Source organism: Microcebus murinus, chromosome 9 (assembly GCF_040939455.1).
Source record: "Microcebus murinus isolate Inina chromosome 9, M.murinus_Inina_mat1.0, whole genome shotgun sequence".
Taxonomy (NCBI): domain Eukaryota; kingdom Metazoa; phylum Chordata; class Mammalia; order Primates; family Cheirogaleidae; genus Microcebus; species Microcebus murinus.
The window spans coordinates 33,006,601-33,294,958 of record NC_134112.1 but is presented as its reverse complement, the minus strand read 5'-3'; the positions used below and the strand labels follow the sequence as shown (position 1 = coordinate 33,294,958).

Genomic DNA, 288,358 nt, shown 5'->3' with positions numbered 1-288,358 from the left:
TACCTGAAATGTGCCAAGACAGAAGATTTTCAAGTATTCTTACTGCAAAAAAAAAAAGAAAGGTAACTATGTGAGGAGATGTGTACATCTGTTAGCTTGGTTGTAGTAATCATTCCACAGGGTATATGTGTATTAAAACATCGCATTGTACACCTTGAATATATACAATTTTTATTTATCAACTGTATCTTAGTAAAGCTGAAAGAAAAAAAAGTAAAATTCAAAAAACCGATGTGGTTGGGTTTTATCTGTGTAGTTGATGTGAATTAAGAAGAACTTGGGCTCTGCTCTCATCAAAGCTAAGCAGCCCTGAGGACGTGGCGGTGAGGTTGAGGTGGGGAGGGACAGGAGGGGTCCTACCTGTCATGAGCCTCTTCATTTTCCTACCCCCTTTCCTCTTGGCCACTTAGATACCCACATGCAGCCTGAACTGAGACACGGGCTGGGGCCGGTGGGGGATGCCTGAAGTGGCCTCTAGGCCATTCTCCGCAGGCACATGGCATTGACACAACCCTGCACAGACAGGAAATGAGGAAGAAAGAATAGTGGGAGCAGCAAAGTGAAGGGCAAAGGCAGCAGAGGAATGGAAAAGAGAAATAGACACAGAGAAAGGCAGGAAACATCAGACCACGCCAGCACTGACTTGTCTGTCAATAATAGTGGCAATAATAATAATAATATTTACTGGAAACTTACTGCATGCTAGTACTTTGCTAAATGGATTACATGTGTTAACATTCCTTCATTCATTTGCAAATATTTGACAAAATCCCTGCCCTACTAGACCTGACACCTAGTCAGACAGTAAGATAAATTGGCAAAATATGTAGTATTGAAATGATAAGTGCTAAGGATAAAAATGAAGCAGTGAAAAGGGATAGTGCACATCGAGGTGGGAGAAAAGAAAGTTGCCACATTAGCCAGGGTGTCCGGAGAAGGCACTTATTGAAAAGGTGGCATTGGAGAAAGACAGCACCATTCGCTCTGTCATTTTCAAGCATTTTGGCAACACTTTGAGGTCCCAAAAATATTTATTTTATATTTGAGCCAATTATGTCTCTCCTTTTGAGGGGGGCCCTCTGTTCTTTATTATATTTTATTAATCATTTCCATGTGTTCAAAGCAGAAGGGATTACCAAAGCACACACTCTCTACATCACCTTGACTATTGTGATCATTTCTTTGTACCAACTGTGAAAGGACTAAAGTCTTATCTAGGATGAGAAAACCTTTCTTAAATTTGGAAATCTCATCTTGAGGAAGAAGGACCAGCGGGGAGTAGTAGTCTTCTATATTTATTTCATCCTACTGATGTTACACAAGTCAATATACGGAGCTTCAGAGCATGGTAGGAAAAGCAGAAGACATTTTATGAGAAAGTTAACCCCATTTCATCAGATCACTAAAAATCACGTGGATTATCTTACTGGCACTTGGAATCCTGTTCAAATGTTAGGAAGGCCTTTTATAAAGTTGTGGCTGGCATCCACATTTGTGTCGTCTGTGCCCTCTTGCAAAAACTCAGACACATTGCAGCAAAGTTTTCACCACAATCACACGAGCAGTTTGTACTTGGGAAATCTGTGAAAACAGACTGGGAAGAAGGGCTAAAGCCCATGAGCTGATCTGTGGGTTGATTTCATTACTGAGTAGGAGGCTAAGCAAGCTGAACAGGAAAGGCTTGAGACCCTTGCAGACATTAGGAAAACACAGCACGCCAACACCAAAACTGAACAAATAGCAATTCGTGTGCATGTGTTTGCCTATTGACAAAATAATCCCTATAATGGAATCTTTCACTGACAAGTACATTTAAAACAGTAAGTAAAAAAGTTGATACAGCAATAACTTGAAACAGCAAAGAAGTACTGTCAGAGGAGACTGCTACCTGACTCCCATCCTTGTCAAAAGCATCAGAAATGAGCTGAGCCTCTGGGAGCTATTTGATGAAAGGACAGAAGGGGTGAAGAAGGGCTCTTTAGGAGCTAGCTCTTGAGAGCTAATTGTGCACATCTCTTCCCAACCCAGCATCCAGTAGTGTCAGTTTGGCAGCTAAAAATAGGTTATAGGGGAGTATTTACATTGTGGAAATCAGCAAATGCTACCAATCAGGGCCAGGGTGGGTTTTTTTTTTTTTTTCCAGGGTGGGGGGAAGCTGGAGGGCAGGTTTGGTCTTTGTGTTTTGTTTTGTTTTTCCTTTGAGAGCTGATTGTTAAGCATTTACCAGCTATGACAAGGTGAAGGAGAGGTTGTTCTGGATAAACTAAGTGATCTGTGTGACGACTCAGAGGCAAGAATGAGAGAAATATTTTTTTAATGCATGAAAATATGCAAAAAGTATGAGATAAATATGCTGATATAAGGGTGCTCTAGGGAATTGGCTGTCAAATTAGTTTAAGGCAAGAGCATTCCATTTAAGTACAAGAGATTCTAAAAATCTATTAAACCCAGGATTATGTTGACTTCATTAAAGAGAATAAGGAACAATAGCACCTGCCAATCCATGTATGATTAAGGATTCTGAGCAGCTATTTTCAAGGGCTCTTGGGAAGCCAAAACAAATAATTGCCTTACTTGAAGATTTATTTCATAAAGTCGAGGTCAATTTTCTATTTTAAACTTATTTTTAAAATACCCTTTAATTTCTAAAGATAAGTAGAAAAAAAACCCACATACATATGAACTCAAGTTCATCCCACAGCTTAGCCGTATACATATCACTGTCTAAATCATCAATAAAACCCGCAAACATTCCCTAATTATCCTAATTAGTCTCTCTAATCAAACATCAAAGCTGTGATCAAAACCAAAGGACTTAAAATGAACAGGGTGGAGCAATAGTACAAAGAACCACAAGAAAACAAATGTCTGCCATAAAATCTCCACGTTCCTAGCTTAGAAATCTGCAAGCAGACTGAACTCATGCTAACCCCCGAGGATATATTAAGTCTGACATCATTCACTACTGAAATTGTAAACTTTCTAATAAATAACATAGAGGGTAAATAAATTTAGTTTATTTACCCTCATTTACATAAAACCCAAAAGTCATTGCCTGTATTTTTCCAAGCTCCTTCCATAGAACTTTTCCTGGGAATTCCTGTAACAGGAATATCAACAAACTAATACCAAGTAAGGAAAATTATAGTTATTTTTCAAAATTAGGATTTTATTTGTGATATCTTCATTCTTTTTATAGGTGTAGATTTCTTTGAGTTTTTAGTTAGTCAAAATTCATCATGATGGTTAAAAATAAAGCCTTTGAAGACAGCCAAATCTGGGCTTTTTCTTAATCTGCTACTTGCTAGTACTGTGGCTTTGGACAAGCTACTTAGTAGAGATTTTTTTTTTCATTTGTATAAACGGGGTTAATAATGCCTAACCCTCACGGTTAGCAGTAAAGATTAGATAAGAGACTATGTTAAATGGCTAACAAAAGGCCTGGCCCAGAATGAACCCTCCAAAAATGTCACTTATTGTATAGCTCTCTTAGTCAATCTCCTCTTAATCAAGTCACCAGATTAACTGATGTGTGCTGATGTCCATGAAATACTGAGCACTTATAGCTATGACATTCATGTCTGGTATCCTGGCTCACTTCTGCTCCTAACTGTTGCATTTTCACTTATGTTCTCAAAACTACAAATTTCATCAGACTTATTATTTTAATTATGTACAATTAATTAAATTTTATGTAAACCCATAAAGTATACGCAGAAAAAGACGTTTCTACAGAAATTAAAAGTGATGAATGTAAATGAATCTTTGGAAAGGGTCACAAACACAGGCCACTAGGAAAAAAATACTACAAATATATGAGATATGGGTGAGTTGATTAAAAATATTGGGAAATGTCTTAACCCTTTAAGGACATATCTCCAAGATGGCCACAGAAGTATCATTAAATTATCCCTCCATTGTCTACTTAAAAATGAATGACTAGAAATAGGATAGGATGCACCGTGAGTGTGAGTGAGAGTGTGTGTATGTGTGTGTGTGTGTGTGTGTGTGTGTGTGTGTGTGTGTGTAATCAATGAATGTGGTAAGAAGGGGTCAATACTTGGGGAGAGTAGGGAGAGATGAGCAATGGAGAGAATTGGTGTGACTCTCTTCCATGTTCTAGTTCTATGTCACTAGGCAAGTTTTAAAGCCTAAGTCCTAAAATGGAGGGACAGAAAAAAACCCCAAAGACATGGATTTGAATCAGAATCCTTTAGAGTGCTTTTTAACTCAAGGATTCCTGGTTACCATCGGTTTTTATAGAAACAATGATACATGCAAACAAAGAGGAGCTTAACATCCTATGTAGAGGAAACACTGATCAGGGCACAGATGTTCAGACATAAGCTACTCAATTTGCTGATGCAATTGCAACAAACGCACCCATGGGATGCCACCTCCCTGAGCAGGAATGAATGGACAAAGCAAGAGCACCGACCTCAGCCAGCAAATGCACCACACGAACAGCCTGGCTTCCTTGTCTTGCTACTTCCATTTCATTGTGGCAAAGTTATATAGTTCATAGAGATCTAGAATTTTGACTCTGGTGTGATATACTTAAATGTATGTAGATACAGCTGGTGTTTGGCAAAGGCATTTATAATCCCAGTGTGAGCCAACAAGTCCCAGATTCAGTAGCAACACTTAGCAGATTTCTGCTTTTCTGTGCAATTAATAAATTAAAATTAAAATTTTGTGAAAATCACTATAAGGATTTTCTGAAAGGGCCCACCTCTTTCTGTCTTGCCTCACTACGTGATCAACTGAAAGGAGAGGTAGATTTTAAAACGTTAGATTATTGCCATTTGGTGGAGATTATCATCTGAGCCCATTAACCAGAGCCTCAAGGCACTGGGCAAGCTGCCAACAAAATGAGATGAGATGCATTAAGATCAATTTGTTAATTTTTAATGAGGCTTCAAAATGCCATAGTAAATTACTGAATCATTTTAAGAATGCATTGCTGCTTCTTCACTATTCCTCCTTTCTGTACATGAAAAAGCTAATTTATTTTTAATCATTTCCATTCCTCCTTTTATCCTCCTGAAGGCTACAATAATTCTCTGCTATTACCACAACTAACCAAAGCAGCTCATAAAACTGAAGAGCAAATATAATGAAGGAGCATTAAATAGCATGACAGGATGTTCAAAGCAACCAGATTCTTGACTCCATTTATAAATAATAATAATTATTCACAGTTTTATCATAGAGAGTTAATGCATTGTGGGTCTTTCTCTTCAGAAGTGATGGGAGTTGTCCAGTTAGATTTTATAGATATAGTTAATGAGTTAGATTATATGTGTGTATATATATATATGTATGTATATAAGCACACACAAGACTTCATTTTAACTGAATATTTTTCAACTAACTAAATTTCAATGGGAAGCTTAACTAAATGAGAGGGAGAGGGTTTACAAGTGGGCTATTAACCAAGTGATCTGACTCCATCAGGCCATTGGTCTTTGGGTACTGTGTTCACTCAGTACTTTGCATAGTGCCAGGCACATAGGAGGTGCTCAATAAATATATTTCTTTATGATGCTGTAAAGAAGAACACTAAGAATATTTTTCCCAACAGTTGGGAAACAGCTGAGAAAGTATAATGGAGATATAAACAGCACAGGTTGTAGGCAGTGTCAAACCTATAATCACTGGAAATGAATGAAGCCAGGAGTTTTGTGGAATAGAAGGCAGGGGTGGATGGCACAGCTCATTAGAGTAGACAGACAAGAGGCCATCCTGTTTTATTTAATAGTTCACAGAAGCACCATCTTTCCAAGCAGAGAAATATGCATTCCTACTAGAGAGGTCTGTAACTTAAATGTGGGATGGAGCATTTTCACTGAGTATTAAATATTAAATATTTGGAGAGTAGAATATCTCTTTCCTATAAGTCAAAAAATTAAAATCAGATCTTCTACTAATTCCATGGTAGTAAATTAAAGATTCACAAAAGCCTTTCCACCAAATAAGCCACTTTAAGGAATCATTATAAGGAACCACTTGGAGCACACGATGATAATCATCACAACTCCTTCCTGCTAGGATGTAAGCTCACAGGGCGGGCTCTGCACCTCTCTGTTCACCCGCTTCCCTAGCACCTGTGAGTGATAGAACAAGCACTGAAATTCAAGTCAGCGGAACTGGATTCAAATCCTAACTCTACCTTTCACTGAAGTGGATAATGAAAGTCTCTCAGAGCCTGTTTCCACTTCTGTAAAAAGAAGATAACCCCTCCTTCGCAGGGTGCTGTGCTGATTCAGGCCCTAGAATCTGCATTTCATACAAATAGGTGAAATGATCTGTGCACACATTGTCTATGTTGATAAATTCAGAGAAACGCTACCTGCCCAAACTCCCTGTTGCCCAAATGAGGGAAGTGAGCCCCAGGTAGGATTAAATCATTTATTGAAGGACCTTCAGTTACTTTGAGGAAGGAGGGAGGGCTGTAGAACAAGAGGTGGGAATGATAGTTGTGGAGCAAGTAAAAAGGTTCTCTTTGCCTCCTGTAGATACTGTAGCTATCTCTTCATAGAATTGACATACCATTTAGTCATCCTCGCATGTGATTATTTTTAACAAATTTCTAGCAGCAGAATTGCTAAATCACAGAATATTCCTTTTTGAAGGATTTTGATACATGTTTATCAAATTTTCCCTCTATAAGGCCTATACAAATTTATAATCCCACCAGCAGAGTGAGAGACAAGAGGGGAATCCACTAAACACCCCACCGAATAATGGCCCAGGATATAATAGAGTGCTACCTGGGGCTCCAGCCAGACCTGCTGGGGCTCTGCAGAGTCTCCCAAAGGAATGTCACTTTCCAGGCACAGGACTTTATTTTTGACACAGATCTGTGGTTACATCTTGGGTTTACAATGTATTTTCGGTCAGTTGGTTGCATCCTGAATCCTTGCTGCTGATTTGGGATGAAATTAGATTACTTCACAAGAACTGCCATTCCATATAAGATAAAACCACAAAATCTCGCTCTCAGGAGAAGCAAATTAAAAATGCTGGTTTGGATGATGTACTTCAGTCAGCTTCACCACATAAGCCAGAATAGAACCCAAACTCAATGTGAAAGGCAATAGAAATAGAAAAATAAGCAGTTCCAAAGGCTAAAAGTGAATAAGCCAAACATCTAGCATTTAACCATTTCACATATTTATACCCATCACTAGTAATAGATGGGATTGTTGTGTCTGTTCAGGTCACATGTGGTTTTGTGTTGGTTGGTTGGTTTTTATCAATGTCCATCATCCAAAATACAGCAACTAAGAATTTTCTTCAATTGCTTTGTATATGAGCTTATGTAGAACCACCTAAATTAGTGCTACCCAAACTTTGATATGTATATAATTTACCTAGGGATCTTGTCAAAATGCAAACACTTTTTCAGTAGGTCTGGGGCGGGGCCTGACATTCTACATTTCAAACAAGTTCCAAATGATGCTGATGTTGCTGTTTCCTGGATCATACTTTGAAATGCAAGAATCTATGCAAAATTTACCAATGAAATAAAACAGGACATCAACTGTCTATCCCTTAACCAATGGTTGTCAGCAATAGTACTACAGTATACTCAGTATGACTACCTTCATGAAAAAGAAAGTGATAGCATTAGAAAAAGCACCTGGATTGGAAATCACCCATGTGCACCAGACTATATTACCAATGACCCAACAATTAGTTACTGACAGGGCTGTGTTGCCCATAAGAACTTGTGAATAGGTGTGTGTGGCAATTTTTAAAAAGGTGAAAACCATTACATTCAGCATGTGCCTGTTGTAACTTGAGGAATATACTCATCTTTTAGCCTTAGAGTTCATTCCAGAAGGGAAGCCCATCAGGTTGGCATAAACACACATCAGCAAAGTCATTTAAGTGGTCTAGCAGAGAAGATGACATGGTGGAAATTTTAATCATACCTTTCTATATATTGACATTTATATGCAATATATAGGGCCCCTTGCTTGTAGCACCATAGAACAATTTTCTAGTCAATACAGTTGATAACTTAAACATCCAAAGTGACTTCAAATAAACAGTTCTAAAACTATTTCCAAAGACCTAAAAAGTAACATATTTCCAAAAGAAATTTTTTAAGTAGATATATTTTATTCATACATTAGAAGAGAGGAGGATGTTGCAAAAACTGCCATAAGAAACAATTTTTAAAAATCATTTTTTTAGGTATAGTTATTTAATCCATCTCAGAAGCATTGAAAATTAACGGGACAATGGTAACAAGAAAAGCCAAGTGACAATGACTAACCTGTATACTATTTCTGCATAGTTCATGAAAGGATTAGATTTGCAAAAGTGACACAAAATTGTACCTACATGAAGGACAAAGTTTTGTTTGCAATAATCAAAAAATATCTTGAAGCAGTAAATTCTACCAGGTAACTTAGAATAATCAAATTTAGTACGGTATTTTCTAAATAATATTTTAAGAAGCATACTTTGCCTTATACACTGAAATATGAGTTATGGTCATCAAAATAGTAACCACAGACAACATGTATTGCTATCATATAGTTGCATTTGAGACCATAGTTTCTTACCCTAAGCTTTAACCTCAGATATAATCCCTTCTAAAATGCCCTTTTAGGGTTTCTCTTTCAACCTAATGCACATTCTTTGGATTTCTTTAATGACAAAATCCTTTGAGAATAGTTTAATTTTAAAAATAGCCAATGTCATTTGAAAACAAGGATAATGAACAAGGAAAGAAAATAAACACTGTTTGGGGGATATGAAAGTAAATAACTGGGACTGATTTGTTTTTGTGGCCAGTAAATGGATTTTGAGACCATTCTGAAGTTAGAACTCCAGAAATGCTATGAGCCACAGAAATGTCATTTAAATAGCAGTGCATTGTGACAATTTAGGAGATTGACACCTACTTAAACATATGTAAACAGTATTTTGTTGTAAAATTGGCTCATTGCTCTTAATTTGGTGTCAACAAATCCTCAGGGGTCCACAGATGGGTTTCAGGGGAACCTTCTGAATCTACCCATAAAATGTAGTATATATGGGCCTTTCATCTTTTTTATCAGAGGAGAAAACTTTCTGCTCACATCGGTTTTTCAAAATGTTTCATAACCCACAAAAAGCAAGTTGGGATGCTGTACAGATATGTCTGCTCAGGCTGCCTGCTTACTTTACCTTGAGCAAAACTCTCTAAACTCTCTAAACCTTAGTCTCTTCTTCCATAAAATGACAATAATAATACTAACCTTGAAAATTGGCATGAGAATTAAAGTGAATGCAATGCCTGGCACATAGTACTAACTTAATAAATGGTAACCTTATAGATATATAATTATGTAGCATTAATGTGATTTAATTTCTCAAATATCTTTTTCATTGAAAAATGGCCTTGACTCTCCCATGTCATTTCATTTTTTCCTCAAGACCCAGAGGAAGATGACATCATTTTCCACACTAACCTCCAATCTCTCCATCTCATTCCTTTACGTTCCTTCTTGGACCTTCCTCCCTTGTTGCTTCTCCCAACATCTTCCATCTCTCTTCCCCCATATTACCTTCTCTCCACACTAGCTCCCCACTTTTCATAAAATCTTTTTTTGAAATATTTCTATCTATAATTTTATACTTCCCTTTCTTTTTACCACATATTTTACTGATTATGTAGTGGGCGCCAATATTCCCAGTTCTTAACTCTCAAATAGCTAAATGTGGGTTTTGCACACGAATGAAAATGAGCTCATCCCAGGAGCTGACTTCTGTTGCAAACTGCTGGTCACAAAACAAGGCTGGTGAAGAGCTCTGGTAGGCGTCAGTGGGCACTGCCCTGCATATGGAGGCAAAGTTCTCTTGTAGATCTTCCTGCGAATGTATTCTCAACTCCCCAATTTTATTTATGGAATTAAAACAAGCTCTATCTTAACTATATTATGTGATGCTCTTTGCCAACTAAACAGCATAACATGCACACTTGACATGAACAAATATCCAGAAAAAATGACTTCAAACACCTTCCAATGACTTCAGATAGCTTTTCTCAACCCTCAGCCCATGTGATCTCTCATAGCATTGAGTGTGGTCAGCCATCCCTTTAACTTCATCATGTTATTATCTCATCCTTCCTGTAAACACATCCACTTGAATACAATATCACTAAAATTGAAAATTATCAATAGCTAACTTTTCATCACCCAAAAAAACTTTTTCTCCCACCCCACCGTCTTGAGTTTCAAGTTTGTGTCAAGTTATTGCCCAAGTTCCCTACTGTGAAAAATCTGACTTTGGGGTTGCATTGGACAATGGAACAGAGATTCCAACAAAAAGTAACCTGCAGCACCTCTCTCCCCCCGCCCCAAGGGATCAGCTATCCCCAAACACTCAGTCCTCTTGCTTCAGTTAATCCAAAATTGGTCCAGAGAATTTACATTCCTAGGGATGGGTATGAAGTCTCCTTTCTTAGCGACTGGGTCTTGCCCTGAAGGTCTAAATTTCTTGAGGCCAATAGTAATTAAACTTGGAAAAGTTCCCATTATGATGAGGGAAAATCTCTAATATTACTAATTCAGGCTTTAAATAGTGCTATTTATAATTATTCTAATAATTCTATTCATATTTATAAGCAAATTAGAGCTTCAAAGAGTCATTTTATCTCATTCTATATTATATGTATATTACATATGTGTACACACACATATATGCAGTTAGTTATTCATTAGTCAAAGATTTATTAAACAACTTCCATACTCGTTATGTTGCTAGGCAAATGGGATTACAAATATGAGTAAAACACCATCTCTGTCCTGGAAAAGTCTATCATTAGAGGAGACAAACATACAAACAAATAATACTGTAACACTATTAGTTGTACTAACCAATTCTTTGCTGTGTACTTCCTGTGTGCTAGACACTATGCTAAGTGCTTTACATGGATATTTTGTCTAAATGCCCACAATACTACTGTAGGTAGGTACTATTACAGAAGAACAAGCTCTAGAAATGCTGGACGCCTCGTCCAAGCCCACAAACTGGCAAAAGCTTCTAACACAAGTCTGTCAAAGCTGGAATGCAAGCTCTGAACTGGCACATTTTCTTGTGTCCAAAATGCTAAGGAGCAAAGAAACAGAGAGAATGCCACAGGGTAGGGAGGAAAGGAGGTGGTTCTTACTTCACAGCCAGTCTTGGATTTACAGTAAAAGGGATGGCTGTCCCAGTCCCTAGAGCCTGGGGGATAAAAGGAAGCAAGAAATGGGTTCTGCCAAAGTCAGAGCCGCATCCCTGGGAAATGCTTTATCAATCAGCTCAGGCAGCCCAAGCCTGGGTGCCGGGAGCACATGAGGCCTCTCCCTGCCTCCCCCTTTGTGGCTCTGAATTGGGCCCACCCGTGGCTTAGCCACTGTTGATCTGGGTTGACATTCCATTAATTGCTAGAATGTGAGTCACTGTTTTCCCATTCTGCTCCTTTGAGGAGGCAATAAATGTGATACACACCCACTTTACACTGGTCAGCAGCACTGAAATTAAGGAACCAAGGACAGTTATACAACAAAAAATCTTCCATCAAATGGGCCTAATATCTGCCTCAGAAAACATTTCTTAGAAAAAAAAGTTATCAGGTGTCCTGAGCTCTTGCAAAAACCTTTTTTAATTAACACATAATAATTATATATATATATCTATGGGGTACAAATGATATTATGATTCATGTATACAATATGTAATGATCAAATCAGGGTATTGGCATATCCATTACTCAAACACTTATAAATTTTTTGTGTTGGGAACATTAAAAGTCTTCTCCTCTAGCTACTATGAAATATACAATAAATTATTACTAACTATAGTCACCCTATCCTGTTACAGAACACTAGAACTTATTTTTCCTATATAGGTGTAATTTTGTACCCATTAATCAACCTCTCCCTATCCCGCCCTTCCCTCTACCCTTCTCAGTCTCTGGTAACCAATATTCTACTCTCTACTTATGTGAAATCAACAGTTTTAGTTTCCACATATGAGTGAGAACATGCAATATTTATCTTTCTGTTCCTAGCTAATTTCATTTACCATAGTCTCTAGACTAATCCAGGTTGCCACAAATGACAGGATTTTATTCTTTTTCATGGCTGAATAATATTCCATTGTGTATGTCTACCACATTTTCATTACCCATTCATCCACTGATAAGCACTTAGCTATTGCTAATAATACTGCAATAAACAGGGGAGGGCAGACATCTCTTCAACATACTCATTTCCATTCCTTTGAATAAATACCCAGTAGTAGATTGCTGGATCATAAGAAAGCTCCATTTTTAGGTTTTTGAGGAGTCTTCATACTCTTTTCCATATAATTTATATTCCCACCAATCATGTATAAGAGTTCCTCTTTATCAACATCCTAGCCAGCATTTGCTATTTTTTATATTTTTGATTATAGCCATTTTAACTAGGATGAGATGATATCTCATTGTGCTTTTGTTTTTATTTCCCTAATGATTAGTATTATTTAGTTTTTTTATATATATACCTGTTGGCCATTTTATGTCTTCTTTTGAGAAATGTCTGTTTAGACCATTTGCCCATTTTTCAATCAGAATTTTTCCTTCTTTTTTTTTTTTTTTGCTACTAGGTTGTTTAAATTTCTTATATATTCTGGGTATTAATTCAGAGGGTCTTAATCCCTTCTCAGAGGAATAGTTGACAAATATTTTCTCCCATTTTGTAAGTTTTCTCTTCACCTTGTTGTTTCCTTTACTGTGCAAAAGCTTTTCAGTTTGATATAATCCCACTTGTCTATTTTTGCTTTTGCTGCCTGTGCTTTTAAGTTCTCATCCAAAAAAATCTTTGCCCAGGCCAATGTGCTGAAGCATTGCCCCTATGTTTTCTTCTAGTAGTTTCATAGTTTGAATTTTACATTTAAGTCTTTAATCAATTCTGAGTTGTTTTTTTATATGGTGAGAGATAAAGGTCGAGTTTTAATCTTCTGCACATAGATATCTAGTGTCCTGGCATCATTTGTTGAAAGAGATTGTCATTTCCCCAATGTATGTTCTTGGTACCTTTATCAAAAATCAGTTGGCTGTAAATATGTGGATTTTTTGGTAGTAAATCCATATATATTTACACTCATAAGACTCTTTATTAGAGGTGCTCAAGGTTATCCATTTCATCTTCCAAAAAATGTTTTCTGAAGTCTTACTATGTACCTAGCACTGTTCTAAGCAATATGAATAGAGCTATGAACACAAAAGACAAATAATGGACCTCAGAAACCTTCAACTTGCAAATGTAGCTGGATGAAAACATAAAAGCTTAGCCTGATAAGGAACTATATCCTGGCAACAAATTACATGGAGTGATAAAGAGAAAAAGAAAATAGAGTTTCAAAATGAATTGGTAAGTGAAAGAAATTCTTTTTAAGTTACAACTTTACTTTTTTTAAAGAATGAGTCTTTTTATTTAAAAATATAATAAGGTAGAATGTTCTATGATGAGGATCACACTGGATATGTGATTTGAATAAAAATATTAAATAAAAATATACTTGAATTAAATGAAGAAACAGAAATTGAAGTAAAACTGAATGGGATTATTGAACAAACAGTAACACTAAAAGATTCATCAAAGGGAGGGCTGGACATCTACATGCAAAAGAATGAAATTGGACTCTAATCTCACACCATATATAAAAATAAACTCAAAATAGATTAAAGACATAAATATAAGATCTGAAACCATAAACCTGCTAGAAGAAAATATAGGGGGAAAGCTTCTTAACATTGGTCTGGGCAATGATTTTTTTTGGATATGACAACAAAAGCACAGGCAACAAAATCAAAAATAGATAAATGGGATTACATCAGGCAGAAAATTTCTACACAGCAAAGAATACAGTCAACAGAGTGTAAAGGCAACTTCTGGAATGGGAAAAAATATTTGCAAACCATGTATCTGATAAAGGGTTAATATCCAAAATATATAAGGAACTCACACAACTCAATAGCAAATAAACAAATAACCCGATTAAAAAATCAAATATAAATTGGTACAGCCATTATGAAAAATATAATGTAAATTCTATAAAAAGTTAAAAATAGAACTACCAGGTGATCCAGTAATCCTACTTCTGGGTATATATTCAGAGGAAATGAAATCACTATCTCCAAGAGATATTTACACTTCCATACCCATTGCAGCATGATTCACAATAGCCAAGATATGGTATATAAATACAATGAAATATTATTTAGCCATAATAAAGAAGGAAATCCTGTCATTTGCAACAACCTGGTTGAATCTGGAGGCATTATGTTAAGTAAAATAAGGCAAACACAGAAAGACAAATACTGTATAATCTTACATATGAAATCTAAAAAAGTCAAACTCATAAAAGCAGGAAAGATTGTGGTTACTAGGGGCTGAGGGGGAAATGGGAAAATGTTGGTCAAAGGGTACAAAGATTCAGTTAGAGAGGATGAATAAGTTCTGGAGATCTGATATACAGCATGGTGACTATTGTTAACAGTACTGTATTGCACACTTGAAATTTGCTAAAAGGTACATCTCAAGTGTTCTCATCACAATGAAAATTTAAAAAGAAATAAAATTTAAAAAGAAATAGAAAATGGCAACTATGTAAGGTGATGGATATGTTTACTAGTTTCATTGTGGTGATTATTTCGCAATGTATACGTATATCAGAACATCAAGTTGTACACCCTAAATATATATAATTTTATGCATCAATTATACCTCAACAAAGCTGAAAAAAAGGGAGAAGGCCGAAAAATGCAAATACAAAGTGAGAACAGCATGGGCATGGGCCTGGCTAAGGAAAGGACAGTGAGAACACAGTCCCTTCTTGCGGTGGCAGCTGATTCTCAGGTCCAGACAGGCTTGCCTTTTGGGAATTGCAGTCCAGTATTTTCAGATCTTAAGATTACTCAAGAGAATCTAGAAACACAGTTTTCATATGAAACTCGATTTTTTTTTTTTAAAAATCCAGCATTTTTAAGTTATATTTTTAAAAAACCTCAGTCCCTAGCCTGACATTTCTGGGTCTCTAATCTCACTCCCCAAAGTAACACTTTTAAAGCCTTACATTTTTCCAAGTATTTGCCTCCATATTTCTAAAAATTGTACTTATGCTGATATTTCTTGGATTATAAATTTTAAGTATAATCTACTCAATTCTTGATATGAGAGAAGATAAATAGTTTCCTTACCTGCCCCTCTCCCATTATTTCTGTCTAAATTACCATGGCTGTATAAACTGTCACTTCTAAGTGGTAAACTATTTCCTATATATACAATTTTTATTTTATTTTTCCAGAAAGTAATGCTTTTTCTTTTTCTGTTTTTTTTTTCTGCTTAGTTTTCTATGTAACTATAGCTCACTCTTAAACGGCCTCTCAAAACAACCTTCCACATATATCACATCAACCTTCAAATATATTACATCTTCTATTTCCCACCTGAAGATTTCCCTCCTGAAGTACTCTTTTTGCTACAGTGTGTACTGTTTTTTCTAAACATGGTTATTAAAGTCTTGTGATGTAGGGAAAGGGAAATTGAAATTATACTTTCTCAAGGATTGCTATTTAAATAAATATTTTAAATATTAGCTGCCTTTGCTGCCTTGGAATTAGGGCTTTTTTTCTTTTCTTCTTTTTTTTTTTTTTTTTTTTTTTTTTCTGAGACAGTTCTTACTGACCTTCTTCACTCTTGGCCACATTATTTAAGGGCAGCCTTAACCTCTTCCTATCCAGTTACAGTAAACAATAAACCTTTGGGTTTAACATTTTTCTTAAAGGTGGCCCATTTAGGGATTCTCATTTTCTAATAGAGAGTGACAACTGCTCAATATTTCACTCTTATTTTCCAATATTAGTTTTGCTCCCTGTGTGTATGTTTGAGTGTTTTCGATATCTAAATCTTTTACAGCAGAGGTTTGCTTCCTGAAATTGAATTCAATCATTCTGGAAAGGTTGCTGTGCATGTGTGTGTATGCATTTTCCAAGGAGTACATCCATGGTTTTCCACAGATCCTCAAAGCAGTACGTGATCCCAAGAGGTTAAAAACCTCTGCTTTGTAGAGTAGATGTGCTTGTGATTTGGAGAATCAAAATAATAAAGTTAGAAGGGACTAGAAGAAACCATTTGGCAGTTAAGCAATTAAGCCACCCAGAAGACAGAGTGAGTTATCCTTTTCTGGAAGCGGCTCATCCATGACTAAAGTGCACAGCTTTTCACCTGTCAAAACCAGTAGACTTCAAATCTCCTCGCCAGACTACAGAACCCAGTTAGGCTCTTTGACGGGCAATAGCCTATTGCTCCTTATTACATTTCTTAAAGGGCCTCTCACCACCCCCCACGATGCAGATCGCACAAGTTTCCACCTGCACAGACAGACATCTCTCACGTCACACCAAGCTGGGTTTCTGGTAAGAGTGTGGGATTAGAGAAAATGCCTCAGACAATGAGGAAGAATACTTGTATTTGGTCCTACTCTGCTATAAATGCACTATGTCCCTCAAGTGTGACATAGGGAATTTAAAGGGAAAGGAACCAGTATTTTTTGGAATATGCATAATGAGCTGGGAGCCATACATATATATGTATATTTCAGTTACTCCTCTCAATACTGATATGAGATCCATTATTATCTTCACTTTACAAAATAAAAATCTAAGGCTCAGAGAGATAAATGACTTATTCAAGATCACACAAATAGTGAGTCACAGAGCTAAAATTCCAACCAACTCTCATTTTGCAAATTAATAAACTTTATTTTTTTTTAAAGCAGTTTTAGGTTTATTAAAAAAATTGAGTAGAACGTACAGAGAGTTCCCATTTACCCCCACCCCACACATGCACGACCTCCCCCACCAACCCTTTTTTTTTAAACACACAAAAAAGGCATTTTCTTTTTTCCATTAAAATTCTGCAATTCTAAATCTAGTCACATGACAGCAAATGGGTTAGGGCACTATCAATTTTAAAGATCCCTATTGCTAATCATTTTTAAGTAAAAGATGTTTTGCAAAATAATTAATAATCACTTTATTATTTATTTTTTTAGTAAATGTGGAGTTTCCCATACAGAATTTTCTTAAAGTAGGGTAAAGTCTATCGAAACTTAGTCCACACGATAAAATGACTCTACTAATGCTTAAATTCATATACTGGATCATATTAAATTATATACTTTGAAGAACTACAGTAGGCAAGAGAAACAGAACTTAAGAATGGTAAAATGCAAGTTAAAAACTTCAAAAAGATTTTTAAAAATTGGTGATTTTAGAAGATTTTGAACAAGTTAATCTCTCAACACTTCTTTTTTTTCCTCATCTGTGCAATATGGATAATAATTAGACCTGCCTCATGGGGACCCTGTGAGAATTAAACAAGCTGCTGTGTGTGGGGTACTGAGCTCAGTGTCTGTATGTGTTAGGGGTTATTATGGCCATTAGTGGGCCTGCTGCTGCTGACGCCAAACTTTTTTCCTTTTCTAACTGAATGTGGCTGTTGTATTTGTGGAAAATGGTAGCAAAGGGCCTACCACCCTAAAGGTAAACAAACAAACAAAAATGTGGATTCATTTTGACCTTCATTAGATTTTGCCCTGAGAATCTACTTCCTTTCTTAAAATTATAATAAGTTAAAAAAAAAAAAAAATCTGTGCTACTGCCTCGTGCATGTAGCCTGTGCTGTCTTTTCAACCACATTAAAATCATGTGACAAAAGTTCTATTCAATCCAAATAGGGAATCTCAAAAAGACACTAAGAAATAACAGAACCAAAATTTAGACCACTTAGGGCTCTATTATCATCATAGGTCACAATGACGGTTTAGAAATTCAGCAGGAATTTACCCATTTTTTTCATCAATAAAGTGGATTATGAGCATACATCTTAGAATCAGAGTATTTAATATAGAAACTGAATTTTTAGATGTAATTTCATTTGAATTTTTTGCCAAAAACAATCTTCAAAAGCCCTGGACAGAATTGTGGAGAAAGAAAATGCAACTGAGGTTTTTAATTTTTCTGCATTGAATTTTAAAATGTCCTTGAAGAAAGAAGCCTCAAATTGAAGTGTTATAGGCAAGGTCAGCCAATAGGGGCAGAACTAGGACAAGAACCAAAAGCTTCTAACACCCACCCCAGCCCCCTTACCAATACCTCAAGCTACCTAACTATCAAAAAAGTTTTTAAAAGCTTGCACTCTTTTTCCCCACTCCAGGCTTTCTAAATCATTATGCTTTGAGGATAAAACAAAGCCCAGAAACACCAACAATTCAGCTTCAGCAATTCACCCAGAAGCAGAAAATGAAGGGCTCTCTGCCAAGTTTATGTAAGATGTTACCCCTAAAACATGCCACTGACATAGGAAGGGAATAGTCAGAATCATGGCAAGTGGCTATAAAGCTCAAAGATCAATCCCGGCTGGAATGGTGGCTCACACTAGAATCCCAGCACTTCGGGAGGCCAAGGCAGGAGGATTGCTTGAGGCCAGAGTTCAAGACCAGCCTGGGTAACATAGTGAGACCCTCTTTCTACAAAAAATTAAAAAATTAGTCAGGTATGGTGGTATACATCTAGGTCCCAGATACTTGGAAGTCTGAGGCAGGAGGATTTGCTTAAGCCCAGGAGTTTGAGGCTGCAGTGAGCTATGATGATGCCACTGTACTCCAGCCTCAGTGACAAAAGAAGACCCTGTCTCAAAAAAAAAAAAAAAAAAATCCCATTTTTAGATACACCTAGAGCTGCTTAGGGAATTCTCCTCAGATGCTTAAGTTCAGCAATGGACAAGTCTTTAAGTTACAAAGTTACATGTGAGTAATTTTAATTTTTTATTTTTATCCTTTTTTTGAAATATGAATTACATATACCTGCTATAATTAAATTTCTCTGAGAATGAATGGCAGTTGGAAGCTGGTTTTCCACTTGTTCTATTTACTGCAAGATATGCTTACTCTGATAAATATTTCTTGAAACTATCATTCTCAAGCTAATCATGGCATTTTCCTTTATAAGACCAAATGCTTGGGGGAAGTTTTAATTTAAAATAACTAGGAAAGGTTTGTATAGATCTAGGCCTTAAATGATCAGTGCTTATTATTTATCATTCTATTTAATTTAACTAACAATGCAAATAACATGTCTACCCACTAAAGCCCCCAAAAATGCAAAGTAAAATAAACTAGATTCCAAAAGTTGCTATTTCACCTTCTAAGTGAGCTGTCTGCTTTCCTTCCCTTCATCTTCCCCCTTCCTTCTCCTTTTCTTCATTCCCCTTAACAACTCTGCCTATCACCACCTGAAAACTTCCAAAAGAGGGTCATCCCTTTGAAAATAGTACCTCCTATCACCACCCCAATCTTAGAATTGTTTTAAAAATGAACAACTCTGGAGTTAAACCTAAAGAATGCAGACCAATAAAAAGAGTCCTTAGTCCTTTGTCATCACTACAATTCCTGCTGTCATCATTATTTTGCTAATATGTGAAAAGTATGCATAGTAAGGTCGGAATTATGCATAACGTGCCTATTTTTTAATATTTGCAATGATTTAGGAAGCTATATTAAATTAAGACATGGCCCAAAAATGTAGCCTCACTTCCGGTCCAGGACACTACACTCTCTTGCACTTCAAATTAGAATTTTATTGACCATAGACCAAACCTGACTGGGGCTTGCCACAGGGTTCATCCTCCTTCGTTTTGATCAGTTTTCCCAGCCTCCCCTCAAAAGTCAGCCTGGTGAGAACTTCAACATGCCAACGAGGGCTGGGTATGAAAGAATGATTATTTACAAAATTAATAAAGTTGCTTTATAATCATATTCCATATAAAAAATAAGCTTGGCATCATTATCTAGCATAAAATCATTCTAAACCAAAGTTTACTAATGTAAAGCATTGGCTTAACCTGTTTATAAAATCAATTGTTAAAAAAGAGCAAAACATATATCTAGAAAATTACTGAGCTCATCTAAAGAGTACATAAACTCTATAGTGATGACATTCTCAAGTCATAGCCTACAACTCAACTTATTTTCAAAATGGAGAGTAGAAACGTTCATCTGGTGAGAACAAGGTCAACAGTTGGTCAGTTAGTTAGAAAAGTTGAATAAAGTGAAGAATTTCTTTAAAAATCAAATATTGTAATTTAAAAGCTGAGAAGAAACACCCATTCACCAATCTTTTAATGTAGAGGGTCTCCTTTTTAGGGTGCACATTACCTGATTAAAAATCCACATTATCTCTCTTACATAACCCATACTCACAAATCCTCCTCTCCAAATTCTAGCTTCACTTTAAGTGGAGCAAGAACTCACAGCCATTTTTGTAAACACTTTAGCAAAAAATCCTTCGAGATTTTCATTTCCCCTCCCAATCTCTCATACTTGTTCCATCAACATTCTAATTTAATAGCAATTCTTGTAACTTCTCTTGAGTCTTTTTTAGACATTATCATTAGTTTCTATAGAAATAAAAATTCCCTTTTATTTTGCAGTTATATGTCACTGGCTACCATAATACTGCAATTACCCACTTTAATTCAGTGGCAAGTGTAGGTGGCATAAACAGGCCTAGGACAAAGGTACCTGACCCTTGGCAAACACACAACTCTGGAGGAGCAGAAGCGTAAGGATCCTTTAGCTTTAGGATGACACAGACATCAGATTTCATTTCTCAAAAACAGAAAATTAGTTAATCTGGTGAGTCAGTTAAGTGGAGATACTTAATTGAATCATCCAACTCTATATCCAAGTGCATATCTTTTACTTATTTCCTCAGATTTTCATCCCACAACCTTTGATACAGCATGTTTCTTTTGCCCGATACCTGAAGTTTTATAAAATAGTTGATTGCCAGATATAGTTTATTAAAATTTTCCAAGCAATTAGTCTTTTAGTTACTACTACACCATACAAGGTAGAGTTCTGGCTATTTAGAAGGGGTTTCCTCAATGGATTTTAGTGACTCCTGAGCTTTTGCAATAAAAACGAGTAACAGAATGAGATCTTCATATATGACCAAAAACGTGTCACCACATTTCTACATGGAAATTAAGGAGAATTTAGATTGACTTTCATTTACATTTATACTAAATAAGCCAATGTGTCCTGACTTTCCTGGGAAAAGCCTTTTTCCACTTGAATCTGATAGCGATGAAATCAGTTAGACTGTTCCATTATAACTAGATTTTCTTTTTCAGATGAGGACCACCCATGTGCTCGACTGGAGCATGTGTTTTTACGCCTGCTTGTATTTTTCCTTCAGAATTAAGGGTACAGGATCTAAAATCAGTGAGGCAGTCTTCATTTGAAATCCCTACTCCTTAGCTCACTATCTTATGTGCTAAGCAAGTGTCTCCTCCCCATGGCTCTGCTATCCCGCACTGAGTACAGCCATACCTGTGCTAAGCTCGTAGCCCCAGGAGGAGCCCAGGAAATGCTTGGGTGCAAGGCTGCTGTTCTTTGGTCCCTAACTTATATTAAAGGAAAGCAATTTCCCCACATTATAGAAGGACAGGCAAGAGTCCCAGGAATCTCTTCTGTTTAACAAACCCTACCCTCGTGAACCCAGAAGAAATTAAATCTAGTACTCAAAACACACATCACTACTACAGGCAACAATTCTATTCACTTTTTCTAGAAAAGCCACATTAAACAAATCTGCCTTACAATGACATCTGCTGGGAGTTTTTGGCACTGAAAGTAAAAAAATAAAATAAAAAAATAAAAAAAAAAGGTCAATATCGGATGTTAACTGCACTGGAAACTTAATAGTGTCAAGAATCGATCTCTTAAATGATATTTCAAAGTAGGAACTATATAGTTAAAAAATAAAATAAAATAAACCTCAGGGGAACCCATAATAAATACCAGATGCTGAGCTATGAAAATGAACCCAAAATGAGAACTAACATTCTAACGCAGTGTTATCTAGCTTTTAAACATTCCCTCTAGGAAGAAGAGGGTGAAATATATGACATGATTCTTGGATATATTTATACTTCAGAGAGTTTCTCAATGCTGAAAAATTGTCATTTTCTTTCAAAAATATCAAAGTATGTATTGAGCTTGATTAAGATTCATATTGAAGAGAATACTGCTATAAGTTTAGGTCAGACATCTTCAAAGGCTGATGAAGGGAATTTTCCTTCTAACCTCAGGTTTGAATTCCAGGTGAGGGTGTGGCCGAGATATGAGACAGAATGACCAGCGTGGGAATGAGTCTTCCAGCAAGCTATTGGCATGTCCGGGTGGTTCTGTCTTCAGAGACTCAAGGACACTAAAATGAAGACAAATCCTAATGTTTACCTGTCAAAGTAACCTAAGCAATAAAAGAGTCTTCTAACATTCTCTCCCCTCAGAGGAGCAGACACCTGAGTGAAGGAGGAAGGGAGGAGTTCACAGACGAATGAGAAAAGTGAGATAATAAAAGGTATTATATTAATAATATGGACAAGTTATAATTCTACTTACTGGTCCCCACTAAGGCATATTAACATGAGATGCAGTTAACCTAAGTATTGGCACAAAGTCCAATCTCCAGCTGCCACTTTGTCAAAAAAATTTGTAGCTGAATAGACACTTTCCTTGTTCGTTAAGGAAAATTTATATCAGCGTTATTGTATTTCATGATGTGATAGCCAAATTATCTTTCTCCTGTTATAGTTCACAGTAATCATTGAGGCCATTCTTCAACATGGGATCAGAATGAGATTTAAACTAAAATTCCTGAGTTTGTGTTTGTCAGAACATGAAACTGGAGATAATCTAAATATCAACATGAGAATGGGCAAAAAATAAATATGCTATATTCATTTAATGGAATACTAAACTGAAAGGTTAAAATAGATGAACTACAACTTCAGAAGACAAAAAAGAAATTCATGAGATTAAGAATATTGGAGTCTCCAGCAATTTCCAAAGAGAATACAAAAAAATTACAAGAGAAATTGGACTGGTTCTCTGAGAAAAAGCCTCTAGGCTATAAAAAAAATTAAAAAGCTATCACAAAGCCCTGTGCATCAACCTTAAGAGCTGGCACCTCACATCTGTGATGTTCAGCTCTGCCCACCTTTCAATTTCATTTTTGTGTTTAAGGACATGGGGAAACACAATACTGAATCTAATAAAGACTGAAGGCTTTGCTTAGGCTCAACTTATTCCCATAAAACTAACAGAGGGTCAAAGAATGTAATGGGTTGGTGTATATCCTATGATCCCCCATTTTTTTCATAAAATTGAGCTCATTTTGAGGCAAGGCTCCACACACACCAAGACTGTGTCAGCCCTGTTTAGTGCCACACTCAGTGTCAGTGAATGTTTGTGGAACTGATTTCCTATGAGTTAGGGATGTTCATACTTTAAACATACTTTGCAAACTTAGGACCTGATATGTCTCCATCGAACGCAGATCTTTCCAGTCCTTTCTGCCTCCCATTGCTCTCCATTCTGCTCCAAGATCCACAGAGTCCACGCCAGCTAGGCTGGGGCTCCCTTATGTTGCTCTGGCAGCAGAGGGGGTCGTCTGGTTTTTACATTGGCCACCCGCTGCCTTGGACCAGAGGCCTCTGCTGATTGGAGTCCTTGGGTCTCAAGACTCTGGGAATGAGGGAGGAAAGGTGACAAACAACTGGAGCCATCAGATTGGAAGTAAGGAATGTAAAGGAGCATCTAAGGAAATATGTACCCGCAAGGCAATTTTTGAAATAGATCTTTAAAGATACTAGCGGCATGCGGGGAGGAAGCCAAGAAAATTGCAGAATCTGTGTCTGTTAACTTGTCACTCTGCGTGTCTAGAATCATTAAAAAATGCACACTTTATGTATTCTGGGGCAAAAAGGCTATTCAAACAGCTTTACACTTAAATTATGTATTCGTATTTGTTTTATCTGCTTATTCATAATATCCCAATACCTGAATGCCTGTCTGCTCCCTACATGAACAACAAACTAGAATGATTGTACACTCAAGTTGAAATAGTTTTGCCCAGGGACATACCAAAAAAATCTTGCTAGTGCTGTGTCTGAATGTTTTTGCTGATCATTTAAACAAGCAGCCAATTTGACCAAAGAAGTTATTTTGTAATTGCAGAGATAGTTATTTTATGCCTTATTCTGCATGATATGATTTCTTCTCAAACTGAAAATTTCTAAATAATCTTAAAAGGAAATAGTTTCGGTTTAGGCTACTTCCATACACATGTGCTGAATCTATCCTGCTCCAAACCCCAGACACTATCATAGATCAAGTCACATCTCTTCACTCTGCATTACTGTCATAGCCATGCCTCTGAACTTCTGCATACCCTACCAAGGTAAAATGGTATCCCTTTACTCTGGTGCACACCCCAAAATGTTGCAATGGTTATTTCTTGCAACTTAAAGCCTATTCCAAAACCCCAATCCATTCAGTGCTATTTTATATTCCATTATTTCTCACTCCATATGCTTTGCTCTATTAACACTGTCCTACCAGCATGGAATTGTAACTCACATCATAATCGCTTCATTCATTTTGTCCTTTTCACCCAGAATGCTCTGCTCTCCACTCCCCGTGCAAATCCTATCCATGTTTCAAGATTCACCGTAAGCTATATCTGGAAGCTTTTATATACTTCAAGTGTTAGAATTCTCCTGCCCTAACAATAAAACTATGACTGCTATCAAATATTTGTTGATGAAATGCAGAGTCTAATGATAGAATAGTGAAATGAATAGTTTTAATCATCTCAATCAAATTAATGTGATTTATGTATAGGCAATTCAGCTGCAGTTAGTATCCAAGGCCAGTCAATCAATATTCCTCCTCATTATTATGACTCTGAGAGTCTCAGAATTAGCTACTTTTCAAAATTAACTATGAGGTTTACATAAGAATGGAGGTCTGGATCTGTCTCTACAACTATGATTCAGTACATCTGGAGAAAAATGAATCTTCAAGTGGCTCCACAGGTGTTTCTGATATCCACCCAGGTCTAGGACATTGTTTTTCCAAGAAAAATTCCAGCCAAGTGCTTATAATTTACCCACAAGTGTACCAGTCATTAGGAGTCAAAGAAGCCCTACAAACAACAAGAGATTTCAGGTGATCTATAGATTAAACAAAAAGCAGAAAATTTTGTCTTTACATGCCACATGCAGACCCTACAGAGTTGGTTCACTAATTCAGAATAATTTCTTTGTTGCCACTGTTACACACTGGCAACTGGAGCCAGAGTTTCCTCGTCATGACTATGCCCAGAATAATCTGGAAAAAAAAAGTAAATACATTCACCTACTGAACTGGCAACCCTGGAGAATGGGACCTGGGGATCTTGTTTTTCAAATCTCCAGGTGATTGTTTTAAGCAGAAGAGTTGGGAATTTCTTTTAGGCGATTCCGAATTAATATCTATATTCCCTTTAAGCTAGTCAGATGTTGCCTTAAAAGAATTGCCTGGTCAGTAAGTCTCAACCCAATCCCACTAGAGCTTCCTCATATAAAAGTTCTCCCCAACAGCATTCCAGAAATCCATATTTGGAGCTCTAGAACATAAGGAAGTGATAAAGATTGCTGTGGAAGAAGACAAAAACTTGGTTTTGGTTAGCTGGTTCTTTCATCTTTCCAAAGGTCATCAGAATGATTGCTTAACAAGTCATTACTATGGCATGCATACTTGTGCGTTCTAAAATTTTTCCATTGGTTGTGACTCCGGGGTATATACCATTCCTCTTGCCTAGAGATAACCTAATATCCTTGCTGTACAGAAGATGAAAAGCAGCTGAAAGGTTAACTTTAAGTGCTTCATTGAGTAAATATCTTAACTGGAGACTTATATTATGAACTCGCCTCTCTTTAAATACTTTTGGAGAAACAGTTGGTTTTTTTTTTTTTCAATTGCAAAAAGCACTATTATGAAATATCCCTTTCTATTATAACTCAGTAGATAGTTTGATGTACACCAACCACAAAGAAAAAGAGTATGTTTGCCAGTTGGTATTTTGCCCTTATTATATAAAATTGAAAATGGAAACTGCGGCCTTGATGAAAACATTTGAAATTCCAGTAAGTAGGATTAGTCATACTTTTAGTGTTCCAGGGTTAGATTTCAAACAGCAAGTAAAAGTTCCCCGAGCTACCAGTGGAAGCAAACATTCTCAAATTAAAATAAAAAAAAAATAAAAAAAGGACTACACATACTTACAAGAGCCAAAGTGGGAATGAGTAACATTTGACATTTGAAAGGCTGGAACCGCAGCAAACGGCTCTGTCCCAGAGGAGAAACTTCTCACCAAATAGTTGGCTCATTGTGGGATCTAGCTTTCTTTGAAACAGCAAGCCTAAAATCTTCAGGGAGAAGGCAAATTAATGAAAACCACTTTGGCTTAACTCCTCACAGCCTGGGAACTGTTGTAATCAAGTCAAGAAGCAGCGACCAACTGCGTTTTAAATTCTACACTGGAAAGAAAAACCGGAAAGGCAGCCATGATTCTAGATTGCTGACAGGCCTGGGGCTGCTCTTGCTGCCTCACTCAATGAGTGTCTTGGGGCCTTTTACTTCCACCACTAATAAGTTCTCATTGTTTGGGAGGTAACATTTGGACATCTTTCTTTGTTTTGTACGTTTTAAGACAGTTGCCATTTTAACTGCAGCAGCATTCTTTTTATCATCAACAGAAGAGCAAGTAGGTAAAAAGATGAGTCAGGGATCAAAAATCTGCATTGTCACCCACATAATTCATAGGGAGATAAAGAGACAGAGAGACAGAAGTCCTAAGCATTAAGATGTATGCGTGCTCCGTGTATCTCAAAATCCTTCAAAGCAGTGAAGTATAAAGTAACCCTGTTAAAGTATGAAATTAACTTTCTTAAATGCCAATGGCAAAATGTAGTGTTTATTGCTTTTCTTCCAAACCATCTATGCACCCCAAATGATCTCTTTTAAAGGCTTAAAAAGCTCCTTACAGCTCACATGAAAAATTCAAGTCTCATTCTACTTACTTCTAAATTCCTCCCAATCAGATGAGCACAAAGTAATAAGCTCCGAGTAAACCTCTGGCTAGGTCTGCTGCCTTGCCCCATCCTGCTCAGTCTGGATGACATCTGCATCCACCCACAAAATGTGTGAACTGATCGCCCACTTTATCTAGCAGTTTCACGGTTTCAAGGAGTTTCCTGGTGGCCCACTGATCCTTATGTGCTTCTTCCTCCTAGCAACAGTTATTCTAGAACAGGTAGTTCTGCAAAAGACCCTTTTATTAGTTTGCTAGGGCTGCTGTGACAAACTACCACAAACTGAGTGGCTTACACAGCAGAAATTCTTTCTCTCACAATATTCCCAAGGCTAGAAGTCTGAGATAAGGCATTGACAGGGTGGGCTTGGCTTCTTCTGAGGGCTATGAAGGAAGAATCTGTTGCAGACTTTTCTCCTTGGCTTGTAGATGGCCCTCTTCTCCCAATGACTCTTCCCATTGTCTTCCCTCTGCATATCTCTTTATTCAAATTTTCCCTGTCAATACACCAATCAGTGAGTTAGAGCCCACCCTGGTGACCTCACTTTAAGCCAATACCCTTTAAAAAGACCCTGTCTCTAAACAAGATCACATTCCAAAAGATTAGGGGTTAGGACTCCAACATTTAAATTTGGGGGAACACAAATTCGCCTCATAACAACCATCTGTCCAATCTTACACAGTGAACATTACTGACAATATTTAAGAGTGATTTGTACTCTGAGATGCAAAGATGCCAAAACCCACTGGACCATGTGTTATCTCATTAATATCCTTTGCAGGAAGCTGGCAGAATAATTCTCACAAACTAGTATCCCGTGATGCCTGATGAAATTCACTGCAACCTGATTACCTACACAAACTTTGATATGTGAAGTGCTCTTCATTGTACACTATTGTGAAATAGTGAAACTAAAACAGTAATTATCTGTGAATACAATGACTTTGGCTTTTTCTTCAATCATCCTCTGCTGATGGATTTTGTATATTTTGTATATCTCATGAGGAGGCAATAATACAATCTTATCACCCCTTATCATAGGTCTCCAATCCTCAGTCACTCCTGGCCCTCACAACCACAAACTCAACAACCGATAACATGCCTATGTCCTTAGTGAGGTTGTTTTCCTCACAAAGAGTTCAACCACAATCCAGCTAAAAGATCCCCAGTCCAGGTCACAGAGGTTTGATTACCCTGATCAGGATAAGATTGAAGTCTCCAATTGCTTCTTGGCCTTTTGGCTAAGATCATGTGTGAAGATTAAAATGTCTCCTATAAACCTCTTGTCTTGGTATACAACTTGATTAAGACAATGAGGAGCAAGGATATATTCCTTGAATAAATTGTAAACCCAATCTAAGAAACAGTCCTCCTCTTCAAAGAAAAATAGTTTAACCTAAAGACTCAAAGCCCACATAGATGGACCTAGAATGTTTTGTTTGAAAAATGAAGTCAACAGAAGTGTCCTTAGATTTCCAGATGCACAGTTCTGGACATCATATAAAGCACAAAGGATCTATCCTTGGCAGAGATTTCACACTAAATGTATAATTGCCTCTCCTTGAGTCTGATTTTCTTGGCTAATCCAAATTAGAAATGTATAAAACTAAATCATATAGATTAAAAATCATCAAAAGTTGTCAATTTCATGTGGTTCAACTTAATTCCAGGCTTCATTTATTAATTCAATTCTTTCAAAAAATCCTTTATTGAATACCTTCCATTACTACCCTAGAAGCACATAAAGTCTACGAAAGGAGAGTTTTCAACACAGTTAGGGAAAGCCCACTTCTGGCTACAAGGTCTGGAGTTATCATTCCTCTATAAACAGCTAAGAAGCAGAACAAAATATAAGAAATAACTATTTTCAAACATTGGACAACAGGCAACAGAGAACTGGGATCCCAGAGAGAAAGGAAGTAAATAAAGTGAGTCCTTTGATCCCTCAGGCTTTTTGCCTAAAGGCAATTTCTGAACTGCTGAGCCAGGAGGGGAAACCCAAACTGCAATCTCACTGAGTGGAGGAGACAGAGATGAATTTCAAGAGTCCAAGGTGGCTTTAACCACTTCAGTACAGCGCTCACCAGCCGCGAAACCTTGCCCACAGCCGGCACTCATAGTCCACACGATAGTTTTGTGCTGTGCGTTGACAACGAATCTGTTTTGCTCTTGTGTGGTGAGGAAAGCTTTAAAGCACTGAAAGCTTGTTTTACTTTACAGGCAGCTTTACTTGTAATGTAAATCAGAATAGGTAACACATACATATGTGTTTTCATTACGTTATTTTTAAATGTTCACAATTTTATTTTGATAAATGAAAACTTAGAAGTCATATCACAGCCATTGGCTAAAGTGGACGCTAGGCTGTGCACCTTCCTATCACAGCTGTTGGCTAAAGTCGCTGTGCGCATTCATCTGTGGCTATCGACTATAGTCGGCACTGGTACTGAAGTGGTTAATCTGCATGCCAGAATACCTGGGAAAAGGGAGATATGCAAGAAAAGAGTTCCAGAACTCTGTATAGGGGAACCCCAGAGTACATGACTAAATATCAGTATGTATGTGCAGAGTGTGAAATAGCCCAGGGCAGAACAAAGAAGAATTTCTGAGAAAAGAAAATGTACTGAGGACTTTTAAGCCAAAAACAATTCCTAGAGTTCACACAGGGCCAAGAATGTTTTAAGTTCCCACCAGTAAGAATACAAAGATCCCATGGGATACATGGGGCAGCCATTTAAACTCACTTCTTAGGTTGACGAGTCAACCTAAGAAGTGAGTTTAAATTAGCCCTAATGTAGAGACCCCTCTAGATCTGCCCTTAAAACATTCTGTTTAAGAAGCAAACAGATAAACTTAGTCTACAAGCTGATCCGAACAAAACTACTAGATATGAGAAGAAGCAGGAAAATATGGGCCATAACCAAGGGGGTAAAAATCAGTCAATAGAAACAGAGATGGAAAACATTATATCTGGAATAAAAATATCACTAGATGAAATCAATAGCAGATTAGAAACTGCAGAAGACAAGATCAGTGAATTTGAAGATAGCAGTAGAAATTACCCAAAATAAATTATATAGAGAAAAATTACTAAAAATATTTTAACAGAACTCAGTGATCCATAGGACAATATTAAGAACTTTAACATAAGTATAATTGGAGTTCCAAAAGGAGAAGGAAGGGGATACAAAAAGTATTGGAAGAAATAATGGTTGAAAATATTCCAAAATTACTGGAAACTATAAACCCAGAAATTTAAGAGGCTCAGCAAGTCCCAAGCAGGCAAGACACAAAGAAAACCAAACTATAGGACAGCAAAAGCAAATTGCTTAAAGGAAATAATAAAGAGAAAATCTTTTAAAAAAACTTTCTTTCTGGAGAAAAAAAGACATGTTAAATACAGAGAAACAAAGATAAGAATATCACAGACTTATCTTCAGAAATGACAAAAGACAAAAGAACAGCCTATTTGAGTGCTGAAAAAATAAACAAACGTCCACAGGCAACAAAAGCAAAGTAGACAAATAAGACTACATTAAACTTAAAAACTTATGCTAATCAAAGGATAAAATCAACAGATCAAAAGGGCAACATAGAATGGAAAAATATTTACAAATAATGTATCTGATAAGGGGTTAATATCCAGAATATATAAAGAATGCCTACAACTCAACAATAAACAAATTAAATGATCCAATAAAAATGGGCAAAGAATATGAATAAACATTTCTATGTAGATAATTCACAAAAGGCCAACAAGCATGTTGAGAAAAGATTCTCAACATTACTGATCATCAGAGAAATACAAATTGAAACCACAATAATGTAGCATCTCAAACCCATTAGGATGGCTACTATGAAAACAAAACAAAAATAGAAAATAACAAGTTTGGCAGGGATGTGGAGAATCTGGAACCCTTGTGCCCTACTGGTAGGATTGTAAAATGGTGAAACTGTGAGATAATAAATGTTTGTTTTGTCCAGATTGGGGGTAATTGTTCCACAGCAATAGATAACTAAGGCACCTAGACTACTATAATACTCTTCTCATACCATGTTTCCCTGAAAATAAGACAGGGTCTTATATTTATTTTTCCTCAAGAAGACACCCTAGGGCTTATTTTCAGGGGGTGTGTTATTTTCCCCTCAAAGCCTCAGCTTGCAGCACACACAGGATGGCTGGGGCCTGACAGGGGAAGCCGACCTTGTTGGTGGGGCTGCCCACACCTTTCTGGTCACCTCTGGGATAGTAGCTGTCACGATGGGGCAGATGAGAAGGGCTGCTCGTCTTCTTTACTGCACCCTGACGAAATGCATGGGTTGTGCAGATACGCTCCGTAGCCACGTCCATCACTAGGTCTTATTTTCAGGGTAGGGCTTACATTGTGCAAATGCTTAGAAATCCTGCTAGGGCTTATTTTATGGGTAGGTCTTATTTTCGGGGAAACACAGAAGATATCCCTACCAACTATTACCCATCCAAAGTACAGCCAGACTTATGCTTTTAAACAAGTCTGATCAAGTTATCTGTCTACTCAAAACCTTGCAATGGCTCCATCTTCATTCAGAGTAAATGTCAAAGTCCTTATAGTACCTAAAAGATCCCACATTTCCCCTTTGCTCTGACCTCAAATCTTACTACTCACTCACTTGCACCCCAGCCCCATATAGGCTTCTTGGCTGTTCCTCAGACATGCTGGATGTGCTCACACACTGGCTTTTGCATTGGCTATTGCCTTTCCCTGAAATGTTCTTCTCCCAGATAGCCACACATCATCTAACTCCCTTACCTCTTTTAATTGTTTGATCAAATGTCATCTTCCCAATGAGGCCTAACCTGACCATCACATTATAAATTACCATATATCTTCTCTTTCCCCATTCTACATTTTTTTTTATCTGCAGCATGCATCACCCTCTAACTTGTTGCATACTTTGCTTATTTATTGTATCTATTTTCAATGGTCTTTCTTCCAGAAATAATGTAGATTCCAAGAGAGAAGAGGTCTTTGTCTTTTTTTCTTCTTTATTTGCAAAACCCAAACGAACTTCCCTGCTCTCAACAATAATCTAGGGTTTATTCCTATACAAAGATCATTGTAACCTTCTTTTAGCATGTAAAAATAGTTAATATGGACTCAAGTCAGATGCAATATTTGTTATCATTACTCTACTTGACATCATATTTTTTTAGGATTTTCAAAGTGCTGATGAGATTTCTGTAATGCCAGGGTAGGGTATATAGTGATCACGCAAGCAAAGGCAAATCATGCCTGCCATGACAGCCTTTCTATGGAGCTACTATCAAGGCACCAGAAAGTCAGAAGTAAAAAGATGAAGATAGCTTAAAAAACAAAAACACTGATATATACTAAAAGCATGGATGATATTTATTTATTATATGTATTAAACAAAATAAAAGCTTACAAACTCACATATGAGACTATGTAAGAAGATATAAGGATATTTGGCTGCCAAATGGGTTTTATACTATCACATACCTCCCTTGTTGTATGGAAATACGAAACAGTCCTGAGGCATCCTTTTTATTTATCAGAACTTGACTGTTAAACAGCAAGTCTATTTCTTTGTTCAGTTTTTATGGATTTATAGTGTACCTTGATCCTAAAACCAATTCCCTAGTAACAGAAGCAGGACTCAGCTTGTCAGGTGCCTACAAATAAAGGCCTCTTTTATTCTGGTTCATTTCCTTCTTAGTGGAGAGGCCTACCCTCAACTGTGGTTAGCAACCTCATTCCCAAGGCAGCCTTTGTGTCCAAATAGGAGTGGTATATGTTACCTCCAAGTATGCAAAGTGCAACGATCCCCCGATCCCCCGCTGTGTGCGTTAATGGGCTGCAAAGCTTAACAGTCCCAATTGAAGCAACACCTTTGTGTTTAGATACTTGAAACTTGGCCTTAGAGCTACACCTCCACCTCCTGCCCTTCCCCTCATACCCAGGTGTGCAAGCCTGCACACACACATAAACACACACCCTGAAGAATTGTTTTCCAAAGTTCTTGGTCTCTCTCACACTTAACAAGTGTATGACAACAAGAAATAGCAAAGTAAATTGAATGTTTTATATATAACGTTTTAAGGCTAATCCAAATGTTTTCTGGATTCAGCAACAGTCATTGAACACATGTACATACACACACACACACACACACACACATCTCAGGTGTATTTTCAATTTGACAAGAGAAGGAGAAGTTAAAATTTGCCCCCAAAGAGAGCTACTTGAGAAGGACATCAAATGAATACAACATGAGTCAATGGAGTCCACACATTTCTTGGTCTAAACGACTTGTGGGGGCCTGTGATGAGATCCAGGACACTGAGGGCTGAGCAGGGACGGGCTGGCTCTAACAACACCACTGACTCAGCTGCACATCAAAGGGATGAATGACTTGGATGTATGGGCAGATCTGCCCTAGAGGCCTCTCCCAGAGCTATCCTCTTTGAACCCAGAGCAGCCCCTGCCCTCAGCAATGCACAGGTAGGCGAGCAAAGGGTGGAGAGAGAATAAAGAAGGGGGAAGCATGAGGGATGGGAGAGCAGATCCTTGAGAACTGATCCCACCTGACTGCTTAGAGGAAGCCAGTCCCATTAACTGGCCTCATCCTTGTCTCTGTCCTTGATGGGCACACTACCCCTACTGCCAGGAACATCACCCTCAGGCTGAACATGCACCTATTGCAAAAATATTTATTGAGAGCCCAGAAACAAGACAGTCATGTTCCTGCCCCCATGGAGCAACCTCACAATTTAGTGGTTAGGTGCAAATGCTGGAACCACTTGGCCTGGGTTTGAATCATGGCTCTCCCACATTCCAGTCATGTGGCTTTTGGAAAATTTGCTCAAATTTTTGGAAAATTGTATGGAGTATGAAATAGTCCTGAGGCATCCTTCAGCTTCAGAGCTTCAGTTTTGCCATTTTTAAAATGGGGATAAAAATATGACATCTCCAAGAGCTATTGTGAGGATCAAGTAATATAAATGTCAAGTGCTTTAAAACATTGTTAAGCATATAGTAAATATTTAGTAAATGTTAGCTATCGCCAACTATTATTGTCACTATCTGTGAGGCACTGCGCAAGGTGCTGGGCGTGGAGAGAATAAAACACATTATAAAACTTACATATTACTAGGGGTGACAGATAATAGACAAATAATCAAGTAAATACAAAGTGAGGCAGATGTTAACAAGTAATATGGAGAAAAACAAAGAAACAGTGAAAAAAGTGAATAAGGAAATGACGTGAACCTACCCTGAGAATAAAAGAAGAGAAAGAAGATTAATACAAAGCACACACTTCTCTAGCACACCTGAACCCCAACCTGAAAAAGCAAAAAAGAATCACTCCACTCTGCCCCCTTTTTTCATGTAGAAGAAAATAACTGTCTTGGAAAACATCTCTACTATATTCTAGAGACTCCTCAGAGTCGGGATAATTGTCCTTATTTATTTTCTTTGAGATTACCATTATTGGAGCCAATCACCATCTCCAACTATAAACCTACTTGCTATCTTAGCAATTTCAAGACACCCCAGTTTTAAATGTACTACATGGAATAGTAAGACTCAATCTGTGTTCTGTTGACTCTATTCATGATTTTTAAAAAGGTCTTTAAATAACTAGGTTCCATAAATGTCGTCTACACCACATAGCCACATATCCTTGAAATACATGAGAACATAATGTTGCCCTGACTTTGCAAGAAAGAACACGCACAATATATTCAAGTTGATGAGGCAAACCAGTGGCAAGATAATACCCAGTACATCTCATTGCTTTTATCAATGTAATCCTCAAAAGTATCTTTAAGTGGCTTCTAAAATTGAATTAATTATTCATCAGAAGCCTCAGGGGCAAGAAGAACCAACCAATCATGGTTTTATTTACTCTCATCACCTGCTGTTTGCTCTGGATTTATTTAAAGTCATAATCATATCTCCTGTGATGGAGGATTTGGGTTGCTTTGTGGTCACATATGGAAAATATTATATATCCACATCAAATGTAAATGTGGTCTCTCCTAGTAGAAACCCATGTCATTTCCCTAGAATTAGACCATGCTGACCCTGCAGGCATATGAAATTGAAGTCTACAGGGAGTCTTCAAGAAAAAAAAAAAAAAACTTTTAAAGATCCACATGAGGGAATAGTTACTTAGTTCTTTAATAGCACGCTGTAATTACTGCTCATTGACACAAACACACAAAACTTAAGAAATGGGCAATATTATTTGCAATGTTATTAATATTTGCAATATTATTGATATCTTGGTCCAAAGGGGTTGTTTTGCTTTATCCGTGCAAGAACAGTGAGAGAAATCCTCAACACCTCTTAAAAGCTGAGAACCCTCCCCTCCAAGTTCCCTTTGTGTCTTTGGGAGAAGAACAAAAGGGATTCACCCCTAGACTCAGGGCAGGCTGCAGGGCCTCCCCAACCCCCACGGCCACCCCACCCCTGGCACTGGGTTGTTTAATGCTCCTAGATCACTGCCTTGAATCTCTTAAGTGGCGCTTTGGATTTGCACAGGGAAACGATTTGGAGGCTCAGCTCACGGGCAGTCCTGCCTCCTGCACCTGCGATCCGGTTTCCCCTCCTCCCTCCTGCCCAGCCCCCGCGGCCGCCCTCGGATGGGGGCCACTGGATCAAGTCCACGGGTGAGGCGCGTGTTCCACCATCGTGCTCCGCCCGGGGGGTGCCGGGGCAAGCGGAGAATCCCGGGCGGGCGCGCCCACCGCTCCGAGCCCCCTCCCAACATGTGTCTCAAGGAGGGACACGGCGTTCGCAGCGCCACCGCGCGTTGAGCAAGTGACTCTGCCAGGGACAGTCTTGCCCACCCTGATGCAGCTACTGTGTGATCCTCTTGGGGGTGACCATGGCCGGGAGTTGAGGCTGTGGATTGACTTCCCCGCCCAGGAAGCTGGGGCTGGCCTCGGCAGCCCGTGGGCTGCACATGTGCCCTGGCACCTGGGAAGAGCAAAGGAACACAACATTAAATACCAAATTAAAAATACCACCAATAGCCGAGAGAGCATCGTGGAAGCAAGACAACAGTTTTATATTTTATTGCCTTTATGGGCATTTTTTTCTCATTTTGTGAACAAGAGATCCCACATTTTCATTTATACTAGGCCCTGCAAAATACATAACCTGGCCTGCCCAGGCCAAGTACCAAGGAGAGAGAGATCTCTGAATCTGCATTTTTACAAGCTCACTAGTTGTTCCTCACACTAACGTATGGGGATCATTCTTACATGAGCTTTCTGTCACTTGGAACAGCAGTTTTCAAAAATTCCATAACTATAGTAGTTAACTAGAGTCTCCAGTAAAAATCCAATTCTCTGAGCAACAAGCCCCCCAGAGATTCCAATTCAGTAAGTCTGGAACATGCAGCCTGCCATCTTCCCACCCCTACTTCTGATGCGGGTGGCCCTCAGATCATACCTTGTGAAATACCAACATTTTTTAAAAAGCCTAAAACTCTTAACTTTTAGTACATCCATAATTAAACTTCAAATCTTTTAAAGTCCAACAAATGTTTACTGAACATCTACTGTGTGGTAGGGCCAGGGATGGAAAGATGAATGGGTCCTTTTCTAAAGGCAATCAGAGTTCAGGAAGAAAAATCAGCCAGGTAAGCAACAGCTAACAGCTACCACACACTTTAATTGGATCGTATAAGTGTATAACCTCTTAAAACTCTGAATAACGTTGTTGATCATATAATTATGATTCTACAACAGATATAGAACAACCCATAGTTCTTATAATAATCGTAGCCACCATCTATTGAGTTCCTACTATATGCAAGATGCATTCCTGCTATATGCTAGACGCTGAGATAGAGATGTTTTTCAATAACTACTCAACAAACATAGTTAACTTTCAGAACCACTTTTTACATATTCATAACCTGGATCAAAGGATTTTTAAATAAGTCTTGCATCTCAGTGCAAGATTTCGAAGTGAATAAAGAGCAGAGGTTGATTGTGAACCTAGGTCTCCCCCACCCTAAAAACTGTTCTCCAATGAAGAAAATCTGCCTCCTTACATTTATGCCTTCTTGGAGTTTACACTGTATTTTCAATTACAAAATTCTAAATTGATTCTCACTGTAGCAGTAAAAAATAAGTTTTTTTTCCTATCTTGCTGATGAGAAAACTGAGGTTCTGAGAGGTTAAGGAACATGCCCAAGACTCTATGAAAACCAATGGTATTTTCATGACACTATATATCTTAATATATATCAATCAGCTACGTTGTGCTATGCAGGATTGAAAACAACAAACAAAAAAATAGCCCACAATTTCAGAGGTTGATGATAAAGGTTTACTTCCTGCTCACGTCAATGTCTGTTGCAGGTGGGCTTCAGGTGAACTCCACATCTGCATTCCAGGGCAGTTCTTATTCTGGAAAGTGAGTCTGCCCTTGTCGCAAAGAGAAAAGCAATGGTGGAACTGTGTGACAGCTCTAAGTGCTTCCACTTGAAGGTGACATATGTCACAACTTATTATTATTTAAATAGACAAAGCAAGTCACACAGCCAGGCTACTGTCCAGGTACTTATGGAGAAATGATACTTCTTTCCTGAGTAAACAGATTTGGCATAACTAAGCTCTTCTGCTGCTGAGAGCCATTCCGAGCTGTGACGTGGTGTCATTCCCTGCCATCAGCAGGACACTAACTATAAATTGTCATGGCATTCAGACACAGAATGTCAAAGACATAGAGAAAGAGATGTGGAAAAGCATTTCTTCGTAGCCTCAATGGTGATAATCACAAGAGGATACGTTCATATTTTGAGGTTGCCCCTGAAGGAGACAGAGTGACTCGTAGGCTCTTTTATAACTATATTCATATGTATTTGTGGGGGCCAACTGAACCTCAGTAATAATTATTGTATAACTCAGCACCTTTCGACTTCTAAATTGTGTGGGTAATCAGTTGTGAAGTGTGTTGTAATTCATTGCTAATGATAAGTACTACAGTTTTTAAATAATTGGCATTTTTAAATGAATGAGGATAAATTCAAGGATGTCCTTTAAATTTTAGCATGCTTAATTCACTTCTTCACATCCTGATGTTTTCTTGAATAAGAGAGAAAAGGGTGAGGTTATAGCTACTTTCTAAAGAGTTATTGTTTTACCATGATTACACTCGTGGGTGTGTGTCACATATGTGAACTTTAATTTACATGTGTGTTGTGGCTAAAAAACAGGTTGAAAACTACTTACCTAAACCACAATCCCATCTGTCATTTCTATATCATTGCAAATAATTCCATGTGTGTTCTCACTAGCCAGACATAAGTATCCCAAGAACAAGAACCATATTTCACCCTTTCCTTGTATGAATCCCAGCTGAGTCTCAAACTATTAGAAGAAATCAGCACATGGCACAAGTAGGCCACTTTTTTGCCTACTAAGGGCCATTGATCCATGGAGGAGGACAATCTAGTGATGACCACACAGTAATAAAAAATGTGTATTAAGATATGTTGTCTTAGTCCATTTAGCATTACTATAAAGGAACACCTGAGACTAGATAATTTATTAATTATCCAGTTTACTAAAAGAGGTTTATTTGGTTCACTGCAGATTCTGGTACTGCAGGCTGTACAGGAAGTATGGCACCAGCACCTGCTTCTGGGGAGGGGTTCAGGCTGTTCCACTCATAGAGGAAGGCAAAGCAGAGCTGAGATGTGCAGAGATCACATGGCAAAAGAGGAAGTGAGGATGAGGGTGTGCAGAGGTACCAGGCTCTTTTTAAGAGCCAGCTCTGGTGGGAACTCACACAGCAAGAACTCACTCATTTCTGAGAAGCCAGCCCAAAAGCTATTCATGAAGGATCTGAATCCATGAACCAAATAACTTCTATTAGATGCCACCTCCAACACTGGGGATCAAATTTCAACATGAGATTTAGGGGATAAACATTCAAACTATAGCACATGTAGAAATAAAAAGCATTTTATCTATAAATTTTCTAAGTTGTAAACAGAGCTAAATGATAAGAATTTCCCCTCATCTCATGAAGATTGGCAAACAGAAAATATTTTTGAATAATTACAGTAAAGCTTACAGACTGCCAAGAAAAAATTAGCATTAATGAATTTGTGCAAGCCAGAAGATACCAAGTTGTGGGCAGTATCTAATGATTAGCTTTTTCCCCCACACCTTGACCTGGAACTGGGGGGTGGGCAGTGAGTACCCCATAATAATATTTGCAGTCAGGAATTCTGATGAATCAAGTAGCAAAAGAATACCATATGGCCCAGAGCTGATATTTCAAAAATGGAAAAGAAGAATTACTTGTTCAATGACCAGAATACATCTTACTTTGCTTAATTTCAACTTGTGTTTTTGAGCTATCTATTTACAAAAAGTTAAAGTATATAGAAAAAGCACAAGTATATTTTAGATATTCTGTTCCTAACTTAAACATAAAACTATGAGAAATCTGGGTTTTCACTTATGATGATAGCTGCTCCTGAACAAGTGAGGAAACAGAAGGGCTTTTATTTTCTTTAGAAAGGCAGACAGCTTCAGAAGCCCTCCTCCAAACAAAAACTTGATAGATCGGCTATCTTTTTCCCTTTGAAGTCAATAGGAATTAAATCTTGAAGATATACAAAGCAGAGAAAACCAGTACTCCTACCTCTCATAGAAACAACCAAGCTTCAGAGGACTTTACCTAGGAACATACAGCAGTTAAGTGATTCAAATACAGCCTCATTTCCCCATGACACGGTCATCTATTTCATTTTTAATTTATTTCTAGGTTAGCAGATTGATTGCATGAAAGATTTGAGTCATATACATCGCTGACTTTCTTTTAAAAAAAATGATAGCTCAAATGTTAAACCTTCCCAAAGGCTCTGCCAATGGTAGCACATCTAGTAAGTGAAAATATATGTACAATAGAAAAATAATTACAATTGCTGGGGGTGGGGGAAAGCTATTTAAGTATTAAAAGGAAATTATTTTCACATACATCCTTTCAAGAGGAGTCAATGCCTGAAATTTATTTGGATAGGCAGAGTGCTTAGCGTTCCTGGCAGGAAACTGGTTTGTCCACTAAGGGCCGACTTCCACTTGAAAGAAGGAAAGAACATTGAGTGCATTGTTAGGTGCTTATGCTTAGTGAAGTGACACTGTACTATTTATTGGAATAAGGAAGTGCCCCCTCTCTTCTCATTAGTTTACATCTTCTGGTTTCCCCTCTCTGTGTTTGGCTGTAGCCCTTTGGCTAAGCCCTGATTTATGCCACCTCCGAGCAAGGTGGCACCAGGTTAGGCTCTGCCTCTTGCTTCAGTCCCTCTACAGAGGGGACCAGAGGGTAGAGAGAGCAGGGGCTGATTAGGGCAGTGCTAGGAGCTCCAGCTCTGGGCTGGTTGAATGGGGTTTGAATCCCAGCTCTGGCACCTGTTAGTGGGGTAGCTTCAGGCACATCATTTAACACCCTGAACCTCGTTTTCCCTTTTGAAAAAATAAAGAAAAATGGAATCTAGTAGGATGAGTCGGTTTTAGGATTTAAGATTATCGCCTATGTAAGGTGTGTGTATATATATATATGTACATATTTCCCCTAGGGGCATATTTCCTTCTCTATTCACTAATTCTGTGTTCACAGCAACTTTATACAGCATAGCTACCAGAAATGAAAATCAACTGCATATGTATTTTTACTACTGCATGTGTGAGAGTATGTGTGTGTATATTATCTATTTGATTTTTATGATTATAGAGAAGAGAGTTTGACAGGAACATAACAAAGGGTATATACTCTTAAGAGTTAGGAGGAAAGCAAGATCACAGTCTAGGTTGTCAGAGTGATTTCAGACAATGGGCTCATACGGGATAAGGAAGACAGGGAAAGGCTCTACTTGACCACGTGGGCAAAGCAGTGGCGAAGATCTCAACACAGAAGTCATAACCTTTTTCAGGTATTCTAGGAATTAGAACTTAGGGAGGATTCAGAGATAATTCCGGGACTGGGAGGTGAACAGCAAGGCAAGACGTAAGGACACCTAGCCAAGGCATCTTTCTTTAAAGCGAGAGGATGCTTGCAGCTGCTGAACCATGAGTCTATCCAAGAAGTCATGTGAGCAACTGGCAGAGGGGTCCAGATGTCAGGCTGGAGAGCTGCGGCGGGGCTGCAACAGCAGAATTGGGAGCCCAGCTGGGTGAGAAAACCAGGGGTCTAGGAAGCTGAGATGAGGCCCAGGAGGCATGCTAGAGTCCTCAGCTGAAACCAAGTGCTGAGTGGGTGCCATAACCCATAAAAAGGTTAACAACTTCCCTTATGAAATATATAAAATGTGTTATTTTCCTTTTTTTTCACTTTCTTTGCCAGTCTGAGTAGTTTTCCTTTTAAGATTTTTTTTTTTTAAAGAAACTGAGAAAACGCTTGCAAACCTCCAACTGCAAGGAGAGTGATGGACGGTGACCCCAGCAGCTGCGCACCGAGCTCCATCGCCACATCTGGGCAGAGATTGTGTTTCCACTGCTGCTTCCACTGCGGCAGGCTCGTTACTGGGGCACGGGGGACTCCTCTGATGGCAGCTTTGGCTTGAGGACCTCCCCATGGCCTTTCCAAACCTTCTTCAGACAGCACAAGGGCTAGCACACCTCCACCCAACCCTCGCTCCAGATCTCCTTGTCCCCATGTCACAACTGCATCCCAGTCCGATGGCCTCGCCCTGCTCCCTCTCCATTTCCTCTCACAGGGCGGTTCCCCTAATAAAATCCTTACGTGTTTAATCATGTCATCTGCTTCTCAGATGACCTGGACTAACAAAAGAACCACATTGCTTATGCTTCATGAAAGTTACTGAGTTATGAACAACAACAACAAGAAGAAAAGAAAAACCACCAAAGAACTTGGAAGCTGCACTCTGTGCTCGGTCATCACTTGCTCCCTGACACATGATTCACTCCACTTCCAAGACTCAAGGCCACTGAGGTCTAGATTCAAGATGACAGGCTACTATATAATTCAGACTATACGCTTAATTTAAGACCTTTAAAGATCACATGTAAATGGATGTTAAATCTACTAATATCATGAATCTATTCTACTGAACATCTAAAATACTTTAGGCATCTAAAACCATATAGTAGTCGTGCCTCTGTGCCACATGTCTTTCTATCTGCCTTTCCCTGCCTTTCCTACCCAGTGAAATTCCACTTGTTCTTCAAAACACAACTCAAAGTGTACCTCATTTAGAAGACCTTCTCCAATTCCCCAGCCAAATTATCTCCCTGTACTCTGTGCTTCTTTAAGAATTTGTACCTAACTTTATAGAAATTCGTATCAATTAGAATTTTTTCAGGTGTCAGTAATTCAATAGGTGACTAAATGTGCCTGAAACAATAGATTATTATTACTATTTCCTCACAGAACAAGAATTCTGGAAAGTTGGTGGTGTGGTTGGTTCAGTTGTTCTAGAGTGTTATCAAGGACGTAGCTCCTTTCTATCTGTCCATCAATCATCCCCAGTGATGTTGATTAATATTGATTAATCATCCCCAGGCAATACTGCTCCTCAAGCTCCAACCACCATCCCCTCAAAAACCACACTCAAAGTCAGGAAAAGAAGGAGAGGCATTCTACCCACTTGTCTCTCATTTTTTTATGAGGCAGGAAATGCTTTGCAGGTATTCTCCCAGAATATTCTACCTTTTGTCTCATTGGTTGGGAACAGAGTCACATGGCCATTCCAACCAATAATCGCAAAGGGGAATAGGATTACATGATTGGCTTAAATCAATGAGGATTCCTCCCTAAATGGGGGGCTACTTCCTTTGAGCATATTGTTTTTTGTCTGTTTTCTTTCCCTAAATCAAGGACCTGTTAGCCAGGAAGACAGGAAGAGAGGCTGTTGAACAAAGAACCAACAGTGTCTGCCTCACTCCTGACTCGAGTTGCCAGTTTTATCTGCTTCTTTCTGCCACCACACTCTTCAGACCTTGGAAGGCAAGAACTCTGTCTCATTCATCTTTACATAGTCCGTAACTGGCCCACAGTAGCAATCAATAAAAGTTTGCTGAACATTTGAAACACTCATTTATTTTTGGAATACATAAATGCAGCACATATAGAAAATTACATGAATGTTAAAAAATAGGCTCACAAAATAAAACAGATTTTCCAACACTTTCTCTGAAAGAGTACTAAGAATGCAATATCAACTAGAGAATAGGAGACTCTGAGTAAAGAGGGTAAATATTTAAACTGAAATTAGAACATAAACATTCTGACTCAATAGCCCATAGTCAAAGTCCTAGACCCACTGGCTTTCTCACTTATACTTCAAGAGATGCTTACGCTAGTTAAAATGAACGCTAATAAAATTTTACTGAAGGCCATATGCAACCATAACCAAAAAAGAGTTTTGGTTTTACGTTAGATCCACTACTTACCAAAAAGCCTTTTGTAATTCTTGGACTTAAGAGATTCTCAAGTAACAGACTAAATTTTTCTGAATTGAGTTCTTCAACAATTCTGATTATGCTCCCCTGGTACTTTCATTTTCAATTGCATGTTTATATCCCTCTCAATCTAAGACTGGAAGTCAGATATTAGTTGCTCTCCAAGGATGGCTTTGCCTAATTTGGGACCAGGCTAGATTTTATTAAAAGTTTTCCTTAATCAACAACTTTTTTGAAGACTAATTTAGAGAAAGCATGGACATATGCAGAGATAAACAACTTTCTAAAGGATGTGCATAGGGCATAAAAATCACTCCATAAATTCAACTATGTGTGTAAGAACATTTGCAACTATTTATTTTCCATAAAAATAATTATTTTGTGGAAAACAACTCTCTATGGAAAAGAATACATCATGAGCTTCCATTAAGCCATACAAGTAGAAAATTTAACTCCATCTTTGGGGTTCCCTGTCTACCCATACATACCATCATGAGTTTGTGGAAGCATTTCCAGGATCCTATGCAGTTCCGAGATACCTTGAGGGGAGAAAGGGCCTTCTGATTACTGGTCATCCACCCACCATTTTCCCATATTACCAGATTACTGTTAGGCTATTTTTCCACTGATATGGGATCCACAGAAATTTTCTCCTCTTCTCTGCTCCTCCCTCTCAGCCCAAGGAAATCTTTCTTTTCCTAAGGGAGTAATTATTGCTGATAGTAAAACATAAAGGGTGATTCTAAATAAATAAAGCTGCTTTCTGTATTACTCACATGTATTTCTGCAATGTTTTTAAGAATTGTTTTTTTAAACAGAACACAAAACTGCTTCTACTGCTACAGACAGGCAGTGAGGCATAGCAGTTATGAGCATGAACTCTGGAGCCAGTCTCCCCAGGTTTGATGTGTGACCCTGAGCAATTTACTTCACCTCAGTTTCTGTATCTGTATAATGGGGATACTATTACTACAATATTGAAAGCTAAAATTTTAAAATTTATACAGGTTGAGCATCCTTAGTCCAGAAATCTGAAATCCAAAGATCTCCAAAATCCAAAACTCTTTGAGTTCAGACATGATGCCACATGTGGAAAGTTCTACACCTGATCTCATGTGATAGACCAAGTCAAACCTCAGTCAAAACTGTTTCAAGCATAAAATTATTAAAAAATTATATAAAATTACCTTTGGGTTATGTGTATCAAGTGCATATGAAACAAATAAATTTTGTGTTTAGACTTGTGCTCTATCCTCAAGATATCTCATTATATATATGCAAATATTCCAAAATCTGAAAAAAATCTGAAATTAAAACATTTCTGGTCCCAAGCATTTCAGATAGGGAACACTCAACCTGTATTATATTTATTTTTTCATAGATTCAAATAAAAGACCTATTATCAATCATATGGTGAAACTTCCATAACAAATAGGTTGGGAATAGAAGCGCCAGACAAGTCAAGATGGATGAGTTAGATAGGTCAGCCCTTCAAGAGATGGGAAGTGCAGGATGCAGTGACAAGACAAGGATCACGTGACTATCCGGGAGAGATGCCGCCAAGTTTATCAGGCAAAATAGAGGGAGTCTCTCCCAAGAAGAGAAGCAGCACGAAAACCTTGGAAATAAAAAGAAACATGGCTTATTTGGAGAATTGCTAAGCATGACAAAGGGATCAAGGCAATAGTATTGCTTTTAGAGAGATAGAATGCTCGAGAAGCAATAAGGGACAAATCATCACAGCCCTTTGTGCCCAGTGAAGGTGTTTGCACTTCATCCTGAAGGCTCAGGGAGCTTGTGAGGAGCAATGGTGATGATGGATAGATGCAAAGGGAGTGTCACTATGGAAGATAAGACTGAGGCAGGGACACTTCTCTGGAGTCTAGGCAATTATCCAAGTGGGAAAAAAAAATGAAGGAGTAAATTAAAATACAATGGTGACAATGGGGATAAAGAAAAGAGGGAAGCCTCAAGAGATATTCAGGTAACAAACATGATAGGTCTTATGAATGTGGGGGATGGGGGTGAGGAAGGGATACACAAACACCCAAATTCCTAGCTGGAGGAACTAAGTGGATGGGAGACAGAAAAACAAATCTCAAGGAAGTCCTCTTTCTAGAACCTCCTCCTGCAGAGGGCCTGTGTCCCTGTTACTTACCTTGCTACAGTCTGGGCTCTAAGCCACCTCTCCAAGTGGGCTTCCCTCACTCTCTCCCCTAAAATGCAAATGCCATCATCCTCCACCTCCTATTTACCCTGCTTTATTTTACTTCGATGCATTCTTCTGTTCATGACAGCCCATTATATTGTTTTCTGCTCATCTCTCCTGCTAGAACATAAGTTCTATGAAGGTAGAAACAGTATCTGTCTTGTTCACTTCAGAGTGAACGTCCGGAAACCTGTGTGTCTGACACATATTAGCTGCTCAGTAAATATCCGTTGTGTGACTAACTGATGAGTTCAGTTTGGGACATGTTAAATTTTAGGTTTCTGCAGGACCTACAACTGGACTTAGGAGAAGTTCAGTAAGCAATGAAAGTGTGGATGTGACACTCAGAAGGAAAACCAGGGCTACATACAGTGGTGCTGATGTCATCGGCACAGCAATGACTATAGCCAGAAGTGAGGGGGCAGGGAGTGGTATCCCCCCAAAGAGAGGGGGGAAAAAGCCAAGGATGGATTCCTGAGAACTTCCACACTTGAGGGAGAAGAATAAGAATCTGAAGAGTATTTAGAGCAGTTGAAGAAGAACCAGGAGGAAGTGATGCCATGAAAGCCAGAGAGGAAACAGTTCAAGAAGTTTTGATTAACGGGGCCAAAAAACACAAAAGAGCCAAGAGGATAAGGATTAAAAAAAGTTCCATTTATACATATATAGTCCCTCCAACTCCAGTAAATACCTAGTGGAAAATGACAAGATTGAAGAACCAAACCATTTTTATTTTGATCTTTAACCACAATTCCACATTAGCAATCCTTTCTTTAACTGGAAATTTTTAATATATCTTCCTTTTACAGTTTCTAGCCTGTGGATTGCTGTCTTTAAAATGTACACACACACACACACACAAACGAGTGATAGAAACAGCCTTAAAAAATTAATCCCTCCATAAACCTAAATTCCATGATGAGGGTAATATAGAAAAATAATTCATCCTAATGAAGTTATTTTCAAAGTCAAAAGTCATTTCAGTTCTAGGCCAGAGCTCCCAGACTCCCATTTGAAAAGTTCTGAAGGAAAAACCTGGATAACATTTCTGATTCCACAAAGCCTCCCAAGGACATCCAGACTATCTGATAACTCCCTGGAGGTCAAACGGATCCAGCATTTGTCCTTAAAAAAGCCAAAACTCTTAACTCGGGATGCAGTGGCCTTATCACATGACTTCAGCTGGCCTAGAGGAGAGCAGGTGGGTGTGACATTAAAATGTGATATGAAGTCCACCAAGCCCTGGGAACTTCAGGAAGGGCCTAGACTTGTTCCAGAAAGCTTGCCTGTCCCAGGGGGGTATAGATGGGGAAAAGGGGCCTGAGAGAAGGATTAACAGCCAGAGCAGCTCGGAGCTGAATCCCATCTCAAGCAGACTGTTTCAGACGGAACTGGTGATAAGAGAGGAGAGGAGGGGAGGGACCAGTTGGCGTCTTTTCGGCCCATTTAGGTTTAGGCTTGCTGCCCATTAGAGTCACCTGGGAAGCTTTTAAAAGTTTGATCTCCAGGGCTAGGACCCACACATCAGGATGTTTTTAAGCTTCCCAGGTGATTCAAATGTGTGACCAAATTTAGAACTTTAATACAATGGGCTAGCCTAGGATCACTGCTGGGAGGACATTTGCCAGCGTGGTTATCACGGACTCCCTGGAGGGGGTCAGTGGTCTTCATGGAGAGCAGGGAAATTCTTTGACCTTGTCTGGGTAAGCAGCACAAGCAGCAGTAGTTTCACGTGGCATGTGACCTCCATGGCAACTAAAAAAAAAAAAAAAAAGATGCTGCTTAAGGCAAATGAATTTTCCCTATGCTCCTCATATACTCAACAAAACACACAGATTTTGATCCATTCCAAAGCAAGATTCTGAGTTACGGAGAATGTATTCTTGGTTCTATAAAGACTTACAATTTCAAGTGTGATCCCCGAGATGTTTTGGCATCTTTGGGAAGCTTGGTGCAAGTTCAGAATCTCCGACTCTACCCCAGACCTGCTCAAAACTGTGTAACTATTGCTATGTTGCACAGAAGGAAACGAATATTACTGTATTGACATACAGGAAAGAGAGGAAGAAATGTTCGTAGACTGATAAGTCACTGAGAAAGACTTGATAAAAGAGGTAAAACAAGCATGTCAAAGACAGGGAAAATAATACATAACCTTGGAAAATAATACATAACCTTCAGTACATTTGAAACTGATTTTTGTTATCTGTTTTCGTTTTGTTTTGTAATTACCACGAGGAAGTGACTAAATTGGGTAAGGATTTTTTTTAAACTTAAGGGAGAAAAACTGAGTGATCAGCCAAAATCCTAAGAGCAAATAATTAAGAATTTCTGCAGGAGGAAAATAAGGTCATAGTCTGTGAATCAGGAACCACAGGCTATTACCTGAATAATTAATTTAGTGGGTCTAAATTAGTCACTGCTTATCATATGACTTTCCCTAGGTCTCAATTTCCTTGTGTTCAAAATAAGATATTTAAATTGAACCATCATTGAGGTTTCTTCTTGCTGAAAGTTTTTCCATTTGAAAATCCTTGACACCAAATGTCCAATCACGATTGAAAATAGTTTCAAGTCACACAGAGTTTTAAGGAATATTTTGCCACTAGATGGCAATGTTGACTCAAAAATGCCAGAAACCAACGTAATTGTTCTTTTCCAGTATTTTGCGGCTAAGTCTGTTTTCCAAGGTTCAGGATGTCCAAAAAGTTTAAGAATTGCACTACTATGTGGTAAAGAGCAAGAACTGAAATATGTAAATTTTGGAACTATTCAGTAAACTGTAGAAGAAAGAAAAGCAGCTGCCAAGGTTAGCAGAAAAGGTCTGAAACACAGCAGTCCTGGCACAGGGGCTCACGGGATGGATGGCCAGGGAGGAAATTCAGTACATCTGGATAACCAAAGGATTCCTGATCCTGGGAATGCCCCCAGGACACTGCTGGCCCTTTAGGCTGATACATCATTCATTTCTTGATACCTTGAAAGGTTAAATACATGCCATGAGCTCTGATTGCTGGCAAGCAAATCATTCATCACAATTTTGCTGACTTGTCCTATACGTGATTTTTAGCTATTATCTTCAATATCTGGCTTTTCCTATGGATTTCTGATTTTGCTGTGCTCTAGAACTTAGGGCTTAGGCTCTCTCCTAGGAATTCATGCTACTGACGCCACTGCCTTACCTTGATGCTACCTCCTGGATTTCAGAGACAACTCTAACTCAGGCAATACTTGCACTAAATAATAAATACTTAAATCCTAGGCTGAAGGGCATTTATTAACCCCTATAACCAAAGTCCTCATACCAGCAGCTCCAGGGATGGTTAATTCAATGGCTCGGCGACATTATTGGGGCTCAGTTTCCCTCATTCTCTGGACTCTGCTATCCTCAGTTGCTGGCTGAGATGTCTTTGCAGTACCAAGAATGTTGTCTCAGCTCCAAGCACCACATCCTCCCACACCGACATCCAAAAGCATAGGTCATTTTCCCCTTGTGCATCTCTTACTGAAAACAGAAAGAACTTTCACCGAAACCCACCAGCAGCTTTGCCTTTGCAATTTATTGGCCAGAAGTGGGTCACCTGCCCAATGCTCCATGAGTCACTGTTGGGAGAATGGAACCATGTCAAAGCCATAATTGGCTTTGACAAATGAGATCTGACTCACACAAAGAAGCAGTGGGCAGTGGCACAAAACTGACTACTGCCAGCATGCAAGAAAGGAAAAATACAACTCGGGCAAGTGAGCCAGCACTGACTGCTGCATCAGGATAGTGTAATCACACTAGGATGTCATTGTGTTTGAGAAACAGGAGAGATCAGAAAACAGAGGACATCCAGGCAACTCAGAGTCAGACTATTCCTTTAACATAGGCCATTCGTCCCACCATGACCTTCACTAGTCAGCTGATAGGAAGCTGATAGTCGCTGCTACTTCTCCCATCAACTTCTCAGCATCAGCACACTTTGCTCACATGCATGCATCATTGTTCACTTGTCAAGCTGTAATGAGCAGCAGTTTTTCACAATGAACCAAATGAGGATGGAAGGTCAAATTAGGTTCTTAATTTGTCAGCCGTTGATCCATGCACTGAAATTGAGCAAGCACTATTGCACGCTGTGATCCTTCCCTCTTACAGAATTTACCCTCAATCATTCTGTAATTACAAAAGCCCTATTTGGTAGCTGAGCTGAAAGATATCAATACTGAACAGAAGCCCCCCTGAAAGTGTCCCCTAAGCCAGTGGTTCTCACACTTGGGGATGCATCAGAACCACCTGGAGGGCTGGTTCAAACACACATTGCTGGGCCCTGCTGCCAGATTTCCAGATGCATTTCTAACTGTTAATAGTTCCAGAAGATGCTGATACTGCTGCTCCAGGGACCCCACTTTGAGGATCATGGCTCTAGTCAAGTCTGAGAAATTCCAAAACTGTTCCAAACTGCTACAGCCTTTGCTTTAATCATTTCTGTGATTGAAACTTTCCTAGTCCCAAAGGCTGCCATAGGACCTAGCTCATTCACACAAAGTTCATTTAATTTCTGTGTATTTGGAAGGCATTACACCAGATTTACACACGTGGGTTTTCAACCAAAACTCCTCAGGGCTTTGACGGTATTTCCCCAAGTATCCCTGATAGAATGTAAAATAGGTTCAGGTGACAAGGATTGTCTACATTTTTATTTCAGCAATTACATATTTGTTTTAATATGTAATGAAAAAATATAACTATTCCACCAGTCCCATTAATTCAGATATTGTTTTTGAAATGTACATAATTTTAAAAGATGAGCTAACTTAAAGACAAATATTATAAGTATATGGTAGTAATATGGTCATATCAAAACCCTGCTGTTCAAGACCTCTGGTTTGTCAGATTTTTATACCTCTGAGGATATCAGATTTGCCCTAAAGCAGGGACTGGTGGTGGTCATTTGATCACATATATGACCAATACGCAGGCCAGTGAGAACACTGATTCCAATTAAAGGCAGTTCTACTGCCAAAGCTGTTTTGCATGGAGCTGTGGAGGGGAAATGGCCTTAGAGTTCTTTTACTGTTTTTCTGAGCCGATTTGAAGGAGAAATAAATTGCAAAGACAACTGGGTGTGCAAACACGTCTTGGAGCCCCTTGACGCTGCTGTTTCCCTTGAACCTCCCTGACCAGGTAACTCCCAGGGTAACAAACAAACCAACCAATCAATATTTTAAAAAATTAAGAAATGTCTTATTTTCAGAAACATAAAACCAACAGTCCATGGTACCCCCATGAATTCCTCAAATTTAAAACCCTCGTTGGCCGGGCGCGGTGGCTCACGCCTGTAATCCTAGCACTCTGGGAGGCCGAGGCGGGCGGATTGCTCGAGGTCAGGAGTTCGAAACCAGCCTGAGCGAGACCCCGTCTCTACTAAAAATAAGAAATTAATTGACCAACTAAAAGTATATATACAAAAAAAATTAGCCGGGCATGGTGGTGCATGCCTGTAGTCCCAGCTACTCGGGAGGCTGAGGCAGTAGGATTGCTTGAGCCCAGGAGTTTGAGGTTGCTGTGAGCTAGGCTGACGCCATGGCACTCACTCTAGCCTGGACAACAAAAGTGAGACTCTGTCTCAAAAAAAAAAAAAATAAAAATAAATAAAAATAAATAAAACCCTCGTTGTTGTTCTTATGAAAACACCCCATATCTTAGCTCCAGCTGCTATAATTAAATGCCATAGATTAGGTGGCTTAAACAACTAACATGTGTTTCTCACAGTTCTGGAAGTTCAAGTTCATGGGTGCCAAAAGGGTTGGGTTCTAGTGAGGGTTTCTGGCTTGCAGGCGGCTGCCTTCTTGCTGTGTGCTCACATGAGCCTCTCCTCTTGCGTGTTGTGGAGAGAGATCTCTCTCTCTTCCTCTTCTTCTAAGGACATTAATCTTATCAGATTAGGCCTTCGCCATTATGACTTTAACTTTAATTTCCTCCTTAAAGGCTTTATCTCCAATAGTCACATGGGAAGTTAGGGCTTCAACATACAAATTTGGGGAGATGCAATTCAGTACATAGCACCCACTTTACAACCTTTCTTTTCTTTATCAAAGACTCTGTCGCCCTCTCAACCCACATATAATTATTTACTACATGCCCCAAATGAATTCGACTATGTTTTCCAGTTCACTTTCTATCCACATTGATAGTGAATTTAGATGGAGAAAACTACTGGACTTTGAACCACAGGTCTCTAATTACTCTCCAAAGATCTGTAAATTAGTAGGTATTCTAAGCAGCTGCAAGTGTGAATGAACTGGCTGCTTTCTCCTACCCTTCTATGTCAGGGGCAGCCATAGGTCTTGATGAAAGACATTGAGATCCTCCCTCTACTTCCATCTGAGTTAAAAACAAAACACTCAAACTCAGAAATATAACCTTGTTGAAAATGATGGTTCCCTCAGCCAGAAGATGCCTATACTGACCTGTTCCCATAAATTTTGATAAATTGAAATCATTATCCTACTACAGTGAGAGAAGTCACACCTTCCTCCCTTCCATCACCATCATACACGTGTTCTACTAAGCCTTAGTGCTGTCTTGGGGATGTTCCCCCTTTCTAATAATATCTTAATACCTACTAATACCTACTCAATTTATTCTCCAGTCTTGTTCAAAACAAAGATGTTCTCTGCCCACTTATAGGTAGTTCAGTACTGTCTAAATGTTTAGGTGCCCAGTGTTGTTAGCTGTGTGGTCTACTGGGTTTTAGAGTCAGATAGCGTTATGGCCTTGGAGAGTATATCAGGAAAAAAGTGGATTTTTAGCTCTAAACCATATACTACGCCCCAAAATAGTGGCTTATGAAAAACACAATAAATGATCTCATATTACCCAAGTCTGGAGGGAGGCAATGCTTGGCGTTCATGCAGCATGCTTCACTATGGTAGGACCAGTGTGTAAGATACTCTCTTACTGGTGGTCTCCAAAATCATATGTGCCCTGAGAGTCTCTTTTATTCACTCAAAAAATATTGATTGAACACTACTATATTTCAGGCACTAAGCTAGGCTTTCTGGGGGATAGAAACATACACATAGGCCCTGCTTAGAAAGCCATATATGACAGCAGAGAAAAGCAAAGATGGAGACATACAACTTCAGCTCGAGGTTAAACAAGAACTACAAAGGAGGTGCAGATACTGTGTTGTGGAATCACAGTGCTTCAGGTTACAAGCAAAGAGGCAATAGTTGTGCTGTGGCCAGAAGTATGGGCAGGCCTGGCGCATGGGGGGATGGAGTACAGGCCACTCCAGACAGAATAGAGAACACGAGCTAATGAACGTCACCAAAAAAGCATTAGGGACTTTTGGGGGGGGGGGGAAGCTACTGAGCATCATACATGTGCAAGCTGCCCAAAGACAAATGGGCATCCTCAAGATTGGAAGAATAGGGAAAAGGGGGTAAGGGGAAGCTCCCCCAGAAGTTCCCATCACCCTCCCAACTGTGTCCCTAACACTGTGTCCCAGGGCCACCCCTGGCAGTAAGGGAGGTTCAGGAAGTGACTCTTTAGCTCTTCCAGCCTCCACAATGGAGAGGGACAAGGGAGGAGGGGGAAGGAGCGTGTTTTTAGCAGGCCAGGATGTCTATCACAGCAAGTCACTTAATCTTTCTGGGCCCCTGATTTCTTCTCTGGAAATGGGAATAATGATGCCTTCCTAGTGGGCCTATTGTGAGAGTTAAATGAAACATGAAACACCTCTGTGTGTCCCAGCATCCAGCATATAATAGGAGCCCAATATGCTCCTCTTCCCTCTGAGTTTATGTTTCTCAGTCACATCTAGTTTTTGCTCTCGGTGATTACGGACCCAATGTGACATTTACAATTATGACAAGTTAATTGACAGGATAATTGATTTTGCTCTCATTAAACAGGGACTCTTCTCTTTCTTTTTCTTTTTTTTTTTTTTAACAAGAGATAAAAACAGTTTTAATTATGAATGTATACATATGCAAGGGAGTTCACAAAGAAAACAATGTGTCTCTAGGCATCCGCCAGATGACTGAGGCTTGTCTACCATTTTGGGCTGAACAAAGGAAAGGGAGCTTGGGCTTTCTAGGGAGGAGGGAGATGGCAAGTGATGGGAAAATGACCAGGAAAAGTATTGTAAACAAAGGTTGCTTGGTAAGATTTGTCGTTCTGATTCAGTCAGTGCCTTCTCCATGGATAATTAAGAACTCAGGAAAATCAGCAAGGAAAAATCAAACAACCCTATCAAAAAGTAGGCAAAGGACATAAACAGAAACTTCTCAAAAGAAGACAGAATAATGGCCAACAAACATATGAAAAAATGCTCAACATGTCTAATCATCAGGGAAATGCAAATCAAAACTGTAATGAGATATCACTTATCTCTAGTAAGAATGGCCTTTATCGAAAAGTCCCCAAACAATAAATGTTGGCATGGATGCGGAGAGATAGAAACACTCCTACACTGCTGGTGGGACTGCAAACTAGTTCAACCTCTGTGGAAAGCAATATGGAGATACTTTAAAGTGATACAAGTAGATCTACCATTTGATCCAGCAATTCCACTACTGGGCATCTACCTAAAAGATCAAAAGTCGCTTTATGAAAAAGACACCAGCACTCAAATGCTTATAGCAGCACAATTCACAATTGCAAAGTTGTGGAAACAACCAAAGTGCCCATCAATACATGAGTGAATTAATAAAATGTGGTATATGTATACCATGGAGTACTATTCAGCTTTAAGAAACAATGGTGATATAGCACCTCTTGTGTTTTCCTGGATACAGCTGGAACCCATTCTACTAAGTGAAGTATCTCAAGAATGGAAAAGCAAGCACCACATGTACTCACCAGCAAATTGGTATTAATTAATCAGCACCTAAGTGGACATATAGGAAAAACATTTATCGGGTGTCAGGAGGGTGGGAGGGGGGAGGAGGGGATGGGTCTATACAAACATAATGAGTGACATCTGCAACATTTGGGGGATGGTCATGCTTGAAGCTCTGACTCAAGAGGGGATGGCGACATGGGCAATATATGTAACCTTAACATTTGTACCCCCATAATATGCTGAAATATAAAACTTTTTTAAAGAGTGGTTATACACTTCCTTTTCCTGGTCCTTGTCTCCCAGAGAAATAAACCCCTTGACAAATGGAAATTTTCTTTATAAATGTAAATTTACACAATGTCTTTTTTTCCTTTAGGTAGATACCCAGTAGTAGGATTACTGGATCAAATGGTAGTTCTATTTTTAGTTCTTTGAGGTATCTCCATATTACTTTCCATAGAGGTTGTACCGTGTTTCCCCGAAAATCAGACAGGATCTTATATTTAATTTTCCTCAAGAAGACACCCTAGGGCTTATTTTCAGGGGATGTGTTATTTTTTTTAAGTATGGTACAACAATCTACATTTATTCAAATATGATTAAGTCGTCTTCTGGAACATCATCATAACTCTCCAAACCCCAAAGTCCATCCTGAATTTCTTGTGACTCTATTTCCTTTAGAACCATTGGCCCCAGTCTCTCATGTCGAGCAATAGAGCTCTCATGGGACAGATGAGAAGGGCTGCTCATCTTCTTTACCACTCCATGACGAAATGCATGGGTTGTGCAGATACGCTGCGTAGCCACGCCCATCACTAGGCCTTATTTTGGGGGTAGGGCTTATATTGCGCAAATGCTTAGAAATCCTGCTAGGGCTTATTTTATGGGTAGGTCTTATTTTCGGGGAAACACAGTACTAGTTTGCAGTCCTACCAACGGTGTATGAGTGTTCCTATCTCTCCTCATCCACACTCACATTTGTTGTTTTGGGACTTTTTGATAAAAGCCATTCTCACTGGAGTTAAGTGACATTTCATTGTGGTTTTGATTTCCATTCCCCTGATGATTAGAGATGTTGAGCATTTTTTCATATGTTTTTTGGCCATTAGTCTATCTTCTTTTGAAAAATTTCTGTTCATGTCCTTTGCCTACTTTTTAATGGGGTTGTTTTTCTTGTTGATTTTCCTGAGTTCTATAAAGATTTTAGTTATCAGCCCTTTATCAGATGTGCAGCATGCGAAAATTTTCTCCCATTCTGTAGGTTGTCTGTTTGCTCTGGTGATGGTTGTGCAGAAGCTTTTTATTAGATCAGATCCCATTTATTTATTTTTATTGTTGCTGTGATTGCTCTTGGGGTCTTCTTCATAATTTCTTTGCCTAGGTTGATATCTATAAGAGTTTTTCCAACATTTTCTTCTAGAATGCTTATGGCTTCATGCCTTAGGTTTAAGTCTATTATGACTAGTGAGTTGATTTTTGTGAGAGGTGAGAGGTGCGGATCCTGTTTCAATCTTCTACATTTGGCTATCCAACTTTCCCAGCACCATTTATTGAATAGAGAGTCTTTTCCCCAGTGTATGTTTTTGTCTGCTTTGTCAAAGATCAGATGGCTATATGAGGATGGTTTTATACCTGGGTTCTCAGTACTATTCCATTACAGCAGCACAATTCACAATTACAAAGATGTGGAAACAACCCAAGTGCCCATCAATACATGAGTGGATTAATAAAATGTGGCATATGTATAGCATGGTGTACTACTCAGCCATCAAAAAAATGGTGAACTATGTATAGTATTATCCTGGATGGAGCTAGAGCTCATTCTTCTAAGTGAAGTATGACAAGAATGAAAAACCAAATACCACATATACTCACCATTAAATTGGTACTAATTGATCAATGCTAATGTGCACATATGGAGAATAGCATTCATAGGGTGTTGGGCAGGTCGGAGGGTGAGAAGGGGATGGATAAATCCACACCTAATGGATGTAGTGCATGTGTGTGGGGGTGGGCACACTGGTAGCTCTGTCTCAGGCAGTGCAAAGGCAATTTATGTAACCAATGCATTTGTACCCCCCCCCCGTGATAGTCTGAAATGAAAATACAATAAAATAAAAATGTAAATTTACAAAAAGAAAATTCTGCCCTGTTTTTAGAGCTTTTCCTGCATCTACTGGTTCTCAATGACCTTTAGGTCAAAATAATCCATACGAAAGAGGCATATTTTGGGGTGGTATAATCTGGGAGCCTTCAGCCACTTTTTGAGTGTCCCTGACCCTCCTTCCCATGACAGCCCAGCTCTGCTTTATGTGTGTAGTGAGACTTCTTGCCCTCCCCTAGCAATAAGAGATTCTAGTGGCATATCCTACCCAGTATGGGATTCTGACCTGGGGCATTTTGTGCCCCACAGTAGAAGCTTTTGTCTTTTAGTCTTCCCCCAGCAGCAACGAGACTGTACCACTGTACCTGTGCTTTGTAGGCTACACACTTTGCTGCCTCCTCTCCTGACAGCTTACAGCTTTGGCTTTGGATGAAGGATCAGGCAGAAAGGCTAGTTTTCCTGCTTTCTCTGCCACCGCCACCACCCTGCCCCTGCAATGGTGCATCATCATGCCCTGCTGCCCTGCACCACCCACAGGGCTCTCTCCAGCCTCCCACCCTGATCCTTCTGGTGGACACGCTTCTCTTTCTTATAGTAAGAGAGTGGTCACAGCTTTCCTTTCCTTGCCTTGGAGATTCTGTGTTGCACAGGGCTTAATGTAGCATTGCCTGGTATTCCAAAATCAATGCCCAAACAACACCCTACCTCTCCTCACTGTCCTTGGATGTTTATGTATAGGAGACTTGACTGATTCTGGGGAATTATGCCAGAGAGTCAGAGCGGTAGAGGGGATGGTAGAATGGGGTTGGAGTTGAAGATGTGGGCATCAGAAGGAGACGTAAGATTTTGACAATTTCCTCTCAGGATTAGGAAGGGGTGAAGGCTTTGCTGGTCTCTGCAGTACAGCTTAGTAGGACACCTCCTCTTGTCAAAGCCCATGTTCAAGCTTGACCTAAAGGCAGTCACACTACTTGCCCTCTAAGATAATTAAAATACCAGTAGTGAGTACTAGAAACTCAAAAGACCACAGGGCTTTCCTTAAATGCTCCAGACTATGAGTGGCCCTGAGATCTTCATATGATCCTGGGGCCAGGTAAAGAATTCCAGGTGACAGAGATGGAAGTTCCCATGTGTCTTACAGAATGGGAACATAGGCTCAATTTGACTTAAGCAAATAACAGAAACATGATATTTCTTACACTAGTATAAAATTAACTTGCCCTTCAATTTATATTATATGATGGGAATGGCGATGCTCTTTCTGCACGTGAGTATTCTATAAACATAGATAGAGGAACTAATGCCAGGGACAGCCAAATGCCGAGGTCATCCATCATTAAAGGGGAAAACATCCAACAAGAACTGAGTATATATAGAATAGATTTAATTCATTGTTGACATTAGTTCAAGGAACGGTCAAAGTCATTGGTACCTTAATTATGATACAGTTGGTCCACACTCCTTGCCCAGCGTGTAGTAGCAGTAACATGTATGATGAAGCTCCTGTCCCTCATTAAAATTCAGGAAGGTAAGTCTTGAATCAGGTACTAAGACTATCATTATCTGTTTTACCCTGATGGAATGGTGATTACAGACTAAGCTCCTGGCTAATTTTGAACAATGTCAACACATAAAAAGAATTCCCTCCTTTGAAGATACATGAGTAAGTTAGAATAAATCTTTTATGCATTAAGAAGTAGCAGTATGTTTTAAGCCAGTATGTGATTTAAGATTTAAGCTGGAAAACCTACATTTTGGGAAATTCTCATTTGGCTCCATTGAAAGACTTTCCCCCAAGCTCCCACTCCTGTCTCCTTTGAGACTACTGGAAGTTTCTAGAGCTGATGAAAGCACCTGTAGGGTAGAAAGACCAGCACAAGGGGTGTGGTTTAGCAAGCCATTTGCAGAATTATTCTTGGCACTGACTGAGCACCGCTGGCGTGGTGGGGGTTTCTGGCCGAATCTGTCTGGTTTTCCTCCTGCCACACACTCTGAGATGGGTGACCTGCGACTGCTGAGACAGCGCCAGGATAATATTCCTTCTCGTTATAGCAGCCATTCTGCTCCAGTAGTCCTCAGAAAAGGGAACCATTTTTAGGTAGGAAAACAAGCTCCTCGTTGTGATCTAAAACCACCTCTCTCCTCTGGGGTCAGCGGGGGAAAGTTACAACACACAAGGGAAGGGCAGATCTCTCCCAGGCCCCCCAACACATAGAAGCACATTTGATCCTCATGGTTACCCTAGAATGTTGCTCCCAGCAAGACTGTCACAGAATTTATATATATAAATATATCCTCATAGGTCAAGGCTTCCTAGCTGTTTGTCATGTGACAATTCTCCCTTTGTGTATGACAAGGATGGGCTTGACATCACCTGAATGCCTAATATCCCAAGGCTTGGGCCATTCCATTCTCAAGAGATAATTTATATAAAATAAAAGGAGGGGTAGAAAGTATGCAACTGCTGCAGTCTTTGTTTTGCCCTGTGTCGTGAGAGTTTTTACCAAGCTCATTTCGCAGAGGAGACACAAATGAGAAAGCAAACCAAAGCGTTTGTAACAGAATACCATCACTGCAGATTAATCTGAGTACAAAGGAAGGAGGTGGTCACCTTTCCTCAGGGGGAAGCAAGGAACTCACTGTGCACCTGGCCTGTGGATGACTTCATGTCTGTTTCCCAAGATTGAAGGGTGGGCAGAAGATTTTCACTGCTTTAACATTATGAAACAAAGGGGAGAAAACTTCACCAGCAGAAGGCTGAGAAACCAGTATGGGCGATGATGTCTGATATTAATTAATGTTACCTGAGTATAAAATAAAAGGGACTCTGTTGAAAAAACTTCTACCCGATGTTTGTTTCTTAAAATTCTGAACCTTATATGTATGTCTCATTAAAAGAACCTACAATTAATAAATATTTTAGAGTATGGCAAAGAGAAGAGAGCCACCCTTGAGCTTTAGCCTAAATTAGTTGTGAATTATTATATTTATTTTGCAGTTGAGGAAACTGAGGCTCAGAAAGTCTGGAACTTTCTCTTTCCTCGCACCCCTGTTGACATTTGGGCATACACAGAAATTGATCATTGTGGTACCATTCTTCCTTTCTTTCATTGACAAGAGTAATATTAAATTTCATCAAAATAATGCAAATTGACTTTGAATCTAATACAATTTTTTAATATCAAACATTTCCAGATAAAGATGAAGCTCTAAGTTGCAATTGTGTTGTTACAGGAATTATCCTACAATGAACTGGAGGAATTATCCTACAATAATCCTATTAAAATGGCCCATCAGCCAAAAAGAGACAGAAGTATGCTAGATATGAAGAGAGTAATTGGGGAATGCCATGTGGACCAGCACTCTCAGGAGTCCCCACCCGGAGTCCCACCCTAGCTAGGCTGACGCCACGGCACTCTAGGCCCCAGCAACAGAGTGAGACTCTGTCTCAAAAAAAAAAAAGTTCTCTCAAATAGAAAGTTTTAGCATTTAGTACTTTAGTCTCTGGTGATTATTTTGGTCCTATTGTCTGTCTTGTCAAGGCTGAACATAGATCCTTTGTTACTCTTAAACCTGTCTAAAAACCTAATCTTCCCAAGGCAATGAGGTATTTGGTTGACTCAAGGAAGGTTTTCTACCAAGGTGTGCACAAGAGAAGGCATATTAATCTATTTCAAAATAGAATCAGACTACATTAATAATGGTTTGTCACTCAAAGTGACACATTTCCATTAAGCTAACTTAAAATTCTTTAACTGAGGAAGAACAACCAACAAAAACCAGCTCCCATTCCTTAAATAGGCTTTATTCTTTAAACTTAAGGATTTAAATATTTTTTTATCTTGAGAAATTTAAAAATTTTTATGGATGGGTGCAGTAGCTCACTCCTATAATTCTAGCACTTTGGGAGGCCCAGGCAGGAGGATTGCTTGAGCTAGGAGTTTGAGGTTGCAGTGAGCTATGATGACACCACTACACTGTAGCCCAGGCCACAAAGCAATATTCTGTCTCAAAAAGAAAAGTGAAATTAAAAAATGTTTAAATCAGCCAGGTGTGATGGCTCTTGCCTGTAGTCCTAGCACTCTGGGAGGCCAAGGTGGGTGGATCATTTGAGCTCAGCAGTTCCAGACCAGCCTGAGCAAGAGCAAGACCCCATCTCTATTAAAAAATAAAAAGAAATTACTTGGACAGCTAAAAATATATAGAAAAAATTAGCTGGGCATGGTGGGGCATGCCTGTAGTCCCAGCTACTTGGGAGGCTGAGGCAGAAGGATTGCCTGAGCCCAGAAATTTGAGGGTGCTGTGAGCTAGGCTGATGCCACAGCACTCTAGCCCAGGCAACAAAGTGAGACTCCGTCTCAAAAAAAAGAAAAGTTTAAATCAAAGATTTAATTTTTTAAAAATCTAAAAAAGAAGAAAGATTTTTTTATCTGCCGTGAAATATTCATTACAAAGCTAAATGCTATGCCAAAAGTAAGTTCAAAACAAATAATTGTCAAATTAATAAAAAAGGGAATAAGTGAATAAAGTACACTTGACAGACAGAGGAAAATTAAGAACTATTTGGACAGCGTTTCTTTAGGAAAATGCCAAACACGGGAGATTTTTAAAATATAAATTTTTCTGCAGACAGTACCCAACTTAGGATGCTTTGACTTTTGATTTTTCAACTTTACAATGGTGCAAAAGCACTGTGCAGTCAGTAGCAACCATACAAGTACCATATAATCATTCTATTTCTCACTTTCAATAAGTATTCAATATTACCATGAGATATTCAACACTTTATTATAAAATAGGCTTTGTGTAAGCTAATTTTGCTCAATTGTAGGCTAATGTGTTTTGAGCACATTTAAGATAGGCTAGGCTAATCTATGATGTTCAGTAGGTTAGGTGTATTGAATGCATTTCCAACTTCAGGTATCAGGACAAATGTAAGTCACTGCCATTTAAGTCACCTGTACTTTATAGTAGTATTTCTAGAAATATAAGGTACGCTAGCATGAAAGAATGTTGTTGTTTTCAAGATGAGTTTTGCTAATAATATTTTATTGTTCAAAGTCATAACAACAAGCTGCCGAAGCTGATTAAAACAAGCTATAGATTCTTTGCCTCCTAGACCGACATAGACTTTCTGATGGAAGCGCCAACACTCATGCTGGATTCAACTCATTGGCAAGAGCTAAGAATCAATGAACCATAAAATAGAAGACAAAGAGGAAAGAGAAAAGGAAATAATAAGAGAAAAAGAAGGCAACTAGTCCTGGTGGCAGATGTTCATATGCCACAGAAACATTCAGCTTCAGTTTACTCAATTCTTGACTTCGCTTGTAAGTTATTTGGTGGCATTGAACAAATCACTGAGATTTCTATTGCCTCAGTTTCTTAGTGTACAAATTGGGGCTAACATCCCCACCCCTTTAAAAAGTTCAAATAGCATTGAGGTAGAAAATTGGAAAGGCTCAACCTGGTGCCTGTGAAGCATATTTACAGCTCCCTGGAGCAAGGCAGGTTGGAGCTAAAAGTATCATTATTTTTGTAGTTACAAAGTCAGAATCCATCCTCCATCATGATTTAAGCCTTTAAAAGAGCTCTTTGTTTTTCTGCCTAACCTTTGGCCCATAGGGAAAAATATTCTGTCTTTCAAAAAGTTTCTTTCATAAACAGGTCATTCTTTTTAAGTGAGTTTCACTGACTCTGTTTATTAACATGTAGTAACACTTAAGGAAGGTTTGATTTGGTACTGGGAATAAAGCAGTGTGGGCATCCTGCCACTCCTTAGCCTAAAAAGAAATACTGTCTAGAACAAGGCCCGAGGCATTCAGAGAGGCCAGCACTGTTGCAGGTTGCTGCTTGGGTCTTGCATCACTCAAACCAAGCAGTGCAAACAATGATGTGTGTCCCAGAGGGCCTTCATCCTAGACAAAGACAGGGATGAAAATTACTCAGTCTTCCTTAGTCACTGAAATGATTTCACCAGAGAGACATCTCTGTCAATAAAAGGGAGATGAAGACATTCATGTTGATAAACAGCAGAAAATTTAACTTAACAGGCCACCTTTGCATGTTTTCTTTTGGTTCATGTAGTTGAGTTCTCTTCTGTTCTCTAAGTTAAACATCTCCATCTTTGATTTATGTCATGACTGAGTCTGCTAACTCTCCCTGTTAGTTTCCTCTGATCTCATATCTCACTACTTGTCTTAATTTGTGCTTCTTTCTTTCTTTCTTTCTTTCTTTCTTTCTTTCTTTCTTTCTTTCTTTCTTTCTTTCTTTCTTTCTTTCTTTTCTTTCTTTCTTTTTTTGCATGAAATAGAAATGCATTCAGTGAAGGCCATCTCTAGAGATTTCTGAAACCTAATAAGTCTTACTATAAGGTCACCCATTAAATTCTTTAAAAAGGTAAAATCAGATTAGACTGTATACCTAGAGCAGTTTTGAAAGAAGACAGTCAGGAAGGGGTAACCTGCTGCCCAAAGGCTATGTGGGAAGAAGGCCAATCACACTGGCCTCCAGAGTAACAAATGAGACTGAGTGAAGGTGACTACCTGGGGAGTCCTTTCCCCTCTTCACTGGGACTTTGTCCCTGGGTACTCACCAGTCACCAGCAAAGCCCAAGGCTTAAAGCAAATGTTCTGCCTTAGTGAAAGTATATGTACCGCCTTCCTCTCAAGCCTCGACCCCTTCAAACTTCATTCCAGAACCATGGAGTTTTGCCCTGCCCTATGACCTCAGAAACTGACATAAGACTTTTTTGGAAGCCAAGAAATTAAACTCTGACAAAAATTTGATACAACACCCTGCCGGGGCTGGACGATGATCTTTTTTTTTTCTTTTCTTTCCATTTTTTTTAATTTCAGCATATTATGGGGTACAAATGTTAAGGTTACATATATTGCCCGTGCCACCCTCCCCCCTCAAGTCAGAGCTTCAAGCATGACCATCCCCAGACATTGCACATCTCACTCATTATGTTTGTATATACCCATCCCCTTCTCCCCACTCCCACTTGCCCGACACCCAATAAATGTTATTCCTATATGTACACTTAGGTGTTGATCCATTAATACCAATTTGCTGATGAATAAATGTGGTGCTTGTTTTTCCATTCTTGAGATACTTCACTTAGTAGAATGGGTTCCAGCTCTATCCAGGAAAATACAAGAGGTGCTATATCACCATTGTTTCTTAAAGCTGAATAGAACTCCATGGTATACATATACCACATTTTATTAATCCACTCATGTATTGATGGGCACTTTGGTTGTTTCCACACCTTTGCGATTGTGAACTGTGCTGCTATAAATATTTGAGTACAGGTGTCCCATTTGTAGAGTGTCATTTGATCTTTTGGGTAGATGCCCAGTAGTGGGATTGCTGGATCAAATGGTAGATCTACTTGTATCGCTTTAAAGTATCTCCATATTGCTTTCCACAAAGGCTGAACCAGTTTGCAGTCCCACTAGCAGTGTAGGAGTGTTCCTGTCTCTCCACATCTGTAGAAGCCCTGAGCATTAAAGAGATTGTGCTTCACATCCCATCACTACTCTCCGTATGTAATACAATATTTTTTTTAAAAGATCTAAACCCTGTGAAAGTTCAGACTCTTAACATGATAATGATATAACATATTTTCTGAAATATCAAAATTTCTTTCCAAATTTTGTTCTATTTTTATGTCCCTATTTACTTATGATCTAAGCATATATTCAGCCTATTTACTGGGAATTTTATCCCAGCCTCTGCTCACCTTGCACGTACCCACCAAATGTCGGTCATTGATTAGTCTGGGAATTTGTATCACAAGTGTCTCCATTGGAGCAATCATCCTTGCTGTGCCCTTCTCTCTGTGGAGGGAGCTCCGAGGAAGCAGGCGTAGGATTTTCTGACATTTTTTTACCATGGAGTCAATGCATTCATTTAATACACATTTCTTGAGCACCCATGGTGTTCCAAGTAGAGCAAAGGAAGTCAACTACATTACAAGATAATGCTAGGGATGGAGTCACAGACAGACAAGGTCTTGAAAGACGAGGAGATATAAGAGACAAGGAGGAGGTGAGCTCAGCAACATGGCAGAAAGCAAGGCCCCTGCCTCTTCCTCCATCCACAGACATACCGAATAAACATCTATTCACAGATTAATTTCCTCTGAAAGAAACTCAGAAACCAGTTGAGAGACTCCTACCCAACCAGCAACTGGAAAAACATCCACATTGAATGGGTAGGAAAAGCTGAGGCAGGCACGGATACTCAGGCACGGATCCCACCCCAGGGACAGTACCACACAATGAGGAAAGGAATTTCCAACAACCAGCTTCTCCCTATGGAGAGGAGGGTTTGGAGTTTGGACTTCATGTATAATGACTGCCCTAACTTTAAGGTTCCCCACAGTTTCTGGGAGTAGAGGAGATTACGTATACATGAGTCTCTCTAAACCATGAGGAGAAAAGCAGCAGTTTTGTATAAGTTCACAAGCACTTCCAGAGGCTCCATTCCCCAAGAGCAATGCAGAAAAGGAGCTTTAAAAAATGCAACTCCCTATTTCTCCCAAGAAGGGGTTTATGCCATGCATCAAATACCCCAACTTTTGTAGCTACCATCTGAGGGACTGCATCCCCCAAACCTCCTAGGTCTGAAAGTAGAAGGGACTAGGCCTATATGAGTCTCCCTATATCACAGAACATAGAGGTGGTTTTAAATGGCCATGGAAACACTTTCAGGGGCTACAGCCCCTGGGGGCAGTGTAGAAAAGAGGATGGAACACAAAGCTCTCATTTTTCTCTCCAGAAGGGGTTTACAGCACACACTTCCAGTGGTTACTTGACAGCCTGGCTTCTAATGAACTCACATCAAGGAGCTCACAGGGGAGACGAACAGAAGCCCTCTGGTAGCCTGAGACTGAGCTCAGTACTTCTCATGCCTTTCCTCAACCTAGTGATACATCAAGTTCTACCCATTCTTCCTGGCAGGACTTTGTCCATCCACTGAGTGCCACAACTTCTACAGCTCCCACCCAAGGGACAGTCTCCTTAATGACCTAGCTCTAGGAGTCAGTGGGACATTATATTCCTGAGTGGTCCTAGACCAAAGAAAACAAAAAGTGTATATATAGCAGGTCTACTTTCAGCAGCTATCTCCCTAGGATCAGAGACTGGAGCCTGAACTTAACGACAGGCATTTGTCACAGATCCTCTCCTTGGCTTCATGCAGAGAGAGTGGGAGTTAAACACCCACACTTAACTTCACCATGAGGATAGCAGGAACTAGAATACACACCCAACACCCCAACCTTGATACCAAAGCCAGGAAAGGACACCACGAAAAAAGAAAACTACAGACCAATAACCCTTATAAAGATAGATGCAAAATTCTTTAATAAAATGCTAGCAAACTGAATTCCACAGCATATCAAAAAAATAATCCACCAGGACCAAGTGGGCTTCATCCCAGGGATGCAAGGATGGTTCAATATACGTAAATTAATAAATGTGATTCACCACATAAACAAAAGCAAAACCAAAAATTATATGATCATCTCAATAGATGCATAAAAAGCATTTTATAAAATCTTACACCTTTTCATAATAAAAACTCATAACAAACTAGGCATAAAATGAATATATCTCAGAGTTATAAAAGCCACATATGACAAACCCACAGCAAACATCATACTTGATGGGGAAAAGTTTAAAGCATTCCCTCTAAGAATGGAATAAGACAAGGATGTCCACTGTCATCATGTCTATTCAACATAGTTCTGGAAATCCTAGACAGGGCAATCAGGAAAGAGAAAGAAATAAGGTATATCCAAATTGGGAAAGAAGAATTCAAACTATTGCTCTTCATTGATGATATGATCTTGTATCTAGAAAACTCCAAAGATTCTGCCAACAGTCTCCTGGAATTGATAAATAAATTCAGGAACATCTCAGGATACAAAATAAATGTACATAAATCAGTAGCATTTCTATATACTAATAACAGTCAAGCTGAGAGTCAAATCAAAAACTCAATACCATTCACAATAGCTACAAAGAAAATAAAATATGTTAAGCAATATACTTAACCAAAAAGATAAACGATCTCTACAAAGATAACTATGAAACTCTGAGGAAAGAAATCTCAGAGGATACAAATGGAACAACATTATCATGCTCATGGATAGTTAGAATCAACATTGTTAAAATGTTCATACTACCCAAAGTAATTTACAAATTCAATGGTTAGAAGATCAAAAGAAGCATAACATTCCTATTAGTCTAGTGTTGCTGCAACATTAGGTGAGTGTTAACCTTCAATATTCTTTTTTGAAATTTCTCCTGTTTTTTCTTATCTAAACTTTTTATATGAATTTGCTTTTATGTTCTATTTGTTTGAATTAAAAGAAGGAGCATAATAGTTTCTGTAACTTATTATTATAGTATAGGGGTATTATTAATATTATTATAGTATTACACTATCTTATTATTGCTATATATCAACCATTATAGTATTATTATTATCATTATTATTATTATTACCATGTATGCTTTGTTCATCAGGGATCTGAGTTACATACAAATCAAACCTAAAGACATTCTCAGGAATGTATCTCATCCATAACCACAGGACCACCTGTATATTACAAAGCTATAGTAATCAAAACAGTGTGGTACTGCCATTAAAACAGATACTAGACCAATGGAATGGAATGGAGAGTTAGACATGAATCCATATACCTAAAATCACTGGATCTTGAATAAGGGTGCCAGGAATACACAATGGGGAAAGGACAATCTCTTACATAAATGGTGCTGGAAAAAAAATATCACATGCAAAAAAAAAGAATGACATCAGATCCTTGTCTTACACTAAACACAAAAATCAACCCAAAATGGATTAAAGGTTTAAACATAAGATCTGAAGTCTAAAACTCCTAAAGGAAAACACACAGAAAAAAGTCCACGACATTGGTCTTGGCAGTTATTTTTCGGATGTGACACCAAAAGCACAGGCAACAACAAACTACATCAAAATAAAAAGTTTCTGGGCCGGGCGCGGTGGCTCACGCCTGTAATCCTAGCACTCTGGGAGGCCGAGGCAGGCGGATTGCTTGAGGTTGGGAGTTCGAAACCATCCTGAGCGAGACCCTGTCTCTACTAAAAATAGAAAAGAAATTAATTGACCAACTAAAAATATATATACAAAAAATTAGCCGGGCATGGTGGCACATGCCTGTAGTCCCAGCTACTTGGGAGGCTGAGGCAGGAGGATCGCTTGAGCCCAGGAGTTTGAGGTTGCTGTGAGCTAGGCTGATGCCACGGCACTCACTCTAGCCTGGGCAACAAAAGTGAGACTCTGTCTCAAAAAAAAAAAAAAAAAAGTTTCTGCTTACAAAAAGGGAAACAATCAACAAAAGGAAAAGGCAACCTACAGATCAGGAGAAAACATTTGCAGACCATGTATCTAATAAAGGATATCTAATATCCAATATATATAAGAAATTCCTACAACTCAATAGTAAAGATTAATAATAATAATCTGATTTTTAAAATGGCCAAAAGACCTGAATAGACATTTTTCCAAAGGAGGCATACAAATGGCAAACAATTCTACAAAAAGGTGCTCATCACAAATCATTAGGGAAATGCAAATTAAAACCATAATGAGATATCACCTATGGCTGTTAGGATAGCTATTACCAAAAATTCAAAAGATAGCAAGTGTTGGCAAGGATGTGGAAAAATGGGAACCCCAGATATTACTGGTAAGAATGTAAATTGGTACAACCATTATGGAAAACAGGATGGAGGTTCTTCAAAAAATTAAAACTAGAACTACCAGATGATCTAGCTATCCTACTTCTTGTTATATATATCTAATGAAAATAAAATCACTATTTCAAAGAGATATCTGCACTCCCATGTTTACTGCAGCATTATTCAAAATAGCCAAACATAGCAAAAACATAAGTATCTGTTGATGGAAGAATGAAGAAAATATGATATATGTATATATATATATATACACACACATACATACAATGGAATATTATCTGGCCTGAAAAATGAAGACAATCCTGTCATTTGAGTCAACATGGACGAACCTGGAAAACATTATTCTGAGTGAAAAAAGCCAGCTACACAAAGACAATGACTGCATGATCTCACATATTTGTGGAATCTAAAAAAGTCAAACTCACAGAAACAGAGCAGAATGGTGGTTACCAGAGGTAAAGGGGTGGAGGAAATGGGTAGATATTGGTCAAAGGATACTAACTCTCAGTTATAAGATGAATAAGTTCTGCATACCTAATGTATAGTATGGTGACTATACTTAATAATAATGTATTGTATAATTGATATTTGCTAAAAGAATAGATCTTAAATATTCTCACGACAAAGGTAGCTATGTGAGATGATGGGTATGTTAATTAGCTTGATTGTGGTGATCGCTCCACACAATATATACCTATATCAAAACATCATGTTGTATACCTTAAAAATATACAGTTTTTATTTGTCAATTATACTTCAATAAAGCTGAAAATAAAAATAAAATAAAATAAATGGTAAGAGAAATAATATGTTTTACTAAGAGTAAATGGAAGAAAAAAACTATAACTTGGAACATACAAGAAACATAAAGTAAAGCATGTAATAATAAGAATTAATACTAAGCACTTAGGATATGCTAATTTATTAATATGCATATGTGTATAAAATCTCACTTCACCCTTGTAACAATTCTATGAAGCTAAAAGAAGTTAATGATGCCTGAGCTCGGACAGCCAGAAAGCAGCAGCACTGGAATGACTCAGCCATCTGGCTTCAAACCTAACTGTGCTGTTGCCGTTCCTCGGTGCCCATTTCTCCCCAGCAGCTAGTTAACCGAAAGAGGATAAAGGTCACAATAAACTAAGGAGCCCTTTCTGCTCAATACCTTGTTTATTCTGCAGCCAACATACTCAACTTTTTTACTCAGAGCACGCATTTAAATCTATAAAACAGCTGAAGGCTGAGAAATGCCAAAGTTCAAAACGAGTATTAAATGAAAGGAGAGAAGCTCCCATCCGACATTGCCTCTGCTGATTTGCAGTTTGCAAGGACAGCCGGCCGCACTGAACAACATGCTGTGGCTGATTAAGCGTTTGGCATTCCAACCTGATGAATAAGATGTAGATGAAGATGAACAAGAGGCATGTGAGTGACAAAGTCCACAGGGCCTTGCGTATTACCCGACACATGGAACATTCTAATAGATGCTTGCTAAATATAAAAAGGAGCCTGAGGGACAGGACATCAGACATAGCTTGTTAGATGTATTGATAGCATTATTTTATATAGTTAAGGGGCATAGTTAAGGGGCATCCTGCTTGGACAGGAATAATCCTATCAGCAGTACTTTGTATATTGATCTATTTGTTGATTTTATAGTTTTATTAAATGCAAACACTACCCACACAACTGATAAATCAAAACCAACAATTAAACAAGAAAAACATTGTGATGAGTGAGAAAACTCCATATTCAGTGTTGATCACAATGCCAGCCAATCTTTGATAAGTCCCAAGCTTCTCTGGACCTCTGGTTTCTCTTCCACAAAATGAGGGGCAGTATCTCTGAAATAAACTAGAAATCTACATTGATTTTCCTCCCTTCTTCTCTATGGCCAATTTCCTGCTGTCATGAAGCATTTGTTACTGAGGGGAAAAAACAAAGTTGGCACTGTTTAACTACATCATTTTGTGAACATGCTGGTTTTAGAAATCTAAGAAATATTAAATTCTTGGGGAAAGAGGCGAGGAGGGGATCATGATTATTAAAACACTGGGAATGTTCTTGTTATTTTAGGATAAAAATTGAGTGTCAGAGGGCTCTGCGAACCTGTGATGGAAATCGGTGGTAGAAACTGGTGGTTCACAAAATTCAGGTTTCCACTAGATTACAGTTGTTAGTATAGACAGGCAGGCAGCAGTTACACTAAGGGGACTTTTTCAAGCCGGTTGTTTTTGAGTTTGCTCACAAGAGGGCAGTGCTGTTTAACAGTTGTAGCCTTCCAGCAGGCCCTGCCAGGAAGGGTGGCTGACTCTTCAACTGTTTATCTCCACATAGGTAAAGCTGAAGAATTTTGTCCACAGCCACATTGTAAGGAAAATCTTAGCAAAAGGTACTTCTTGTCTTCTCAGAAATTAATAGAGTCATCCTGGCATAATAAATAGACAAAAATTCTGCTTCAACCCTGGAAATGATGGAAACTTAAATAAGAGTACCAGTTGGTTGGTGGCAGGATGAAGTTGGATTAGCAAAATTCTTTTTGCTGATCTAATACACTTTATGGGCACATTTGAAGACTGTAAAAAGTTCATAAGAGACACGTAACACTTAGTATAGTATCCCTGAGACGTGACCCTGTCCTCAGGGGATAGCTAAGATATATTTTACAGAAGCAATTTATATCTTATAACAGCAGTCTCCAACCTTTTTGGCACCAGGAACTGGTTTCGTGGAAGATGAGTTTTCCATGGACCGGGGTTGCGGTGAGATGGCTGTGGGATGATTCGAGTGTATTACATTTACTGTGCAGTCAAACCTCTCTGCTAATGATAATCTGTATTTGCGGCCACTCCCCACCACTAACACCACCACCTCAGCTCCACCTCAGATCGTCTGACATTAGATTCTCATGAGGAGCGTGCAACCTAGATCCCTCACATGTGCGGTTTACAAGTAGGGTTCGAGCTTCTGCGAGAATCTACTGGGGCTGCTGATCTAGCAGGAGGCAGAGCTTAGGCGGTGATGCAAGCAATGGGGAGCAGCTGTAAATACAGATCAAGTTTCACTCACTCGGCCTGCTGCTCACCTCCTGCTGTGTGGCCCAGTGCCTAGCAGGCCATGGACCAGTACTGATCCTCAGCCTGGGGGTTGGGGACCACAGCCTTATAACATTCTGGCCATCTGGATAAAATGAAAGTTACTAATCAAACCTCAGCACTGGAATGACTAAAATCTGAAAAATAAGATACTTTCTAAAATGCTCATTTTGGAAATGAATGCTTTTGGGTGCCTCTCTTAATTTGTACTAGTACAAATGTTTTATTGACAACTTACTATAATATAAATATGTATATGTAAGCCCTACCTCTTGTAAAGAGATTAAACTCAATTTCAGAAGTGTGAGTTCAAGTTTTGAGCAATTACAAAAACTATATCTATGAGGTCTTAGTGTTCCCACTAAAATTCTTCATGCCACAAAAATCATCTTTTCTATAAAGCCATATTTGAAAATGAATACCTGAGGACATTTAAAATCAAAAGTTCATTCTTGGGCCAAATAGAATGTACTCATGAGCAATGAAAAATTAAATTAAGAAAACAAATCCATTTATAAAAGCATGAAAAAAATCTTTAGTATTTAACAAAAGAACTGCTAGGCTTGTACACTGAAAACTACAAAACATCAGTGAAGGAAATTGAAGACCTAAATGAATAGAAAAATATCTTGAGTGCATGGACAGGAAGATACTGTTAAGATTTTCCAAATTTGTTAAGATGGTAAGAGTCTCTAAATTGATCTATAGATTCAACACAGAGTTCCTATCAAAATCTTAGATTTTTTTTCTATAAATTAACAAGCTAATCCTAAAATTTATGTGGACATGTAAGGAAGCAAGAATGGCCAAAACAATCTCAAAAAAGAACAAAGTTGGAGATCTCACACTTCCTGGTTTTAAAGCTTACTATGAAGTAATCAGTACTATCTGGTCCAGCATAAGTATAGACATATATATAGATCAGTGCAATGGGATCAAGAGTCCAGGAAAAAACCCATATATTTATGATTAATTGCTTTCTAACAAGGGTACCAAGACAATTCAATGGGTGAAAAAGAGTGTTTTCAACAAATGGTGCTGAGACAACTATTATCCACAAGCAAAAGAAATAATTTGGATAATTATTTTACATCATATACAAAAAACAATTCAAAATAGATCAAAATGTTAAGACCCAAATGTAATAACTGGAAATGCAAAACTCTTAGAAGAACACATAGATGTAAATCTTTTTCAAAGAGTACTTCAAATTAGGTAATGGTTTCTTAGATATGACTCCAAAATCATAAGCAACAATAGGAAAAAATACGTAAATTGGACTTCATCAAAATTCTAAAAATTTGTACTTCAAAGGGCCCTATCAAGAAAGTAAAAAGACAACCCACAGAATGGAATATTTACAAAACATATATCTGATAAGAGTATCTAGAATATATGAAGAACTCTTAGGACTCAACAAAAAGACAACACAATTTTTAAATAGGCAAAGGTCTGAATAGACATTTCTCCAAAGAAGATATGCAAATGACCAGTAAGCATATGAAAAAATATCCAACATCTTTAGTTATTAGGGAAATGTAAATCAAAACCACAATGAGGTACTACTTCACACCCACTAGGATAGCTATAATAACACACACACACAAGTGTTGATAAAGATGTAAAGAAACTGCAGCTGCTTTAGAAGACAGTTTGGCAGTTCCTCAAAAAGTTCAAACCAGCAATTCTATTCCTAAGTGGTCCCAAGATCATTAAAAATATATGTTCATACAAAAACTTGTACACAAATGTTTATAGCAGCTTTATTTATAATAGCCCAAAATTTAAAGCAACCCAAATACTCATCAACTGATGAATGGCTTAATAAAATTGGAATGTCCATACAATGGAGTAGTATTCAGCTATAACAAAGGAATGAAGTACATCCATGCTACAACATGGATGGACCTTGAAAAAAATGTGCTAAATAAAGCAGTCACAAAAAGCCATATATTGTATGATTCCATGTATATGAAATTTCCAGAGTAAGCGAATCTATAGAGGCAAAGTAAATGTGTGGTTTTCAAGGGATAAGGCCAAAGGGAAAGGACAGTGACTGCTAACATATATAAGGGTTTCCCTTCTAGGAGACGAAATGTTATGAATTAAATAGTGGTGATGGTTGCACAACTTTGTAAATATACTAAAAGCCACTGAATCATATATTCTATAGGAGTGAATTTTATGTTATATGTTAATATATCAGTTAAGAGAAAGAGAAAGAAAAAATGGGCTTCAGCAAAACGTTCCCAATCATGAAGACGATGACATAGAAATGAAGTCATTAAAATCCTAGAATCAAGAATAGCACTACAAATGTACTCTCAAGCCCAGGTTCCAATAACATGATTATTGAAGTCAAAGGCCTCATTTTTTTCAATCTACACTGGTCAGAAAACAATAGCTTATTGACCTAAACAAAAAGCTCTGCCCAAAATGTGGTAATATGGTTTATTTTTTTCCAACAAATATTTATCTTTTTAGTTAATATACACTTATATTCACTAACAGGAAAATTGATTAAAAGTAATGTATTAATATAATGGAGTATTACACCGTGGGTAAAACAAATGAATTTATACTACATCGATATAAACTTGACCATGCAATCAGTGTGGGATGCAGGAAAAAATGTAGATAAACTTGACCAAAAAGCATTAACAAAAGAATATACACAGTATGAGACCATTTACATAAAAATTTTAATTGAAAGCAACACTGCATGTACTTTCACACACACCTCACTTAGGAACATACACACATATGGAGTCAAAGTGGTAAAAGAAGTTTCTGGAGTACAATACACCTGATTGAAGAACTAGGTACCCCTGGAGGAGAAAAGGATTATGAGAAAAAGGAGTCACACACACAGGACTTTTTCAACCATGTTAATAATATTGTATTCCTCAATCTGGGTAGTGGGTACATGAGATTATATTATTTACACTTCTGGTCTATCAGAAACTTTCTACAATAAACTTTAAAAATAAAAGCAATTCTTTAAAATGATCATCATAAGGACTTTATGGTTTGCCTCAAAACCACACCATACTGTAGATGAGGCACTAACAGCTTCTCCAAAACACTTCTTGTTGGGCCGCAGAAATGTACAGCCCGTGTGGGGGAGAGACGACCGCTCAAAAAAAGACTCAGAGTCCAGAGACTTGATGCAATAGCATGAGGTGGATTCATTTTCCAGCGCAGCACAGGGGCAAACAGCTAGGGAAGCTGCCGCACTGGCCCCTTTTTCCTTAGGATTTTTATAGGCAGAAACCACACGCAGGTGGCTAGGGATCACAGGGTGGGGGGAAGTTCCATGGGCTTTGACCTTGCACAAACATGTACCAGATGAGCTAATGTCGGGAACTTCTAATCTTGGTCAATAATTTCCAAGGACTAACGGCTGGGAAGTTACAGAGTGGCGCCAGCGAGGGGAGGGAGTAGGGTTGAGCGAGCGGAGTTTACAGTTAGATTTTTCTCCACATTCTCAATTGTCCAGTGGCAAGTATCAAAGCTTTAGAATATTTTCTAAAAATTGAAAGCAAGAAACCAAGAGGTGGCCTTTCTAGGGTTCTGTTTCCATTGTCTTCTGCTGAAAATACTTCTTCGCGTTTGAAAACTGTTAAAGAAGTGGTAACATTGAGTATCTGGGCAGTAGTTAGATCTGCCTGTCCATGAATAGACTCTCTCTACAGCCTTCTAGTGAGATTTCTCATGCTCCACCCCACCATCTCAGCCCCTACTGCTGTTTGCAGCTTATTAAAGAATTAGGGGATGGAGGAAACAGGGAAGGCCACATGATATTAGTTAACCAGAATAAGCTGACATGTTCTGGTGTATTGTTTTGGCAGCCATGAAAAGTATGATTAAAAAAAAAAAAAAGAATTGAACTAGAATGTGGTTAAACCATCAACCAAGTGAAGATTATTGTTAGTCTGCTGTGTGTTTGTAAGTATACGAAAAACACTAATGTACAAGCTGTCTACATGAAACTAATTCCTTTAATTGGAAAGTTAAAAAACTCAGTGATCTACCTTTTTAGCTTCTATGGCACTTTATATAAATGTTGCTATTGATTTTTTTTCTCCAAATTGACCAAATTTAACAAGGTTTGGGGACTTTTAAAAAAGTGTTAATTTGTGTGTGTGTAGGTGTGTGTTCCTTATGAATGTAACTAGGTTTTATAAAAAGGTTACTCTGTAATATATACTTTTAAAATCCAATCCACTGAAATTATTTCTATGTAGGCAACACCTAGAGACAAGTAGCCATGAAAACATTAAACAGCAAAAACCCCAGTGTGGCAGCAAGCAGTCAGCCTCACATCTCAGCGTTCTTGGCAGGGGAACATTTGTCAGTAATAGACTAGAAAACAACCACGGCAGAAAGGACTTCTGGGAGATGCCCAGCCCAGAGGTATCTTTTTTCTTGTCTAAAGCTAGAGATTTATAAAATTTCCACCCATCCAGCATTTTGCACCAGCCATTTGGCAGACGGCCTCTCCTGAGTGCACTGGCAGTGGGAGAGTCCTTCTTTCTGCAGCTCCCTGATTTACAGCCTTGCAAAGTAACAACGATCGGCAGAGCCAGTGCAGATGAACTCCAGCCCATGATGCCTTCCTAATGAAAACTACAATGTCTGTCTCTATTTCGGCTTCTCCAGCCATCATCATTGCAAACCAGATCCCCCAGTCCTCCCTACTTAAAGAGGTTGCTGGCCTGGCTAGGAGTGCAACACACAAGAGATCAGAAGTCAATGCAGAGTCACGTAAGACAGGAAAGAAATGAGCCTAAAGCGAAACAGAAGCCCTCTTCGTCTCTATCCCAAATGAACTGTTAATTTTTTTTATTAAGGTAGAATATACATATATAGCAAAGCACATAAATTATAATGGTACAAGTTGATGGATTTTATCAAATCAAATACACTCCCATGACCACCATCTTGGCCCAGATGTAGACCGTTTCCAGGGCCCCAGAGGCCTCTTTCATGCCCCATCCCAGTCGGTAGTTCTCCGAAGGCAGCCACAAGTCTGGTGTCCGCCATCATCGGTCGGTTTTACCTTCCTTCAAACTTGAACTCAACAGAGTCCTACACGACGCATTCTTTTGAGCCTGGCTTCTCTTGCTTGACATCATGTTAGTGAGATTGGTCGGTAATTCCCCTGTGTGGCAAGTTTGGTCACTGTGTGAAGATGCCACACAGGATGTCTGTGTAGTGCCTCAAAGGAACCAAAATTGCTAGAGCTGACTGGACTGGATAAAACCAAAGAGTTCCTCTGGAATGACAGAGCAGCCCTAATTTAGAAGGCTTTGGACTCCAAGGCTGTACATCAAAAAGGCATTTTCTTTCATTTTTAGCTTCAAGAGATTTCAAATGTATTGGATCAAGTTGTTCCCAATATCCTTTTTTTTACTTTAATGCCTGTAGAATATGTAGGACCATCCTTTCTTCAGCCCAGATATTGGCAAATTGTGCCTTCCCTTTTTTATTCATTATCAGTCTTACTAGGAGTTTATCAATTCTGTTAGTTTTTTGTTTCATTTTGTTTTGTTTTGTTTTTTACTGACAAGTCTCACTCTCCTCCAGGCTGGAGTGCAGTGGCATGATCATAGCTCACTGCAGCCTCCAACTCCTGGGCTCAAGCCATCCTCCTGCCTCAGCCTCCTGAATAGCTGGGACCACAGGTGTATGTCACCACACCCAACTATTTTATAATTTTGTAGAAATGGGGTCTCACTATGTTGCCCAGGCTGGTCTCTAACTCCTGGCCTGAAGCACAAAGTCCTGAGATTATAGCCATGAGCCACAGCGCTCAGCCCTAGTTTTTTGTTTTTGTTTCTTCACACACACACACACACAGAGTTTATTTATGTATCAGAGATACCACATCTTTGGGTTTTAAAAAAAAAAAAACTCTTGGCTTTCTTATTTTCTCTATTATATGTTGGTTTTTATTTTATTTATTTTTTCTTTTTTTTCTTTAATTTTTTAATTTTTTTATCTCAAATTCTGTGGGTACAAATATTGTTAGGGTTACGTATCTTTGTATATGTTGGCTTTTAATGTCACTAATTATTGCTCTTTAATTTTAGGATGGATACCTTGGTCATTGATTTTCAGCCTTTCTTCTTGCTGATACCGTTTTCTAAATTATTTACTTCATCTTTAAACCCATCCTTCTGTACTCTAAACTCTTTGGTGCTGAGACTTTTCACAAGCAAACTGCATTTGCCCTCCACCAGTGGGAAAGGCAAGTAAGGAGTGCTCCAGCGAGATAGCAGGGCTGGAGGCGGAAGGAGGGAGTGGCTCTTCCCGTCTGCTTTCTGTTCTCTCAGCAAGGCCCTGGCTACAGCCTTTCATCCCAGCAGGGCCTGTTGCTTCTCCAACTCCTGTTCAGTCCTCCCCGCCCAGCCCCAGCACTCCTCAGCAGTCTGTCCAGACTCCATACGGCATCTTTCAAGCTTCTTGCTCTAAAAACCCTAATTTCTTCCCTTTGTTTCATTAGCCCTACAATGGAAGTTGCTTCCTGTAATGATTAGCTTTGTGTTACTGAAGCATCCCCTATTAACTTTTTCCTGCTTCACTAATCCTTTCTCTTAACTTTTTTCTGCTAAAGTAATTCGTTTGGTTTCTGTTTTCTGACTGGACCCTGACTATACTCGCATGAAACATAGAAGCAAAACATACTCAAAAGTAGACTCAAAATCTCATCCTCCCCTCCTTCAAAGTTGCTTTTCCTCCTCTGTTCTGTATTTTTGTTGGAAAACAACCGAGCTAGAAACCTAGGAGTTTTTTTCCAATGTTTTTCCTCCCCTTTGGTCTTTTTAGCCTCTGTAGCTAATCTGTCATCAAATTCCATTGGTTAATATGTCCCTAGAATCTCTTCCTCCATTCCATTTCTGTCACCATCCAATGTGGGCTCAAGTCGTTTCTCACTAGACCTATTTAATTAGTCTCTTAGCCTTAGTGCTTGTTACACACCAATCCCTGTCTTGCTACCAAACTGATCTTCAATAAAAGCAAAACTACTCTCCTTAGAAACACTTCAGGGGCTCCTCATTGCTACAGGGGAAAACCCAAATGCCTCAGCAACACATTCATCTTCCAGCCCTATATGAGCTGATCTGCACCAACCCCCTCAGCTTCGTCTGTTGCTGATCCCCACCTTCCACCAGAGCCCACCTCGGCCCCAAACCGTGTCCCCAGGATGTCCACCTCACCAGGCTGTGAACTTGAGGGGCTGTGGCTTCTCCTTCATGATGTACACAACTTGGCAATTAGGACACCCAACAGGCTTCCACAAAATGAGAAAATGGCATTTTTTTATGTCCCATATAGTCTTCCTATGCATAATTTGGAATGGCTGTGTGACAGGTCACCAAACTATCATAATTTGATAAACCATTTCTCAATTTTCGCTTATTTAATTGTACTGGTTGTGAGGGTTAACTTTATGTGTCAACTTGGCTAGGCCACAGTACCCAGATATCTGGTCGAACTTTATTCTAGAAATTTCTATGAAGGTATTATTTCAATTAGATCAATATTTAAATCAGTAGAGTTTGAGTAAAGCAGATTACTCTCCATAATGTGGGTGGACCTCATCCAATCAGTTGAAGCATTAATGCAAAATACCAACCTCCCCTGAAAAGGAGGGAATTTTGTCCACTGACTGCCTTTGGACTCACACTACAGCTCTTCCCCTGGTCCCCAGCCTGCTGGCCCCTCCAGAGCTGTAGATTTTGGACTTGCCAGCCTCCACAATCACATAAATATTTCCTTAAAACTTCCCTAGATATAGACATATAGATATAGTTATAGATATATAATTATAAATATAGATATAGACATATAAATAAATCTATAGATATAGATATATAGTTATAGATATAGATCTAGTTATAGATATATAGATACAAATATAGAGATAGGTATATAGATATAGGTATAGATATATAGTTATAGGTCTAGTTATAGATACGTAGATATATAGTTATAGGTATAAATATAGTTATAGGTATAAAAATATAGTTATAAATATATAGATATAAATATAGTTAGAGATAGAGATGTACATATATATCTGATCCTCTGGAGAATCCTGACTAATACACTGCTTTTTGTATTTTGAGTTCATTTGCTTATTTGTTTGCTATCATAAATACAACTCCACATTGATGACTATATCTCAGATAATTAATAAGATTAATATCTAGGACTAGGTTTCAATTCAAAAAGGATGAATGCTTAATAAATATTCCCTAATTTCCCTCCAAAACATATCTTACTAATATATGATGCCTCAGTGTTGTGTAAATATATCTACACTGGTCCCCACAGTCTTGTCAGAACAATTCACATTTTAATTTACAATTCTTTATCTGTTCTCTAGGTGGAATATGGAATACATTTACTCATTGGGTATGTTTCCTATTACATAAATTGCTTGTTTATATATCGTCTGGTCATTTGTCCCTGGCATTCTGGAAGTGTTGCATGATTTCTTCACATGAACATTAGTTATGGCAGGATAATCACTGTAATTAGTAAATCTAAATGTATCGTGGTTCAAGTGCATGAGGAATCTGTTCTTTGAGTGTGCAGCTCAGCCTATGCAGTTACCAGGATGCTGGGCCATGGAAGCTCTGCCGTCTTGAGCCCATAGGTGCCCAAGTTGCCCTCCAGCAATCTCCCATCCCAGTCAGCAAGAAGAGGGGAAGGAAAGAGGGCAGGATTCATAAGAGGAAATTTTTTTAGGCCAGGCCTGGAAGTGGAATGCTTATTTCCACTGCCAACCCATTTAGTGCATTCAGGCATAACGCCAGCCTCGCTGCAGAGGTTCTGGGACATGCAGTCCCGCTGTGTACCCAGGAGGAGGATGACACAGGTCGTGGTGGGCTGCTGTCAGTCTTCACCACGGTTTGAAACCTGCCACGCCTCGTGGTAAGAATACGCAATCTAGAGTCAGATACACACAGCTGACCGCCATATCCAGCAAGGAACTTAAACTTTCTAATCTGAGTTTTCTCATTTTTCTAAAACGGCCACAGAGCTAGGTGCCTTGTAGGATAGTTGTAAGGATTAAATTAAACAAATATTAACATGAGCAAGTTGGTGGCATATAGTAGGTTTACAATACACGTTAAATTTCTTTCATAATTTTTTTTTTGGTAAATGAATGTTTACAATTTGATTTTTTCGCCATTTACATTCATGTTCCTCTATTTTGGTGCATGAAATGCTTTTTTAATTAAGTTTTATATCATCTTTCTCTTTGTGATTTCTTGCATTGTTTGCAAGGGTTTTCCAAGCTATCTTTCTTCCATCGTCGAACAGGATGTCTGCTCTGTTCCTTTCAGCTTGTCTATGGGCTGAATGTTTTATTTTTGTCTTTAATTCTCCTATATTGCATGTTCTGAAACACCATCAAGATCTTTCCAAATGGCAAATTCCAAGAGTGAAATAGGACAAGTATCTCTGCAACCAGCCTCTCTCTTTCTGGTCAGTCCTTCCCTCCTTCTTTCCTGCCCTCAAGTCCTGTCTTGCATCCCTCTGCTTCTCACTGCCCACTAAGTCTCCTCCCTACCAACCTTTTCCCTGAGGACAACAGCTCGATTATGTCAAGATGATTAATAACAGATTAAGGCAGTGATGTCAAACTCTGGTAAGAAAAAATGACCTGGGGGCTTGCTAATATGTAGATTCAAAAATTTCTGATTCAGAGGATCTCAGTACCAAGTCCACAAGTATCCTAGGTAATTGGAAACGAGCTAGTCCTACACTTAGAAAGAGTGGCTTAATTTTTTCCAGAGATGTTTTCACATAAGGTCTTCAATTATATAAAAGAACAAATAATAATAGCATCTTTTCAGGCACCTGACAATTGGATAAGAAAGCTATTCTTGGGAGAGTGTAGGTTTCCTATGCTCTCAAAATTGCATATATTTTTCTTTATACCGATCAGTCCTATAAGCACTTTTTCCCCCTTACAGCTAAAAATAAATACTCACTGGTCTGTGGCTTTATCCAAAATCAAACCAAGTATTTTCCAATCAATTGCTACATGGGTTATGTAATTTAGTATCTTAGAAGGCTAAAATGGCTAGACCACTCAATTTCTTTGTATGAGGTGCTATTCTTATAGCCACAGGGAAAAAAATCAAGTAGAAATAGCAAGTTATATTTCTAAATGTACATTTCTCTGAATGCTTCAACCACTTCAATCTTATTATTGAGCCTTCTAACAACTTTTCTCATTTTAAGGAAAATATGTTCCTTTGATTATCTTTCTTCTAAAAGAAAATAAGAGATTTTTTTTATACTAGATAGTCATTTTATTTCTTATCACACAAGAATCAAACTTTCCAAACCTTCTTACTGGGTTGAGTAGAGAAAACTCTTCCCACTACAGCAGTGACTGTGACAATGAAAGGATCACAGGACTTGCCAGGGACAAGTTAAACGAATGGCACAGGACAGTACCTGCGGTGTTTCATCCCAAGTGACTGCCACTTCAGGCATCACTCTACAGAGGCCACGTCTTAAAAAGACTAAGGGAAAAGAACAATATGTCAACAATATCCTAACATGGAAGAAAGTTCCTAGTGCACTAACACCTGTGCTGCTGATTCAGAGAAGCAGAACTAAAGACCAACAGCCCATGGGCATAAATATTCCCCTAAGGACCTTCTGAGACATCTATAACAGAATTACTAGTGGCTTTGTTTGATCATCAAATTAAAGGCTGTCATAAATCAGGAAGATAAAGGACAGTTTTCATCCAGAGGGCTGAAAAATCTTCAAACATCTGGCCTGGAGAAGGTTCAGTGGAGTGTAACTGGGATATCCTACTGGAAATTCATGGAAGACTGCAGTGTCTTTTTACAAGGTACAGGGATTAACGACCAGATTGGAGAGCTAATGACCCAGCCAGCCCGGATTATTACTCAGCCTGGCTGGCAGAAATCCCTCTGGGGCTATCCTTTGTCCCATATTGTGCTATTTATTAAATTAATTACCTTTTTTTTCTTAAAAGGAAATGTTATCTCCATTTCCCTCTTCCCTGTCCTCATTATTTCTTTTAAATTTTAATCATGGCAAAACACACTTGACGCAAAATTTACAATCTTAACTCTTGTTAGGTACACAGTTCAGTGGCATTAAATACACTCTCATTGTCGAGTCTCCCCCTTTTTAAGTTATTAAAAACAATTTGAAGTTCACTTTTGAATATTAAACAAATTAGCACACTAGTCTAGGACAAAATAGAGGATTCTAATAATAGCAAAAAAGTAGTGTCTCTGGCTCTCTCTCTCTACTGGTTATTGTAAGACAAATAGCCTCTTCTAAGTTCCTCCTCTGACACATTCCCCAACACACGCACGCGCACGCACACACACTCACTTACACACACTCACATACACAATGAAGCAATGTAGACTTTGCATACTGCTGTCTTGAAGATAAGTCATATGATTTGAACCTACTATTGGACTCACCATTTTAAACCTGGGACTTGAACCAGTTTTAACCTTACCACTAACTCTTTATTCAGCCAGCAATGTGGTCAGTGCCTGCCCATCACCAAAGGTGACATAAAGAATGTGACATTGATATGCTATCTAATCCTGAACAGTAGAGTATTCCCGAGGGATACTGTTTAAAATCTTCTCATAGATCAGATGAGGAATAAATATAAATTGCAGGTCAATTATCAATTAATAATACATATTTCTAAAAGAAATAATACAAAATAATTCTATAGTTTTAAAAATGCTGCAATTACTACTGCAATGAAAAACAATGTGAAAACTAACATAAAATTTTGTTTTTTATAGAAAACTAACAAAATAATAACGTCTTGGTAACAATAATATTTTTAAAAACTGACCTGAGAAAAACATAAGAACATAATTGACATTGGCAGTACACAGTAAATTTTTTGACTTAAAATTGATAGAAAAAAATCTATTTAAGCCAGGAAAAATGAATTTTATAGAACTAATGACCATGAGGAACACCCTATAAACTGATTAGGAGTCATTTCCAGGTTATATGGTTAAGTGAAAATATGAAAGTTCAAAAGAGTATGCATAGTATTCAAAATTTTGTGGAAGAAAAATAAAAGAATTGAGAAAATATATATGCTTTTGTTTACCAGAAACACAGAAAAGAGACACCAGAAACTAACAAAAGTAGTCACCAGTAGCAATGGGTAAGAATGGGCTAAAAGGGATAGGAATTGGAGCAAGATTTATCTGAGTGTAATTTATTTTTTAGTTGTGACCTTGTAAATGTTTTACACATTCAATAAATACAGTTAAATCAGAAATGATGGGAAAGGCAAGCCCTAAAATTAAATATAATCAGAAACCAATTATCCTAACCATATATGTAACAATGACACAGAGAAAATAATTTATGCAATTAGAACACAATACTGTGGATATATTCTGAGGACAAAAACAACTACAATGTAATCTTCAAGTTTACTTAGTGGGTTTATTGGTATTGGTGTTGTAATTCTGAAAGTGCAGTATATTGCAGTTTGGCATAAGTGAATAAATATAGCAGTGTTGTTAAGAGCCAGCAGTTTCACTGTGGGAAAAAGAAGATATAAAATGGAATGGGCCAAAACAGGGAAAATTTCCCTGTTGTTGAATTTGATTAAAAATTTCAGCATGATTGATTTTTAAAATAATTATCCTAGCTCTATCCGTTGGAAGGGATCTTGGTTTCTAAATACCAAAAGAACCACAGCTGTCTGGAAAAATAACTAACTCCTGGACTGGGATGAGTCTGGAACAATTTGTTGTACTGAAGTACTCAAACATTAATGGGGTCATGATAATAGGACACAGAAGCTGGCTTTTGATGTTAGCTGGCACACACTGACTAAATTTGGAACCATGTTGGCATCAAAAAGAGTAACGATGGTCATGGATGTTATCACATTGAATAGAATAATCTTGAATGGGGTAGGTTCTGCAGGATGACATGCCTGGACTCTTCAAAGGAGTCCGTGTCATGAAGAATGGAGTGAGGCAGAAGGATTGTTCTGGATTGAGGAAGACTCAAAAGGGGCCAAAGAAGACTGGGAGATACAAGTATATAAAGGTCATTCGAAAAGGCACAAGGGGATCAGCCCACCATTATATATATATATGTGTGTGTGTGTGTGTGTGTGTGTGTATCACCAATACATCTAAGGGGAAAAAAGCAAAATTTATCAAGGTTACCAAGGCTACACATGTGGTATAAATACAGAGACTTTCTCTCATGATTAACATGCTAACAGAGCTCATGAAATGTATTTCAGCATTAGCACTGTACAAGTTAAAGATAAATTTGCTTCCGCTAGAAACTTTAGGTTTATGGTAGGTATTCCAAATACACTTTTTTGTTGTTGTTGTTTAAGGATCAGAAACAAACAGGGTGGCTCAATTACCTTTGTCTAACTCAGGGTGTGAAGTGCTTTTTCTCTCGACTGTGATGGGTTAGATGAGTGGTAACAAAGGAAGAGCATCAGTTTTGTTTCCACAAGAGAAATCACAGCCATATGTGAGCTACGAAGCTGATTGACTCCTAGATCAAAAAGGAAAAACAAAACTACAGGGACATTTTGGGGACAATTTGGGGAAATTCAATATGGACTTTTTGTTAGTGGATACTATTAAATTATGTTGATCAAATAATTTGCCCCCTTTTCACTATGAGACCAATACAACTAAGGAGTTGGTTTCTGTAGAAGAATATTCTTGTTCTTGGGACAGACTGAAATATTTAGGGGTAAATTACCATGATTTTGTATCCCACTGTCAACGATTTTGGGAAAGGAAAATGTGTTAGAGAGCGGGAGCAAGTGTGATAAGAATTAATGAGTTAGTAAAGGAGTATATGGGCATTCATTTTTATTCTTCAAATTTTCTGTGATTTAGGATGTATTCACAATTTAAAAAATTAAAGATATAATGGCAAAGTAAACCCTATAATGGCAATGGGTAAAAAAAAAATGATATGGGTAAAAACAAAATGCTGAATAAATCAAATTTTGATGTAAACTGTCCATAGAAGAGAACTGATTCTGATGAGAATAATTCCTTTACAAAGAAAAATCAGAAAAGCATTTAAGAATCCTATATAAAAAGTTTTGAGCTAGTAAATTGAATTAAAAAAATTTGTGAAAAGTCTTCAATGTTGGTGTGATTTCAATTAAATTGTTGTAGTCATCAATCATTCACTAAAACCTCTTCATTGTCAAACTGGGGGGGGGGGGGGCTCCAAACATGAACATGTTAGTTTGGTCAAAATAGCAGCTGGGGAAAAATATTATAAATTTGTCCTGGGTAAGTGGCAAATGCTGTTGTTGAAAAACCTGTGCCTTGGGGAATTGGAATCTCTAGATCAGGGGACTATTGCTATGCAAAGAGTAAGAAATCAACTTGAGGGAGGAAGGGGAAAGCCAGGAGGACATGGCTCACCAGCAGGTGTTGCAGAAAAGACCTGATTCTCATAGACTTTGACTTACTCCCCAGGAAGGGAAGTCACCTGAGTTTCAGAATTCCTGTGACATGGGCTCCAACACTTTCTGAGTACCATTCTCGTTTAATCCTTTGAGAAGGTAATCATTAGCCTCATTTTAGGGATGAGGAGACTAAGGCTCCTAAAGTTTAAGAAAATTGTCCCAAACTAACAAAATGAAGCAAGACTCCATCCTGATATCCCTGAATCTGAACCAGCCTTAAAATGTAACGTGGGAGGGCCTAAGATAAAAAGGTCTTCATATTCCTCTAGGCTCTGCTTTCTGTAATGGTATTGATTAAATGAAGGAGATGTGTCCAAAACAAATTGATCTGTTGCTTTTGTTTCGCAGTTGCTACAAAGAAGAGGAGAAACCAAGATTTTATTTGGCTTTTAAATAATTGCTGGTAAATCACACATAGATCAAGTAATTAATCATTGTTTATCATTGTTCTAAAAAGACATGCTCAGAACAATAGATACACTGCCGGTCCTTTGATAAATGATTAAAATAATTTGAAAACTATGGGCAAGTCCATATGAACTTCACAACAGTGTTCTCATAACTTAAAAGAAAAGGGTCAAGCAGTATTCTGGTTTTGACTGGTTTTAAATAATTGCTGGTAAATCACACATAGGTCAAATAATTAATCATTATTGATCATTGTTCTAAAAAGACATATTCATAATAGTGTTCTCATAACTTAAAGGAACAGGGTCAAGCAATATTCCGGTTTTGACCATAATGTGGTAGTTGTTTATGTTTATAAAAGACCCCCAGATCATCATATAGAACAGAAGCCTGATTTAATAATGTCGCTGAATAATATTTACTTAATTGTAGCATTTCTATTGGTTGCTTTATATTTGCTTACTTGAAGCACTTCTGTTGGTTACAAAAACATTAAAAAACCATGGTACACGTTTCTTTCAGAAGTTAAAAGGCAGAGAGATCACATTAACTCCTTCGATCTGAACTAGGTGCCCAGTCTGTGTTTTTTTTTTTTAATGAAACAAGGAGGGGCTGGGGGAGTGGGAAGGTGAGTGATGGGGGTGTCTTGTGAAACGAAGCCTTCACTTCAAAGGGGCAGCTGGCGGGGCGCAGGTGGGCTGCCCTCCAGGGAAGGCGCAGGGACAGTTGCTGTGCTGGAATGCACATGTGGCAGGGCGGCAAATGAGGGGAACCGGGAGATCAAAAAGAAACCTGAAAATCACAGGTCACCTCCAATCTGTACCTCTCAACTAGGATTACCAAGTCAGGCAGTTGAAAGGCAGTGCCTGAACTTTACAAGGTCAAGAGCCACCGACTCCGGTGTGTCTGTAACGGATCTGAATCAGTTTCACTGCTGCCAAGTACAGAACACATTCCAGCCTGAGAAACTCAGGTAGCTCCCAAAGCTCTTTAAAGTTTGTGGAGGAAACCTGCATTCCACAGGCTTCCACCGCCTCTTTTGAAGTATCTCTGGGATCTAAACAGCCTTTCCAGAAGGGCTCGTTTAGCAACGTTCATTAAGAGTGCTGAATGTCTCCAAATTGGCCGCATTTTGTTTTGCCAGTGCTGCCATCCAGGTAGAAAGAGGACAACCTCCTGCCATTTTGCCCTAGGACAAGGTCCCCGCTCATGCAGTGATACCATTTATAAATATTTCATGTATCAATGCACCCAGTTTCAACACATCACTCTTTAAGTCCCGGTCTTTTTCCTTGGTTAGGAAAAAAGAGAGTACATTTCTAGGTTTATTTAGATTGAATTTCCCATATGCCATTTTAGCAGAATCAAGGGATCGAACGGCTTATCTTATGCGCCTCTGTGGTTATGGCAAAGGGCCTGGTGGGGATTGTTTCCTTACACATCATGAAAAGCAAAATAATCTAGTCATTGATTCTGTTAATCAAATTTGTGAATACAACCAGTTCATATGATGCTCTGTGTTCTGGTTTCTTCCTATTTAAAACCCCTAACTCAGTCTCAATAAAGAATAGTATTTATGTTGAGTAGTTCAACATAACATCTTAAATGCTAGCTTAAGAATGCAAAAGTAAGTCAATGTTTTGTCATGTGTGTCTTACAGATCCCATTTCCAAAATTAAATTTTTTGATTGACTTCTCCTGCTTTTCTTAAACTAAATACATTGAAAACACATGTAAAATGTAGTCATGCTTTTGGGGTTCCTTGGAGGAAAGACCCTCTAGGCTAAAAAGAATCCATTTTTTTCCTAGCTGTAATCACACTTGTACGAGTAACATAAGCCACCATTACTCAGGTCTTTCCTTCCTCAGCTGGTGCTAAAAAATCTGGACAGTTTAGATAAAAGTAAATTTTGCTCTGTGGATAAAATGTGACGGTTATTACATTTCATATCTCATCTTGCATGGTTCAGGTGTCCCTCAGCTCCATTTCACAAAATAACAAATCCAGTCCAATAAGTGTTTAAGTCATATTCTGTCTGCTTGGGTATCTAGAAATGTTAGTTTATTTGATTTAATTACACAAGAGCAAATCAATAAAACACTATTACCAGAAAATTTCAAACCATGCATGCTCAATAAATTTATTCACTTAGCTGCCAGAAAACATGCCACATAGTCTGGTAGAAAATTCAGATTATCTGATTAAAACTGAAGTAAAACCAATGGGGAGAAAACATCAACCATTTGGAGTGATACCCCAACAGGGAAGTTCAGATCACATGATAACTAAGTTTACTGTTGGATAATGTTTAAGATTCATGATTTTAAAAACCAGGTCTTTAAAGACAAGGACTGAAAAATTCCAATTCAATTATAAAAGTGTCTACTTCTGAAATGCAAAGTACTATTGACTTTTTATCATTTTCAGCAAAGAATAATGGATGGGTAAGGCAGTGTGACAGGGAGGGGCAGGTGGGGTGGCAGAGCCACCAGCTACCAAGGTCTCCTAAGGAGAGCACCCTGCGGCAGAATTTTGGCTGTGCCTAACCTGTCATGGTTTCTGCCATGTTGTTTTTCCAGCTTTCTCATAGATCCTGGCAGCCTAGATATACTTCCAATCGATTCCCTTTCTGCTTAAGGTGGCCATGTTTTTTGCTACTGTTTGCAACCAAGGATCCTAAAAGTACAAAATACAACAAAGGAAGAGGAGGCATGGCAAATAAGGGAAGATAAAAATGTGGATTTGTTCAAGTGGAATATACAGGGAAGAAATAAACGAAAACCCAACTAATTCTTCTAGCTGAAAAACTGGCAACTTTTCTTAGGGAGTTGTGAAACAGCTGACTAAACAGTTGAATTTTATACCTTAGGGTGCTGAGGCTTGTTATATAAAGGGAAATAGGGAAAATTTATGATGTTGGAACATATTACATATGACTGTTTTTTGTTCTGCAAAAAAGAAAGAAAGAAACCTGGGCAGATGGTAGCCTATTTGAACGCAGAGAGCTTAAATATGATTCAACTGCCGAATCCTCCAACTTCTGGATTTCCTCTTATCTGGGTTTATGTACTTCCTTAATGTTCCACCAGCTTGAGCTGTCATCAAAAGTTGTCATTACTTTTTATCAAATTCATCTTAATAGTATACCAAGAAAACTGGGTCCTCATCTGCTTAGAAGAACAGGGACCTGATGTGTGTCCTGTTGCCCAAAGTGGGTGCAGAGAGAATCGCTTTTAGGGGACTCTCTCTCTGTACACATGGTTAACAACATTTTATCCTGACTCGTGTTGAGGGGCCAGGCGTTCAAGGGCTGCACTGCCCAGGCATGAGTCACCCATATGTCTTAAGACTGATACTTGCTACCTCGAACTCTCTTGGTGGCACCTTCCTCCAGGGCCTTTAGCCACTTGTTTTTGCACCATCTTCTGTGGCACAAGCGACAGTTCCTTGACTCACTCCCAGAGCTTATAACTCTTCCCCCCTCCCCACTTCTCTATTGCTGCTGAAGCACAAGAAACAGGTGAAACTGCCCTTTGATAACAGGGTACAAGGCGAGAACTTCAGTAAAGGCCTAGTTAAAAATAATGATAATTAGTTGCTGTCCTTCTGTTTGCTTCTCTATAATTGCCACTTCAGAGCTAGCAGCTGGTGGTCATAAAGATTCTTAACTTCTCTCCATACTTGGTGTCCATAAAGATTCTTAGCTTTCTCCATAGATAATATCACCTTTTTTGCAACCTAGGGGTAGCTTCTGAGCTATCTTCCAGGTCCCTCATTAAAGTGGAACGGCTGACCCACCCAGACCAATGGCCCATACCTAGGAACTGACTCAACTGGTCTTGTGACCCCCACCCAAGAACCTGGTCAGCAAAGAAGACAATTTCTACACCTCTATGGTCTGCGCCAAACCCAGCCAATTGGCAGACTCAATTGCCTACGCCAAACTGTCTTTAAAAATCCTGTCCCCCAAGTTCTCGGGAGGCAGATTTGAGAAATTTCTCCCATCTCCCAGTTTAGCACAGCACTATGTGGAACAAAGACTCTTTTTCTGCCATAAAACCTGCTGACTCCGCATATTGGCTTCTTGGGCAAATGAACCTGGTTGGGCAGCAACACAGGGATCTTCTTATCAATCAGCTGTGCACGCCCTGGAAACATGGAGGTAGTGTCCTGTGAAGACTTAACCCCCTGTGGGGTAATCTTTGACCAATGGGAAATGGGGGTTGTCACATTAATTATTCCTCTTTTATCTCCCCAGAAAGACTTTCGTAAAACTAGGTAATATATTTGACCTGTCAGAAAATGGTCTGGTGAGATAGAGCAACCTGTTGCCTTTGACATCAAACCGTAGCCCACACCTCAGTGCACTTCCTATACTCACATCCCTCCTGCTGTGCCCAGTTCCTATTTCCCTCGCTCCTGCTTTCCTGGGATCCCACTCCCTAAGAATGTATGCGAACATGGCCTTTGCAGGTTCTATTTTCTACAGAAGCTGGTCTAAAAGAACCCCGATATTCAAAAATATATCACTTCTTCCAATCATCCTCTTAGATACCGGCCTTAGCCCCTAATTTGCCTCTAAATGTAAAATGTTGTACTATATTTAAGTAGTATCTACCAGCCTTCTATTTAAGGCTTGCATATATCAAATAATTTAGGCAACAGTCTGCGAACCAAAGAGTTATTTGTTTGGGTCCAGACCCCAAAAGAGGCCACTTTCTTTCCTAACACTCCCCAGCCTTGGTGAACTTTGACGTCCATAAAGATTCTTAGCTTTCTCCATAGATAATATCACCTTTTTGCAACCTAAGGGTAGTTTCTGAGATATCTTCCAGGTCCCCCCCACCCTTGTCAGACTATGCCAGACTCTTAGGCAACACACAGTTTTTGTACATGTGCTCCCAATTCCTGGAAAGCCCTTTACTTTTTTTTTTTTTAGAGACAGGGTCTTGCTTTGTCACTGCCCACACTGAAGTACAGCAGCACAATCACAGCTCACTGCAACCTCTAACTCCTGGGCTCAAGCAATCCTCTTATCTCAGCCTGCGTAGTAGCTGGGACTAAGGTGCACACAGCCACACCCAATATTTTGGGGGGAGTGGGGTGTCTCAGTATGTTGCCCAGCCTGGTCTCAAACTCCTAGACTCAAACGATGCTCCTGCCTTGACCTCCCAAAGTACTGGGATTACAGGCATGAGCCACTGTGCCAGCTGCCTTGTACTAGTCATGAAACTTCTTTTCCAGTCTTGCATGTATATGTGTTGACTAATTTCTCACAGGGTTCCTGCTGGCTCCCTAACCCCTAGCCCAGGGAGAGACTCTGGCCTTGGAAATTATCTTAGCCTTGGAGCCCACAACCCGATAGTGTTATTTTCCTTGATTCATTAAATATTAATCTGAATTAGGCTGATCGCGACATATTTCATCACTAGATGACATTAAACATCCTAGAGCCTGTAAATCTTTTCTTATAGTTCAGATGTCAAATCTGCAAGTAAGTGTATCAACTTCTACTTCCTCTCTTCATTACATTTCCATTTTCCCAAGAATATTGATGAGAAATACTAAAGTGATTGAAGTTTGTTGTCCGTTTGTTTGTTTTTTTAATATAAGCACCCCCTGTCATAGGAAAGGTAAAGTTAGAAATTAAAGTAAAATCTACCACCAAAAGCCAAAAATATTTCACCCCCAAATACATTTCTTTGCCATATTTTGAGACAGCTATACAGAGGACCTGCAGACAGGAATAGCCCAGCAAAGTTGCCTTTTGTGGAGGAGATTTGCATCTGTAGAGAAAAATTTACATTAGCAAAATATTCCCAAGGCTTTCTCTGAGCCTCCTTTTGTCCTGATCTAGGAAAGATTAACTCAACCACAAGCTACTGTCTATTCTGAGAGTGTGGGATTTTGTCTACTTAAGAGAGCCCTTGCTAACCATGCCTTTCCTTTTCTGTCCCTCCTGTAACCTGTCTTGCGATGCCCCAAGTCCCTACTCTTTCTGTAACCTCAAGATGATAATAAAAGCATCAACCACCTGGGCCTTCCTTTGAGTTTTCATATTTTGTGTGACTCCGATGCGCTCGGGTGTATGTCAATAGAGTTTGCATGCTTCTTGTTCTGTTACTGTGCCTCTTGCCAGTTGATGTGCAGCAATCCTTTAGAGGGCGAAGGGAAAGTTTTCCCTGGGCCCCTGCAGTTTTGGCACTGTGAGCAGGATAACCAAAACTGCTCTGCTCCTCTGGAAGCCACAGTCCAAGGAAACCCAGGACCTGACAAGCTGGCAGAAGAAGAAGAATTTCTTACCAGATTCCTGGGTTCTGTCTATGGAATCTGGTTGAACAGATGGTAAAAATGACTATTTGTCTCTTTATCCTTTTCAAAATTTAAGACTGTGGGAGAAAAGCATTTAGACACACAAGTCTTAGGTGTAGCAATTCTGATTTTGGGGAGGAGGGTATAAATACTTATACTGTCTGATCCTTTTTCTTCTCTACAAGTGGTCTTTGTTTTTCCTTTGTTTTTGTCTTCCTGCATCATTTTATCATACACTGGGGTACCATAGGTCCTGGAATAAAAACTGAAGGTTTTCTACTAGTCTTGTTTTACATCTTTAAGAATTAGACTTGGGACCAAGTAGTAGCTTGCTCCCTTACTCTCTACCATGCAGTGGTCATGATATTTGGATCACATCTGGTGACCAGTCTGAAAGGGTAAAGAACCCCAAGACAGGTAAGATATTAAGCACCACACTCTTTGTTTTGAATGTGCCAACCTCCCAACCAGACGTGGTGGAGTGTGCCTGGAGTCCCAGCTACTGGGGAGGCTGAGACAGGAGGATCACTTGAGTCCAGGAACTGGAGGTTGCAGTGAACAGTGATGACGCCACTGCACTCTAGCCAGGGCAACAGAGTGAGACTCTGTCTCAAAATAAATAAATACAAATTTAAAAATAAAAACAATTGATCTCATGGAGACAGGAGAATGATAGTTACCAAAGGCTAGGAAGGGTGGTAGTGGGGACAGGAGAAATAAACTAGGGTTTGTTAATGGGTGCAAAAATATAGTCAGATAGATAGAATGAACAATATTTGGTAGCACAACAAAGTATAATCAACAGTAAGTTAGGGTATACTTTAAAATATCTGAAAGAGCAGAATTGGAATGTTCCTAACACAAAGAAATGTTAAATGACTGAAGTGATGGATACCCCAATTACCCTGATTTGATGAATTCACATTGTGTGCTTGTATCAAAACATCACATGTACCCTATGAAGATATACAACTAGTATGTACCTATTATAATCAAAAATAAAATTTCTTTTAAAACAAGGCTATTGGCTTGAGTCACTTAAGGAATAAATAAATTGGCTGTATTTAAGAGAAAACTATAGTGATCACCTTAAACAGCTATCTTATTATTGGTAGTTATAAAAAATTTATAAAGAAATACAGCCTTAAAAACTCCCTTGGAAAGATTAAAAAAAAAAAAAAGACAGAAATCCTTTTTCAAAGTTAAAACCCTTTGTATGCTCGAATTGCCTGTTTTAGATCCCCTGAGGGATTTGCAAAGAAGGAATTCTAGCCTGTCCTCTTAACCTTTGGATATCCATTTGTTTGGTAATCCCTTCTACCCTCATGGACAGCTTCGAATCTCCTATCTTACCAAGTGTTTGTCTCTTTTTGTTCGTCTGTTTGTGGAGCACATGGGTCACTGGGTCTCTGTGTGCAAAAGGGTCGGCTGAGAAGCTGAGTCCCCAGAGTATATGTATGGTCAGACAGAAATGTGGGTTGTACCCCATTCTTGGCTAGTGAAACTCTCCTTTCTTTCAGCTGTTGTTGCGAGTGGTCTGAATCTGGGGGGAAGGGGGGTGCAGCTTTCTTCCCTCTTTGGAGACTTTGGTTAAAGCCACAAAGGGCTTCTTGGTTTTAGTCTCATGCATGCTTATTTGTTTGGGTCTGGAATTATTTGTTTAGACTTAACTCTGGTTTAAGATTTTGGTTTGTATTTAGAGCGTAATAGAAACTTTTTTCTGCTTTTATCTTAATTTCCTCCACTGGGTGGAAGAGACACACCTCCCTCCGCCACTGGGAACCGCACCAGTGTGCTAGGAGGCAGGCACCTCCCAGGCAGCAGGGGTGGGTGCTGCTACCCCAGCCACCCTTCTCTTAGCAGCTGCAAAAGGCTGACTGCTTATGGGACAGAAAGATGGCTACTTGTCTGTTTGAAGGATTTTTTTTTTTTAAGAACTCTATGATCAAAAGTTAGCTTAATTAAAAACTGATATTCAGGCTATAATTGTTTTTAAAGGCCCTTCTGCCTTTTCTCTTTTGGATCCTATTTCTGTCTTGGGAATATTTTTTAGTCAACTGAAATCCTTTTTTAAAACATGTATGTTCCATCCCACAGTTCACTTCCTTTCTTGTTGGTATAATTTTTTGCTGAGAAAAATATAAAATTTCATTGGCCTTTTTTGAAATTTTAAAATCTTCCTAAATTGGCCCCCATTGACTTCTACTTCTCCTTCCTCTTTGCCACCTTTGATAGCACATGCAGAGGTCTAGAAGAGAGTTCCAGTGGCCCTGGGACCTGTGTTCTTGAGGAACACAGAAAAAGTCACCACACACTTCCTTTGGGGGGTCTTCAGTCTTCCTCATAGAGCACCAAGAGTTGCGGGCAGGCTCCCCAGAGGTCTAAAGCTCTGCTCTCTTTTGTGTTGAGTTCCCTGATCTCTTTGGCTTTTGGGGATATCAGGGGTCACTTTGTACTGTGAGAGAGCACTTGGCCTTTGGGTGGCTGGCAAGTGGCTATTTGCACTTGATCTTTGCAGTGGAAGTCACTGGTAAGGGCGGTGGTTTTGGAGGTGGCTGACAATGGTTGTTTGCAGTGAATGGTTATTCCTACATGGGGCTACCTTTTTCTTTGTATGTTTAGATAAGAAAAGCACAGCTTGGACACTTGAAGGCAGTGGGGACACCTGCCACCAAGGGGTAAGACTCCTCTGAAAGGTAGGCTGACCAATCACAGAGTGGGCTTATTGATGAGCCCAGCAGACGTGGGGGAATGTCCTTGCAGCAAGGTGCACTGTGGAAGCGTGGCATGACCTGGCTCCCTGGTGCTCCCTTCTTGGGCTTTGACCTTAGTTCTGGGGTCCCTGGATTTAATGGAAGAATAGGATCCTTGATTTCTGGGGATCTAGGTGCTCCACCTTGCAGGTGCATTTACTTTTCACGTATGTAAGCATTAGGCCCTGGGAACTGCAAATACTATGACAGGCCTGTTTGTTGATGGTCTCTGTCCTGAGCTCAGTGGTCCAGTTGTAAAATGGAGATTAAATTAGAAATTATCAATAGCTAGCTAAAATTAGACTCCTCATAAAATTCTGTGTTGAATTCCTATGAGTTTGTGTCACCTTGGCATCCATTTTAAATCTTCCTCTAAAATCCCCTCTTGAAAAAGCTTAAGTTCTCTCTCTCTGATTTCAGATGCAAATTTGCTACCCTGTTTTCTCTAAAACTCAGTAAGGGCTTCAGCCATACGGAACAAATAAACTTTAACTTGCTCCATTTACTGAGGCACACTTTAGTCCAACTGTACTTTTAAACTAATGAGTTTTACCTGACTCATGGCTAAAATTTTAAAATCGAGGCTATAAAATCTTTGTCTATATTTTCATGTATACATGTATACATATCTGTATTTTTTTTTTTTTTTTTTTGAGACAGAGTCTCGCTTTGTTGCCCAGGCTAGAGTGAGTGCCATGGCATCAGCCTAGCTCACAGCAACCTCAAACTCCTGGCTCAAGCAATCCTTCTGCCTCAGCCTCCTGAGTAGCTGGGACTACAGGCATTCGCCAACATGCCCGGCTAATTTTTTGTATATATATTAGTTGGCCAATTAATTTCTTTCTATTTTATAGTAGAGACGGGGTCTCGCTCTTGCTCAGGCTGGTTTCGAACTCCTGACCTCGAGCAATCCGCCCGCCTCGGCCTCCCAGAGAGCTAGGATTACAGGCGTGAGCCACCGCGCCCGGCCTCATATCTGCATTTTTACATGGTCTACATGGTACAAAGTTGATTTATCAATGAGTATTCACAAATTAAATAACTAGCTAAAATGTTTTTCAAGTTCAGATGACTTTAGTAATACAGTTGACCCTTGGGTTTGAACTGCAAGAGTATACTTATACATGAATTTTCTTCTGCCTCTGCCACCCCTGAGACTGCATGACCAACTCCTCCTCTTCCTCCTCCTTCTGAGCCTACTCAATGTTACAATGATGAAGATGAAGACCTTTGTGATGATCTGCTTCCACTCAATAATAAATATATTTCCTCTTCCTTTTGATTTTCTTAATATTTTCTTCTCTCTAGCTTAGTTATTGGAAGAATGCAGTATATAATACGTATAAGAGAAAAAATTATGTTAATATACTGTTTATTTTGTCAGTAAGGTTTCCAGTCAACAGTAGGCTATTAGTAATTAAGTATTTTAGAGGAGTGGAAATTTATATACAGATTTTCAACTACACAAAGGGGTCGGCACCCCTGCCCTTCATGTTGGTCAAGGGTCAACTGTATTTAGTAAAGAAAACCAGTTTTAAAATTGTTGATAAAATAAAATTAAAATGTCTTAGGAGTTTGACATTTGTTGCCTGGGTCTATTGGTCAAATTTATATTATCTCTTCTAGATCTTTTAAGGTCATAAAACTACAGTTTCTATTAGTGTGATATTTTTGATACTTGCTTAATTTTTCTGTGAGCTTGTCTTTGGTGTTCAGCCTTTGGATTCTGAGGTCTAGACAAGTGGCCATGGTGAGGCCTGGGGACATATGTTTGTCCATAGACCCTGGGCCACAAGCTTCGGGGCACGGCCATGCCCAGTATGGTCTTGTCCTCCCTCACCCACCTCTGCCTCCTGGCCCTGCTGGGAGGGATTAGATCCTCCAGGCATGGTCTTCATAGCTCTGTCCTGTCCTAAGCTCTGCACCTGGTACATAACTTCCTAGGTTTTCCACTGAATTAGAGTTACCAAAAGTTAGTTTGTGAGGGTATATGTTTTTTGAGAAAAAAATAATTTTGTGTAGTTTAGAGGTCATTTAAATGACATTAAATGATTTAAAAGACATTTAAATGAATGTCATTTAAATGACATTCTTTCAAAATGAAGGGGAAATGACATAAAGAAAAATAAAGGGGTATAGAAAATTGGGGGAAAACAGAATTTCAAAATATGTGTAAACTGACTAAAATTAAACAAATTTACTATAAGGGTTTTAGAATTTATTGTAAGGGTATTGAGCCTTAATATTCAAAATAAGTAATACAAAACTATATTTTGTTCTCTTTTGAACAAAAGTTTCATATAATTTTAATAAAAATAGTAAAAAAATTGTCCATTTTGAGTAAACCTCAAATAAAAAAAGAGGAGAAAAGGAGAGACCGATTCTGTTTGCTTCATGCTGTCTTTATCAGGTCTTTTGATTACACAGAAAACCGTATCTCCTCTCTATTAAAGAATAAAGGTTTCTTTGCTTTTTTGAAATCTTTTAATTATCACTTTGGTTAAATGCATGATTATTATTTTACAGTGACCTGTGATTCTATTTTGATCAAGTGTTTTAAACCTTTGACATATTTGATAGGCCTCTCCAAATCAAATTTTAAAATCCAAATTAAGTCTTTTTGACCTTAAACTAACTCTGGGGTTTTACAGAGGGCCTCTGAAGCATCTGAGAGACAATAAACAGGCTTATTAGATATGTTAAATTATATGTGAAACATTGTCAAATAGGAAATGGTGTTTAAGTTTCTTTGAGTTATATTTGTTTAAGTGTGTTATTAATAAAAAATAGTGTTCCAAATTGTATGAGAGCCCTAAAAGTTTGGTATGTTATATTGTTGTAGGCCACAGAAAATAACCAAGTTTCTTTGTCAATTGCATCTTCAACCATGGTCACTTTAATTCTTGTTGTCCACAGTAAATTGTTTTATCCTGATGCTTTTTTTTCTAAAAGTTCTTTGCAAATCCTAAAGAGTTGTGTCTTCAAGAAGGTTCATGAATAGGATAAAAGACTCTGACAGTTACTCTGAAATGTAGACCTCTGCTGATTATTCAATTGAACTGGGCAAGAATTTCAAAAACTCCAGTAGAAAAAACTGGATTCATAATATTGCCAACCTAACATCAAATGGAACAAGGGTTAACTACATGGGGCTGACTAATGAAAGACTAAAATAGTTTTTTATGACTTTTTGTGGAAATGTTACTGATTCTTTTCTCAGACTAACGTTTCCAATTTTTCTCCCACTTTCCTGACTTAAATTCGCTTGAAGTTAAAACTGTGCTTTTCTTGAAAAATGAAGCTAGCCAACTTGACAAACTTTGGGAGAAATCACTGCAGCAATTTAAACATAAATAGCCTTTGTCCCTGTGATGTATGGACTACTCAGAAGGTTCACTGGAATGAACACCTTATTCAAACTCAATCTAGTCCGCCACCCTGTTTCTCTTCAACAAGGTGACTGAGCTGGTCAGTGGCTATGGCCATGGGGGTTGGCGCTGGGCCGGGGGTGGCTGGGGAGCTATAGGGCTTTGCAGGGGTCTGGGTGGTGGAAGGGGTGGCCCTGAGCCTGCAGGTGTGAGTTAGTCTCGGCAGGTGGCAGAGCAGGGCATATGAGGTTGAGACTCAGCCTAGACCCAGGCCTGGGAAGTGAACACGGCTTTGGAAAGGGGCCTGCCCTCTCCACCAGCCTGAGCAACCTTATGAGGCTTCTGAGCTAGAATGGGTCTTCCTGGGCTGATCGGAGTTAATGGTAGGAGGGATATTAAGTGTGTAGCGTTAACTTTGTCCCAGTCACTGAGCCAATTTCTTTAGAAGTATTAAGTTTCTCGAGCTATGTTTCGGTACCTGCCTCCTTTTGTGCATCTGTCTTCTCGACTTTATTTTTTTTTGGTGGACTAAAATATTTCTTTTTTTTTTATTTCAACATATTATGGGGGTACAAATGTTAAGGTTATGTATATTGCCCATGCCCCCCCTCCCACCTGCCTGACACCCGATAAATGTTATTCCTATATGTCCACTTAAGTGTTGATCCGTTAATACCAATTTGCTGGTGAGTACATGCGGTGCTTGTTTTTCCATTCTTGAGATACATCTCTTAGTAGAATGGGTTCCAGCTCTATCCAGGAATATACAAGAGGTGCTTCTTGACTTTTTCCTAATTTATTTTTGAGTGAGTGCTATATGTAAACAAGTACATGGCACACGGTTGGTAGATACTGAGTGGTAGGCATTATTGTGTGTGGGTTTGAGCAAATGCACATAGTGGGGTCTGGAGAGTTTGGCATAATTGAGAAGGGAGCTAAGAGTGTTGGTGGTCCCAGCTTGGAGTTAGGAGAAGGGCTTTGAGAGCAGGAGCGAGAGCGAGAGCGAGAGCGAGAGTGAGAGAGAGAGAGAGAGAGAGAGTGTGTGTTGGCAGGCAGGTGGCTACTGAGATTCCCAGCCAGGCTGGCAGCAAGGGCAGTCTATGTTGTAGACCAGGAGCTTGCTGGGGCAGGGGAGGGTGGGACTGTGCTCAGGGAAGATGACCCGGCATGATGGTGTCCCAAGATAGTTAACATTCCTGAAGAAAGCATAAATGAGTCCCTTCTCTGCTAAGCCTGAGGGACATAATCACAGTCCTTGTTTCCATGAACGCTTGTGCAACAGTCCAGGATGGAGAAAATGTATTAATACCGGTAGTCCGTAGTTACAGGACATATTTGGACTGCAGACCAGGCTGTGTAGGAAGACAGGCATTGGGGCCCACAGTTGGGATCAGTCCAGGCATAGGGCCAGCATTTGGGGGCTAGGCCTGGCCAGCACCTGAGCTTGTACCATGTAGGCATGCAGATTTTAATTAACTAATTAATTAAATAAAATAATATAAAATACAATAAAAAAATAAAAAGACAAACTCAATCCAGAAAAATCTGTCAGATTGTCACTGGCTGCCTACTGTGTAAATGAAGAGGTTTGAGACTAGAAAAACTAGCTTATAGATCACTCCAGACATTAACCTTTGTTCTTCTTCTTTTTCCATAGAAAGGCCTCTTATTAAAGATTTGTTTGCCTCCATCCTATACAGAGGCCTAGCTTTTAGAGCCCAGCTGCAAGGCCATCTTCTGGAATAGGACACACTGTTTAACTGAACTGACTTTTTCTCAGTTCTATAAGACTGATTCAAAATATAGGCTGCTTGTTCTAATCTGTGGGGTTCCCCCCTTTGCCAGTCTCCTATCTCACAACCTCTAACCCAAACTTCTCCATAGCTACCAATGCTACTTTAATATGTGAAACTATCTGAAAATAAAGTTTCAAATGAGGAACTAACGGAAGCCAAACCAAAAATATTTCACCCCAAAATACACTTCTTTGACATATTTTGAGATGGCTATTCAGAGGACCTGCAGACAGGAATAGCCCAGCAAAGCTGGCTTGTGTGGAAGAGATTTGCATCTGCAGAGAAAAAGCTACACTAGTGAAATAAGTAGCCACCCCAAACCCTACCATCCAGATCTAGGAAAGAGTAACTCAATCACAGGCTACCATCTCTTCTTTCTGAGAGCAGCTACTGGTGAGGTTTCATGTCTTCCCTCTTCTCTCCCTCCCATAACCTGTCTTGCCATGCTCCAAGTCCTTATTCTTTCTGTAACCTCAAGATGGTATAAAACCATCAACCATCTGGGCCTTTCTTTGGGTTTTCATATTTGGTATGACTCCCAGGCACACATGTGCACATTAATAAATTTTGTATACCTTTGTCCTACTAATCTGCCTTTTGTAAGTTGATTTTCAGCAAACCCTTATGGAGTGAAAGGGAAGTTTTTCCTTGGTCCCTACATTACTTATGTGTAAAAGAAATTTTGCACACCTGAAGGTCACGTCAATTAATCTGAACAAGCCTATCCTTGCCAACTTCTCTTATTGCAGCTCTAACAGTGCCTCTGTAATTATTTTCAAATGTTATTAAACAATTAGGATGCATTTGACTGAAGTCCAAAAACACACTCTTTTTGCATTATCTTGCACTTTTCTGAGCCCAAATACCACCATCCATGACATGTCCACAGATCTGAATTTAGAGAAAGAATTAACATTTTATTTCCAAATGATAGGGATTAACAAAGACATTGTTTTCTCCAATAAAAGTCTGGACTAAATGGCTTTTTCCTATCCAATATGTTGATTTCCAAGTTTTAACTAGGAATCATTTATCTTCTGCATATTCACAGAAATAATTGCAGAAAGACATTAATTACTCCAACATGAAAATAAAACTCTAGTAAATCATTCCAAGAACTCAAGGGTATGACAAAATGCTAAGGAAAGAAAAAAAAAAAACCAATATATGTTTGGTACAATAGCTCAATTTTGAAAACTGAGAAAACTGAGACTTTTATAAAATAGAAACTATACATAAAAAGTTTGCAAAAGCCAAGGTCCTAGGGTATTGTGGGGCAAAAGTACACCATAGGTGAAGCTGGCTGTGCTCTCAACCTGTGTATTCCCTGGGTCTGAGCAAAGTGGTACTTAGACGGCAGCCCCAAACCCACATCCTCTGAGAGCCTGCCTGCTTGCAGCTAGCTGTCAGGCCAAACGCACACGGTGGGCAGATTTCTTGAGAATACACTTTTCCTGTAAAGTAGATGGTAAGTATTTATCTCAGATAAGGGTGTTAAGGTGATTCAGTAAAATTCAGAAATGTAAAATAAGCACAGAGCCTGATGTGAAGTCATTCCTTATAAATTATAATAATTATCATTATTTTTGTGACAGGGCCTTTCTCTGTCACCCAGGCTAGAATGCAGTGGTGCTATCATAGCTCACTATTACTTTGTGGTTTTTTTTTGAGACAGAGTCTCGCTTTGTTGCCCAGGCTAGAGTGAGTGCCGTGGCGTCAGCCTAGCTCACAGCAACCTCAAACTCCTGGGCTCAAGCAATCCTCCTTCTCAGCCTCCCGAGTAGCTGGGACTACAGGCATGCGCCACCATGCCCGGCTAATTTTTTGTATATATATTAGTTGGCCAATTAATTTCTTTCTATTTATAGTAGAGACGGGGTCTCCCTCTTGCTCAGGTTGGTTTCGAACTCCTGAGCTCAAACGATCCGCCCACCTTGGCCTCCTAGAGAGCTAGGATTACAGACATGAGCCACCGCGCCCGCCACTCACTATTACTTTGAATTCCTGGGCTCAAACAATCCTCCTGCCTCAGCCTCCCAAATAGCTAGGAAAACAGGTCCGTGCCACCATGCCTAACTAATTTTTTTTTTTTATTTCGGCATATTATGGGGGTACAGATTTTAAGGTTTCAATAAATGCCCATTTCCCCCCCTCCTAACTAATTTTTTAATTTGTTTTTTGTAGAGATGGGGTCTCGCTATGTTGTCCAGGCAGGCCTCAAACTCCTGGCTTCAAGTGATCCTCCCACCTGAACCGCCCAAAGTACTAGGATTACAGGAAGGCAGGAGGCACTGTGCCCAACCAATTATAATTATTTTATTATCATTATTGTTATGGAAAAATCACACTCCCAGTGTTTTTATTTCAGAATGTCCTTATCACTAAGTACTCTTCCATGCCCCTTACCACTATCTGTTTATATGGAAATAAGATACAGTTTTATATTCTGATTTTTCAAAGAGAAGAACTAAAGCTAAAGGTTTTGACTCAAGTCATCTAGATGGACTAAGGCAGGCGATATGCTAGTACTTGATCTATGTGATTCCAGTGTTTCCCAATGAAGATACTATTGACCTTCGTGGAATATTCTGGAAATTCATACGGACATTTCTGGTTGTCCCAGTAACTGGGGAACAATACTGGACTGTGAGAACAAGGATGCTGTACAATCTGGGAATACAAAAAAATTGTTTTCCATTGCTCAGAATGTTCAAGTATTGTTTCAGACATTTTTGTATATTAAAAAAATATACATACATGCTTACCTACATTGAAGTCTAGATCTGTTTTATGATCTATATAAGCACAAAGTATGTGTCAACATACTTCCTTAAAACTCAGAGTTGGAACAGAGGTTATTTACCAACTAGAATGGGAAGATTTAATTATTTTAACAACTAATATGTCCTTATCAGCACAAACCAGCCGTCAGCCCTACAAGTGTGCCTATGTTCTTTTTTTTAAAAAAATTGAAAAAAATGAACCTGTCAAGATGAACTGAACATTTTACCAGAAACACATTAATAGAGGTGATAAAAACAATCATCTTTATAAGAGTTAAAAGAGAAATTTGAAAATTATAAATATTACCATTGGAAGTTTACAAAATCTTATAATCAGATAAAGATTTCTCATCAACTAGTACAAATGATCACAGATGGGTAAGGCACATAATGTTGGAGAAAAGTTGATCTTACCACGTGTATGATAGGCTTTTTAGTATGACAAAGGAAAAAAATCTAAATGAAATAATGTAATTTATTGCTAAGAATTACAGTGAGAGACTCAATAAATCAACAGATGTTCTTAGTTCTATTTATATAATTATGTAATCCTCTGAATGACAGATTACTGTATAAAATGTTCAATAACATTAAGAAGTTTGTATATATTAAGCTACAAGAGGAAATAAGTTGACCCTCCAAAAGAAATTATTTGACTTTTTTGGTTTAATATTTGATACTATCATTGAATTTATTTTTCATTCTGGCAAATGAAAATTTAAGCCATAAAATTAAAATATTATGAAGTTACATGAACCCCTTTTAAATATATTTAAAAGGTTAATGAAATCCTTTTTAAGCTAGGAGAAAATGAGATTACTAAAGTAAAAGGAAGCTTAATGAGAGTTAATAGATAATTTTATATAATTTTAAAGTAAGCTTACCCACAGAATTTTCAGTTTCTATTTTTTGCAGCAATTAGATAATGACTGGTTTAACTATTGATCCAAAAATACATATTTTTGGTTGGAAGCTGTTATAAAGATTTGATGATGACTTTCAAAGGTCTATGATTTTTACAATACCATTTTCTGTGATTTATCTATTTTTAAAAAGAAATGGCACTTGTTAGCCAGCATTTTCAAGAAGAGTTAATGGAGGTAAAAATTGACTTTATGAGTAAAGCACAAAGTAACCAGTGTAAATATAAAAGCCTTGGATCCATTAAGACTTTTAGACTCATTTCTTTAGAAAGAATTTAAATTACTTATGTAGAGCATTTCCAATTACATATTTGATTTAAAAAGTTCAGTGAAAAGGGGAAGTTACTGCAAAATATCAAAGCAATATTGTGTATGAACAAAAAAGGAGACTCTTTTTTTTTTACAGATGTATAACAAAACATAAAATCAACAGACATACAGGAAATGCTGGGATGTCACTGTTTTATTAATAAGATTGTTTTAAAGTATTTCATATTGTCATATTCTTTTTAAATTTCTGAAGCATAATGATAAGCAACCTAAGCTGTGGAACATTATATTTTGAAATTATTTGTCTCTGGGCTCCCGTTGTTTTTAGCCTCACTCTGAAACTCTGGCCAGAGTCCCTGCCACACTCTTCTCTATCTCAGCTTGTGCTTCCGTTTCCTTTCCCAATCCGTCCTCTGTTCCCCTCACTAATCTAAGTTTAGGATCTTTAAGGGCTTTTTCTTTTTTCACTCATAACTAGATCAGTATGTTTTTCTAACAGATAAAGACTTTTAAAAACTACAATCAATGCTCCATTATCACTTCTAAAACTATCCCTATACATTATGCAGGTCAAGTGCGAGAATTGAGTTACTCAGATCTTCTGTAGCATTACAGATTTACTTTGTATGCTTGTTCCATTCATTACTGAGGGGTGTTTTCAACTTCCACTGTGACTGCGGATGTGTCTATGTTTGTCATTTATCACATCAATTTGGCTTTAGATAATTTTGAAGCTGAGGTTATATTATTAGATACAAACTAAAACTTGTACAGTTTCCTGTAATACTGATCCTTATATAATTAGGAAGCAATCCCCTCTATGTTAAGAAATACTTTTTACCAAAGTCTGCTTTATCTGATATTAGCATAGCTACATCAGATTTTTTTTTCCCCTTGATTAAAGTTTGTATGGTATATTTTTTTCACCCATTTACTTTCATTCTTTCTTTTTTTTTGTATTATAGGGGCCAAGAGAAAACTTCCTCTTTGTCCTTTGAAGGTTTGCTGAAAATTAACTCATAAAAAGCAGATTAATTGGAGAAAAGGCATACAAATTTATTTAAATGTGCATAGCACAGGGGAATCATAAGAGAATAATTCCCCAAAAACCTGATGACATATTGATGGTACCATACCCTTCTTCTAAAGGGAAAGGAAGATGGGGAAGTGCGGATGATTTTAGGGGGGTAGTAAATGATTTTTAGGGGAATTCAATGGGCTTGGACAATATACAATGGCCCGGGACAACGTCTGTTGGACTCGCTGAGCAGACAATGGTTTGTGACAAAAGTCTCTTCAGCTGTGTTGACAGACTTCAGTCTTTATTCTTTCAATATGAGTTAATTCATGAAAACTAAGGGACTAGAGATAACTGGCTTTTTTGTTTTGTTTTGTTTTTTTCTTTGGCAGATCCAGACTTTAGGCAGATAAGGGAGCTTCAGAGAATGTCATCCTGTGCTTTGGGAGAGACAGAGGGTTGAAACACAGGAGAGGGGCAAAGGTCAGAGAGACCTCAAGGCTTCTTGAGTTCAGCATGTCAAAGCTGCATATTTTTGAGTAATGGTTTATGAATGTAGTATGTATATATATTTTTTGAGTCTCATAATTTTTGGCTTTTAATTGAATTCCATTTCTATTTAATATATGTATTTGAGTTTGAGTATACCGTCTTACCATTTTTTTTTTTTTTTTGCTATTTGGTCCACATGTTTTATGTTCCCTTTTTTCCATTTTGCCTTTCTTTGTGTTACAGCCCAACCAGCTGCATTGCCCGTTGCTCAAGAGGAAGCCAATACACTGAGACAGCAGGGTTTATAGCAGAGAATGAGTTTAATATCACAGGCACCATTCCAGGAAATGGGAAGAATTTCTCAAATCCATCTCCCTGAGAATTTGGGAGAAAGGGTTTTTAAGAATAGTTTGGTGGGCAAAAAGCTAGGCAATTGGGTCTGCTAATTGGCTGGGTTTGGGGATGATGGAACCATAGGGGTATAGAAATTGTCTTCTTTGCACTGTCAGTTCTTGGGTGGGGTCACAGACCAGTTGGGTCAGTTCCTCAGTATGGGCTACTGGCCTGGGTGGGTCAGCAGTGCCACTGGAATGCAGGATCTGGAAGACATCTCAAAAACTAGCCTGAGGTTTCACAAGGGTGATGTTATCTATGGGTGCAATGAAGAAAGCCAAGAATCTCTATGACCATCAGCTATGTGACTCCTGAGTGGTGAGCAGTCATAGGAAAGCAAGCCAGGGAACAATGTTTGGTTTATATATATATGTTTCTCCTACCACAGTTCCCACTTTGTGGCCCTTTATTAATTTTGTAAAAGGTGATTTTATTTGCATTAGTCAACTATTTTTATCATTTCATTTCCCCCATCTTGTTAGTTATATACTTTATTTTATCTTACTCTGCTTTTACTGGTTATTAGAGATTATAACATGCATCATCGACTTTTATCATTTCCCAGACAGTTCAAGAATCTTACACCATTGTAACTTCATTATTTACTTTCCTGCCTTTAGTGCTATAATTATATCATGGATTTTAACTCCTCATATTTTAAACTCCATAAAACATTATTCTTTAATACTGTAAATAATTGTTTATAATAGATTTGCCCATGTATTTACCCTTTCTATCACTCTCCCATCCTTCTTGCACTTCCATGCTTTCACTGGGAGTCATTTTCCTTCTTACTGGAAATTCACTTAAGATTTTTCTTTTAGTGTGAGTTTAGTGGTAGTGGCAAATTCTCTTTATCTACAAACATCTTTATTTTGCCTTCATTTTTGAAAGACCTATTCATTGGATATATAAAATCTAGGTTGGTGGTTATTTTCTTTTAGAACTTTAAACGTGTGAAGGAGCTCAGGGAATTTCACCCCAAAATATGACTCCTTGGTATGAAGAGTATTTTGAATTAAAGGCCTTTAGAGATCAATAGGTTTTAGAAGGGGCTTTCCTTCTATCTGCATAAAGCAGACAGACTCATCAAAAGGAGACACTTGCCCTCTCTGTTATCTCAATATATTGCAGGAAAGAAGATGGAGATTATGCAAACAGACCTGGACCAACCCATTTTAAAGATAATATCTGTCTCTCAGGTTAATTTAATTTTTAAAGAGAATCACTTACAAGTCAATCTGTTTCCCCTCCCATCCATTCAACCTCACTAGCAACCATTCATTGCCCCTAAAACAGAATTACCTATAATCCTCATCTCCCCTTCCCCTCTAAAATGAGGGTATATAAACTTCTAGACCCCATTGAGGTATTGGGTAATCACTCTGTGATTCTTTCGTGCACACAATGAATACATTTGTAATCTTTTTCTCTTATTAATCTGCCTTATTGTGATTTGTTCTTTCAGCAGAGCTTCCTGGGGCAAAGGGGAAGTTTTCCTTTCCCATGGTTGTCATTACATTGTCCTCTGGCTTCTACCATTTCTGTGGAGAGCTCAGCTGTCTTATTGTTACTCCTGTGAATGTTGCATATTTTTTTTCTTTTGACTTCTTTTAATATTTTCTCTTAGCCTTTGCTTCTTAACACTTGCACTAGGATATGCTGAGGTTTGATTTCTTTGTATTTATCCTACTTGGGGTTTATAGAGCTTTTTCAATATGTGGATTGATATTGTTTATCTGTTTCAGAGATTCTCAGCCAGTATCTTTTCCAATATTGTTCTTGTCCCATTCTATTCTTTATTTTGAAGACCACTATTACATATATGTTAGACCAACTCACTGCATCATATGACTTCTGGGGTTTTTTTCCCCCCTCTTTATCTGTATATTTTCTTTATTTTTCTGTTCGATATCCTCCTCTCTCAGATGTCCAATCTGCTGCTAAACTCATTTATAGCTATTTTTTAGTACTTGAAATTTCATTTTATTTTTTACAAAGTTCAAACTCATCTGAGGGATATAAAAATAAAATTCTAAGCCTCCCAACTAACTGAATGGACCCTCTCTTGGCCAACGGGACTCCAGAGACACCTTAAAACTGAGTTCCTGGCCATGAGGGGATGGGAGGTCAGACATACCTCATTACCCACCATTAGGCTTTCTTCTAAGAGTTAAACAGAACCAGCCACTGGAAAAGACTTGCTCCACTGCTCATTTCAATCAGCATTCCTTCCTGATAAGAAGCCACCAACCTTGGAGTGGTTCTGCCCAGTCTACAGAGGATGCACACAAAGGGTTTCCTTGTCCTCTGCTTCACCTTTAGACACCCAAGGGCTGAAAATTCCACCCTCAGATCATGCTAACATTGCCATTTTTTGTACGTGAGACTTATGAAGGAGCATAATACTCAATTGCACATGTGCATGTTTCTCCTTTCGTAAATATTAATGACTCCTCCTATAGTTTGTTATATGTGTATATCTGGCCACCCTGCTCAGCATGCATTCCTATTCCCATTGCCTTTCCCTCAAAGTACTCTTGGCTCCCGCGGGCGTCTTTGCTTCCCAGCCTGTCAGAACAGCCAACCTGCAGGCTGTAAACCCTTCCTGAGAAATAGAGCTCTGCTTTCCAAATTTATGAGCCTCATCATTCTTCAGTTGACACATCTATAGAGTTATTTTTCAGTATTTGAATTTTCATTTTAGCTTTTACAAAGTTTGGTTTTTGATGAAATTCTCCATTCTACCTATTTTTATTGAAATAATGCTTAGAGTCATTTAAAGGTCTATGTTGGAAGACTCTAGTAATTGAACCACTTGTGGGATGATTTCTAATACCTTTTTTGTTGTTGTTGTGTTTTTAGTCATTTTTTCTATTTTCTTGCATAACAAGATAAATGAATTGAATAGAAGATTCTAGAGATAATGTGAGTCTCTGGCTGATGTTATACTCCCCCAGAGAGGATTTATTTTACCTTTTGGGGGTGGGATGGGAGGGTGGATGGGCACAATACGGACAGATCACCATAATCCAGTCTGGGCTTTAGCTGTTTCAAAGCCAGGTTTCAATCTTTACAAAGGCTGGTATTTTTCTAATTTACTCTTTCTCCTAGGGTATAGCCCCTTTGGGCATTGTTACTGCAAGTATGGGTGTTTTCCCTACTTCCCAAGTGATCCAACAAGGTCCACTTGGTAGACCTTGGAATCCTACTATTTTAAATTTCCCTACCCTTGTGAGATGAGATAGCTCAAAGCTCTACTCAGTTTTCTAGCTTCTTAGCATCCCAATTTGGTGTCACAAATCAACTAACATTTTGAGAGGGAAAGTACACACTTCGGTGACTTCCCTTCTCTCTGGGATCTTGGTGCCTTAATTTCTGATTGCCTGGTAATAGACCAGCATCTCAAAACCAGTGTTCACTTATTTTGTCTAGCATCCCTAGATGTACTTATTAGGCTTAAAGAATTCACCCTCCCCAAACTTCCATCCAAAACTCCTATAAAACTCACCCCTCTCCCCTTCCTAGGGGTGTATTAAGCATGTAGTCTTTGTCAGACCCCTAGGGAGATAAAGAAATGGAATGCAAGAAGGGAACTTACTTTCCCCATCCCTCCTAGTTGTTTGAAAAGAATTTGTTTATTCCTCCCAGAAAAACCCTCTATAAAACCCAAGTCTCTCCCCTTTTCTCTCGTGGCAGCCTTTTTCGGCCTCCACCCATCTGCACCCAGATGCTCTAGATAAATAGCATTTGCTACACATGAGGCTTCGTGTGTCTCTCTCTTGGCTCTGGACCTAACAGTACTCAGTGAGTCTGTGTGGGGTGTGTCTTCAATAAACTATTGCCAGAAGTCAGTCCTGTTGCTTTAGATACTACTGTTTAATTTTAAAACTGTCAGGATGGACTAATCCCTCTTTTACCCTATCTAACAATAATGTGCACTAGGACCCTACACATATGCTTCAAATATGCTTCATCGCAGAGTGGTGTCTCATGTTGGGGCCTAGAAAACAATACTGCAAAATATAGCACCCTGACATGCTGAACCAAAGCAGCAGCCTCAAGGTCTCTATCCTTCCTCTACCTTCCAGTTTCTCTGATCTTTGCTGAAGGACTTGAAGGAAATCTCTCTAGAATTTCCTTATTTGATGAAGAAGAAATTCTTCTCAAAAGAAATGCAATTTTTTAAGACTCCTCCCTAGGAATCTCATCAAATAACCAGGAAAGATCAAACACCAAAGAAGAGAAGAGAAAGAGAGTTATCATCATATCCAGACAGATTTTTCATTTATTCTTCTGAGAGCGATTCCAAGAGATTACCTGAGAGACATTATCTGCATAGTAAGACAACCCTGTTCACAGTGAAGTTCCCCCAATTTCTGCCACCTGCCCTAGAGCTCAGAGGAACTTTATTCTAGGCCATTGTTCTTTGAGTTCATTCATTTCCTCTGAAAATCATTTATTCCTATGTCCCTAATCTCCCCTTCCCCAATAAGTGTATATAAGCACCTGTACCCCATTTGGTTATTGGGTAATCATTCTTCTGTGATTACTCTGTGCTATGCATGAAAAATTATTTTTGTATGCCTTTTTTTCCCCATTAATCCATCTCTTGTCAGTTCATTGTCAGCAAACCTTCAGAGAGCAGAGGGAAAGGTTTCTCTAGGCCCCTACACTCAACTCAGCCTGTTCATCTCAGTCTATCAAACGACTTTTAGACTCTCATCCTTTGAACTGTGGGGTTCAGCATAGGCTTTAGCTGGTTGTGGTAAAAAGATATTTCCATTCAGGATCTCATCTTGCACTTAAGATTCAATAATGAACCATACTGTTCAAATATCTCAGGAAGCCCAATGATTGTCAAAGATTCCACTCTCTCAGATTCTCAGAGCTATCATAACTTTAATGATGGTCATATATTTGTATTGTATTTTGTAATTTAAAATTGCTCATCTGTTTTTACACTAATTTCTTTTCTTTTTTTTTTCTTTTTTTTTGAGACAGGGTCTCGCTTTGTTGCCCAGGCTAGAGTGAGTGCCGTGGCGTCAGCCTAGCTCACAGCAACCTCAAACTCCTGGGCTCAAGCAATCCTGCTGCCTCAGCCTCCCAAGTAGCTGGGATTACAGGCATGTGCCACCATGCCTGGCTAATTTTTTCTATGCATATATTAGTTGGCCAATTAATTTCTTTCTATTTTTAGTATAGACGGGGTCTTGCTCTTGCTCAGGCTGGTTTCGAACTCCTGACCTCCAGCAATCTGCCCACCTCGGCCTCCCAGAGAGCTAGGATTACAGGCGTGAGCCACCGTGCCCGGCCTACACTAATTTCTTAAGAGTAAATGAAACACAGAAATGAAATTACCTAGTCAGAGGCTAGTGAAAGGACTGCAAATGTATTGAAAAATTTATCTTAATGTATAGTTATATGTACATTTCCAATTATGCTATATTTTTGGAACTGAAAATGTACTTTGTTTGGTGGTCTCTAAAAGATCTTACATTTCAACAAATTTACAAAAGACGTCCGTAATGGTTATTATCTAATGGTGGTCACCTTAGGAGGCATCATTGCAAAGTGGCTGAGTGACTGTCATACCTTAACCCTTGTTCCCTTTGCGATGCCTACACTGCTCCTGGTTTGCCTGCTGCAGCCCTGATGCTACTGACATTCCAGCACATAGAAGTGGACAGTGGTGAATTCCATTCTCTTCCCTCTCCTAATGCTATTTCCAAACATTTTCCGATCCTCTAGGTAGCGCCCACACCTCCTTAAGCAATTTAACTGCCTTCAGCCATAATCTCAGAATGGCAGTGAAATCCCTAGAGGAGCAACATGAACCAGCCCATGAGCCCGCCTATTCCCTTTGAATGCAACTCAGTGGCCTATGCAAATGTCACTGCCTCTTTTCAAAGATCTTATAAACGTATACTTTTCCTGAAAATTAAGAATCTCCCTCTAAATAAGTGGACACCCATAAAGCCTGAATATCCTTATTTGCGGTTCCAATCCAGTCATTCCAATATTCATATCGGTGTGAAGGGCGATCAAGCCAAGAGTTCTTACCCCAACGTTTGGTGGCACAGAGGTGCAACATTCAAAGGAAAATCTCGAGAATTCTTTCTGCATAAGCAGGAGTTTTTTTTATTCAGTTGTGGTGTCCACGTGTGGGTGCCAATATGAAAGGGGTCTCTTAAGCTCATTTGACAATATTCTTTGGTCAGAAATTAGGGCATGCCCAGCACTATTAATGTCAATTTACACTTTTATTTTTCTATTTTTCTCTCTGGGAAACAAGCTCAGAGCTCCCACTAATTCTGCATTATGGTGAGTTGTAGAATTATTTCATCATATATTACACTGTAATAATAACAGAAATAAAGTGCACAATAAACATAACACGCTTGCACCATCCTGAAACCTCCTCCTTCCCCCAGTTCCATGGAAAAATTATCTTCCAGGAAACAGGTCTCTGGTGCCAAAAAGGCTGGGGCCCGCTGGGTTAGTAGAACTTGTGAGCCAAGGTGGTTCCTTGGGGGCACATAAAATGGAAAATGTTCTAATAAGTGATTGCTATTTCTATGCTTTTAAAAGAAAGTTTAATTTTCACTTTTATCAAGTTCTCCCATTACAAGGGTGGAGGTGGTAACAAGCAGAAAAGTTACATGCAAAACCCCTTGAAAGTAAAAATGGATTTTTTTGCTTATTTATAGACATCCCAAGAGAATTTTAATACTTTCTAGAGGGAGGAATATACCTCTAAAAAAAGAATATGGAGTCATATAAACAGTGGGAAAAGGCAGTTATATGTTTGAGGTGGGGAGAGTGTCAAATATATATCTTTATATTTAAATATCCTACCATTTAGCATAAGAGGTTTCTGTCAGTTTTTTCAAGATGTTTCCTTAATCCTTATTATGATAATAGTTAATACATTTAACCATAAATAAAAAGATTTGCTTTTTCTCATTATTTCTGCTGATCAAGTTGAGCATTTTTCTTAAGAAACAACTAATATTTTTAGGACAAATTTCAAAACAAAACATGTTACGAAACAAAATTTCTTCCACCTAATTTCTTTTTTAGACCAACTTACCCCTTCCTCTCAATTAGAATCAAGAATTTCAGTCTCAAGTAGGCATCCCCCAGGGTAAAAGCAAAAAATAATCTGTCAAGTTTCCTGAAGATTGGAAGAATGATTACTGGGACATAAAACTTGACTTTGAAAAATTCTAGAATTTCTATCAGTGAATATGTATTGGGTATATTTTCAGTGTATGTTTATTACAGGTATAGAGATATAGGTATGAGGTATAGAGATATAGGTATGAGGTATAGAGAATAGCTTGTAAGTTGATTCTTGCCCTAAGAGAATTTTAGAATTGCCAAGAAAACTCAGTGACAAAAAACTAATATTCTGTCCTTCTCCACATACAAAAAAAATTAACTTAATATTTATAAACTCTCAAACACCACAATTTTTACTTCTAAGGACCTGTATACATTCATGCTTCTAGAAAGCATTCATAAAATTCTTTTGACCATAATATTTCCAGCACTGCTAAGAATTTAAAGTAGAAATTAACTATTTTCTTTTAAAAAATAAATCTTGTAGTACACGGAGGGGAAAGAGTAATGACACATAAGCATCAATGAAAACTGTGCTGTCTGTTGATTTGGGACAGGCATTTTAAGACTGGGCTTTATATGCTTCATATAGGATGGTGACGGTTATGAAACTATAGAGAATAAAGCCAAGGTTTTTTTTCTTTTTAAAACTGAAATATTTTCTCCCCAAAACATGAGGGTCCCAAGGATATTGGTAGCAAGTTTATAAAATATCATGTATTGATCCCATTGATGTAAAGTTGTGTAAGACCATCTCTGCATATACTCAGACCCAAAGCCATGTATATAATATCTGGGATTATATTCATCGAAGTATAAAACAGTGATTTTCTCTGGTGAAAAGATTTGGGATAAAGATTTGGAATGAAGATTTGGGATTAAGACTTCATATTTTTCTTGATTATTTGAGTTGCTTTCAAAAAGGACAAATTATTTTTACACCAATATAGTCAAAACATGTAACTGGATCCCCCTAGACGAACGAGTTACTCCTCAGGCCACTGTCGTGGTTCCGCAGTTGAAGCAAAGCATCCTGAGCTCCACAGACAAGAGCCAGGGTTCAGCTTCATGCAAACAGCAGCCCATTGCTTGCTAAGCTCCTTTGCTCACTAAGCTCCTTAGTTAACCATTTCTATTTACAGAAACCCACCAGTTATCGCCAGATTCTATGGCCTTAATCTACCCAGCTGACAAAAATCACCAGACTATGATATTCAGTTTTTGATTCAGCATCTCTGGAGTGGAGCCTGGATATTTGCATTTTTCAACAAGATCATCAGATGCTGCTGAAATACAATAAAGTTTCAGAGCATCTGGACTCAGCATATCCCAGTAAATGTTCTCTGCAATGGAACAGAGAGAGCTTTCTGTGCCCTACACTCAGTCTGTCTCATCAAAGTCTTCACAACCAACAATAATTTCAGCAACCTGAGATTACTCCTTTACTGAAATAGTGAACCAGTATCATGGCGGAACACTTTCTTAGAAGCCAGGCCTACCCATTAAGATACAGCTCCCTCCCTGGCAGGTCTAAGACCACAGGTCCCTTTTATAAGTTATTGCAGCTTTGTCTCTAGCTCAGGAAGGCCTTATAACATTAGAACATTATAGTCAAGAATCTAAGCTTTGGAGTTGACAGACTGCTTCTGAATCCTGGCCAGTGGGGCCTTCGGCAAGCTTCAGGTAACTTTATCTGTTAAATAGAAACAACCTCTACTTCGTGAAATTTTAAACATTTTGATTTTCAATAACTTTGAGATATAATTCACACACCATAAAATGCACACATTTAAAAAATACTGTTCAGTGATTTTTAGTACAGACATACTTCTGAGATAATGTGGGTTCGGTTCCATAGCACAGCAATAAAACAAACACAGCAATAAAACCAGTCACACAAATTTCATTTCCCAGGGCATATAAAAGTTATGTTTACACTATACTGTAGTCTATTAAGTGTGCAATAGCATTATGTCTAAAAAATGCACAAACCTTGATTTTAAAATACTTTATTGCTAAAAAATGCTAACGATCGTGAGCCTTCAGTAAGTGGTCATCTTTCTGCTGGTGGAGGGTTGTGCTTGATGCTGATGGCTGCTAACTGATGACAATGGTGGTTGCTAAAGAGTCAGGTGGCTGTGGCAACTTCCCAAGACAAGTTTGCCCCATCAACTGACTCTTCCTTTCACAAAAGATTTCTCTGTAGCATGTGATGCTGTTTGGTAGCATTTGACTCATAGCATTTGAGTCTTCTTTCAAAATTGGAATGACTCCTCTCCAACCCTGCTGCTGCTTTATCAACTAAGTTTATGGACTATTCTAAACCCTTTGTTGTCACTTCAACAATGTTCACAGGATCTTTACCAAGAATAGATTCTATCTCAAGAAACCACTTTCTTTGCTCATATGTAAGAAGCACCTCCTTATCTGTTCAAAGCTATCATGAGATTGCAGCAATTCAGTCACATCTTCAAGTTCAAGTTCTACTTCTAGTTCTCTTGCTATTTCCACCACATCATCATTTCCTTCTTCTACTGAAGTCTTGAACCCCCCCCCAAAGTTATCCATGAGGGCTGGAATCAACTTATTCCAAACTTTTGTGAGTGTTGACTTTTTGACCACCTCCCATGAATCATGAACATTCTTAATGGCATCTAGAGTGGCAAATCCTTTCCAGAAGGTTTTCAATGTGCCTTGCCCAGATCTATCAGAGGAATCACTCTGTAACAGCTATCATCTTATGAAATACATTTTTTAAATAATATGGCTTGAAAATTAAAATGACTCCTTGATCCTTGACCTGCAGGCATGAAAACAACATTCATCTCCTTGTACATTTCCATCAGAGCTCCTGGGTGACCAGGTGCTTTGTCAATAAGCAGTAATATTTTGAAAGAAATCTCTTTTTCTGAGTAGTAGGTCTCAAGGGTGGGCTTAAAATGTTCAATAAACCATGCTGTAAACAGATATCCTATCATTCAGGCTTTGTCTGCTGTATCTTATGGTAACTCTATGTTACACATCTACCATTTTACATTCCCACCAACAGTGCATTTCTCCATATCTTTGTTATTTTCTTTTTGATTCAAGCCATCCTTGTGGAAATGAAGTACTATCTCATTGTGGTTTTGATTTCCATTTCTCTACTGACCCATGATGTTGAGCATCTTTTCATGGGCCACTGGCTATTTTGTATATATTTATATTCTTTAGAGGAGTGTCTACTTAGATCTTTTAATTGGGTGTTTATCTCTTTATGATTGAGTTGTAAGAGTTCTTTATATATTCTGGTTACAAATCTCTTATCAGACATATAATTTGCAAATATTTTCTTCCTATGAGTTGTCTTTTCACTTTCTTGATAGTGCTCTTTGAAGCACAAATTTTAAATTCTGATTAAGTCTAAATTATCTATTTTTTCTTTGCTCCTTATGTTTTTTGGTGCCATATATAAGAAACTGTTGCCTAATCAACGTCCATTAAGATTTGCTCCCATGTCTTATAGAATTTTGGTAAAGATTAACTGGGCTAATGCATATAAATTCTTGACATGTAAATATCAACAGAGAGTAATTATAATAATTTATGTTATTATTCAGACAATTCCTCCAGGCTCTGCATTCCACCCTTATCTGATTTCTCTGGTGTCCACCTGAATTTTCTTTTTGGTTAGACTGACTCTGGTTTTGATTTCAGACTCTTCCTACAACACTGCCTCTGGCCACATGATCTTTAGTCAGGCAAGTGATGCTGACACTTGCTTAATTCAGCTTCTGGACTATCCAGGAGGGGGCATCAGACAAGAGGAGAATCCCTTAGAAAAGTCAGCTTTAATCAAATAATATCTACCCTTAATTGAGAACCTGATGCATGGCATCCTCTTTATGAACATGGTCTCTAGTCATTGGAATAACTGTTGACGTTCTATATAGCATTAGCATCCTGATATTATTTAATATAACATAGGCAATTGATTTCCAAAGAAGTTTAGTAACTTTCCCAACATTTCCCAGCTTAGTAATTGATGAGCTGGGATGTGACTGACTACAATGCTGTGCTCTTTCTTTTAAACTACCAATCTCTGTCTTGGAGGGCAACAAGAAATCTTAAAGCAAGCATTAGAACTTCCCTCTTTCTTTAGTAGCTCAAACCAGCATTAAAATATTAACAAGAATGTGTTACAAGACTATGTCCTGAACTTAGGGGACAAACTGGAAATCAAATTCTCTGATTCCAAGGACCTACAATATAAATTAGAATGCAACACATAAACAAGTGACACACTCTGAAAATTTCTCCTCTGGTGTTGGTTACTGTAGCTAAACTGTGGCTTATCTTTTATGAAACTTGAACCTGATCAATTTCCCTAAGGCATACTTAAAAATTTGAGTACCATCTACCCAGGGGACAGTAGTATTTTCTTAAGACGTTGTCTGGGCCCACCTGCAGCAGAATTCCCTGGCATGCTTATTGCAATGCAGATTCCAGAGCTGCTGGAATTTACTGACACCTAGGCTGGTACCTGCCATGATGCATTTTAAAGCAGCTCTTCACTAAAAAGTAAGAAACAGTAAGAGTTATTCCCTCACTATTGGACCTTACTTTTTGCCTTTAAGAAACAGCTTCTCCTTTTTAAGTTCTCTTTCTCTTACTATGAGTCCTAAACATTATAAAAGCAGAAGTTTATAAAGTCAGTAAAATTTCTATTGTTTGCACATAGTGATTGATGATAACAGACACCACTTCCATAGGACTTGCTATAGGCCTGGTATTATTCTAAGTCCTTTACCTATATATTAACACACTGAATCCTCACAACGATCTCATGTTGTTGGTACTACTAACTTCAAATCCATTACACAAATGAGAAAACAAAGAAGTTAACTAACTTGCCCAAAATCAAGTAGCTTGAAATGGACATTTGAGCCAAAATCGAATCCATAGGCAATCTGACTTCAGAGTCTAAGCTCTTGAACATCACAATTCTTTTTGTAAACTTATTTAACAGCAAAATATTAGAAAAAACAAACTCATATGTTCATCAATAGGGGACTGGCAAATAAACTGTGATACCTCCAATGAAACACAGCTGTGAAAAAGTATGCAGATGCTCTCACTGGCTTGAAAGGCAAGGTGCATAATGTGTATAATATGCTGCCTTCGTGTTTAAAATAAATCTTTTTTTCAATTGAATTCTAGGAGATCTGTATGTATTAAGAGTTTAGTCTTGGTGATATATTTTTCCCAATTTGTCACTTGGCTTTTGTTACGATATAATTTGCCATGCAAACATTATTTTTTATGTACTTAAATTAACCTTTTATTTTATGATTTTGGGATTTGTGTCGTCATTTGAAAGATCTTCCCCACTTCAAGGATACAAAGGAATTCTCCCCAATATTTTCTTCTGGCGCTTTTCGGGTTTCTTTTTAAACATGATTTTTAATGTATTTTATTGTGATATACACAATGAATGAGCTATTTGACACAGCACCCATTATTAAATTGCCCCTTTTGACCCACTGATTTGAGATACCTTTTTTTTTTTTTAATCATAGAGTGAATTCTCTTAGGCATTTTGGATTATTTCTGGACTTATTTTGTCCCTTTGAGGATTACACTGTTAATTTATGAGGCAGCACAGGCCTTTGCTTTTGCACTCAAGTATTATTTTAGTCCTGGAGATAAATTTATGGCCTGTCTAATGTACCATGTTATTGCGAACATCCCTTTTCATATCATCCTGGGGAAGTCACAGAAATAATTAACAGCGGTGTTACAGCAGAAAACAGATCTAGAGAAGCACTGCCCCTGATGATGGAGTATTGTGCCACTCAGTTTTTGAGATTTTCAAATTCATGTTGTTCTGTCTGCTCAGCTCTACAGGTACCTCACACCTCCCTTTGGAAGACAGTGTAATGAGGATTAGGATTAAACTCCCATTGTCTGTGGCCCAAAAGAGAAATTATACTACCACTGCCCATTCACATCTCCTTGGCATTGTGTGGAAGTGTGAGACCAAAATCCAACTTCCCAATTTTCCATGACATTTTCCGTTTTCCATACTCACAGCTTGGTGTGTGTGTCTGCTCTTAGCTGCCAGGATCTGCCCATATTCCCCAGAAACTGCAGCAAAATGGCAGCTTGACTCAGAAGGATGGTGAGAACGTCACAGGGGCTACTCCAACCAAAGTCACTTTTCATATAGACCCAAAGTTCCTTCAGGCTCCCTAGAAAACCCTATTTAAATGGGATAAAGTTTCTGATAGTTTTTGAATTTTGCAGACTCCATGTCAGACCTGCCGTCTCAAGTTACCAGCTCAAAGTGGCACAAGGCAGGGTAAGTGCTAGGGCTCAAGGCCTGCATACGATTTGGCCAATGTTCTTGGCTCAATCCCTACCCCATGTTAACCTGCAGTAACCCAGTTGGAATGTGCGTGTGCTGTCTAGGCCTGGACAGCTGGGAGAGGAGGGGTCCAGACACAAATTAAATTAGGAGGAGGTGTAAAATGTCGTGGGAAGAAAAACCAAGATGACAAAAACAGGTGTCAAAGGGCATTTGTTCACAACTCCATGAGAGTTTTTCATTTCTTTGTGTACGATCAGCAGCTCAGCTGCATTAGGGCACATTTCATACTTCTTTGATCTTTTCATGTGCTGAAGAGAAAAAGAAATAGCACCTGTTGCTGCAAGATTTTCCAAGTGAGCAGCAGGCTCTGTTGCTTAAATGCTTAACTATCCTGCTCTGTGGATGGATTTAAAGATCATGTCCTTTAAGATCCAAACGCTTCAAATACTACTTGAACTATAGGTATAAAAAGACTTTTCCTTTATTGTTATTTTCTAATTTATTGTTAGAGGATTATCTATTATTGAGCCTTAGCTTTTTATTAGAATTTAGAAAGCTGCAAGTTTTCATCACAACAGCACTGATTGGTTTGTCATACACCAAAGTATCTCTCATGTGCCCCAGGATTTATAAATTCTGAGTAGGAGACCAAAAGGCAACAATTCTAAAGAGAAGAGCCACAACAACCCAAAATAAGCATTGCTAGCACAGGCGGCAGATAAACATTGGGTTGCAATATAACCATGAGTGACTGGTTCTCTGGCTCTACTCACTTAACCTGGGGGACACAGAGATGCCTCAAACTCCCCCCACGTTGTTCTATTAGGAGGCACCTCATGTGTTCCTTGGCCTGGTCTTCTTGACTACTCTTTAGCTTTCAGCCTTTTCTTCCTCCACTGTTCAGTGTTGTGCTGATTAATGCCTGCAGAGGGTACCGCGCCATGACTGCTGAGGGCTTCATTGTCGCATTTCTATGCCCAGATTGCAAACTCCTAAGTTCCGTCCGTGCCAAGGAGCTGCCTCTTGGTGCCAGTACCCAAGTTCCTGACACATTGTGCTCTCAGTGTTCTTGATTGATTCATTTTGACCTAATCTTTTATATTACAGCCTTTACACTCAGACTCAAAGCAGGAACAGGACTTGAAGACCAACTAAATGAGTGATAGATATCCCATTCCTCCCTTGTGGGCCTACCGTTATTGAACTGCTGTTCAGGAAAAGGCATGTCAGCCATCAATAAAGAGTAGCCTCATGAATCTGAAGGGCCACTCTAAAGTACAGTTAGAAGATAAAATGTAAAATTACCTAATTGTTTTTCATAAGTTGTAAACTGACTCTCAGTAAGCTTATCTGCATGACTATGGCTCAACAGAAATGAATTAAATGACTCCATAAATTAAAGGCTCTATCACTGAACCCTTCACAGCACCAAGACCAGAAGATGGGCTCTAAGTACCAGCTGGCATATGGACTGAAGGAACAGAATCTTTAAATATTTTTTTTTTACCACTTACTAATTTGATGCTGTTTTATCCATATATGAAAATCTCCCAGTGTTATGTAAAAGCTCAGCAATAACATAAGAAATACAAATGGCCTTGCAAAAGAATGTGTGGGTCGGGCATGGTGTCTCACACCTATAATCCTAGCATTTTGAGAGGCTAAGGCAGAAGGATCACTTGAGGCCAGGAGTTTGAAGTTGCAGTGAACTATGATGATGCCACTGCAGTCTAGCCAGGGATACAGGGCAAAATCTTGTCAATAAATAAATAAATAGAAAAAAATAGCAAATAAAAAGAATGTGGACATCACTTAGAAAGGTTAACTCCTAATGGATGAAAAGTCTCACAAGAAAAACAAACAACTTAGTCTAACAGGAAACTAACTCTCAAAGAAATACATACAGGGAGAAGAGGTGGGGCACAGAGCCCTGCTGGACCTCATGTCCACCGGCACTGGGCTTGTCAGTGGTTGACAGGTGCCCAAGATGTGTTCTGTTCTCCAGACACCTGGTGCACCAAAGCTGTTCTGCTGAAGCAAGGAGAATTCATTTCTGTTTCATCTCTGGGCTACACTCTTGCCTACATGCGTCTCAAATAACTGCCATGTGACTCCAAGGTTTTGCAGAGATTTTGGAAAAGCCTGTCTCTGAGACCCTGCCCTCTGTTTTATTCTTCTTTTCTGATCAATGGGGCAGTGTTATTTGATCAAGCTTCTATTTCAGACTCCCTCTCACTTCCCTTAAAAGAGGGGTCCCCACCCTATGGTGATTGTATAATTATTTCATTAAACATTACAATGTAATAGTAATAGAAATAAAGTGCACAATAAATGTAATGCACTTGAATCATCCTGAAACCATCTCCTGCCTCCCCCTGCCCGCCCCCACCCAAAACTTGTCTCCCATGAAAACAGTCCCTGGTGCCAACAAAATTGGGGACTACTGCTTTAAAACACATTCTCTTCCAGAGTGTTCTTACAGCCTTCTCTATACATCAATTATATGTACCCCAAAGCACCTTAATTCTAGAATGAGCACAGCTGAGGCTCAAACTAGCCCCTGCCCCAGAATGATTGTGTCAGTGACTAGGGTCACACAGCCAGTGGGTTACAGAACTACTGTTTTGGCCAGGAGAATTTTACTCCAATGCCCCTTTTCTTTTTGTTTCCTTCACTGCATATGTTGCCTCACTGTGAAAAAGCTCAAGTCAGCTACAAGTAGCAGTAGTCAGGGCAGGGTCTCACCACACTAATAAGGGATTATCTTTCCCCACAATTACCCTTCAGTAGAGAGGATTAATTAGTGAATTCCTTAAAAGCTGTTTCTACGTACTGACTTCAGACAAGTACAGTTTTGGTGGGATGTGTGATTCCATTGTGATAGGAACCTAGACCTGGTGTCTAATCTTCAGATTATTAACTGCAAGATTATAGGTTATCATTTAAACTGCCTCCTCAGAGGCAATTCTCTCCTAATTCTGCCTTAAATATATGCTAGGTGAAATGGAAGTAACTCTCTCCTACAAACTCCTATGTATACTCAGAGCATTTTTTTTTTTTTTTTTTTTTTTTTTTTTTGAGACAGAGTCTCGCTTTGTTGTCCAGGCTAGAGTGAGTGCCGTGGCGTCAGCCTAGCTCACAGCAACCTCAAACTCCTGGGCCCAAGCGATCCTTCTGCCTCAGCCTCCCAAGTAGCTGGGACTACAGGCATGAGCCACCATGCCCAGCTAATTTTTTATATATATATCAGTTGGCCAATTAATTTCTTTCTATTTATAGTAGAGACAGGGTCTCACTCTTACTCAGGCTGGTTTTGAACTCCTGACCTTGAGCAATCCGCCCGCCTCGGCCTCCCAAGAGCTAGGATTACAGGCGTGAGCCACCGCGCCCGGCCTATACTCAGAGCTTTTGAACAACATTTCTCTGTTTTAAGACATGAGTTTGAAAATTATCTTGATTTCTTTCTCCCAAAGCAAAAATGATTTTGCTTTTCCTATTGCCCTCCCTTGTAATCTATAATGGACAAAAGTCTGCCATACTTTCGATGTTGGCCATGCCTATGACACCTCTCCATCAGAAATCTCACTGCCTGTGATGCCCTGCTGAGAGAATCAGCTACAGGCATCCATGCTTCATACCAAAAGCGCTGCCCCAGGCAAATGGACAACAAAATGGCTGTTGACCCAAAGCTGACTTCTTAGGTGGTCTGTTCTTAAATATCCACCCAATAGAAATCCCCTAGACTGGATGAATCAATTCTCTTGGATTAAACACAAAGAGGAAAAAGAATGGAAAAAAATTCCAGAAATGTAGGACACCATCAATAGAACATAGGAGTAATGGAGTCCCAGAAAAAGAGTACAAAATACAAGAAATATATAAAAATAATTTTCCAGCTAATGCCTGTAATCCTAGCACTCTGGGAGGCCGAGGTGGGAGGATCGCTCAAGGTCAGGAGTTTGAGACCAGCCTGAACAAGAGCAATACCCCATCTTTACTAAAAATAGAAAGAAATTACCTGGACAACTAAAAATATATAGAAAAAATTAGCAGGGCATGGTGGCACATGTCTGTAGTTCTAGCTAATCGGGAGGCTGAGGCATAAGGATTGGCTGAGCTCAGGAGTTTGAGGTTGCTGCGAGCTAGGCTGACGCCACAGCACTCTAGCCGGGGCAACAGAGTGAAAGACTCTGTCTCAAAATAATAATAATAATTTTCCAAAACTAATGAAAGACATAATATAGACCCAAGAAACTCAGCCCTGAGCAAGAGAGATATTACATAGTTTCATATAACTAACCCATCCTCCTCCTTGCCCTCATTCTCACAGTTTTTCCTATTATTAACATTGTGCGTCAGTGTGGTACATTTATTACAATTGCTTATTGTAAAATAATAATTAAGGTCATTAATGAAATCATATTATAATTATATAAGGTAATGATTATATCATTAGACTATAATCCATAGTTTACATTAAAGTTTACTCTTTGTGTTGTACAGCTGTATGGATTTTGCTGCATGCCTAATGACATGTATCTACCATTGTGGTTTCATACAGAATAATTTTACCACCTTAAAAATCCCTGTGTTTCACCTATTCATCTCTACCTCCCTTCTTCCCAAGTTCCTGGCAAGCACTGATCTTTTTATATTTATGGAGCAGCACATTTAAAGTAATAATTTAAAAAAAGCAAAGTCATTGTAGAATTCCATGCACAGTGAAAATACTGCTCAAAAATTAAGGTGAAATAAAGACTCTTACAGACAACAAAAACTGAGAGAACTCAATGCAGCAGCCATGTACCACAAGAAATGTTAAATTAAAATTTTTCTGGCAGGAGTTATTACCAGATAGAAATTCGGATCTGCACAAGGAAATGAAAAGGACTGAAAGTGGTAAAAATGAATACATATTTGACTAACATACAGTAAGTGAGTTTACTATAGGGCTTGTAATATATGTAAAAATAAGATGTCTGACAACAATAAAGGAAGGAAGAATTGGAAATATACTGCTTTAAGATTCTTTGACTATACATAAAGTATATTATTAAATATTATTTTAAGGAAGCTGTGATAAATTAAAGTTGTATATTTCAAACCTTAGAGGAACCACTAACTTTTTAAAGGACATAAAGCTAATACTAAGGCACTAAGGAATATAAAATGGAATCATAAAAAGTACTAATACACAAGAAAAGGAGAATAAAGAACCAATGAGATAAATAGAAAATAGCTAGCAAGATGATAAATCTAAATTCAACCAAACTAATAATTAACGTAAACACAAATGGTTTAACTACATTTAATACATTATATTAATACAAATTAAAAGGCAGAGTTTAGCCGGGCGCGGTGGCTCACGCCTGTAATCCTAGCACTCTGGGAGGCCAAGGCGGGTGGATTGCTCAAGGTCAGGAGTTCAAAACCAGCCTGAGCGAGACCCCGTCTCTACCATAAAAAAAAAATAGAAAGAAATTAATTGGCCAACTAATATATATATATAAAAATCAGCCGGGCATGGTGGCTTGTGCCTGTAGTCCCAGCTACTTGGGAGGCTGAGGCAGGAGGATGGCTTGAGCCCAGGAGTTTGAGGTTGCTGTGAGCTAGGCTGACGCCACGGCACTCACTCTAGCCTGGGCAACAAAGTGAGACTCTGTCTCAAAAAAAAATAAAAATAAAAAAAAATAAAAGGCAGAGTTTAAAAAAAAAAAACCAGCCAACTCTATCTTGTCAACAAGATACCTGTTAAAACATGGATCAACATACTATAGCCATGGGCTAACTCTAACTTCCAGCATTTTTTTAAGCCGTTAGAGCAAAGAATGCTTTTACATTCTTAATGTGTTTAAAAACTATATACATATGTGACAGAAACCACACATGACCTATAAAGCCTAAAATGTTAGCTATCTAGCCATTTATGAAAAAAAGTTTGCCAATCCCTTCCCTAAAATATAAAGACAAAGAGACTTTAAAAGCAAAACAATGAAAAAGATATACCATTCAAACAATAATCTAAAGAAAGTTAATATCAGATGAAGTAAACTTCAGAAAAAAAGAATATTGCCTGGGATAAAGAGGAACATTAGAGGCAATAAATAAATAGGGCAATTCATCATATAGACATAAATATCTTAATATGTATGTACCTAAAAACAAAGCTTCAAAAACATGATGCAAAACCTGAGAGAAATAAAAGAGACAGAGACAGAATCAGAGTTTTATTTGGAGATTTCAACCTCCTCTCTCATTAAGTGAAAGACTAAACAGAAAACAACTGGGTAAGGATACAGTTGAACACACAGCCAGCCAACTTGAGGTAACCAACAATCATTGAACACTCCACCCAACAACAAGCAGAATATGTATTCTTTCATCAAGACAGATCATATTCTGGGCCACAAAACAAACCTCAACAAATTCAAAGGAGCTGAAATCACACAAAATATGCTCTCGAGCCAAAATGGAATTAAACTAGAAATCAATATCAGACACACAGAAAAATTCCCCAAATGTTTAGACATTAAAAAACGTACTTCTAAATAACCCATGGGTCAAAGAAGGAGTTAAAAAAATAAAATGTCAGGCCGGGCGCTGTGGCTCACGCCTGTAATCCTAGCTCTTGGGAGGCCGAGGCGGGCGGATTGCTCAAGGTCAGGAGTTCAAAACCAGCCTGAGCAAGAGCGAGACCCCGTCTCTACTATAAATAGAAAGAAATTAATTGGCCAACTGATATATATATAAAAAAAAATTAGCCGGGCATGGTGGCGCATGCCTGTAGTCCCAGCTACCCGGGAGGCTGAGGCAGAAGGATCACTGGAGCCCAGGAGTTTGAGGTTGCTGTGAGCTAGGCTGACGCCACGGCACTCACTCTAGCCTGGGCAACACAGCGAGACTCTGTCTCAAAAAAAAAAAAAATAAATAAAAAAAAAAAATAAATAAAATGTCTTCTGAATTGAACATAACTTAGCAATCCCACTTCTAAAAATTTATCCAAGAGAATCAAAACATATGTCCACAGACTTGTTGTACATGAAGGTTTATTCTGACACAGACTGGTTTATTGTAACACAATTTTTTTTTTTTTTTTTTTTTTGAGACAGAGTCTCGCTTTGTTGCCCAGGCTAGAGTGAGTGCCGTGGCGTCAGCCTAGCTCACAGCAACCTCAAACTCCTGGGCTCAAGTGATCCTTCTGCCTCAGCCTCCCGGGTAGCTGGGACTACAGGCATGCGCCACCATGCCCGGCTAATTTTATATATATATATATCAGTTGGCCAATTAATTTCTTTCTATTTATAGTAGAGACGGGGTCTCGCTCTTGCTCAGGCTGGTTTTGAACTCCTGACCTTGAGCAATCCGCCCGCCTCGGCCTCCCAAGAGCTAGGATTACAGGCGTGAGCCACCGCGTCCGGCCTATTGTAACACAATTTTGACACGAACCACCCAGAGTTAACATCATACTCCACAGGCTTAAATGTATGGTCCCTAACAAGATGTGGCCTTATTTCTGATGCCAGCTGTACTTGCAGGTACCCAAGTTAGCTGCATTTTTTATCAACTAGCTACAAATCCAGGGGTTCCCACAACCTCCTCAGGTTTAATAATTCAATAGAGTAACTCATATAACTCAGGAAAGCACTATAATTATGATTATAGTTTTATTATAAAGGACAAGACAGACGAAGAGACACAGAGTAAGGTCTAAGTGAGGTTCTGCAACACAAAGCTTCGACTCACTCTTCCCATGGAATCAGCGTGTGTCACCCTTGTTAAAGAAAAGACAAGAGGCTCAAAATGGAGTTACTTATGCTAAGGTTCCATGTCACAAAACTGAAACCTAAGCTGCTTACTTGTAAGAAGATGTAACCTTCTGAGAAATCAAGAAAGAGATGATAGCCAAATTCCATCAAGCCAACAGGATTTTGTTTATACCCCCACTAGGAAAGTAACCTTGAAATGATCAATTCGTTATTTGTTTATTGTTCCTGCTTTCTTCTGCCCATAAAAATCACCCACTCTGTCTAGCTCATTGGCACTCTTTTCTATTTTGTAGATTGGACACTGCCTGTTTCATGAATTGCTAATAAAAGCCAATTAGATCTTCAAAACTAATGTGTTAAAATTTTGTTCTCTGACATCCTTTTGGCACAATGATGTGTTCTCCAACCAGGAAGCTCTACTGACTTTTTCTGTTTAGAGTTCTTATTGGGGTTTCATTACATAGCCATGACTGATCAGCCATGTGAATGAACTCAACCTCCACCCTGCCTCCCCTCGGTAGAAGTCAGCGGGCTCAAAGTCTCAGTTCTCTTAATTGCATGGTTCATATTTCTGAAGACCAGGCTCCCATCCTAAATCATCTCATCTTCTTAGCATAAACTCAGGTGATCCAAGGGGCTCATGAATAACAAAGACATTCCTATTACTAGGGAAATTCCAAGGATTTAGAGTCTATCTCCCAAGAACCAGGGTCAAAAGCCAGTCAAATTCTTTATTATACAACAATGTTTATAGCAGCTTTAATAATTTCCACTCAAACTTTGAAATAACCCGAATGTCCTTCAACCTGGTGAGTGGATAAATTGTGGTATATCCAGACAATGGAATTCTATTAACAAGTAGAAGAACGAACTATTGATATATGTAACATAGATGAATTTCAAAAACAGTATGACAATTTTTTTTTACAATAGCATTATAAATGAAATAAATATCAATATAGCATCATCTTATAATCTGTAACATCAGAGAAATAAATACTTTATAAAGCCAAAATTTAATTTAGTTCAGGGTTTCACAACCTCAGTGCTACTGACATTTTGGACCAAATGGTTCTTTATTGTGAGGTATATAAGGTGTTCATCTCTGGCTTCCACCCATTAAAATACCAGTAGCAACCTCCCAGCCATGACAATCAAAAACATCTCCAGATAATCCACAATGTTCCATGATTGGTAAAATAAGCCCCAGTTGAAAACTAATTTAGCTGAGCATATATTTTATGGAAACATAAACGTTCTGTGGAGACAAAAATCTTGCTTGATCCATTAAATCAGTGTAGGAAATTTATGGTACTCAAATTATTCTTTTCATAAGAAAACATAGCCAAATTTTGCATAAATTAGAAATTTTAGAGTACTTTTCACACCAGGGTAAAGACAGAGAGTTGTTTTAAATCAAAATTATTAAACCTGTCTGATTTTTTCAAGTATCCAGTTTGTTTAGTAATATTACCTTAACTGCGTCTACATTTACATATCAAATTATAGAAACTTCACTTTTTTTAAGAGTTGGGTAATTTTTATTGATACATAAAATTTGTACATCATTAAATTTAAGGCACTTTTTTTTTTTGAGACAGTCTTGGTCTGTTGGCCTCCCAGGTAGAGTGCAGTCCTGTCACCATAGCTCATTGCAATTTCACACTCCTGGGCTCCAGTGATCCTCCTGCCTCAGCCTCCTGAGTAACTGGAACTACACCCATGCACTACAACGCCGGGCTAATTTTTCTATTTTTAGTAGAGACAAGAGTCTCACTCTTGCTCAGGCTGTTCTTGAACTCCTGACCTCAAGCAATCCTCCTTTCTCTGCCTCCCAGAACACTAGGATTACAGGCGAGAGCCATAGTGCCTGGCCAAATTTAAGAGACTTTAAAATCTAATTTATTATTTCTCTCTGGAGATAAGAAAGGCATGTAAGTCTGTCAACAAATACATTTAGAAAATATTGCATACTCATGCAATAAAAGAATTTTATCCAACTCTTGGTCAAACTGGAGAACTCTGGAGGAGTTTAGTGCTGAGTTTCTTCCCATTTCAGTACATGTGTATGTTTTGTTTGTTAACATAAAGCTCTTTTTTACACCTCCATCTGGTTCATTATTTTATGGGGCTTTTTTTTTTTTTTTGAAAGAAAGGAGAAAGAAACCTTCAAGCTACTCAACGTGTCCTTCAGGTTGTCTGGGAAGTCATGAAGCTCCAGAGAAGCCAGAAGTAATTTTCCCATTTAATCTGCAGTCTCATTACATCACACACACATACTCACTAATAGCACTGTTATAAAAACCAAGGAAAATTCTTAAGTCTCAAATCTTTACTCTAGAGAAACTATGTAGAACTAATTTCCATTTTTTTCTTAAATCTCTGCATACATTTCTCTATTTGATAGTTAATCCGTATCTTTGAATTAGATATCCCTGGCAGTACATATAAATGGATCAATTAACTTCCAGAAGTTGAAAGGCAATAAAGTGAGTGAATGCCAACCACAAATACAAGATGTATTACAATTGTAAACATCTATAAAAGGCCAACTACTTTTTACAAGGAGAGAAAAGGCTTTTTTTTCACTTACATGTACACACACACACACATATGAACGCACATACACAGAACTAGAAGCCTCACTTTTACAACTTCATCCATGAATCAAAAATAAAGAATAAGACTTACCAATTTATTGGAGGGAGATCAGAGACATGAAGGATGGCAGGAAGCTGCTTTCTTTCCAGCAAGCATGAAAACTTTTTCTTTAATGCTTTTTTAAGCTCCTAGTACCGTGTAAGTAGACAAGCAACATGGAGGATTCTGCCACTGGCAGAAGAAACTGGTTGTAGGCTGCAACACAAACTTCTTAATCCTACAGGTGACACCAGCTATTGGCCTGATTGAAATGCCAGTCCGTATTCAGAGTCCTCGAGACAGGTAAACAAGAAAGGCAAATGGTTGCTTGACAGAGACTCAGAAAGTGAGCTTCCCAACATTGCTTCCACCAACTGAGAAGTGAAGCAGCTGTGTACTAATGAAAACCAGAACCAGACTTGACCAAGACCCACAAGAAGAACAGGATGTGGGGCAGGGAGTCAGCAAGGGCAAAAGCTCTAATTGTTGAATGAGCTTCATCCCTGGAGGCAAGGTGAGCCTGAGTGCAAACAGCTGATGAGGTGCATCTCTCAGGCAGTTGTTTCACTGGGTGAGTCACAGGGGCATCCCACCGGAACGTCCACCTGTCAAAGGAAAACTCAGACAAGAGTATTTAGGAATGGAGTTTACTTGCAAAGAAGACTGCAAGGGAATTTTCAGGCTTTAGAAAGACTGGCTGACAAAAAGGACAATAGTTATTTGAAAGAAAAATAACTTTCACAACTACCAATTTACTGAATTAACAATTAGCCAGGTGAGGGAGTATAACAGCAGTTTTCTCATATAATCATTCACATCTTTAAACATCTTGAGAAGCCCTGTTTTTCTCATTTGATTTCAGGTTGCAAAGTCTCTTTCCAACTACAGAGTGCTTACTGAGATAATAAAATATTTGGTTTTGCTGCCCCCAGCCTTTCTTTAAGGCAGAGTTAGGCATTCCACTTACAAGATTCTCCCTACAAGGCAAGCCACACATTTGTCAGGTGTTTGCTTAAAGAGATGCTCGGATATCCAGTCTTTAGTCTCTACGCTGTTTTTCTGAGTGCTTAGGTTAGCAGTTCTCAACTGGTGGCAATTTCGCACACTCCACCCTCCTGCCCCCTGACATCATATGGCAACGTCTGGAGACATATATGGTCGTCACAATAGGGAAGAAGGTGCTACAAAAGCATCATCTAATGACCAGAGCCCAGGGATGCTGCTAAATATCCTAGAATACACAGGAAAGCTCCCACAACAAAGAATTATGTAGCCCAAAGTGTCAACAGCATCATTTTTTGTTTGTTTGTTGAGACAGAGACTAACTCCATTGCCCTGAATGCCGAGGGGTCAGCCTAGCTCACAGCAACCTCAAACTCCTGGGCTCAAGGGATCCTCCTGTCTCAGCCTCCAGAGTAGCTGGGACTACAGGTGCACATCATTACATCTGGCTAATTTTTCTATTTTTAGTAGAGACAGGGTCTATCCAGCTCTTGCTCAGGTTGGTCTTGAATTCCTGAGCTCAAGCAATCCTCCCGCCTCAGCCTCCCAGAGTGCTAGGATTACAGGCGTGAGCCACCATGCCAGGCCAATAGCATCATTGTTGAGAAGCCATGATAAAGACCCTAGAGCCAGCATATCTAGGTTGAGATTTCAGCTTGACCACCTACCAGTCGTGAATGGTTGGATAATTGACTTAACCACTCTATGCCTTAGTTTTCTCATCTGTAAACTGAAGAAAACAGTACCTATATCTCATAAGGTGAAGTGCTATACAACTGCTATGGTAATCTTTATTGGAAATACAATCTATTCCTCCAGTTTCTTGGACTGCAATATATAACAATACTACTTGAATGTTTTTTCCTTTTATCTACATCTAAATTCTCTCTGCTACATTTCCAAGTCTGGAGGCTTCAACACAAGGATAAATCTTAATGACCTTCAGTGTTAGTCTCACCACTGCTAGCCATTTCTTTTGATCAAGATATATGGTTGCGCAGAAGAGTAAGGCTTGACTGTTATCCTTTGAAAGTCCTGCTTATAAGGTTGGCCCCTTTTCTCATTTGAGAACATATATTTTAGGGGTGTTTCCATCAATTCTCCAAACTGATAAACGTGGTTCAATAAGCCTACACTGTTTGTATGAAAAATACAGTGTATGGTGAATATGTCTTTCCTTCTGAGTGTAGAATTTTGCCATGTGCCAGGCAAAGGGAGCATAAATGCACTGCCCCCAATAAAAACTGTAGGCATTAAGTCTCGAATGAGCTGCCCTGGTTTGCAACATTTCACATATGTTGTCAAAACTCCTTGCTGGAGGAATTAAGTGCATCTTGTGTGACTTGGTTGGCAGAGAACAGTGGGAGCTTGACCCTGGTTTCCCCGAGACTTCGTCCCACGTACCTTTTCTCTTTGCTCTTATTCTAAATTTGCTGTAATTTTCACTGTATGACTATATCCTGAGCCCTGTGACCTCCTAGTGAATCACGAAGGAGTAGTCATAGAGACTCCCAGCACAGACTTCCAGTTCTATTGTTTCATTCCACTCTTGATGATATGTAAAAGGTCATATTTACCAACTTAAAATATAACATTTATACATTTCTCATGCACTGCATTGGTAAAATATATGAGGTGATTAAGTATCATTTTCATTCTCAGCTGCTCCAAGTTTTCCTAAATCAAACATATTATCTACCATTACATACAGATGGGTCAATGTCTGGCACATTTTATAAACTAAACTGTACGATGTTTCTTTCTTCCCCTTGCATTTTTTAGTTACTACTCTTTTGACCATACCAGCAAAATCCTTGAAAGTATCTTTCCCACTTTTTGTATGAGATGCATTCCATTATCCCTGAGTTCATTATTCTGGTACTCAGATCCAAGCTCCACTCTTTAATATCTGCTATATAATCAGCTGTTAATTTTCCATATTCTTCTTCTAAAAACTGAACTTTCCATTAGAATGGTAGGTAGGGAAAAAAAAATCTTTGTGGCCCAAATCCACTGGCTTTTCTGTTCAGTTTATATTCCCCAACTAAAGATGCTTCACCCTTTTTTCCCCTCCCCTACTGAAGATTTTCTAAATTATATTCCTTGAAAACATGATCCCCAAGCTGTTTGTCAAAAGATTCTGTGGTTACCTAAGTTTGTGACATTAGGTAAGCAAAGTTAAACAGATTTCTTATAGAACTTCTCAGAACCTTTGATACAATCATTTGTATTATGTAGGAACATTTTGGCATTTTGGTTACCAAATAGTTCTGCATAAGTTACATGGAAGTATAAAACTTTTCCCGTAGGAACATCTTAAATGGACCAATATTTTACAGAATGCATTTTAAGAAATATTATGACAGTCCCCTATGCAGTAGCAGTTATCACATCTGATGTCTGAGAAGTCTGTGGATACAACTCTAAGAAGGCAAATATTATGACAAACCAGGCATAGCTACATTGCAGAATACTAAATCTATTGCCTTTTAGAACTGATGTTTAAAATATCAGCCAAAATATGAATCAAAAATGAGATCTAATAAAAACTGTTACTGGATTTCTAATTATAGATCTTTCTATAATTAGAGAAAATTAATTTTATATGATAGGGAAACAGGAAGTTTTTTTAATACTGTGGTAATAAATTATTTTCCCCATAAAAGGAAAAATAAAATTCAGTTACTTTAAGTCAGTAATCACTCAAGAGGCTTATCTATCAATGTGGAACTTGAATTGTTTGGTTTCTAAAATGGAAACAAAATACACATGAATACTAAAAATAAGACTATTGAGCAAGCATCTTTTAAAGTAACAAAAATACATGATTACTAAATAAACTCAACAAAGATGTTTGTTAATACTTTATTAGTATTTTCTAATGGACAGAACATAACACAAACCAAATAAAATTTTTAATCTTTTTAGTTCAATAAAAATAACTGACATTCTGATTGTTCTTTCTTCTTTGTTAAAGAAGGAAAGTATTGATAGAACAGTTAGGCACACAGTTGACACTTAACTGTACAATGATATGCACAAGTTATCTTTTAACAATTATAATCCTAAAATGTGCTCTTTATATTTTTCCCTTGTAATACAGGAGCCATGCTCCTATAAGCAAAATTTACTACTATTAAAAGAATTTTACAAGGAGTGACAAAAAGACTTTTAAAACAAGTCCTTAAATAAAAGGATGCAGCAACAACGGAATGTTAAGTTGTTGGGTTAAGAAGACAGTTTAAACTACATCTCAAAACATTAAAAATTCATTTATTTTACAATTACTCAAATACACATGCATTAAATGAAAATATTGCACAAAATTAAAATTTTAGATCGTGAAATTTATATTGTTCTTAATTTTTTTAAAAAATTGGTACACTTTCTGGTAGCACTTAACCATTTGATTTTTTCCAAACACCAGCAGCACAAACTTAAAATGAACAAACTGAAATATTCAAAGAAGTTTTTAATGCTTTTTTTTAAAAAAAATATTAAGGCTAACCAAGTGCATCCATTGGTCAATGGCACAATTGTTTTCAGCAACTATTCAGAACACCCTAATTATAGGAAATGCCCATCTAAGTGATATTCTTAAATCATACAATCAATTTTTTAGGTGAATATAAACTATGATGGTTTCTAAATAGTTTGTTACCTGAAAATCAGAAAACCCAAAGAACGATTAATTGTGAAAGTTCTTGCCTAAAGGCACCACTGACTTAAAAACACATTCAAAATCAAATACCAGAAGACATAAAGCCTCTTCATGTATATATTCATATATGCAATAAATGCATTAAGTGTAATAACTTTTATTAAACATAGTACACTGTACTTGACTTAGGGATTAAATATTTTACACACAGCTTGACCAAGTCATTCAAAAAGTATCTCTAATTTTAGCATGACCACGGCTTTCTGATGTAAAACGCAGATGTGCATACAGAAGATGCACTACTGTTTACATAGACTACCCTTTGACATTTCGGCTTTTGAAATATAAACTCTTTTAAACAAAAATTACTTTAAAAACCCATTTACTCAAATAATTTTTGGTATGATTGCAAGTTATCTTGCAGGGCTCTGTTTGAAAATTCACAATCTTACCTGACCTTTCTTTCCCTGGTTGATGTACACACTAGGCTCTTACATGAAATCTTCTGTATACTCTTAGATTTATTCATGTCAAAAATATACTTGAAATGGGCAGGGGTATATATGAAAATCATTGCACTTATGGTCATGCTGATGCCTTCTACAGACATGTTTCACACATTCTCAATTTTAAAGCCTGGGGCTCAGGAAGGGGCTGGCGCAGGGAGACACACTGAGAAGAAGAAATGCTTCTTCCACCAGAGCCACTATGGTCTTTTCTCACTTGCAAGTTGCAATGAAAGGGATTTCATTTATTTTATTCCGAAGACATGCAACCCATGCTGAATATGTGCAAACTGTAAGTATGCACAACAGCATTATTAATAAATATGATTATTATTATAAAGCTTTGAAGGAAGGCTTTATTCTGTTAATAGGCCTCACTTTGTAAGTAGGATCTAAGTGAAAACAAGACAATAATATCTTGTTCCAATCTTAAAGCTCCCAAATAACTGGGATACCAATACTCTGTCCCTTTATCTTAAGCACCCAGACGTTCTTTTAATACCAGAATCTTGGCTCAGTGGTCTGATAAGTAGCTTCACTATTTTAAGGTTTTAGTGTTAAATATTTTTAAAACAAAAAAGTGATACATCCAAACCCTTAGTCAATGGAAGTATTTAAAACTATGCAGAAATCCTGCATACAAGGGATATGAAAACTTCCAAGATGGACAAAATAAAGAGTGAGAAAACTATAGGAAATACAGAGGCTCCAAAACTGGAGAAGGTATTTTGTTTTGTTGGTATAAAATTGTTTTAGGGACTTAAATGTACACATTGAGGGGTTTTGCCTACTAGCTTTATTTAGTAGAATTTTACATTATGTGAAATATAAATAAAAGCATATTTTAAAAAATATTATAGTTCTGTTTTCATTTATTTTCATATATGTACACTGTAATAGAATTAGGAATTTGTATGTTTACATAAGACTAATAAGCTCATTAATCCTTTGATTTGCTATTTCTGCAGTTACCTAAGGCATGTCTAGATCATACAATTTAAAATTATCATATGGTAACTTTCAATAGAGTACTATTTTCTTTTAATTTCCATATTTTTAGAAGGACAAAATGTATTTGGCAGTTCTTCCAACAAATTATACCCCCTTCTGTACAGTCAATAATCTGTTAAAGATAAAAACTAATAATTTTGAAATTTAAAGACAGCCACCACATGCTTCCTTTTGTACACAGAATGCCAAAAGAAAACTTAAGTACCATAAGAGCAAAATAGAGCCCTTAAAGTATATAAGAATCCATTAAAAATTGTTTTATACCAATGAATAACAAATCCAATCAAATTCTGTTTTTTGATTGATTTTATTTTAAACTCACTTTTATTTTATGTCACAAAATTGTAATTTGGGTATAAGGTTACTTCATACTTTAAGGGCATTCTGTCACTTTTTCCAGACCTGAAAGAGATCCAAAGATCATTCACCTGGCTAACCCACACCATATGAAAATGCCGACGCAGACCTACAAAATCATTACGCAAAACAAATTCCTCCAAATCATACATTACAGTCTCCAACTGTTAGATTAGCCAGTTTATCTGTGAACCATTGTTTTGTGCTTTCCTTAGCTCTCATATACACACTCTGGCACTTTGTCATTGCTGAAGAATGCTGACTAGTTTGAAACGGAAGAGATCGACATCATTCTTGCTTGAGATGGGGGCAGTATCCTCTCAATGTTGCAAAATATGCACCAAATCATTTAATACATGGAAATCTCTCCTGGTAGTGGCTGGATTACAGATGAGGATGAGAACCACAGACTTATGGATGTATTAATAATCTATTTTGAGACACTAAGAGACTGGTGCAGACACAACAGTACATGAGTTAAGCCCCAGAAGATCTGTCCATACCATTAGTCCTGGACAAAATGAACACCAGCTTCATAGACTGGAGTGTCACCTTTTCTGTAAAGAAGGCGCTTGAGTAGTTTGAAGTTTCTGTTTATATTTCTGCATCTGCTTTGACCGTGAATGCAGTTTGTTGAAAAGGTCACGAAATTTATACTGTGGAAATAAGGTTTCTAAAAAGCCTTCCAAGAAGACATAAACCATTCTCCTATTTAACTGGTTGTGCTGAAACATTTCAAAAACACGAAGAATACCTTTCCGTGTTGTCTCAGCCCCAATAATGTGCTTCAGTTCATCTATATGAAAAAGGAGAAAAACACATAATTTGTTACACAAGGCCTAAACCATGCTCTTAAAACACGTAAAGTAGACAGCAGAGTAAAAGATTAGTAGTAGGGATCCAGGGTATGCATTTCAGCTACGCATTGTAACTGAAAGAAAATTTATGCATCACCAAATGCATGTATCTATCCATGCACTTATGCAATGGATACTATGAGATAATACAGCACAGCATAAAGAGGTAAAATCCAGACTCAGAGATCCCTAATTACAATCACAATCCTGTCCCTCAATACCCATTTGATACTTACCCACTGCCCTCTTTCCCCATCTATTAAATTGCTATTTATAATAACTAATATCTTTATAGCTATAAGAATTTATAAGGCTTTAATGAGATGTAAAAAGTGACCTATAAACTCTAAAACACTACACAAATATTCTTACTATGTCTAATGAAGAGTGAGAAATGCTAACCCCACAAAAACCTGGTTCATGATCTTAAAAAACTTGTGATATAGTAATTATGTCATAAAAATACTAAAAGTATAAAAAATGTTTACAGTGGGGAGAATTCCAGACAGATGAGATAGATAATAAGGAAAGGTTCCTTTCAGAAGTGATGACTAGCACAGACTTTGCTACTTGGGCAGGATTTTGATAGGTCTTGCCCAAGCAGCAAAGTCTGTGTTAGTCGTCACTTCTGAAAGGTACCTTTGTTACTAAGATGTCTGAGCATGGGATCACTGTTCATGATTATTCTTAATTATTCATCATCACGGGCCCAAAAAGTGTAAGTATCATTTTGCTGCTTTGGAAAAAAACACATGCAACTTCCAAGAGGTCTGTATCTAACTGGGGGTACAATATAATTTAAAGCAAAGATGTTGTGAATTTACTAAAAACAGGCAAAGAATTATCTATATATAAAATCATATACTTTTTTATCTACTCTTACTTCCTTCAGATCTTCACACCATTGTCTTCTTCTCAGTGAGGGCTTTCTTGGCCACCCTATCTAACACTGCAACCACTTGACACTGCCTACTCCTTTTTCCTGAAGTATTTTTTTCTTTAGTACTTAACATTATCTAACAGACTGTTTTATTTGTTTTGTTTTTTTCAGTTCCCCTATTAGAATGTAAGCTCCAAGAAGGAAAAGATAAGTGCAAAGCACAGTGTCTGACACTTGTTCCACTGTCAATAAATATTTAGTGAATAAGTGAATTAAAATTTCTTCCTTCTGCTTATCTGACTCAGTCTATAAATTAAATAGCACAATCTGGTTTATTATAATAGTATATTAAATAAGATCCAAAGTTATTGTTTCTTATTTTTCTAAAAATTATTTCTGTAATTTGCTTTTTACCACCAAATCCAACAGTATATAGAGAAGAACTGACAGTAATGTGGCAAATTTCTAATTTAACTGATCATTAAAATTTTATAATGAAAATATAGTTCTAAATAAGAAAAAAATGATAGGAAGAGAAACAGATATTGTATGATATTAAAACAACCAATACCACCTACTAGCCATACAAAACTGCCTTTCACATTACAGTCTCTCTTACTGAGAGAAGACAAATGAGATAAAGTAAATCTAAGTACACAGATGTATTCTAAAGAACTAAAATTCATACCAACAAAATGCCACTATGTATTCTTCAGATTATGGTTTTTTTTGAGACAGAGTCTCACTCTGTTGCCCGGGCTAGAGTGCCGTGGCATCAGCCTGGTTCACAGCAACCTCAAACTCCTGGGCTCAAGCAATCCTTCTGCCTCAGCCTCCCAAGTACCTGGGAAACAGGCATGCACGACTATGCCTGGCTAATTTTTTCTATATATTGTTAGTGGGCCAATTAATTTCTTTCTATTTTTAGTAGAGACGGGGTTTTCACTCTTGCTCAGGCTGGTTTCGCAGTCCTGACCTCAAGTGATCCTCTGGCTTCCGCGTCCTAGAGTGCTAGAATTACAGGCATGAGTCACAGGGCCCAACCCATTCAGATTGTTTTAAGTAATAAAGATGAATAATGGGCAGTTGTTTCTAAGTAAATGGATTCTTTGAAAGAATTTGTTCTCCTAAGCAGAACAAATATTCTTCTTGAAAAACTCATACTTCATATTCTTTTATTAGCTCTTTCATCTGTCCGTATTTAATTTATTTAACAACTTTATTCCCCAAATTTTTCAAGGTAGAAGAGTGAGGTGGTTAAAAGCACAAACTTTCAAATCACTCAATGCTGAGTCAGAATCCTAGCTGTCACTTACTAGCTATAAACCTTGGGTAGGTTGCTTAACCTCTCTGAGCTTCTGCTTCCTTACCAATAGAGCTGTAATGTTCACAGTGCCTAGCTTAATAGTATTATTATGAGGCCGGGCATGGTGGCTCACGCCTGTAATCCTAGCACTCTGGGAGGCCGAGGTGGGCGGATTGCTTGAGGTCAGGAGTTCGAAACCAGCCTGAGCAAGAGCGAGACCCCATCTCTACTATAAATAGAAAGAAATTAATTGGCCAACTAATATATATATACAAAAAATTAGCCGGGCATGGTGCCGCATGCCTGTAGTCCCAGCTACTTGGGAGGCTGAGGCAGCAGGATTGCTTGAGCCCAGGAGATTGAGGTTGCTGTGAGCTAGGCTGACCCCACGGCACTCACTCTAGCCAGGGCAACAAAGCGAGACTCTGTCTGAAAAAAAAAAAAAAATAGTATTATTATGAGGATTAGTTAAGAATATATAAGAAGTGCCTAGCATAGTACTTGGTACATAATAAACTATCAAAAGGTAGTTATAATCAAAAGGCAGTTAAACTAGCATGATCAATGCCAAAAATTCAGAAGAACTACAAATTGATGAGATTTTTAAATAAACATGCTTACTCACCTGGCATAATTGCAAGTAATTTAGTTTTTCCTGCAATTCTCGTTCTCATTCGAATAGCTTTATCTCTGCATGGAACAGTCTCTGCTAAAATGCCATTTGGCCAAAATGCATCTCTATTTAAGAAGATTAAATAAATTTTGTAAACATTTTCATTTTCTAATGATATAAGTTGACAAAATTATTCCAAATTTCTACAGAAAACACAAATATGAACAGAAAGACAAAACATTTCTGAAATTTTATTTAGGTATAATGGTATTCAACAAGTATCAACTAATTGCAGGGTTCAATTTTAGGGTAAAAGGATACACACAAGAAAAGTAACAGATGAATCCTGTGCTGATGTAGTTCATAAACACTAACAAAGACAGCAAAATGGAATATACAGATGATCATTCACCGCTATGAAAGCTCAAAGTGGGCATGTGCTGGTTGAACGTCTCACCCCAATACAACCCCATGATATCCGGAATTTGGATACCTTAGAGTTTAACAGCTAATCTCCCTCAGTTATGCCACTCTGTTCCCCTTATATAATCCAACAGAAAACTAAATTTCATGCCCACATCTTATAGCTGGATTGATTACAATGGTCCTTTCACACATATAACCACCCATTCTTTTTGAATTTCACAATGTGCTTGATTCCTATTCCCTAATTCTTGGTCCAAAGGCAGGAACTGTGCACAATAACTATATTTCCATTTGAGAACGTGGTTTCGAGGAGACAGGCTCACCAGAGCAATTGTTCTTAAATTTTGCACGTTAGAAACACCTGGGAGCTTAAAAAAAAAAAAGTCCAGGTCTCCCACCTGATTAATTAAGTCAGACTCTTTGGAGATGTGATACAGGCATTAAGAAATTTTAAAGCTCTACAGGCGATTCCAATGCACAGCCAAGCTGAGAATCACTGCCCCAGAAGAACATCATTCACCTACCCTAAAATAAGATGAACACGCCACGGCAGGTCATCCAACTTTTGGAAACAATATGGTATAGTGGGGAGAAACTTAGTTTCAGATTAAAGAAACTGGATTCCCCACTTTCCAGCATAAGAGCCTCTACTAGACTACTAAAACTCCTAAACTCTAATCCTCAATTTCCTCATAACAAAATAGAAACAAAAATACCTACCTCATAAAATAGGATAAAATCAGAAATCACACAAAAAGTACTGGGCACAGTGCCAAGCACACAGTTTTCCATGTTAATAGATCCCTTTTGCTTCCTTTCCTTTCCTTCAAAGTATATGATGCCATAAATTTTTATGCATTGCTTATCTTTAATTTTAGAAAAAAGGTCTGTTTCTCTGCTATCTGTGCTTTCCTTGAGGGACTGTAACTTATCAATCACTCCTCAATGATTGGCACAGAAGAGGGTCTCAATATATTTTTGTAGAATGAACATATGAATTGGAGTATCAATGCTGCTTAATTTGTGTTCTTTTGAGGGATTCAAATATTTAATAAAAAATTAGACCATAGCCAGAGACATATACTTTAAAAAAGTGATTATATGACCATGTCATTTCTATGTTAGTATTTCAATTATCTTAAAGCCATAGTACTATGAAAAAATGTAGCCCATCATCTTAAAGATTTTTCTTTAATACTTTCCCTACCCTGGTTTTAAAGAAACAAAAATCAATGGGTCCATGTGACAAATATTTATTATAATCCTTAGAAGTTTTTGCTCATCAGTGATAACTAAAACCAATTTTATGGCCAGGAAAGAAAGAAAAGCAACAAAAGTTAATTAGTGATAACAATGCTAAACTCTGTACTACCTGAAAGAAGTGACTGTGTCTTAAGATATACCTGAAACGTTTCACTGAGTCAGCTACTTGTTCGGGTGAAGTCATCCAATCAACATGATCAACTATTTTTCTGAAAGCAAAAAAAAGTAAATAAGCAATCTCAAAATTTAGAAGGAGAATAAAATAAGCATGACTTTCATGGAGCAAGGAGCTTAATATGAAAATAAATTATCTTTGAGAGCAGCACACTGCTTAATGATCTTAAAAAGCCGAGAGAAGGAAATTCTCCTGTAAAGGTTGAGCAAAAACAAAGTAAGACTACATAACTGGGGGGAAAAAGAGTGGTACCTATTAATAGTATCACCGTATGTAGCTCTAATAAGTTGTTGAAGCAGGTTTTTTATATTCCTTCGCAACCACTGATTTCTCTCTTTTAAGTCAAATACTTCATCCATGAGAAGCAGCATTACCCTAAGGGGAATATTGTCATCCACCTGACAAAATATAGGAAGAAATAAGAATAAGTTTGAGTTAGCTATTTACTTAGAAATGGCTACATTTGCTGGTTTTATAGAATGATTAGTATTATTTCATAAGTCAGAGAACAAGTTACATTATCATCTTCATAATTTGACATTTCATTCTAATTTAGAAAAAAAATATTTCTAATACTCATTTTGACAAAATACAGAGTTTTACAATCCTACAATGATGAGTAAATTCCATGGCTGTAGTTAAAAACACTTCTCAAAGTAGATTCATGATCATCTTAGAAAAAAAATGATTTGGCTGTTTTAGTAGAGACTGCATTAGTTTCATAAGGCATATGCTAGACCCTTTACCTATATTCTGATGCATCTTTTTAATAAGAAAATATTCTCAGTATCTTTCTGTATTTAATAGGACAAAACACAATCTATCCAGAGTAATGTGTTTTCCTTGGTTAGTAAGTTGTATGTATTTAGGTAAAAAAGCAGCTGGAATTCAATCCAGCATACAACTAAATTAACAATGCAAAAGGTACATTTCACTAAAATACTAGAATTTTCTTTTAGCTTTTAACAACCAAAAATTAGTACACTTCTATTATGGACGTATTCAATCAATGAGGTAAAAAGTAAAGGAAGACAACTGGAATGCTTTGATATAAAAAAATAAAAGTAAAAAACAGGCATAGATTTAGGACAACATAATTGCTAGTAATTTTATAATTCTTTCAAACTCTTTTCAACTATGTCTTCATTGGTGATGTAATTTAAACATTGAGAAAAAAGCATAAGGTATACATTTTTCACTGTCATGTTGTAAACATTTTCTTAGTATATCTTCCAGTTCAAAACTGAAAATATATAGCTTAACCAAACCGGGGAGAGAAGGAGACCTATTTTATTACTGAGACAGAATAAATACTGCTCTATTTTTTGATCAAGTATATTCAGGAGTTTAGTGTCACAAGACAATTCTAATAAAGTTAAACTGTAAAAACCACATACCAAAAGGTATGATGCTATGATTATTAAACTAGCAATACTCAATAAAACATTCCAAAATAATGTCGAAAAAGCAAAGTATTATTTTTGCTTAGGACAGTTTATTATAAACAAATTCAATCGAAAACCAAAAGGAGATAATTACAACTTCAACAGAATACAGCCCCAAAACAGATCCAAACAAATACAACAACCTGATTTGTGATAGGCAAGAAACAGCAGAGTGGAGAAAAGACACCCTTTTCAGTAAATGGTGCTTGGGTCAACTGGACCCCTACCTCATTCCATATACAAAAATTAATCCTAGATGAACCACAAATCTAAATGTTGACACAGTAAAACAAATAGGTTTTTAAAGAAAGTCATAGGACATCTTTGTGATCTTGCAGTAGACACAGATTACATATATAGCACACAAAAGCAACACGGAGAATAGAAGGTATTGTCAGATATATGTGATGCAAATAAATAAGACAAAAGATCTCATATTCAGATCATATAAAGTACTCCTAATAATCAAAAAGAAAGCCAAGCCAATAAAAAAACAAGCCAAAGATCTAGAAAGACAGGACATTCACAGGGCCAATAAATATAAGAAAAGTGTTCAACATTTCAACAGTCATCAGAGAAATGTGAATGCAAATGAAACATACAACTAGAATGACTAAAATTAAAGACACAAAATACTGAGTTCTGGCAGGACTTAGAACATTGGAACTTCCATGTACTGCTGGTGACATTATAAGTGTATAGTCTGAAAAACTATTTGGTAGTTGCTACTAAAACTGAATTTAAACATACCCTCTGATACAATAATTTCATTCCTAGGTATAGACTCAATAGTACTTGTAATTTTTTTTCCATAAAACAGACAGTAGAATGTTCATGGGAGTACTATTCATAATACAACAAATTGTGCTATATTTACAAAATGGAATACTATAAAGCCACGAGAATGAAGAAACTACAATCACACAAAACAAGATGGAAAAACATCACAATGGTGAACAAAAAAAGCCATACTTAAAGGAGTACATATCTTAGAGTTTCATTTATAGAAAGTATAAAAGCAGAATATTAGGACAGTGATTATCCTCAGTGGGGGAAAAGGTCAAGACAGGACGAGAGGCTTTTGGGGGTACTGGTAATGTTCTGTTTTTTGATCAGAGTGCTGATTACATAGGTATGCTCAGTTTGTAAGAATTTGTCAAGTTTCACACTTACAATATGTACACATTAATAATACATATACATATCTTACTTCATTATAAAGTTAAAAAGATCTGCCAAGTATGATTTAAATTACAACCAAATACTACCAAGAATAAAATTAACTCACATTATCATCAAGTTGAGCTGAAACTCGATAATGTTCAGGGTCTGAATCAGTCTTCGGAATTAAAGGAGGCACCTAAAAAGAAAAAAAAAAAATCCCACAAAGTAAACGCATTAACGCAGACAGTGAAAGAACACAACACAATAATAAACTGAAATGAGTATCAGCATTTGATGTAACTTTTGGTACATTATATAAGCAATCTTTCACAATTAAAGTTTGAAAGCAATTATAAAAGGGTAATTATTTCATTGCCAAAAGTTTTTTTTTTCCTTTAAAAAAAGGACTGACTTTTGAGTTGGAAGGGGAGATTACTTAAAATTCCCATACTTTTTAGAAGAATTAAATCTAAGAAAGGTTAATGACTTCAAGACCAAATACTCACACACTATACAATGACATTTTGGTCAACAAGGTTATACCATAATTTGACTATACCTTTTCTATGCTTAGATATGTTTAAATATATAAATACTTAGCATTGTGTTATAACTGCCTACAGTATCAGTACAATAACATATCAGGTACAGGTTTGTAGCCTAGGAGCAATAGGCTATACCATACAGGCTATGTGTTTAGCTATAGTAGGCTAAACCATCAAGGTTTGTGTAAGTATACTCTATGATGTTCGCATGACAACTAAATTGCCTAATTACACATTTCTTAGTACCTCTCCTGTTGTTAAGTGATACATGACTATAGTTAGTAGTACAGCCAATGAACAGAACTCTAATCTTTCTTTTACCATAAAGAACATTTGATAGCATGTTAAGAGGTTTAAGGAATTAACCAATTGTTTGACAGGTTATGCCAAGAGATGGACAGAAAGACCAGTGTTAGTGGAAAATCATTTGTTAGCACCGGAAAGACTATCAAGGTAACCTATTTTAACCCCCTCATATTATTGGTGAATATAAGGAAACCTGGTATAAGGTGACTTCTGTAGAAAGTCATAGAAGTAGTTAGCAGAGGAAGTGGTACTGAAAAATTCTTATTTTAGTGTTAGTTACTTCCTCACAATTAGAAGTAAAAATAAAGCATCAGGGAAAGTATGAGAATTGTAGAACAGTATTGATTTACACACACTATTTTAGGAATGGTCTCTTACATTAAAGATAACCTATCTATGTTTATATACATTTTCCCTTCATTCAAACATACTCTAGCAAATAGAAAATTCTAATAGCTCAAGGATTTCTTTTATAGCTTGATTACAACTTTAAATAACTATGTCAAAATGATTTTTTTGTTTGTTTTTATAGAGACAGAGTCTTGTTATGTTGCCCAGGCAGGTCTAGAACTCTGGGCTCAAGCAATCCTCTCTCCTTGGCCTCCCAAAGTGCTGGGATTACAGGTGTAAGCCACCATACCAGGCCTCAAAATGATTTAAAAAATGTAAATTAGGACTGCAACAAACTACCTGGTCTAGGTACCTTTATCTGCTAATGTAATGATAAAAGCTTCCTGGGAAACTCTTCTATGTCTTTCAGAAGTATATTTCCAGTAATGTATGACTCCAGAGACTGACAGTAGTGAAGAACTTTTCATCTGTTTGATCGGATAATCACTCCATCATGTGAATCAGAAGTAATAATACTTTATGTTTCCTGAGTGAATACTAGTATAACTCATTTGCAAAATAGCACTTATGTGTTTGTTATTGAATTTAATAGCATTGTAGGATTTAAAAATGGCACAATGGAATAAAACAGTACAAAGAATATTAACTTTAGTAATTTTAAATATTTATTCAAAATGGATTTTAATACTATACCATAGCAGAGACTGACAAGTGACTGGATTTTACAGAATCTGTTTCTGATAAGCATTTATTCTCTTTAGTTTTTCATTCTTAATGATACTATGTGTCTAGAGGACTTTGGAAGAGAAATAAGGTAAATCTAGGCAGGAGCCAAATATATCTTAGTTGACTTAAAAATAGTTTGCTTTTAGACGTTACTAAAAAATGTCTTCTTACCTTGAAAAATGATTGCTTTATGTCTTGACCTAATCTTTCTGACATTTTGCCCATGTTGTCTGACATTTTAGTCATTCCCTCTGCCAAGCTATCAGGAAGGGATTTAACTGCATTTGAAACATTCCTCATAGAATTGCGAAGTGGATTTACAAAAGTGTCCATCTAAAGGAAAAAAGATATTACACCATGACTTCACTGTATCCAATTTATTATTCAAATGTGAAACCTGAGAAAATAGAGTACTACACCTAAATGATGTAATAATTTTCTGGTCTATATTATGCAATTTCATTTTAAAAACAAAGAAATGTTGTCTTTAGTGTGTTTTAAAAATGTATTTTTACATTCACATATATGATTTAAAAATTTGACTGATGAGATTGCTAGAAAAATGAATATAAGCTAGGCTGTCTTCTTATTAAAGAATTCTGAATTAAAACATTTCCAAAACAGAAATTGATACAAGTAGAATTAGCCACTACAGACTTTTGCCACAATTCACATTGCCAGAGGACAACTCAGAGTAAAACCAAAGAACAGAAACCAAGATGAACAAGGATTTGAAAAACACTGCCACTGGTAAAAAGCGATTCAAAGATAAAAAGATGAAGGTAATCTCATGAATGGCTGATAATTCTTGCATGTGTATGCACACACACACACACACACACACACACACGGTCATGCACACATGTAATTCTAATTCCTCATATGTAGTTTTTGGTCAACTGGACAGTATGTCCAAATCAACTGGAACATTACTTCCAACACTCTGTGTATATGTGTTTTAACTGTAATAACATTATAGATAAGCTAAGTCATGAGAACACAACACATATAGAATTCTAAAGAGATAAGCATGATAACATTTAAAATATGCAGCTTGAGGGAAAATTAACACCACTCTAACAAGTTACAATTTTCACAGAAGACACAGAATTTGAGACACATAAAAGGCATGAATTTCACTTAATCTACAACCTGAGTTAAAAGTTGCTTGAATATCTTCGTGAATATTTTAGGTTTTTATATATCTTACACTTCACAGCAGAAGCTATTCAGCTAATATATTCAGCTAATATGACTTGAGTTGGTTAAATGAATACTACACCTCACATGCTATCTAGGCATGGGGCTAACTACCACTGATAGTCTTTTAAGATAAGAGATCTTATATCTATATAATGAATTACTTTATAATTAAAAATAGTTGTCTGTGTACCATCCCAGACCTACAGAATCAATTTTTTTCCTTTTTTATTTTTTTCCTCTTTTTTATTTTCTTCCTTTCCCTCCATCCTAACTGTTCATAAGAAATAGAATCAATTTTGTTTTTTCTAATTTCTGAGGGTAAACCCCAGGTATCTATATTAGAAGGGAACAGGCATGAAAAGAAGATAGAAAAACCACCACAGGTGACTCTAGATGCCTAACTCCGAAAGAAGTAGAATTTTATAAACATAAAGGCAGGGTCTCCATCAGTGTATGGTACCATTTCTGAAAACAGAATTTGTCTTAAAATAGATTTTCAGAAAGAAAGAAAAAAACTTTTAAATTACCAGGCACAGGAGTAAATTATGGATTGCTTGCACCAGTATACACTTTGGCTGACTTACACAGATACTGTTTATTCATTCAATTACCACCCCAGCTGAGTTATTTGTATTGGTAACAACATGCACAATGGAATTCTAGCTTAAATGTTGATCTCTAACTATAGTTTAAAATGCCTTCACATCATCATACAAAACTGGATAGAAACATACTGTGTGCAAAGAAAAAAGCTGCTTATCAGTTACTCTTTCTAGGAATTGTTCCACAGATTTTGCAAAGCTAGGGTAAACTGAGTGATCAAATTAATGTGTTGTACAGTATTATTTCTTAAGCTCTAAATAGCCACTGATAAAATGTTTACTGATGATTTTCTCTAATAGCTATTTAATTTCTAGTATAATATAATTAAGGAAAAAGTAAACTATAATTTAGCCAAAATGGAAACGTAGTTGAAAACCCCAAATTCTTGATATGCATACAAATTATGACAATCCAAAAGAGGTCAAGATGACCTTCGTGACAGCTGACATGACTTAAGAAAATCAGATGTTATTGCAGATTGCCAGAAATGATTCAGAAGAATCTTTAGACTCCATTGATAATTTTTTTAAAAAGTGCTGTCTGTTTGAGCATACATATGCCTTACTGTTGGTTGGTAAAAAAAAAAAATAAGGAAATAAAAAGTTGTATACATTTAATATAATGTCTCTATCTCAAAAAGCTGTTATCCCAATTGCTTTATCCGAAAACTGATACAATCTTAAGACAGAGGAAATAAGACAGATAAACATCAAAAAGATTGAAGACTGAAATGCATCTCTACTGACAAAACTATTTAAAGTTGGAATTCAAACTCAATCACTTCAATTACAAACTACACAGATAAGCACCATATTTTTTTCCCCACCACTATAAGGTCATTACCCTGGAACTTGTCAAAACGAACATTCAATTTAGAAATGTTAACATCTATTAGGATATTGAAATCCAATATCCTAGAGCTGCCTACCCTAAGCCCCAGGCCGTGGACCAGTACGGTCTATGGCCTGTTAGGAACTGGGCTGAACAACAGGTGAGCAGCAGGCGAGTGAGTGAAGTTGTATCTGTATTTACAGCTGCTCCCCATCATCCACATCACTGCCTGATCAGAGCTCAGGTATCCCACTGATTCTGCATTATGGTGAGTTGTATAATTACTTCATTATATAATACAATGTAATAATAATAGAAATAAAGTGCAGAATAAATGTAATGTGCTTATCTGCTTGAATCATCCCTAACCACCCCACCAACACCTCCACCCCACCCACTGCCCCCCATCCATGGAAAAATTATCTTCCATGAAAGTAGTCCCTGGTGCCAAAAAGGTTGGGACCACTGTCCTAGAGTAATCCTATGAAATTCTCATAGATACAATTGTTAGTTTTACTTATTTTGTATCAATTCTTTAATCTTTTTAGAAAAGGTTAGTCTTTTGAGAGGGAAGATAAATAGAGGGGAAGTCCTTTTTCTTTTTAAATTTTCATTTGTAATAATTTCTAATTTATAAAAGCTTGCCAAAATAATACAAATGGCTTCTGCATACCCATCATCCAGCTTCCCCAACTGTTTCTACTGCTTCTGCTATTATTGCTACTAAGAGCAAACATTTATTCAGAGGTTAATTATTTGCCAGGCTCTGTCATACACAGAATATCAAACTTGATTTACATAATGCTCTAAAATGAGGATTAACATCATCATTTCTTGATGAAAATAAAGTACCAAAGGTTAAGTAACATGTTCAAGGTCACAGCTAGTAAATAGCAGGGAAGCGATTTGAATCAAACACTGCCTGATTTCAAAGCCTGTGTTATTATCCACTAAATTACCCTGCCCAATTTGAGAATGTAATCATTTATTGTCTTAACCTCGCATCTTATTCCAAATATAGGTTTTATATCCCATTTTAAATTATTTAAAATAGTTCCTCTTCTCGATATGAGGCAGGGAACTGCCACAAATATCTAGTATTGAGAAAACCAACACACTAAGGATTTCTATTATATAACCAATATATTCATTCAGAACACAGTCTCCCATGAAAGTACCCTCAAGCAAAGTCTAAAGTCCTGATTCAACAAACACTACAGTTAAAAGGGTAGAAAAAAGTCACATTTAAACAAAAGAAAGTTCAAAAACAAGAAATGACAGTCTCTCCAGATCAGAAGGCATCAATCTGCACAAGAATTCCAGCAGTAAAAAAAACAGATCTTAATGAACCAGTCCTCTCCCCCAAAGGATCACACCAGCTCTCTAGCAATGGTTCTCAACCAAAATGAAAAGACTAAAAGATAAAGAATTCAAAATATGGATTGTAAGGAAGCTCAATGTGATCCAAGAGAAAATGGAAAACCAACACTAAGAAACCAGAGAAATCATTCAGCACATGAATGAAAATTTTACTGAAGAGATCAATAAAAAAAACAAATAAAAAAGAACTCTGAAAATGAAAAATTTATTTAAGTAAATACAAAACACAATGGAAGGTTTTAAGAAAAGGTTAAGCAAAAGCAAGAATATCAGAGTTTGAAGATAAGTCTTTCAAATTAATCAGGTCAAAAAAAAAAAAAGAAGAAGAAAAAGAGAGAATTTCCACCCTGATCAAGAATGAGACCCTATCTCTACAAAAATAGAAAAATTAGCCAAGCATGGTAGTACACACCTGCAGTCCCAGCTACTCAGTAGGCTAAGGCAGGGGGCTTGAGCCCAGAGCTTGAGGCTACAGTGAGCTATGATGACGCCACTGCACTCTAGTCTGGGCAACAAAGTGAGACCCTGGTCTCAAAAAAAAAAAAGAACCAAATAAAAAACCTATTTTTGGAAAATCTATTTGAAGATAATGTAGGAATTCCCTGGTCTTCTTAGACATTTAGACATACAGGTATACAACAAGCTCAATGAACTCGTAGGAGATTCAGTACAATAAGTGTATCACCAAGACACACAGTAATCAGACTGGCCAAAGTCAACATAAAGGAGGAACTCCCACAATCAATGAGACAAAAACACCAATTAACTTGCAAAAGAAAACCCATCAGACTAATAGCAGATTTCTCAGCAGAAACCTTATAAGCCAGAAGGAACAAGGGTCCTATCTTTAGTCTTCTTAAACAGAATAATTGTCAGTCAAGAATTCTGTATCCTGCAAAACTAAATTTCATAAATTAAGATGAAATAAAGTCTTTCCCAAAACAGCAAATGCTAAGAGAATTTGTCTCCACTAGACTATGAGAAATGCTCAAAGAAGTTCTAAACATTGAAACAAATGGTCAATACTCACCAGTATAAAAACACTAGAAAGTAAAAACTAATAGCTCTGATAAAACAAGGAAGAATACAAAGCAACTAGGTAATAATCAGCATGATGACTGGAACAATATTTCACATATCAATATTAACATTGAATATAAATGGTCTATATGACTTACTTGAAATATCTAGATTGATGGAATGGATTAAAAAACAACTCAAATATCTGTTGTCTCCAAGAAACCCATGTAACTTGAAAAGATTCTCAGATTCAAGGTAAAGGGATAGAAAAAACATATTTCATGCAAATGGAAACCAAATGCAAGCAGGAGTAGCTATTCATATATCAAGCAAAATTGACTTTAAATAAAGACAAAAATAGTCATTATATAATGATAAAAGGATCAATTCAATAAGAAGATACAACAATCCTAAATAATATGCACCTAACACTGAAGCTCCCAGATACATAAAACAAACACTAGACCTACAAAAAGAAATAAACAGCAACACAGTAATAGCAGGGGGATTCAACACTCTACTGACAGAACCAGACAGATCACTGAGGCAGAAAATCAACAAAGAAACCCTGGACTTAAAAGGGACCTAGAAGACATTTACAGAACACTGTACACAGAACTGAAGAATATACATTCTTCTCATCAGTGCATGGGACATTTTCCAAGACAGACCATATATTAGGCTATAAAACAATTCTTACTTAACAAATTTTAAAAAGTCAAAATCATATAATACTATGTATCTTCTCAGACCACAATGGAATAAAACTGGAAATCAATCTCAAGAGGAACTCTCAAAACTATACAAATATGTGGAACTCTCAAAACTATACAAATATGTGGAAATTAAACAATCTGCTGCAGAATGATCTTTTGGTCAATGATGAAATCAAGATGGAAATCAAAAAATTTCCTAATTCAATGATAATGGTGACACAAACTACCAAAACCTGTGGGATACAGGTAAAAGCAGTGCTAAAATGGAAGTTTCTAGCACTAACTGCCTACATCAAAAAGAAAGATCACAAATTAACAACCTAATGTCACACCTCAAGGAACTAGAAAAACAAGAACAAACTAAACCCACAGCTAAGAAAAGACAAGAAATAACAAATATCAGAGCAGAACTAAATAAAACTGAATCCAATAAAACAATGCAAAGGATCAATGAAATGAAAAATTCGTTCTTTGAAATGATAAACTAAACTGATAGACCACCAGTGAAGATTAATCAAAAGAGAGAGGATTAAAATAAACTCAATCAGAAATGAAAAAGGAGACATTACAACTAATCCCACAGAAATACAAAAGATAACCTGAGACTGCTATTAATATCTCTATACACACAAACTAGAAATCTAGAAGAAATGGATAAATTTTTGGAAACATACAATCTCCCAAGTTTGAATCAGGAAGAAATAGAAATCCTGAACTGACCAATAATGGGTAGCAAGATTGAAATCAGTAATAAAAAGTCTACCACCAAAAAAATAAAAGCCTAGGACCAGATAGATTCATAGACAAATTCTACCAGACCTACAAAGAAATGGTACCGATCCTACTGAAACATTCTAAAAGATCGGGAACAAGGGAATACTTCCCTAACTCATTCTACGAAGCCCTTATCACCCTGATAACAAAGCCAGGAAAGGACACAACAAAAAAAGTAAACTACAGAACAATTTCCGTGATGAACTAAAATCCTTAACAAAACACTAGCAAACCAAACCCAAAAGCACATCAGAAAGATAAATCACCATGATCAAGTAGGTTTCACCTCAGGAATGCAAGAATGGTTCAACATATGCAAATCAATAAATGTGATTCACCACATAAACAGAATTAAAAACAAAAACCATATAATCATATTAATAGATACAGAAAAAGCATTTAATAAAATCCAGGACCCCTTCATGATAAAACCCCTCAACAAATTAGGCATAGAAGGAACATACCTCAAAATTATAAAAGCCATATATGACAAACCCATAGTCACCATCATATTGAATGAAGAAAAGCTGAAAAGAAAATGCACTACACACCCACACACCATGGAATACTACTCAGCCACAAAAAAGAATGAAAGAATGTCTTTGGCAGCAACTTGGATGGAATTGAAGGCCATTAGCCTTATCTCAGGAATGGAAAAACATACACCATACGCTCTTACTTGTAAATGGGAGCTAAGCAATGGTATGTATGCTCATACAGAGTGCTATAATGGATACCGGAGACTCAGAAAAGGGAGAAAGTGAAGGAGAGTGAGGGATGAAAAATTACCTATTGAGTACTATTTGGGTGACAGATATACTATAAGCCCAGACTTCACCCATAAACAATTCACCCATATAACAAAAAACCATTTGTACTCCCTAAATCTAAAACACACATAAAAATCTAAATTTATTTTCTTTTATTAAAAACAAGGTGTGAAAACCCAATGCTGCTTACCTTGCGAGCAAAATCCCCTTTCCCTTTACTGTAGGCTTTGTTCTCAAGGAAATCATATACACAGTGAGCCAAAGCTGGGGATGCTTTCATCATTTCAGGAGTTAATAATAACTAACAGAAAAATTTAAAAAAAGAGACATCTTTAACCAATAGGATCCTGGAAATTAACTTTGTTTACAATTTTAGCTCATAAAAAGTAAAGAATTTTAATTTTATACTTAAAAAACCCAAATATACAGTTAAAATAAAGTCACCAATAATTTTATGATTAACAGTTTGGTGTATATTCTTCCTGGCTGCTATTTTGACTTTCAGTGCATCTAACTGAAAGTTGTTCAAATATATTTACTATTCTATTTTCAAGACCTTATAGCTTACACTAAGAAGATTCACATTAGAAAATTGTTATGTTATTTGCATAATTCTAGAGTTAACATTACATAGAAAAAGAATTTTATGAAATAAAATGAACAGAATAATCAAAATAAAAACTTTCAAGTGTTATAAAGAAGTCCCAAACAAAATACTGTTTTCACAACTGCTAATAATAACTTAATGTTCTAGCTCAATTCCATCAATGGAACAAGTCTGACATATTGCGTTCTTTAGCTAAGAAGTCTACAACACAGCCACACCAGATACATTTATAACACCAGATTTGGAAATGGTGGTTATTTTCAAAAATTGTATAAATAAATAATATAGATACTACCGGAACTGAAGTTGGTACTTTAAAAAAAAATCAAAATGTTTGATAATGGTCTCAACATCAATGATATCATTCAGCTTTAAGCCAGGAAAAGACAAAAGTGAATTACAGCAGAGATTCGTATTTTTGCTATACTTTTAGTACATAATAATCACATGGAATTACAATTATAGTTATAAACAAACCCAATCACAGATATAAATATTTGAGAGAGAGAAAGAAAACCTTCTAAACAAAATATCCAGTATATTTATTAGCTAAGTTTTACCAAATTCTAATGTGAGTCAACAAACAATTTCCATCAAGGGCCAGATAGAAATTATTTTAAGTTTTGTGGTCCATAGAATCTCAGCTGCAAAAGCAGCCACAATCATAAATGAAAGGGTGGCTATGCTCCATTCTAACTCTTGATAAAAACAGGTAGTAGGCTAGATGAAGTCTGAAGGCTATAGGTTCGCTAACCCCTGTTGTAGAGGCTGGGGAACTAAATAAGGGAACACTATAAATCTGAGCTGATGCTTTCTCTAGTATAAAGCACGAATTAGTATAAAAAACTATAAAGTGATATTATTATTATATCTGGCATCTGAGCACTCAGGTTTAAAACAAAGTTATTTCTGGGAGTCTTGTTCATGCAATAAGTAATTTGTAAGACATGTTTTATTATTCCACAAAAGAAAACTATATACCCAGGACACATAACACTTCCTCAGATCTATCCCTCTCTTAAATTACTCTATAATTTTAGAAGCCTTTGAATCATTATGGCCCATGGGAGGCAGCTATATGCATTTCTCTGGGAATAAAATCTGCTAGCCTTTGATATACTATGAAGAGGCATTTTCTACTGAATTGGAAATATTGAACTATTTAGTCTACCATAAAATCCTGAGACTTTACAGTAATATGGAATTGCTGTGTGTGCACATAGTCATCTAAACATGAATGAGCAGAATTCCTAACACTGCCTAGAAAACGAAGTTAATCAATAAACACAAAAATAGTGTTTATAAATTACTGAGCAGACTGCATATCACATTTGACAAGCTGCTCAAAAGTGGTTGTTATCCCATTACTAAAGTAAAAACATTCTTTAATAAAGAGATCTGTTATATCTGTGTGCTACATTAAATGAAAATTGATGCACAATAATAAACATGGACTTACCTGCAAATACGCATTTAGATCCTTTTTCCTTTTTTCTAAAAAATCTCTATCCATATTATTAAAAGTCTTTTTTCCAGGAAGTTTCAATATACTTGATAGATTTTCAAACTATAAGATAAAATACAGTCAAGAGTACATCTTAGTTTTTAATATAAAGACAAAAGAATATCCTAAGTGATAATTTCTTTACATATCAAAAACATCTTCAACAGATAATTTTGTAATATATTTTATTAATAAAAATTAAAAAATCAAAATACTGTCCAAATATGTCCCAAATACAATTCTAATGTTATTTATTATAAAAAGTATTTTCAATTAAAAATAACAAATTTGGATAATTGATATAGACAGGTATTGGCCATGTGGGGTTCATTTTAATATTCTAATTCTGAGATTGTTCAAAATTTCCATAATAAAAGATTTTAAGAAATACTTTCCTTAATAACCCACTGACTTCTGAATAAAGTATTGGCAAATTAAACTTTTAGTGATCAAAGTTATGAGTTTCTAGCTTATTAAAATATCAAATATTTTTTAATATTAATGACTTCAATCAATGAATCATTGCAATAGACGATTATTAAAAGTAGAAAAGGCAAACTTCAAATTATAGACAGCTATATTACAACTTTGTATATATAAAATTATAATAAACAGATACCTCTTACTCATCAACTACATTAAAAATAAATTCATAGATTAACAACAAAAAAATTAAGAGCTATCAGCATATATTTTATCTTGTAAAGCTACAAACACAAAGTAAATATATATTACTATAAGTCTAGCATTTACATACTTAACATTTGGGTGCATCTTTAACGGTTCATGATAATCTATAAACGGTTCATAGTAATCTATAATGCCACACTAAAACAGATTTTTAACTATACTATAATAGCTGCTAAAATAGTATAAGAGCAAAGTCATTTAGTGACTATACCTCGCCAACAGCCTAGTACCTGAAATTTCAAGCAGTCTCATTGTTTTTCCCATGTGATACATATCCTAAAGTGTAATAAACTTTTTAAAATCATTCTTTGTTTAAAACAACAATAACATCATCATCATCTTTGTAAAGAAAACTAATTCCCAGTGCAGAGATGAAAGAGAAGAGGAAATGAAGAGGATTAAGATATTTTCCATCCCCAAACAGGAGATTCTGATAAATTATTAAATGAAATGACAAATCTGATGGTTGGTTGGAGCTAAAATGTGAACACGTTCATTATATGTTATATATGAAAAGTAAAAGCAGGTCTTCTGTTCCAGTCATGGCAAGAAAAGAAAAAAGGATAGGGGCAATTCATAGAGAAAATGTATACTATGGTGATATATACAGATTTGGTGATTCACAAAAGTATTGTTATAGAAATGGGTCCTCGTTGAATATCACATGTCCAATAGAGAACACCTGGTTTTATGAATTAAATTCTTTTTTAAAAAATCATACTTAATGGAAGTAAATTTACTTTTTTGAGGTAGTCCCCCCAAATACTTAATTTCCTGTAATATTACTTATCCACGTTTACTGTCTCAATTTATGAGAATGCATAAATTATTCTGGTATTACAAGTATTATGGGACTGAACTGTATTCCCCCAAAATTCATATGTTGAAGACTTACCTTCTAAGTACCTCCAATTGTGACTATATTTGGAGAATGGGGCTTTAAGGAGGTGATTAAGTTAAAATGAGTCTCTCTTAGGGTGGGGCCTATTCTAATCTGACTTGTGTTTTTATAGGAGAAAATTTGGACGTAAAAAGAGACACCAGAAATGCAAGCACATAGAGAAAAGGCCATGTGGGAACAAAATAAGAAGGTGGCCATTTAGAAGCCAAGAAGAGAGGCCTCATGAGAAACCAAACTTGCCAACCCTTTGATCTTCAATTTCTAATTTCCAGAACTACAGGAAAATAAACTTGCTTAGGCCACTGAGTCTGTGGTAATTTGTTACAGCAGCCCCAGCAAACTAACACACCAACAGAATATAACAATATCTATTAAAACAATTTATTTTAGAAATTTTAAAATATTAAATCTTATTAATAAGAAAAAAATTAAACATCACAATAAGTTATTTTCTCAAAACCTAAATTATCAACACAAACCCCTTTTTAAGTTATCTGTCCACAACAGAAATATAAATCACTAACAGTTTCCTCAAACTGTAAAAGTAGGAGAAGGGGGGGGCAGGGGAATTTTATATTTTATAGTAACTTATAATATGCTTGCTATTTAAAAGGTCATTTACAAGTACAAGCAAAAGGTAGTACATTCCCTGAAAGGTAATATAATTTCCTCTGCTAAAAATTCAGGACAAAAACATTTTTAAAAGGTATGTCAAAGAAATCAGAGATTTATCAAAAAAAAACCTCAAATAAATTAAAACAGTATTTCAATGTTTACAAATAAATACTATATATAAATCATGTACATTCTAAAATCTAAGATCTTATCTTTCCACATTAAACATATCCAGTGTAGATTCTTAATACACTACTGAAAAATTTAAAGAGCAGGCTTGAAATTTTATATTAAAAGAATTCAAAATCTATTGATTATAAGTATATACTTTTATTCAGTTGCCTTAATGAATACTTAATATCATTTAAATCACTGGTATTTTATCTATTCTTATGTAGATCTCACTCAATAAAACAGAAATCCACAATAGCTACAGGAATATAAATTCCTAGAGGCAAGGATTTGGTCTGCCTTGTTCCCTGTTATATTGCATCAAGAAGGGTGCCAGGCATATAGGAAAAGCTCAATAAACATTTGTTGAACAAATGAATGAGCAATTCAGGCCATTTCAAAAATCGCATGACACATAACATTTTAATTTTTTAAATTTTTTATAAATGTTCTCCATAAAATATCAAATTAGACTATTAAAATCTTTAAAGAAAACAAATGACAGTTCACACAGTCAGACTGGGAAAATTTTATATTGTAATTAAATAAACAAAATGAAACTTGTTTTAAAACAATTTTACTTCAAGAGCTCTATGAGTTAACATTTAATCATGTCTATAGGTTGTACCATTACCAACTGCTGAAATAAAAGTCACTGCATTTTTCTTCCATTTAAGAGATTTGAGTTTTAAAAGTATAGATAAGACAGAACTAAAAGGCAAACAGCATTTTATTTACAGATGTTTAATACTTTACTAAAACCTAATTTTCATTTAGAAGCTCAGTTTTTAATTTCTCAAGCTCTGTGAGCAATCTAAACACTTAAGTAATCACAACCACTGTGACTTCATAAGAAACACTGCCAAAACATGTCCACTTTACCTACTTGAGTCATTTAAAAAGTAATTGTGCTACATCAATTTCATTTCATTTTTGGTGCTGTACTAAAAAGGGAAATTTGTGCATGAATTGTCCTCATAACAAAGTTTTCTTTTAAAGCATGTTCTTCCATTATATTTGTCAATATGTGAACATAATGTTTACAGTCCTAGTCCAAAATATTTAAATTAGGCAATGATTCTTCTTCTTCTTCTTCTTCTTCTTTTTTTTTTGAGACAGAGTCTCTCTTTGTTGCCCAGGCTACAGTGAGTGCCATGGCATCAGCCTAGCTCACAGCAACCTCAAACTCCTGGGCTCAAGCGATCCTACTGCCTCAGCCTCCCGAGTAGCTGGGACTACAGGCATGTGCCACCATGCCCGACTAATTTTTTCTATATCTATTAGTTGGCCAATTAATTTCTTGCTATTTATAATAGAAATGGGGTCTCGCTCTTGCTCAGGCTGGTTTCGAACTTCTGACCTCGAGCAATCTGCCCGCCTCGGCCTCCCAGAGTGCTAGGATTACAGGCTTGAGCCACTGCGCCCGGCCTATTCTTCTTAATATTAGAAACAAAATTACAACTATTCGAGCAAAGAAAATTTTGTATTAAACCAAATTCCAATTAATTGCCAAGAAAATAAAACTACTGTTATTGATCCAAATTATTTTTTAAATTATCATGTTTGGTTAAAGTGTAAGGATGGGAAGAAAGAGATACATGAGCTATATGTTTTTAAAGCAATATCAACCAGGGTATATTTGAAAAAGTAAAGCAATTATTTCTTCATTGTGGGGCAGAAAATTCTTTTACCACTACAAACAAATCAAGCTAAACATGAAGAAAAGATCTATTCAACACAAGAACAGACATGTCCACGGTTATTAATTTCCTTATGAACAGAATTCAAAATAGTCCTTTTAATAAGAGCTTCAGAAGTCAACACTAACCTTTTGTATTTAATCACTTTAAAGCTATTAATAGTTTATTTCACTCTATCCATAAAATATTTTAATGGATGGTGCCAACCATATTTTTTCCACTATCTTAAGTGAAAAAGATATTTTCTGATTTTCAAAGTAGTATAATGTCATTTCAAAGCTATAGTGCAATCTGGTGTTACCTTTAAATATTATTTTTATTGGCTTAATACCAATTGTATATCTAAAAACCGTGAATAATTCAAAGACTTTCAAGAGTTATAAAATAAATACCATACATCACCTATTCTAATTCATTTAGTGATACTTGTTTCTAAGTTAAGGAGAAGATAAAATATTTAATAAAAAAAATAGGACAGGGAAATAATTTCTTTACATATGTTATCTTTAAGGATCCTTACAGTTACTTCTATATAACAACAGGGTTGTACTTAGTAAGAATTAAAAACATTATTTGGTAAATACTGTGGTACAAAACAAAGCAATGGATCAAAGATTTAACTGTTACTGTTAGATGAGGCTGCCATTTAAAATAACTATTGCTTAGTTTTGAATTATACTTCTAAAAACAAAGGCACAAAATGCCTGACAGCAATTTTCATCCCAACTTCAAACCAAACCCAAATATCTTTGTAAAGTACAACACACACAGAAACAAATTTAAGAATCAGAAATATGCATTCGTTTTAATTTTCCAAGGTATATCATTGATGTTTTGTCACTAGTCCACGATGGTTAGGACTGGTTATAGTTCTCAACATTTAATATTTTGGTTAAATGCTCAAAAAGCATTCTAAGATTTATGCTGATTACATAAAAAGCGCTTGCCTTATTTTCTTTCATTAGCTTTGATCAATATCTGAGTATCCTCAGAACTATTTGGAATCAAAACGAAATCAAGAAATAATGCAAAGTATGCAAGTTTTAAAAATCTCATTACCTGTTCGGTGATTCTCATGTGGAAGTCATGAAAGTCACTATAACGACGATAGGTCTTCCACATCTCCTCACTGTTTAGATTGCGCCGGTGTACAGTGATGGCATATAATGCATATGTCTTGCCATGATCATTACAAACGCCTGCCACAGCATATGGGTCATAGTCAGCATATACTAGTCATTTAAAACAAAATGAAGAGGAACAAAGACACAAAAAGGAGGAAGGTGAAGAGCAAAAACAAAAAAGACAACATGAAAATGAAGAAGAATCTGAAATGACAGACTGACACAAAAGGATGTCACGAAAAGATGAAATAGATTTCCATCTTCTATATTCATAACCACAAGGTATTATATAGGATGGCTGTAATACAAAATAAACTAAAAGTTTATGATGATCCTACCAACCAAATAGTGATGTCTACTATGGATTCTCTCTCGTCTCAAAGAGCTTTTACCTATTATTAGTGATGTTATCACAGCACCACCTCAGAAAGTAGCATTATAGTGTCTTAAATGTAAGAGGAACAATTACAAACAAAATAACCTTTTGTACTAGCTTTCAATATTCATTTGTATTTCAATTAAAATCTTTTCAATTAGACAGCAAAAGCAATAGGATAAAGTTTATCTTCTGGCAACTCTCTTTCTTTGATAATAATTCAACAATTTAAAAGTGTAGTTTATTCTGGAGATCCTTTTTATTTAAAAGCATTTTCTACTGATTTGCCACAGATCATCCAAGTAAGGTAATTTTAAAAATCAAGGTTTGTTCCCATTTTATATTAACCTTAAAGAGATGTACTTTGAATCATTTTCTTTAATTTTTCTTCTTTCTGATTTTCCATCTTTTTAAAGAAAGAATCCTAAGGACAATAAATAATTTTCCATTTCTTTATCTCTCTGTGCTCTATTCTACTCCAGGTTCAAGTCTCCACAAGTTTATTGAGTGTCCTCTCATCTGCATCTGGTTTATTTCTTAATCCATCCTCTCACTTTAATTTTAATCACTGTATTTTTTGATTTCTAAAATTTTATTTGGTTCTTTTTCATACTGCTTATTTTTATCTTAGGACTTATCTCTATGAATAGTTTTAACATACTTATCTTAAAGTCTACAAAGACTGCCATCTCCAAGATACCAGGACACAAATTATCTCATTTTCTGAGTCTGCTGACTCTCCCTTATTGTGTTTCATATTTCTTCCTGTGGCTTTTAATTGCTTTTTGTAAGCTCATTTTCAGCAGGTGTTGCTTCTCCCTGACTGTTCTGAGTGCTCTGGGTTATGGAGGCATTCACACTGAGCAGTGTCACCACTTTAACTGCTGGTTTCAACAGTTCAGAAATAATTTTAATATTAACTCTCAGGCTTACCCTGTGATATACAATTACTTGAGGACAGCTAAATCCAGACACACCCATGTTGGGAACAAGCTGAGTTTTCAATTTCTTGTGAATGAAAGATACCATTTCTAACCATGATCTTGGCAATTCTTTTTCTTTCTGCTGAAGGTAAGCTAAGTTTTCCTAGTTCTTCTTTCACATCAAGCTGCCTTTTGTGACTCTGGGCTTTGCATAAAGGACTTGGTCCCAGCTTTCCATAGCCTTGGCTCATTCTGCCTCTTCTAAACTTTGCAGCATGAAAACGCTATCCAAATCAAGACAGCAGTCTTTATGCTACCATAAGCCCCTTGCTTCAACACCTCTTCACTTCCCTGAATTTGTTTTTCCTCATGGTCTATGGCACCTGTATATATTCGCCTTCAGCTATTTTTCTAATATTGTTTTCAGCCTTTCTATGTGTGGGAGGCAGAATTTCCAACAGCAGTTTAGACTACCATACTAACCAGAAGTCTAAAATTGATTTTATAATAATGGATAACACTGATCCATAATTGTGAATAAAAACATGGTCAAATTTGGAGCTAAATATTTTGCTATTTTGTATATAACTGGGCAAAGGAGGGTTTGTATAATTTCTTCATAAATTACTTCAAAAACATAAAAGCTAGAAATCTGTGTTGGCAAGAGTAGTTGGACAGAAACTTCTCTCAGGCTTTCATGAAAATTTTCTAAGATACGCACTTTCTTCTTGAAAGTGTTTTTTATTCTCTATCTAATATCAGTATTTCTGATTAGGCAAAATACAAGACTAGAAATAGACTCTGGTCATCTTGCTCCACACAGAGGCTTTAATTGTAGGTAACACTATTATTCACTGTTCACCTCACCCAGTCATCTTTCTCTCAAAGACCTATGCAGATTAAACAGTACACCATTTTTTCATCAAGTTAGAAAACCACCATTTCTCATAGAGTTAGAATGGCAACAAGGTAATGGCCTTATTAGTTGTATCCAAGATAGGTTTGGGAAAGGAAGACAGAAAGCAGAGGCCAATTAGGCAGCTAACCATAACCAATTAGGAATTAACATGAGCAAGGAGAATAGCAAGGAACAGAAAAGGAAAGAAAAAAGTAATGTTTCTAATGTTTTAGAAAACATTCTAAAAAATAATCAGGACTTGTGACAAATTGACAAGGATGGAGATCACCCAGAATGCATTTACAATAGGAATAATGAGGCTATTATAAAAGAAATGCAGAAGACAGAACTGTAATTTGATTTAACAGAAGATAACGCAAAGTTACATATATTGATTTTGAGAAGAGGGTGATATAGCCAGAAGACTTTGTTTTCATTAGGCCAATGCTACTCATAGCAGGTGATCTGCAAACTATTTGTTACTAATTCATAATTAGGTGAAGAACTAGCATCAGAATGTAAATCAACCTCATCGCTAATCACATTGTTTAATTTAGCCAATATTTTTTAAAAGCAAGATTTCTGGCTGGGCGCCGTGGCTCATACTTGTAATCCTAGCACTCTGGGAGGCCGAGGTGGGTGGATCATTTGACCTCAGGAGTTTGAGACCAGCCTGAGCAAGAACGAAATCCTGACTCTACTAAAAATAGAAAGAAATTAGCTGGACAACCAAAAATATATAGAAAAAATTAGCCGGGCATGGTGGCACATGCCTGTAGTCCCAGCTACTTGGGAGGCTGAGGCAGAAGGATCGCTTGAGCCCAGGAATTTGAGGTTGCTGTGAGCTAGGCTGACTCCACGGCACTCTAGCCCAGGCAAAAGAGTAAGACTCGGAATGAATAAATGAATGAATGAATGAATGCATGCATGCAAGATTTCTCAATGAAGGAAGCAAAACACATTAGAGTCCACAGACCACTCTTTGAGTAGCACTGTACTAGACTGCAAGTTTGTTCTTCCTGTAACAGAAATGTTAACAATAGAGGGACCCAGAATCAAAGAAACTTTGGAGTCCAATTGGTAAAATAAATATTTATTGAACAAACATTCCTATATGATGCCTGTCATGTATATTACTAATGTAATTAGTTATTCCCGTAACAACCCTACTGAGTTGCTATATAATAATATTATTATTATATCATATTACAGATGAGGAAATTGAGGTACAAGGTAGTTAAGAAACTTGCTCAAATTCATCCAACTATCAAGTGGCAGGGCTGGAGTTTGGGCCCAAGCAATTCCGTCAAAAAGTTGTACCCTTAACCACTATATTGTGCTGTCTCTTCAGTTCCCCCCATAAGTCTGACAGAAATAATTTATTAAAAATGTCTAGCATAGTGCTTCTATACATTTTAAGAAGCTAATAAATACTTGTTGAATAAATGAACAAATGGACAAAGTGGCTGGAAAATTGCAAGCCTCAGATGAGAGAAAGATCGGCATTAGAAATACAGACATGAGTGTCTTCCTCTAAATGTAAAAGTGTAAGATCTCCAAGAGCTAAAATAACAAATACTAAAGGTCTGCACTTTAACAAAGAATCTCTCATTTGGAAGACAAGCTGACAAAGAGAATAGATTTTTTAAAGAATTTTAAAATTTTAAGGAAGGGAAAAAATGTAATAATTGTATTAAAAGCTAGAAAGAAAAGCAACAAGACCTCTGGTTTTATTGACAACAGTGACCTTAGTAATGACCTTTAAAGCAGAATAATCTATGCACCAACTATTTGTAAAAGATAAAGCAATAACAGAATCAGAATTATAGATAACTTATTCTAGAAATCTGCCAGGAACAGAATGCAAATTAAGACTCCAGCTGCAGTGAGAAGCAAAAGAAAACAAAGATCTCAAAAAAGATGCAAATTAATATCTTCTAAACTATACTATAAAATCTCTTTAGTATCTGAAATGTAAGCACTAAATTGAGGTATATACCTCAGTATGTTTATACTTTAGTGTGTAAAATGGCAAACACACTCCTATATTGCAGGAATAGTGAGAGGCCAGATAAGAAAACTGTCATTATTTAATACTCATTAGCATTATCTAATAATTCAAAGGTAATGATGAAAATGTATTATTTTTTCTTATTCTGCACATGTACTGACTGATCACAATGCCTTAGAGGTTTCTCACCCCAGTCAAGTATTTCTTGAATTTCTGCAAACTTCTATACTCAGGGGCTTCATTCGCCCCACAGTTATCTAGACGGACTTTGCATGCATGAAAACAAATATTGAACTGAGGTCTCCCCAAAAAACAATTTTATAAGAATTATGCAGACAATTATCAACAAGACTCAAACACAAAGGAAAAGAATGGTTATAGAGTTTATGTGAGAAATGACAAAATGCTCAGTATTTTAATTAATAGTCAAAAGCTTATAGAAAGTAAATATCCAAAAACATAAGCAAATAAACATAACAGAATTTAATGAAGAATATACAGCAGGAAAAAAGAAACTTAAAAATATGACTACAAAACAAAAAATGATTTATAAAAACAAATGTGGAAAATAATTTAGGGATACAGTAATCAATAGTTTTAAAGTAATAATAATTATACAACAAAGTCTCTTACCAGTATCTGAAATATAGGCATGAAGTTGTACTGAGTCATCAGAAGATACATTTGAAAGGTCATCTAATGACTGAGAAAAAAATCAAGAAACAAATTTTTTATTTTTATAGAAAAAAGTATTAAAGAATTCTATGTCAAATATGTATTACTCATCTTGACTGTAATGCAAACTTTATATTACTTGTATGTCCCCCCAACCCCTCCACACACAATAATCCTCTCCATCTATACTAATAGGAGAAAAGCCAAAATTAAGGAACTATCAATATGAAACAAAATAATTTAGTAACAGATTTAATACATGAGATTATTTCTTCCTTCACCGCTTCTCCATATGTTAGCTATAATTATGATTATTTATTAAATAAAATGAATCCATAGATTATGATAAACTTTAAATAATTTTCAAAAGTAATTCTACAAACAAATATTATTATTGACTGACCCAAAACAATCTTTTATAACTATGGCCTTTGGGTCTAAATTTTAAAAATGTTTTTGCCACATGTATATATACCCATGCATATACAGAATGGATCATAATCATAAAATGAAGGCAGACTGTTAACATGGCAGCCTAGAACTGCTTTCCCTAGAAAGGACTGCTTACAAGGTTGTCCCTTGGATGGAATCTGGGAACTTAAAGTTAGCATTCTCTAATCATTAGAGTAGTTTACTGTACTTAAACTATCCATAAAAAACTATGTTTATGCTGAACACCTGCTTTCCTTCTGGGATTTAGTATGTGCTATATAATCTGCCTCCAATAAAAAGCCTACACTCTTAATCTTCAATGAGTTTTCCTCGTGGCAACATTTCACATGTGTTGTCACAAATCATTGCTGGGGGAATTAAGTATGTTTTGTGTGACTCCCCTGGGAGAGCACTCTTGGAAGCTTGTGCCTATTTTCTTTTGGACTTTGTCCCATATACCTTTTCCCTTTGCTCATTTTGGTTTATCTCATTTCACTAAAATAAATCCTAGCCATGAGTATGACTATGCTTAGTCCTGTGAGCCTTCTTAGCAAATCATTGAAAGTGCGAGAGGTCCTACAGACACAACACATAATTCAGAGATTTTTTTCACATATTCTTATTCATATTTCATATATTTGTATTATATAATTCAGACATATTTCACACTTTAAAAACCATAGGATTTGAATAAGCTTTTGAGTTCTAATGTGAGATTAGTAATTATTATTAAAAGAGTTATCTAAATGACATCTATATGACATAAAGCCATTTAAATTAAGACAATTGCATTGAAAGAAGCAAGCCAAAAACATAACTACTGAAGACTGATCATTAAGAGAAGCAAAATGTGTTAACTCCACAGATAAGCCATAGGACTTCCCCAGTCAAGCAGAATCATTAAATTAAATTAGGTCTAGTCCAGGCTCCACCACTGAGACTTTAAGAGACTTTAGTCATATCAACTACTCTTTCTTTCTGTTTCCCCAATGGTAAAATGGTATTAATAGATGCTCTACATTTCTATCAGGACACAATGTGAATGAAAATACTTGGAAAAGAAATAGAATGTAATTATTTGTAAGTGCTCATGTGACCTTTAGTAAAGCATTTTGATAGAAGCAGCACAACCTTCAATATTATTTTTATGTGAAAGAAGCCTGAGAAGAATGGAATATTTCATCAAATTTATATTGTCTCTACTAGAACTTCTTCCAATTACAAGCTAGTACAGGGAACAAAAAATAATTTTTAAATAAAGTATTAATATAATGGTAATCTTCATTTGTAGGTAACATTTAAAAACTAATCAATTTAAACATGTTAGCATCTATGCAATCTAAAAGTTCTTAAAAGACTTAGTAGATAAATGTTCTTTTTAACACATTTAAAATAAGTAACAAATATTATTTTCATTACATATGAAGAAAAATCTGATGGAAAAGTCACATAAACATTACAGTTATAATGCACAAGTAGACTTAAAGTTATAATTGGTTAAAAATATTAACTACAGAAAAACATCTGATTTAGAAATATAAGTACTGATTAGTAAAAGAAAATTATGATTTCAAAACAAGTGCATTAATCCTATACTAAAATAAAACACAATTTGCAAGGTAGTCCTTAAGACTCTTAAAGTTCTTGCAAAAGGAAGTGTTTCTTAACATTACACTAATCCAAAAACTGAAAATTCAAATTTAGTATGATAGCTCATCAACACAACTTCAATGGCACCATTAGAAATGCTTATAATTTACATGCCAATCTCAATTACAAAATGAGTAAAACATCAAAGACATTAAGCATCTTCTTTGTCTAGTATATTGGAATAAACTATCATGATCTAGTTTATAATCTTAAATCATTTTTTAAATGCAGCTATCCATTAAAATTTGTCTGTGTATTAAAAAAACAATAAGAAAAGTTCCAGATACTTAAAAGCTTGAATTTAACAGATTTATAGGAATAAGAAAATACTGCAAGTCACTGATCTCAAGTGTCACCATTTTTTGATCCAAAGACTATTCTGGTTTATATCAATGTGACAAAAAGGGGTTTCTTTTATTTGAAAAAAATATTTATTCCAGATATGGAAGAAAGAAAAAAACTTTTTTAAACTAGTGTTTAAACACTCGTACAAGCTTTACAAACGTGAATACTAGTAAATTTCAAACCAAGGAAAAGTTTCATCACATTTGGAAACTTTTTCTGTATAATGAACATCATACTTCCTTCAGTACACTAGAAACAATTCCTTTTTGTTACAAGGCTCTGAACTATAAAGAGTAAATTGTAATGATACCAAATGATTTAGGAAAACAACATTTTAAAAGTTACAAAATATCTGACATAATGCTAAGGTTGATTTGCTTTAGTGTTCTGTTAAAGATTATACTTTGTATAATAATAGAACATTTAATCAGTTAAGGTTATTTTAGAAAAAGTATAGTAATATAATTGACAATTTAACACAACAGATCTTTAAACCATTTAGCTATTACAAAAGGTTTAAAAGAAAAAGCAATGCAGGTGGGAAGAAAAGCAAAACAACAAGCCCCTATACATCTCACCACCTCTACCCCACTCCGCCAAACTTTGGACTGAACCTTCATAAAACACTTAATATTTCTTCCTAGCAGCATTTTAGGAAATAAGTTACTCAGTGGCAAGGCTGGATATATAAGAGAATTGAAATGTTCATCATTTTACACTACACTCTGAATATATGAAATGCCAATGACAGTTCATATGGTAAAAACACATCATTCTTAAACCTCTAATCATAAGATGTAGTTGCTATAAAACTCTCTAAGCTTAAATACACTTTTTTATAATGACCTCAATTTGTTTTACTATAGATTTTAAGATACTTCTAGAAGTTTTTAGTTATCCTAACTAGTTTTATATTTCTTTTCTAAATACAAGAGGAGAAAAAACTGATTCTAATGTAAACATTTATGTGTCACACATTAACTGCATTATCACAGCACTAACCATAGTCATTTAAACATACTAAATATTGGAATCAAAAATAATAAAATCAATTTCTTTATAAAATGCAACTGCAATTATGCAGGTATGACCTAAGCCAAGAGGTTGGTGAATATTACAAACATTCAGTTAGATACAAGCAGTAAGTTCTAATGTTTAGTAGGCTAGTGACTATAGCTAGCAACAACATATTGTATATTTCAAAGTAGATAGAGGAGAGGATTTGAAATGTTTCGACACATAGAAATGATAAATACTCAAGTTGATGAATATCCTAAATATCATGACTTGATCATTACTCATTTTATGCATGTAACAAATACTCACATGTACCCTATAAATATGCAAAATATTATGCATCAATAAAACAAAAAATAAAATTACCACTAAAAAATAAATAAAAATGAAATATCACTTGTAAGTTCTGATTTATATATCCCTTATGTGTGAACTTAGTATTACTTTAAAAGCATAATAACTTTGTACAATACTAAAGGATGATTTGGTGGATTCTATATATCATTTAATTACATACAAGGCTCAGCCTTTTATAATATTTTCAAGTCACTTTAATAATTAAAGTTCCCATAATAGTACTTACCAAATTTATGCTTCCTGTAGGAGACCCATTAAAAGATTCTGTAGGGGGGGAAATTCAACTTAGTATACAGTACAAAACTTTAAAATGGTTGCTTTATCTAAGGTTCAAACACCAAGAATGAAAGTCACATAAACCAAGACATAACAGAACAGTAAAGAAAAATTGTGGAATACTTCCAAAAACCTGACCTCTTAAGTCTGTCTTGTGGTTTTTAAAGCCAGGTATTTTAGTGAAAATATACATGTACCTGACAGCTGGCCAAAAACCAAAAAGGCATTAATGTTCAGGGGAGTATTTTTAGTCTCATAGCAACACATTAAGTTGCTTAATACAACGTAAGCACAAGGAAAACACTACAGAGGAAAGCCCATTAGGAAACATCAGCACTATTTTGTTATTCTGTTTCACTGGGTAAGACATATTACAAGTAAAATTAGTCTTTAGTGTGAGGCATAGATTGATTTTTAATGTATCTATTAAGTCTACTTATTTCGGTAGTAGATTTGGCTTAAAAACATTGGAAGTCTAGATTCTTAATCAATATATAACTCATAGACCAAAAGACATTTAAAACACATGTAATGACATTTAACTAAAAGGCAACTAGGAAAAATTAACTTTTAAAATTAATGTTAGAGAATGAATCAATTATAGATTATTAAAATTAATATCAAGAAATAATCTTCTCCCTCAGGGTTTTATTATATACATAAGCAAATTAAGTTACCAATTAAAGTATCCTTTTATTAAACACATAAATAAATCTATGGTAAAGGAATATTCACATATACTTTAAAGTTAATGTGTGGTTTCTAATGTATGTTTACGAGATAATTTATGGTTTTAGTTCTCTAAACAGATATTCAAAAACCAAGAATCTATTACTTCTACAAAAAGGCAGCCAGTAATGCCTAACAACTTTACTCTAAATACCCAAGAACATTTCTTGAGTCCTTAGACCTTTGGTCACAAAAGGTAAACTGGAAATTTCACCTAGGATTACCCTTTGGTTATAATTAAATGGTGATAACTAAAATGAGTAAACAAATAGTTCTCTATCCTCTTCATTCAATTATATGCCTCCTACCACTTCTGTGGTCTGCCTACCTCTTAAAACTTCCCACCAAAGACAAGTCAAATTAAAAGGAGAATTCAGTAGCATAATAAAGCATACTTTTGTGGTAAATAATAAGAAAATCCAAAAATACAGTCTAAAATCAATTTTGGACCACATTTAATCAAGAATTTAACTGCCTATAAATATGAGAAAACAAAAGAAAGTATTTTTCAACATGGTGAAAAAATGTGAGTGAGATCAAAATTTTAAAAGGAAAGCAAAATTCAAATATTTTTAAGATTTGACACCTTCTTTTAATAAGGGGGAAAATATCTACTAGGGGAATATATCTACTTATAAAATAATTTAAAACTTAAGTAACTAAAGAAAGCAAAAAGAGAAGGAAGAAAGAAGAGGAAAGGAGAAGAGAGTGCATGCACAAGCAAGCCATCCAGTTAAACTATCTACCTATTGTGAAATTTGGTTAAATAGGAATAAAATTTCTTCCATAGAAAAGTGAAAGTACCATAAGATACATTACTATCACACATGATAAGATTTGGCCCATTAATTAATTGCAGACTGGCTTTTTTAAAAATCAGCTATACATTAATCCCTGTATTAAAGAATGATTTCAGAATGTTTAAAATGTAGTCAACATTTCAGAATGCCTAAAAAAATATGTATCAATGTAGTGCTGAGAAGCTTCAAAGTCAGAAATCTAATTTATAACAAAAAATGTGAAGGCCTATTTTTGATCAAATAATCTTACAAAAAGAAGTAAATCATAAGCATTACTATCTGAAAAAGCATACCAATGGCCTAAAACTTAAACATTGACAAAGACAAAGTTGACAGCTATTTTTAATAATAATGTTTCATGTTATACCTATCACTCCACATACTTTTTTCCAAATGGTTTCATAAAAGGGATAGATGATTTCTCAGTATAAAATGTATAAAAACTCATCAATTAGGAAACAGAACTGTAGAAAGCATGTTCTAGAAAGATATATAAGCATATACTTTCAAGCTACAACGAATGATTCTAATGTAATGGGTTACTCAAATGACTGATAAATAAGAGAAGCATGTTTACTTTAGGTCAAAACCAATTCCAGAAAAAAAAATTAATGTACCTCATGCTTTAATTAACATACAGTATGAAGTGTTGGGAAGTTTAAGATTGCTTATGGCTTGCTTCTGATAGTTGCATGGAAGAAGATGGACTAGGTGGAAAGATATGAATGGGAGCTAAAAAAGTCAATTTAAAAGATTTTGGAAGAGTCCCTAAGTTATACGATCAAAAACTAATCCTACAGAATATATTGCTTACTATCACCATTTTAAATTGCTTAGAGGCTCACACAATTAGTTGGTATGACTCAATGTATCTTCTTTCAATCTGAGTCATATAGCAAATCCATTTCACAAATACTAAGAAATTTTTAAAACAGATAAAATATAAACAATAAACACTTTTACAATAGTCATTTTAGGATGGGGTTACTTGATATAGAGTTGCTATTGCAAATTTCATAGCAGCTCCATAAAAGAACATTTTCAACACATATGGGAAATATACATACACTATATAACAAACTACAGGAAAATTAAATTTTACTATTCAGCTCCCAGAGAAGTATTCTTTAAAAAAAAAATAACTTCCTTAATTATCCATCAAATTCAGTCAATAGATTATTCCAATTTTACAATAAGCCTGAAAGAGTATTAATTAAAAACCCAGAGTATCAGACAACCAATACAAAAGTTATTAAAATATAAGTGTAAACTTCTATATAGGTTTCTTAGATTATTTAAAAAATAATACCTCACTAGTGTAGACAGAGGGACAGGACACGGAAGAAAGGTGAGGCTGGGAATCTTACATAATAGAGAGATTTTTTAAAGCAGTGCTCACTAACAGATCCTTATCACCGTCCCCAGGCAGTCTTGTCCACAAATGGTTATAACTAAAGCACTTTCTTAAACCTCTCTCATTTACTTTTTATTTACCTTGCTCATTTACTTAGTAGAACATACCAGAAAGTTCATCAAACCCTAGATATTTAATTAGAGCTTAATAAATACATCTGGATTAAATCACAAGTAAAATGATCATTGGGCCTAAGAATTTGGAGACTTGTGTTCTAAGGGCTGTCTCCCACTACTCTTATCTCTAACTTACTATTTACTAATAAAAAACCTATATTTGTGCTTTAGGTTATAAATCATTTTATATGCATAATTCCACTTAAATCTGACAATGACTCTGAGGCAAGATATTATGATGAGAACATTATTCCAGATTTACAAATAAGAAAAATGATGCTTAAAGAAACAAGTAGTTGGCAATATCACACAGGTGGTAGCTGGGAGAAGGAGAATAAAATCTAAATTCTCTGACTCTTAAAGTCTGCTTTTTTCACTATAACATGCTAATAGGTCTCAGCATTCTTATTGGAAAAGCTAGAATAAACAACTTCTGAAACTTCTAGCTCAAAAGTCTCCCACACTGTGCAGGGTTTAGAAAAGAATACAATTAAAGATTTTTTTTATCACTGTCGTTTTTTATTATGCTTTATTTATGACATACTTTCGGAGTCATTACTTATTATCTATTTAATCTTCTCAATAATCCTATTGTGAATCATGAATATTATTATTTACCAGCAAAAGGGAAACTGCCATAAAAATATTTCAGTGACTAACCGCAAGAAAACATTCTTCTTTAAGAATTCAAAGATCCTATAGTTATACTCTAATTTGTTATTCAATTTTCAAACTTTAGTATAGTCACTAAACTTTGTCAATCATTTATAGATCTTTAAATATATTACAATTTATATTTGGGCTTCAAAGAATATTTCTTAATCTTACATAAAAGGTAATTTTTTTGGTTAACCAGAATATACGGTAATATAAATATATGCAAAATGTGTGCCACCTTACCTCCATCCCCATCATCTGATCCTCTAAAACTAGGATCTTTTAACATGTCCAGCTCTGCTAACATGCGCACATACAGTGCATTCTGCCTGAAGGAAGGATAAAATCTCTCATCTCGTAGCATCAATTCATATACCTTTTTGAATATATCAAGATATGCAATAATTAATACAGGTATGCTGTGATATTTACTAAATAATATTTCACCAAAAGTTACTCTGAGGCCTTGCCATAATGTACATAACGTATCATAGTCAAAAGATATCAGCAGTAAGACTACTTCACAACTAATAATTTCTTCTAGTTCTTTCAGTAACTAAATTAAACTGAAAAAGGTCCTGCTACAACATAAGTCACATGATAGCAGGTTAAGCAGGTTAGATATAATGTTCTAGGAAGTAGTGTTTTCTAGAAACAAGTATACATAAAGGCTCAAGGCTCATATTAAAATGAATTTGAGAGTCTTATTATTTACACATCATCAATTCATCAAATTCTAAGATTAGAATATTTGGCTCTACGGTCAGATTCACATAAAACAACCCAACTTAAGGATTTTCCTCATTGGTCAATAACAAAATAAACAAAAAAATTGGTCTGCATTTTTGGAATTGGGAGGTATTACTGCCATAACTTACCTTTTAGTTACCACTCTACTTCTTTTAAAGTTTCAATAACTTTTAAAAAAACTAATGACATGCATGTAGAAATATCTTTTTTTCAAGAAAGAAAAAAATGATAATGCTGCACATAAATACCTTTCTTTGAATATCATCAAAGATTTCAGGGGTTGGATCTTCATGATTCAAAGTATCTGCTAATTTTGCTACTAAATAGTCATCAACAGTAACTCTTGGAGATGCCTAACAAACAGAGAAAAGTAATAGTAATGATCTTTGTAATTTCTAAATACAAGTTAATACTTGATAGAATAATGGCAGATAAGAATTCAAAATATTATTCAAAATAATTGGCAGATAAGAATCATTTGCTTGTAATGACACCTTGCTGTTTAAGAAGGCTGAAACAAGGCTAAAACCTTCTCTTTATCGTGTACTATGTCTAAGACTAGTAGACAAACATGGATTTAAATCTTGACTTTTGCAGAGCAAGTTACCTCCCACTGAGCCTCATTTACTCCATCTGTAAAATGGAGTATTATATAAGGTTAAGATTACTGTAAAGATTAAAAGAGATCTATGTAAGACAGTGTTACATAGAGACAAAAGAGATCTATGTAACCACAGTGTCTCACATATAGGAAACATTGTCTTGGACTTAATTAGTGGAGTCACCTTGCCACTGTCCTGAATTATAAGGCTTTCTGCAAACATTTGAAAACTGGCAACAAATGAAAGTGTCAGCATCTTTGGCATCCGTGGCTGTAGAGTACGTAGATTTGCTCTTACCTAAGAATCCTCTGCAAAAACCATTCAAAAAAGCCTAAAACAATACATTGAATAATTATACAGTGTTCCAGATTACAACACTAGGATCTCCTTATAGTTTATGTATGATATCTTTCATTTCTTGTTCTGTTTACCCGGATTTTTATTTCAATTTGTACCTTACATGAAAAAGTACAAAATTCAAAAGGATAAACCAGAAACATGGGAAAACCCATGGAAATGCTTTAAAGTACTTCTCTTTAATCACCTTTATATCCAGCTGCCTTTGATTTTTAGAACCTATTGTTCTACAGAGCATTTCAATATTCCTTATGATTGGGAAAGAATGTCAAGATGATACGTCCTTTTGGCAAGATGCTTTGGCTGTGCAGTCATTGAGGATACTTGGCACTATTTCCTGCATAGACTCTTCTTACACCACAAAAGAATATATATTCATAAAATTTATGAGTTTCAGGCTCTGTTTGGAATGAAAACTGAACATGCACATCTTTTGGAAACTCTAATTCTTGGAACTGGATTTTTCATTGGAATCATACTTTTGTGTGATCATGTACTTCTTCTTTGGACATGGGTGATCATTCGTTTAACAGAAACTATTTATTTGATCCATAATGGTTATAATATTCCTCTCAAACCTTTAAATCTCCATCCCTCTCTACTGTGGTTCTCTGCATCCTACATGAACTTCATTAGACACTGTGCTTCAACATAGTGGGATAGAATTATTGGAATAGACTCCCAGTTTAATGTCTATAATGAAAAGATGAAGAAGTTTGAGAAAAAGACTAAATATGTATCTCATGTAAAACTTCCTGAAGGTATACATTTTCCTGAATCAAAACTAGTAGCTAACACTGCTTCTAGAGGACAGAAATAAGCATGTGTCTTGGCTGCTAAGTGATAAAAAGAACATTAACAATCTTTAATTATCTTCCTAGTGGGAACTTTTTCACTTTACACACAAGTTCTATACATGCAGAAATAAATATATAAGTTCAGTTTTCATAAGGAAGTTTTAAGCTAAGCTAAGCTTACATTGCTAAGCTTACAAAAAGGTACTAAGTAATAGAAGAAGTATTAATCTATGCCTTTCCCCCCAGTAATCCCATAGGTCTAAAGTTGGCATTAGTCTTTAGGTCTTTTAGATATATATTGGTCATTTCAGAAATTCTTAACAGTGGTCTTTGGCCTTATATTTAACTTTAAATATTTTTTAGAATTTGCCTAAAGATAAAAATATTATAGGTTGAATGACATCAACTGATAATAAAACTGATGACTAAAATTGCTGAATCAGGAATAGCCAGCACACCAAGAACTTCCACTCTTGTCTGGAGCTGCCCAGTTTGGAGTAATTCTCTCTTTCTTTGAAGAGTCCTTATCAACCGTAATGTACTACTGGCATCTATAAATTAAAGCATTTCTGAATTGATATAATATTTTATTCTAAAGATTTTCCAAGTTAATTGAATTTTTTTAAAATTAAAGAGCTTTATTTTTGTTATTTACCCTTTCATTTTTATATAACAAGTTTTCATAGTAGTTAAGCTGTACCTTAAAGCTTTGTGAACTGGCTCGCTGTATTTGCACTGAGCTATTGAAATGTCATTTTTGTGCGATTAAAAAAATGAGTTAGTATTTAGTAGATGTGTATTAATACTATTGTCAAAATAAGCCATTTGATTTATCATTATGCGCTAGAGAATCCTCCTGCATAGTCTTTAAAAGAGACTACTGTTATCCTAAATTTGGTGTCATAGCCAATGCTGCTGGAACAGAGTTCCAGTACGATATGGGAGGAAAAAAAATCTGAAAAATTAATTTGTTCTAAGAATTTCCATTTCAAAGTACATAATGTGACAGATATTATACAGAAATATAAAGTCTGACCTTTCAATTTCAAAAATTACTTCACTGAAAGAAAAAACACTGAAAAGCCAGGCATGTCAAAAGCTTTGGCATGTCAAGTTTTGAATTTTTAGTTCTGGAGCTGGGGTGGGGAACCTGTGGCCTTAAGGCAAAATGTGGCCTTCTAGTCCTTAATTGCAGCCTTTTGATTGAATCCAAATTTTACAGAACAAATCCTTTTATTAAAAGTGGTACAGCAGAGAAAAATGAAGATTTTCTTGCCTCCTTTGGTGCTTAAAAAAGAAGAATCTTGAAATCAGAAGGCCGCAGGTTCCCCACTCCTGCATGGTAACTTTCAGAAAAACTAACAAAGAATGTATTATTTAAATAATTTTTCTATTTACATCCAATAAAATACCCAAAAAGTAGAATGGATAAATCAAGAAAGGAGAAAAAGAAGTAAACAGCAAGGTATAAATGCATTGGAAAAGGGTTATAAAACTTCTAATGCTCCATTGTCAATTAAACACTATGGAGAGTACACACCTAACCAGGTTGCATGGTGGTGGTTGTTTTTTGGAGGGGTGCTTATTTGTTGTATGTTTGTGTGTGTTGAGGGGGTGTCTCTTGAAAGAAACAGGAAAACTAAACAACTTCAAGTATGTGACAAAGATTAGAAAGGAATAAGTTAGTTGGTTTTGCCCTTTCATTTGCCCTTTGCGCTCACTAACTTAGTTTTCTAGGAAACAAAGAGGCAAGTTTGAAAATAATATTTTATAGTTGTTTCCTTTAATTATAATTCTTCCTATACATCTCAAATACACAGAATTGGATTAAGTCACATCCTTAGTATAAGGTAACCAACATTTTTAGAAAGGCATCATGAAACACAACCAATCAGGATATCCTCTTCCACAAAAAAAGTAATGCAGAAGGAATATTTATACATATTTGTTACTACTTTATCCTAAAAATATGAAAATGGATGTTTTTCTAAAATTATCTATTAATGTATATATTTTACTTTTCTATTACTAAATGTGATTATTTAAACAGTAGGACTAGTTAACAGTGGCAATTAGTAGTAATTAATAGAACTGAACAAATAATATTTAAGAAAAATATTATAATATGTAGTTTATAATGGCTCTCTGATATACCAATTTAACTTTTAAAAAACTTTATTGAATATTTAAATTTTATAGGCTATATTATTTTGCATTAAAATCCAGAAACATAACATTTTATAAAAATAATTTATATATAATAAGGTATTTAAATTTTGCAGGCTATAGTATTTTATATTCTTAAAATACAGAAATGTAAGACTTTTTAAAAGCAGAATGTACATGCAAAAACATATTATCTAAATTTAACAAAATATAAACAATGACTTTTCTATGTGTTCCATGATACAGTAGGATATTTTTACCCTTTCTGTTTCCTTTTCTAATAATACCTCTCTGAATTGCCTGTAGCCTTCAGGACATCCTTTTCTTTTTTATGTAGGATTACAATTGAATATAGTCAACCATAAAATTCACTTTGACTTTTAGCTCTGCTCTTTTCAAGCCCAACTCATACTTATTTCTTGTGCCAATCCAATGTGATGACATCAAGTTAAATATCCTTTCAACAAAATCATTTGGACATGGAATAATTGTTATTTTATTTACTAAAAACATCAGGTTTTAAAATCTGTAGGAATATGTTTCCAATTCTCAAAAAAAATGTCCAACAACTTTGCATTGATGGCTTGTTTGGTAGGTAGACCAGCTGTTGGTCCTTTCCTTTATAAATTCATCATACAGGTTTATCCATGCCTAAAATGCCCATTTTTAAAGACTCTGAAGCATAACAATGTCTTCATAAGTTAAATTATCTCTCTCAGGAAAAATGGTTTTAAAATATAGAGCTCAGTTAAACTTGTGAAACTGCAGATGAATTCCAAATAAATTAGAGTTTTAATAAAGAAATTGAGAAAATCCTGTTTAACCACTTTGGTACCAGCGTCGACTATAGTCATCAGCCACAGATGAACGCGAGCGTGGAATTTAGCCGACAGCCGTAATATGAAGGCGCACAGCCAAGCGTCAACCAAAAACTTTTGCTTTTATCTCTGCAGTTCCACTGCGTACGTTCAGCTAGTAAGTTACTACGAATCTGTGACCTTTTAACAAGTCCTTAAGTAGGAGTTTTATAGTTATTTTCCTAAAGCTGCCTGTAAAGTAAAACAAGCTTTCAGTGCTTTAAAGCTTTCCTCATCACACAAGAGCAAAACAGATTCGTTGTCAATGCACAGCACAAACTATCATGTGGACTATGAGTGCCAGCTGTGGGCAAGGTTTCGCGGCTAGTGAGCACGGTACTGAAGTGGTTAAGTTGCCTGTCCCTTTCCAGTGATTTTTTTTTTGATTCTCAAGTAGTCTTATTTCAAAAAAGGAGTCATTTTGTTCACTAAGAGACTTTGTCACAATCTACACATAACACGGAACAAGTCAGGTCAGTTAATCCTTTTTTAGGCTATCTCTGGGCTCTTCAAAGAATATTTATCAGTTTTAGAGAAACAGCTTATGAATTTCTGTTTACTGTAATCCTCTTTTCCATTCTCATTCTCAAATCAGAGAAAGATATTCTTCTTGCCCCACACTTTGGAAATATGATTTTACTGCAGACCAACATTTTAGCATCTTTTCTACACTTGGCAAGAATGACAGAAACAACCACTTATACTTTCTATTTCTTATTGAGTCAGTTTGACAACTTACATATCTCTAGGAATCTGTCCATTTCATCTAAGTTGTTTACTTTGTTGTCATAAAGTTGTTCACAGTATGTGCTCTTTACTCCTTTTAATTTCTATAGGGTCAGTGGTGATATCTCTTCTCTCATTCATGATTTTGCTAATCTGTGTCTTCTTCCATTTTTTCATGGCTAGTCTAGCTAAAGGTCTGTCAATATTGTTAATATTTTCATAGAACTAAATTTTGGTTTTACTGATTTTCCACTACTGTTTTTCTATTTCACTGATTCTCCTTCTAATCTTTGTTTTCTTCCATCTGCCTTGGGTTTATTTTTCTTTTCTTTTTCTAGATTTTTAAGGTGAAAACTTAGATTGTTGACTTTATATCTTTATTCTTTCTACTTAGACAGTTTTAAAGCTACAAATTTCCCTCTCAGCCCTGCATTAGCTGCATCTCATGAGTATTGATATTGTTGTCATTTTCAAGAAAAAAACTTTCCAGTTTCCTTGTAATTTCTTGAGCCAGAAGCTATTTAGAAATATGTTGTTTAATTTTCAACTATTTGTAGATTTCCCAAATTTCCTTCTGTTGATTTCTAATTTGATTCCACTATGATCACAGAACATACTTTGTATGATTTCAATACTTTTAAACAGAGACAGGTTTTATACCTTAGCATATTATTTATACTGGAGAATGTTCCATGTGTTCTTGAATATGTGTATTTTGCTGTTGTTAGAGAAAATGTTCTACAGATATGTTTGGTCTAATTGATTTATATTATTTGTTAAGTCTTATATATCCTCAGTTAAATTTCTATCTAATTGTTTTATCAATTATGGAGAGTGGGATATTGAAGTTTTCAAATATTATCATTGAATTGTCTCTTTTTCTCTTCAATTCTATAAATTTTTGTTTCATGTATGTGGAGGTTTTGTTTTTAGGTATATATATGTTTATAACTATTTGATCACTCTGATCAGTTGACCCTATTATCATTATAAAATGCTCCTCTTGGCCGGGCGCGGTGGCTCACTCCTGTAATCCTAGCTCTCTAGGAGGCCGAGACGGGCGGATTGCTCAAGGTCAGGAGTTCAAAACCAGCCTGAGCAAGAGCGAGACCTCGTCTCTACTATAAATAGAAAGAAATTAATTGGCCAACTAATATATAGAGAAAAAATTAGCCGGGCATGGTGGCGCATGCCTGTAGTCCCAGCTACTCGGGAGGCTGAGGCAGGAGGATCGCTTGAGCCCAGGAGTTTGAGGTTGCTGTGAGCCAGGCTAACGCCATGGCACTCACTCTAGCCTGGGCAACAAAGCAAGACTCTGTCTCAAAAAAAAAAAAAAAAAAAAAAAAAATGCTCCTCTTTTCTTTACTAACAATTTTACCTTAAATTCTATTTTGTCTGATATTAGTATAGCCCATTCCAACTCTCCTTTGTTTACTTTTACATGGTTTATATTTTCCATCCTTTTACTCTCAGCCTACTGTGTCTTTGAATTTTGACTTGGTCATTTAGTATTTGCATGACTATGGTCATGGTAATTTGACTGCCTAGAGATCAGATTCTTCATTTAAACAATGAGGACTAAAATACACAAGGAGACTGTTATCAAGATTAAATGAAATGTTTGTGAGGTAGTTGTCCCTGGTGTAAGTAATGATTATTTGCAAGTATTACAAAAATTATTAATAATACTGTTAAAGAAGATTAAGAAAGCAGTAACTGAAATATATCCTCACCTTTTCTGACAAATACTGCTCGTAGATTCCAACAGCAGCTGCTCTTAAAAGACCTTTGGTTTGGTTAGTTTGATGTTTTCCATCTCTCTGACGACTTAATAAAACCTCTAGCTGCTGTTGGGCTGTAACCCGGTATCCTTCCACTGTCATCCAGAAGAAAAGATGTGCTTGGCCTCCAGTTTGCTGCATGTAATCTACCAAAGAAAATTCAAATTAATGTCATATAATTCTGGGTCCATGCAGCTGGATAACAAGTAAATTAAAAGGATTAAAATTTTCAATATTTAAAACTCTATATTTAGCAAAGCCCTGAGGTGAAAAATAGTTATAATATAAATTGGTTAAGCTAAAAAAAATAAAAGTTATATAAAAAACACAAGTGAAAGAGTATATTTTTAAAATTTTAACCCCATTTTTCACAATAAAATTTTCAGTGAATAAATTTGCTACATAATGCTTTATCGGAAATAAACTACTGCAGTTTATTAAACATTAGACATTTGTTCTCAATAAAGATTATTAGTCATAACATGAATATTTCTAGATATATTATTAAATAAATCTCTACCTCCATGATTTCTAAGGAAAAATGAACATTCCAGAGAATAAAGAGTGTGGTCATATTGCAGGACTCTAATCTCATGGTGGGTCAAAAGTTCTTCATTATACAGAGGGGTCCTGCTCCATACCCTGGAGGAAGGAATGCTACACAGAGAGGCCAGGAAGAACCTGAACAGAGAAGCTTTGCTGGGTTTAGGTCATGTGCTTTTTGTCCAATCACATTTCTACACAGTTGTTAATCATGCCTCTGTAATGAAGGCTCTATAAAAACATAAGAGGACTGAGTTCAGAGAGCTGAACATGTGGAGGTGGACAGCAAAGAGAATAAGAGTTCATCCACATGCTGGGAGTGTGGTGCACCCCAATTCCACAGGGACAGAAGCTTCTACACTCAGGATCCTTCCAGACCTTGCCCTATGTATCTCTTCATCTGGCTGTTTATTTGTGTCCTTTAAGATATCCTTTGTAATAAACTGGTAAACATTAAGTAAATGTTTCTCTGAGTTTTGGAACCTGCTCTAGTAAATTAATCAAACCCAAAGAGGGGAATCCTGGGAACCCCAATTTGAAGCCAGTCAGTCAGAAGTAACAGAGGCTCAGACTTAAGACTAGTGTCTGAGGTGCGGGTGAGGGAACATCTTGGGTAGATATCTCTGGGTAGATAGTGTCAGAACTGAATTAGAGAATGCTCAGCTGGTGACTGCTGCTTGGTGTGTGGGGAAAAATTCCACACTTGGTCACAGAAGTCTTCTTCTGTGTCGACTGCTATGGAGTTTAGATGAAAGCATACTGTGGAGGGTGTTTTCACAAAGCAATAATATTTAAAATTATTAAAAATTCCAAAGCAGATGTCAGAGTAGATACTAACAATTCCACCTGCAGAATCTGTCTGATGTAATTTGGAACTCTGGAGTCTACCTGCAACATCTAGAGGAAGGCTTGGGAGGTAAACTGTGGTTAATTTCAGTCAATTGCAGCTCCTAGCACAGTAGCAGCTACCCATCCCTCACCCTCAGACCCCTGGCAAGAGCTGTGCATGCATTCCAGAATCAGCTCGTACACTGCAAACAGGAGCAAGGGTGGGCAAAAAACACCCTTCCCTCCATATATCTGGGATCTATGCTAATAGTACACTGATGCTTCTAATCACAGAAGTACAAATAGGCAGCTTTTCTTGTTACACATCCCATTTTTGCAAGCCCCTGCCCTACCTGCTGAAGACACTTCCAGGGAATTTAAAGGACTAACACTCTTCTTCCTTTGCCCCTACGTTTTTATCTTTTTCTCCTGTTAGGAGCAAGGCTTCAAAAAAAAAAAAAAAAAAAAAAAGCCCATTCTAAAGCAACTGCATACATGAGAAAATTGCCAAGTGACTGCAGAGTGCAAGGCCACAGTGAGCTATAATCACACCACTGCACTCTAGCCTGGGTGACAGAGTGAGACACTATCTCTTAAATAAAAAAAAAAAAAATCAACTAAAACACAAAAGATAGCTATGTAAGAAATGATGGATAAAAAAGATATAAGGCATTTAGAAAACAAGTAACAAAATGACAAAAGTTGCTCCTCATCAATAATTACTTTAAATAGAAATGGATTAAACGCTCTAATCAAAAGACAGATTGTCAGCATGGATGGAAAAACATGATGTATCTATGTTGTCTAGAAGAGATTTACTTTATATACAAAGGCACAAAAACATAGACAGTGGAAGGATAGAAAAAATATATCTCATGCAAGTAATAACCAAAATAGAGCAGAGGAAGCTATACTATTAATAATACTAGATAAAACATACTTTAATTCAAAAAAGGTTAAGATACAAATAAGGTCATTATCTATTAATAAAAAGTTCAATATGGCAAAAATGATATAACAATTATAAACAATTATGTACCTAGTAACAGATCATAATATATAAAGCAAAAATTGAGATTTGAAGGGAGAAAGAGATACCTCCACAGTAATAATTGAAGACCTCAATCCCCAACTCTCACTAACTGACAGAACAACCAGACAGAAAATAAGTATGGAAATACAGAATTTAACACAATAAACCAAGTAGATCTAACACACATATAGAGAACACTACCCAATGACAACAGAAGAATGTGCATTTGAGAAGAATGTGTATGTTACTGTTGTTGGGTAGTGTTCTCTATATATGTTAACTCTACTTGGTTTATTGGGACTTTTTCCCAACTAGACCACCTGCTGGGCCACAAATTAAGTCTTGTTAGATTTAAGAAGATGAATATTATATAAAGTATCTTCTCCAACCAGAATGGGATGCACTTTTAGAAATCAATAACAGAAGTAAAACTAGAAAATTCACAAATTTTTGGAAATTAAACAATACACTCTTAAACAGCTAATGGATCAAAGAAGAAATCACAAGAGAAATTAGAACATATATAGAAATGAATGAAAACAGAAACACCATACCAAAACTTACAGGACACAGCAAAAAAGTAAGATCTCAAATCAATACCAAACTTTACTACATAAAGAACTAGAAAAAGAGCAAACTAAGACCAAAGCTAGCAGAAGGAAGGAAATAATAAAGATTAGAATGGAGATAAACAAACTAGAGAACAGTGAAACAATATAGAAAAATCAATGAAAGCAGAAGTCAGTGCTTTGAAAAGAGCAACAAAATTGACAAACGTTTAGCCAGAAGAACTAAGAAAAAAGAGAAAAGACTCAAATTACTGAAATAAGAAATGAAAGTAGGGATATTACTATTATTTCTACAGAAATAAAAAGTATCATAAAAGAGTACTATGCACAACTGTACACTAACAAATTGCCTATCACAGTTGAAATGGACAAATTCCTAGAACTAGAAAACCTACCAAGACTAACTCATGAAGAAATACAACATCTGAGGAGACTTGTAAGTAGTAAGGAGACTGAATCAGTAATCAAAAGCCTCAATAAGAAAAGCCATGGAGCTGATAGTTTCACTGGTGAAGTTTTACCAAACATTTAAAGAAAAAGCAACACCTATCCTTTTCAGACTTTTCCAAAAAATTGAAGAGGGAACACTTCCTCATTCATTGGATGAGGTCATCATTACTTTGAAAACAAAGCCAGATAAAGACACTACAAGGAAAGAAAACTACAGACCAATATTCCTTATGAATGCTGATGCAAAAATCCTCAACAAAATACTGGCAAACCAAATTCAACAGCATATTTAAAGGATTATAAACCATGACCAAAATGAGATTTATTCTTGGAATGCAATGATGGGCCAATATAGAAAAATCAATCAGTGTAATACACTATATTAACAGAATGAAGAACAAACACCACATATCTTAATTGATGCACAAAATACATTTAACAAACTACAACACACTGTCATGACAAAAACACTCAACAAACTAAGAACAGAAAGACACTACCTCAACACAATAAAAGCTGTATATGAAAAACACACCGTAAATGTCATACTTGATAGTGAAAGACTTAATGCTTTTCCTCTAAGATCAGGAAGAAGAAAAGGATACCTGCTATTCAACATAGTACTGGAAGCTCTAGGCAGAGCAAGTACCAAAAGAAAGAAAGAAAGAAATATAAAAAAGACATCTCGATTGCAAAAGAAAAAGTAAAATGACCTCTGTTTATAGATGATATGATCTTATAAGTACAAGACTCTAAAGTTTCATTAAAAAAATGTTAGAGTAACAAATGAAATCAGCAAAGTATCAGGATAAAAGTCAACACACAAAAGTCAGTTGCATTTCTATACACCAAAAATGAACGATCAGAAAAGGAAACTAAGAAAACAATTTCATAGCACATCTTATATTTTCCTGGTTTGAGCTGGAACCCATACTATTAAGTTTCCCAAGAATGGAAAAACAAGCACCACATATACTCACCAGCAAATTGGTATTAACTGAACAGCACCTAAGTGGTCACATAGGTACTACAGTAATAGGGTATTGGGCAGGTGGGAGGGGGGCGGGTATATACATATACAATGAGTGAGATGTGCACCATCTGGGGGATGGTCATGCTGGAGACTCAGACTTGTGGGGGGAGGGGGGAAACAGGCATTTATTGAAACCTTAATATCTGTACCCCCATAATATGCCGAAATAAAAAAAAATAATAAAAAAAAACAAAAAAAAGATAAATGTTTGAAGTGATGGATATGCTAATTACACATTGTATAAATGATCATTACATTACATAAACGTATTGAAATATTACCCTGTACTCCATAAATATATACAATTATGCATTAATCAAAAAATAAATAAAACTTTAAAAAAAAGAAAACAATTTCATTTATGATAGCATTAAAAAGAAAAAATTATTTCATAATTAACCAAGGAGGTGAAGAATTTGTAGAATGAAAACTACAAAACACCACTAAAACAAATTAAATATGACACATCAAATGGAAACATATCCCATATTCATGGATCAGAAGAGTTAACATTGTAAAGATGTCCATACTACCCAAACTGATCTACAGATTCAATTTCTATTAAAATCTCAATGATGTTTTTTGCAAAAACTGGACAATCCTAAAATTTATATGGAATCTCAAGGCCCTCAAATAATCAAAATAATCTCAAGAAAGAAAAAAAAGTTGAAAGACTCATACTTTCTGATTCCAAAACTTACTACAAAACTATAATAAACCAAACAAAAGGCGTTGAGACCAATAAAATAGGGCAAAATTGCCCAGAAATAAAACTTCCTATATATGGTCAAATAATAAGATAGTCTTTTCAACAAATGGTGCTAGGAAAACTGGATATCCACATGCAAAAGAATGAACCCTTACCTCACAACATATACAAAAAATTAACTCAAAATGGATCAAAGATCTAAATATAAGACCTAAAACTATAAAACTTTCAGAAGAAAACATAGAGTAAAAAGCTTCAGGAAACTGGATTTGGCAATGATTTACTGAATATGACACTAAAAGCATCGGTAATAAAATAGACAAAGTGGACTTAATGAAAATTCAAAAATTTTGTCCATCAAAAGATGCTATCAACAGAGTAAAAAGGCAATGCACACATTGGGATATTTGCTAGTAATGCATAAGAGATTAATATCCAGAATATAAACAGAAATCCTAAAACTCAACAAAAAAACCCCCAAGAATCCAATTCAAAAATAGGTAAAGGACTTGAATAAACATGTCTCCAAAGAAGATTATACAAATGGCCAATAAGCAATGGTGCTCAACATCACTTGTCAGGGAAATGCAAATCACAACCAAAATGAGTTACCATCTCACTTTCATTGGAATACTAACTACTCTCCAATCCAAAAAAAGTTAAAATAAACAAACAATCAAACAAACAGAAAACAACAAGTACTGAGAGGATGTGGAGAAATTAGAACCCTTGTTCACTGTTGGTGGGAATATAAAATGGGACAGTCGCTGTGGAAAACAGTATGTTGGTTGCTCAAAAAATTAGTAATAGAACTATCATATTATCTAGCAGTTACATTTCTGGGTCTATACCCAAAAGAACTGAGAGAAACAGGGTCTCAAAGAGATATCTGGACACCCATGTTCATAGCAACATTATGTACAATAGCTAAAAAGTAGAAGTAACCATGCCCATTGATGGATGAATAGATAAGCAAATGTATACACACACATAAATAATATTATTCAGCCTTAAAAAAGAAGACTATTCTGACATATGCTACAACATGGAGCAACCCTGAGGATATTATGCTCAGTCAGTTATAAAAAGACAAATACTGTACAAGTCCACTTACATGATGTACTTAAGCATAGTCAAAATCACAGAGACAGAAAGTAGAAGGGTGACTGTCAGGAGGTACAGGTAGGGTAAATGGAGAGTTAGTGTTTGATGGTATAGAGTTTCAGTTTTGCAAGACAAAAAGAGTTCTGGAGACTGTAGTGGTGATAGCTGCTTAACATTATCAATGTATGTAATATTACTGAACTGTGCACTTAAAAATGGTTGAGATGCTAAATTTTATGCTAGGTGTATTTTATTACAATAAGAAATTGGGAAAAGAATTTCAATGGCCATATCATTTAAATAAAATGGATTTACCTACCCATAAAAAACTGTAGTGCAACATTGTCTACAAGAATGCTGTCCAGGGGGACTGTGCAAAGTTTCCCAAAGTTTGCTGCCAGTTTCACAGTATTTATTTCCTATAAACAAAAGTGAATAAAGGTTAATATTTCATCAAATCACTCATTTAGGTAAAAGATCTTTATATAAATATAAGACATAAAACCCAATATATTATTTAAAATGAAAAAAAAAATAAAGTTTTTCCCTCTCATCTATGTTGCTTCCCAATAAAATATTCTCAGTGAATTTAAACATTATTTTAACAGTTGCTTAGCAAATATATATTAAAAATATAGTAATAAGCATTCATTTCTTTCAATATAAAATAAATCCAAATCACTGAATCTCAAGTATTATCTATCTTTATATATTCCAAATGATAATGAACATTTCAGGGGCCAAAGGGAAAAGGGGATTTTTAAAATGTTTTGTATGCCTAAGAATAAACAAACCCCAACATTTTCAAGTGAAGATTAAAGTCTGTTTACTGAAAAAACAGAAAATATTCCCAAAGAGCCATTCTGCTCCTAGCACAGTAAAAACTCTATAATTGCTAGAGAAAATGTATTTCTTTTCAGACTACCTAAAAAGTGAATTACATATACTTTTCAAAGTCACAGAACAAGGTAACAACCTACATATGAAAAAAAAGAAAAAACTGGATCCAAAATTTAAAGAGTATCTGTGTATCAGGCACTGTGCCTATATTACACACATTCATTTAATCTGTACAGCAATCCGACTGGATATGTATCAACCAATCCTATTCAACCAATAAATAAAATGAAGATCAGAAAGGTTGTCTATAGTCACAAAGCTGGTAAGTATGAGTCGGTGTTTTCAAATTCTATTGTCCTTTTCAATAAAACCTATGATGTTTCTGTGAACTATTTATTTTTACTAGCTTCTCTATATTCCCAAATCCATATTTCACAACCCTCTATTTAAAAAAGAAAATTAGGTAGGTTTACTATAAATGAAACCAGCTGCCTTATTCAGGGGCAGATAATACATTAAGCATAGGTGGTACATAAAGGAAAAGGAAGAGAATTTTTAAAAAGGAAAAAAAAATCTATCTCTGTAATTAGTATTTCTCTTCATATAAGAACTGGATAATAACAGATAACTGACTTTAAATATGTGGCACAGAACCACCTGGTGCCAGCACATGATTTAAGTCTCCCTTCCTCAAATTGTATCACCTCTTTCTCCTGCCCAGCAGCAGCTCCACAGATGTGGTACGTAGAAGAGTATGCACCATACCTTTATTTGTAATATTAAAGGAAAAGGGTCTTCTAAGATTTCAAGATCAGTAACATGGTTATAAAATTGCAAATCTATGGGGATGCTGAATTCACTTTCAAGACGAAAATACTGAGCTAATAAAAAAATAAACGTAATATTCAAAATGGAACCAAAAGGCTTCCAAACAAAATACCTAAATTTTAAAATGATTGAGTATCAAAAAGTATTTGGGCAAACAGACTTTAAATAATGATGCCAAAGGAGGACTAACTTTAAGATCTAGATAAGGTAACTATTAATAAAGAAAAGCACAAGTACAACATATCATTCATCATTTTTAATATGCATGGGTATATAACTATATATAAACTAGTTTCAACATACAGTTAACCAAAACATAGGCATACATGCATATCACATACATGACAAATGCAGGCTTCAAGTAATGTTTTGGTAAATCATAATTCATCTAGCAAACTAAAAAGTTTTTAAAAAGATAATTTTTCCATTCCTTAATTTAAATACATTGCAAAATTACAAGACCAGAGAGTCACAGATTTTCAAAACAGAAAACCAGAGCAAAAAAGGTAACTACACTAAAATAAAGGTACAAAAAAATGTTTTTTTCTTCTGCTTTGAAGGCCTAAATGCTCTGCTCTCCTTTACAGTAAAACTCTTCTAAGGGGCAACTATCATTGCTGTTTCTAATTCATCTCTTCCCATTCTCTCCTGAACAGACTACAATCATGCTTTTCCTACAGTACTCTACCAAAAACTGCTTTCATCAGATCACCAATTATCTCCATGGTAGTAAATCCAATGGTCGATTCTCAGTCTTCCTCTCACTTTATTCTTATACTTTGACACATCTGATCTTTTGCTTCTTTAAACCCTTTTAACACTTGGCTTCTAGGATATCACATGCCCAGGTTTTCCTTCAAACTCACCAGCTGCTTAGTCTTTGGCTGGATCCTCTACTTTATCTTAAACTTTATTCACTGAAGTGAATTAGAATCAAGTCACTGATATCTTTTTACTTACACTAACTCTTTTAGATAACTTGATACAGTCTCTCAACATTAAATAAACATATAATTCTAAAGAGTCATGAAGTTTATCTCCATCACTAAACTTTCCCTTGAACTCAAGATTACCAGGTTAGTCTAATCTACTTGAATATCAAATCAAACAAGTATCTTAAATTAAGATATTCAAAACTTGATTCTCTCTTCAAAGCTTTCTTTTCCCTCAGTTCTACACATTTTTAGTAAGTAGCATCACTCTTCATGCAGTTGTTCAGGCTAAAAAAACCTTGGAATCAACCTTGAAGGTTTTTTTTCTCTCTCACCCAGTATTTAGTCCATTAAGCAAATCTTGTTAACACTATATCAAATCTCTAATCACTTCTCACAGCCTCCACAGACATCTCTTACCTGGTTTAAAAGAGTAGTCTTATAAATGATCTGTCAGTTTTCATTCTCGCCCCCACCATCCCCCTTCACAAAGGGTCAAAGTAATCATTTTAACGCATAAGTAAGGTCACATTACTTGCCATGGGAAATCTCCAATTGATTTCCATCACAGTTAGAATAAAATAAAAATCTTACTATGGCTAGTTAAGACCATACATGATCTAACCTCCAGGTTCTTACATAACTTCATTCTTAGCACAATCCCTCATTCATCCCATACCACAGTGACCTCCTCTAACTCACCAAGGATGTTCCTATTTCAGGGTCCTTGCATTTGCTCTCATTCCTGCCTCAAGGATTCTTGAAAGTCAAACAAAAACAAATCACAAGACTAACTCCCTCATGTTATCCAGATAGTCTCTATGCTCAAAAGTCACCAAACCTCTTGGGATCTATTTAAAACATTCTCCCAAAAAAGCCAGGTGCAGTAAGTAAGTGGTACATACTTGTAGTCCCAGATACTCAGAAGGCTGACGGGGGAGGATCACTTGAGTTCAGGAATTCAAGACCACTCTGGGCAACATATCAAGACCTCATCTCTTTAATATCTCTTAAAATAGTCCAAGACATTCTGTATACCCAACTCTGCTCATTTTTTTTTAAATAGCAGATATCACTACCTGATACTACATATCAATTTGCTCACTGATTTACTTTCTGACTTCTACTTTCTGAAGTAAACTGTAAGCTCCATGAAAAGAGTTTGTCTATTTGGTCCATCTAAAATGGTGCCCAATTCACAAAATTCAAGAAATGTTAAATTTGAATAAATGATACATGAGTAAATGAATAAATCAAGGAATAAAATAAAATCTGTAATTATGTCAACATTTTTCAGGCAGTGTTTTAATTAATCCCTTTGACTTGGTTTAACAAATATTTATCATACTACATTGTATAATAAAACTTTTCTGAAAGTCCTGTTGTAAAGTGCCATACTGGTAAATATCCTACTTTTTGTCATTTACTAGATATTTTAATCACTACACAGTATTTATAAATGTTAATTCAAAAGTACTTTACTTACTTTGCCTGACTGCAACCGCTGTATTCTTGAGTCACATACTTTCTTTACAAATAGTAAGCTATTTATTTGATTTTTGATAGTGTTGATATCTAAAAACAAACAGATTATGAGCTTTAAAGCGGTATTTATGAAATCTTTTAAACATGCACTTACTGTAATTTAACAAAATAACCAATTAATAGGGCAATTACTTTATTCAATAAAAGAAACAATCTGAAATTATGTAGTGAAATTATTTAATTAAAATTAAACCATGCCAATTTTCTTTTACGGATAATTGCAATAATCACAGTCTTACATTCAGAAAATAATGCTTTTACTCTAAGGACAAGTTAACATAATAAGGAAAACTTAGCTAGGGTGAAAACAACTAATAGCAGAAAATGACATTAAGGTAAATTAAGCAACGTTTTGATGATATAATAATCCCTCAAAGAACACACATCTTACATAAATAAATTGCTTACCATCACCAGCTGTATCTAGAGATCTGAGATACTGTAATTCTTCTGCTGCCTTATCTCTGACTGCTTCTAGCTCTCCAATATTATCACTCAATTTAATAATGTTCATAAAGGCCTCATAGTTGCAATTAGAATCACGGATCTGAAAAGAAAGTTAAAAAGAAAAACAAGTGGATGGGAACTCATTTATTAAGAGGAAAAGTGAATCTTGAGCGCCTACTATGTGCCAGGCACCATTTGCTATATACCCAGTGCTTACAACAAAAGAAAAATAAGAGTTCTAGACTCATGGCACTTATATTCTAATGGCTCATAGACTGTAAACAAAATAAAATAAGATATTCAGCATGCTTAAAAGTACAGGAGCCTACTCAGAATGTTTGATGATATCGAGGAAGCCATGATGGCTGGCACTAAACCAAAGAAGGGGTGAGGATAAGGACAGCAGTAATGGAGAGCAAAGTCTGTAATATAGTAAGGATTTTGGCTTTTACTCTGAAAAAAGTCAGAAGTTACTGGAAGGTTTAAAACAGAAGATTAACACTCTCTGACCTAAACATAATAGAATCACTGTGCTGCCACATAAAAACAGAATAAAGGCAGAGTCAAAAACAGAAGAAGGATCAGTTAATAATACAGGTGAAATATGACAGAGTGCCTGGGAGCAGGATGATGGCAGTGGAGATATGGTAAGAAGTGTTTTGAAAAGTACTTTGTGGTAATAAGTATTCTTGCAATGACACTGCCAAAAGAATTTTGCTGACAAATCAGATACAGGTGCAAAATAAAGACAAGAGTAAGAACTACACCAACACTGTTGGCCGCATAACTGGAACAATGAAGTCCAGTAAACAAGATGGAAAATATATCAAGAAGAGCAGGGGTTTTTTTTTTGTTTTTTGTTTCTGCAGCGGAGGGCAGAGTGTCATGAGCCATGTTAAGTGGGAGATCCCATTAAAAATCCAAACGGAGACATTAGATATGCTTTTGAATATGAAGGATAAGACTGTGGAAGGAAGCCTAAATAGAAATATGCATTTCAAAGCTACTGACATATAGATGACATTTAAAACCACGAAAGTGGATGGGAATCATCCAGAGAATGAATATAGATTGAAAAGAGAAACCCAAGAACAGATATCCAGTATACTTAGGAGAAAAGAAAGGCCAAAAGATAAGGGAAAAACAAAAATCAAGAATATGTGGTATCCTAACCAGCCAGGAAAAGAAGTTTTTTAACAAGGAAAATAAGCTGTGCCAAATGTTTCATATAGGTCCAAAAAAATGGAGACTCTAAGAACTGGCCATGAAATTTAACAATAGGGACCATCCTCCTTGACCTAGAAAACTTTATCAAAGGGGTACAAGAGAGAAGAGAAAATGTAGAGAGCCAAATCTCTCAAAGTTTTGGTATAAAAAGAAGGGGGGAATTAGCATGCTGCCTAAAGGGAATAGCAGAATCAAAGACTTGTTTTGCTTTTAAAATTAGAGAGAATAGCACAGGTGTATGCTAAAAAGAATGATCTTATAGAAAGCAAAAATTTGATGATGCAGAAGAGAAAGTATAAAACTGCCAAAGCAATAAAATGAAAGTGACTAGAAGGGATGAGTTATAATATACAAGGATTTGCCTTAGTTAGATGCATGGATATTTCATCCACATATAACAGGAGATAATACAAACTATATGTGCATAGATGTAAGTACTGAATATATGAGATGATAGGACATGATGAAAACTCTCTATTACCTTGATTTTTCCAGTAAGGTAATAAGTAAGGTCATGAGCTAAGAGTGAATATGTGACAAAAATGTGTTAGATGAAAGTGGAGGAAGTATAAAAGATCTGTTCAGAAAAGCAGGGTAGAAAATAGAACAGAAAAAATATAAAGTTTGCAAGGCAAGAGTAAGGACACACTTGAGATTAGTGCTCATGAATTTCAAATAGATCAGTGTAGGTTTACTTTTTTTTGTACAGCCACTTTCAGCTCCATAAGAAAAAGAATGGAGTAAGCAGTATGTTGAATTTAACCAGGGCTGTGGTATCACCTAGCAAATCACAAAATGAAAGAGATAAAGGAGTAGAGGATATTGTAGAGGGACTACTAAGTATAACTGACAATAAAATTTAAAGAAGCAAGAGGGAAGCTGTGAAAAAAGGTAGCAGACATGAGATATTGTCTATTATCAACAAAAAGTTAAAGAAGTGAAGATTGTAAAAGTGCAGAATTATGAAAAAAGACACATTACATGGAAGGGAAAAATGAGACAGTGGAAGCTGACTTCTCATTAGAAACAATGGAGGCAGGAAAACAAAGAAACGTTTTTAAAAGTAGCAAAGGAAAAAACTATCAACCCAGAATTCTACGGTCTTCAAACTCTGCAATAAACAAAGATGAAGGACACTGAAAATGGAATTTGGATTAATGCACAAGATATTTTTTCTGTTCTTAGTTTCTTTAAAAACTGACTGTTTAACGCAAATGTTAATGTTGCATTGTAGAATAAACTATATATGCCATATAAAATATATGATGACAAAAGAACAAAGGACTGGGAGTTAATTAAAATGATCCTGATACAACGCTTTCCAGATTTTATGAGAGATGATAAAGTACTGGCTCTAGGAATATGATTAACTTAAAGAGGCACACTATAATTCCTAGAGCAACTACTAAAACAGTAATAGTAGTATTACTAAGGAATAGGTAGAAAGTCATTGAAGTACTTAAAATGAAATACAAGCATACCTCATTTTACTGCGTATCACTGTACTGTACTTTGCAGATACTGCATTTTTACAAATTGAAGGTTTGTAACAACCCTGCAACAAGCAAGTCTATCAGTGCCATTTTTTCAATAGCATGTGCTCACTTTATCTCTCTCACACATTCTTATAATTCTGCCAATATTTCAAACCTTTTCATTATTATCTGTTATGGTGATCTGTGATGGCAAAGTTAGTCAACAAATGTTGTGTGCACTCTGATAAAAAGATTAGTCATTCCCCCGTCTCTCTCCTTCTCCTTAGGCCTCCCTATTCACTGAGATACAACAATACTGAAATTAGGCAAAATATTAATAATAAACCTACAATGGCCTTTGAGTGTTCAAGTAAAAGGAAGAGTCACACATTTCTTACTTTAAATCAAAACCTAGAAATGATTAAGCTTAGCAAGAAAGGCATGTCAAAAGCTGAAAAAGACTGAAAGCTAGGCCTCTCACCAAAAAGTTAGCCAAGCTGTGATTACAAAGAAAAAGTTCTTGAAGGAATTAAAAGTGCTACTCCAGTGAACACATGAATGATAAGAAAAGTAAAAGACCCTATTACTGATATGGAGGAAGTTTTAGTGGTCTGGATAGAAGACTAAACCAACCACATTTCCTTTGGCCAAAACCTAATCCAGATAGAGCAAGGCCCTCATTGTCTTAAATGCTAAAAAGGCTGAGAGGTGAAGAGGTAATTCACTGGGGGAGGTCAAAATATCAACAGGCACAAGAGTTTGGAAAAAGTTAATTTTAACTCTCATGGATGACTTGGAGGGCTTCAAGACTTCAGTGGAAGAAGTCACTGCAGATGTGGTGAAATAGCAAGAAAAACAGAATTTGAAGTGGATCCTGAACGATATAAAAAACATAAATTGAGACAACAAAAAGCCAAAAGTCAGGGAGGGGTTTGAGTGTACAGACTTTTACATTTTTGTTTCTTTTCTTTACAATCAAACTTAAGTTGTCATCGGTTTAACATAAATTTGTTTAAAAAAATAAAATAAACTTGCTTTAACTATGTTAATTGCAAAGCAAAAATCTATAATCACTAAACTAAAAGTGAAAAGAAAGGAATTAAAACATATTATCTGAGAAATATCACTTAACCACAAAGGAAATCAGTAAGAAAAGAAGGAAGTGAGGAGTTATAAAACAACCAGAAAACAAATAACAAGACAGCAGAAGTAAGTCCTTACCTGTCAATAACAACAATAAAGGTAAATGGACTTTATTCTATAATTAAGACATAAAGTGGTTGAATGGATTAAAAAAAAAACAAAAACACAGGCCCCCAACTATGTGGTACTTACAAGAAACTTGGTTTACCTACAGAGACACACAGTAGACTGAAAATGAAGTTATGGAAATAGATATTACATGCAAGTAGAAACAAAGAAAGACCAGGAGCAGACACATTTACATCAGATAAAAGGGACTTAAAGTCAAAAACTCTAAAAGGAGACAAAGCAGATCATTATGTAACTATAAATGGGACAATTCGGCAAGAGTATATTGACAATTACAAATATATATATGTACCCAACACAGAAGCACCCAAGTATATAAAGCAAATATGAATAAATCTAAAAGGAGAAATAGACTACAATACAATCATAGTAGGGAACTTCAATACCCCACTTTCAGGAATAGACTGATTATCCAGTCAGAAATTGAGAAAGAAACATTGGATTTAAACTGTACTTCAGACCAAATGAATCTAACAGACATTTATAGAACAGTTTATCCAACAACTACAGAGTACACATTATTCCCCAGGATAGTGGAGATTTTCCATGAACCATTCTCCAGAATAGGCCACAAAACAAATCTCAACAAACTCAAAAACTTCAAAATCCTATCAAGTGTCTTTTCTGAAAACAATGGAATAAAACTAGAAATAACAAAACTTTATAATTTAAATAAATACGTGGAAATTAAACAATATTCTTGTGAACAACTACTAAGTCAATGAAGAAATTAAGACAGAAATTTAAAAGTTTCTTGAAACAAATAAAAATGGAAACACAACATACCAAAACCTTTGAGATACAGTAAAAGCAGTACTGAGAAGGAAATTTATGGCAAAAACACGTATATTTAAAAAGTAGAAAGTTTTCAAATAAACTATCCAATGATGTATCTCAAAGAACAAGAAAAGCAATAAACCAGGCCCAAAATTAGTAGAAAGAAAAAAATAAGGATTAGAGCATAAATAAATGAAATTAAAACTGGCTTTCTATAAAGAATAAAAAATCGCCAAACCATTAGGTTAGACTACGAAAAAAAAGAAGACACAAATAAATAAAATTGGAGATGAAAAAGACGACATTACAATAGAAACTGATACAAAAGAAATACAAAGGTTCATCAGAGACCATTATAAACAATTATGCACAAACAAGTTGAAAAACTTGGAAAAAATGGATAAATTTCTGGACACATACTACCTACAAAAACTGAACCATGAAGAAATCGAAAACCTGAATAAACCAATAACACATAGTAAGATCAAAGCAGTAATAAAGATTCCCATCAAAGAAAGGACCAGGATTAGATAGCTTCATGGTGGAATTCTACCAAACATTTAAATAAGAATTAATATCAATTCTACTCAATCTACTACAAAAAAAATTAAAGAGGAAGGCAAACTTTCAAACTCATTCTATAAGGCATTATCCCAATACCAAAAATAGGCAAGAACACAACAAAAAATGAAAACTATAAGCCAATATTCCTAATGAACACAGATCTAAAAATTCTCAACAAAATACTAGTAAACTGAATTCAACAACACAGTAAAATGATCATTCACCATGATCAAACAGGATTCATCCCAGGAATGCAAGGATGGTTCAACATATGCAAATCAGTAAGTGTAACACATCACAATAACAGAATAAAGGACATGAAACATAAGATCATTTCAATAGATGTTAAAATAACATTTAGTAAAATTCAACATCCCTTCAAGATAAAAACTCTCAATAAATTAGGTAAAGAAGGAAAGGACCTCAACACAATAAAGTTCATATATGACAAACCTACAGCTAACATCATACTGAACAGAGAAAACCTGAATGCTTTTCCTCTAAGAACTGGAATAACACAAGATGCCCTCTCACCACTTCTAGTCAACATAGTACTGAAGTCCTAGGCAGAGCAATTAGACAAGAGAAAGAGATAAGGGGCACCAAATTTGGAAAGGAAGAAGCCATTCTGTCCTTGTTTGCAGACAACATAATTTTACATTTAGAAAAACCTACACACCACCAAAAAATTGTTATAAATGATAAATGAATTCAATCAGTAAAGTTGCAAGATACAAAATCAATATACAAAAATCAGTATCATTTCTACACAACAGCAAACAATCTGAAAAAGAAATCAAGAAAGCAATCTGATTTACAATAACTACCAAAAAAAAAAAATCTAGGAATAAATTTAACAAAGGAAGTAAAAGAGCTCTACAAAGAAAACTATAAAACACTGATAAAAGAAACTGAAGAGGACACAAAGAAATGGAAAGATACCCCATGCTCATGGATTAGAAAAATTATAAAAATGCCCATGCAATCCAAAGTGATTTACGAATTCAACACAATTTCTATCAAAACACCAATGCCATTCTTCACAGAAATTGCAAAAATAATCCTAAAATTTGTATGGAACCCCAAATTGCAGAAGCAATCCTGAGCAAAAAGAACAAACCCATAGTCACTGCACTACCTGACTTTAAAATATACTACAAATTATATTAACTAAAACCAGCATGGTGCTGGCATAAGAACAGACACAGAAACCAATGGAAGGAGACAGAGAAACCAAAAATAAATCCACCCATTTACAGCCAACTATTTTCAAGGCATTTACAGCCAATTCATTTCAAGGTTCCAGAACATACACAGGGGAAAGGACAGTCTCTTCAATAAATGATATTAGGAAAACTGAATATGCACATGCAGAAAAATAAAACTAGACTCCTATCTTTTACCATATAAGAATATCAAAACAAAATGGAATAAAGACTTATATGCTAGACTTGAAACTATGAAACTACTGCAAGTGAACATTAGGATAATGTTTCAGGACATTGGTCTGGGCAAAGAATTTTTGTGTGAGACCCCAAAAGCAAAGGCAACAAAATAGACAAATGGGATTATATCAAGATTAAAAAGCTTCCACACAGCAAAACAAACAACAGATGTAGATACACAACCAACAGAATGGGAGAAAATATCTGAAAACTATCCATCTGACAAAGGATAATAAACAAGAATATATAAGGATCTCAATAGTAAAAAACCAAATAACCCAATTTAAAATGGGCAAATGATTTGAACAGACATTACTCAAAAGAAGACATACAAATGGCCAATAGGTATATGAAAAAAATGCTCAACATCACTAATCATCAGGGAAATGTGTATGAAAATCACAGCGAGAGAACATCTCAGTACAATTAAAATGGCTATGATCGAAAAACCAAAAAATAACAAAGTGCCGTGAGGATGCAAAGAATAGGGAACTCTCATACACTGTTGGTGGGGATGTAAATTAGTACAATCATTATGCAAAATATTTTGGAGGTTCCTCAAAAACTTATAAATACCATATGATCTCCATCAATGCCTCTTCTGGGTATATATCCAAAAGAAAGAAAATCAGTATTTTAAAAAGATATCTCCACTTCTATGTTTACTGTACTATTCACAATAGCCAAGATATAGGAACTATCTACATGTCCATCAATGGATGAATGGGTAAAGAATACGTAAAAGGAGAAAGATTTATACAACCTGAAGAGAAACTGTAGTCATCAACCTGGAGGTAAGACCCTCCACCAGCAAAAAGATTACAACTCACTAAAGGGTCAGATAATTGTCAACATTTTTCAGCAATAAAGTATTTTTTAATTAAAAGATGTTCATTTCTTTTTGTAGACATAAAGCTACTGCATAGTTAGACTACAGTATAGCATACACAACTTTTATATGCACTGGAAAACAAAACCTTTGTGTTACTCGCTTTACTGCAATATTTTGCTTTATTTAGATGATCTGGAACCAAACCCATGTTTTCTCCAAGGTATGTCTGTACTAAAAGCAATAAACCCAAAAGAAAGGAAGAAAGAAAACTGAAGTACAACACACATACACAAAGTCTTTTTTTAAGAAAACAAGGAGCAAGATAGTACATAGAACCATAACAATAAAAATATTTTTAAATTTAAATAGACTAAAACTCTCATTGAAAACTATTTGAGGCCTGTTGCAATGGCTCACGCCTGTAATCCTAGCACTCGGGGAGGCCGAGGTGGGAGGATCGCTCAAGGTCAGGCATTCGAAACCAGCCTGAGCAAGAGCGAGCGAGACCTCGTCTCTAATAAAAATAGAAATAAATTAATTGGCCAACTAAAAATAAATAGAAAAAAATTAGCCGGGCATGGTGGCGTGTGCCTGTAGTCCCAGCTACTTGGGAGGCTGAGGCAGGAGGATCGCTTGAGCCCAGGAGTTTGAGGTTGCTGTGAGCTAGGTTTGATGCCACAGCACTCTAGCCCAGGCAACAGAGTGAGATTGACTCAAAAAAAAAATTGAGGCTAGATAAAATACCAAGACTTAATTATATGTTGTTTATAAGGGAAACAATTTAAAGGGAGGAATAGACAAACTAGCAGTCATGGTTAGAAATTTTAACTATTAAAAACTATTAGACACAATGAGATATCACTTAACCCCAGTGAGAATGGCCTTTATCAAAAAATCTCCAAACAATAAATGCTGGCGTGGTTGCGGAGAGAGAGGAACACTCCTACACTGCTCGTGGGACTGCAAACTAGTTCAACCTCTGTGGAAAGCAATATGGAGATACCTTAAAGCGATACAAGTGATTCTACCATTTGATCCAGCAATCCCATTGCTGGGCATCTACCCAAAAGATCCAATGACACTCTACAAAAAAGACACCTGCACTCGAATGTTTATAGCAGCACAATTCATAATTGCAAGGCTGTGGAAACAGCCCAAGTGTCCATCAATCCAAGAATGGATTAATAAAATGTGGTATATGTATACCATGGAGTACTATTCAGCTCTAAGAAACAATGGTGACATAGCACATCTTATATTTTCCTGGTTAGAGCTGGAACCCATACTATTAAGTGAAGTTTCCCAAGAATGGAAAAACAAGCACCACATATACTCACCAGCAAATTGGTATTAACTGAACTGCACCTAAGTGGTCACATAGGTACTACAGTAATAGGGTACTGGGCAGGTGGGAGGGGGGAGGGGGGCGGGTATATACATACATAATGAGTGAGATGTGTAACATCTGGGGGATGGTCATGATGGAGACTCAGACTTGTGGGGGGAGGGGGGGAAATGGGCATTTATTGAAACCTTAAAATCTGTACCCCCATAATATGCCGAAATAAAAAAAAAAAGATGGCAAAAAAAAAAAAAACTATTAGAGCTAATAGATGAACTAAGGTTGCAAATACATAAAATCAACAAATAAATCTATTTAATTTCAACATTAGTAGAAAAATAATAGCAAAATAAAAAATATAATCACATTTATAAGAGCTTCAAAAAATATAAAATACTTAGGCATTTGACAAAAAGATGTAAAACAGGCTCATAATCACATGAAAAAGTGTTCAATATCATCAGCAATTAAGAAACTACAAATTAACAACAACAAAATATCAATTCACACTTACTAGGAAAGGTTAAAATTTAATAGGTTGACATTGCTAAATGTTAATCAAAATGTGGAAAAATTAGAACTCTCCAACATTGCTAGTGGAAATGGAAAGTTATAACACAACTTTGGAAGACTACTGGAAAGAAGGATTGAAGGTTGAGTTAATAAACCAATGGCCAAGGATTTCATCAATTAAGCTTACATATTAATAATTAACATTCCATAAAAACCCAAAAGGACCAAGTTCTGGGGACTTACAGGCAGCTGAACATGTGGAGGTTTGAAAGAATGGTGTGCCCAGAGAGGGCATGGAAACGACATACTGCTTCTTCCAAACCTCACCTTATGCGTCTCTTCCATCTGGCTATTCATCTGTACCCTCTGTAATATCCTTTATAGTAAATAAGTAAATGTAATTGTTTCCCTGCCTTCTGTGAGGCACTCTAGCAAATTAACTGGACCAAAGAAGGAGGTCATAGGAACTCCAATTTATAGCCAGTTGGTCAACAGTTCTGAAAGCCCAGACTTGGGACTGGCATCTGAAGTTGGGACAGCCTTACTGGACCTCAACCTGTGGGATTTGATGCCAGCTCCAGGTTCATAATTTGGAGAAAGAAAAATCTCAGAACCCCCTGTCAACTGAAGAATGATGAGGTTCATAAATTTGGAAAGGAGAGCTTTATTTCTCATAAAGAGTTGTAGCCTGCAGGGTGGTCATTCTAACAGTCTGGGAAGCAACTGTGTTGGGCAGAAGCCAAGGTTATGTACTTTGAGGTAACAGTATAGGAAACAGGAATTTATGCTGAGCTGGGTAGCCAAATGTATCTATTTAACAAGCTATAGGAGTGATGAATATTTATGAAGGAGAAACATGTGCACATGCAATTGAGCCTTGTGTCCCTTCATAGGATCCATGTCCAGAAAACAGCAACTTTAACACAATCTGAAGGTAGAGTTTTTGGCCCTCTGATGTCAAAAGGTGAAGTAGAGGACACAAAAACCCTCTTTGAACAGCATCTGTAGACTGCTCAGAACCATTCTGTGGTTGATGTTCACTTATCAGGAAGAAAAGCCTGGTCAGTTGTCATATCGAAACCACAAAAAGGGAGAAGTGATCATGAGACTGGTTTCTGTTTAGCCCATAAGAAAGAAAGCCTGATGGCTGTTAGCAATGGGGAAGTAATAATGAAGTATCTTGGTTGGGAACTCAGTTTTAAGAGTTCTCTGGGGTCCCCTTGACCAAGAGGGAATCCACTCAGTCAGCAGGGGCGCTTAAGATTTTATTTTAGTTCACACCCCAAAATTCATTATGCCAAAGGAAGAACTGAGCTTGTGAAATGAGTCATTTCTGCCATCCTCTCCCAAACTCAATTCCTCAACAAGGTACAGAAGGTTGGTAACAGAAGGAATGGCCTGAAAAGGGGTAAAATGTTTTAGGAGCTGTTTCTTTGAAACCAACTCTACTCTTTCTGGGAATTAAAATCTGAATCCCTGCAGAAGGCCAGTGGTCAGAAGTGCAGGAGAGTATTCTTTGTTTTTTTGTACTGCAGGAGATGGTTCAAAGGAACTGTCTTAAGCAGAGGTCATGAGATTGTGTTTGCTGGAGATGGATCAATCAGAATCATCAACCATAGTTAAACAGCAATACCCTGAAGCTGAAAAACTCACCTATAAAAGCTCTGCATTTCTGCCAATAGTTAGGATGATGGAGGAGAGTGTACCATCCTCCTCATTTGACAGCAAACTAATAAATTTCTCTTTCCTTCTCCTCAAGCCCCTTGTCTTTGTTCTTCTGATGCAGTCTCAGGGATAAGTGCTGAACTTTCAGTAACAGGCTTTTTTATAAGAAATGGAGATGCTTGGATAATGACCAAGAAGGTTTTTGGTGGACAGGTTATGGGACAGAGAAAAGAAGCCTGGATACCAAAGGTGGTCTTGTTATGCAGATAAGCCTCATGATAACAGCCATCAGCGAGAACAGATGATAAATGTTTCAGTTCAGACCTTTAAAGGTGTCAGAGGTGTCGGACTCTCAGTTAATTTTGCCCAGATTGAACAAGCAGGACCTGGCTACATTTAATGGAGATACTCTACAGATGCAAATTTCTCCCCATCCCCCTCAACGACAACTTTGCAGCATTATTTCTGTTTGCCAGCAGCCATGGCAAAATATGTCAAAGAAATGTATTTTAGGGTAAAATATGTCTGATTTCATTTAGCCCTAAAACCTTTCAAGATATGCAGCCCACTATAAAACAAGCACACAATTATAACCGTAACACTGTAGCCTAAATAAACTCTTAATTGTCAATTACAAGCTTATCTGCACAGACACAAGAGATAAGATCAATCACTCTTCTAACCATCCTGGGGAGACTACCAAATTGACTATTTCCTCTACTGCCTTTTTCTTGCATGTCCATCTTATCTTGTATGAAATGTAAATTTACTGAGCACTAAATAGTAGAGCTTCACAAGAATGCAATCATTTGCCTCGCTGCTCACCTCCTCCACTTATTTTTCTGCATACATTTTCCTTTAAATAGGGAATTCTCCAATCCTTCTGTGGAAAGCCCAGTCCACAGATGCTTCGTGGTCTGTGCTTTTCCCAGGCACATCCTAGACTTTGGCTTAATATACCTCAACTGAGTGTAACTCTGCTTTTCAGTCACTTATTATTTAAGTTAACTGTGTCAGAATTGAACTGAAATGGAGGATACCCAGCTGGTATGTGCTGCAGAACTGATTGCTTGGTATATAGGGAAATACCCCCAACACATCTGGGGTCACAGTATTCAGTCAACACAGAAGTATTCTATGTTGTGAGAGTATAGTAGGAAAAACAACGTGGGAAGAACAAGTAAAACCTGGGTCATTTGAAATACTTTTAGAGTATGAGTTAAGTCCTCCCCAAAATGTTTTTACCATGTAACTAATTATGCAGTTAATACATGCTCAGCGAAAGAAAACTAAATACTACAGAAAAATATAAATAGGAATAAAAATAATTTCTAATCCTTTGAGAGATAACCGTAACATTCTGGTGAATATTCTTCCTTTTTTGCACCAAAAGTAGGAATGTACATTATTATATCCTGATTAAAGTTAGTATACAATATTCATTTTCAAAAAAATTTGAATACCATTTACCCTTTATTATTTAAATGTTACCTGTATGTTCCTACTTAAAAAAAAAAAGTTTTTATTATATAACCCATAACCATTGTATACAAATGAAATAAAGAAAAATATTACCTCTCTATTAACATTTTTGTGTATATCCTATCAGAACTAAATAGCCATTCATAAATATATAATTACTTATACTTTTGTAGAAAGAATAGAATTGTATAGCTACACATACACATTTTTAGTTATCTTTTTCACACAAAAGACATGGACATCTTTTCATGTTCATAAAGATACATTATCATCATTCTTAATGACTGCATGGTATTCAATTATATCAATATGCTATAATATATTAAACTAACCCCCTATTTAGGACATCTAAGTTGCTTTCAAATTTTTACTACCAGAAACATTGTTACTATGAATCAGCCCTGAATGCAGATTATTGAAAATTTACTATCACTTCAGAATAAATTCTGAGATTTCCTAACCCAAGGATATGCATTTTTAAAATGTTTAATTATATAGATATATAATATTTTTTAAGCTTTTGGTAGAGCCTAGTAGGACTCTAAAAAGGTTGACAATGGAAAAGAAGAATCAAGTTTCATGATTTCCAGGAAAGGCTCTAGAAGTACAAAATTAGTAACACAATTTTTGCCTGCAAGTACCACAGACCACAGACAATTGTTACAACAATAACAATAAAACAAAAGCAAGTCTGATAATGCATGAGAGAAATCAAGCAATTTTTTCTCAAGAAAGCTAGATTGAGTTAACAGAAGACAATGTGGAGAAGAAATTCCCAATTCAAGAAAATGAATCAAAGATCTAGAAGTGTATACCAAAGTATTCCCAGTAGGTAGCTCACTTATAACCCTTCCTTGAACATGAATTTATTAAAGAAAAGCATACATATAATAAAAGGAAAAAATTAGAACTAGTAAAATTAGTAATCACTAACTCTTTGATATGTCTGACAGAGGAGAAAACTATGAATCAACTGCTAAGCAACTTACAGAAAGAGACCTAGAACACAGATCTGATTCTCATTTTAGTGTCCTATACTGCAGATTTTCCACCATTATATAGTATGAAATGTGAAGTACATGCTATTTAAGCAGTTAAGATCCCAATTTTTATTTAAATCAAATAACAGCTGTTAAAAATGCTCATTAATATACACAGACAGTAAGATATTCTATTTTTAAATAAATTTAGTAGCACCATAACTATAAGAGGGATGACAAAATTTTTAAACAGAATTTGGCTAGCACTTTCAACACAGAAGCAAACAGAAATATAAGAATTACTTTAGAAACATTTTTACTTAATTTCTTTAATAAATTACTACTCAATTTCCCTTATCTTTAAACTGCATTTTCACATTTAAAAAACTGGTTCAAAAACAGAATTGTAATTTTAAAGGTATTTACCATCCATATGACATATTGATTAATATAATCAGGATCACTGAGTTGATTTATTAATGGAAGAAGAATTCCTCGTGCAAGGATTTCCTAAAAAAAAAAAAAAATTTTTTAAGTTTAATGTAACAACCTTTTCAAATCAATAACATAATGTAAATGTCCTAACACAATGCCAAATACTTAAGAAAACTATGATACATGTGTAAGTAAAAATTAATAACCAACACATTATTAATATAAAAAGGTGAGCTGAGCATGGACAACATAGTGAGACCCTGTCTCTACAAAAATAGAAAAACAGCGGGGTGTGGTAGTATATGCTTGTAGCTCCCGCTACTTAGGAGATGCTGAGGCAAGAGGATCACTTGAGTACAGGAGTTTGAGGTTACAGTGAGCTATGATGACAGCACTGGACTTTAGCCCAGGCAACAGAGCAAGACCCTGTCTCAAAAAACAAAAAGATATCTCTAAGTACTTTAGTAGTAATATCCATTTTAAAAAGGCAAAACAGACCAGAGGTGTTTATGGATTCATACATCTATATTAAAAGTATAAAAACAGAAAACGAAATGAAAGGATACACATCAATTTTAGAATTGTGGTTACCTTGAGGGTGGAAACAGCAACTACAGTGAAATATTAACATTGGTTAAATGTGGGGTGTTGGTATATAAACGTCTATTGTATTATTCTCTATGCTTTTCTGTTCAAATATTTTCCTAACAAAAATATTAAAAATGTATAATGTTAATACAATCTACTCACCATTCTCTATATTTTCCCATTCTTTGTGGTTATTTATGCTCCTACCTATTAAAATTCTGCCCTTCCTTTAAAAAATGACTATAGATTCAATTATCCTACTAAATAAACCTTGATCATTCCAGGATGAACACTTATTCACTTACATGCTTAAAATACATTCATGGTCTGTATTTACAGTATTTATAACTTGATATTTTCTATATAATTATTATATATTTCTTATACTTCTCTAATAGACCACAACTACCTAAGAACCACCTGTATGTAAGTGGGATTAGTCAACTGATTTACTGATTTATCTATCTTCAAAAATATTTACCTCCTTCTATCTTCTCAAAGTCATTGTTTTAAACATGGCAGGTATTTGATAAATGAAATGGAAATTAAAAATTTGGTACTGATTCTATAAATACAATGTTTTCACCTGGCATTATCCTTCATTCCTAAATGCCTGTGATATTCAAATTTATAAAACCTCATTTCTTAAGAATACCAGAGAGGCTAAATAACAATAAGGTTAATAGGATATTTCACTTTTCTAAGCAAAGGACGACCAATTTATTTGTTCCTCCTTCCCAGATCTCTAATTTATCTGGGCCATTTTCTGGTATAAGTTCATAGAAGGTGGTCTTTATTTTCCTTTAGAAAAGTATTTTGTATAATTCTACTTTTGTAAGCTGTACACATCTCTGACAACAATTTAATGGTACCTCATGATGAATTAGTATCTCCAAAAGGCACTAATGGAGGCACCAGTAATTTTTTGAAATGTCTTTGGAGACACTTTACAGTCCCAAATTACAAGAAATTGCTTCTTTCAAGGTTAGTTTTTGTCTCCAACTTCTTAAAAATTATATTTATGTAATTCCTTCCTCAAATTCTGTCTTTGGCCACATGTGTTCAAATTTTAAAATGTACTTTGTAAGGAGAAAATTCAAACACACAAAAATATTTTTCCAAAGTTTCTTTTCAAAATAAGAAAAAAAAAAACACGGGGAAGAATTTTGAGAAAATTTTGTGTTTCTTCTTAGTTAAAGCAATTAGTCAATTTGTCTTAGAAAACAAATACTTTGATCTCCTAATTTGTTTCATAAAGGGGTATGGTTAATCAAGGGCTAATCATATGACTCAATAATTCCTATTCAGATCCTAGTAAAGCTCTAAATATCCCAAAGTAGGTAACTATATCCATCTAATTCCTACTTTCAGAGCCTCCAATTCTAGAAGAAAGTTCTGTCAAATATGGGAGCCTAGAAGATACAAAGTCACTGACACCATGAATCTTTAAATGAATAAAATATAAAAATGGCCAGAAAGTAGAGGCAGTTAAATAGCAATTATCTCAGTCAAATACTGTGATTTGTACAATCTATACAAAGGATCCATATAAAGAAAAGAACTCAAATCTAAACAAAAATGCCTGTTGGGAAAACTTGGATTTAATTACAGACGAAAGAAAACTAACAAAGAAATTCTATCAAATTAAATGAAAAATTGATTTGCTGAATACATGTTCTATAATTACCCTCAATTAGATTCAACCAAAAAAAAAAAAAAAAAAAAGAAAAGAAATATTGGCCTGAGAGAAATCTATAGCAAAACATATTTGCTCATTAAAATCCTACTTATTTTAAACAACCTCAAATAACAGGGCAGAGCTTCATGGCACTTAGGAATCAATGCAATCCTCAAAGAGCTGCAGTAGCATTTGCACCACAGCCACCAAGAGGGCAAATGTGTTTCTTTGCATTAAAGTTGATTCTCTGATTGAACACCTACTTTGAGCCGGGTATTATGTTAACCACTAAGCATCTAATTATGATAAATACAGATATGGTCCCTGTCCTCACTGGACTTAACAGTTCATTTGGGAGAAAGAGGCACCAAGTAAGTAAACACAACCAAATTACTATTTTAAAACATGGCAGGCCAGGCGCGGTGGCTCACGTCTGTAATTCTAGCACTCTGGGAGGCAGAGGTGGGTACGTCATTTAAGATAGGGAATTCGAGACCAGCTTGAGCAAGAGCAAGATCCCAACTCTACTAAAAATAAAAAGAAATTATTTGGACAGCTAAAATTATATAGAAAAAATTAGCTGGGCATGGTGGCGTATGCCTATAGTCCCAGCTACTCAGAGGCTGAGGCAGGAGGATCACTTGAGCCCAGGAATTTGAGGTTCCTGTAAGCTAAGCTGACACCACGGCACTGTAGCCTGGACAACAAAATGAGACTCAGCCTCAAAAAAAAACAAAAAAAAGGTAAATGCTAGGAAGGAAAACAACTGGGTACCACTTACAATAATAGGGAATTATCGGGGGGCTTTAGATTAGATGGTCAGGGAGGCATCTCTGAGGAAGTGACATTAAGTGAAATAGGAGGAATGAATATAATTTAGCCAAGAGAGTAAGGGGAATCATTTTGAGCAGGGGAAAAAAAAGTGTATGAGACAGTCCCATAGGGAGGAGGAAAATGAAACTTTAAGTAATAAAAGCCAGTGTAGCTAGACTATAGTAACTGTTGAAAAAGTCTCTATCCTTGACCAAATTTTAGTCAGGCTTCTCTGAATCCTCTTCCCAATTAGGCCTTGATCTCTGGGCTTCCATGTGTGTCCATCTCTGCATTGTACAATTTTAGCAAGAATACTGTCAAATGGGTTTAGCCAGAACTCCCCTACCCTGGGATATCTAATCAAATTCCTCATACCTCTCCACCCTTGGTATCTGATCTTCCTGGCCTTTCTTCAACAAGAATCCTATTAAAGTATGTTTAACCAGAATTTCCCCTTTCCCTTGACGTTTCCCCTTATTTTCTATTCACTGATTCCCAACCTGTTCCTTGGCTATAAATCCTCATTTGTTCTTGCTGTATTTGGAATTGAGTACACTTCTATATTGAGGTCTCTTTTCTCCTATTACAATAGTTCCTGAATAAAATATGTTTTTACCCCTTTAACTACTGTCTAGCTCTGGTTTTCCTTGATATTGCATGGCATGACAGCTAGAGAGAAAAACAAAGCCAAGCCACAAGGGATTTTGTAAGCCTCTAGAAAGACTTAGGATTTGAAAAATTTGCATTTACTGGAATGGAGAAAAGAATAAAAGGCAGACAGGATATGGAGGCAAGAATAAGACTTCCATGTTGGACATTTAAGTCTAAAAGGGTTGTGAGTAACTGAAGTGGTGGTTTCAACTAGGCAGCTAGTGAAAGTAACCTGGAGATCAGAAGGGAACTCTGGACTAAAGCTATAAATTTGGAACTCATTAGCATTTGGAACTTAAAGCCACAGGAATGGGCAAACAAGAAGAGTGCCTAGAACTGAAGACCTAAAAGTTAAGCAGGAGAGGAGTGAAGGAGTATAAATGTAACTAAAATGGAGACAAAAGGAAGAGAGAAATCAGGAGAGCAGTCACATGGAAGCAAAGAAAAGATAAAGTCTCAAGAAGGAAAAAGATGGCAAACCACGTGAAATGCTGCTGAGATACCATGTAATGGTAGCTGTCTGGAGTACCTTGAAGGCAGAATCTTATGCCAAATGGATATTCAGCATGAGTGAGTGCTACACCTGATTAGTAATATCTTCCTTCAGTGGCAGATGTGATTCTAGTAATAGACATGCCCGGTTTACCACCCTTAAAAATAAGTAGCTATATAAATAAGTATATATTGTTATTTGGCATTAACAATATATAAACTATCAGACTTTTCTAATCAAAACTAAGCACTTTCTACTCATTTCACATAAGTACCATTAACATACCTGAGAAGTACACTGAACTCAAGCTAGGTAGGTGTTAGGAAACTATACAGTATTTCTTAAACACTAACATAAAAGCATAAAATCACACCTCAGAAATTGATATCTGTTTTTCTGCAGGACAGACTAAGGAGATTACGAGCTTTCATTTTTAGGAATATTCAAAACTTTCATTTTACCCACTACACTAGGATATGGTCTTATGTAGCTACCATTTCAGAATCATAACCAGCAGCCAAAGCCAAATGTTATTACTTAATATTCCCATACAGAGTTTTACTCTAAAGTTTTATACTTAGGAAATAAAGAGTCCAAAACTACTGTTCTCATCTGACATTAATTTCACAATTATAAAAAGCAAAATCTTAGCTGCCCAGTTTTCTTAAGAAATATTATTTTTATCTAGCCTAATTTCAGTAAAGTTACAGTAAAGAAAATTTAAAGCATGCTTCTATTATAACCTAAAATCCAAGCACTTAACTCTAAGTTAAACAGTTCTCAAAGTATTGGCCAGGGACCTCTACAGGATTAGACGGAAGTTCCTAAGACCCTTTCACGAGGTTTGCATCAAAACTATCTTCATAATAATACTAAGACATTATTTACTGTTTCATTCTCTCATGAGCATACAGTGAGATTTACAAGAGTATATGATAGTATAATGATATGAATATCATTGCTCTATCAGCTAATAGTGTGTGTATCCTCGTATTTTAAACATTTCTTAGTTTTCATTTACAATACATAAATATTATAAAGAAAACCCACATAAACAAAAGCTCTTTGGAGTCTTTAATAATTTTTAAGAGTGTAACAGAGTCTCGAGATCAAAGATTTTGAGAACTATTGCTCTAAGTTTCTTTACAGTCATTATTTGGAATGAGTTTAAACTTACCCTGACAAAGTATCGCATGATCTTGTTCTGGAAATCTCCAGGAGGTAGCAATAAATACAGTAAGACTTCACACAAATCCCGTAGGAATCCTAAAAATAGAAAAAGTAACTATAATAACATTATAAAATGTAAAGTATCCATCTATTCTTGATATAAGATACATAAGAAAAGGCAGAAATAAGCAGTTTCCTGGTTACACTGGCTTTTTAGCAATTAGTATATATCAGTGTTCATTAAAAATTCCATCGTTGGTCTCTAAATAACTATTCAGTCATCAAACCAATATTTTTTAAATTCTGCTGTTTTAACCAGTTTTTTTATCATAAAAAAATTTCAATTATGAAAGTGTTTTTCCCCAAAACAGTTTTAGATGTACCATGTATTTTGAACTTCTACCACACATTAATTATCTTTGCATACTTAAAAGTTATTTGCACATTTAAAAATATACTTGTAATTCTTATTTCAAGAAAAAATGTCTACTATCTCAGCAGGCAATAACAAAGAAAAAGAGAGCATGCTCTTCTATTTTAGTGATTTAAGAGATGTCAACGTACATAAAAGTACTCCAGATCAATGTATCTATTTCTTATATTCTTAGTTATTGTGACCATTGAACAACAGGTCAAGTATTACACATCAATATATCTATTTCTTACATTTTTAGTTATTATAGTTGACCCTTGAACAACAATGGGTCAGAACTGCTCAGGTCCACATATACATTGATTTTTTTCCAATACTGGAAAATTCATTGGAGATTTGTGACAACTGGAAAAAACTCGCAGATGAACTAATAGCCTAGAAATATTGAAAAATTAAGAAAAAGTATGTCATGAATGCATAAAATATGCACAGATATTAACCTGTTTATCTTAATAAACATGTTTAGGTTTACATTACCAGTGAGGCTTCCAGTCAGCAGTAGGCTATTAGTTGAGTTTTTGGGGAGTCAAAATTTACACACAGATTTTCATCTGAACAGGGGTCAGCACCCTCAACCCTCCTCATTGTTCAAAGGTCACTTGTATTTGATAACAGTGTTAATGAACCAGCAATGAAAAACTGAAGTGTATAATAAATGTAAAAAGAAAAAAAAAAGGAAAAAGAAGAAAGTAAAGGCAAAGGAAATAAAAAAGTTTAACACATTTCAAAGTCTAAGAAAACAATTTCCACAACTAAAAAAGCTTTTCTGTATTTGTTCCTATGTTGACACTTCCTGGGAATAATATGATACTGTTAATTTTAAAATGTGCAAATTAACAAAAACTTACAGTTATAAAACTAAGAAAAGACAACATCCTCAGCTAAAATTTGTCTGGTCTGAACTCCTACAATTAAGACAAGTCCATTCAAATTTATAAATTTTATTTGAAATCATTATAATCATTCTCCTAGAAAATAGTTTAGGGTAGCAGGTATACTCTTAAAATAGAAATAATAAATTCAAGGGGAAGAGAAATTACTATAGATCAAAAATGTAAATTTTCAGTTGTAGAATGTTTGTGCTTGCTATATTTTAAAAGAAGACAGGTTCATTTTTAAAGATAACCTTTAAAAGATTAAAATAATCTAACTACTACTTTAAATAGCTAAAAATTAAAATAAAATAAATTGTGCCTTTACTATGCTACCCTGTCCTATATAAGAATAATTTTATCCTTAGATTTGTTCACTGGTTCTCCTAACTTGTCTCTAAACAGTTACTATACTCAAAAGAATTGTATGAATGAAAAGAAAACCTTCTTCATCTTTGGGAGAAGTGCACACTAGATCACGGCAAACTTCTTTCTCCATTTCAACTTCGACTTCAAAGAAGGTATCTATAAGATCTTCTGCTGTACCTGAGCAAAGAAACAAACAATTCAAGATATACAAAATGATAAAGGAAAACAGAATTTTAAATCCTAATTTTCAAATGGAATAAAGACATTACCTTTTACTTGATCATCTTTCTCTGTTATTTTTTGTTGAGCCTTTCTGAATACACGTAGATGTGTGCCAAAATCATCTACAATGCGCGTAGTAAAATAAGGCTGCCAGTCTATTTCTTTTGACCTTATAGAAAACATATTACAGAAAAAGCATTATATATACAAGCATTTGCCAAAAAAATAAGTTCATTTTAAAGACTACTGACAGACAACATAATTATCAGAGATTGTAAATTTATACTTAGATTTTGTTCATTATTACACCTTAGTACTATTTTAAAAAATCCAAGGTATATCAAATCTACTTCACTAAGTCTAGTGATTTCATGTGAATTATTTTATATGCCAAAACTTAAAAGTACTATCTAAATGCTTAAATAGGAAAATAAATTAATTTTTCTACTTAGATCTGAAATAAGTCTAACAGGTATATCACATTATTTCTCAACCTCAACATAAGAATACATAAGAGATTCAGAAAAGTTTTGCTTGCTTTTAGGCATGTTTCAAACATTTCTTGGTTTCTTCTGAACCCTTTCTGAATTCTCCACATTCTTCTTTTTAGCTATACAACCCAATTTCTCAAGCAAATATCTCTGGTATGAACCTGACTGATTTGCATATACTAGCAAATCATATACTTTAGCACATACTAGCACTTAAAATCATGACCATTAGAAATAACGTCACACAAGAAATGGTTTAAAGAATGATGTAAAATGTCACACATACAAAAGCCTTTAGAATACCCACGAAAAAGGTGTTACTAATTTTAGGAAGTTGTCTAGCACTCTATCTCAAAAGCAACAGACTTCAACAAACTGCTTCTAGTACACCAGTGAAACAGATGAAAAATAGAACATATAACACAAAAAACAATTTACATCACTCTTTGGATTGAGTAATATTTTTGAGTAAACATTTTTTCAACGCTGTTTTTCTTAAAATAGCACTAAAATTAATTCCCCCTTTTAGGAACATATCGAGTATAAAACAAAGAGTCCATTCATGAAGGTGCTGGGCAATAAGGAAACCAAAAAAGTATACAATAATTCATTATGATAATTACCCACACACTTGTATAATAAAAAAATATAGTGAAGAAGTTGACTTGATTGCTGCCACTTTTTGAGAAAAAATTTTACAGAATGGTGATGGTATTGAAAAAATAACAGATGGCAGTTTTCAAATGAAAACACAAGCTTTTAACACTCATACATTAATTTTTTTAAAGAAACAACTACGGTTTGTTGTATATATGCAAAGGAAAAGTGAACTTCAAGTACATGAATACCAAACGAAATCAACATAAAAAGATATCTCCGGGCTCAGGGATCTGAGGATCGGTTAATTAACATTATTTAGAATATAAGAGCCATGCATTTAAGCATATAACTGAACTTGGTAACAATATTCACTCTCAACATAGAACTTAAAATAAAAACTTACAGCTAGCTATCTCTAGAATCCTTTGTCATTAGCTCATGTAATCCATAAAAATTTCATTCTAACAAATTTAGAAGAAAACAGAAAATAGAATTTTTCAAGTCACATCTGCTCTGTTTCATAGTATAATGCTATTTAATTTACTAAAATTTTCAAACAAAATAAAATTTACCAATTTTAGAAGGCATTTTAAACCCATCTTGATTCACTATAGAGGATGTAATGACATTTAAAATGAGTAAATTTACCAAGCAATGTAAATACATAAAATTTTAAATACAGTTTTATATTTTCAATAAAGATGTATGTTGAGGGTAGAGGAAATAGAATAGGTATTCTATATCTCTACCCAAAGTCATTATTTTCCTTCTGCTTGACTCATTTCCACTGACTACATGCAAATATAAATCTCAATTCAAGGAGCTTTCTAGATTAGGAAGAATAATAGTATGTTGCTTTCCATTTATAAATTAGAAGACTATATACTAACAATTTCTAGTAATGTTTGCCTTAACAAAATTGGGAAATACACTGATGACAGTGAATTACTTTCTAAGATTATAGTGTATGGTAAATATGTAATAAATGCAATGTGAATATGAATTGTAAAAAGTCATTCAATTATGTAATAGCCACACTTCTATTATGTCCACTACACAGCCCTCTATGAGAGCTCTTAATATCAACTATTCTAAAATTATGCCCACAGTCAAAGCTTTTTCATTTTCTTTAAAATATGCCTCCACATAATTCCTATTCTAGTAAAAACACTTGGGTTATTATATTATACAATAGTCAATATTACTGACACTTTCATTTTATTATCATTACTAGTAAGGTGTCATTTCTTAAATTTAAAAACAAGAGAGCATATTTCCAATGTGACCAAGAAAATAACTGATACAATCAACCCTAACCTGAGTTAATAAAATGTATAGTAGGCCCCTGAAGCATATATATCTTGACAGAATGGCTGCAAGAAAGAATTAAGTTTAACTAGGAATGCAAACAAGTAATGAAGTTTTAATTAAAGCACAAATGCAAAGCAAAACTATAAAATGTACTTCTCCAAACATAAATTTTGCCTGTCCTTATATCTAATGTCATCATCCTGCTTACACATCTCCCACATCCACTCCTGACTCCCCTTCATTCCAATTGCCATAGAGAAGTTATCTTTTTAGAAATATATGTACTAAATGATAATATAAAAATGAAAGCTTTAAAACCCCTTCAATAACTCCCCAGTATCATTAGGGCTAAGCACAAACACATTCTGTAAGATTTTGCATACCTAAGCCCTTGCTTCTTTCCTCATCATCAATTTCACCCTCCTCCTCCTTCTGCGTTCTGCAGATCCACAGGCTTTCTTTTCACTTGACAAACTCAAATATGCCCCTTCTTACCTCAGTGCCTCTGGGCAGACTATTCCCTCTGCCAACATTGCTCAGCCCTGCCCACTCTACACATATTTCCCCTCCCTCCCCCATATTCACTAGGTAATTCCCACTTATACTTTAGAGTTCATCTAAAAAACAATTTCACATGGCAGCCTTCACTGACCACCCCCCCCTGCACTATTCTCTCAGACTAGGTCTGGTCTCTAGTTATATATTCCAATAGTACCAGACTTTTCACTTGTTACAACACAACTTGCAGTTAAATACTTTCAGGAAGGCATGGATCAGCTGTGTCTCTTGTTCTTTGTGTTTTAAAAGACAGAGTCCCCTATGTTTTCCAGGATGGAGTGCAATGGCACAATAACAACACAAAGGAGCCTAACTCCGGGCTCAAGCAATCCTCCTGTCTTGGTCTCCTGAGTGGCTGTGATTACAGACACGCCACCACACCCAACCAACTGTGCTGTTTTATTCACAGTTGTATCCCTGGCGGCTAAGTAATGAAAACTGGAGGTACTCGATACATACTGATTTATTGATTCCTCTTTCAGGGTCAGAGCACTGTTTGTAACAGGTGCTTGGAGAATGATTACATGAGACACATACAACAGCTACTTCTTTACTTCTTAAAGAGCTGAAAAAGAACATGTACTGAGAAGCTCTTTTTGCTCTAAAGCTACTTAATGCCAATGCCTTAAAATGGCAAGGACTGTTCCCAAATATGTAGCTGAGACTGGTATTAATATTGTATCAATTGCCTCACTTGTTCCATCTATACTAAGCAGTGTACAGCTCATCATCAGTAATATATAACAATAACAAAATCAATTAAATATTTCTAGAAAGAGCATTAGACAGGCGCAGATGCCCATGATTTGAGTAAAAGACCCATCATTTCATTAGCTATGAAATTCAGCAAGTCACATCACTTCCCAAGTTTGTTTTCTCTAAGGACACTTATAGTATTGAGTCTGATTATATTAACTAAATAAAACAACACACACACAAAGGCCAAGTTTACAGAAAGCTGGTAATTGGTCAATAGGTATATCTAAATATTTGATCAAAAAAGGAAGTCATAAATATATTTCTTTTTAACATAAGTTATATAAATCTTTCAATGTAGGACTAATATCTTTTCTTTGACTAAGGTTCCATTGAATGGTATTAATGTGCTTCCTATCTTGAATAAACCACAAACTGTTCTGACACTGCAAAAGTTATAGTTTCCAGTTTCTTTAAAATGGTATGACAACTAAAGACATTGCTAAACAAATCTGAATGCAGTCCTTTAAGACTTTCTCTCAATATTTCATAGTTGTATTCTACACACATAATTCTATAATATATAACTATAATCCTCAACCAACTTTGAGTAATTCCAAAGCAAGTAACTTAAGTTTTCATAGAAACTACCTTGCCACATTCATATTTCTTCAATCTAAGTTATGATTTCATTAAACTATATTATTATAATAAAAGTATAACTGGGATATACAGGCTCAGAAACAAATACAATTTTGATCATCTTTCTCCTCTATATCACCAATGTTCAGTCACACCACAGATTAATTATACCAGATTTCCTGGAGGTGGGGCTCAGGCAACACACAACTGACTTTTGATAAACCTAAAACTCAAAAGGTGGAAACAGAAGTGGACAAAAGTAATAGAATGTAATCTATTAGCCTAGCCTTAATGCTAGGGGTAACAGTCAGTATATTATACAAAGGGATTGAAGAACACTGGCTAACTAAACATCAGTTAAGAGAGCTTTCACTACAGTAGTATAGAATTGGTACCATTTCAAAAACACCTTAAAATTTTGAAGAACCACATATACAGATAAGTAGAGATTAATTGATAATGTTGTAATTTAAAGAGGCTTTGTTAAGGAGGCTGCACTTAAATCTTGATGAATGAGTAGGATTTACATGGGAGAAGAAAGAATACAGGAATGAGTAAAGAGGAGAATTGGCATGAGATAGATACATGTGTGTATACACACACACACACTTATATATAATACGTGTGTGTATATGCACACATGTATATATATGCAAGGATCATCTTGTAGACTTGCCTGACTAGGGAAGAGGGTGACCATGTGGCAGTAAAGGCAAACTTCACATTCATGGCAAAATACTTTCCTGGAAAAGGTGCCTTATATCAAAATGATAAAAATAAAACCTGCTTTTTCTCATGGAAACAATCCTATAATAAATGTTATGGTCCTGATACCACATAAGTTTTTCACAGAAATGACTACTAAGACCTTATTTAAAAACAGAAAGAATTATAAAGTACACTATATACTGCATGTGTATGTGTACATACATATACTATATATGTACACACATATATACATACACATATACACACGTACACAAACAGGTCCAGAGAATGTTAGTATTTTCAGACTAAAAGGAATCTCAAAGGAGAAAGGGATATATACGTACGTGTATAAAAAGGCTTTTTTAAAGGTATGTTAATCAATAAGGTCAATTAATAACCAACAACATAAAATTATAATAATATGTATTAATCTTCTACATAAGGTCTTTATCTTCTATATAAAAAATCAGAAATTTTACAAAGTCACTAATATAATAGAATTCTTAGTTTTTCTGGGTGGATTTTGATAGGCATCTTTGAGGAGATTTTTGAGAAAAGTTTTACTCCATTAGAGAGCTTTTGATCAAGTGACCCACACACATTTTTTGTTGAGAGAAAGCAAGTGGATTATCTGTGAAAGAAAAAATTCCCTTTTCCTTGAGCCACTGAACCAGGCACTAACTCCCCTCTTAATTAAATATTAGAAAGGATGTGCTACTCTTTAAAATACATAACTCTTTACTTGTTTCCATTCTTCAAGAGTCCTTAAAAAACTGTTACAGTGTCAAAAGCTCAGCCTGAAATTGAATTTGGGCAAAATTTTAAAAACACAGAATTGTAAGTTTCATCTTAAATCCACTAAATCAATGCTTTCCACCTCCAAGCTCATAAATACTAGATGTTACCATAACTATCTCTGGAGAGAACCTGTTTTTCACTCTTAAATAACTACATTACCATAACCACCTAAACACCTGTTTTTCCATTTTATATTATCTACTTTAAGGATTTAGTTATCAGTATTAAAATAATAAAACTGATTTTATCTTTTATATAAACATTCCCGAACTTACATTAAATTTATGATTACTCTCTAACCATAATCCTCAAAAACATATGGGGAATTCTTCTTTCATAGGAATTGAATAAGTCTCTTTACTTCATACTTTTAAATCTGTCTCCTCTCCTTCATTTAGCTGTATCCCCTTCCATTTGTTTGCCAGAATGGAAGAACCAATGGTATACATCTCTTCCTAGTTCCATGTTCAGTGATCTCATGCTGAAAGCTTAAAACTGACCATGGTAGGAGCATTTATACCTCAGAAAACTCAAAATAGCAGACTTATAATTCTACAGATTTATTGTGTATTTAGCATTCTATAAAGAATAGTAATAGTTTGGTTATACCAAAAGAAAAATTCTTTTAAGTTTCATTGACACAGGTTTTTATTTAATCATCAAGAAAAGATTAGTGAAGTCTTTCATGTCTGAAGTCCAGCATTCTTTCTGATCACACAGAAATATACTGAAAGGTTTAAATAAACTTTGCTGTTATCCTACTCTAAGATTCCTGCTAGTAAAACAACAGAGGGGTATTTTAATCTCAAAGTAAATTAACTCTAAATACAACCCAAACACTTTAAAACATAACTTCCCAAATGGTATTCAAAATGTAGGGAGTGGTGGACTATGTTAGTGACTGTTTTGGGAGTAGGTATGATTGGAAACAAATAAATCAAGATTAGTAACAACCTATACAGAGAATCTTAGTATTTTAGAATTTGAAAGGGATCTCAAATAATTACCAAAATTCCCTATAATTGCAGAGCCAGAACTTAAATTACAAATTCTTGGTAACAAAGTTATTGAGACAATGGTTTTATTAAACAAATCAGGGTTCTTAAATTTTAATTCCATGTTCTCTGTAATCCTCTGTAATCTTAATAACAAAACAAAACCTCCTGATTCATAAAAGTATTGATTATAAGCAAATAGGTAGAAATGGAGAAATACTCAGGAATGCAGTTTTATATAACGTTATGAAAGGAAATATTCAGTGAACTACAACATTGCTTAAGAAAGTCCAGTTCTATTATCCTGTGTTTCAATGCTTCAAAGAGGTCAAATATCCAGATGTTCTGAAGGACTTGAATCTCATAATATAATGAACAACTTAGAGGAACAAACATAAAGCATGGACACAATTTCAGGGGTTGAAAATAAAGAACTAGAGCTGAAAGCCTTAATTAAGCTACAGTAAAGGAAAAGTGGAAAAAATGGGGTTAAGTGTGCATCCTCAAGTATGATGTCAAATAAAGTATTAAAAAATCAAACTCATGATGTTAACTATTATAATAAATAAGAGTATTGGTAAAATTTACCAGATAAATGAAACATTCACAGACCCAACAGTAAAGCATATTAAAACTGTGTGGAAAAAGTTAACATGAAATTCACAAATGAAATTCTATTAACAAGAATTTATTAAATATTCACTATTCCATCATGTACAAACTATGATACTAAGCATTAGTTTCAAGATCACTTCCAAAAAACAGTAGCTGTCTATATAATGTTACCTACAGTTGAAAATACAATTATTTTTGTTAATGAGAATGCAAAGAATAGAAAAGAAAAATAGGCAAATTAATTTATTCTTTTTAAAAAGTCATTCTAGGTATCTTTATTGCTGATTACCAAATGTTTCTATCTCTGGCTATGAAGTAAGATATGCCTATTTTGTAAAATTCAATTTCCTTCTTCAGTTTTTCTTAATCAGCTGTAAACAGCCATAAACTCACACTCCAAAGATCACTGCTAATATTTTAATGTATTTCCTTTTAATGTCTTAGCTATATAAACATATTTATAATTTTTATACAGCTGAAATCATATAGCATATACTTTGTACAATTTTTTTTTTTTTTTTTTTGAGACAGAATCTCGCTTTGTTGCCCAGGCTAGAGTGAGTGCAGTGGCATCAGCCTAGCTCACAGCAACCTCAAACTCCTGGGCTCAAGCAATCCTGCTACCTCAGCCTCCAGACTAGCTGGGATTACAGGCATGCACCACCATGCCCGGCTAATTTTTTCTATATATATATATATTAGTTGGCCAATTAATTTCTTTCTATTTATCGTAGAGATGGGGTCTTGCTCTTGCTCAGGCTGGTTTCGAACTCCTGACTTCGAGCAATCCGCCCGCCTCGGCCTCCCAGAGTGCTAGGATTACAGGCGTGAGCCACCGTGCCCGGCCCTTTGTATAATTTTGATTCTAATATATTTCCTATATATCTAATAATGTTTCTTACATATTATAATGGTTACAAAATTGTCTATTCCAGGGGTCAATAAACTTTTTCTCTGAAGAGCCAATTAGCAACTATTTCAGGCTTTGAAGGCCACATTGCTTCTGTTACAACTCATCAACTCTGCCACTGTAGCACATTATCAGCTATAGACAAAATGCAAATAAATTAGCATGACTATCCAATAAAACCATATTTACAAAAACAAGAGGCAGCAGCACACTCAATAATAAAGTGACAAGTAACCAAATTTAAAAATGGTGAAAGAATTTAAATAGACATTTCTCTACAGAAGATATATAAATGACCAATAAACATATGAAAAGCTCAAATCATTAGTATCAGGGAAATGCAAATAAAAACCATAATGAAACACTACTTTATACTCACTGGGATGGCTATGATCAAAAAGACAGACAATATGATGTTAATTGTGGGCTTGTGAAAAATAAAAGATAAAAAGACAGACAACAATAACTTAAGTGTTGGTAAGGATGTGGAGAAATATGAACCTTCATACATTGCTAGTGGGAATGTAACAAAATGTAGCCGTTTTGAAAAACAGTTTGCAGTTCCTTAAAAGATTAAACACCATGTGACCCAGAAATTACCCTCCTAGACATATACCCAAGAGAAATTAAAACATATGTCCCTCAAAAACTTGTATACATTGGCCTGGCGCGATTGGCCAACTAGTATATATACAAAAAACTAGCCGGTCATGGTGGTGCATGCCTGTAGTCCCAGCTACTCGGGAGGCTGAGGCAGCAGGATTGCTTGAGCCCAGGAGTTTGAGGTTGCTGTGAGCTAGGCTTACGCCACGGCACTCACTCTAGCCCAGGCAACAGAGTGAGACTCTGTCGCAAAAACAAACAAACAAACAAAAAAAAACTTGTACACAAATGTTCATAGTAGTATTCATAGCACCCAAAATGTAGCAACAACCCAAATGTCCATCAACTGATGAACAGATATGCAAAATCTGATAAGTTCAATGGAATATTATTCAGCAATAAAAAAAGAATAGGTATTAATACATGTACAACGTGAATGAACCTTGAAAACATTATGGTAAGTGAAAGAACCAATCCCACAAGACTACATATATTATTTCATTCATACAAAATGCCCAGAATAGGCAAATCCAGAAAAACAAAGAATAGTAGTCACCTAGAGCTAGAAGCTTAAAAGAATACAGAAGTGACTGATAATGGATACAAAGATTCTTTGTGAAGATATTAAAATCTTCTTAAATTGAGGGTGATGAAGTTTGCTGAAGCCATTGACTTTAAGTGGGTGACAAGTAGAGTTTGTGAATTATATATTATCTCCCGATCTATTTTATAGATATAAAAACATGAACTTATTTCCTCTTCTTTTAAACACATAGTTTCAAACTGTTTATTGTTCTACTTTAATAAATAAGGGTAAGTTTTGAGCTAAGTTTGCAAATGACAAAGAATATAAAATGGGGGAAAAAGTATAAAGCTTTTACTCTTGCAAATGTCCACTATTTGAGTTGTGTTTGCTTTTAACAAGTCTAGGAATGTGTCCTTTATTTTCATTATTTCTATGGCAAAATGTAGTATGAAAATGGAAAAGAATATACTCCCTCTTATTCCAGAAACAGTTACATCATTAGTAGCATAGCCAGTGAATCCTGGAACCTACATATCTAAACCTCCTCCCCAACCCTTCAGGAAGGAACACAGTAGCATTAGAATATATTGACTTTCCTCTAATGTTGGGGTTAAGGAGAATAGAGATGAAGGAGTTTGCTAAGCACATTTCACTTTCAAGAGCAACAATGAGGTCCCTTGTTCATTTGAATCTACTTACAGTTTCTACCATACTATCCTTATCTTCTTTCTTATGACTTTGCTCATATTATTCTTGTTTCTTAAGATGTCCTTCATCTCAACCTATCCAAATATACCTATTCTTCAAGATCAGTTTTGGCCCATGAGATATTCTTCAGTTACTCTGGTCAACTCTACATTGTCGCGCCCGCCTCGCCAGCAAGGAAGACGCGGCAACCGGAGTTCTTCTGACAGCGCTTTAATGGGGACTGCTTAACTGGTTACATGCAGAGAACGCCGAGGCGTTCTGCGGCTGCTTATAAAGGCAGTAAGTACACTGGGCATTGTCTGATTGGATAAGGCACTTGGAAGGGAGGAGACAAACTCTGCACATGCGCTGAGCACTTGTTTGTCAGACTAACAGCAGGGTTTGACCAGGAAGCGGGCGCCATCTTGGAATGGCGTTGCCACCGCACCCCACATCTCCCTCTATTTTATTAATTAAATGAGAACTGAGCAACCATTCAGCACCGTCCTTCGACAGTACGATCAAGGATGCAGAGCCTCACTTCCACCAGCAACCACCTTACCTCGTGCAATGAGCAAAACTCGGAGGTGTGCAAAGGCTGGCTGTGGGATTGGAGACATGCCTTATCTGGTGCAATGGGAGAGATCCCTCAGAGTGCAAAGGCCATGTCTGCCAAATGCCTGGGGGTAGGAGCGGGTGCAACCCAAACCTAGGCTAACCCTTAAGCATGGTCAACCACACCTGTGTAGACTGTCCCAGTTCAAGCGCAGCAAATGCCTGTGCCAATACCACATGGTCCCTCCCTCTCTGGGCCTGCAGCCTACAGATGCACCACAGTCCGCCAACAGCCGCAACGATCAGCAAAACGGCCACGGCTGCAAGACCGGACCATTCCTTCAGATGATGGGTGGCTTGTTGAATCCATGCTGTCAGTCCTGTGGCAAGGCTCAGATCCACACGAGTGGAGTTCACGTGAACGATGGCCAGTCTCAGGTCTCTGAGTGAGGAATCAAACTGTGCAGACCAGTTGCCTGTTAGATGCCTAGACAGCTGTCTAGAAAGATTAGCGGCAAAGGTAAAGTTCTCATAGAGCACAGAAGTGACACAGAGGCCGGTCATTCTCCACTCACAACCCAGCTGCGCAAGCTGCCAAAGAGTGTCCACCTGGTCCTGTACTAAATCCACTCGCTGATTCAGAAGCATAATCCCACCCTTCACATGGGCATTCAGAGTGGCTTGAGTGTCGAGGGCTGCGGCTACTCCAGCAGATAGATTGTTGAGAGCCTGAGCAGTATGAATCGCAGCTGTGATCCCGAAATCTCTGCGAGATCTAAACAGAGTCATAGAGCTAGGAGCTTCAACAGGAACAGGAATGTATCAGTAGTCAAGCAGGCATCTCCTCTGTCTTCTGTCCTGTCCTTTCCTTTCCTTTGTCATTTTTATTTTTGGTACCCTTACATTTCTTTTTCTCCCTTTTCTTCTTTCTCGGCCTTCTCTTTTGGTACCTTTACATTTCTTTCTCTCCCTTTTCTTCTTTCTCGCCCTTTTCTTCTTTCTCGCCCTTTTCTCCTGGCGCTCTGGCTCTGGCTCTGGCTCTCGCTCTGGCTCTCGCGCCTGCCTTGGTCTTCTTTCTTGTCTGACTCTGAAGTACTGTCTTGATGGTCAAAGAGCACCTTTTGCCCTGCCTGTAACGAAAGCAGGGAACTCACGGGCTCTCAATAACAGTCTACCTTGGTCAGCAAAGGTCCGAATTCGATTCCGTCCCACGCGTCAGTTCTGAACTCTCCTCTATTGAGGCCGTCTCCGCTGGTGCCTCAAAGTTGTTTCGGCTCCCGGGTTTCGGCACCACTTGTTTCGGCTCCCGGGTTTCGGCACCACTTGTTTCGGCTCCCGGGTTTCGGCACCACTTGTCGCGCCCGCCTCGCCAGCAAGGAAGACGCGGCAACCGGAGTTCTTCTGACAGCGCTTTAATGGGGACTGCTTAACTGGTTACATGCAGAGAACGCCGAGGCGTTCTGCGGCTGCTTATAAAGGCAGTAAGTACACTGGGCATTTTCTGATTGGATAAGGCACTTGGAAGGGAGGAGACAAACTCTGCACATGCGCTGAGCACTTGTTTGTCAGACTAACAGCAGGGTTTGACCAGGAAGCGGGCCCCATCTTGGAATGGCGTTGCCACCGCGCCCCACACTACATAACAAATTGCTTCAGTACCACACAAATGACTACTCTATTTCTGTTTCATGTGCCTTAATTTTATCTTCCTCACCTCTCACAAAAAAAGCTAAGACAAGATCAAAGAATCTGCGTATATAATCTAGGAGACTAATAAGCAGTAGCAACAATAATGGCAAAATTAACATTTCCTGACTTACTGTGTGCCAGATGATAGAGGCACAGAAAGTCAAGTAATTTGCTCAAAATGTCATTTACTGGTTCATGCATACTTTATGGAATTTTCCATCCACATCATCTCATTTGTCCCTTACAACTCTTGAGTATGTTACAAGTATTACTGTTTTACAGAGATGTTCAGAAATTTTATCTTATACTGTATATGGTATACTGTAACTTAATGGTACTTTGTACAATTATATATCTTCTGACACTTAGCCCAGGGCTCTTTACCCTATGTCACAATATCTTACTTAAAGAGAATAAAAATACACTGGTTATCAAAGATTTATCCCCTGAAGTTCCAGACTAATTCACACCCAGGTTCCCCTGAGAGGAACTCAAGGGTGCTTGAGAAAAGTGTCCTTCCCCAAACTGCTACTGGAGTAACAGGTACTAATGTACTAATAAAATGGTATTGCTACCAAGTACTCTCTCACATATGTCATCATTTAATCCTAACAACCTGATAAGGAGATATGAGTTAATAGCCCCATATTCGAAAAATATATGTGTTTTACTCATTCAAGGCCATGGACCTTAATAAGTAATAGAGCTAAAGCTCAAATGAAGGACTTCAGACTCTCATCCTTTTCTTCACATTTTTACTCAAAATTTACCACTTCATTTTATACTGACATTCTCTAATTGTTTCTCAAAGTTGATGAATAAATATAAAAATTAGAAATCAGTGGTTCTTAGTCTTTTCCGGGTTCACAGGACCTTTTTGAAAATCAAATCTATAGAAGCAGTCTACAGGAAAAAAACAACGCAGCTTTGTACACATTTTCAGGTTTGCGGACTCAGTAAGCTGAACTAGAGAGGTGGTAAGTTATGCTCCTGTCATATGCTTCACAGTGCACAGTACACAGAAGGATTAAATAAGTATTTGAATGACTGTAAACAGACCAAATTTTCTTGATATTGGCACTGAAAAAAGTCAGGGAGTCTCTGGTAAGATGTATATTTTTGTAGTAAGAGAAAAAGCCAATGTAGAAAAGTCATTCACAGAAAAGGTACAAATCAACAAACATTGAGTCTTACTTTGTGCTAAAAAAGGCTTCACCTGATATAATTTTTTTAGTCTCAAAGCAGTCTCTAAAGTAGTTATTATCAGTTTTAGTTTGTCAAAAACTTAAGTAAATGGCCAAAGATACAAATTCAGATCAGTCTAGAAGAAACGTGGCTTTTCCAGTTATCATCTAAATATTAAAATTGATAACAGAATGTTATAGAAAGAAAAACAAAAAAACTTAAGACATGAAGTGAAAAGAAAAAGTGACTAGGGGATCAAAAATAGGGAAGGCATTACAACAATGGAAAAGAAGGGCAGGAAACTTAAGATGAATAACCTCAATCATAATATATTTGATGGGGAATGGGAGAAAGAACACAAGACTGTTCATAACAATCTGATTCTAATTCCAACCCTATCTCACTGGATAACATTAGACTAACCACTTAATGTTTCTGGAACTTAACTTTCCTCATTAGTGAAATTATGGGTATTGGATGTTATAAAAACTTAAATTTCTAAATTCTTTCACAATTTTCAAAACGCTCTCAGAGGTATGATTTTCATTTCACTCCACTGAGCAGGGACTTTGTTTTATTCACTGTTGTATTCTCAGCACCTGGCTGGTACGAAGTAGGACCAGAATATTAGTTGAATGAATAGATGAATTTGAGCCTGATAATTATACTGTGAGGAACATAGAACAGGGCAGGTTTTATTATACTTATTTTCCTTACAAGAAAAACCAGGGTTCAAAGAGTTTAAAACACTTGCTCACAGTTTCACAGCTAAGTGGTAGAGCCAGAATGCAAATTCAATCTTCAGATTACTAGTTCAAATCCCTTTCCAGGTCTAAAACTTGTTACATTTTAATATACTTTTAAACAGTCAAGAACAAGAATAATGAACTCTTCTTATTCTCACTCTTTCAAAGAAAAAGAAAATCATTAGGATAGTGTTATTATAGACAGCAATGCATGCATAAGTATTCACAAGAGTTCACAGAAAGAACAACACTCAATAATGTTGCATATGAAATAAAAGAGATAAAATCCATTTCTGACCTTCTCTGATTATACCAATTATATTTTCTGTGTTCCACTGAGTAACTCTGACTGGCTACCCTGCAAATGCTTGCTGCTAATTATAAGGGAGACGGAGTGCAAATCATCTCTATCACTAAGGTTATTGTTCAAACTATAAACCTTGTGCAGAGCTTCCCAATGGCCTGAGGTTGAGAAACACATCCCATCCTCCTCCCCCAATCTAGAGTTTTAGGATCAACTGAGTTATAGAGGAGGTCCTCAGAGGACAGCATGAACTGGAAATGTCTATCAACACAGAACAGAAAACAGTAACAACCCTAGGGCAAAGCTCTATTCTCCAAGACTCTCAGAATCACAAGATTGTATTAAAAGAAGCTAAGTGAGGAGGAAAAAGAGCTGGCTGAAGAATACTCATGACCATGGCATGCAGCATCCTGCCTTGAAAATATAGGCTACTAGAGAAATCTGTATGTTGAGTAGCAAAATCTTTTAATTAAAAAAAGTCTGCAAACTCATCTAAACAAAATCTTTTCTTTCAGAAATAAATAATTTCTAGAGCATTTGATTTCAAAAATTAAAATGAAAGTCAATATAATCTAAATAGATATGAAATAGTCCCCAACCAAAAAAATCAAATAGTTCAAGTACAGGGATATAGGCCAAAATACTTTGTCATATGGGAAGTAGTATACAGCTGGTTTGTATGTAAAGCAAGAATTTTATTATATCTCACAAGAAAAGTTTCTTAAAACAAACTCCTCAAAATATATGTCTCTTCTGAAAAAAAATAAACTAGATATTCTCCACTGACTTATGTTCCTTTGGTTCCTTCTCCTCCCTCTAAGAGGACTTTCATTAGGTAGGTACCAAAGTTAAGAGAACAGTTATACTGAAACCATAATGGAGAATAGTGATTATACTGAAACTAATCTATTTCCATAGTAGCTAAATTAAATAAAAGTAGTCAAATAAAATAGTAGTCTGGGGAAGTATTATCAATTAGTGGGGTAAAAAATTTTAAAAAGCCACCTGATTTGGACCCTGAGGAAAAAAACTGGCATAAAACTGAATGAGCAGGGCTTAATCAAGATAAACATTCCATAAAAACCTCAAATCTTGGGTAATTTAAAAGTATTAAGGGTTCTAGTTTTATAATCTGGGAGTTATCCCACAATAATAATTTTCTGTTCTACTTACCTTTTAAGAAATAAGTCCCCCCTCCCAATGGAAAGTTTTTTTCCCTATTGGCACAAAAAATATACCTAAATTTTTCTGCATAAATACAATGTTGCGTCCTTACCTAGTAGCAAACTGAATGAGTGCATTTTGAAGAGTCTGTCTAATTTCAAGAAGAAAAGATTCATCATCACTTAATGTATAATACCAATACTGGACATAATCCCTCAAGGAAAACTGGATAACCTACAACAAAAATATTGGGAAAAAATATTACTTTTTAAGATTTAAAAAGTAACACTGGTAAACTAAAAACTAAGATGATTATTTGCCAATTTATATTTACTATCTACATACTAAATTGTGGTGTTAATTACCTGCCTTCATTACAAAAGCAGCAACATGCTAAAAACCATTTCAAAAATTTTAAATGACTTTGGTATCCCAACTTACCAGTGCCCAAATTTTTTAAAAATCAAAATACTATCTATGGCCAAGTCCCACCCAAATTTAGGTAAAGACAAACTTTACATAAAAAATAAATTTTCAATGCTATAATAATTCTAATCAGTTTAAAGGAATGAGATGAAAAGTAATGCTGATGGACCCTAATTCTCAAAAAACCCCAGTTTTTCTAAGATTATATCATCAGATCTATTGCAGTCTAATTACAAAATGATATAGGAATTCACTTAATTTTACTAATACCTTTGATACTGCCAACAGTATTCAGCTAGACAATAAGTAGCAAATAAAACAATTCAATGTATAATTTTTATAAATCAAATGAATTAAATGTGGGTTCATTTATAAAATAAATGTTAAAATTTTAAAGTACACATTTTTATAATGATCATATAATCAAATCAAACAAACATCAATAGAAAATATCTTGGGGGGAATAATTCTTTACCTAATTCTAATTTTTGAATATTTTTGAATCAAATCAGGTATTTTATTTCCACTTTTAAAAAGTAATAAAACTAGCAGAAAAGAGTCTGATGTGCCAAACCACTAAGCTTGTTCATCAGCAAAAGCCTTATACTTTAACTATACAATTATTAGAAACACTATCAAATATGTCAATAAAAACTTTTTTCTAAATACAAATTCAATCAAAAGCCTTTCATATTAACTAAACCACTTCATAAGTCAGTTAATAAGGCAGTACCTTCAAGTATAAAATTCAAGGATGACATCATGAAATTACAGTACATTATTTAAATAGCAAAAAATGTTAATATTTCAAAAGAAACACACTTGGTACACAATATATGGAATTCAAATACCACATACTAAAACTCACTTGCTGGAGAGGTTCATCAATTATATTGGCACCCGTCAATCTTCTATCGATCTTAATAGTTCTGGCTTCCCGTTTCATTTCTTCTAAGCACTTAAAGGAAACCATAATATTTTATCATAAATGTACAGGTATATCATTGCCATATTTCAATGAACCTTTAACACTATAAAATTAGTGTTTCAAGTGAGTCAAATTAATAACTGTCTTTATTAAACACTCTTCCTCTTCCCCCTCCCTCTTCCCAGCCCAAAACAGTATAACAACTGCCAAATGAATATATTTTTTAATTGATTTTATTTAGGGATCATTTTTGGCAACTAAGGAAAATATACTTTTCTACTTCTTAGTCTTCAGAAAGATCAGTAGCCTGACAATAGCGATGAAAAGTAGAAGACTCTTAAAAATATAAACCAAAACATAAATATATATATATATAATGCATGCTCCAAGTTATAACATGAAACCACTAAGATATTTTATTTTAGAAATAAATCAAAATCACTATTTTTATACCATCTACTAAAAATGGATTATTAAGACTTAACCAGTTTTGACTATGATTTATTACTGTTAATGATCTTAATTTTTAAAATATTTCCCATTCTCTGTAAAGACCACTCAATTGAATGTACATTAAAAATGGCTAAAAATGGTTCAAAAAAAGAAAATTTCATTATGACTTTTAAGTAAACTTAAAAGAATACATATTAACAGGAGTCCTAAAGGAGGAGAGAAAAGTTTCAGATTATAAAAATGTTACAAGTATTAGAAAAAATTAGTTTATCCATATGAAAGGCAATGGGGCTGAAATTCTTTTATTTCCTTGATGCAAAATAACATTATACATTATTTACCTCTACATCTCCTACATTTTAGAATATAATGGACAAGTTAATAACTGCAAAGTTTTTTACTAGCATCAATTCCAAGCCCTTTGTCTCTCTTCAAACAAGATGAAACCCCCTCAATTCCTCAAGAATTGAAGGCATTGCAAATCTGAGCCTATCCAATTCCAATTTATTTATAAAGTATGATCTTGAAAAAAAATGGAAAAATAGCACCATTCAAGATGGTAAAAATTTGGCCTGAATTATTAAAACTAAAGATACTGCATATCTCATGGCAAGCCATATTTTTTAAAGTAGCTAAAGTATCCATTTTTTCCCTCTGGTTCCTATGTAATTTATTTCACTCAAAACAGAATAATCACAGACATTCTTACAGAGCGTATGCATGATGCTTTGAAATCCTGTGTTTAAGACAGCAGGAAAAACACTGAAATTAAACTAACCAATTTCTATCTTTTCCTCAAATCTACATTCTCACTTTTTACTCTAAGAAAGTTTTCAAGGTGACTTTTTAAAATGTATTTTCTCAATGTGATTGAAACATCTTCCATAAGCATAAAAGAATCATAGGACAATCTGCCAAGCCATATATAGATGATCACATTATTATTACTGCAAAGTACTAATATTTGAGGTTTCATATTCTGTCACACTATTTACCTTAGGAACCCCAGTTGATGTTGGAGGAAGAAATGAATGTTCACACTGTTCTAGGTACTTCTCTGAATTTGTTTTTCCAAATAGAAGAGTAACCACTAAACCCCTAGGGAAAAAAAATTTAATCATAGACATAAAAGAATTTTTCTGTAATTTAATACATCTATTTCCAAATACGTTTTTCAGAGTTCATAAAATGGCTTATCATTCACTAAAAAGTCAGTTTGTGACGTTGGGAAAGCAAGAAATTGACAGATTTTTTGGTACATTCTTAAGTTTAAAAAAACAACTATAAACATTTTGTGAATTACACAATAATGCTTTTCAAAGTTTTAATCAAATATATTTCATAAAAAATCTCGGATGACATTTTCAAACTTGAGAAAAATCAGCCCTCATTAAATAAGTAGGTTAGCTAATAACCAAGGATAAAGAAAAATGAGATTTAAATCTATAGCTAAATGAGCTAATTCTATGGTTCTGCTAATTAATTAATGTGAGGTATTAATAGTAATTTAACTTGCCACTATGAATACAAAATAAACAAAAGCTATAAAGGCAAAAATGATCTAATTATCATTTGTTTCAAATAAGGCTAGAATTAAGTAAAGAAATATGAATGTATCCCAAAAAGGTTATTTTTTAAAACAATTATAGTATCAGGTAAGATAAATTCTGGTTTAGAACTACTTCACTGTATGTATTAACTAAATGTTATCAATATTTCCTATATCTAAAATTCACCGATAAAGCTAAGTGCTGGAAATCTACCAAAAAAATTAAATTTTAATCTTATAATGATGTTATAGTAATCTTATAATAATTCAAAGACTGTAGTGACAAGAAGAGAATAGTGAAAATTAAATATTATTAGTCTCAACTACTGAAAGGAAGATTCTCTAAGTCCTCTGCTTTTTGTGGATACCTGCCATTTCACTGGTCTTCAGTACAGGTACTACACAGATAAAGTCAAATCAGTTCATACCATTAATTCTGTTTTTGATTTTTTTGTAAAAGGTTGACCTCAGAATTATTGGTAAATTTCATCTGTGTTATATCTGATATTATTACTAATATTTAAGTTGGCCCTATTATTTCAGTTTTGCCTAGTCATTAAGCACATTTACAGATGCAATAAAATGTTTATATTAAGTTAACACTGTATTTCTAAAAACATCAACATGAAGCAGACTGATAAAACAGCCTTTGCCCATCATATACAACAGTAGGAAGGCAAGGTAAGGAACAGTCTGATCTTACAAAGAAACTAATTAATAGTTTCAACTGTGAGATTTAACTAAAAAACAGTTACTACAAATAATCACATAAACCAACAAATATAACAGACTGCCATGAAGTAACCACAATATGGTATCGACAATATCCCACACTAAAAAAACAAAAAAACCCTTGAGAGGTTTTCTTTCCAAAAATTCTCTTTATATTAAAATACAGGGGTTAGGTTTAACCATAAGCAAAATAAATACATTATCAACATTTTAGATGGGGAAATTGCAGAACCTAAAACTTAAGTTATAATTAGCTTTATTAGCACACACACAAAAAAGGAACGGGTTCCACAAGAAAATGTATCAGTTCCAAAAAAAAAAATACATCTTTAAAACTTATACAATAAGAAAACATACTAAAACTAAGAAATGATTTTTAATTACATGAAATGCAATCATTTTACTTACTGATACTTAAAAGCCTATTTTGTACTTTAAATTCATAAGGCATTAAACTACACTAAGTTACATTAAAAAAGGGACATTCTTCATAATTAGAACAAAAATAAGAAAGATCTGACTCATGGTACTCATTGACCATAACTGAATAACCTGAGGATGCTTAATTAACTCATCCACCTGAGATGACTCTGGGTGGCCTGCTAGTGTAAGTCCTCTTTTGGTGGCAGTGAGTTTCCTGAGATCAACAAAGTCTGGAACAGAACTTCAGATCAATTTATGATACATATATCGTGAACTTGAAATTTCAGACCCCACCTCATGACTTAATATTATCTAAAGAGTTTTTTAGTACCCCTCCCACACACTCCACTATCCCACCTTACCAAAAAATTTTTATACAACTCTGTAAGTACCCAAAAGATTTTTTAAAAACTATTCCTTCATAAATTAGCAGATTCAAAAAGGGAGGAAGCAACAAAGATTCTTAAGACTATAAAATTAATAAACTGATCACTCTTCTCTATTTCCCAAATATTATATGCAGCAGCCAGTAAAAGAGAAATAATTCTCTACCCTTCTACCTTCCAAGGGCTCCTTCCTTTGCCTTCAATATCCTCCCTTTCTGAAGTATTGGGAAATATTCTGAAATCCTTTTCCTTCACTCTTCACAAGGGCTTATTCAATTAGTAAAATTTAAAGAAATTTCTCCCTTTCAGAAAAACATCTCAAGACAGATAATCTCCTTTCAATTGATAACAGTAGCCTTGACCCTGCTGCTGTAAAACCATGCAGCTTTTACAGCTATGCTATGGCCTTAATTTGTGACTGAGGAGTATAATTAGGAAGTCCATTGGCTGTAGATCTCTAAGATCTTTGATTATCATCGATAAAGATGTTCTGAACTCCATGTATCTGACTCTTATGACTGAAATAAATCTAAGTGTTTCAGTACACAGTATCACACTTAAGCAATATGAAAACACTAAATCTAATGTAAAATACAGTTTTATAGAGAGTCTTTGACATCGCTGTTCAATGTAAATAATTCACACACTTGTTCAACAATCAGTGAGTATGCTACCTATAAAATGACAACAACATGCATGACTTTCAAGCCTGTACCCTAAAAGAAGTGATAGGTGGTAGGTATATTAGGAAGCTAAGCAATCCTTCAGTGTCTTATACGGTTTTTCAGGCCACTATTCATATAAGCTATTCAATTCAGCTAAATCCTCTAAACTTACAGGCTCAAACAACTCTTCCAAATGTCTAGGGCATCAAAAGATTTTTTAAAAAACAAACTCATAAGTGTTCATTCCACAACTAATTACATAAATATATCATATAAATACACACACATTAACAATAAAATATTCATTTCAGCTAAGCTATGTAGGTGAGTGTCCAAATAACAAGCATCTCACTTATCTATACATTTTCTAACATTTTCTTACAAATCATGCCTGTATATGAAGCTATAATAAATTATAACTGATCCTCCCTTATAAAAGGTTTATCAACTTAAAAGAAAACACACATTGCAAACCAAATGACTACAAGGTGAAGAATGCAAAATCAGGCATTTATTTGAATTCTCTAGGCCACAATGACAACATTCATTAATAGAAATAATTAACATTATTGTTTGAAGTCTAATCAGTGAAACAATTTCTACAATGTAAAACTAGTTGTGTCATCTCAATTTAAGTTACATATAATGGACAAGAAAATTTCAACTTTATTTTCACCAAAAAAAGTTCATATCTTCAGAAATTGAAATTTCATTTTTGAATATGATTACCCATATTCCTGGTACAAATAATAATCATCACTGTTTTTATTTCTATGAGTGTCTTAATTTTACTTTTTTAAAATTTTAATAAAAAGTTTATTTAAAAAATAGCATTCAGAAATAAATCACACTCCCATTTATCACAGTCATTTGTTTGCATTTGAATAAAACATGACACATGAATTGTAAAATTATCATTGCGTATACTTACCCACCCACAAAGCAGAGGATATAAAATGCCAAATAAAATATTACAAAGGGTCCAAAGGTTATTAGAAAAAGGACAATGCCAAGGCTTCCCCATCCCCATATGGATAGACTGGCCTGAAATAAAGCAAAAAAATATAATAAATAAATAATTCTCCATATGAATTAGAAAGGAACAAAACTTTTTAGATTTAAATTTCTTCTTTTAAACATTTATGGTTTCAGCAACTGTTAAAATATTTGCTTTTGGAAATGTAAAGTATACTGCTGAAAATTTATCTCCAAAAAACAATTTATAAAATATTTATGTACAGAGATTTACAGCACATCAACAATGATACAAAAAGAAAACTAGTGGTAATGCAAAGATACAAGAAGAGAGAAATAGTTACAAACTGTTGAATGGCATGCTGGCATGAGAAATATAACAAAGTATTTATTAAAACATTTGCATATTTATATATGTAAAAGTTTTATAAAAGGTTAAGTAGGCTACAAAGTTATACTTATTTATAATTAATATTTCAGTTTAAAGCTAAGTCCCAATATAACTACAGCATAAGGAGCTTTTTCTTAATTTAAATTTCAAGGTAAGAAATCCTTATCTCACTGAAAATAGTGACATTTTTTTCTTCTACCCAATTGTGTGCAGAAACTCATACAATTATAATTAGAAAAGTTTCAACTTCCAGTTACCAAAATTTACCATGTGCTCAACAAAATATCTCCAAAAAATCTCCATCCTTAAAAAATTAACCAAAAAAATCCCATTTTGTACAGAATTATATTGTTTTACCCAATAAAAAATACTCCTTTTGTTGAGGGCAAACTGGATTCTAGCAATTTAAGTCATTTTGAATAAATAAATGTATTCAATTCAACAAGTTCCTACATCCATTCGCCTTGCACTGTGAGGTAGTACACAAAGGATGCATTTGTCCCACTCTTGCCATCAAGGAGCATAGAGAATGTCTTACAGGAATGAAACAATTAGACAATGAACCAAAAGAAAATAATAGAAAGCATTATAAGATGCTAAACTGAACAAAATTAATGACCAGAAAACTACAGAACAGACAATAAGTGCCATGGATTATGAGAGAAAGGAGAGTTTTATTTATTCATTCATTCACTAGTCATTGACTGCTTCCTCTGTACTAATAAGCACAGTTCAAGGTGCTGAGGATACCACAAGAAACAAAACATAACCTTAAGTCTACAGTCTAGTAAGAAGGAAACACAAACATGCCCTCCTAAGTTCACATACCTTTGTAAGTTTTTTTCATAAGAAGGGGGGAAAAGACCAACAAATAAGGAAATATACAGTTATATCAGCTGAGCATAAATGCAATGGAGAAAAATAAAGCTACTGCATATGGTCCAAGAAGCTTGAATAATTAGATAACACATGAACAGAAATCTTGGATAAGATTTATTTCAGGAGAATTGATTTATAATACTGAGTCTTCCTATCCCAAAATAATATTTTTTCAATTTTTTTTATATCTTCTTTTATGTACCCCAGTGGAGTAGTTTTGGCTTTTTCTTTTATAAAAGGCTAGCACAACTCTTGTTCATTTGAATTTTATTATCCTTTTTCCTCATCCTGGCCACTATTATCTTTCAACCAGAGGAAAGAATGCCTGCTAATGAAGTTTCTGCTCTGCCTTCATGCTCTCTCCCCTGAATCCTATTTCACCTACAGAAGTGGTCTCCTCTGCTTTCTTCTAAGAGCTGAAAGTAGAACTTAGCGATTTAGAGTAAAATACAAAGCAGCCTAGTTCCTCTGATAATACTTCTGCTGAACATCCAGTACCTACCTGATCCATACTGTATTACTGCCAGATGCCCGACTATGGGAAACAGATGCTATTTCCCAAGACTCACTCAACACTTTTCCCATTGACTTCCCCAGAAAAGTTACTGTAAACTCTCCAGATAACTGAAACCAGACTGTGACCAGGATAATTTATTCAACCTACCTTCTCGAGTGAGATTTGATCTAATATTAGCAATATTACCCTTTCTTTACACAATTAGATTTATGCTTCCAGTCAGTTTTTCAAAGCTGAACAACTTATTGCTTAAGGATATATTCAGAGGTCTTAAAAACAAAACCAAGAGATTGGCTATCTCTGAGGATAAAACAGCATTCAACTGAAAGACAACACAAAGGGGGGCTTCTTAAATACTCAGTAGTGTTCTATTTCTTAACCAGGTGTTTGCTTTAAACTATATAAATGTCTTACTGATTCTTATGTTTGAATCACATCTTTCATAAATATTCAAAAAAAATCACAATTAGTTGATATGGAGATTAATACAGCAATTACTTAATAAGGGGAAATCTTCAATTTGTCTAGACTCTAGAAAGTCGAGTTTTCAGACTTTTACATGTCTCTTATAACTCATTTGAAAAGGATACAAAAATCACCGAAAACAAACTCCTATTCATTTGGCAAATATTTGTGAATATCTACACTGTCCTGAACAAAACAGACACTATTGTCTGTCACATTAAAAAACAAAAAACCTACAAGAGGATCCTTTCTTTAAGTTTGAGTTTTTATTTTAATTCCTGAGACTAATAAAATCAAAAATTTCTAATCAAGCAAGAGCTCATTTGCTTTGTAGTTAACCTCTTACAACTTAACTTCAAACATTCACTAAAACATCAGAACAGTGAACTGTCCAAAAATAAACTTGTATATTATTTTTAGTGTCTCATAACTATAGTTGGCTGATATTGTCTTATTATTTAGTGAGATGAATTAAAAACATTCAATCTAACACGACTAAAAATTTTGAGTTCTAATTATTCCCTAAAATGACAGGATGATAAAATTTAGAATAATTTTGTTCTATGTCAAAAGCCTTTCACAAATTCAAACTGGGATTACCTCAAAAGTTGCCCTATAATGGAAGGCAAGCAATAGAAAAAAATCTACAGCACAGTGATTTACATTAAAATAATCCTTTAAGACTGGGTATAGTGGCTCCCCCAGTAATTCTAGCACTGTAGGAGGCTGAGGCAGGAGGATTGCTTGAGGCCAGGAGTTGGAAATTAGCCTGAGCAAGAATGAGACCCCATCTCTACAAAAAAATAGAAAAATTAGCCAGGTGTGGTAGACCATGCCTATAGTCCCAGCTACCCAGGAGGCTAAGTTAGGAGAATCACTTGAACCCAGAAATTTGAGGTTGCAGTGAACTGTGATGACACACTAGCCCAGGTGACAGAGCGAGACCTTAAAAAAATTACTTGGGCATGGTAGCACACACCTGTATACCTATAGTCTCAGCTACTTAGGAGGCTGAGGCAAGAGGATTGCCTGAGCCCAGAAGTCTGAGGTTACAGTGAGGTACAATAATGCTACTGCACTCTAATCCACAAAAGAGTGAGATGCTGCCTCAAAAAAAAACAAAAAAACAAAAAAAAAAAAAAACCGAAAAGACAAAGCCTTTCAGGTACTACCATTTTCTTTGCTAAATGCAATAATCTACACTAAAATATCCATGCCGGCTGGTCCCAGAATCACTCACAACCATGAATTGGAAGAAGTCTTCAAGATCATCTACTATTGTATTTCTCAAACTTTAAGGATCTTAAATGCAAATTCTTAAAATACAAATTATAATCCAGTATGTCTGGGAGGAGCCTGTGATTCTTTCAAGCTAACAAGCTACCACAGAACTGTTTAGAACCAAGTACAATTAAATATTTATAATTCTCCCTAAATTAATTTCTAGGTATATAAAACCTTAGTCACAATTCCAAAATTAAAAAGCTCTGAAAACTAAATTGTACCAAGCATTCTACATACTACATCTCATTTACTCTACAAAACAACTTACGAAGCAGTCAAGAAGGTAGTAACAAGGTTTTCAAAAACTATGGGCTGAGTTACGACTACCTGAGTTCAAATCTTTTACTATTTATTGGTTCTGTAACCATTACATGCCTTCATTTCCTCATCTATGTCATGTGGTTACTGTGGGGAGTAAATGGAACCATGGTCCAGTGGTCAATTTTAGCTTAATCACTATAATGCCTAGTTTAACAATAAGGAAACTAAAGTTCAGAGAAGTTTTAAAGTACTGCGTAAGGTCACACAGCTGATAAAAGTCAGATTTGCTCCTAGGTAAATCCTGACTTCTTAACTAACCATATCATTTGTCAGCTGACAATTACCTGAAATTACAGGTATAGTAAGAAAAAATGTCAAAATCATAAAGGAATAATTTATTTTATCTAAATATAAGTCAGACTAATATACCTCCCAAGAAACTTAATCAGAAAACTGCTTGTAATAAATGAATGTAATAAATCCCTGTCTGAACATAAACTATATACTTTTTATTATTAGAAAATCAGCTTATCCATGTATTCTCTAAATAAATTAATTCAGTTTCAAACAAAGAATTTCAGTTTCAAGGGGTGTCGATTTGTTAGCTTGCCCAGATAACCTACACGTATCAGTTTGGCCTTGAGCTCAGGGACACAAAAAGACATTAAAAATAACCTCGGTTTCCAAGATACTGAGAATCAAGAAATGACAACATAAAGGATCACAGATGCCTCCTGACAATAGAAAGCAAGTAGAAATAATTTACCCTTGTTATATTTTATGCCTGTCAAGGCACACTGACATTAATCTCATTTGATCCTCACCACAGATATTTATGATAGGAAAAGGCAGCATAATACAGATCTAAGAAGAGTCAGAAATTACAGATTGCAGTTCGCACTTTCTATACAACCTTTGCAAACTCACTAAACCTCTCTTTGATTCCACTGGTATGACAAAGGGGCTGAGTTGTGACATCACCTCTCAGGTCAAGTAAAGCTATAGCAGATTAGTTAAGCAACTCTGTTCATAATTGCACAGCTAATCTAATGTGGGCCTCAATTATCCTGGCTCATGTGGAGAGTGGGAGTAAGTGGAAACAGTTGTTTTAGAATAGACTGAATTCCCATAGAAAGGACCTTGAACTCTGAGATAAGTCTAACTAGAGTGCGTCAACCACTCTCAAAGTTATAATTGACCTAGTATATTTTAATCATTATATGGCATAGGGCAGCCAAACAGGGCTGAGAATCTTAAAGTTGACACTACTTCAATGCCAATTTGTGTTACAGAAGTAATAGATACAAATATATATATATAGAGAGATATACAGTTCAATCACAAAAGTAGCCATAAGAAGAGTGGCCTTATTACAAGTATAGCCTGTTTTTCTTCCACCTTATTCTATCCACAATAAGTTGGAAATTCTTCTGTAGGTAATTTCAATAGACTGTGCTCCTGACATGGAACCTTGTCTCATTCAACATTATATAACAATTTAACCAAGGCCTAGTACATAGAAACTGCTTACTAAATATGAAACAAATCAATTAATGTACTAATTAAAGAAGTGAAATAAGGGAAGAAAGGAAAGAGAAGGGAGAAAAGAAAAGGGGAGACCAAGGACAGGGGAAAAAGGGAAGGGAAAGTGAAAAAGAAAAGGACTTTAAATTGCAGTGCTCCTTCTCAGCCTCACCTTCCAGCTTCAGGTACACTATATAATCCTACCAGCACAACAAACACCAAAACCCCACCCTCCCCTCCTCAAAACAACTATTCAAGGGTTTGGTCCTCATTCTCCCTTGGGACAGACATATAAAAATAGTGTTCTTTTAGCTGGCTCAACATACCCTAACACCAACCTGTCTGCATCACTACTTCCTCTTAGGGGATCAGCCACTTAGGGATCATCAGTACATATGTTGGGTCAACTGGCCCCAAACCTCTCTTTTCATGGTCCAATGACAGAATAAAGATTCTCTTCTACTCAACCGTATTTAAGGTACCTAGTATATCCTTGTAAGGATGGTTAAAGACTTGAGACACGGTACAAGTTTTCTTTCTTTCTTTTTTTTTTTCTTTTTCAATTCAGGATATTATTGGTGTACAAACATTTTGGTTACATGTAATGTGTTTGCCTCGCCCAAGAACGGTACAAGTTTTCAACTCAACTGTTGAGCCAGGAGGGAGAGAGGGCCTGTAGAAAGGGTAGAAAACTTAATCAACTACCCTTGTCTCCCAGCTGGCTAACTAGCCATTAGGCAAAGATGATGACCACTGGATACCTGTGAAGTTTTTCATTCCTCTTCGAACTGGGGACTCCTACAATGAGAGGATATACATACACATAAATGCACACACCTCTATGTATTTTCAATTCTTTGGCAACAGAACCATCTCCTTTATGGCATAGGTATATTGTTCAACTTCAAATATTTCCAAGAATGAATTATGTCCATATATATATGTGACTATCTGAATAAACTCTCCATTTTTAAAAAAAGCAATAGTTATAAAAGATCATTGACTATCACATGCTAATAGTAGGACTCCAAACGTCCAATGATAAAGAAAATATGAGATAATAGGCTACTACAAATTCAGTGTTTGTTAAACCTAGATTCTATCAATTATAAAATTATCTACACACAGTTTAAAATAATAGCAGATATATTCATAATGTGTATTATTTATTCAGGATACAAACAAGGTTAGGTCACAGATCCCCTCCCTGCCCTACAACCTATACACTGGGAGTCACTGAATTACGGAGAAGCAACCACAACATGAAAAAATCAAAAGACTGTATTTACTGAATGCTTTCCCTGATATAAAAAGAATAATAAGAGTATTTAAACTGTGAATGGTTGGGAATATATAGCAAAGAACAATCTTGACAGGCTTCCAGCAAATATTCAAAGCCTCAAATTGCAAAACTACTTTATTACAGCCTCCTGAATTTCTTATAAAAGTTCTAGCTCTATAGTCAAAGTTGAAACAAATTAATCAAAGGAGCTTTCAGAAATAATATTTTCCCAGCTACACACGTTTTTGTGCTTTATTAATAGCTTTCAATAAATAATAAATTGTTTAAAAGATTAAACTTTAAATCTCCATCAAAAAGAAAACATTAGATTCTTTTATGGCAGATTTTTTAATATTTGAGAAAAAACAGATTCACTTCCTTATACATGTTTTCATTTGATAAAGGCCTATTTTAAATTTGTTTAGGAATGGGACTGATATCACATACAACACACACACAGTATCTCACATAAAAAGGAGAAGCATTCCCTTAAAAATAATTGAAAGCAATAATTTTAAAGCTGCCACAGAATAAGACAATTAAATTTCAATTATGTGAGATAACTATGTGAGCTAACAGAATCCATCAAGATATCAGAAAATACTAATTTATTTATTTTAAGCAAATTGTTCTCTTTGTATTAGCATATTTAGCCTGATTATTTTTCCTCAATTTAATTGCATACTAGTAATGTATAGCTATTATTCATGTAAGAAATGGAAGGAGTTATAAATACACACATATTTACTTATTTTTTAAATGTAAGGATACACAAAAACTTATAAAAATGGTAATATATGGGGAAAGTAGGAAATGGGATACAGGGTACAGGGATAAGAGCTACACATCTCTAAAAATACCCCGTTCTTGTATATATGATTTTGTAGCAGTGTACATAGCTTAATTACAAAAACAAACAATTGTATACGCTGACAAAGTAGAATAACCACACAGAGAAACTACTCCAAGTGATTTTACAACACATTAATTTGTGAATCCTTAGTAGGATATACCCTAAGAACAACAATGAAAAATACCTACAAAAAAATATTCTATCTTGCAGTAAAAAAATGTAGCTAGTTCCACTAATATGAATCAAGACTACTTGGAGGAATGCAGAATTCAAAGTGTGGAGCAAGAGGTAAGTTTAAGATGAACCTGGAGCACCAGAAAGCTACCAAAGACTACCAAGGATATGTCAAGAGGACTCAGGAGACAACCTGAAGAGGCATCAACTGGCTAAAGATAAATCAGTAAGAATAATAACTGTAATAGATTGGAACACTGCAAATATTTGAATTCAGGAGATCCTAAAATACTTTTTAAAAATTTCATTGATCATCTTCAAAGAGTGCTAAAGTAACCACACCATAATTTTGTATGGTATAGAAATAAGTGTTTATCAAGATAATCAAGCAGTTGATGAAAATCCAGTTTCTCTTTAAAGAGATATTCCTTTGTCATTAGGATTCTTCAGAAAAATATAATAAAAAAATACAAAATGAAATATTCCATATAAGAAATGACAAAATTAGAATATCACCATATTGCATACATTAATGAATTAGGGGTCTAGTGGCACCTAGCTGCTACCATTGAGAGAGACACACACAAAAAGACCAGCATCATATGCCTCATGAAAGAAAAATATACCCCACCATCATGAAAAAGTCTTGCTGCAAAAAAAAAATAAAAAATCAAACATAAATCTGATTTATGAAATGCAGAAGACTGAGAAAATGTTTCACCACACCATGGAGATAAACTAAGCAAAACTGAGATTATGGGAAACACTAAGGGCAAAAGACCTCAGTGCAAGGTCATCTGCCCTTATTGTCTTATACAACAAATGAAGTGCGAGGGAGGAAAACAGAGTGGGGGAAGGGATTTGGAGTAAATCTCTAGATTAAAACTGCAATGTGTAAGGTTTATTCAAACAGATTTTAACAAAAATACAGGAGGAAGAGGAGGAGGAAGAGGAGAGTGAAGTGGGAAAGGAAGAAATTTGTTAATTCTAAACATATTCTAAATATCCAATTATATTAATGAGTTACTGCTTATTTTTTTAGGTGGCAAAATGGTATTATGATTCTGTTTTAACAAAAAGAATCCTTATATTTTAAGGATGCATTATGAAATATTTACAGATGAAATCATAATCTGGAATTTGCTTCAAAATAATTACTGGAGGTAGGCAGTGGAAAAAGTAAAAATGGATACAGATGCAATGTAATTGTCCATGAGTTGATAAACATTTAGGCAGGACATGGGCACAGGGAGTTCATTATACTATTCTATTTTTAATGTTTGAAATTTTATGTTTGAAAAATTCTCTTCTAAATTCACTGTTTCAAATACAGAAGAGAGAATAACATGTTTACTGAACTTAAGCCCAATGCTCAGGGCTATTTATACTTTTATGTCTAAATATATTTAAAGATTTTGTTTACAAATGGCAACAAAGTAAGAATATGATCCTTACTCTACATGCATTAGTTGTGAGGGATAAATGCATTATTGAAGAGTTTCCAAAATGTAATTTTTAAAACTACATATAAATAGTCTCAAGTACAAGATGATTTAACAGGGAGAATGACAGCCAGAGGGCACTACCTATGAATTATAATAAACTGATACATGGTCAGACTTACCAATGCCCAAAAGAACAAATGAAAAGAAAAAGAAAAGAAATTCAACTTCTAATAAAAGGTAGAAAACCCTATTTCACACAATATTAAAAGTAATTGCTTTGATTCATTTCACAGCTTTCATAATCACTCATTTTAGTATAGGAAATAACAGATCAATAACTCTGATACAGAAAACCTTAAGAGAAAATGTAGGCATATATAAAATATGTATCACATAATTAAGAGAAATTATTAGATCAGACTTTCAGTTGACATAAATTCACACATACTTTAGCTCCATCTAGACTCCTCTCTCAAACAACAATCACAGCTCCTTTATTCAGGAGGCCTACTGCATAACTTCCTCTCATAATCCAATCAGAAATAATCAAAAGCTGGTTAGATCAAGAATCAACAAATTCTAATATTTTGTGACACATTTTTAATATATAACTTTAAATTTTAAGATCTAATTTTAACACAAATGGATTTACAAGGGAAATCTGTTCCTAAGTGTGAACATGCAAATTCAAAACTATTAAAGTTCCATTTCCAAGAACCATTACTCTTCCCTCTCAGAGAGTAAACAAATAGAACAAAGGTCAGTTCCAAATATCTCCTTGATTATCCTACGGAATGAGTAGGAGATTTCCTGTAAAAATTCTTTACCTTGATTCAACAAAAATAAATAAATCAACATAAAACAGTCAGCCTTAAAAAATCATATTCTTAGTTCATCTGGTAAATCAAGTGTTTAAAACTTGAAAGCCAAGGACTGACAGAAACATTTCTATTTATGTTGGTTACATTCTTGGAGCAAAACAGCAAGCTATTTTTTGTGTTGTGTGTTTTATAATTTTATACTTAAATATGTGGATAAAATAATAGAAAAATACCCTCCCTAAAAACCACTAGAATTTCAAGTCCCAGAATCATAAGGAGCTAAAGGTGGCAAAGATTCACTGCTAGTATAAATTACCACAGATGAGCCTCAGCCCATCTAACTCAAGACCCCATTATTACTTACTCTCTCTCTCAACCTTCTAAACTCAGGGATTCAGTCTTGTCTCCTCTTCTACTACAATTTTCTGTGGCTTCCAGTCAAGTGTTTTCCTCTTACCCTACTATGCAATAGAATCAAATATATCTCAAATATCTCAGTAGGTCCTGCACACTGAGGCTCCGGGGGGACACTCACAGCCATGGATGTTTCCCACCACCCTCACCTCCCCAGCCCCTGTTGACGCTAACACTAAAGCAGTTCATGAGAAGGCAACAAGTTCTTCTCTACAGAAGGGTTTTGCAAGCAATTCGGCAAGTTTCAAAAGATTCTGATAGCAAACACCTGAAGGACTGGGCAAGGGAAGAATTCAAAAGGAAAAAAATGGCACCTAAGAGGATACGATCCGGATGATGATTACTCAACACAATATGCAGCTCAAGGAGTCAGACAAAAACACTTGCTTTAGAAAAATCTTAACTATAGCATTTTGAAGGATTTTGATGACTTTGGGCTTAACAGGCAGCCTGAAGCCAAGTCTTGCTGTTTGTGTGTACAGTATGTGGGCAAAGTATCAGAAGATGGAGCATGATATCTCATAGAGAGCAAAGGAAAGCACATCAGAACAATGGCCTTAGCAATGAAAAACACCTTGAACTTTGGAAAATGTTTGATATGACAGCAGTTTTTGAAAGAAGCATAAACCACTGTAACAAATGGCCAGTTAGCCCATGAAAAGATGCTCAACAGTTAATCAGCAGGGAAATGAAAACCAAAACCACACTATCACTTCACATCCACCACAATGGCTTTAATTTTAAAAAGTAGTAGTAACAAACGCTGAAGAAATTGGAAGCCTTTGTACAAAAAACATAAAAGTTGGAAAACAGACACATTTCCTCAAAAGGTTAAACATAGAGTTGCCATATGATTCACCAATTCTACTAGGTTTATAACCATCATTTGGCAATTAAAAAAAAATAAAGGACTGATACATGCTACGTATGGATGAACCTTGAAAACACTGTTAAGTAAAAGGAGCCAGTTACAAAATACCACAAACTGTATGATTCCATTTATATGATCTAGAATAAGTAGAAAAATTAGTGGCTATAGAAGGAATGAAGAGTAACTGCCAATGGGTGTGGGGTTTCTTTTCAGGGTGACGAGAATATACTATGAATATACTCAAATCCACTGAATTGAACATTTTCAATGTATGGTATATGAATGATATCTGAATAAAGCTGTTTGAAAAAACTGTAAGATGTAGGACTGGGGGTATACGGATCCTAGGAGATAGCTTGGACATTTCTTGAAAAATCCTTCTGCACTATCAGGGTTGTTGAGGTATGTTCTTCAGATGTGTCACAGTTTGACAGAAGACTCTCCCAAAAGACCATTATTAGAAATGTGGATCTTCGTTGGGAAAAGAAAAGAAATAGCTTAATGAACACACTGACACACTTACCAAAAAGAAGGAAGACTTTAGGCAACTTCTGGATGAAACTTTTCTGAATACCTTAACATCTATGTGGAAAGAAGTAAAATAAAAAAATCCTTAAGGAAGATTCTCAGTGCATTCAGTTCTCCTTCAGTGACAGGAAAAAATAAAGAGAATTTGAAGAATACATGAGAGACAAATACATCACAACCAAAGCTAACTTCAGGACACTTCTGAAAGAGACCAAATTTATAACAATTCATTTAGTGAAAGCTTATGGAAGATGCTGGGCTTGGCAGTTCCTCAAACTGAAGTTGTCTGTTCATCAACAGAACAAGCTAATCTAAGAATCTGACCAAAAGCTGAAAGATGTAAACAAAACTTTGCAGAATGGTAAAATGGTATCCAGTACTGGACTATGTTCTGGAAGACAGACATAAACTAATTGTGGCATGTGCTCATGACCTGGATTGCCAGAATCCACCCCCACCTCTCAGAGTCTACAAAACTAATTCGGATTGCTCTTCCATGAGGGTAGTCTACTAATTCAAAATGCTTGCATGAGCCAATATTCAAGTTTTTATATGTATTAGTCAACTATATTGCAAAATGATAATAACAGAAGCATTTCTTGAACAGAGAACACTTCGGAAATACTTTTCTATATGTGACATGATTGAAACGCTCTAATATAGGCTGTCTCTAGTAAATCTAAAATCTTAAAACTAAAAAAATCATCCTTTTATGAGTGTGAAAGTTGGTGACTTTTAGTGATATTCTTCCTGACAGTGGTGTGCATGGAGTTTTAAAGAGCACATGTGGTTTGAATTTGCAAGATGCGCATATCACAGACTCCAAGAAAACCCAAGTTGGGGTTTTTTTTGTTTTTTAAAGCAGATAAAACACTAAAAATTGAATTATCTTCCAGAGGCTAAGATTACTGTGATGGATGGACATTCTTCATCACTAAAGTTTATTTTGTTCACTTATATACTTTGATTAGCCCCTCTGAATTCTTGTTTAGCTCAGTCTTATTTAGCCTAAGAGAAGATTTACTTAGCAATTTCTTCTAAGGTGTAGAACCAACAGTCATTAAGATGTTGGCCAGAATAAAGCTGCTGGGGAAACATCTTATTCATCATGAAGTGATTGTTATCAGTATTCTGGATTAGACAAAAAATTACCTTCCTAGGTATTCCCTGAAAACTGTACTACTGTTTGAATGTTAAACTTTTGTTCCTAAAGCTTAATTTTCCGATGTTTGTTCAGTTTATATATTTGAACAACCTTTTTATATTAAGGTTTAAGTACAAAAGCTTTATAGCATTAAAAAAAATGTGTCAGGAGATGATGCTAGTTGGCCTTTGTTACGTAGGAAGAATTTAAGGATCTAAGGATTGAGAAAGGGATCGAAAATTAGCAGTGTTTTGTTTAGGCAACAAGGTAACTTTTTAAAATTCTGAATAAACATTTAAAAAACCATAGAAATCAGGATTTTTGGCTTTTCTTGGAAAACAGAAAATCTGGAATCAGTGGAATCACACTCCTGCAAGACAATAACTAGATAAAGCTGAGTGGCAACACTACCCGTGAAAATGACCCATGAATGCTTGAGTGTTCCCATGGCTCCAACACTTGCTATAAGACTCATCTGATGCTTCGTCCAATGTGATTTATGATGCTTACTATGTGATTTACCATAATTTTACTGCTGTTTTGATTATCAGGATGTAAGTCAGATATGTGAATCAGAGTTCACATATCTGATTTAAACATTTCCTTTTCCCCATTGACAAAAAAAAAAAAACAAAAAAAACCTCAAATAGAAATAAACTAATAGCTTTAAGAAGAATCAGTGAAGCGAAGAATGGAAGGAAGAAAATTAGGAAACCAAGGTATCACAAGAATGGAAGAATAAGCACCACACGTACTTGCCATTAAATTGGCACTAACTGATCCACACTAAGGTGCTCACATGGTAGTAATATTCATTGGTGATTGGGGTGGGGGTGGGTAAATGCACAACTAATGGACGCCGGGAGCATTGTATGGGGGAAGGGCACGCCTCCAATACTGGCGTGGGTAAGGCAAAGTCATAACATGTAACCAAAATGTTTGTATCCCTAAAATATCCTGAAATAAAAATAAAAAATAAAAAAATAAGAAAAAATAAAGAAAATTAGGAAACCACAAATAAAGGCTGCAAAGGGGAAAATTTCTGGAATCTGTTAAAGTGGGTAAAGATAAAGGAAATAAAAGACACCAAGAAAAATTAATACTACTTTGCAAGTATACTTCTGATTATCTTTAAGCAGAAGAAAGACTGCAATTCCCTGGGTTCTGCTTTCACCTTCCTATGGTCTTACTATATATGTAATACCCCAAGCAAGTAATCTTGTTTTCTAACCCATTTCTAACTACTTATATGTACTGTGACTTCCAAAACTGTGCCTCCAGCTCAGATATATCTCCTGAGTTTCAAAAACGTATATTCAACTACATATTGAACACCTCTGGCTGAATTTCTCATAGGGACCACAAACTTAACATGTCCAAAATTAAATTTGTTACATACCCCAAATACCTCCTATATTCCCTTACTTAAAAGGAAGCATCAGTGTCTACCCAATTATGGAAAAGAGAAATGTCAAAAGTTGTTTTGGACAACCTTCTTGGAACTCCTCATCCAATCAGTTATCAGGGCCTGCCCATCTTATATTCTAAATATCTCTTGGGGCCCTCCCCTCCTCACTGCCAAAGCCTAACAAAAATCCTTCATTATAGCTGTATAACTACAATTCCTGCTTCTCCCTTCTATTTCATCCTCCTTACTGCCAAAATGAACTCTGAAAAAGATTTTGAAATACCTGGCTTTTCCACGAATAGGACCTGTTCTCTTGCTTCTATTTTCTATGATGCATTACTTTTTCTCTAGCAAGAATCAAGCAAATTTCCTTGAAGAACCAGCTCAAATGCTTATCTTCCGTGAAGCAAGCCTTCTCTCATAAGCACCTCACCCTCTTCTCAGACAGTATGTTGTTCCTCACATTCTCTGCCTCCATCATACTATTTACAATTGTGTCATAGTTGTTTACGTATATCTGTCTCTTCTAGACTAGAAGCTTCTTTCATTCATTCACTAAACATTTATTGAAGTCTATCATGTACCTAGGATAGCTAGGCCCTGCAATTTCAAAGGTAAGTAAAGCACAGTCCCTTGCCCTCAAGAAACTCACAGTCTTGTAGAAGAAATATATACATATAATTATAAGACAATATAGTAGGCCGGGCACAGTGGCTCACGCCTGTAATCCTAGCATTCTGGGAGGCCAAGGAGGGCGGATTGCTCGAGGTCAGGAGTTCAAAACCAGCCTGAGCAAGAGCGAGACCCCATCTCTACTATAAATAGAAAGAAATTAATTGGCCAACTAATAGATATAGAAAAAATTAGCCGGGCATGGTGGTGCATTCCTGTAGTCCCAGCTACTTGGGAGGCTGAGGTGACAGGATTGCTTGAGCCCAGGAGTTTAAGGTTGCTGTGAGCTAGGCTGACGCCATGGCATTCACTCTAGCCTAGGCAACAAAGCAAGACTCCGTCTCAAATAATAATAATAAAACAATATAGTAAGGAATGACAGATACGCATCAATTATTACAAGGCACCAGAGTGGAGCATATCATCTGATTCAGCTGGAAATGGGGGGTGGGGTGTAAACCAGAGTATCTTAGAAAAGGTGACACCTAAGATTAATCTCAAAAAATAATCAGGACATAGCCAGTTGAAGAGCAGGGTAACTAATAAAGAGACAACACCATGAGTAGGCACTGAAGCAAGAAATAATGTTCCACTGGGAAAGCCAATGAGAAGTTTCTAAAAGGTAGATTTTGAAAAGCACATGGGACATTCAAGCTTAAACATTCTATCAACTATCTGCTAGATTTCAATTAGGCAAAGCTGGAGGTAGGAAAACCTGTGAAGAGGCAGTCACAGTAAACCTTTTCTAAAGGCCAGAAATAGGGCAGAGACAGTAGGGATGGAGAGGAGTCAGATTCGAAGAAATATCTACATGATCTAATCAATCGGTTTTGTGACTAGCACATGGAGCATAAATAGCCATCATCACAGCTTTTTAAGCCTGAGTCATAAATGGATGACAGGTAGTCACCCCAGATGAGAAGTAAAAGAACAGTATGTTCTTTTTTGGGGGGTCAGTATGTTTGTTGTTTTGTTTTGTGGTTGAAGGAGATGAGTTCAGTATGGGACATGTTGAGGATAAAGATGTACACAAGACCTCAAGTGAAGATAGCTAGCACCTGGAGAGATACACACATACACACACACACACACACACACACACACACACTTTTCAAGAGAATGCCATGGGCTAGAGATATAAAATTTGAAGTTACTGCCACAAAGATAATAACCTTTAAAATGAGACTACAGTAGATCTTAAAGAGAGCAGAAGGTCAAGGATGGAATACTGGTAAACATTAACATTTAAGGGGCAGAAAAAGAAAAATGAAGCCATGAAGATGACAGAGAAGACACACTCATAAAGGCAGAAAAAGAACCAGTAGCAGGTGGAGTCCCAGAAGCTAAAGAATAGTATTGCCATAAAAAAGAAGTGACCAGCAGTGTCCAAAAGCAGAACAGTTCAGCAAGATAAAAAACCATAAATGTCCAGGGGATATGACAACTAGAAGGTTACAGAAAACAGCATCAACAGAGTAGTGAGCATAGGACCAGGATGCATACATGTCAGGCTTTGGGGAAGGACCCAGTAAAGAGGAAATGAACTAAAGTATAGGTGAGATAAGGTATGACTCAAGCAGCAGCATTAGGCAATAGATTCAAAGGCACAAAAGAGAGTTTGATCTCTAATAATTGCAAGAGGGACAGTATTGTTTCCAAATCATGAAGTCTTTTAAGGGCAGGAACATACCATATTCAACTTTATACCCCCATAGCTAGCAAAAATCCTAGAACATAACAGGTACTCAAAGATTCTGTGACACACATGAATACATGAATGAGTTCAGCTGGAATCTCCCTTTCCAACACTCATTCACAAAACAGTGGATCATAAAACACTAAAAATAAGCACTGAAATAAACAATTTATCAAAAAGCAGGTGGAGGGGCTAAAAAGAAACATTCCCTAAAGGCATATATCACCACCCTCAAGAGTTATCAGAGATTCATTTACAAGTAAGGCACCTAATGCACAGGTGTAAGGGATATAGAGTGATGGCCCTTGCTGTCTATTCAGTTTTTTCCATTCAAATATAAGATTTAATTCAAATATAATATCAGCTTAGCACCTGATCAATAAAACAACTGAATATGAAACCAGTAACTGTTATTAATATATACTGTAAAATACATGTTTCATGTGCCTATCCCATCCTCCCATCCCCATCCTTGAAAATCACTTTATTCCATCTACTTTACCCTTCCCCACCCCCAACCTGATCTAGACCAGATACGTATACCTGACACAAACGCAGCCAACTCACTGTTTAGCAGATAAGGTACCTCTTGTGAGACCTAGCTCCATGAATGATAACTTGAAAAGTTGTAAATTGTTCAGTGGTGGACACTGAACCTGAAAAATGATATGTGCATTCTGGGGCTGGCATAACCATTTTGAGGGGACATACAGGTCAACGAGTAAGCAAGGAAGCCAGCTGAAAGAGAAACTGGAAATGAAGCAGATAACATGATGAAAAGCTGAGATGAGAGACTTTGTGGCTCCTGAGAGAGATGAGAAATGAGGCTTTAATCAGCTGTTTAGTGCCCAAGGGACCAGCTGCATTCCATTTTACTTCCCTAGGTTCCCCTTTCTACATGAGGCAACGGGGGTATATTTCTGTTCCTTACAATCAAAAGTCCCAACTGGAAAAAAAACTAAACAAGATGAAGTAAATGCCAGAAATACATAAGTCTTTTTTGTTTTTGTTTTTTTTTTTTTTGAGTCATTAAACATGCCCTACACACACTGTAACCAATACAGAAGTAGTCAGGAATTCTGGTTTCTATTCCTAGCTCTGCTCTAAGACATCATGTAAACTTGGGCTTAAATGGCTTAAAAATTAACTTGGGATGACAGTGTGTGTGGGGTGGGTGTGTGTGTGGGGTGGGTGTGTGTGTGTGTGTGTGTGTGTGTGTGTGTGTGTGTACACAACAAATTCAAAGATACACTTTTGAAGCAAACCTCTGAAGGTCTCTTGTAAAATTTTCTATAAACTTGGAGTACAAAGTGGTTCCTTCCTAAGATTCTTTGGCTGGGTTACATGTAACAAATTATTTGGCTATTGAGATCATTACTAAGGCTATTAGAAATACAAAAACCAGTATTTGATGCAAATGTAGTATCTATGTAAAAATATGATATTTCCTTTCAGGGCAAACAAGGTACTCATCTGATAATCACTGTCCCCCCTCTTAGATTCCTCAAAAATGCCTAACTACCATATCCTAAACCATCTTCTGAGTGACTCCTTAAGTATAGATCCCCATGCTCTGAATCACAGAAAAGACCTCCACCATGCTAAGCCACATCTACAAGGATGGATTTCTATAACTAGTTCAATGGCCTGGCAGAAAAGCTCTTATCAAATAATACAGGTAGCCTAGAATAAATTGAGACTCTGATGTAACCAATCAGATCTTTTCTTGGGATTGTTAGTTGGTAAATGACTAGGATAAAAGATGCAGTGATCACAAACATTTTTTTAAATTAGTCAGGTGTGGTGGTGCCCACCTGTAGTCCCAGCTACTCAGGAGGCTGAGGCAAGAGGATCACTTGAAGCTGGGAGTTTAATGTTCCAGTGAGCTATGATGACACCACTGCACTTTAGCCCAGGCAACAGAGCAATACCTTCATATAAAAAAAAAAAAAGATGCAGTGAGACGGTAACTGAGAGTCAACCAAAATGACACAGCATCAGAAGAGGTATTGCCCAAAGCCTAATGCTAGGAGGGTCACAGGATAACCAGGTAGCTAGGGCTATGTTATATACACAGGATGACCTTCTGGTGGCCAGACATGTTATATCCACTCCGTCAACTTGAAACCAGCAGGACAGCCATTTCTGCTCTATTGTGAAGCCTGGCTACCTAATAAGGCTCTTCTTTTACTGATTTCACCAAGTAGCCTTATAATAAAATTCTTGTTATCTGAGGTAATTCCAGAATCCTTCTGTGCCTTGCACCCTTAAAAAAAAAAAAAAAGAAAAGAAAAAAGTCCAACATAATGCTATTCATAAAGCTAAATGTATTCCACAAACCTATTAGTAGCAGTCTATCTTCTAAGATTAAAATGAAAAAATGACCTTCAGATTCTTCCCTCAGCACTACAAGTATAGGTGTACACTTCCTTTTGAAGCATCTATTCAGATTCTTTTCTATGTTATACAAAAAGCCTACTGTTCTCATACTTTATGTGAACACAGTACAAAGATGCTACCAACTACTACAGCACTTTTAGATACCTTTCAGGGAAAAAAGTATTTCATCAAATCTCAATTGTTATATATAACTTTAGAGATAAGCCACTGTAAACATATACATTTGTCCCTCTATTTTATAATATACTTTATTCATTGAATCATACAGTACATACTAATTATGTGATCCTAAGTAATCAATTTAGCTTTTCTGGGTACCTTTTTTCCCTAAAAGTAGTAAGGGACTATGATTCCTAGACAGTCACAAATGTTCCAACACTGAAGCTATATGATTCTTTGCTTAAAGCTACCTATCATTTCGCAAGTAACAAACCCTTGTCAAAGGACACATATTCAATAACCTAGCTGTTTAAAAGGAAATATGCTAATGTAAATTCTGGAAGATCTAAGTTTCCTGTTTGTCATAGGAAATTTTCTTTTTTTCTTGGCAAACAGATAACTTAGTGAGGCCCATTTTATGATTAAAACTAAATAAAAAATGAAACACTGAAAAAAATAGGCAGACTTCAATAATGACAGAGGATCATTTAGTCCAAACTAAATCAAAATCACCCTTACCTCAAAAACTTGAAATCTGACTACTATTTAACCTATCTTAAATCATTTACATAAATTTTCTACAACATCCATTTATCAAGTATAACACAAGGAATTGTTTTAATAAATATGTTATAGGATAGCCTGAAATTTAAAGAGACTCAAAAACAATTGCCAACCCCAACCAAGTGACTCCTGTAACAAAGGTAAAAGACAAAGAAATTTGACCTGCTCTTAGGTCAATTAAAACCTATGAATAACTTCTTGAAATTATCCAAGACTATTTTATTATTTCTAGTTCTTTTTGATTATTTTCCTTTTATTTTGTAAAATGAATAGATTGATATTTACTTACACCTCCAAAATCATTCCCATAGGTTCTAAGAAAATAAATTTAAGGGAAAAAGGCATACAACTTCACCTCAGCTTGAATGAAAGGAATAAAAATCCAGTTCAATAAACCAACAAACCACTAGAAAAAAGACTGATAAAACTGGTTAAAAAATCTACTGTAAAAGATGTACCACATATAAGTTCGTGCCTTAAAAAAAAGAAAAAAAGACTAATCTTTAGCTCATTTTCTTTTACAAGGCAGCACTATCTCAGTATGATGGAGGATAGAGTAGAGAGAAGACAAAACTGAGGGTATGTAAAATGGTATAGCCACTGTGTAAAATAGTGTGGTGGTTCCTCAAAAAGTTAAACATAGAGTTACCATAAGACCCAGCAATTCCACTCCTAGGTGTGTACCAAAATGACCGAAAATAGGAACTCAAAAAGATACATGTTCACGTATGTCCATAACAACTATTTACAACAGCCAAAAGGTAGAAAGAGCCCAAATGTCCATCAATAAATGAATAAACAAACTGTATCTACATACAAGTCAGACATAAAAAAGAATTAAGTACTGATACATGCTGCAACATGGATGAACTTCAAAAACATTATGTTAAGTGAAAGAAGCCAGACACAAAGGCCATAGATTGTATGATTCCATTTATATAAAATATCCAGAATAGATAAATCTATAAAGACAGAATTCAGATTGGTGGTTGCCAGGGGCTGGGGGAGAGGAAAATGGGGAGAAACTGCTTAATGAACATGGTCTTCCTTTTAGGATAATAAGAATGTTCTGGAACTACGTAGAGGTTGTGGCTGCAAAACATAGTTTGTGAACATACTTGATGCCAATGAACCATTCACTTCAAAATAGTTTTCAATAAACACTGGCCAGGAACAGTGGCTCTTGCCTGTAATCCCAGCACTTTGGGAGGACAGGTGGAAGGATCTCTTGAACCCAAGAGTTTGAGACCAGCCTGAGCAACATAGCGAGATCCCCATCTCTACAAAAAGAAAAAAAATATATATATATATAATATAGAGATATATAAATTAGCTGGGTGTGGTGGTGTCCCACCTATAGTCCCAGCTGGAAGGCTGAGGCAGGAGGATCACTTGAGCCTGGAAGTTAAAGGCTGCATACACCACTGCACCCTAGCCCAGGCAACAGAGTGAGACCCCACCTAAACAGAAAAAAAGAAAAAACTGCTTCAACTGTTGGAAGACACAATTTCTATACCCAGGTTCTAGGTTAGCTACTTATAGCTGACCTCTCTAGGCCTTGATTTCTTCGTCTGTAAAACGGGTTGGGAACAGAAGATGTCCAAGGTCCCTCTCATTTAACTGGTGCTCTGAATCTGTAGCACTGAATTTTTAAAGAGTTTTATCACATAGGAATTTATCTGAAAGACAAAGCATGAAGTACTGGTTAATGTTCTCAGCAACAGTTTTTCAAGAAAATTATTAGAAAGTTTAACATAATTGTTTCCCATAGTGACTTTAAGTAAAACTGAACAAAAGTATTAAAAGATAATGCAATGCAGGCAATTCTGCAAGGAGGACAATTAAAGTATTGTAAGATTATCATGGTCTAGCAGTGAAACTACATCCAAGGATAGAAATGAGAGAATTTAAAATAAATAAGTAAACTTAAAAAAAAAAAAAGAAAAGAAAATAGAGAATCTAGAAGAAAGGCTGAATTAACTGTTGGGCATTTTCCTACAATCAATTCTTTCAGGCTTTGAGAGTATCATATGAGATCAATGAATGTGAGTATTCTGTATTTGTGATTAGAGTTGATCCATACACACCTAAAAATCAGATAAGCCATTAATAATAATGAACCTAACTAGGGTTTTCAAAACCCTACTTATATTAAGTGAAAGAATACAACAAAGCCAAATAAGAAAAGCCAACATTTTCCTCAGAAAGCAGCTCTTCATATATTAACACAACAAATGTTGACCTGAGTTACCAGAATTTCACACCATACACATAGTAGAAATAATTTTGGCTAGAAATTTTCAACCAAATGATATTACTTCACCATAGCCAAAAAAAAAAAAAAAAAAATCTTAATAGCATTCCTACCAATAGTCTATATCTGTATCTACAAAACTAAGCTGTGAAATGTACCCCCCAGATGACTGAGGCAATTGACTTGCAGGCAGAGTTCTTTAACAAACACCCACTGAGTTTTCTGGATACTATTCATAGCCACCTAGACATCAGATAAGTCAATGAAAGTAATTCAAAGAGGAAAGTAAAATGAGCACCATTTAGTGTAACTGCTCCTCAGTTTTCATCTTGCTAAGCACATCTAAAATTATGAATACAAAAGATACATATAAAAATGTATGTCACAACCCAATAAAGTATCCTTTTAATATAGTCTAACCATAACCCATCACAGGCTTCATCTACCTGGTGTCAAAGACTCAAAATGTTACTCTGAGCTTCATAATTCAAAAACATGTGAAATAAGGTCACTATATGCAAAATCATCTAATTTTAAAAAGTAGAAAAGCTTTAATTGTGACATATATTTCGCTTAGTAAAAGCACATGGATTTTAATTACTAGTTAACATGATATAATTATGTGAAAGTCTTGTTTTCACTTAGCATACAATTTTCTTATTTCTATAACAAGCTGTTACCAAATTTACTATTTTACTATAATAATACTTACCTTATTCTGACCAAAAATATATTGGAATATTATTTAAAATGTTTTGAATGCACTCTTCATTCAAAAGCATTTCATAGTTCTCCAGCATAACTAGAGTAGCTCTTAAAGCCTACAAGTATCATACTTTTAAAACATTTAATTTAAAAAAATAAACTTGAAGCAATCTGTTGACAATTCTTTCTAATGTTCTCATATTTCCAAGTTTATCAATGCAAAAAAACCAAGTTACATGTCAAAGGAATAAGACAGATTGCACTTAACTGATTTATTCTTGAAAAAAAACTGAATCAGTGTAACAATTATATACAGTTTATACTTTATGCTAAGAGGTTTCTTTGTGAAACTGACTTTGATTCTCAGATTCTAATGCATAAATAAGAGAAGTTTGCCTAGATAATGTATAGGGTCCCTTTTCACTCTAAGTCTACACCATTTCTTTAAGTTGAAAAAAGTAAAACCTATAAATAGTTGCTCACAAATCTGGGACTGGGCAATTTAAATTGTTCCTAAAAGGCATCAGTGTAAAAGTGAAGAAATAGTAAAGGCTTTGCCATTGTTAGGTACAGCAGAGTGTAATCACCCAAGCAGTACATGGGTGAGAGCAGTTACACTATGCAGATCTGACCAAACCTTAAGATTCCAGAGCCTCCCCCTGCAATATTAGAACAGACTCTAACCACTACCCTGGGGAAATTGACAACAGCCCCAAAAGGCAGGACAACAGCTCCAAACTCTGAGGCTCTCCTTGAAATCCAGCACAACTGATCCAGACCCCTTACCAAAAAGGATACAAGAACAGGACTTACTATGAAATTCAACTGATCATGGTCTGTACTGACTCCTGAGAACCATTCACCTAATTCCAAATCATCATCCACCAGAGGAATGGTGGTTGTATTCTCCAGACAAATTCTGAAGCCACTAAGCACTGTTATTCTTGGTCACTACTAAGAGATAATGTATTCAGATATCAAGACTTTCCTGTACCCTGACCACTGTACTATTCTTGCTTTTTCCTCGTTTATCCAACTTCCCACTGACTCCCTCCCTTCTAAAGATTCCCTCTAGGTTCACTCTGTTTCATAGTAAAAACAAATATCCCTATATCCCCAACAACTTCACTATTTTGCTTCAAGTAAAAGCTGCTCTTTCTCCAGCCCTCTCAAATAAAGGCTGCTTATTCTTGCATTGTCATATATCCCAATTTCAGGATGCAAGGTCAGGATCCCAACCCTAACTTCCAGTAAGAATCTGTGTTGTTCCTGTATAGTTTCTGCACATTAGAATTTCCAGTGGGTGGGGAGAGATCCCATTTTAAAATGCCACTACCCAGGATACACTGCATGCAAATTAAGTCAAAATATCTAGGATGGGAGCTATGCATCAGAATTTCCAAAATGCAGCAATTTGAGATAAGGGCATTGGTAGTTTGTGAAGTTCCCCAAGTGATTCCAATATGCAGTCACTGGTGAGAACCACTGATCTGCAAGGCACTACTATTAATAATTATCACTAAAAATTCTAATAAGTGGCACCATAACTCTATGCCAAGTACTGCGTTGACTTGAATTATTTCAACATACACACGGATAATCCATCTAACACTCTTCTTTTAATATCATAAGCATCTCACTTCCACCAACATTCACAGCAACTCGACTTTAAACACTACAAAACCACACCTTGGATCTAATCTCATCTTGTCATCTCACTGGGAAGTGTGAAAATCAACTATCTTATTTTCTGACCACAATCTCCCAGTTCTAAATCAATTACACAAACTGCATGTATTTTTCATTGTCATTCAGAGTTTCAGACACTTGATTCTTCTACTTTTTCCTTAATAGTCCACTTCGGTATTCATTTCCCTATCCAGAATGGATTCCACAGTTCACCATTTCAACAACTCTCTTTTCAGTATCCTCATTTATAAATTTTGTTGGAATTGCCTGTTTATTTTCCTGCACATCATATGCTATAAGTCTCAAGAGGATATAAAATGTGTATGCTTTACACATTGTTGTTTGCCTGATGCCAAGTATAATATAATCATATCTGGTACATACAGTAGGCTCTAAGTATGTATTAAATAAGTAAAACAAAAATACAGGACACCTTCTGATTAGTTATCTAAAGCATATTTTATAAATCAGTACTTTTCCCCCAGTGACATATCTTCACCAGTTTATTTTCCCTTCTGATCATTAATTGGCATCCTAACACTTAGATTCCACCTGTCCTTGGTTTGTGTGTCAAATCAATTCACTGAGGAACTATCTACAAAGCAGAGAAATAGAGAAAATTAGAGAAGAGAGTATAACAATAAACAAAAACTACTGGAAAACTTAAACACTTGAGAAAATTGTCAAAGCAGAAGAAGATAAATCACATCACTATCTTTAAGAGTAATTTTTTTAAATTTCATGCAAATTCTCTCCAGTGTGTTTACACTTAAAGAAAGTTATGCAAGTAGATACTCAGACTGTTTTTAAAATGGAAAGAGTAAACAATACTTATACTTTTTACTTAACACACTTCCACTCTGGTTTACTCTTCAAGAAGCATGTAAATTTTTAAACAAAAAATATAATGCAAATAATACTTCACTATTTTTAGATAGCACAAACCGCTCTTTGACAAAGAACACGCCATATCCTTACCTTATTTACATTCAATTAATACTCATTTAAAATATTAATATATAAGTGAAGATGCTACTTCTAACATTTATTTCTACCACACAATAATTGTAAAGGCTGTCACAAAACTTGTATTCCACCAAGTGAAAAACCATGAAACTACAATTCTGTTTGAGAAAGCAATAAAATAGTTGGTCAAATTATAATAATAAGCAGTAAATAACTTCACACATACAGAATCTTTAAAACAGATTTGCATATGGAAAATTTTCTAAAGAAAAATGGATGCATAGTTGTATATTGTCAAGGTTTAATTACAAAATTTAAGTGGCAAACAGAACTTTTAAAACACTTCAATGAGAACTTTTAAAACACTTCAATGACACTATGAAGGTGGAGGTGATGAAAGCAAACACATTGCTTCAAGTGATTCTTTGTGAGGAGGCAGATGGACAATAAACAGAGGAGACAAAAATACTATAATCTGAGCTAGGATTCCTAGCCCTAGAATGCTGCTGAAAGAACTAGACAGCCCAGTAAGTAAGGGACTTCCAAAGCTAAGACAATGATAAGCACCCCAATAATGCAGGAGATCATGCAGCAAGGAAAAGTAAACAGATCATACAGGCAGAGAGATCATGGTAACAAATACTGGTCTCTGCTTTTGGAGGATTCCTCCTCTTTTAGGGATGGTGAATAACCAGGAAGAACACTCAGAGCAGGACAGTATAGGAACATTAAAGAATTCTGGGTTCTTGTAGCCTTCCTTTCCACTACAGAGCATTGTTAATTATCTGGTACTGCTACAATGTAAACCCAAGTCCCTATCAACCTCAAATCCTCAGTAAAGTCTTCTATAAACATATATACTACCTAGATATAACAATAAAATTGATGAAGAAAGTATTTATTCAAAATTCAATTTGGGGAAAACTATCATGGCTTAACTTCAGCCCATCTTTTATCTATTTATCTTGCATATGTGATATTTGATACCATTACATGAAGATAACTTTTTAAAAAATATACACTTATGTAAATATACACATAAGTAAACTATAGAATTTAAACAATTACCTTTTGACACCAAAAGCAACTAAAAATAAATAAATTGGACATCAAAATTAGAAAACTTTGTGCTATAAATGATACCATCAAGAAAATGAAAAGCTGACCCACAGAATGGAAGAAATTATCTGCAAATCGTATAGCTGATAATAGACTCCCACTTTGAATACACAAAGAATTCTTAAAATTTAGTAAGAAATAGATGAATAACCAATTTAAAAATAGGCACATGATTTGAATAGCTATTTCTCCAAAGAAGATTACAAATGGCTAATAAGTACATGAAAAGGTGCTAAACAACACTAGGCACTCAGGAGACGCAAACAAAAACCAATATGAGAGATACCACTTCTCACTCACGAGGATGCCCATAATCAAAAGACAAACTGTAACACATATTCTGGAGGAAACAGAGAAAATAGAACCTTCCTAAATTGCTGGTAGGAATATAAAATAGTGTAGCTACTTTGAAAAACAGTTCACAGTTTCTCAAAAGATTAGAGTTACCATATGACCTAGCAATTCCATTCCTAGGTATATACCCAAAAGAGAACATATTTCCACACAAAAATGTACACAAATGTTCATAGTAGCATTATTCATAATAGCCCCAAAGTGGAAATAACCCAAATGTCCCTCAAATGATGAAAGGATAAGCAAAATATGGTGAATCCAAACAACAGAATTAGGCAATAAAAACAAATCTGATGTACTATTACATGGAACAACATGGATGAACCTTGAAAACATGCTAAGTGAAAAGTAGCCAGTCACAATGGACCACATATTGTAAGATTCCATTCATATAAAATGTTCAGAATAGGCAAATCCATAGAGACAGATTTGTGATAACCTGCTATGCAGAGGAAGAAGAATTGGGAGTGATGCTGAAGGGTAAGGCTTTTTTGATATGGGGTAATGAGTTCTATAACTTATTGTAGTGATGGATGCCTAACTCTATAAATATACCAAAAGCCATTGAATTACACACTTTATTGGGTGAATGGTATGGTACATGAATTGTGTATTAATAAAGCCAGGATTCAAATTACTACTTACTAGTTAAACAACATAGAGAAGTAAAATACATAAGCAGAATAGGCTAAAGGTCAGACATACAGATCAAAGGAACAAAATGGATTCAAGATAAAACAATTCTAAAAATAAATATTTAAAAAAAAATAAGGTACTACCTTTAGTACATTGGTTCTCAGCCAGAGACAATTTTGCCCCCCACAGGACATTTGGCAATGTAGGGAGAGATTTGGGGTTATCACAACTTGGGAAGGGTGGTGCTATCATAAAGGCCAGGGATGTTGCTAACCATCTTACAATACAAAGGACAATCCCTCACAACAATGAAGAGAAGGAGGAAAAAGAGGAAGAAAAGAAGTAAAAAGAAGAGGACAAAAAGGAAAGGAAGAGAAGGAAAACAGGAAGATTATTCTATTCTGGATTAAAGACATAACAATCACATTACTGGATTAGGCCCTGGTTCAAAGTAGGAAAATTTGAATACACTAAATGTCAGATGATAATAGGGAATTACCGGCAATTTTATTAGATTGACGATAATACTGTGGTTATATTTTTTAAAAAAATACTTATTCCTGGGAGATTCATAAGAGAAATATTTTGAAGAGAAATGACATAATATCTCCAAGGAAATCTTAAAATAGCTAAGCTATAATAACAACATATAGAGAGAAAGCATATATGACTCCATTTTAACAAATCCAAGTTATTGTATATGTGTGCTAGTGATAATATTTTTTCAGAGTTTCTGTATTTTTGAATATTTGCACTATAAAAACTTAATTTATCATGAGTTGTTTTTCCCCCCTACAAAACACCTCACAAAAATATTAATAATATGTAGAAAACAGCTTGGAAACTCTGACTAAAAAAAAAAAAAAAGATAAATAGTTGTATTATCCAGGGCTGGGAAAGTTTTTTTTAAAAAACAGCAAAATCTGTAGGAAAAGACTGACATATTTGACAACATAAAATTAATTTCTTCTTAATAGCAAAATAAAACCATAAAGCATATATGTACTTTTAAAAATATGTGTACCATATACAAAAGATTAAAATTCATAAGTAAACAGTTGTTTATAAATCATTAAGAAATAGACCAATACTCCAAAAGAAAAATAGGATAGAAACAGCAATTCAAAACAGGAACTAATGGCTAATAAGCAAAGGAAAAAATTATCCATTCCGCCTGCAATCTAAAAAATCCAAAATTTTAAAGAATATAATTTTTACCTAATAGGCAAAGAGGAAAAAATTATAAGTCAAAATGTTTTAATAAGCTAAATAAAACATTCAAAAGTATAAAGTATGCTATTGACATTTGTACTGACATACAATTTTTAATAAAGTATTCATCTAGTCCTATTTGATTAAATATATTCAATCAGAAATAGAAGCTGAATTTAATCAAATGCCGTCTTGGTATTTAATATAATACTGTGAAATTTTTTTCTCCACTGACCAATAAGGTTATGTTATATTAGTGTATTTCCAATAATGAGCCATCTCATGATTATCACTGTAATAAATCTCAATTGTGTAGCATATTCTTCCTTTAATGTACAATCTGCCATTAATCTATTTTATTTATAAATTTTACATGAATATTTTACATAAATAAAATTGTTCTATAAATCTAAGACAGGAGGTTACAAATATGTATATATGATGCCATTTTTAACACATATAAAACAAAATATTAATGATAGGAAAATTTTTATATTTATCTTATAGGTAAAATTGAAAAAATAATTTTCATTCTATTTCTTTTTTTTTCCTTCATTGCGAATGCTTTCATAGATGAGGAAAAGATAGGAAATGTTAATTGTAGCTATTCTGGATGATGAAGTTATGAGTGATTAATGTTTTTTCTTTACATTTAACTTTACATTTCAAACTTTGATAAGCATGATTTTTAAAATGACACCTCGAAAAAGTCATCTTCATTTGAAAAAGAAAAATAATTAGCTGTGAATGCCTACATGAAGAAATGATACCCCTCTATCATCTACTCAAGGATAAGACAACCAACCAAAACAAGCTTCTGAATTACGATAAGATCTCTAACAAGTTATGACATTCCCCCTTCACAGGGTTAATATACGTGGATAAAGGGGAAAAAACCTGGATTTCCACCAACATTATATGAGATTGTAAAAGTTTAAAAATTATGTTGCTAGTAATTTTAATATTTGAGCAATATTAAATTATTTTTAAATTAATTTTAAATTATTTTAAATTAATTTTAACAATATTAAACATATTAAAATTGTTTTTATAAAACATCTAACAAAAATGATTTTGAAAATTGTATTTAAATCAATTATTTTAAAAACGCTCTCTGAATAATGGAAAGGGTACTGATTCACTATTTTTCTTGAAATAACTATGGAAATGTTTTAACACAGAAGGGAGCATCATTGCACTACATGTTCCAAGGCAAGAAAAAACATCAAAAAGAAAATTAAAATCTTCTTGAATGTCCAGGTTTCTCGATAGTTTTCCTATTCCATAAATACCCTGGGGTTCTCTTTAGATTCCCTGTCACTATGACACTAAACTGAACGGTATGACTCAGACATAATACAGCATTGCACTTGGCATTTCTAACCCAACAATCTGTCTATACTACCTACCCAACTCTATTTGGGCCACATTACAGCACTTAAAGGTCCTCAAACATCCAGACCATTCCCTATCATTATCTCATACTGAAACATAAACTCAGTTACAGGGAAAATCACCTTAAGTTCCTTTAACATAACTGAATTAGAAAGAATAAATTTAGTTTATACATCAGAAAATTTCCAACCACAAAAGTATGCCTCTACTAAAGTACACAAAACTTATCACAGAAATTCACTAGTGCAAAAGCAAGACAAAACAGGCCATAGTCATAAATAGCCTCCCCCACCTCCCCTGTTTATCCCTCACACATGCAGGACTATAACAATACAAGAATAAAAGTCCCAATATGTACAACATTAAAATTCTGCTTTTCCCTATAATATAATCCAAGGAGAAATAAAAATAACACAGACCCATCACAATAGAAAAAGGAAGATCCTCAATACACAACATAACACTGAATTGTCACCAACCTTCTAATCCTTTGCTTCTTTCTTATGAAAAGGAGCACCCTCTAAAACAATAGGAGCCATCATTTATTGTTTACTAAACCAGGCAGTGATGGGCATCTATCTGTAGTCCCAGCTACTAGGGCTGAGGTGAGAGGATTGCTTCAGCCTAGGAGTTCAAGGCCAGCCTAGGCAAAACAGTGAAACCTCATCTCCAAAAAAAATGTTTAAATATGAAAAAAATATTAAGTGTTTACAATTGGCTAGGACCTTTGCTAATCTCTTTAAATAGATCTATCTTACAATTATATGACATGTTATATTACTAACATTACAGATGAAAAAAACAGCTAAATGATAAAACAGAATAACTGAGCTTGGTTTAAAATGAATTGAACATGTTCTTAAGCCATTATTTTACACTCACTCTCAAGTAGGTTTTTACAAAGGCGGAGGTGGGCGAAATTCTGCATATAATATCTAAATAATCAAATACAAGTGATTTATTAAGATTCAAAAAATCCGATTATCAGAAAAACCAGAAGTCACTAACCTGACACTAACAGTCCCTAATACTCTAGGAATTTGATATCGATTTTGTAGGTATTAAGATAATTTTTGGGTGTGTTCTAGAGTCAGTACAGACTCAGATAAATTTCCTTCACAATACTGAGGACTGTACAGCAACAACTCAATATCGGAACCATAAACCTGACCCTCAAACTACTACAAGATCCTCTTAATTCACAATAAAAAATAAGCCTAAAAAATAAGCATTTAACTCACAGATGATGTGTCATTTTAATCAAGATAAATTCACTTAACAGTCATACAAGGAAATTACACAGGGCTGGGCTATTTAAGAAAAAAATATACAAACTATTCTATTATTTCACCTTTTAAATTAACAATGAAAAATATTTTTAAACCCACAACTCAAGTATAACATAAAAAATAAAAGTTAAATTTTCTACTGTGATCTTTTTAATTTATTTGAGAGGAAAAGGAAAGGGGGAAGGGGAGGACCCTGAGAGTGCACACTGCAGACCTGCAGAAGAGAATAATAAAGACAGAAGGCAGGTGGAGCAGGGAAATCAACACATACACAAAGCAACAGTGACAATTAAGAAAAAAGGAAGTATAAAAAGGAAAATAGAGACAGATACAGATTCACCCACAAAGGACCTTGATGGCATAATCTCCAAGTAAACTGTCACTGTAACAGGAACATCCCATTCATTTAGTATAACAGTTGATTGTATTATTACATGAACCCAGATAAGCAGTTGTATAAAGGGATGAAATTATTTTATATGCTTAATACCCATAATTTAGCTGTATATGAGTTCAAATTTTATTTGTAATAACTTAGCCATAGTCCTTTTCTTAATCTACTATACAGTACTATAAATACCAATCAAGCCAACTACATAATAATTTTTAAAAAAAGGATTTTAGCATTCCTTACCTTTCTTCTCCCTATATGACAAAATTCAATAGAAGAGGTTATATAAATTTAGAACCACTTTATATAAAACTTTGCCAAACTGACAAGAATCATAGTACTTCCCATGTCAGAAAACTGTATAAGAGTAGCATTTTTAAAGCATAACATGGAAGTGTACTACAATTTTTCCCTTTCATTTCATCTACAGTAAAATCTTTAGTGACCAGAAGAAACACTGGTTTGCCAAAAATTCTGGTTATGACCAATTCATATTGTAAAGGTGTTATCCCTCTGGATTTCCTCCTGAAATTCAGCCTAAACCTTGCTCTTAGTATTCACTTTGGAAATGCAATACAAAATTAGAAAGTTAGTAAAAACTGAGATAGAAAGTAAGGAAAGAATTAGATCATTCAAGGTCAAAAAGGATTACTTTGACATGTGAAAACTTCTTCAATGAAACAAAGACAGAACACGAAAACAACTTCAAACATTAAATTCTAAGTTTTGAAAATAAATTACTTGCTATTTATAACAGAGAAAATAATAATAAAGCCTAGTGTTGATTGTTAAAGTGAGAAACACTGCACGGTATTCAACCTGTGTGACTTCATTTAATACTCATAATAAACCTATGGGACCAGTACCATTAATTTATAGATCATATAGATGAAAAAACTGAGGCTCATAAAGGTTAGTAACCTTTCCAAGGTCAAGATGCTCTGAAGTGATAAAACTTAGATTCAAATCCAAATAATCTGACACCAGCCATCACTCTTAACCAAAAGTGTACACCCTTTTTCAGAAATCAGGAATATTCAATTTGTGATAAAATATATTAAAAAGATGATTAGCACTCTGAGTCCTAGTACAAAGATAATCTCACTAACTTTCCTAGTCATATAAATTCTGCATTACTGCCTATTTTTTGATTAAATATTCTGAGACACCAGACATTAGCTTCTAGAGCTCTGTGGTTCATAAAATACATTGTTTTAATAAATCATAAAATACTCTCAAGTCTATTTGGTTTTTCTAAAACCTTCACATAGGCCAGGCACGGTGGCCCATGCCTGTAATCCTAGCACTCTGAGAGGCCGAGGTGGGCGGATTGCTCAAGGTCAGGAGTTCAAAACCAGCCTAACAAGAGTGAGACCCCGTCTCTACTATAAATAGAAAGAAATTAATTGGTCAACTAACATATATAGAAAAAATTAGCCAGGCATGGTGGTGCATGCCTGTAGTCCCAGCTACTTGGGAGGCTGAGGCGGTAGGATTGCTTGAGCCCAGGAGTTTGAGGTTGCTGTGAGCTAGGCTGATGCCATGGCACTCACTCTAGCCTGGGCAACAGAGTGAGACTCTGTCTCAAAAAAAAAAAATAAATAAAATGAAACCACATAATCAATATGCACTATTTGTAAAGTACATTATTTCAGTTTCTTTTTCTGTATCTTAGTTGTGTTCTACCCTTCAAACTGTCTTCACCCTTCCTCTATCCCATTTCCTTTTACTCTCCTGACTTACTCTCCTGTCTATTGCAACATTTTAAGGGTTGAGCACTTAGGTACTGCCCAAGAAAAAGATCAGATGTTAGTAATTAACATCAGATATAAAAATAGCTGGTTATATTAGTAGTTAGTTGTAGTCTGATTAGACACCAAGAGTGTTTCTCAGCTGAAGAAAATTCTGTGGCGGAGAGTGGGGGGGGGAGTCTACCTCAAACTCAGGAAGAGAAATCAAGAACAAATTGCAAAGTACAATAACATTGCTTGGAGAAATACACTAGAATATACATAATATCATATATTAAAGTTAGACCATTATTTCCTAGAATTTCACTAATAAAAATGTAGTGAAATTTTATTTCATATTTAACTCTCCTACTAAAATTGTACAACTTCAATCAGTTTTATAATTTCCAAGCTTCAAATAATGGTGAATTCAAAGGCCATTCTCCACACATGCATGTTGTCACACAACTCTAGCCTGAAAATAAAAGAAATAACAATACAAAGAATCACAAAACTCACTCCTATGCCAAATCAGTCAGGCTAAAAATAGCCCGGGAGTTTCCGGAGCAAAACCAATTCAAGTTTAAATGGAGTAACATCCAAGGACTCTTTAACAATGCAGAAATAAGGTCAAAAGCAAAGAAGGATTCCGTTTTAGGTTCTCCACAGATGCGGCAGAATAAAAAGGTCCCTCAGGAAATTGGAGAAAACAGTGCAATAAGTCAACAATGGTGATTACTGCTGTTAACATGTATGATCCTTTCATACTAACTTCAAAGTGTATTACATACATATAGATGATTATACTAGTTTAATTTTAACAGATGAACTGAGAATTTTATTGAACTTTTCTAGTACATATTATTTCTGAATATACAATGGAATTATAGACGGATGAAAGGCAGCTGCCCTCCTTGAAGATGTACCCCTCAAATTTCCAACTTTGAAATCCATGACCAAATTTATAGCCATACTTACAAAGTTTCGAGGCAGCATTAAAGGTCATACAAACCGAAATACTCAACAAAGTGCCATGAAAATTAGCATTATTGTACTATTATAAGCAAGGCTTTCTTTAAGTGTATCTAATTAAGGAATTAAATTCTAAGTAGTATTCATGAAATCATAATAAACATCAAGTAGTAAGAAATGCAAAATATTAAAATCCAAATCTTTCTTTCATGTACCATTGGTTACACCAAAATAATAACCTAATCAGGTTTTCCCTATTAAAAAAAATTAAAACAGAATTACATTCCTAACTAAAAGCCTCCTGGTTCAACTTTTTTATCCAATTGATCCTAAACACAATATTCAACCACAGTGTATTTATATATAAAATGTCTATTTGACATAGATAGTAACCAATCCTTTAAAGGTAATTACTGTGATAGTTTAAATTTATCAAAGACAATTTTGTCTAAGTAATTTTTCACTTTTATCTTCATTTTTCCTGAGGGAATATTCAACATTCCAACTCTGTTCTAGGCTCTGGGAATACAACTGTGAGCCCCATCCTCAGGAGTTTACAAATAAGCAAATAAATAAATAAATATATAATATGTAGAGGTGGAGACCAAGGGACCAAGTATAACTTTTACCAGGGTTACAGAATTCAGCAAGGTCTTTTGTAAAGACTGACAGAACTCTGAAACGAGTCTTAAAGAGTCTTCTCTGTTCTTATTTTTTTTTACTTCTCACTATGAATTATCTTAGAGCAAATATAGGCAATAGAGCTGGACTGACTCTTTAAGTGCAAGGAAAGCTCATTTCAGAGACGCCAACTCATCCAAACTAGTGGCTTCACTTGGAGTTGTAAAGCTAATCCAAGTCAAACTTACACCTTTTAATTATATTCTCTAACCTTTTCTTCCTCTTAATTGTTCACTCCTTAGTCATATTTTTGTTTTATTCTGACATAAGATGGCCAAAGTGGCACAGAGCTAAATTTAACCCTATTAGTGATTTCTGAGGGCAGGTTTCCCAACTGACTCACCACTTCAGCACCAGAACTTATTAGCATGTACCTGGCACAGAGTAGGTGTATTCATGTTTGGTGAACCAACTAATCCACAAAAATCAATCTCCATTACAAGTTATAACCAAAGCCTTATAAATATTATCCTTAACAACAGCTTTTCCTTTTGAGAATTCACCAGGGTTGATTAAAAAATAATAAAAGATTTCCTTTCCCACAAATGTTTCAGAATATGTACACACAAATGACTGCTAACCCTTAAATAAGCCACCTTTTTCAAAACATTTTTTGGAACTTCCCTTTAAGAAATTCTTTGGAATCCCTTTACCAACCACACAAGAAACTATCCTCATTTACTAATTTGTAAGGCATTCTCTCAGTCTATTTTTTTTGTTTGTTTGTTTTTGTTTTTTTTGGTTTTTTTTGAGACAGAGTCTCACTTTGTTGCCCAGGCTAGAGTGAGTGCCATGGCGTCAGCCTAACTCACAGCAACCTCAAACTCCTGGGCTCAAGCGATCCTTCTGCCTCAGCCTCCGGAGTAGCTGGGACTACAGGCATGTGCCACCATGCCCGGCTAATTTTTTCTAAATATATTAGTTGGCCAATTAATTTCTTTCTATTTATAGTAGAGACAGGGTCTCGCTCTTGCTCAGGGTGGTTCTGAACTCCTGACCTCGAGCAATCCGCCTGCCTCGGCCTCCCAGAGAGCTAGGATTACAGGCGTGAGCTACCGCGCCCAGCCTCAGTCTATTTTTTTTTTTCTTTCACTTTTTTTAGTCTATTCTCTGCCTTCCCTGTAACTGCACCAATGGCTGGGGACACCCTGGGGAACCACCCACCCACCCACAAAGATTGTAAAGCAAAAAAGCTAGATTTTTTGCTTTACAATTTATTATTTGCTATAAATTTATTAATACAAGGTATATAAAGAAGAAAACTGATGTATTAAATACTGATATTTGTATTAAAAACTGACAATTTATAAAGTTATACCCTCCATCACCTTATATGATCATAACAATGTGAGAGCAGCTTTAAAGGTGTTATTATGGCAACTTTACACAGAAGGAAATGAAAGCTTAGAAAGTTCAAATGACTTCCCCCAACATCCCATCATAAACAAGTGGTGAAACTGGGACTCATCTCTTATAATGCTTAACATATAGATTTATTTGCATGCTGCCTCACTACTACTAAAAGATATAATTTGTTGACAGACACAGGTATTCATCATCGTGACTCCAGCCAGTTGATTCATTTAACTTCAACCACCTTTTAAAATGTTAAACAGGCCAGGAGTAGTGGCTCAGGCCTGTGATCCTAGCACTGTGAGAGGCCAAAATGGGAGGATTGCTTGAGCTCAAGAGTTCAAGACCAACCTGAGCAAGAGCAAGAGACCCTGTCTCCACTAAAAATAGAAAAATTAGCTGGGTGTGGTGGCATGTGCCTGTAGTCCTAGCTACTCGGAGGATGAGGCAGGAGGATCACTTGAGCCCAGGAGTTTGAGGTTGCAGTGAGCTATGATGATGCCACTGTACTCTAGCCCAAGGCAACAGAGCAAGACTCTGTCTCAAAAAAAAATAAAAATAAAAACATAAAAAATGTTAAAACAGTGTAAGAGCTGTCCCCTTGTTTTAATTCAGTTCCCTCCTTACAGACACTTAAGGTATCATATTATCAAAATTAAACCTGACTCTGAAATAGAAAGTCAATTCTAGATTGCAACTTAGGAGACACTTGATAGTCTGTGAAATCAAAGAATTTCAAAACAATTTTAAAAACCATACTTTGAGAACCTTGCTCAGGGAAAACTGTAAAATTCCTGTAATAGTTAATTTTAGATGTCAACTTGACAGGATTCAGGAATACTTAGAAACCTGGTAAAGCACTATTTTGAGTGTGTCCGTGAGTGTGTTTCCAGAGAAGACTAGCATGAGAGTCTGTGTGGACTAGGTGTGGAAGATCTGCCTTCCATGTGGGCAGGGCCCAGAGAGAACAAAAATGAAAAAAGGCAAATGTGTCAATTTATCTACTGGACCTAGGATATACTCTTCCTCTCTACTACCTGGACAATGACTCCAGGCTCCCCAGCCTTTGGACTCAAGGACTTACACCAGCAGCCTCTGGGTTCTCAGGCCTTTGCCTTCAGACTGAAAGCTACTATACCATCAGCCTCCCTATTTCTGAGGCCTTCAGATTTGGACTGGGCCAGGCTACCAGTATTCCAGGGTCTCCAGCCTATTGATGGCCTGCCATAGGACTTCTCAGCCCCCATAATCATGAATTCCTCTCATATATCCTTTCTCATATATCTATTTCTCTCTATATATATCACTATCAGTTCTCTCTCTCTAGAGAATCCTGATGAATACAGTCACTTAGCTTTGCCATCAAATGACTAGTCAATGGCCAGCACTGGAACTCTTCCTCGGGATAGAACCTATTTATTACATAGACTAGAATGATACAAATACTAAGTAAGCATACGTACATCTAACAATATGATTAAATTACGACATACAGCACCTTTTATGATCTGCAAAACTCTGTGTATCCTGGTAGTTATTACATTAAGATATGAAAAACCACACGTTTTTCAATGGCCCTATATAATGAACTACAAATGCCATAAATCTTTAAACCTACAAACATTTCTACTGATTTCCTGATTCCTACCACTCCCAAATTTAACCTCATATTTCCCCAAATAAAATTGGTAGGACTGTAAATTAGTACAACCTCTATGGAAAACAGTACAGAGATTCCTCAAAGAAATAAATGTAGAACTACGATTCAATCCAGCAATCCCATGACTGGGTATCTATTCAAAAGAAAAGAAATCACTTTATAAAAAAGACATCTGCACTCAAATGTTTATCATAGCACAATTCACAATTGCAACAAATGGAACCAACATAAGTGTCCATCAATTCACCAGTGGGTAATGTAAATGTGAGGGGGGTGTGTGTGTATGTGTGTGTATACCCCCCTCCATGGAGTACTACTGGCCATAAAAAGAGATGAAATAGGCCGGGCGCTGTGGCTCACGCCTGTAATCCTAGCTCTTGGGAGGCCGAGGCGGGCGGATTGCTCAAGGTCAGGAGTTCAAAACCAGCCTGAGCAAGAGCGAGACCCCGTCTCTACTATAAACAGAAAGAAATTAATTGGCCAACTGATATATATATATAAAAAAAAAAAAATTAGCCGGGCATAGTGGCGCATGCCTGTAGTCCCAGCTACTCGGGAGGCTGAGGCAGAAGGATCACTCGAGCCCAGGAGTTGGAGGTTGCTGTGAGCTAGGCTGACGCCACGGCACTCACTCTAGCCTGGACAACAAAGTGAGACTCTGTCTCAAAAAAAAAAAAAAAAAAAAAAAGAGATGAAATAGTGTCATTTGCAACAACTTGGATGGAACTGGAAACCATTATCCTAAGTAAAGTATCTCAGGAATGGAAAATCAAACACCATATGTTCTCACAAATAAATGGGAACTAAATGATGGGTACACAGGGGCACAAAGAGATGTAAAGTCCACTGAAAACCAAGAAGAGGGAAGAGTGGGAGGGGAAGTGTGGGATAAAAACTTATATATTGGGTATCATGAACACTATTTTGGTGATGGGCACACCAAAAGCCCTGACTTAAGCATTATACAAGGTATCCACAGAACAAAAACATACGTACCCTTTAATATTTTTTTTTTTTTTTTGAGACAGAGTCTCGCTTTGTTGTCCAGGCTAGAGTGAGTGCCGTGGCGTCAGGCTAGCTCACAGCAACCTCAAACTCCTGGGCTCGAGCGATCCTTCTGCCTCAGCCTCCCGAGTAGCTGGGACTACAGGCCTGCGCCACCATGCCCGGCTAATTTTTTATATATATATTAGTTGGCCAATTAATTTCTTTCTATTTATAGTAGAGACGGGGTCTCGCTCTTGCTCAGGCTGGTTTTGAACTCCTGACCTTGAGCAATCCGCCCGCCTCGGCCTCCCAGAGAGCTAGGATTACAGGCGTGAGCCACCACGCCCGGCCTAATATTTTGAAATTTTAAAAAAGTAACTAAAATCTGCAGCAATGGTGCAAGACTCTTAATCATTAACAATAAAATATGCACAGTAGACTCGTGAAGAAAGTATCCTTTATCAAGTTCTATGAGAAACTGGTCAACAAACTTTAGAATAATCCATCTGAATGCTTTAGAGTATTACATACTGTTATCTCCCTACTTAGGATTCCCAAGGATACTTATGGAAATCTAAAAACTATCTTCTAATATTTCAAAATGCCTAAGGTTAGATATATATTTATCTAAGTTACAAGGCTACTAAAATATCACCTACATTTTTTTTGTTTGCGATTTTATCAAGTAGGCATATACAGTAATACCAGCTAGCTGGCTGCTGATCAGAAGTGTTGAACAACAGGTGTATGTGTGTGGAATTAATAAAATGTAGAGAAAATAATTACTTAATGAATATAAAGCATATCTAACTGTCTGAAAACTTGGAATCAATGAATAAAAATAATACAAATTCTTGAAAATATACACAATTATTATTTGTCTACTAAAAATAGAGAGACACCCCACAGAATGGTAAAATATTTACAAACCACGCATCTGATAAGAAGTTAACATCCAAAATATATATAGAACTCAAACAATTTAATTACAAGAAAACAAACTTTTAAAAAACAGGCAAAGGACCTGAACGCACATTTCTCAAAAGAAGACACACATATAGCCAACAGGTACGTGAAAAACTGCTCAGCCTCACTAACCATTAAGAAAATGCCAATTACAACCACAGTGAATATCACCTCACACCTGTTAGAATGGCTATACTCAAAAAGATGAAAGATAAGTATTGGCATGGATACAGAAAAAAGGGAATTCTTATAAACTGTTGGTGGAAATGAAAATTAGTAGTCATTATGAAAAATGGTATGTAGGTTCCTCAAAAAACTAAAAATAAAATTACCACACAATTCCACTTCTGGGTATATATCTAAAGAATGAAGCTCAATATGACAAAAGGATAGCTACATTCCCATATTCACTGCAGCATTATTCACAAATCTAAGATACAGAATCAACCTAATTGTCCATCAATGACTGAACAAATAAAGAGAAAACGGTGTATATAACCCCGATGGAATACTAATCAGGCTTTTAAAAGAAGGAAATTCTTTTATTCATTTAATTCTGTCATTTGCTACAGCATGAACAAACATGAAGGACATCATGCTAAGGGAAATAAGCCAGGCACAGAAGGACAAATACTACATGATCTCACTTATATGTGGAATCTAAAAAAGTTGAATTTATAGAAGTAGAGTAGAACGGTTACCAGAGGCTGGGGGGTTAGGGTGGTGGGAGGGATGGGGAATTATTAGTCAAACAGTACAAACTTTCAGATAGATGGAAGAAAAATTTTGACCTCAATTAAACTAGAGGATGACTGCTATCAATAATGTATATTTTAAAATATCTAAGATAAATTCCAATGTCTCACCACAAAAAATGATTAAGTGAAGTGATGTATGTTTTTATCATTCTACACTTGTATACATATTTCAAAACATCACATTGTACCCCACACATGTATACAAATGACTGTCAGTTAAAAATATTAACAAAAAAAATTCTTGAAAAATGGTTAGCAATATTCACATTGGCTTGTCCAAAGACACTAAATAATATTGTGTGTAGAGTGGCAAGCCAGATTCATTCTAAATAGTGATTTCCTTCCACTGTCCCCTTATAAAATCCCTTTCCTATCTCTTAACACCCTCTGAATGTCAACGGACCTGTAGAGTTCTTTTTCTGGTTAGTAGCCTTACAATGCCATTAATTAATAAAGAAATAAATATTTTAAGAATTATCCATCCCAAGAGTATTTCTATTACAAATATATTAATCAACAAAAGCAAGTCATAGTATTTTACTTAGCACTTATAGGCAAGATAACTATGTGTGTGTGTTCAAAATGAGCCCTAGAAGTTCAGAGACCCTTCCTTAAAGCACAACTCATCACTACATCTCAGGATTTCCCTAAGTGAAACAAAAGAAATTCTATTAATCTCTATGGTTAAACAACTTTGCAATATGGGGCAAATTCTATCACCTTCTTTGAAAGAGAATCACCTATCAAAAGCTACAGGAAGTCCTACAGAGAAGAAACCTATTTAACTTTCTTTAGGCAAATATCCTCCAAATTATTCTGAACCACAAAACCTTTTACTTCCTTTAACTACTATTAACCTGAAACCTCTAAAAGTACTGCAGTTTAAGCCTTTTCCCATCTGTATCTTATCTGTTAACCTCAAAATCAAGAATTAGTGTTAACATCTAAAAGCAATAAATTTGGAAGAAAGTAACAACACAAATATAAACTATTTTTATTTAACATTCACTTAATGTTACATTTACAAACAACCCAAACAACTAACAACTTTAAATAACTACAATTTTTATTCACTATTTTTACAAGCACAAGTGACAACAGGCTGATAATTGGTTTTTATGCAAAAATAACCTCCAGAGAATGCCACAGGACTGGAAAGAATTCAGCACATTTTCCTGCATCTATACATTTAGTTACCTGTAATAATAAATTCTCAGAATCATAATCCTTATAGCTCTTGAAATATCAAGTTTAAAAGTGTGTTTAATGAAAACTCACTGACAGATATTTCATTATACTCTAATGCTGTGAAAATTCAGATTAATTAAAACAAACTCTCAAGTAAATAAACATCTCATTCCCTAATTTTGATATACGAAGTTTACTGTCAGAAAAAAAGAAAAGAAAAGAAAAAAAAAGAAAAGAGTAGGTGGGTACTAAACAAATCATTTTCACATATACCATGACAAATTTTTTTGCCAAATGTGGTAGCAGTAACCTTGGGAGGAAGAAGTCCTAAAAGGAACAAAGACAGTAGAAGAAAAAAAACTAACTGGACATTAAAAATAATATGTATCATCCCAGTAGGGAAAATGCAAAAAGCACAAACACACAAATATAACTAGCAAGTCTTTTAAATAATTCAATTGTATGTAGGATAAAAATAAAACAAATTGAGGTGAAAAAGGTTAAACTGAGAACCATATAACTGGGGATGTATTTTCAATTCAAACTAATCTATCACATTTCACAGGTTTCAAAATTCAATGAACACATTAATGTGCTCAATTGAGTGATTTTCCCTTTTAGCTTAACTTAAAATACCCGTTAATGGATTACTTTCATGGTTTCTCATTTCTGAAAAGGTTTCAATTAAAAATATATTTAACAAAATGCAAAACTGAAAAGTTTCATATGAACATTTATCATTACTATTATCATTATGTATCTACACACTTAGTATCCCCACCTTGGTTAAAAAAAAAAAACAAACTAAAAATAGTACATTGATGATATCAGCTACAAAGAAAATTAATGATGTATTCCACACTGAGCCACAAAAACAGCACATAATTTGGAATAAGAGGACCTAAGTGTGATTCCTGGCTCCCCCACCTGTTACATGATTTTAAGCAAGCTATTTTAACTGTCTCAACCCATTTTCTCATTGGCTAATGGAAATAATATTACCTTGCTCAATGTTGAGATGTGAAGAAACCAAGCACATGGTATGATTCACCACCTTCTGGGCACAGTAAATGCTTGCTGAGTATAACTAATATAAAGACAGCAGAATTTTTATAGCATAGCTCATCACACATTTTGAGAGCTAACATGAATTAAATCACATCCCCTAAAACCTGCTGACTTAAGTCAGATGCAGTAAAAAGTCCCACACTACTTTCTTAGTAATCAACATTGAGTGAAATTTTATATCTAAAATATTTCAAAATAGGATTATTTTACAAGGCTTAGAAGCCTTTCTTTTGAAAATAGGAAAAAAACTAAGGTAAAGCAAAACTCCTGAAATTAAAGATAATTTTCAGTTTAACTACTGATAATATTCAGACAAGGAGGTAGCATGTTTTAAAATCAAGAGAGCTGAAAACTACTCATTGAGAGGCAGCTGAGCAAAATGGTCAAGAGCTCTGTATTGAGAGTTAGGAAATGAGATTCCAGTTTCAACTTGTCACTAATAATTGACCTGGGACCAGTCTCTGGACTTCAGTTTCCTAATCTATAAAACAACTACTACAAACCATAGATAAGATCCAAGAACAATCTAATCTGGGACTTTCTTTGGAGAGGCAATCCAGCACAGTGGTTAATAGAATGGGCTAAGGCTCTACCACTTACAAGCTATAGAGTGTATGCACACAAAGCACTAAAGTACAGCCTACTTTATACTATCATTGACTGTTTAAAATATTTCACTGAACCATGAAATTATATTTAAATACAGAAGCTAAAAATAAAAAATAAAATACAGAAGCTTAGAAAGTTCTTTCCAAATCAAGACACTATCATTTTACTAGCAGACACCAATGAGTTCATGTGAAAATATTAACACATGCCAACCTAAGCCAAGTTTAATCAAAAGATCATCTCAGAAAATATACATTACCACTAAAAACTTACAAAGCTAATTGTCCCTATCAAAATATCACACTTAAGGTAAAAACAGAACTTCTACTACTTATGTCTTTTTTTTTAATCTAACACTGGTAATGATAACAGAAGCTTATGGTGTAACCATAGAATTCTTCAAGAATTAACTCCAGGAATGATAAAGCTACAGAATTTAGAAATATAAAGTGAGTTTCAAACTGCTAGAAATATTTCAGAAGTTAAAATCAAGAAATATTTTACCAGACACATCATATGCCAGGCTCTGTGCTTAGATTAAGTACAAACAACAAAACATTAAAGTTCCTCAAAGTAAATCAAGTTCCAAGGACTTAGAAAGGCAAGTACGCCCTTCATCACCACTTTTCACACAATAAAAGCCACTCATCTACAAATGTTTTTATTTTATTTTTGACCTGTGTAGGAATACTTCCCATTGTCCATTAAAACTGTTTCGCATCCTCAGTTCAGCCCACAAAGATGCTTAAAACCAGCCCTGACATCAGGATCCTCATAGTACTTAAAGTGAAAGGCTTCTAAAAAGATATTTCATCAGATCCCAAGCTTCAGTATTTTATGTTCAATGACGTATACACTTGCATATGCCACTGCACATTAACTGTGTCAACCTGGGTCAAGTACCTAGTTGCACCAATTCAGTTCTTCCCCATAAACTATTGCTAGTAAAGGCAAACTCTACTTCTTCAAAAGTTGCTTTTTGCAATGGACATTAGGCACTAGAAAAGGGAAATTGATTGGCTAGTCATAGTTGCCCTACTTCCATTTCTGGTCCAAAAAAAAGAAACTGTTCCACAGAGAGTAGCAAGGGGGCCATACACAAATCGAGAAGGTAAATGCTAAACTGAACTTTGTGATGGCCACGATTTAAGCGAAAGGTGACGGGGTGTGGGGGAGGGGAGTGATAGAACTGAGCCATCCAAGTGTAGCTTGAGGAAAAAGGTCCACTTCACGAAAGCAGTCAAAGTAGGGGGTGGGAAACAAACCGGTATGGCCGAGCGATAAACCCAGGATGCTAACCGAATTCAGAGGTGGAGGGCCCTGGAGCCCAGGGATCGGAGAAGGGAGACCTTGGGCAAACCCGTAAGGGGAACAGGAACCGGCAGCAACGAAGCGAGGCCAACGCTGCCACAGAGCAGCGTGTAAGGGGACACCACGAAGGGAGCGATGACTTAGGAGGTAGCGATAGCAGGAGGGAGACCAGTGCCAGGGGCGACTGGCAAGTGGCAACTGCGAAAGGCGAGGCACCGGCAGCGGGAGGTGGTGGGACTCTGTTGAGTCAGCACAGCTCCTACTCTGGGGGCACTTGTAGAATCCCCGTTGCTCCTCTGGCCCTAGGGCCCGGGGCGTAGGGTCGGGCCCGCCGGCCGGAAAGATGATGCTCTCTGAACGGCTGGCGTCGGCCCCTTCCCCATTTCACAGGTAAACACTGGCCGCCGTCGCCGCTTACCTCTGTTAACATTATTACACCTCGGGGAAGTGAGGTCCTCCCTAGCCTCGCCGCATGGCAACAGCCGTAGCAGCAGCGAAAACTGCCTGAGTCGCCGCCAACGGCGGCAACTGCTCCTTCAGTCCTCTCCCGGGCGGCGGCTTTACTCGGCTTTGCTGGCTTCCCCCTGGCCCGGCAGCTAGCGACGGACGCGCCGCCATCTTGGAAGAGCGACGTCCGCGTCTCCCCGCGACGTGCGCTCCCATTGGCGGGCGCAGGAGCAGCCGGCGTCTCGTGACCGTCTCCATAGCGCCGGCGCGCGGAGAAGCGGGGGCGGTCCCTTCGAGTGGGCGCCGGCTGCCAGGCCTCCAGGGCTGGACTCTGGGGCCAACCTGGGACTGCAGGGAGTGGAGCGAGGCTCCCGCGCCGGAATCTCCTGGACGCCGGTGCGCGCGTCCGCGGGGGCTGCCCGTCCGCCACACGCCAGGGCCTGCCAGCCTTGGGGAGGAGCGAGAATGGCAGAGGCCCAGAACTCGACTGATGGCGCCGGGGATCTCGGTCGTCTCGGGGACAAGGCGACAGATTTCCTGTAGAAAAACTTGCTTCTCGCATCTCCCTGGCCCCGCGGCGACCGAAGGGCACCCTGGGCGTTCGGCTTTCTTCACTACCTGGCATTTAAATGTTATCTGGTACTGCTCCCGCGCAGTTCCTCTCTCCTAAACTTTGCCCGAAACTTTCTTTTGTCCCTACCAATCCTCAGTGAGTTCTTTGCGGGGATGCGTGACAGGTTGTAGATGTGATACGGGCATATCGGCTTTACTCCATCCTAGCAGAGTTGGACTGTAGCTGTTTTGGCGATTGGCCAGCACCTGCATAACAATGACGGCTTAGTTTTGCTTCAAGTAAGAGACCTTAAAAAAAAAAAATTAAAACAGGCTTTGTCTCTACCACTTTGCTGGCTTATTTATACAATGTATTAGGATGTATACAATGTATCAGGATGAGCAAAGTTCAGCAGATGATGTTGTAAATAGTCCCAGCTTAAATTGAACCGAATTCTGGAATTATGCATAGATAGAAATTCCTGAGACTGACACCATTCTGCATCCACCACTAGGTGGGTTACAATGTGCGGACTTAAAGGCAGTCAATTGTACCTGAATTGTAGTGAAAGTAGTCTACCCGAACATGCTGGCAGAGTGTGCTATCCTGTTGTATGTTAGAAACCAGTTTCCAAGGAAATTGAAATTGTGAAGTAAATGTTCAGGCTTCACATTCGAAACACTTCCATCTCATTCTTACAAGGGGTACAAAGGCATTTGGGGAAACTAAGGCCAGTAGTTCTTTCCCCTTTGCCAGAATCTTTCCCGTCATCTTAACAATAGTACTACTATGCTAAATGAAATTTACTTAATACACTACTCTTAAATTCTCAAAACAATAAGTAAAGGCAATGCAAACCTGTATTAATATTATCTCTAGTCTATTGTGTACACACAAGGAAACAGAATGGTTCATTTAAGCAGTCATGTAAAAATTCAAGAAAAACTCTGATTTTGCTCAGTTCAACTAATTGAAGCAGAGTAGTTTTTGTTGTTGTTTTAATCTACATTTTATGCATAATTTCTACATTCTTGGACCAGCAAAATTCTGACCACTGCGATACAATGAAATGTGTTACTGGTATTGACAGATTAAGCCATGAATAGAAAATAAGATTGGAAAATACTGCCTGGACTGAGGTATTAAGGGAAACCAAGAGATACTAGCGACAACAAGGAATCTGGAAAAAGATACTGTTCCAACTGGTAAATAAGAAAACAGAGAAGGAGGCTCATTAATATTTAAGAACTAGCTAGTGAATTAAAACTGTAATTAGGTGTCTGGCTTGAGTATTCAATTTTATTCTCCATGTCTTTTCCCCTTTTCCAGAAGCAAGGCATTTTTACTATTTTAAAGGTGGTAAATTAAGTTTAGACACAACTTGAGGTTTAAACCAAACTGTGATATGACTTGGATATGCTTTTTAACATTCAGAAGTTTGTCTATAGACCCAGAAGAAAGCCAAACTCAGCTCTTCCAATGGCTTCCCTATTTTCACAGCCAGAGTCCTTTCTGCAACCTAAAAAACCTATGCTAGCTGGCCTCCCAAGTCCTACTCCAGCCCCTCCTCCCTGACCTCATTTCTACTAAGCACTTTGTTCCAGCTACACAGACCTGCTCCCGGCTTCTGTAACACCAGGGCATCCTCTTGCCATGAGGCCTTTGCACTATTATTTCTATTTTGAAGGATCTGTCCACCAAATGTCTGCATGGCAATGCCTCACTTCTGTCGATTCTTTGCTTAAAAATTTCCTTTTTCAAAGAAACCTACCCAAATCATCTCTTTTAAAACATTGCCTCTTCCCCAGGATCCTCCTTTCCTTAATTCAGATTTTTTCATAGTACTTATACCTTCTAACATAAATTATTAATACTTACTATTTTTCTTTCCTGTCGTCTGTCTTCTTTCCACCAGAATGTAAGCTCCACGAGATCAGGGACTTTCTCTTTTGCTCAATGTTGTTTCTTTAGTACCTAAAATACTAGAATAGTGCATGGCACAGAGTAAATGCCCAAAAATATTTCTTAAATGAATAGATGAGTAATTTCCTATAAGACCTCAAAAGGAAAAGGCCTAATTAAAGCTATTTTAAAAACAAAATCCTTGGTGTTGAAAGATTAAATTATTCAAAAATTGGGCATTGTGTGTTCTTACCTTGCAATTAGGGGAATATCACTTCTACTGCCACTAGAATGTTAAAGAAAAGTTTATGACAGGTTTGTGAGCTACACCTTTCCCTTCATATTGCTACACAAATACCTCTTGGGCATGAGTCAAAGCTAATTCACTAGTAAGGGAAGCAACAAATAGGGTATGCTATTTCAGAGATTTATGGAAATTGAAGTAGTATAGTTGGAATAGAATGCTTACAGAAGCAGCTTTAAAAAAAGTAATCACCTAATTTGCTACAAATTGCAATTTCATTCTGTGTAGTCTTAAAAACATCCTATTCATATCAGTTGTTGTAGAGGACCTTAGGTTTCCTTAGGACAGGATGATCTGAGTTGCAGGGTTCTTTGGCTATCAATCAGAAATTTAAAACAAAGCAAAACAAGCTATCTTAAGAAGCACATGCTAAGGATGCATCTGTGTTGTTATTGCAAAAGGTTTGATTACTCAGCAGCAGTGTCCAATCTGTCCGATTAATACAGGAAAGGATGATGAGAAGAGGTAAGTGGCAAAAATCAAATGTGAGATGCTTTTAAACAGGCCACTGCCAGGTTTAGTAGATTTTTAAACCTACAAGCAAAGATTAAGAATATCCAGGTCACCTGTTTTTTAGGTTTGCAACAAAAACCATTGCTTCTACATATTCAAGTTCTCATAAATTGGCTCTAATTCCTATTTGAGAAGCAGAAACAGTATAACATTAACTCCCAAGCAAGTACATCTATCAAACAATTGTCACATTTACTATTTTGGTGTCTTAAACCTTTCTATTAACTCCAGTTTGTTCATAATACAGTATTATCAATGTTAACTACCACCTCTACTGAACATTAAGTAGTACTATACATTCATTAACGAAGTCCAGTGTCAAAGCCAGCAAATCAGTATTGAAATAATGCATTGACAGCAGAGGAGACACATTCTAAGAACAGACAGCAGTAGGATATCCTGATTCTTTGTTATAGTTTTATAGGGCAATAGTAAGCAGAAATCTCAGGGCATTCAGAGTAATCTGAAGTCTAGCCCAGCACATACTTTGCTTTGCTTGCTTGCTTTTTTTTTTTTTTTTTTTTTTTTTTTTTTTTTGAGGCAGGGTCTTGCTCTGTTGTTGCCCAGATTAGAGTACAGTGGCATCCTCATAGCTCATTGCAACCTCAAATTTCCTGGGCTCAAGTAATCTTCCTGCCTCAGCCTCCAGAGAAGCTGAGACTACAAGTGCACCCCCACCATGCTCAGCTAATTTTTTATTTTTGTAGAGATGGGGTCTCACTATTGCCCAGGCTGGTCTCAAACTCTTGGTTTCAAGCAATCCTTCTGCCTCAGCCTCCCAAAGTGCTAGGATTACAAGCGTGAGCCATTGTGCCCAGCTTGCATATTACTTGTTGAAGAAATATTGTGCCAACTCAAGACTAAGAGAGGCATAAATAATATGAGACTGTACTAACAAATGCAAGCATAATGAAATACCAATCTCTCTTCAATAATAGCTCTATAATACATAGATCTAAATAGAAAGAACCATATTATAAATATGTAAACATCTGTGGTATATTTCAGAGGTATTGCTAGGTCAATGGCACCTTAGTTAATAGTTTTAAAACAAATACTTTTACACCACAAAAGTTACATCTAGAGCACTTTTTAAACAGTTAATTATGGATATCACTTTTAAGTTCCTACAATGGGCCAAACACAGTGGTAGGCATTTTGCATATATTATATTTAACATTTGAAAAAAACATCACAGTAGATCTTACTATCCTTAGAAACCACTAGAGATTTAGTAACTTGCCTCAGGTTACCTATCAAGGATACATACTATCAACCTAATTTATATTCATTGTTGATGTTGACCTTTATCATCTGACTGAGGTAGTGTTTGTCAAGTTCCTTCACTATTAACTTTCTCTTTCCCTCCCTTTTACACTATATTTTTTGGAAGGAGGTCACTATGTGTAGCCTACAAGAGAGGGGTGAAGTATTCTTGAGGGTGAAGTATCTAAATAAACTACCTGGAATTTTTATTTATTTCTTCTCCATGTGATCATTTATTTATATGAGTATGGACATATAGGTATTTGTCTTATACTTTGGGTTATAATCCAACACTACCTGATTTTGTTGTTCAGATTTTCCCAGCTTTGGCCACTGGAGCTCTTTCAGTTGTCCTATGTCCTTTTAACATACTCCCATCAATGGAGGATGTTTTTCTGTTTGCTTTTGAGCACTTTCTTACTTTCTGGTACTATAAGATGCTCCAGGGCCATCGTACCCCAGGCCTAGAACAGGCCATTTCTTTAAGAAATCTTGGTTTCTTTTATTGGAGAATGGTGTTAGAAACCAAGATCTAGGCTCTAGGAATGCTGTTTGCTGCTTGGGGTGTCATGGCTTTTAAATTTTGGTAGCTGACAGACCAAGGAATTTTATACCTGTATAGTAATCCATGTATATACACCTATCTATAAATATTTCTGTATGTAACCATCTGTATCTATATTAAGCTAAACATGAGTTCATACTGATGTCTGCAACTCTAATCCGTTACCAGATGGGTCATTCTAGTCTCTTCCCCTTGGTTATCTGGAATTCCCACTTTAACAGTGAGAAATCTGGCTCCTCTCATCTGCCATCCATTTACTTAATTGTTCAATTTGAAAATACATGTGTAGCAGTATCAGAATTATTAATCCATACCCCTATGGAAAACAAATTTATCAACTAGAGTATAGTGCCCTTGTGCAGTTCCTTTTTTTTTTTTAGTATTATGGACCAATCATTTCCAAAGTTACTTAGTTCAGTGCCTTTTCCCCAACCCCTTCAGTGAGGTTGTTTCATACATTTATAATACAGTTAGATCCTCTTTTTGAAGTCTGCATTCCTTCCTGAGATCTGCCTACTTCCTAAATATTTGCTTTTTTAATTTACATATAATACACTAAGTTTCACTCTTTGTGCTTGGAAGTTCAAGTTTTGACAAATACATAATGTCATGTATCTGCCATTATAGTATCATACAGAATAGTTTCTCAACCCTAAAACATAAAGAAAAAGGGGGAAGCACATAAAAAATTGCTTTTACATGTTTATCTATAGAACCAAACAACCGATGATTTTATTGAACAAATTTCACTTAGATACAGAGATATTGATATATACACAATATATTGTGTATATTGATACCAATTGTGTATATTGATATACACACAATTGATATATACACGATACACATATAAACACAATCTATTTCTCTATAATACCTAATTATCTGATATTATTAAGTTCTTACCATGTGCCAGACTCAGTTCTAAGTGAGTCACAACAATCCAATAAGATAGGAACTATTACTATTTCCAT

At 36.1% G+C, this 288,358-nt stretch overlaps 1 protein-coding gene and 1 pseudogene across 4 annotated transcripts; one reads left to right on the top strand and one right to left on the bottom strand.

Annotated features, from left to right (window-relative positions):
• Nucleotides 1-134,248: 134,248 nt before the first annotated feature.
• Nucleotides 134,249-282,503, bottom strand: SNX13 (sorting nexin 13). 4 transcript variants are annotated; one of them, XM_076006393.1, is made up of 27 exons: nucleotides 282,253-282,342; nucleotides 258,089-258,220; nucleotides 236,746-236,858; nucleotides 233,055-233,157; nucleotides 231,547-231,636; nucleotides 230,365-230,486; nucleotides 214,517-214,638; nucleotides 214,323-214,424; nucleotides 212,581-212,669; nucleotides 207,172-207,255; nucleotides 193,133-193,271; nucleotides 192,666-192,754; nucleotides 188,899-188,998; nucleotides 182,263-182,456; nucleotides 175,273-175,377; nucleotides 174,518-174,650; nucleotides 170,509-170,546; nucleotides 166,440-166,509; nucleotides 161,534-161,706; nucleotides 156,353-156,460; nucleotides 154,477-154,587; nucleotides 147,161-147,322; nucleotides 145,186-145,257; nucleotides 142,705-142,850; nucleotides 142,418-142,486; nucleotides 140,601-140,713; nucleotides 134,249-137,728 (listed from the first exon to the last, which is right to left on the bottom strand). In XM_076006393.1, the coding sequence occupies exons 2-27, from the start codon at nucleotides 258,155-258,157 to the stop codon at nucleotides 137,481-137,483; spliced, it is 2,964 nt and encodes a 987-aa protein (XP_075862508.1). In that variant the 5' UTR covers nucleotides 258,158-258,220; nucleotides 282,253-282,342; the 3' UTR covers nucleotides 134,249-137,480. The 4 variants fall into 4 exon arrangements, with proteins under 4 accessions (XP_075862508.1, XP_075862509.1, XP_075862510.1 ...); XM_076006394.1 differs by having other exon boundaries at nucleotides 161,534-161,673; XM_076006395.1 differs by lacking the exon at nucleotides 258,089-258,220 and having other exon boundaries at nucleotides 282,253-282,503.
• Nucleotides 176,249-176,803, top strand: LOC105880169 (methylsterol monooxygenase 1 pseudogene; annotated as a pseudogene).
• Nucleotides 282,504-288,358: the final 5,855 nt, after the last annotated feature.

Excerpts from the sequence above, each read along its gene's own strand:
- SNX13 (XM_076006393.1), bottom strand. The coding sequence starts at position 258,157 with ATGAGAGGGACCTTGGACATCTTCTGTTCCCAACCCGTTTTACAGACG. Across the intron at positions 175,378-182,262 it reads AGCAGTATTTGTCAGAAAAG|GCATCTCCAAGAGTTACTGT; the intron begins GTGAGGATATAT and ends TCTGTTTGTTAG. Across the intron at positions 166,510-170,508 it reads CTACAGGAAGCATAAATTTG|TCATTAGATGACCTTTCAAA; the intron begins GTAAGTACTATT and ends TTTTTTTCTCAG.